Source organism: Hypomesus nipponensis, chromosome 13 (assembly GCF_054491055.1).
Source record: "Hypomesus nipponensis isolate SF chromosome 13, ASM5449105v1, whole genome shotgun sequence".
Lineage (NCBI taxonomy): Eukaryota > Metazoa > Chordata > Actinopteri > Osmeriformes > Osmeridae > Hypomesus > Hypomesus nipponensis.
Window position 1 is genome coordinate 18,806,386 of NC_140373.1, and position 242,609 is coordinate 19,048,994.

Genomic DNA, 242,609 nt, shown 5'->3' on the forward strand with positions numbered 1-242,609 from the left:
ATGTTATTATAATTAACTGGAAATAAATGCACAGTTGCACTTTTCAAACTGAAGAATTTGTCAGACAATTTGGAGGGGAGGCATGAGGCATGACATCATATCAAGAGTCAAAGCCACTATATAAGAAAATAAAGTTACTTGATCTTTAAATGTGTTTATTTATTTTTAAATTGTTTTCATTATTTTCATTTTAGCAGTTCACAAAAATCAATTAGTGAAGCTGTTAGTAGTAGTTTCTTATCCCACATTGAACATTTAAAACTAATCCGCATTGGAAACGCAAGAGTTGACAAATGTATTTGGTAACAGCAGTGACAATATTGTTGTTCAATGTGAAAACAAATCTAACGGGTTAAAAACAAGAAAATTGATATTGTTCTGCCTCTTTTCCTGAAACACAAATCACACATATTGGTAAACATAAGTACACAAACAGACAGCCACATTGTTTATTACCTTGCATGGCAAACCACTTGTTCTTGTCCTATATTCTTCCCTCTTTAGTGAACTTGTTAACTCATAAATTAAATTAACTGTTGTTAGAGACAGATACGTTTCTCTCATAGCAGGCTAACCACTCAGTCGTATCTGTTTTTTTAATCCGGGACATGTTGACTGTTTTTTCCTCTGCACAAATCAGGAAAGAAAACAAAAAGTAAATAGTGGTGATTAGGGTGTACGTCCACTTGGAGCTACTGCATGTCTGCTGTTGCGGATAATGTGGGTATTCCACAAATGTGTGACTTGCTGCAGCTCTTATTGTAGAAGGAAAATACAAGCGATAACAAAGAAATGTAACGCTTTTCCTTTTGGTCAATAATACATGCAGTTAACTTAGCTACATACTCTCTCAGACAAAAAAGAGGGTGAGTGGGAGTATCAGACTCACGCACACACACAGGGACAGAATGAGAGGTCTTTGACAGACCTCACATACTTCGATGATGTTCAAACATGTAAACAAAACAAGTTGCTTGCCCAAGAAGTCTCCTGAGAAACGGTCATTGTCTTTTAGTTCCTGCAGCGATTCATCCAAAACTCCAAGCACTGATGTTGCGCAGGGGAAGAGTCGTCGTCAAACTACTATGTTTGAGTGCAACCGAGGCAAGCCCGTCAGCACAGCTCTATCAGCCAAGCTAACTAATCTAATAAACAGTTAATAAACACAAGTACATCTTATTGAACATAATTTATTTTTTCACCAATTATCATAGTAGAACAGCTTTCTCAAGCAGTTTGTGATGCATTTTGGAAACAGAAGATAAGACCCTGGTCTAATGTGCCACCTGGCTTGAGAAACCCGTTCTCAAAGACTTACTTTTAGTCACTATTTGGGTAGCACACATATTCTGAATGCCTTCGGCGGAATTCAAATGAGCCATTTTAATCTAGATTAACGCCAAGATTACAGCGAGATTAATCTCTAAAATAAAATCTATGCCTACCACTAGATAAAACACAGTTAATCGTTACAGGAATGTGCAGCACCTTCTGATCATTGCGTAACTCAAGACTGTCACTCAAATTTAAAAGTATTCCCATGAAAACTGGACAGACAGTGTACATTGTAAGTTGTCAATGTAAAAGATTGCCTGGGAATACAAATATAAGAATAATATATTTAGGATTCCTCCGTAAGGAGGAAACCTATTGTTATTGTTAGTTTTATTAGGATTCCTCCGTAAGGAGGAAACCTATTGTTATTGTTAGTTTTATTAGGGTTCCTCCGGTAGGAGGGAACCCTATTGTTATTGGTGGTTTTATTAGGATTCCTCCGTAAGGAGGAAACCTATTGTTATTGGTGGTTTTATTATTTGTAATTCTTGTACCATGGGAGTCAATGGCAGCCCCTAGACCCCATCGACAACTTTTTGTGAAATTTGGCACACTCATTAAGGACAGTTTCTTCTATACCTACACCAAGTTTCATGTCTCCCATTAGACCACTCTAGCGCCACCAATGGGTCAAAGTTGGACTTGTGTTTACACACGCAACTTTTGAACCGTATGACTCATTTTCAAAAATGAGGTACCATTGGATTCCGTGGATCAAGCCGAGTTCAACGCACACCATGGCGTTAATTTCCGGTTATATAGATTTCCCGCCATTTCCGGTTTTATCAAAAACCTTTGAAAGCCTACTCCTCCTACAATTTTTGTCATATCTTCTTCAAAATCACCAGAGATGATCTTCAGACCAAGCCTCACAAAAGTTATCAAAGGAATTTTGATCCTCATAACCGTCTGTCCGGTACAGCCAATCAAATTCATCAGAAAAGCCGCAAAACAGGATGTGAAGTCATGTCTCAGCAAATCTTTGAGATATCAACACTAAACTTGGTAGATCGGAGGAAGACACTACAACATGTTACCATGTGCAAAGGCAAATTCATATCTCAAAAAATGATTGATATAAAGCAAATTGAACTTATCGCTAACGCTAAAATTATGCTTTACACATCAGCCATTCAAAAACTGATACTCTGATTCAATCACAAGTTCATATGAAAACTCTTGAGAATGTTCATAACACAAATCTGTGAAAAAGTTGACTGTAAGATGAAAGGTCGATTTTTGGTGAATATTTGAAACATGCTTGCTTGGCTAATTTCTAGGCAAATTTCCAATGAATGTCTCCCTTGCTCCTCCCCGCGCGTGCTCCAAAATCTCACACACACTCAGCCTTCCCTTGACACACGCGCGGCCAAGACGCACACGCAACATTTCAGGAGAGTGTGGGCTGACCAAGCCCCCACTCATTCCTTGGTCTTTAGCAAAGGCCCATGTGGCTCTTGATGGTATTGCATTTCCGATTTTGTATGCAATGGTAAAAAGGTCTCAAATCCTGAAACATTGATAGTGTAGGCCGAGAAACACTTTAACAAAAGCCCATGTGGATCTTGTTGGTATTGCATTTCCGATTTTGTATGCAATGGTAAAAAGTTAAAAAAATCCTGAAACATTGATAGTATAGACCAAGAGTAACTACCACACCACAAATGGCCCACCATTACCCATAGGTGGCGCTACAGGCCACGCCAAAAAGCACAAATATACAAGGCTTTCTGGAATGGATAGGCTCACCAAGCCCCCTCCCTTCACTTATTGGCTTGAAAAAAAGGCCCATGTGGCTCTTGATGGTATTGCATTTCCGATTTTGTATGCAATGGTAAAAAGGTCTCAAAATCCTGAAACATAGATAGTATAGGCAAAGAAACACTTTAACAAAAAGCCCATGTGGATCTTGTTGGTATTGCTTTTCCGATTTTGTATACAATGGTAAAAAGTTATAAAAATCCTGAAACATTGATAGTATAGACCAAGAGTAACTACCACACCACAAATGGCCCACTATTACCCATAGGTCTTCCCTTGACACACGCGCGGGCTTGGCAAGACGCACACGCAACATTTCAGGAGAGTGTTCCTTGGTCTTTTGCAAAGGCCATGTGGATCTTGATGGTATTGCATTTCAGATTTTGTTTGCCATGGTAAAAAGTTATCCAAATCCTGAAACATTGATAGTAAAGGCCAAGAGTAACAACAACACTTTAACAAAAGCCCATGTGGATCTTGTTGGTATTGCATTTCCGATTTTGTATGCAATGGTAAAAAGTTAAAAACATCCTGAAACATTGATAGTATAGGCCAAGAGTAACTACCACACCACAAATGGCCCACCATTACCAATAGGGGTCGCTACAGGCCACGCCCTAAAGCACAAAGCACTTCACTTCTTGTGAAGATTAAAGCGCTTCACTTCTTGGCTTGAAATAAAGGCCCTTGTGGATCTTGATGTTATTGCATTTCAGATTTGGTATCCCATTGGAAATTCTGCAGCATTGATTTTTCTATACAGTTACAATTTGTCAAGAATATACATTTTTCAATGGTTCGCAATGCTTTACACATAAGCCAGTCAAACAAGTTCATATGAAGACTCTTGAGAATGTTTAGTACACAAATCTGAGAAAAAGTTGACTCTAAGATGAAAGGTCGATTTTTGGTGAATCTTTGAAACATGCATGCTTGGCTAATTTCTAGGGAAATTTACAATGAAATGTGTCCCCTGCTCCTCCCCGCGCATGCTCCAAATTCTCAGACACTCATTCTTCCCTTGACACGCGCGGGCTTGGCAAGACACACACGCAACATATCAGGACTGTGTGGGCTGACCAAGCCCCCACTCATTCCTTGAATATCAGCATAGGCCCTTGAGGACCTTGGTGTCATTGCATTTCCTACTTTGTATGCAATAGTAAAAAGGTCTCCAAATCCTGACACATTGACAGTACAGGCCAAGAGTAACTACCACACTTTACCCAAAGCCCATGTGGCTCTTGATGGTATTGCATTTCCGATTTTGTATGCAATGGTAAAAAGGTCTCAAAATCCTGAAACATAGATAGTATAGGCAAAGAAACACTTTAACAAAAAGCCCATGTGGATCTTGTTGGTATTGCTTTTCCGATTTTGTATACAATGGTAAAAAGTTATAAAAATCCTGAAACATTGATAGTATAGACCAAGAGTAACTACCACACCACAAATGGCCCACTATTACCCATAGGTCTTCCCTTGACACACGCGCGGGCTTGGCAAGACGCACACGCAACATTTCAGGAGAGTGTTCCTTGGTCTTTTGCAAAGGCCATGTGGATCTTGATGGTATTGCATTTCAGATTTTGTTTGCCATGGTAAAAAGTTATCCAAATCCTGAAACATTGATAGTAAAGGCCAAGAGTAACAACAACACTTTAACAAAAGCCCATGTGGATCTTGTTGGTATTGCATTTCCGATTTTGTATGCAATGGTAAAAAGTTAAAAACATCCTGAAACATTGATAGTATAGGCCAAGAGTAACTACCACACCACAAATGGCCCACCATTACCAATAGGTGTCGCTACAGGCCACGCCCTAAAGCACAAAGCACTTCACTTCTTGTGAAGATTAAAGCGCTTCACTTCTTGGCTTGAAATAAAGGCCCTTGTGGATGTTGATGTTATTGCATTTCAGATTTGGTATCCCATTGGAAATTCTGCAGCATTGATTTTTCTATACAGTTACAATTTGTCAAGAATATACATTTTTCAATGGTTCGCAATGCTTTACACGTAAGCCAGTCAAACAAGTTCATATGAAGACTCTTGAGAATGTTTAGTACACAAATCTGAGAAAAAGTTGACTCTAAGATGAAAGGTCGATTTTTGGTGAATCTTTGAAACATGCATGCTTGGCTAATTTCTAGGGAAATTTACAATGAAATGTGTCCCCTGCTCCTCCCCGCGCATGCTCCAAATTCTCAGACACTCATTCTTCCCTTGACACGCGCGGGCTTGGCAAGACACACACGCAACATATCAGGACTGTGTGGGCTGACCAAGCCCCCACTCATTCCTTGAATATCAGCATAGGCCCTTGAGGACCTTGGTGTCATTGCATTTCCTACTTTGTATGCAATAGTAAAAAGGTCTCCAAATCCTGACACATTGACAGTACAGGCCAAGAGTAACTACCACACTTTACCCAAAGCCCATGTGGATCCTGTTGGTATTGCATTTCCGATTTTATATGCAATGGTAAAAAGTTTTTAAAATCCTGAAACATTAATAGTATAGGCCAAGAGTAACTACCACACCACAAATGGCCCACCATTACCCATAGGTGGCGCTACAGGCCACGCCTTAATGCATAAAGATACAAGGCTTTCTGGAATGGATAAGCTCACCAAGCCCCCTTCCTTCACTTACTGGCTTGAAATAAAAGCCCTTGTGGATCTTGATGGTATTGCATTTCAGATTTGGTATGCCATTGGTAATTCTGCAGCATACATTCTTCTATACAGTTACAATTTGTCAAGAATAAACATTGTTCAATGGTTTGCAGTGTTTGGAGGAATCCGCCATTACTGCTTGCAGTTATTAGGATTCCTCCGTAAGGAGGAAACCTATTGTTATTGGTGGTTTTATTATTTGTAATTCTTGTACCATGGGAGTCAATGGCAGCCCCTAGACCCCATCGACAACTTTTTGTGAAATTTGGCACACTCATTAAGGACAGTTTCTTCTATACCTACACCAAGTTTCATGTCTCCCATTAGACCACTCTAGCGCCACCAATGGGTCAAAGTTGGACTTGTGTTTACACACGCAACTTTTGAACCGTATGACTCATTTTCAAAAATGAGGTACCATTGGATTCCCTGGATCAAGCCGAGTTCAACGCACACCATGGCGTTAATTTCCGGTTATATAGATTTCCCACCATTTCCGGTTTTATCAAAAACCTTTGAAAGCCTACTCCTCCTACAATTTTTGTCATATCTTCTTCAAAATCACCAGAGATGATCTTCAGACCAAGCCTCACAAAAGTTATCAAAGGAATTTTGATCCTCATAACCGTCTGTCCGGTACAGCCAATCAAATTCATCAGAAAAGCCGCAAAACAGGATGTGAAGTCATGTCTCAGCAAATCTTTGAGATATCAACACTAAACTTGGTAGATCGGAGGAAGACACTACAACATGTTACCATGTGCAAAGGCAAATTCATATCTCAAAAAATGATTGATATAAAGCAAATTGAACTTATCGCTAACGCTAAAATTATGCTTTACACATCAGCCATTCAAAAACTGATACTCTGATTCAATCACAAGTTCATATGAAAACTCTTGAGAATGTTCATAACACAAATCTGTGAAAAAGTTGACTGTAAGATGAAAGGTCGATTTTTGGTGAATATTTGAAACATGCTTGCTTGGCTAATTTCTAGGCAAATTTCCAATGAATGTCTCCCTTGCTCCTCCCCGCGCGTGCTCCAAAATCTCACACACACTCAGCCTTCCCTTGACACACGCGCGGCCAAGACGCACACGCAACATTTCAGGAGAGTGTGGGCTGACCAAGCCCCCACTCATTCCTTGGTCTTTAGCAAAGGCCCATGTGGCTCTTGATGGTATTGCATTTCCGATTTTGTATGCAATGGTAAAAAGGTCTCAAATCCTGAAACATTGATAGTGTAGGCCGAGAAACACTTTAACAAAAGCCCATGTGGATCTTGTTGGTATTGCATTTCCGATTTTGTATGCAATGGTAAAAAGTTATAAAAATCCTGAAACATTGATAGTATAGACCAAGAGTAACTACCACACCACAAATGGCCCACCATTACCCATAGGTGGCGCTACAGGCCACGCCAAAAAGCACAAATATACAAGGCTTTCTGGAATGGATAGGCTCACCAAGCCCCCTCCCTTCACTTATTGGCTTGAAAAAAAGGCCCATGTGGCTCTTGATGGTATTGCATTTCCGATTTTGTATGCAATGGTAAAAAGGTCTCAAAATCCTGAAACATAGATAGTATAGGCAAAGAAACACTTTAACAAAAAGCCCATGTGGATCTTGTTGGTATTGCTTTTCCGATTTTGTATACAATGGTAAAAAGTTATAAAAATCCTGAAACATTGATAGTATAGACCAAGAGTAACTACCACACCACAAATGGCCCACTATTACCCATAGGTCTTCCCTTGACACACGCGCGGGCTTGGCAAGACGCACACGCAACATTTCAGGAGAGTGTTCCTTGGTCTTTTGCAAAGGCCATGTGGATCTTGATGGTATTGCATTTCAGATTTTGTTTGCCATGGTAAAAAGTTATCCAAATCCTGAAACATTGATAGTAAAGGCCAAGAGTAACAACAACACTTTAACAAAAGCCCATGTGGATCTTGTTGGTATTGCATTTCCGATTTTGTATGCAATGGTAAAAAGTTAAAAACATCCTGAAACATTGATAGTATAGGCCAAGAGTAACTACCACACCACAAATGGCCCACCATTACCAATAGGTGTCGCTACAGGCCACGCCCTAAAGCACAAAGCACTTCACTTCTTGTGAAGATTAAAGCGCTTCACTTCTTGGCTTGAAATAAAGGCCCTTGTGGATGTTGATGTTATTGCATTTCAGATTTGGTATCCCATTGGAAATTCTGCAGCATTGATTTTTCTATACAGTTACAATTTGTCAAGAATATACATTTTTGAATGGTTCGCAATGCTTTACACGTAAGCCAGTCAAACAAGTTCATATGAAGACTCTTGAGAATGTTTAGTACACAAATCTGAGAAAAAGTTGACTCTAAGATGAAAGGTCGATTTTTGGTGAATCTTTGAAACATGCATGCTTGGCTAATTTCTAGGGAAATTTACAATGAAATGTGTCCCCTGCTCCTCCCCGCGCATGCTCCAAATTCTCAGACACTCATTCTTCCCTTGACACGCGCGGGCTTGGCAAGACACACACGCAACATATCAGGACTGTGTGGGCTGACCAAGCCCCCACTCATTCCTTGAATATCAGCATAGGCCCTTGAGGACCTTGGTGTCATTGCATTTCCTACTTTGTATGCAATAGTAAAAAGGTCTCCAAATCCTGACACATTGACAGTACAGGCCAAGAGTAACTACCACACTTTACCCAAAGCCCATGTGGATCCTGTTGGTATTGCATTTCCGATTTTATATGCAATGGTAAAAAGTTTTTAAAATCCTGAAACATTAATAGTATAGGCCAAGAGTAACTACCACACCACAAATGGTCCACCATTACCCATAGGTGGCGCTACAGGCCACGCCTTAATGCATAAAGATACAAGGCTTTCTGGAATGGATAAGCTCACCAAGCCCCCTTCCTTCACTTACTGGCTTGAAATAAAGGCCCTTGTGGATCTTGATGGTATTGCATTTCAGATTTGGTATGCCATTGGTAATTCTGCAGCATACATTTTTCTATACAGTTACAATTTGTCAAAAATAAACATTTTTCAATGGTTCGCAGTGTTTGGAGGAATCCGCCATTACTGCTTGCAGTTATATTTATTATTATGTTTTACCCATGGGAGTCAATGGCAGCCCCTAGAGCACAATTGTAAAAAGTTGTGAAATTTGGCATGTTGAAACTGCAGACCATTAGTAACTACCATACCAAACATGGGCCATGTGAGACAACAGGTGGCGCTACAGGCCACGCCCCAATATGTCAATTTTTAAAGTGATGCCATTTGCAGGCCATAAATCCCAAAATGCTGAAATTTATTACAGATGCCTTATTTCTCATGAGGAACAAAAAAGCCTCTAGAACCTATAACGGCCGCCATATTGGATTTTTCTGTACAATAAAGATTGAGGAAACACTTTTTTTCGCTACTCCTCCTACATTTTTGGTTAAAATTTTCTTCAAAGTTGCCAGAGAGGATCTCCAGACTGAGCCTCACAAAAGTTATCAATAGGATTTTTGATTTTCAAAACCGTTTGTCCAGTACAGCCAATCAAAATCATCAACAAAGGAACCAAACAGGAAGTTGGGTCAAATCTCAGCAAATCTTTGAGATATCAACACCAAACTTGGTATATCGGTAGAAGACAATACAACATGTTCCCATGTGAAAAATTGACTTAATATCTTAAAAAATGACTGACATAAATCAAATCAAATTTATCGCTAACGCTAAAATAATGCTTTACACATCCACCGGTCTAAAACGGATACTCTGATACTATCACTAGTTCATATGAAGACTCTTGAGAATGTTTAGTATTCAAATCTGAAAAAAAGTTGACTGTGAGATGAAAAGTATATTTTTGGTGAATATTTGAAACATGCATGCTTGGCTAATTTCAGAGCTATTCTGCAAAACCCTCTCTCCCCTCCTCCTGCCCGCGCGTGCTCCAAATTCTCACACACACTCAGTCTTCCCTTGACACACGCGCGGCCAAGACGCACACGCAACATTTCAGGAGAGTGTGGGCTGACCAAGCCCCCACTCATTCCTTGGTCTTAAGCAAAGGCCCATGTGGATCTTATATGTGGTATTGCATTTCCGATTTTGTACGCAATGGTAAAAAGGTCTCAAATCCTGAAAGATTGATAGTATAGGCCGAGAAAAACTTTAACAAAAGCCCATGTGGATCTTCTTGGTATTGCATTTCCGATTTTGTATGCAATGGTAAAAAGTTATATAAATCCTGAAACATTGATAGTATATAGACCAAAAGTAACTACCACACCACAAATGGCCCAACATTACCCATAGGTGGCGCTACAGGCCACGCCCTAAAGCACAAAGATACAAGACTTTCTGGAATGGATAGGCTCACCAAGCCCCCTCCCTTCACTTCTTGGCTTGAAATAAAGGCCCATGTGGATCTTGATGGTATTGCATTTCCGATTTTGTATGCAATGCTAAAAAGGTCTCAAAATCCTGAAACATAGACAGTATAGGCCAAGAAACACTTTAACAAAAGCCCATGTGGATCTTGTTGGTATTGCATTTCCGATTTTGTATACAATGGTAAAAAGTTCTCCAAATCCTGAAACATTGATAGTATAGGCCATGAGTAACTAACACACCACAAATGACCCACCATTATCCATAGGTGGCGCTACGGCCACCCCCCAATTGTCCATTTTCAAAGTGCTGCCATTTGCATCCCATTTGTCCCAAAATTCTGAAATTCATTACATATGCCTTATTTCTCATGAGGAACAAAAAAGCCTCTAGAACCTACGGCACCCACACAAATCTGAAAAGTAGTTCAATGTAAGATGAAAAGTAGATTCATTGTGAATATTTAAAATATGTATGCTTGGCTAATTTCTAAAGCTTTTTCCCCAAATCCTATCTGTAATTTGTTTAAACAAACGTAGCCTTTTAAACCTCTAGGTTTAATTCTCTCTTTTATAAATTTAAAGTTGGATTTGAGATTTAACAGACATTTAATCATTTAGCAAGTTGTTTGACTCAAAAATCATAACAATAGCAAGCTCCCACCTTCACTCCTTAGTCTAGTAGCCATTTTAGACTAGTAGGCATTGTGTGGTTAGTTTGGCCACAGCTAATTCTACTGTTAAAAGAAACAGAAGGTCTTCTTCTTCAGAACTATACAGTTGAATCAACCAAACACAGCTTGGTCATGTTATCATCTTCTTTGGCACATCTAAACTAAGGACTTGACTTTTAAGAAAGCATGACCAAAGCAATTGGGTGAGGGAGGGTTCCTACATAAACAGTTGCTGACAAAGAATTTCAGACTTAAACATAGTCTTGCATTAAGAGTAAAGTCAACAAATTGAATAACTGTGCTAATGGTTGTTGAAACTCATTGCTCTGCGTTGGTGCATGTCAATTTAGGCAGAAGTCCATGTCTGGTGATATTTGACAACCTCAAACACCATGAGTCTGCCACTGGGCCTATTGAAAAGGCTCTTGTTTTCATTTGCAATGCAACTATGGGGTGCCAAGCTGGGCCTAGTTGTACTGTTAGAAAGGCCAGTTACATTAAACATTATTGTTGTTATATAGTTTTCTTCCGAGCATTGCATGCACTAATAAAAGCAATGATGCCCAGAAATGTTTTGTAGGAGTTGCGAAAAAGAGAAGCAGAACAGTGGAACACCATCCCAACTCAAAATGTAGTAGCGTAGAATAGAGGAACTGGGTGTACAAGCATCTGCTTGCGGAATGAATGCTCCGTGCCATGTTTTAGAAAACTTGAGAAGTCTCCCTTTATTCGTGGTGTGTGTCCAGTATATAACGTCTCGCCCTGCTTTATCCTACCGCCCTGCTCCCCGGCCCCTTGTAGTAGCCTCATCTCCATGCCCATAACATTACGCCATTAACTAGATCCAGTAACATGACACTGGGAAATGGGTGCTGAAGTGGAAAGTCCCCAAAAACAGCATAAAACAAGGAAAATATTAATCCACCAGTCATTTTTACATTTTAAATATGGAGGCATCTATTGGAACTGGTGGTAACTCCTTTGTTGTACACCCAACAAAAATGGGGCTACTTTACATATAATATATATATAACTATACTTATAGGCCTTAATGTAGTTGTCGTCCTACCATTGCATACACGTCCTTTACTAAAGTGTATCTTCCCTTTCATAAAATTATTATTGTAATCAAAGCTTTTAAAGAATGGATCTCTGCATGATGGGCCTGACCAGAGCACAGGTGGCCTGACAGAACACGCTTCAAAGTTGTCACTTTCAAAAGGGTGGCATTTTAACCCTGTTTGTCCAAAATGTCTAAAAGTTGGTACGCATGCCTTATATTGCTCATGGGGAACAAAAGAGTGTCAATAACCCATAATGTCGGCAGCATGGATATTTCTCTACAGTGACAATTTGTGAAGAATTTCAGAAAATGACTTAAAATCAGCCATTGATCCAGTTGTCTTGAAATGTTGTGTACATGAATGAAATACATGTCTGTGTCATGTCAATTTGGTAATGGTTTGAAATGCTATGGAGGAACCCGCCATTGCTGCCTGCAGCTATATTTCTTTTTTTTTTATTCTAGTGCCATGGGAGTCAATGGCAGCCCCTAGACCCCTTCGACAACTTTTTGTAAAATTTGGCACACTCATTAAGGACAGTTCATTCTATACCTACACCAAGTTTCAGGTCTCCCATTAGACCACTCTAGCGCCACCAACGGGTCAAAGTTGGACTTGTGTTTACACACGCAACTTTTGAACCGTATGACCGATTTTCAAAAATGAGGTACCATTGGATTCCCTGGATCAAGCCGAGTTCAACGCACACCATGGCGTCAATTTCCGGTTATATAGATTTTCCGCTATTTCCGGTTTTATCAAAAACCTTTGAAAGCCTACTCCTCCTACAATTCTTGTCAAATCTTCTTCAAAGTTACCAGAGATGACCTTCAGACCGAGCCTCACAAAAGTTATCGAAAAGAATTGTGATCCTCACAACCGTTTGTCCGGTACAGCCAATCAAATTCATCAGAAAAGCCGCCAAACAGAAAGTGAAGTCATATCTCAGCAAATCTTCAAGATATCAACACCAAACTTGGTATGATGACTCGGAACCCTCTTCTGAGGATATCTAGACAATTTGGTGTCATGTGATCACTGGGCGTGGCCGCAGGAAGCAAAAATGTGTTTTGGCCAATAATTATTGATTTGTTTGCCTTTATTGAGTGATTCCTTTGTCTCATGATATCTTGGGACATCCCGTGTGTGACTCATAATAATTTGTGATAATAGCCGAATTTATGCGGCCGCCATTTTGAATTCATTGAAAAACGTTTTTTCTGTACTCCTCCTACACATGTTGTCAAATCTTCACCAAATTTAGCAGAGATTATCTTCAGACCAAGCCTCACAAAAGCTAACAAATGGTTTTCTGATTTTCGAAACCGTTTTTCCGGTACAGGCAATCAAAATGTGCCGTTAAGCCAGCAAACAGGAAGTTGGGTTGTATCTCAGCAAATCTTTGATGGATTCACACCAAACTTGCTGCGTGTACTTGTTACCCTCTTCTGAGGATGTCTAAAATGTTTTCTGGGTTATTTGACTGCTTGGCCACCTCATTGCTGCTTGCAGCTATATTTGGAATTGGTCAGATTTGGTATCCCCTTGGTAAGTCAGCAGCATTGATTTTTCTATACAGTTACAATTTGTCAAGAATTTAAAAAAATCAATGGTTCACAATGTTTGGAGGAATCCGCCATTACTGCTTGCAGTTATATTTATTATTGTATTAGATTAGATTAATCTGTAGTGGAAATCAAAACTTAAAGTATTCATAAGTAAACACTGCGTCAACAGCAATGGATACCTCAACGTACCTGTCGGATGTTTGCTTGGACGTTGGTGTAGCTAGTCCAGGTTTGGGCATCCAACAAGACTAAAGTTGCCATGGGTATATGGGTGTATAGGTGTTTGTGTGTGTAAGTGCGTAAGTGTATATTTGTGGTTGGAACAAGCATGACAAGCTAGACACGCTCCACTACCTCTCCATTAATGCAACGGGGATGTGTGTGATGTTCTTAGCTCGTCTGAAGTCCACAATGATCTCCTTGGTCTTCTTATTCATTACACAATTAGCTATTGCGGGCTCTCGGGCATCCAGTCTCTCCTTCCAGTTAGGCAACTTCATCAACATCACACCTGATATCATCCATAAACCCTTTATGAAAACCCTTTGAAAAAAGGATTGGAAAACACTATACAGTATGACTAACTTGCTTAAATATATTGTTCTGCACCACCACTCGTGTCTGACTTTAAAGCACAGGGACAATGAACAACCTGACAGACAATTACACACAAGTCTGCAAGGTATTTTTGTAACAAATGTTTTATTGGCTTCTCTAATTGGTTTGTAAATTCAATAACAGGTACAGCCCCGGACATCTTATCACAAGGGTCAAAAACAAATCACAGTGGGGAGGCATCTGTTACTAAATTTGGTGTTGCAGTAAGAATCAGAAAAAAGCCATACAAAATCTTCATATCATGCATATCAGAAGAAACACAATTTAACACACATTAGTGTTTTTTGTACATTGTTGTAAACAATATCCTTCTACAGATCATATCAAAACACATTATGGCAAGTAACAAAAATAAGGGATATAACATGAGAAACATAAGTTCTATGAGGCATCTAGAATGCAACACTGCTTGGTGTGAATGCTTTACAGATAATGAATAAGACAATACATTTGCATTTCAATTAGTCAATTGCTCTCTATAATTGTAAACACAAGCAGTGTTACATGATGATACAATATGTTTAACCTATACTACAAATATTACCACTACATAAATGAAACGTGTGTCCCTGCTTCTTTACGCTTCAAAGTGATATGAGGTATATTTAGGTAAATCCGATCTTGTTTCCCTCCACCCCTCTCCCTCTCTGTCCCTCTTTCTCTCTCCCTCTCAAAAGCATCGTGTGTGTTTAGGGTGAAGTGGTCAGTCAGTCTGATCACGGAAAGGAGAATTGGGGGGCACACTGGTAATGAACTTTAACTAAATATCTACCCTGGCTGCTGGGATAGAATAGTTTAGCTGGGGAAGACAAAGAAGGCCATAGTTTTTTTCCTGGGAGTTTATCAGGAACTGCATTTCTGCACATAGACTTAACTGCAAGTCTGTATCAAGGAATATATTTTTTGTATCATTCCTGTTTGTGTGGGCCAAAATAATTAAAAGGTCCAGTAAATTACATGACATCTGTTGTTTCTGATGTAGGAACAAAATAATAAATTACAAGTTGGTTTGTTTACAGAAAAAAGTGGCATTCAACGCCACCCCCCCCCCCCCCCCAAAAAAAAATGTACACCCCCCTGCACAGAAAAAAAACCATTTTGAATAAAAAAATAATACAATTCAAAATGTCCAGAATCATATCTATAGATCCCATGTTTAAGACAACTGATACAGTATTGGCCAATATTACCCTATCAAATCCTTGTTCACAGTTTGCTCCTCATAAAAATCACTGTTGGTGCATTCATAATTTAACAATTTTTGCTTGTATTTGTGGAAAAGTGCTTGTTTTATTCTATTGACAAAAAGAGAACTAGGAGTGGAGTAGATATTGAATATGGGAGGACAACAACTAATAGCCTACAAGGAGGAAGTCCATTTTATTTGCTAATCTGCAGCAATGATGAGATATACCCTCTGTAAGCCACAGGTGTGGGCATACTGAGGGTTCATATCGGGACATTATATATAAACCGAATGATAATCAGGTTTATCCCCACTCTTTTGGTTCAAGCCTGACCTATATGCATCATTAGTTGTGTATAAATATCCAAGTTTCCCAAATATCACAAGTGTGTACATTGTAAAATTTACACAGGAGTACCGTAATCTCTACACAGCTACATGTTGAGAAAAAGCATTGCCAACATTACCAAACAGGAATATCTGTAACACGTCTTTGTTCTTTGAGGAGTAAAAACAACAACAAAGCTTCTAGTCTCAAAGTACACGAAAAAGTGTGCTAATTGCATCTCATAGTACAAAGTCCCCTTATTACACATTTTTGCCTATTTCCTGAGTAATTATTATTGTAACAGACAATATATACTTTTTGCCATTTGAATTCTGGGCATTTCCCTGCCACAAACTTTACAGAAATTATCAACATCATTCATTATTTTACAACAGTTTGATGATTGGTAAAACAAGTTCACAGAAATAAACTAAAATCTAGAAAGTTTAACACTATCCCTAATTTTAAGTTACATTTAAATCTACGTTTACGGTCATACTCAACTACACTTAAAATGAGACTAAATACAGATTAAAAAAGAGAATATTAAACAAATTGCATTTGAGATCTTGAAGACCTTACCTGGTAGAGTTTCGTATCATCATGTAATGGCAGTGTTTAAAACAAATTGACAAAAATAACAAAAGTTATGCGAGTTATGTGGACATGGAAAACAACAAAATAACACCCCAAATGTTCACCTCGTCAAACTTTTACCTGAAACTTTGGCTTGTTGGGGTTTTTGATCCTGTACTGACTGGCTCACTGACATCAGCTAACAAACTGGTAAACCCTGAGAATTCTGACACGGGAGTCCGTATTCGGTGATCAACCTCCGCCCCAGAGTCTGAACTATAACTCAGAGGGGTATGGCGACCCGACTTGAACTGGGAGCCAAAGGCCTGGGCAAAGTTCTCAATCTGGTAGGTTGCCCGCAGGTCAGTTTCCTTGGGCGTGTCCAGATCTGAGGGAGCTGGCGTGTAGCTGGAACCGTTAGTGCCTCCATTGCTTCCACTGCCCTTGGTCTGCTGCTCCTTGTGGGTTCTAGCAACTGTCAGCTCCTGGCTGGGGAGGGAGTACCCTGGGGAGGGCTGCTTCTCCAGCTGTTCTGTCAGCTCCTGAGATGGGGTGAGCTGCTGATGGCTGGTGGGGTCCAAGCTGCTGAGGTGGTAACCTGGCTGGGAGGGAGAGCCTACCAGCATCCCATAGTGTGACTTGGAGGATGATGATGAAGAAGATGTGGGTAGCGGGGAGGAGACAGTTGGTGGGTAGCCACACTCAAGCGGGGACGTAGTGTAGACATGCTTATCTGAGAACAAGGGCCCCGTAGGGCTGGAGTTGCTTGAAAGCAGGGTGGGGAAGGGCCCACTGGGGCCCAGGGTGGGGAAGGGCCCGCTGTGACTGGTGCGCTCCAGGGCCTGAAGCAGGAACTTGGAGTACTCACTCATCACCACTGCCTTGTCACCATCGTTGGGCGAGTCATCTTCCAGCTCAGGGGTGACAGGAGCAGCAGGCTGAAGGACCACATGGTGCGGGTGATCAGACAGGTCAAACGTTACGTCGTGATGATGTGCCCCATCAGACTTGTGGGTGTAGTGGTCCAGAAGGCTCTGGAGCACCTCGTCAGGGATGCCTGACTTGTCGTGCTTTATGTCCAGAGGCGAAGTGTCCAGCATGGTTAGAGTAGGCTCAGGCTCAAGGGAACCCTGGATGACACTGCTGCTGGGTGGCATATGGATTGAGTTGGCCCCGTAGTCATTATTAGCTGCATGGAGGTAGCGACGCTTCTTTACAAATTGCATGGCATCATCGTAGTTGCTGCTGGTGATGGGGCCTTGTTTGGCGCCGCCAGAGGCATGGAGCAGCCCCATGCCATCTAGGAGGACTGAGCTGCCAACATGGTCAATTGAGACGGCTTTCTGAGACAGCAGCTTCTGCCCATGATGTGAGGCGGAGGGCCCTGCTTCATCCTCCATGGACAAGAGAGTCTTGTCTATGCCCTTGCGGCCCACCTTCTTGAAGACTAATTTGGGGCTGCGACCCTGCATGTTGGGCCCAGGTCCAGAACCTGAGGGGTGGTCCATGCCATAGTCCGACAGCCCCAGGCTGCAGTTCATCTCTACAGAGGAAGAGGCAGCAGCAGCTGAAGCAGCAGCAGCTGAGGCAACTGCCTTCTTCCTCTTGCGTTCGCCTCCACCTTCTGTGTTTTTGGACTTGCTCCTCTTTCGTCCTGAAGTAGTGGGTACATTTCCCTGAGTGAGTGAGTAGCTCCCCTGACCCAATTCCCCTTCGCCCAGCTCCATCCTGATTGGACCCAAACCTTTCTTTATGGCTTCTTCACAAGTCCGCTTGTGCTTCAGTAACCGGTCTGTTCTTGAAAAAAACTGCAGAAAATGGGGAGATGAGGAGAGGGATGAAAGGGTTTAGGTTAAAGCAATTCAAGACAAAATACAAAAAGCTAAACATATTAAACAAAAGAGGCAGTATAAGACAATAAAAACAACAGAATAACAATAATTTCCATGAATACACAGGAACAATGGTAAAATCAAATTATGCATTGATTTCATTGCCCCGCTTGGAAAGTTTTGCTTAGAAAAAAATTATTTCCACATTCATTTACGGCAATTTAACTGAAAGCACACAATATTTTTTACATGAATCTTGTCTAAAAAATATAAAAAATCCATGCAGCAATATAGAAGGGCAATGTTTGGTCTTTTCATTTTGTTATTTCTTATAGCATTTTTGCTTTACTTTTAAATGTTTACTTGTGTCTAACTTTTGCACAGTACTGTAGTTCACGCAACTGAAAACTAGAAACATTTAGTCTGAAAGAGCATGTGCATTCTTAAATTAGAATATGAATTGAGTATTACTAACTAGGATTATATTACTAAAACTATACATACACACACACACATATATACATACACACACACATATATACATTCACACACACATATATACATACATACACACACATATATACATTCACACACACATATATATATATACACACACACAGATATACATACACACACAGATATACATACACACACACACACATATATACATACATATATATTAGTGCTGTCAAACGATTAAAATATTTAATCGCAATTAATGTCATAGTTAACTCGCGATTAATCGCACATTTTTATCTATTCTAAATGTCCCTTGATTTCTTTTGGTTCCATTCTTTTTTCAAATTTTAATGCTCTTATCAACATGGAAAAGTGGTTCGGATTGCTTCGTGCAAATATTTTTTTTATTGAAAACAACATTGCAATCGCCGAGGGGGGCGGAGAATTCGCTTCAGCTGTGTGCTTGGCCATCAAGTTGTATTTCAGACTGGACGTGTGCAATGATAGCTCAGTTTACAACGACAAAACACACAGATCACTTTGATCAGAATCTTATTGGCATCCATTTCGGCGTTTCGCACTTGCCATCCACTCAAAATGTAACGTTAGCCTACTACCAGAGAATGTCTAATATCCGTAAAAGGGCTCTGCTACCACTCTTTAGCCGGCTCGCAAGCCAAACAAGTGTGTGTGGCGTGCCTGTTGTTTTGTTTCTGGTCAAGCTAGATCCGGTGTGGTGTTGTAGTTTTTCTAACGTTGGTAGTTGTTGCAACAGCATGTGAAAAAAGCTACAAAGTTTGCTTGGCCAAAAAGAGCGTTAATCGGGCGATAAAAATTGACGCCGTTAATTTGGGTTTGCGTTAACGCGTTAAACTGACAGCACTAATATATAATATATATATATATATATGTGTGTGCTGGGCAACAATACATTTTTATCGCATTATGATTCAAAAGTAATGTATTGCGCAGTTTTATTTTAAAAGTAATGCTATATGAAACAAGTGCCATAACATTTGGTTTGCAAAACTTTTAAACAAATTATGCTTTTTAACAGCAGTATTTACTATACGCTGTATAAAATATTTCTTGTAAATCTCAAGGGTTGAGTAATAGCATTCCTTATACCGCCATCTTCCACAACACTAATCAGCCTGCAGTTTGTAGCTATCCACTTAGCTAGGGGTGGGCGATATGGCCAAAATCTTCTATCACGGCATGAGTCATTTTATATCACGGTTACAGTATATATCACGGTATAGTAATTGTTCTGTAAATTCAATTAAGAAATGGTACAAAATAACTGTAGCGTACTTCATCATCGCACTCGATTATTTATTACAAACAAAAACAACTGCCTCACATGAGAGAACACTTGAGTTAAAAACAAAAGACTCAAAAAAGTTACGGTATGAGTACGAGAACGAGTGTTACAATTGGCTGATGCCAGTCATGCCATCCGCGTGGTGACCTACTCACAGCTCAATGCGAATCCGTAATGCCCTCCGACGAAAATGTAAAAATGAGCAAAAGCGATCAGTCTGAGTTTTACTATCCATATAACTTGGGTTTCGGCGTATCAACCTCGTTAAAGCTCGGTCGGTACGTTAAAGCCTCAGTTTGATATATCCCGGCATTACCTCACTCAGTTAGTAAGTAGTTAGCCTTCACTAGTCATCCTAGATCAAGAATGCTAGCAACGCCACCAGTGTAATTTTACAACAATAATTTTACTGCACGAGACATAACTTGAACAACAAATCGAATTGGTTACCTGCAGAATGGGTCCTCAAATATATAATTTATTAGCGTCGGCATGAACGTGGTCCGCTTTGACAAAACACACTCCACATCACAAATTCCGTCCCGAGATTTAAAATGAAAATGTCCATGTAAGACTTTGGTACCTTTCTCTATTTTTCTGTCCCGCCAGTTCTGTTCTGGTTCATGTGCACGCTGGAGCACCCCAAATGCTCTCATTGGTTGAGAAGCGTGATGATTCCCAGCCCAAGCCAGTACTATCAACATCCCACCCCTCCTGTGACCCATGGCTTGTTTGTAGGCCTATATGTATTCAGAGCCAGTGAGAAGTAATAATAATAATAATAATAATAATAATAATAATAATAATAATAATAGGGCTGTCAAAGTTAATGCGTTAATGCAATCTCACTTTAACGCGAAAAAAAAGTGCCGTTAACGTAAGTTTCTTTTTGACCCTGGGAATCACCTGTCGTCACATGACTTTGACTGCCGACGGTAGCTGAATGATGGAGAGGGCTACTCTGTGGCAAGTTCCATTTCAAAAAGTTGCGAGTCGGCTCGGTTGGCAAAACTGTGTGTAGGCCTACTGATTGTCACACTGAGTTTTGTTATCACCGGAGTACTTCCAGCCTAAACTATCACATGCAAGCAAAGCACACAGCTAGCAGCAGCGTTAAGGCCAAAATATGCTTCTGCGTCTCCGTTTACGGACGGGCGGGCGCACGGATACGGACGGATAGACTGCATTCATGGTTCTCCTTAGGTTGTGGGTGCTGAAAACAATTCACCACCAGAAGAATAGGTGGCGCAACGTTTTTTTGTAAGACGTCATCGAGTGTTTATTTACATAGGTTACCAAGAAGTCAGAGAATTTACGAATTAACCGTTTAATCAATAAAATATGCACATCTTCAGAAACTACACTGCCCATTTGTCGTCACATTTGAATTCAGAGGCTGATTTACATGTACTGCTGAAATATGAATTGTAAAAATGTACAGCAATGGCGGTCAAAAGATTCTGTTCGTCCTGTTTATCACGGCAACCCTGCCCCTGACGCAAGCAGTTCTTAATACTGACCAATCACAGCCAAGGGGGTCTCCGTAGCTCTCTGAAATTAAGACGGATAGTTAGAAAATTGAGGAGGTGCACGTCAAGCTCTCCGAGGCTCTCCGAGGGCTGACGGAGAGCTCCTAGAGGGCGTTCCACGGAGACGAGGGCGTTCCCATGTGTCCGTTTTTTGAAAAACGCAGAAGCATATATCGGCCTTTAGCGGTAGCAACAGCAGCTTTCGCTCCGGTAATCTATGGCAGACAACACTCGCAAAAGAAGCAAGCAGCCGACTGGGTTCAACAAAATACAAACTGTATTGTTTAATATTAAGGTAAATCTGTGGTTGCTTAAGTGTCTGAAGTATGTTTGAGGGAGGTTTGAATATTATGGAGCAGGATATCGTAGTAGGCTATGTATTTTATATTCCAGAAAAAAGTCTAATTTTGTGGATGTTTATTATACAGCAGTATAGCTGGTGAATGAATTAAATTCCCTCACAATTTAAGTTGAGTTCCATCTGAACTTGTTATATGGACATTATCATCCAGTTAGACCTATTTGAAGTTTTTAAGTACACCCTTTTGTAATAATAAATAAAAACATTTATTGGGTAACATTTTAACAGATTAAATAGATTGAATAATTTTGCGATTAATCATAGGAAATAATGCGATTAAATATCGTTATCGCTTGACCGCCCTAAATAATAATAATAATTTCAAAAAACTAATGCAAGATAAAATAATTGTTGGCATTATTTAATTAATGTGATAACGTGTTAACGAGTCAGGTGGCTGAGCGGTTAGGGAATCGGACCGTGCTAAAATGACGTTGTGTTCTTGGGCAAGGCACTTCACCCTACTTGCCTCGGGGGAATGTCCCTGTACATACTGTAAGTCGCTCTGGATAAGAGCGTCTGCTAAATGACAATGTAAACATGGATTAACATGTTATTATTGTTCATCTGGAACACTGGGCTAATTTCCTTAATTATCTGACAAATCCTAGTAGCTTTCCTGTTAGTTTAACTTTCCCGTTTACACTGACTTGAGATGGCAAGCCACTTTAATGTGACAAACCCTGCAACAGCAGGTTGTCCAGATGAAGGCCAAAAGGATGACCCTTTCAGCCATCGCAAGAAAAGTTGGTTGTTCAAAATCAGTGATTGAGAATATTGCAGCTTTACCATTACACAAATTAATTGAAATCCTCAAAAGGGCTGCTCGTCCACATAATACCAATGCATGTAGGACAGGGTAATGCACAGAGTCTCAATGGTGAAGCTAAGAACATTTAAATAATTAATGGCCAGCCCAGAGTCCTGATCTAAACCCAATTGAAAAGCTCAGGGAAATCCTTGCTGGCCGAGAAACCAACTACATTTACTGAACTGTGGAAATGACTGGAAAAAAAGGGACCAAGATCAAAGCAGTGTGAGAAACTAGTAATGTCCTGTAGCCGCAGATGTGCTAAAGTCATTCACAGCAAGGGCTTCAACACTTCTTACACATTTTTAACAGCTGTAACACTACGATATTTGTAGTAATCTTACTTTGGGCAACAATAGTTGCTTTTCTCCAAATATGATAACTGTTTCCATTACATTTTAATTAAGCTTTTGTTGAAGTACCTTGGTTATTTTGTAAAATGTCAGAACAGTGGTATACATACATCTACATTTACATTTAACATTTAGTCATTTAGCAGACGCTATTATCCAGAGCGACTTACAGTAAGTACAGGGACAGTCCCCCTGAGGCAAGTAGGGTGAAGTGCCTTGCCCAAGGACACAACGTCATGTGGCACAGCCGGGAATCGAACTGGCGACCTTCTAAATACGAGCCTGATTCCCTATCCGCTCAGCCATCTGACTCCCTATCTAATATTCCTTTAAACTTAGAGCGAGGAAGATGTTGCTTATAAATAGTTCTCCAATTTTGAATTCCAGTGTGTGTGCACATAAGAGCTAAAAAGATAAATCAAAAAAAAAAAAATGGCTTTGTGAGTAATTTATCTTATCTAATTGCATATATCAATATTCGTTGTGAGAAGCATTTTGCAGTCAAGCGTTTGTATTTCATATAAAAAAAAACGACAAATGAAAAACCTATGGATATTGACTACATCAGTAGTGTGGGAGCAACTTTCCTCTTTCCTCTCCGCTTTGTTCCCTTTTATCCTTTGGTATGCGCCTAGGTCAACGCGCTTTAACAAGACTCAGACTCACTCCAGTTTTCCTTTTCCTTGTTTAATTTATTTTCCTTCAATCTTCACAATTTGACACATTTCCACAATTAACGACAGCATATCAAAAATAAAGACGTAACGAAAAAACTACTTAGACTCACGTATCTGTTCTGAGTGGTAGGGTCTTGAAACAGCGGTCAAAAACGGTATGACTACCAAACCAAAGGCCCCTAACTGAATGACAGCCAGCTGTTTTATACCTCAGCTGATACAATTACCACCTTGCTCAGCTGATTGACAAAGTGCTGTGACGTCATGCCATGCTAAAGACAGACTAACATGCATAATTAATTACAATCACATAAAGGCAAAAGGTCAACATTGAAATCATAAAACAATTTTGGCTCCAACATTCCGGCCCCTAATAGTTATGTAGATTACATGACTATTACAACAAATACAAAAAACAGAGCCAATACACATACATGAAATTATTGTTGTCCGGAACAATGTTAGTACAAAGTATACAATATATCAATATTCCTCTCCTTGTCCCTCTGTTTTGCCTTGCCCATGAGTATACAGTCCACAGTGTGTGTTGGTGTAGTGGTGCAAAATGAAAAGGGGTCTACGGAGTGTGCTAATTTTTGTCCGCACTTGCACCTGCCGTATGAAACCTTTTGAATCTGGCAAGACTTGAAAGATTTTTTCCCATGATCCACGAGCCTCTTGGAGCAGTGTCGTCGATGATGAGGACAATGTCTCTTGTGACAATTCCTCCTTTTCTTGGCCCATTTTTGTCGTTCTTGGAGTTCGAGTACTCTTTTGCCCACCGCAAAACAAGTCGGCCAAGTACTGCACCTGGCACCAATGTTCCAACCAGACTGGCAACCAGACTTCAATCTCTCAGGAAGCAGGCTTTTGGTGAGGCCTCTTGATACACAATCGGCTGGATTCATGTAACCATTCAAGTACTTCCACAGGGAAAACTTTGAAGTGGATCGAATAACTGCGAGTGTTGGTAACAAAGGTCGTGAATCTTGATATTTTATTGTTTATGTATTTTAGGACCGATGTGCTGTCAGTCCAAAACACTGATGGTTCAAGTGAGAGTTCGATCTCTTTCTGCATCATCCGGTCCACCCATAGAGCTACAGTGGCAGCTGTAAGTTCCATTCTTGGGATGGTCACAGGTTTGAGTGGAGCCACTCTGGCCTTACCCATGATGAAAGAACAACAAACTGTGTTGGTTTTGTTCTCCATACGCAAGTATTAGTCCCATAACCACTCTCATTTGCATTTCCAAAGAGGTGAAGTTGTGCTGTTACTGGTTGCCCAAAGTTATGCGGCCTGATGCATCTCTTAACCTTGTAGTCCTCTACCAGAAGCAAGTCGTACAACCAGCTGGACCATTTTCTGTGGTATTCTTCAGGAATCCTTTCATCCCATCCTAGTATCATTCCAGTTAGTGTTTGTAGGATTTGCCTTGCAGGGAGGATGCAGGAGCCAGCATAGCCAGTGGGTCGTAAATGGAGATAACAGTAGATAAAATACCTCTCCTGGTAAGTGGTTTGTCCTATAAGTTTAAACTGGAAGGAGTTTGTCTACCCAGAGCTCTTTTGACAGGCAGGACGTCCTGATCAAAATCCAGATCCTTGATTTCTTTGGATTTACTTCAGGTATTGAAAGGAGTAGGGTTCGGTTGTTGTTGACCCATTTGTTTAACTTAAACCCACCCCTATTGCACAGACCAATGAGTTCATGAGCGACTTCAAGTGCTTCATCTTCATTCTCAACTGACTTTAGGCAGTCATCCACGTAGAAATTCTGAACACTGAAGAGACTGCTTTGGTGCTAGATCCATCCACATTATCTCTTGCACATTGTTGCAGGGCAAAGTTTGCACAACTCGGTAAGGATGTTGCACCGAAAATGTGCAAAACCATCCTATACTCCTCCAGCTCGCTGCTGAGTTGTCTGTCAGGCCACCATAAGAATCTGAGAAGATCCGTATCCTCTTCTGGCACCTTGACCTGATGGAACATGGCCTCTATGTCTGCCATAAATGCAGTAGGCTTCTGTCTGAATCTTGAAAGCATGCCAATAAGACTTATGTGATGTGCCTTGGTACTCTGCTCCTTAGTCAAACACTACCCTCAGTTTAATTCTTTTCAGGTGGTACACTCTGATGTGGAATATACCATATCCTTTTGCTTTCTTTGTTGTTTTGCTCAGGTGTTACCTTGAGTGCAAGGCCCTTGTCCATCATGTCTCCCATGAGCCTTTTGTACTCTTCATAGAACGTGTTGTTCCGTAGAAACTTTTGCTTTAGGTTTAAAGCTTTTGTTTAGCAACACATCGTTGGGGAACTCAAATTCCTCTTTCAACGGGAGCCCAACACTGTAGTGTCCATCCACCAGTTTGACAGATTTTGAGAACCTTTACATAAACTTGTGATCCTCTTTAGACATTTCCAAACGTTCCTCGTGCAGATTAAGAGAGGAAGAGGAAGTCAAGCTTAAGTTGTTGTTGCAACAAGTCCTCCATTTTGGTCACGGAGATCCTGTTAGCCGTAACAGGTTTTCTGGAACGTGTTGTGTCCATTCTTCTTAACGGTCCATTTATTGTCAAACCCAAAACGGTTTTAACAGCATATGGGCCATTCCCTTGGCTGTTAATGACCTTCCATGGCTCTCCATGGCATATTGCATCCGATAAGCATGCCAACTTCTGCATCAATCTGGGGGATCCTAACTTCTCTCATATGTCCATGGTTTCACGTCATCGTGTGAGGAAATATTCTCTTTTTGCACTGGAATATTGTTTTGTGTGAAAACAGGTGGAAGGTCCACATACTGTAGGCCACAAATCTCTAAGTCACGTACAACAGATGTTTTAGTTGGATCCTCCTTATTCATTGTTCGCAGCAGTATTTCCGCATTCTGTACGGTCACCCTGAGCTGCCATAGAATTCTTGACAATAATTCCCATGACAAACCACAGGCAAAACTGCACCACCCAGTTAAAATAACTCCATTATGTAAATGTCCACATTGCCTCAATATCTTTGTGTCAATAAATCAAATATCATTTTGACTGATGGTTTTCAAACCTTATTGGGTTCAAGATGACATCACTCTGAAGAACCATCAACAATTTCACCTTGGTATGTCAAAATATGATTGAATTTGAGTAGTTTAAACTTGAATCTAACAACTCTTACCACAGAACAGCTTACTTTTTTATACAGTAACTGAAAATGAAAATAGATCAATGGACTGGGACAGTGACCGGCAAAGTATAAGGTTGTAGGTTTGAATCCAGCAGCAGTCTTTTAGCCTGTCGTAAATTTGAATATCTGTTTAGTTAAACAGGATGACATCATTATGAAATACCATGTGCAATGTCATGCAATTTCACTTTGATATGTCAACCGCTTCTTAACCTTTGTCCCAAAGCTGACCAAAGCTAATACTGTGCCCTTTCTGCTCATACATTGTCAACAGTTGGTGTGTAGCAGGAAGGATAGAGAGGCTGCCTTGTAACCTTATGCTCATGAGTTCAAATCCACATTCACGTTTATTGTATGCACCTTCCTGCCACAGTAAATTGTGTTTGTGAAAACTTACTGAGAAGTTCTTATAGAAAATGCGGCTTATTTCCGGAAAATACGGTAATCTCGGGCATTGCAGTGTGCACAGGATGAATTGTTCTTAGTTTGACCTGGTTAACTAATGTTGAATGCGATACAACAACAATTTGCACCAACAACTCAACACAACTTGAACCATAATCGGGCCTGGTACATTGCAATGTAGACAGTACATTAATACTGGGTGTTAAAACACATATCTAGGATAAGTCATGAAAGCAGGTTCCTGGAATCTGATCGAGTGCAAATAATGTTTTCTTTTTCTTTTCTTCACTGCAATGAAATAACTGGGGCTCGCTCGACGCTTCACACCTCTCAAGGTGTGAAAAGGTCAAATATTTGAAGCCAATTATCAGGGCGAGAGCTTTCCAGGTTTACAAACATTCAGATATGCGTATCTTTTTTACTATTTTCATATTTAAAAGTATGACACAATTTGAAAGCTTACAATCTGCACTTTACTTTCAGTAAAAAAACATGAAATTGGCCGACAACTGCCCCTGTTCACCAGAGCGTGTCACATTTGTGTGTGGCATCACAACCATTTTAGTACGTAGCCGTGTAATGTCAGTGAACAAACAAGTGAACATAAAATTCAAGTACATAGTGACATTTTGATAATTATTAAATGGGCTACAACATCACGTTTTTATGGCAAAGGTTCCTTCCAGCAAGTACAAATGATGCAAACGAAAAACTGACACAGGACTGGGATGATTTAGCCCTGAATACATTAATAAAAATTCAAACTAGAGAGGGTACAATTTCTGGGGAATGCAATTGCTTGCGTTGGTTGCAGGGGTCCGTATTTAAATTACAGTGTTGTTCACACTGCAGCGACGAGATGCAAGCGTCCCTGTATTTGTACAAAGACATTAATAAAAAGAATGAGGCCTGGCACAGGTTTGCCGACATTGGCGGTGCTCCTAGTGGGTTTTCTGTACTTTCAAATTCAGTCTCTCGTCGCAATACGTAACTTTGTTCTAGCTAGTTACTGTACAGTAGTAGCCCGGCTGGAACTCCCTGGTTGTATCTACAGATTAGCAGAGACTTTGAGTAATATAATAAAACGTTTATACACATGTCAACGTGTATGTTTATGAAACAGTTTTGTATTTTGAGTATAAGTTGTACTTTGATCGATGTTGCGAGTACGTAAACCCAAATCTGCACAATTGGCCAAGACAACTACAGTGATTTTAGAGAACTACATTCTACATCTGTTTGAAACGCCCCCCAGCGTGGTGAACTGTGGGAAGGCGAGCGATGGCAAGCGATTCGCGTTGCTGCAGTGTGAACGCAGGGTCACATTTTATTACTGATATTTCTGTATATTTTATATAAAAATCGAAGCCTACTTATTTATAAAGATTACATATATTTAAAAGCAATTTTTTTTTCTGCTGATTTACAACTCAAAATACTAAGAGTGAAGAGTAGAATGAAATAGTTGTCTTCTCATTTCCCCTGCAAGAGGGAATGATGATCAGCAACCTCATAGTCGAATCAAAAGTAATACATTTGGCAGACCGGTGAGAAAATGTACCTAATCTCTATGACTTAAATGTCATTGCAAGTTTTTCCCTTCTCGTGATATTTTCGGGCATTTAGCCTACTCATATTGCATTCATTCAGTCATAAAAAAATACCTTTTGAAGCTTATTTTAACGACGACGTTACCAGCAGTAGCTATCTCAGATGGAATAGCGATTCAAATACTACTAGGCTAACTGAAAATATGCCCCCAAAAACATAAATAAGTTGACATTTATTTAGGGGAAAATCACTCATTCATAAACATGTCAGTGGTAGCGATCATTGTCAGTAACAAGGCAAAATGCGATATAGCCCTGCTGTGTGGAGAAGGTGCCCCGGTAAATTGTAGGCTAATACTACTACTAGACTGTCTTGGTAGCGATTGCGTTAGTTGAATTCGATTTAACGTTACTTCTGTTGTACTGTCTAGGCTGAAATAAATTATTTTCATGAACAGATTGACAAAGTTTAGGCTGTGGCAATGGAGTTCAGGTTAGTAGTCACTAGTCAGATAGTTTCACCCATTGAAAGACTTTTGATTTAAGTAAGGGTAGTGCCGAACATGTGCCGCCGTTTGACTTCCTACTAGTACTGTAAACAGCTGTGGAGATGTTTTTGTTAGCTACTAGACTAGGCTACAGCGTTGCAGTGAGCTACACTGGTTTGAAACCACAGGTAATGATAATTTCACCCACACCCACAGATTGTTTACTTGTAATCTAATGTCATAATAAATCCTACAACGAAAATGTATTTGTGAGGAATGTTGATTTTAACGATTGAAAACCGATGCATCATAGACCGCTGTAGTATGTGTTGCCCGGGCAACAGAGGCTAATGTCATGATGAGTAGACTACTGTTTCCGAAAGTATATGTACTTCCTTAATAATATTAGCTTTTATTGTACATTACAATTTTGTGTCATATCATGAAGTAAAACGAGCAAATAGTTATCACCCTGGCCTTTTTGCAGCCGCCTTGCAGTAAAGCAGTTATCTCCCAGAAGTTAACGAGCTGCTAAACTAATGTTCTGCTAGAGATAGTCACGCAAGTTTTCGTGACGTTAGTGGCGTCAGTGACTGTGGCTATCAAGTTAGCCACCGTTAGCTTCACTTTTCGCCACAAAACTAAATTTCTGCTTAAACCGTGCAACTCAATCGCTACCAAGACAAAACTTTTGACACCTATGTTGTCTATGTAGTCCAAATATTTAAAGTTTTTTTTTTTTGGGGGGGGGGGCAAAAAGAATAATAAAAATAATAATATATATGTGAGATAACAATAGTTGTGCCCTTGCCGAAGGCAAAGCACACCCAATAATAACTTTACAACCATTGAAGAAAAAAAAGGACTTAACATTGGAATGGTCTGTTACATTTACAACTCACCTGTTGGCAAGTGTCACATCGATATGGCTTCTCCCCGCTGTGGGTCCTCTTGTGTCTCTCCATGTGGTACTTCTGAATGAAGCACATGTTGCACTGGTCACAGCTGAACGGTTTCTCTCCTACAAGAAGTTAAATAATTTACAATGTAAAGCTTTACTTATTTACACAATTTGAATACTTTTTCTATATATTTAAGTTCAGAAAGCACAGATTTGAATACATTGGTTTGGTGGTGCGTGGGGGCTGTCAAGTGATTTTCCTTTAAGAGTTATGCTGTGGGGTTTTTCAAGGCCGATCATGATATATTTTTTGACAATTTTCGATTGCCAATTTGGACAGATGCACAGAACAACACAGGGTCAGACTGGGCACTGAAATTCTTGGGACAAGACAACGCAAGACAACGCATTCAACAACGCATTTTACATTGTTGAATGTTTTGCTTTTAAACTCTGATTCAGCAGAGTCCCATTGAACATCTGTGGAGAGATCTTAAAATTGCTGTTGGGAAAAGGCACCCTTCCAATAAGAGAGACCTGGAGCAGTTTGCAAAGGAAGAGTGGTCCAAAATTCCGGATGAGAGGTGTAAGAAGCTTTATTGATGGTTATAGGAAGCGACTGATTTCAGTTATTTTTTCCAAAGGGTGTGCAACTAAATATTAAGTTAAGGGCGCCAAGACTTTTGACCAGCCCATTTTGGGAGTTTTGTGTGACATTATGTCCAATTTGCTTTTTTTCCTCCCTTTTTTTTGTTGTTGTTCCAATACACACAAAGGGAATAAGCATGTGTATAGCAAAACGTGTTACTGCAATACTTTTCTGTGAGAAATACTTGATTTTCCGGAAACATTTCTGGGGTGCCAACAATTTCTGCCATGACTGTAATACCACAATATATTCATATTTGACATTTTTTTTTGTAAGAGTACATCCAGGCGTTTTCTAAAAGCGCCTTTTGGAGACTCAAATGATTCTTTGTAACCACGGTCAAATACTTAGGATAAAAAGGTATTATTTTTCATAATTGTTACCTCTAATGAAAGGTGGTACTTAGGACTATCATATTTTATAGCTAAATCCCCCATTAGTATTGCTGAAACATAAAACCTGAAGCACGAACACATTGGAGTGCTTTATCTAATTCAGCAGTTTTGACAGTTTACGCCAAGGACTTTTATTTTGAAGGCTCCACAGATACCTATCATGTTGGGTATAAGCATTGGCAGCATTTCCTTATCTACAAGGCTAACAAGCTCATTTCAGAGCTAGTCAAAGCCAGTTTGCAAAAAAATGTTGTTTAGAACAAGTGTGTGTGTGGGTGTGTGTGTGTGTGGGGGGGGGGGGGGGGGCGCGGGGGGCAGGACGCACAGACCTAGTTGGCTTTAGAAGGCTGTCACCAGGGCATAGAAGCTCCTATTGGGTCAAGGTGTCAATCGAAAGGGCAGAGTGTAGTGGCCATTTTAACTTTCTCCAATCGTAAATACTCAAAGCACATCTCCTATGAGCAATGGTGTGTGAGACTGGAAAAAAAATTATTGGCGAAGGCAGAATGAAGCAACCAGATCGTGGCTATGTGTGGATATATTCATTGTTTGGACAACTACTCGACATGGTAGTAAAAAAAAAAAGAAAAGGAGGACAAAGAAGCGACACTTCGATCGATACATTTAAACTAGTGCTGTCAGTCGTGTTTTATCGCAAGATTAACATTCTTTTTGGCATAGCAAACTTTAGTTTTTTTTCACATGCTGTTGCAACAACTACTGACATTAGAAAAACTACAACACCACACCGGATCTAGCTAGACTGGAAACAAAACAACAGGCACGCCGCACACACTTGTTTGGGCTTGCGAGCCGGCTAAAGAGTAGTAGGCTAACGGTACGTTCCACGGAATGGAAAGTTTCCTTTTAAAAAGTTGCCAAATGGTTCCATTGACAAGACCAAAGTGATCGGTTGGTTTTGTTGTCATTAACTGAGCTATCATCCCAGCACATCCAGTCTGAAATATGAGCAGCTGATGCGAATTATCCGCCTCCTCGTCAAAGCCAGGCGTTTGCAATGTTGTTTTCAATAAAAAATTAAAAAACATTAGCCCTAACCAATCCGATCCACTTTTCCATGTTGATAAGAGCATTAAAATAGAAAAAAATAAATATTGGAACAAAAATCAAGGGACATTTAGAATAGACAAAAATGTGTGATTAACCGCGAGTTAACTATGCCATTAATGTGATTAAATATTGTAATCGTTTGACAGCATTAATTTAAACCTGCTGAAAATCTATATCTGTTGGAGGAATACAATATTGAAAAAGTTGTCTTATTAACAAATAATGCATGCGTTTAAGCTTCTTAATTTAACCCCAACGTTAGCTCCATTTATCAACAACTCCAATGCAGATGGCTAGTGTCAATAAAGTGAGTTGCCATCTGACTTATTTAATGAGTCTAACCTGGTTAATTTAAGGTCGTCTAAGGCTACACGTCTTTGAACACTGGACGCGACACGAATAAACCGAACAAAATTTTGAATAATTCGGATGAAGATTTACAACACACCTTATCATGCATATCAAGCGTGACGCGGTTTTGCAAATAAATTAAGGTTCTAAAATGATTTGCTCCACAGGAAAAAACAATGGACTCAACATCAAGCGATGATGAGCTGAGTCTTCTTTTAATAAATATAATCTAAGACAGAAAACAAACAGAATCTGAAAATAATTTCCCAAAGCCTTTTTTTGTAATGAAAAAACGATTGTTATAGTTAGCTAGCTATAACATTAGCTAGCGTAGTTGGAAGTTTAAACAAATAAGTTTTACATTTGAAGCTTGATATAAACACCATTGTCACACTGAAGCTCCTGTGCTACTCCTCTCCATACGTTGTCTTTAAACTCGTCCTTGTAGTTATTTTCTTTTGTATCATATAAACTGAGTGCTGACAAGTAGTTTAATAGTTTGATTGTGATGTGATCAACAATATGTGTTTTAATTGGTCAGATGTGTACATAGGGTTAGGATTAAAAACAACCTTGGTTTGAAAAAATAAATGCCGCAAAATCGCTCAAAATAACGTCTTATTTCTGATCCTGTGGCGGCAGAAATTCAACATTGAGGAAACATTTAACAGGATAGAGTAACACGGCATTTATTTAAAAAAATGGACAACGTTGTTAAGGCGGCAGGCGTGTGTTGCTTTGGCGGCCGCCTTAACTGGAAAGTGCTGCGGGGAACCCTGCTAGATGTAACGGACGTGGTCTTGCAAGCTCCATCAGAGGCATACCGGCCAATGTTCACTCCCACAGAAGTCAAACCTGCCACCTCTCAACTTCCAAGTGCCACCACTACCAACCATGCCAAAGAAAAGCTAGCTATTTGTTGATGCGGGTGGCCTTGTTACATACTTGAGTGAGTTAGTTTCACCACACACCGGCTGAATAGGTTTGAAAATTATTACTAATTTGTGAATTAGGGGAATAAAAAAACAAACATTCAGTGTGCAAAGACCTTTAGACTAGTCTAAGGCCAAATCCCAATTCTGTCTTACCCCTACCCCTTAGTTTACCCCTAGCCCTTGTCCCTCGTAACTCAGTGTTAAGGGTTAGATACCCCTATGAAATGAGATCCCACTTGGTTACGGTGACGTCATTTCGCACGTATCAATGTCTCCAAAGCAAGTAATGTTATGCACTGATATCAAAAGAAATTAGCTGCTAATGGAGTTTAGTTAAAACTGTAGACATGCATGGAGTCCATTTAAGGCTAGTCAGAGAAATGCGGGACTGTTGTGCAAATCGCAACGTAAGGTTAGCATAGCAAACTAAACAATTCAGGGTTTTCCGCAGAAAATGTGTTAGTTAAGGTCGTAGGCTGAGGTTTGCCGGCGGACGGACAGGGTTTATTGCCGGCAGAACGGGGAGGGTCCTTAAACACATTTTTATGCTTTCTGCAGAGAAGGGAGACTGCCGTTGGAATGAAAGGGAGAAACAGGACAGAGTAACATGGCGGATATGTTGACAACGTAGTTAAGGTGGCAGGCGTGTGTTGTTTACCCTGCGTTTCAATTAAGAACATGGTTGCAAATATATATGTACAGGTCTTTGTAGAGCACAAAACAAGACAATGTTTTAAATATATTACATTTATCGGACTCTAGATGATCTGGCCGCCATTGTTGCGCAGTATTCACATACCTCTTGGTTTCAAGTAAGCTCCTGAAAACACTTGGTTTTAAGGGGTATGTACCCCTATCCCTTGGCCCTTCCCCTCGATTAAAACGAGTATTGGGACAGCTCTTACTCTCACGTTAATGCGCAAAACTAAGGGGTAGGGGTATGACAGAGAATTGGGATTCGGCCTTAAACTACGTTTATGCAACTGGCCCCAAAATAATAATTTGTTCAATTATCTTCAGATGATAGATAACAGGTTCCAGCCAGTATAAACAAATATCAGACAGGGTTGCGTGAAGAACCATCGATCACATCTCCAAAACTTGATATCTTATTGGTTGGTCTATTTCCATTGTGTCCGAAATGTGCAAACATCGAAACAGCTAGAATTATGCATTGTCTGAGTGCAAATATGACAGATCTGGTGTGAAATAACTCACAGATACTGTAGCTGGCTTAGAATATAGTAATTGAAGACCAACTTGTTTTGTAAAAATTATTCGGACTAATTTGGATGCAAATGTTGTGGGCTGAGACGTCTCAGCTTTTCCTTTATTTACCTTTACAAATCTCTCCATCTATATCCTATTGTTTATCAGTGCCAGGTATCATAAATGTTATTTTAACATAAAATGTTTAATTGTTTGTTTAATTTGATTGTGGTGAACAGTTATTCAAATGGAGACCAAAGTATTTTAAAATATTGAAATCAACTGAAGCACCCATATCCATTTATGGCAGTAATCTGTTTGGAAACCCATTCTCTAGGACAGAGGTTTTCAAAGTGGGTGCCGCAGCACCCTGGGGTGCCATGACGCATGCTCAGGGGTGCCGTGGAATGGCCCAAGGCTTGATCATTTAATGAAAAAAAAAAAAAAAAAAAAATATTGATATTATATCAATAAAAAATGTAGGCTATTTGCGGCTCAAAAAACAATCAGCTACAGTTCACAGTTGATTCAGGGCTTAACGTCAACAACAGTTCTTTCATTGATTTTGTTAGTTTTTCCGTATTGACAGCAGAGAATGCATATCCGTATTTTAAAGAGAATGCATCCACCTCCACAGGAACAGACATCGGAATCAAAGTCAGCAAAGAGAAAAAAGACAACGATTCTCCAGTAGGTGACGTGCCCCACACCAGTATGCCTGGTCTGCAGGGAGACGTTGGCTAATGCAGCCATGGTGCCTAGCAAATTGGCAAGGTACCTTGAGACCAAGCACCCAGCACACCAGAACAAAGACATAGAATATTTTAAAAGACAACACAAAACACAGAATACCACACAGAGCGAACGTATGCTTTTATTTGTGCGTGTATGTGAAGGCACAAAAGGCTCATATTACCAGCCTGCAAAAAATGGATGAGGTAATGCTAGGGCTAGATGCTGCAAAAGAAAATCCCCCTCTCTGATAACATGATCAAACGTTGCATTGATGATATGTCAGAGGACATGAAATCTGTATAGGCTACTGTATGAGAAACTACTGCTAAGGTGGAAATTTGCGCTTCAAATTGACTCCACTGATGCTAGTGGCCTTTGCCAGCTGATCGCTAAGGTGAGATACGTGGATGAGGACAATGGACAAATTTACAGATAACTTTTTAGTTTGCAAAGAACTGGACAACCATATGCGACCATTACATTACATTTAAGCAATCAGACGGGTTTATCCAAAGCAACTTCCAAAAGAGTTTTACAAAAGTGCATAGGTCACTGATCATAACAACGAGATGGTTCCAAACATTGCGGGTAGCCAAAACATGAAGCATACATTGTGAAAACTAAAGTCCCAAAGGGAAGAACCATAAGAGCATGTAGCCTAGTTGAACAAGTTACATGTTGCATTGAACAAGTTACCGGAGATGAGATATTCAGGGAGACATAGTTGATATAGTTGTGACAGGGACAGACAGAGAGATATGTTGAGGGGTGACGTGATCCAGAAAGGTTTGGGGACCACTGCTCTAGGACATGCCCTTACCATTTTGATTATGTTTCCCTTTTTGTTTATTGCTTGTTTACACAAATTTTGAAGTAAAAATGTTAGATTTGCCCTGTGGTATAGAAAGGACTACAGGCTTAACCAGAACTTAAATGTATTGTATGTAATGCATGTATTAATTTTGAATGCAGCAATTATCTTATTATACAGTTTTTTTTACATCGGAAACACTGGAACTCACCACTGTGAATCTTCTCATGTCGCTGCAGGAGGTACTTCTGAATAAAGCTCATATTACACTGACTGCACCTGAAAGGCCTTTCACCTGTGCGATCAAAAATACAATCACACACTCTCCATGTTAATGATCAGTGTAGACCGACAAAATGAATTCCCAAAATGTGTTACGTCTCCTGCCAAATATTTATGAATCATGACAGATATTTTCTTTGTCCTAAAGCACTGAGAGCCTCTCACCTGTGTGAATGAGAACATGTCGGCGCAGATGGTAGGAGCTGCGGAAAGCAGCGTTGCAGTGCTCACATATGTGTGGTTTGGAGTTGGGAGACAGACTGGATCCATCTGCATCCAGCAGCATGGCCTGTAGAGTTAAAATTGTTTCCGACAGAAGACAATGATTTGGTTCATTCAGATAGTATTATTTTATTTGCGTTATCGTTGTGTTTATGCTTCCAGAACATAACCTTTCTGAGCCCAAATGTCCAATTGTATTGAAGTTCCGAATAATGTTGTCAACTCTGCATGGCTTTCGACATGTTTGTAATCCACACAGTAAATGTGTGCCGAAAATAGCATTTTCGATTTTTGGCCAAGAGAAAAATAGATGAGCAGAAAATATCCTGTCCTGCCACTCTGTGCTCAGTGGTCAAATGTCACGCTTGTTCAATCTAGCCATTATCACAGCACTACCCAGCAAATGGGGATCATGACAGCGGTGTGGAAAATAACAATTTCTGAAATTTCTGATACATTTGCAATCTGCAGTGTATGTTCAAAATAATTTTAACTATTATTAAATTTGTCAAGTAGTAATAAAAGTTCAGTTTTAAAAGTTTTTTATTTTATTTTTTAAATAGGCTAAACCCCCCCAAAAAAATTGCCAAGGGGCATCCGGAACACACAAAGTATGAAATGTACCAATATGGGATTCTACCTTGGCAGCATCTCCACGTTTCCTTCTTGATTTTCCTCCTTGTCCGTCACTGCTCTTGCGCCTTCTTCCTGAGGTCTCTTTTGGCTCCTTCTCTACTCTTCCAGACATCTGGAGGACAAATCAACCTAAATGTCTTTGTATGCAGCTAACAATATCTATGTGTAATTAATGCATTCTGCTGTTGTGAAGTTGCAAATGGTGAAAACATTTAAGGGGACATAGACTTCATAGAGGCACTGTATTTGCACTGTTTGCACTGTTTTTATGACAAATCATGGTATTAATAGTTCACAACATTAAACTATAGTAGGACAATGTTATGGGGTTGGCATCTGTTGTAGACATCTTTAATAAAAAATAAAACGATAAAACTCTGAAGATTCCCCTCACCGGCTCTCCCATGGTCCTCACATTACTGATACTAAGGTCATGGTGAAGCATGTTCTGGTGGCTGCTGCCAAACGACATCTCCAGCATATCACTGCCCTTCCCTGTGCTTCCTCCTCCTCCAGTGTAAAGCGGCAGGCGGTAGTCCAAATCGCTCATCCTTTCCTGCTTTATGCCCATACTGTGGAGGTAGCCCCCCGATGCCCCATGGTCAGGAGGCGAGTCACGTTCTTTCTTCAGGATCATCTCCTGGGGTAGGTCACTCATGACTGTTTGGGAAGCCAGGCGGGTGAAGCTGGTGACTGGCGGCAGGTGGCTAAACATGAGCATGCCTGGGGAAAAGTTGGGGTCCATGCCTCCACTACGCATAAACTCGTTACCTAGTTTGTCTTGTATGATACTCATGATGATGTTGTTTGTTTAAGGGCTGTCAGATGATCTAAATATGGCTGTAAGGGAATATCCTGAAAGAGAAGCAAGAGAACATAGTATGACTAGTGACGAGAACGATAAACCCTTCAATTAATACAGTTGTCTTGCAAGTTCTCTTCCACGCTATTCTCCACTAAACTTGTTGACAAGAAAAGTGGAAAGAGCCATGGAAATACTTGGGTTTGAGGCAGAGGACAAGGCGAACACTATCACGAAAACCCAAACCAAAAAGGTAAAATTGAAATTTACAGACGAGAGGAAACAAATCGAACTTACTAATAATGAAATATTTTTTTGTTTAATCAAAGCACCTGAAAGACAGACATCCATATTAATTCAAGTAGTTAAAGGGCAGGGTAGTTACATTAAGCAAAAATAGCCATTTTCGCTCGAGTTTGAAAGTGTTCAACCAAAAATATCCCACCCCATCCCTTCAAAGCCACTCCCCCAAAACACGTGAACACTGCCTGACTACTGCTGGAGGACAACAGGCAAGTAGCAAGTCCAATAACTGGATTTGCTCATATCAGTTTCAGGCTCAAATTAAAAACGTGTTTCGCCCCGCCCACTTCCGGATTAAGCCACGCCCATTCCGAGTATGGATACAGATCATTAAGTTGGTTTATTATATGGCAACGACGGTACGAGCGTTCTGATTGGCTAATGGGTAGTCATGCCAGCCGCGTATTGCCCTCCTCGCCGGTCAATACGGATCCGTATTGCCCTCTGACGTCAGCTTCAAAATGAGCGATATTGACGAATCGGCTGCTGAGTTTTAATATCCAGATGATGCTGAAAAGATTTGTCATCTAAAGTGAGGATGAAGACTAGACTCTTTGAATCACTTGTATTGTTATTTTGTGTTGAAATTAAAGCCATTTTAGCAGAACCATGTTATCCGCTTTCTATCAAAAGTAATGAGTTGCTAGGCAACACATGAAACACAGCGTGTGAAGACTTGAGAGCTAGCAACAATTAGCCTAGAGGTACCATTTATTTATTGTTTACAAAATGAAAAGAAGCTAAAAATGCCATATGATGAACTACTTACTAACCTCGACCGTTCGGTCATGCCGGGAAATATTAAACCTCGGCTTTTGCCGTTCCAGCCTCAGTTTGATATTTCCCGGCATGACCTCACTCTCGGTTAGTAAGTAGTTATGAACAGATAGATACAACCCTCTACGGACACAATGAAGCTTGAGTCGCCATAGACTAGTACATTTCTTATTTTACTCGCCAGACTTTTTACATGAAATGCATGAACAATGCAACTGTAAAAAAGTATATTATCTGTCTGAATTAGTCTTTATGTTACATATGGATTTATTCTACAATTTTTTAGCAAATGGCTTTCTCTTGCCACTTGACTTCAGCCACCTCTCCATAGCCGATGATGGATCATACTGCTGAAGCCCTGGGCCTTCTGTTGAAATGATCAGGTCTGAAAGGCATGAAGAGGTGAGACTGCTGCGGACATTTGATGTTATTCTCCTTTGGGCACTGAAGGCTCTTTCACAGTTGGCAAAGCTGATTAGCAGAGCAAGAATAATCTTAACAAGGAACAGTCTTCTTAAATTCTTCTTAAACAAAAATAATTAAGCGTTTTCTGCTCAGACTAAAATTTTAAGCTTTTTTGCATCCTTTCTTTGTGCATGACGAGTGCCTTACAAAGAAAGTCAATCTTTTTGTGAGAGAAAGTGACAGAGGCAGTGTAGCGTTTTACCTCCCTAGCGACAAAATGTTTTATCGAGCTTCAAGCGACAAATCTAGCAACTTTCCGTTACTTTGGCAATCTCCGTTTTTGTTGTTAAGCAGCATGAATTGTACGTCTGTTGTCATAGCAGCCAATCATGTTAACTCGCTGTCAAGCGATGGTGCGTCATTGAAATCTGCGCTACACGTATTATTTGCCTCAAACTTCAGTCAAAGGCGAGTGAAATCGCAAAATGTACTTTCCATTGGCTAATTAAAGAACTTTTTGTTGCCTAGCGTGAAATTTGGTCGCATATGCGAGTGATTTACTCGCATTGTAGAGGGTTGAGATACAGATATCAGGGTTTTTCCTGGGTCAAAATGAGTCTTTGGGGCTCCCCCCCCCCAAAAAAGTGTATATATATTTTTTTTCTTCTTTTTTCTAATCAATGTATTTATTACCAGGTGTTATGTATTCCCCCCCCCCCTCCAAAACACCTGATTTAAATGAATGGTCATTCATTTCTAATGGCGCTGATGTCGTCACATAGTGAACATTTTAAATTGTCAGTGTTTCCGATAGGTCACCTAGGCTACAAAGCGTAAACCTTGAGCACAGGCGATTGGACAGGGAGATTGACAACTAGACAAACATAAATGTACAAACATGTTCCCGATCTGACTCAATGTAGCTGCTGGACATTCCAGATTCAGCCGCTATAAAATAAGCTATTACTAATAATAAGCCTCATGTCACCAGTCCTGTTGTTACCAAATACCGATACTACAAAATGCCTGATTGGTTATTATTTATTATCTATTACAACGTACTACAAATTTAAAATATTGTCTAATCTGTAGGAAACACTGCCATATATTCACACATTGGAGAAACTACTCATATTATATTGTTTTTATATTTTCTGTGATTTGTTACTGACTCTTACATTAATGTTTACACCAGGCTTATTTGAACGTCCTGTATGTTATTATTACATGTTTACAGTAATAGTCAATATACCACTGTGCGAGTCCACATTGCTGCAGTCTCCCGGTCACCCTGGTATTAGGGATGGGCGTGGTTAATAGGGATGGGTATCGTTAATTTTTATCGATATCGATACCATTTTTTAGACTGCTTAACGATTCGAGTCTTTATCGATACCACTATCAATACCTTTCTATTTCTTAAGTAAAACAGATGTAAAATAGAAATATAACTGCAAGCAGTAATGGCGGATTCCTCCAAACATTGTGAACCATTGGATTTTTTTTATTCTTGACAAATTGTAACTGTATAGAAAAATCAATGCTGCTGACTTACCAAGGGGATACCAAATCTGACCAATTCCAAATATAGCTGCAAGCAGCAATGAGGTGGCCAAGCAGTCAAATAACCCAGAAAACATTTTAGACATCCTCAGAAGAGGGTAACAAGTACACGCAGCAAGTTTGGTGTGAATCCATCAAAGATTTGCTGAGATACAACCCAACTTCCTGTTTGCTGGCTTAACGGCACATTTTGATTGCCTGTACCGGAAAAACGGTTTCGAAAATCAGAAAACCATGTGTTATCTTTTGTGAGGCTTGGTCTGAAGATAATCTCTGCTAAATTTGGTGAAGATTTGACTACATGTGTAGGAGGAGTACAGAAAAAACGTTTTTCATTGAATTCAAAATGGCGGCCGCATAAATTCGGCTATTATCACAAATTATTATGAGTCACACACGGGATGTCCCAAGATATCATGAGACAAAGGAATCACTCAATAAAGGCAAACAAATCAATAGTTATTGGCCAAAACACATTTTTGCTTCCTGCGGCCACACCCAGTGATCACATGACACCAAATTGTCTAGATATCCTCAGAAGAGGGTTCCGAGTCATCATACCAAGTTTGGTGTTGATATCTTGAAGATTTGCTGAGATATGACTTCACTTCCTGTTTGGCTGCTTTTCTGCTGAATTTGATTGGCTGTACCGGACAAACGGTTGTGAGGATCACAATTCTAATCGATAACTTTTGTGAGGCTTGGTCTGAAGATCATCTCTGGTCATTTTGAAGAAGTTTTGACAAAAATTGTAGGAGGAGTAGGCTTTCAAAGGTTTTTGATTAAACCGGAAATAGCGGAAAATCTATATAACCGGAAATGGACGTCATAGGGTGCGTTGAACTCGGCTTGATCCAGGGAATCCAATGGTACCTCATTTTTGAAAATCGGTCATACGGTTCAAAAGTTGCGTGTGTAAACACAAGTCCAACTTTGACCCATTGGTGGCGCTAGAGTGGTCTAATGGGAGATATGAAACTTGGTTTAAGTATAGAAGTAACTGTCCTTAATGAGTGTGCCAAATTTTACAAAAAGTTGTCGAAGGGGTCTAGGGGCTGCCATTGACTCCCATGGCACTAGAATAAAAAAAAAAAGAAATATAACTGCAAGCAGTAATGGCGGATTCCTCCAAACACTGCGAACCATTGAAAAATGTTTATTCTTGACAAATTGTAACTGTATAGAAAAATGTATGCTGCAGAATTACCAATGGCATACCAAATCTGAAATGCAATACCATCAAGATCCACAAGGGCCTTTATTTCAAGCCAGTAAGTGAAGGAAGGGGGCTTGGTGAGCTTATCCATTCCAGAAAGCCTTGTATCTTTATGCATTAAGGCGTGGCCTGTAGCGCCACCTATGGGTAATGGTGGGCCATTTGTGGTGTGGTAGTTACTCTTGGCCTATACTATTAATGTTTCAGGATTTTAAAAACTTTTTACCATTGCATATAAAATCGAAAATGCAATACCAACAGGATCCACATGGGCTTTGGGTAAAGTGTGGTAGTTACTCTTGGCCTGTACTGTCAATGTGTCAGGATTTGGAGACCTTTTTACTATTGCATACAAAGTAGGAAATGCAATGACACCAAGGTCCTCAAGGGCCTATGCTGATATTCAAGGCATGAGTGGGGCTTGGTCAGCCCACACAGTCCTGATATGTTGCGTGTATGTCTTGCCAAGCCCGCGCGTGTCAAGGGAAGAATGAGTGTGTGAGAAATTGAAGCATGCGCGGGGAGGAGCAGGGGACATATTTCATTGTAAATTTCCCTAGAAATTAGCCAAGCATGCATGTTTCAAAGATTCACCAAAAATCGACCTTTCATCTTAGAGTCAACTTTTTCTCAGATTTGTGTACTAAACATTCTCAAGAGTCTTCATATGAACTTGTTTGACTGGCTTACATGTAAAGCATTGCGAACCATTGAAAAATGTATAGTCTTGACAAATTGTAACTGTATAGAAAAATCAATGCTGCAGAATTTCCAATGGGATACCAAATCTGAAATGCAATAACATCAAGATCCACAAGGGCCTTTATTTCAAGCCAAGAAGTGAAGTGCTTTGTGCTTTAGGGCGTGGCCTGTAGCGACACCTATTGGTAATGGTGGGCCATTTGTGGTGTGGTAGTTACTCTTGGCCTATACTATCAATGTTTCAGGATGTTTTTAACTTTTTACCATTGCATACAAAATCGGAAATGCAATACCAACAAGATCCACATGGGCTTTTGTTAAAGTGTTGTTGTTACTGTTGGCCTTTACTATCAATGTTTCAGGATTTGGAGAACTTTTTACCATGGCAAACAAAATCTGAAATGCAATACCATCAAGATCCACAAGGCCTTTGCAAAAGACCAAGGAATGAGTGGGGGCTTGGTAAGCCCACACTCTCCTGAAATGTTGCGTGTGCGTCTTGCCAATCCCGCGCGTGTGTCAAGGGAAGACCTATGGGTAATAGTGGGCCATTTGTGGTGTGGTAGTTACTCTTGGTCTATACTATCAATGTTTCAGGATTTTTATAACTTTTTACCATTGTATACAAAATCGGAAAAGCAATACCAACAAGATCCACATGGGCTTTTTGTTAAAGTGTTTCTTTGCCTATACTATCTATGTTTCAGGATTTTGAGACCTTTTTACCATTGCATACAAAATCGGAAATGCAATACCATCAAGATCCACATGGGCCTTTTTTTCAAGCCAATAAGTGAAGGGAGGGGGCTTGTTGAGCCTATCCATTCCAGAAAGCCTTGTATCTTTGTGTTTTGGGCGTGGCCTGTAGCGCCACCTATGGGTAATGGTGGGCCATTTGTGGTGGGGTAGTTATTCTTGGTCTATACTATCAATGTTTCAGGATTTGTATAACTTTTTACCATTGCATACAAAATCGGAAATGCAATACCAACAAGATCCACATGGGCTTTTGTTAAAGTGTTTCTCGGCCTACACTATCAATGTTTCAGGATTTGAGACCTTTTTACCATTGCATACAAAATCGGAAATGCAATACCATCTAGAGCCACACGGGCCTTTGCTAAAGACCAAGGAATGAGTGGGGGCTTGGTCAGCCCACACTCTCCTGAAATGTTGCGTGTGCGTCTTGGCCGCCCGCGCGTGTGTCAAGGGAAGGCTGAGTGTGTGTGAGATTTTGGAGCACGCGCGGGGAGGAGCAGGGGAGACATTCATTGGAAATTTGCCTAGAAATTAGCCAAGCAAGCATGTTTCAAATATTCACCAAAAATCTACCTTTCATCTTACAGTCAACTTTTTCACAGATTTGTGTTATGAACATTCTCAAGAGTCTTCATATGAACTTGTGATTGAATCAGAGTATCAGTTTTTGACTGGCTGATGTGTAAAGCATTATTTTAGCGTTAGCGATAAGTTCAATTTGATTTATATCAATCATTTTTAGAGATATGAATTTGCCTTTGCACATGGTAATATGTTGTAGTGTCTTTCTCCGATCTACCAAGTTTAGTGTTGATATCTCAAAGATTTGCTGAGACATGACTTCACATCCTGTTTGGCGGCTTTTCTGATGAATTTGATTGGCTGTACCGGACAGACGGTTATGAGGATCAAAATTCCATTGATAACTTTTGTGAGGCTTGGTCTGAAGATCATCTCTGGTGATTTTGAAGAAGATATGACAAAAATTGTAGGAGGAGTAGGCTTTCAAAGGTTTTTGATAAAACCGGAAATGGCGGGAAATCTATATAACCGGAAATTAACGCCATGGTGTGCGTTGAACTCGGCTTGATCCAGGGAATCCAATGGTACTTCATTTTTGAAAATGAGTCATACGGTTCAAAAGTTGCGCGTGTAAACACAAGTCCAACTTTGACCCATTGGTGGCGCTAGAGTGGTCTAATGGGAGACATGAAACTTGGTGTAGGTATAGAAGAAACTGTCCTTAATGAGTGTGCCAAATTTCACAAAAAGTTGTCGATGGGGTCTAGGGGCTGCCATTGACTCCCATGGTACAAGAATTACAAATAATAAAACCACCAATAACAATAGGTTTCCTCCTTACGGAGGAATCCTAATAAAACTAACAATAACAATAGGTTTCCTCCTTACGGAGGAATCCTAACAAGGGGAACGTGTTGCTCTCAGAAGAAGGCTGGCTAAAAGGAGCAAATAGGCACAATGGATCCTGGCTCTGGCTATATCTAAATCTGTCCACAACCTGGATGAGTAACTAGACTGTGATTGGTTGGTTGACGAAGTGACAATGTCAAGCTCATCGACTTTATGAAAAGTTGCACACGTTTCAACAAAAGGCACCTGATATAGGTAAATGACCAGCTAACCAAACCCAAACCTTCCTTATCCCGATTTTCTTCTGTCTCTGTTTTTGTTTAACACAATGTTTAAGCATCCCACAGAGCCATGCTTGCGGTGGCAATGTTTTGAATGATCAACAGTGAGGGGGGGAGGCTTGTCTATACTCACACACTGTGCTCGTAAAAAAAAATTGCAGTTCGCGCACACATCAAATTTTAGGGGCATATGCGAGTGAAATAGTTGCACTGTTGAGCCCTGAATTGGCTTATTATTGTCAACGATGGAGACTCGCTACGAAGTTGTGGTGTGCTCACCAGAGGATGGTCCTGAAAAGGCAGCTGGAGTTTGCACCGTTGCGACTCGGAGACAGTCGAAGTACTGCTTTTTATCTTAATTTGATGCACAACGTTGAGGTGCTTTTTCATCGCTGTTGTTTCCCCCCCTTTACAAGAAATTACTTTAGAACATATATTGCACTTTGCTTCGTCTTTATCTTTGGCTTTAATAAAATGTAGCCAAGCCTTTGACCGTTTCGTGTGCTCTGCCATCGTAGCTAGCAACAAAATGATAAATGAAGCGAGGTAGCGCGTGAGGCAATAACATTCTTCTTTGTTTAGTTTAAAGGCGGTTGGCAGGCCATTCAATTGAATTTAGTCATTTTATTAGTCAAACGTTGTATGTTTGTGCACCAGCAATTTGATTTAAATAACATTACTTATTTCTCGAGACATAAGTCAACGTTACATTATATTACTTGGTCTCGATAGCGGTATCGATAAGCTTGGACCTTATTGATATTCGGGTTTTGAGAAATTTGGAACCGGGTCCTTACAGAACCGGTTCTCGATACCCATCCCTAGTGGTTAATCGAATATCCGGATATCCTAAAGTAAGTTAGTATTCAAATACTATTTTCGAATACTTATGAGCGTAGTTTAATAAAAAAAAATGTTTTAATGAAAAACCGTCGCGTTGTGTTGTGAATTCTAATAGTTGTGACGTTAGAAATGATGAAAACCATCAAAAAAGGTAGGCTACGCCTGCGTTCTGCTGCGAATCTCTTTTCATTTCATTTGGCGCTACAAGAAGCATTGTGTCCTGGCTAAGCAGTAGGCTACCTCGCAGCAACCTCAGTTCATGCAGTTTTTTCTACGCCGGCCTGCTCGTAAATCGACTCCATAGTGGCCTCTCCCCTGAGCATGTTTACGTGCTCATTTTCCTGAATAAAAATGCGTATGGTTAATTCAGTTGTGGCTTATTTATTTTCTTACCAGTAGCCATGTAGAGCTAGCGTAATCCGCTGTTTATGTTTGCATTGTGTGGTGGCGCACCGTATCCTATAGGATTTCGGTTCCAAGTTAATATCCAAGTTAATATGCAATATTTCTCCATGTGTGTCTTTCGTTTTTATCGAGGATAGCCTTCCAAATGTGTTTAATTTAGTCCAATGTAGCCTACTTTTTATTTCACATAATAATAGGCTATCGCTTTTCCGCCAAATTAAGAGCCTACGTCTGAAGACGCAGCGTTTTTTCAAGTTCATTGTCTTTACATCATGTTAATAAATTGATCTTTCATTTGTTTTCTTTATTCAACCCTTATTTAATCTAATAGCTGAACAGTCCCAATTATTGCCAGAATGTGTGGTGGTTCATGTGTTTACTGTATGCTTTGCGTCACGGCAGGCTAATTAACGGAACCACATTAACAAAAATAGATTATCCGGATATTCGAAAATATTTTTGGATACTATTTGAATAGTGAAATCAGTTCAAATCTCCATCCCTACCTGGTATAGCTTAGAATTTCCAAACTAATTACATGTGGGTCTCAGTTTTGCAATACTTGGACTGCGTCTTGACAATAAGTGAAGAACCATACATGTTTTGCCAGTATAACTGGATCTATCATGGGGCAGGCTGATAAATATTAAAGTAATGAATTCCCTCAATAAAGATATTGTAACATTAATTTATTTTCTTTAATGTCGATAGAGAATAATTAGGAAAAGCAGTCCATTTAATTTCTGTGGTGCAGCAGGAAGTTGCAGAGAAATGGTATATGCCCACCAAAATACACTGAGCACCTCGAGTGGAGTAGTTAATATTAACCGTGGAAAATGAGTCTTGTTGCCGAAAACAGTGGCAGCGATAGCCATGGCGAGGAAGCAACTTCAAATAAAGAGATAATTGACAAAGGGGTTGTCTTCAGTTATTTGGAGGTGATTTGGCTTTTTGAAATCCGACAAAGAGCAGAGCAATATTCAGTGCAAATTGTGTCGTAAACAGGTGGCTATCAAGTCTGGTAACGAAAAACCTTTTTTACCACCTGAAGCAAAATCACTCGTTGGAACATGCAGAAAGTGTGCATTTGCAACAAGGTATTGATAAAAGGCAAGGTTTTAAAAAGCTTAAGTTACTTGACCCCAGGTACGTGCGCTCCCTGGCCGCAAACATTTCTCTCACACCACGTTGCCTAAACTTTATGCTGAGTGTAGGGAAGAGACTTATTTTGCTAGCCTCCTACTACAGATCTGTTGTCTTTGTCTTAATTATCGTTATCGAATGGAAATATACATCTATTGTGGTTTTACCCATATCCCCAGGCCCTAATCTATCAGACCATTGAATGTTTATACCGAATGTCAGTCAGTAAGAATGTTCATGACGGGCTGTGCATTTATAGACCAACTGCAGTCTAAACCACAACGTGTGTGACATCCGAAAAACTATAATTTGGCTGAATAATTGTAGAGCTACACGACAAAGGTTCTAATGAAGTGCACCAACTAACAACACAGAAATGAATGACAGACTGACTAACGTTCTGACCTTGCCTTGGCTCCATGCAAGAAGCACAACCTTGCAATCATTACGTCAGCAACAACGTCCCTGTATGAAGACTCATGGGTCAATTAACCTTAATTTTGTAATGTGTATGCCTTGTAATTGATTCATTAATTTCCAAAGTTATTAAATAAATATTTCATTTAGCATTCTTTTCACCATTCTTGCTCTGATTTAACCCATAGTCAAATAACTGCAATTTCAATTGATATTAGGTTAATGTTAATACAGATTCCCCTCTTACTTTAACCCTAGTTTTGGTTGTTTGGCAAACATTAAACCCCCTACAAATGCATTATCATTTGCATTATGAATGTTTAATGAAGAGAGTTATATTTTAAAAAAAACATCACTGGTTTCCAAAATTGTATTTAGTACTTAGAAATGTCACTGGTATTGGTACTGACTACTGAAATGTTGGTACCATGACAATACTACTGGCTATCCTGCTAACTTCAGTAAATCCAGTGGTTAACACTGACTATGGTGGGTATGAGCAACAGCCTGAATGCAATGATTGGATTACTTGTCTGTCTACTTGTCTGTCTGTCTACCTCCCGGCAGTAAGGAGGCAGGGTGTTCATGTGTTTTGGAGTGGTGGCTTTTAAAAAAGAGGGGTGGGATATTCTTGTTTGAATCCTTTCAAAATAGTGAAATAAGTATTCTGCTGTCATTTTTTACCCCTAGATTCAAATATGTTAATTAAAGTTAGGTTATATCAAAGTTTTTAAGAGTAATTAATCTATGTACTACTTTATTTATTAATAAATATACTATTTCTCCATATGGTTAATACTTAGGCATTGCTAAACCCATCAATCTTGGTCTTGACTTTGACAAGTTTTTGCAAATGTGTTAGTGAGGGGGACGCATTAGTCATCAACCTATTCTTCCGTTAATTTGTTGAAGATTTGCTGCAGCAACGAAAGAAAGTAACTCATCGATATGTATACACCTTGCAACAAATATTGTTGCACACCAAATTAAAGCCTCTTAATTTAATATTTGAATATGTAAACTTTTAAACTATACGTGTAGCATATGAGGGGGGAGGGGGTAATTAAAGTAAGAGGCTTTAATTTGGTGTGCAACAATATTTGTTGCACGCCAAATTAAAGCCTCTTACTTTAATATTTGAATATGTAAACTTTTAAACTATACGTGTAGCATATGAGGGGGGGGGGGGGGTTATGGCTCAGGGGTTAGAGGGGGTCAACTGTTTATCGCAAGGTTGGCGGTTAAATCACGACTCCTCCCAGCCTTGAGCAAGACTCTGAACCCCAAGTTGCTCTCGATGGGCGGGCAGGCCGGCGCCTTGCACGGAAGCTCCACCGCCGGCGATATGTGTTACAGTGCGTGTCCACTGCAGCGTCGCGAATCGCTTGCCATCGCTCGCCTTCCCACAGTTCACCACTCTCGGGGCATTTCAAACTGATTAATGTAGAATGTAGTTCTCTAAAGTCACTGTTGTAGTTGTCATGTGCAAGTGTGCAGACTTGGGTTTACGTAGTTGCAACATCGATCAAAATACAACTTTTATACAAAAATACTAAACTGACATAAACAGACATACACGTTGACATCTGTAAAAAACGTTTTACTATATTCCTCAGTCTCTGCTAATCTGTCGATACGATAGGGAGTTCCAGCCGGGCTAGCTAGCTAGTTACCACAGAACGAAGTTACGTAATGTGACTAAACTTTTTTTTAATCAACATCTCTGTATGATTACAGCTATGTATCGTACAGGACTGGGTAAGCGGAAAATCGCTCCTCATTTGCATAAAGTTGAGATCACCTCAACTCAGTCTCCATAGAAAATGAATGGAAAACATGTTGTCGCTCGCATCATTATATTGAACTAGCTAGATGTACGCGAGGACGTCGAGCGGGAAGACAGAACTAATTTTGTTAGCAGTAATGTGTCCGGGAAATTACTTGGTGTCTTGGCCACAGGCAGCCAGGAACGTTCCGGTGCGTGTGTGAGTGACTGGAGTGTGCACATGTACTCTGTTCACTGAAATAAAAGTACCCCCCTGAAAATTGCCAAATCAACAAGCAAACTGTGTCTATAAGATATCAAAATGTGTTCCTACCAGTGTAAGTGCACATCTTTTACTGTCACTTGCAATCAGAATTTTTTTTAAAGAGGCAGTTTGGTTACAAATATAGTACAAGTACTTTTCCTCAAAAAACGTAGTCGACATGACTGCAACATAACATGAAAACCACTAGCAAACAAAGCATTGCTAGGAATATACTTCAACACTTGTCATTTGGGAATACATAATCATTATCACAATGTAAAAAAGAGGCTGTCTGGTTACAAATATAGTACTGGTACTTTTCCTCAAAAACTTACAGTCAACATGACTGCAACATAAAATGAAAACCACTAGCAAACAAAGCATTGCTAGGAAAATACTTCAATGCCTGTAGCTTGGAAATACAGTTAAAAAGCTGTCAAATAACAAACATGCCATGACTACTGGTATGCCTCAACAAACTTGTAGTAACCACGACTGATCACTAAGCCCCGCCCCTCGAACGCAAACGGGCCAATGGCAGTTTAGTAACAGCTGCACTTTGACATTTTCAGTTTACAACTCCATAGACTAGCATTAGGAAAAGGGATTCTTCTCTTGTTTTATCGGGTTTGTTGTCATTTTAGTGTAAAAACAATGGTCAAACGATGTGCATGGGGTAGATGCAACACTGATACGAGATATCATGAGGATGGGCAATGGGGTATATTTTATCCCATTTCCCAAACCAAAACAAGGCAGGGCCAAATGTCTCCGGTGGATAAAGCTGTGTGGCAGACCACACAGTCAACTCAACGTAACGAAGATAAACAAGGATGTCATTACATTATTGTCATTGACAGTACCGGCTTACTTTCAGCACTGATGTTATGCTAGGCTTAGGCCTTAAGTTATCTCTGGTTAAAACTAGCTAACGTTAACGTTACAGGCTAAGTATAACGTTTGGCTACCTATTCATTAGCTAGAAAGTCAGTTCAAATGTATCTTCCCTTCCGAACTAAATCATCACACATTCTACCGATGCTAGATACAGGCAGGATATGTTAGTATTGCTAATAACTGTATACAGTCGGAACAGCACCTCTTTTCAGCAACAGCTTCAAAGCAAATCCTGCCCAGGTTTTCAAAACTGTTCTCTGTGAAATGGTTCAAGCAAGTGTGTAATTGAGGGTCGAACTGCACAGGGATCTTCTCATAGACAAACATCACAGCCTGTTGAGTGTTTGGTTCCTTAGGAAAACTCTGAAAAGTGTCAGCATTCCCTGTACAGCCTGGAACACTGCATTTACCACCGTAGTCCATTTTCAATATGCATAGTAATTCTGTGGAAGTACAGAGTAGCGCCCAGCAAATTCTGGGGCGTGAAAAAGGTACAACACAGAGCCAAAAAAGGGGTCTGGGACAATGTAAAGCAGGATTTGCTATGATGCTGTTGCTGAAAAGAGGTGCTGTTCCAACCTTATACAGTTATTAGCAATGCCAACGTATCATACCTTTATCTAGCATCGGTAGAATGGGTGAGGATTTTGTTTATTGGCAATGGGGCTTATGTTATTTCATGTTCCTGACTGTTTCATTCAAAGAAATTACCTGTGTTGTCATGTAAATCTACATTCAAGATGCATGTTTGTGGGGGGATTTTTCTAAACAGACCGTTTTACAGCTACATTTTTTTAAATTGTGAGATTTGCACAGGAAAGACGTGTCAATGGACTTTGAGGTTCACTGTATGTCCATTTTACCCACTGAACTGTCGTTATTCAACTGTGACAAGGTAAATTCGGTTCTGCAATCAATGACCCCTTTAAAGGGTCAGACTGCTAGATTGAATAAACAACTAGCCTATTCATCGTGTTACTATTTAAAGCCTTAGGTCAATATGACTTGCTTTCAACAAGTCAGTAAATGTATACTGGTTGACGTTTTGTTTTCTAAATACATTTCGGAACAAGAAAGAAGAATTAAGTGTGTTATGTAGGCCAGTTAATGAAACTAATAATAATTAAAGACCCATTTAATCAAACTAGCCTAGAAATAACTATGTCAGCACATAACAGCCAGTACAGGCTACAGCATTGCATTCAGTTTTCCATAATTTCCCATTAATTCCCCCAAATTCTAAAGCAGTTTATCCGCTGCAAAGTCACAGAATTTTGTAACTCTACTTTCACTTGATTATAAATTAGTGCTTAATCGCACATTTTTATCTATTCTAAATGTCCCTTGATTTCTTTTTGTCCAAGAATTTTTTCTCATTTTAATGCCCTTAAAGGTGACATGACATGAAAACTTCCTTTTATGAGGTTATTTAACATTAATATGAGTTCCCCTGGCCTGCCTTTGGTCCCCCAGTGGCTAGAATTTTCGATAGGTCTAAACAAAGCCCTGGATGTTCTTCTCCGCCTTTGACAAAATGAAGGCTCAAACGATCTGTTTGAAAATCTCCAAGTGACGTAGATAGGAGAAAGGTTACCTCCCCTCTCTCTGCTTTGCCTGCCCAGATCATCTGGCCCGCCCATGAGAAAGTGAGCTACCACCGTGCAATGGCAAGTGCGATATCGGTTTTTCCTGGAGAGACATCATGGCGAGCAAACAAACAAAGCCCAACAGTTGCTCAGTGTTTGGATGTACAAATGCAAGCACAAGTCTTTATTTAATTCCTTCATCCGAGCCTCTGCACAACCAATGTCTCAATTTTATTTTCGCTGGAAATGCACCGACACAACTTCCCAAAGTTTTGCATGTCTGCGCCAAAAATTTCAGCCACTACTATTTCCTCAACTTGAGCCAACACAAAGCTGGCCTTGCTTAAATTAAATTCTGGATTATTACTAAATCTCCTTGGTCAAGCTACAAACCTTGGACAAGTAAGTTAACTAAAGCTATATCATTTTGTTGCTTTACTGTATATGGTTACCTAGCTTGCTACCCTTAAAATGTGGCTGTAACATTAGCTCTGCAGCCAACAGCTGAGTTACTGTTGCTAACGTAAAGATAAATGCAAATGGAATCAAGTGTGTGTGTGAATACAAACGCTGTAACGCCAGTGTTGTACACTTCTTTGTTATTTGGATAACCGTTATGCTGTTGGTGTTATGGCGTGAGCGATATCCGCCTTTCTCCACATTGAAATGACTGAGTGTGCACCTCTGCAAACCAGGGTGATCAAATGAGAATGGCTAAATTCGAGGCATCTTACAGCAACAGGGGCTATGAGCCATTGCATACATCCCTTGTAAACATTAGCACATGTTGCCGCCCCGCTCCTGCTCATTAGCATTTAAAGCTACAGACACAGAAACAGCGCGTTCTGAGGAAAGCTGATTGTGGGACTACTTGTAGTGGCTATAATTCTGCACCATGACTGAATTTCGGGAAAGAGACTTCAGATACAGTATTAGGGGACCACTAAGGCCTATATAAAAGCTTCCAAAAACAGCATGTCATGTCACCTTTAATGACGAACATGGAAAAGTGGATCGGATTTTTTGGTGCAAATGTTTTTATTTTTTATTAAAAACAACATTGCAATCGCCTAGCTTTGACGAGGAGGCAGAGAATTCGCATCAGCTGTGTGCTTGGCCATCAAATGGTATTTCAGACTGGACGTGCTGCGATGATAGCTCAGTTTACAATGACAAAACACACAGATCACTTTGGTCTTGTCTATAGAACCATATGGTAACTTTTTAAAAGTAGACTTTCCATTCAGAATCTTATTGGCATCCATTTCAGCATCTCGTCACCAGCTCACCATCAACTCAAAACATTAGCCTACTATTCTTTACCCAGCTCGCAAGCCCAAACAAGTGTGTGCAGAGTGCCTGTTGTTTTGTTTCCGGTCTAGCTAGATCCGGTGTGGTGTTGTAGTTTTTCTAACGTCAGTAGTTGTTGCAACGGCATGTGGGAAAAAACTGTGTTTGCTAGCCCCAAAAAAACGTTAATCCCACAATGTACACTGTTAAAATGGTTTTGCTTTAACACCATTAACGTGTTAAACTGACAGCACTATTATAAATCTTAACTAGTCGTGGGCCGTTATCGGCATTAACGTGCTGCATTAACGTGAGACTCTTATTGGGTGATAAAAAAAAATATTGCTGTTAATCTATTCTCAAAGTTGGGTTGGAATCTGGGTCTATACTACGCAAGCTATTATGCCTTTCACCTTGATATTTTAGCGCGAATGTATACCTACCCGAATTGCACTGAGGGCAAGAACGAGACTTCGAACCTGTGTGGATGCCTTGTGTATGAAATTATCACATCAAACGTGACGTGCCAACATGGATGCAGCTGAGAAGCGGCCTGGTTTCATTCAGGGAACATGTATTTTTAAGCTTCCCAATGGAAACCTCGACAAGACTAAGGTTGTTTGCACCTTGTGCTATGCGGAAACTCATCTAATAAACAGTTAATAAACAGAAGTACATCTTATTGAACATAATTTATTTTCATCACCAATTATCATAGTAGAACAGCTTTCTCAAGCAGTTTTGTGATGCAGTTTGGAAACAGGAGATGAGCCCCTGGTCTAATGCACCACCTGGCTTGAGAAACCCGTTCTCAAAGATTTACTTTTAGTCATTATTTGGGTAGCACACATATTCTGAATGCCTTCGGCAGAATTCAAATGAGCCATTTTAATCTAGATTAACGCCAAGATAACAGTGATATTAATCTAGATTTAAAAATTAATCTATGCCCACCACTAATCTTAAACTAAAAGCTACAGGCGAGTCTGAACTGCGTGTGTGCAAAAAAACGAAAACTGACATTTTAGGTGGGCATTAGGTCAGCTTTTCTTGAAGCCTTAATAATCAAACTACCCAATCTCCAAATATTATTGTTAACGAAGTTTCCATTACTTCCATTATTTGAGGGACACATTTTCCAAAATGTTGTAGACGCTTATGGATCTGCTACTTTCCAACAAAGTCCTGCTGTAGTTCTTACCAAATAAACTGTACATGACTTGTTTCCTATATGTTGATTTTATCAGAAATTGTTCAATTGCATACAAGCTTCACACCGCAGTTGAGATTACATGTGTGCGTCCTTGAACTGCAAGTCCAGTGGCGATTTCTTTAAGACTGCAAGGGATGCTCAGCTTCCATTTACATTTCAAAAAATTCATGGTCAAATATTTACTATTGTGTTAACATTTTAAATGTGTTAAAACATGTTCATATCGAAGACGAGTTTGTTCAGAACCAGCGACATATATTACCAGGTCGACTGACTGATTTCCTTCTCATACATTTCCGTAGTGCCACAGTGCATTTCCCTGTTGAAGCTCAGCTTCCATAACCTGGCTTCCAGCCCAATTTAGCCCCGCCCACAACAAAAATTTGGTCGGGAAGTTGGGTCTGGAGGGGCCCCTATAGGGGAAAAACGATATAAAACCAGGAGCTGGGCGGACCAATTAAATTGCCAGGGCGGGCTTTATACGATGATGGACAGATGATCAACAGTAACGTAATCAACAACATCACGAAAGAGCGCTTGGGTTGAATTCGTTTTCAACAAACAACATATTACGTTGCTATGATTGGTTGTAGGTCTATCCAATTGAGCGAAGAGGCATTTGTTTTAAGAGTTCGATTGAAACATGTCCCACAGTCACAGCCCAACGGAGAGTTATCAGACTCATATTCTGACTAGAATTATGAGTATGACAACGTCAGGCTACAGCTTCCATGGACTTCAATGGGGCTGCTTTGAACAGTTTTTTTAGTGCTTTGAAACTATACGGTTATTGGATAAATGCTCAGCGTCTCGGGGGGTGAATGGAGGAGTGGGCTGGCCTGGACGCTGGGCTTCCGCGTGATGATTGGAGGGTCTGTCGAAAGACTGCATCTCCTTTTGATCGATAGTAATTTTGTACTATAAAAAGTAATTGAAGCTATTCAAGCTCAGTCCCATTGTGGATTTTGCAACTGTAGTTGAAAGACGAGCTGCAGCAACCTATTTCTTGGTATTTGCTTGGTGAAATTGCTAACCAATTTTCATCATACATTTCATACAATTATACACCACGTTCCTTGTTTCAGTTCAACCTAATTTCCACATTTCCTCCTTCGAGGTTAATATTATTTTGTTAGATCGTTCGTTCATTAATTCAGTAGGTTAGGCTAGTGTCGTAGGGGTGAACTAGCCAGTGAACTAGCCCAAAAAATGCAATGTTTTTAGGATGTAGGCCGAAAATGAGCTTCCCCTCTTTGAAAGACCAGCAGCCGCCACTGTGTAAGTCGTATAACTCATGTCAGTTCATTTAAGCCTGTTATTGTATTATGTCTTGCAAATTTAAATTAAGTTAACTGGTGATTTTAGTTGTTTGTATTCTTCACCTGCTAGCTAAATTGCACGTCTGTTGATTCGATAGCTGCCTTTGCTCACATCTGTATTTTAGGTGCATTATGCTTAGTTTGTAATAGTTTCAATGAATAAATAGGGGGGTTGTTGTCATTATTTGATACACAATGCTCAGTGCTCAGCCTATCAAATAGGGCCTGGCGACATGGGTAGAAAATGATTGATTATATTTCCATCCGATAACAATAATTAAGACCATAGATCCGTAGTAGTAGGCTAGCAAAGTCTCTTCCTCAACTTTTCCCTACACTCGGCATAAAGTTTAGGCAGCGCGGTGAGAGAGATATGTTTGCAGCCAGGGAGCAAATACCTGGGGTCAAGTAACTTAAGGTTTTTTATCATGATGCGACATTTTGTATCACATGCAATTTGTCATGATGTAGGCAAACGCTGATCTGCATAATGAAATGCTTCTTTAAAAAATAACCAGCACAACCGCAAGTGAAGTTTAAATATATATATATACATACATATATATATACATACACACACACACCAGTTTTGGACGATTGCTCTCCATGTTTCTAGTTTAACAGAGCTAGCTAGCTTTAGCTTTACATTACCAGGCTAACGTTATCTAGACTACTACGACTGAACTGATAATATTAATCGCTTAACAACCTAAATCAATACCCAACCATTAACACAAGGTTTTCACATCTGTTTATGGGGATGGCCTTTTTGCAATCTTGAGTAGTTACCGAGCTATCTCCTACATGTTTCCTCTGGTCAACACAGGCAAAATTAGACTACAGTAGAGTTAGCTCTACAATGAGACAAGTGGAGCACACAAGCGTTTGTCGTTCAGCGTTCAAGTACTCAGCATTTGCTAGCTATCTCTTATGCTAACAAGCATAGTATAAAAAGAAACAACGTAGACCAGCACTAGTCTAAGTAATTGGGCATCGCTCTTAAAATTACCCGACACAGACGTGCAACAGTGCAGCTAGCTAATGTCGTCCATGTATTGACTATCGCCACAACCAGCTAGCAAGCTAGCTCGACAATCTAGCACTATTCTGTGCTATTCAATCTAGCACTGTTGTGGCTCAGGTAATTTGATGCTCAACGTATAATTAGCAAGAGAGAGCTAGCTTGAAAATACAAGCATTTGGGACACAGGCAAAACGTTCTAGAATGAGCAAGTTAGCCAATTTGCTGAAAAACTATTTCATAACAAGGCATACCTAAAATAAATAGTGTACCCAATTTTACGCGGAAGTAACACAATCGTACAATACAGACGACGAATGACCTATTCCATTTCCTAAAATGAGACTAACGTTAGCTAGCTAACAAGTTAGCTACGCACTACTAGCGCGCCCTATTAAAAGGTGAGATGGTATCTTTTGGCTAGAGCTAGATTAATCTCAATAACATTGTTTATAACAACGATAATCCTGGATCAAAACCTCCCCAAAAGATTTAACACGTTTGTTCATTTTAGATACATGTGCAATGTATTTATTGCACGCAGACTCTCACAGAGAACTCCACCTCGGCTATAACACAAGGCTATAACTAACGTTACAGATAGCTACTAGCTAGCTAGCTCAGTAGCTCTAGCAGACTGCTCGATCCTCGCATTGTGGACGCAAGACAACAATGATGCTGGCTTCGAGCGAAGCCCTCGCCTGCTGATTCAAATTTCTTGTAATTTCTACAGCGGATATCTCGACATATTTAAACAATTAATCAAACATTTAGCTATTTTTAACACTATACTTACATGCACATGACCGCGGTTGGCGTTAAACGTTTATATCGTGATCCCCTGTTCGCTCCTTGGAGGTTTTAATGCCAAAACATTGTTCTCTTGCGACCGCTGCTTTCTTCCATCTTGGTCTCGCGCGGGGAATTATGGGTCTATAAGTGGACGGGTCGTGAGAGGAGACAGACGAGTTTCCACGGTCTTGTATGCCGTGATCAAGTTCAGTCCGTTGGCCTGTAGGTACTGCTGTGATACAGACTGTTTGGTAGCTTGTAACCAGTGTTTGTAACAATTGCAATAACAATATTCATCAATAATGCACATGAACAGCCAAACCAGAGGAAATGTGGAACACACAATGAAAAGATTATTGAGAGGTGCTGGATAAAAAAAGAGGTTCAGAGACCATGGGGCACCAGGCAGGATATGACAAAAATATTTGGGTCTTGCTTTTTTTTTACACACAACTCAAGAGAATACAACACCACTAATATTTAACATCTCTAAGCGTGTAACCTACGCTAAACTATGTCGTTAGGTTAAGATGGATAATGCCAGTTAGTAAAGTGTCCATCAACAATTTCAATTATTTGTTTGTATTTGCATTTGTGAAAAGACCCATGTTCATTGTGAACTATATGGGAGATACATGAAATTAGTAAATGGTTTACATGTCCTGACCAATAAAGAAATCTTTCTTACTGGAACACATTGTGTCTGGAAGGGCTTTTTTTTGTAATAAATAATAATTTGCAGCTCCAAACCCTGTTTTGGTGTATTTTTGTGATAGGCCTAGATGTGGCACTGTATATGAACAAACCAGGTAAAAGATTTGCTTATCTATATAAACCTGCCCAGCCATGGTGTGTGGCAAAATATCTTCTTGGTGAGTGGCATGGGAATCACTCCTGAACACTGAGCCACAGCCATCCGGCAAATTAATAGGTGTGTTCGACTTCATGCAGCGCCGGCGTCACCTGCAGCCACCTGCAGCCCGGCTGACTTGAAGCAGCCAATGGCATTCTCAGCTTCAAGGCAGCCGGCAGAAAATGAAGTTGAACACACCAAATAACTCAAATAAACAACTGAATTGTCAAGTCATGACATTTGAGTCTGTTAAAGAGTCATTAAATTTGACCCCACACACATGTTATTACAACTGCATATCATCCGTTGCGTGAGCCAGTGTATTATGGTTGTCTAACCAACTCATCATATTGTGGTTCTGAATGAAGAGAGTAAAATAGATTTGTTTACAGTTTTTTACAATCGCTATGACAGTTTTTTCAATACCTTCAACAATTTTCCTAAACTCTTTACACAGTTAGCACAATATCTGTCTGTGTAGGCTGTACAATTAACACATTTCTTGTTGCTTTGACAGAAAATGCAGAGTAAACACAAATGTTAAATGCTTACATTTCTTTTACAGACAAGCTCAACCAAGACCAAAAGAATCGATTTTTACGGACCAATTTACCAATGCTTTCACACTGTCAACAAAACATTTACATTACATTTAAACATTTAGCAGACGCTTTTATCCAGAGCGACTTCCAGTAAGTACAGGGACATTCCCCCCGAGGCAAGTAGGGTGAAGTGCCTTGCCCAAGGAAACAACGTCATTTGGCACGGAGAAAATCGATTCGGCAACCTTCTGATTACTAGCCTGACTCCCTCACCGCTCAGCCATCTGACTCCATGGACTAATAGGACAACATTTACAAGACACCACTTCCAGTAAAAACAAACAGGTTACCAATGTAAAATACACTTTTGGTTGGCACCCAGGGGTAAAATAACAATATCATGGATAAATATAAGTTTATTGATCCCAGAAGAGAAATGTCACAGTTACATTGGCATTGAACTGGATTAACAGTAAAATGTCTTTAACAAAAGGCAACTGGTTATTTCAAATGAATAAGGAGTCCAGGCGAAATCCCAACCACTGCCCATCACTCAGACTGATAAAACAGTAGCAACAAAGTCAAATATCAAAGGATCTCAGCCTGTTCAGGAAGTAGCCTCCATTTAGCTAGTTCCTTCCAGCCTGTTGTCCAGGTGGACTCCCAGGTGTTTGTATGACTGGACCACCTCTATATCAGCTTCCTGACACGTCCCCCTACATCAGCACACATATGACACACAGGGGCCAGATGCAGATTGTGAACATGCAGAAGACCCATGGAAATGACTGCATATGAGTTCCAATAGTGACATGAGGCCAATCCCCATCCCTGTGCACATGTCCATCAGGGCTCATAGCCTGATGAGCCCAATGCACAGACAGGCCTTTACCAAAAGGACAGGTGGATGCAACGGTGTAAAGGAGTGTTTCTAATGAGAATGCAAAACTATCAAAGAAATACTGTTAGGAGAGCAAATAAGGGTCGATATCCCCCTAAAATAGTTTTGTAGTCCTGCCCAGACCCGTAGAGATTACCTCCGCAGCCCCCGCACCGCGGGGAGGCCTCGCAGGGACCGGGGGCCTCGCATTTTCTTCTATTTTTTATCCCATTTGAATTACATGGGATGCACACTATTGTCTTATTGTCTTGTCTGTGTTTCCAGAGTTTATATAAAAATAAAGGAAAGTATATTTAATTTTGCTTTCTTTGTTAGCAAGGTAAGTGACGTGACGAAATAGGTCAGATGGTCACACAGACTGGTGAGCCTGAACAGAATCGGTGACTATAGCGTAGCTCGGATCCTGCTAGGTGGACTGGGGTTATTTTTGGGCCGTCAAGGTCATTTTCCAAGCTAAAACTGATCAAAAAATCTCAGAAGCTCCATGTCACAAGAGAGAATGTCAGGTCTGGCTATCCTTAGCATAGAGAATAAATGTGCGCGCAATTTAGATGTAAAGACCGTGGTTAAAGACTTTGCACACAGATTTGCTAAAAGACGCGCACACCTGCAAACCTGTAGAAAGTAGCCTACCGGTGTATTGACTATATGTAGGCATATTTGTTATGTTGTTGTAACATATGTTCTATTTGAGCTGTTTGATAGGCCCTAGCCTATTTCTTTTTCTGTTTGAATACATTTGTTCTCTGTTTGAGCTGTTTTGTTCTGATTGAATACATTTCCCTCAAAAGAAAAGCTTGAGTTTTGATATCCTGTATTTATTATACGGCTCTTCAGAATGTTCCAAAAAGTTAAGTTGATCGCGTCGGGGTCCTGTTCGTCCCGTCTGGATTTATCTTTGGAGGGGGGGCTCCCATGGTTATTCTGCGGGGGGGCCTTGTGTTTCCGTTACGGTACTGAACGTAGGGTAGATAGTGCCCCTATAAAAATGTCCCTGGCCCCCCTTGTGGCCCCCCTGAGCTGACTGAAAAATGAACCGAGGAAGGGACATTGCAGCCTTTTTTGCCCTAGTAAATAAAAAAGTTAGAGAAACATATCAAGGTATTAAGAGAGTTGAGGAGCTGGAAGAGGGGGAGCCAGAGCATTTTGTATGATTTTAATGTAAAGCTAAATTAAAGTATTTAATGTCTGGAGTAATCTGAAGGTTGCCAGTTCAATTCCTAGCCGTGCCAACTGACGTTGTGTCCTTGGGCAAGGCACTTCACCCGACTTGCCTCGGGGGAATGTCCCTGTACTTATTGTACTGAAAGTCGCTCTGGATAAGAGCGTCTGCTTTATGGAAATGTTTAAATATCCTTTGTTTCTGTTTTTTTATGTGCCCCTCTGATTAAACACGCCCCCCCCCTTGACCCCCCCAGTAAAATTAGTCCAAAACCGCCACTGGCTGGGATATAGCCAATGCCATGTTTATGTACAATGTCAGCGTAAAGGAAAGCTCAGAGTAGCTGAAAGGCGTGGTGACCGGCAGAGGTGTGAAGTAACAAAGAACAAATACTTTGTTACCTTACTGAAGTAGAAATTTGGGGCATCTATACTTTACTGAAGTAATAATTTTTCAGACGACTTTCTACTTCCACTCCTTACATTTTCACACAATTATCTGTACTTTCTCCCCTCCGTGAGTCACCATCTTACCGCGGTGGAGGGGTTTGCGTGTCCTAGTGATCCTGGAAGCTATGTTGTCGGGGGCTTTATGCCCCTGGTAGGGTCTCCCAAGGCAAACAGGTTCCAGGTGAAAGACCAGACAAAGCGTGGCTCAAAAAAACCAACCATGAAGAAACACAACAATGGTTCCCAGTTGCCCCTGCCCGGAAGCGGGTCACCGGGGCCCCCCCCTGGAGCCAGGCCCGGGGGTGGGGCTCGATGGCGAGCGCCTGGTGGCCGGGCCTTTTCCCATGGGGCCCGGTCGGGCACAGCCCGAAGAGACAACGTGGGACCCTCTTCCAGTGGGCTCACCATCCGCAGGAGGGGTCATGGGGGTCGGGTGCAGTGTGAGACGGGCGGCGGCCGAAGGCGGGGGCCTTGGCGGTCCGATCCTCGGCTGCAGAAGCTAGCTTTAGGGACGTGGAACGTCACCTCGCTGGCGGGAAAGGAGCCTGAGCTGGTGCGCGAGGTAGAGAGTTTCCGGCTAGATATAGTCGGCCTCGCCTCGACACACAGCACGGGCTCCGGAACCAGTCTCCTTGAGAGGGGCTGGACTCTCTTCCACTCTGGAGTTGCCCTTGGTGAGAGGCGTCGAGCTGGGGTGGGAATACTTGTTTCCCCTCGGTTCGGTGCCTGTACATTGGGGTTCACCCCGGTGGATGAGAGGGTAGCCTCCCTCCGCCTTCGGGTGGGGGGACGGGTCCTCACTGTCGTTTGTGCTTATGCACCAAACGGCAGCTCAGAGTACCCACCCTTTTTAGAGTCTCTGGAGGGGGTGCTGGAAAGCGCTCCTCCCGGGGATTCCCTCGTCCTCCTGGGGGACTTCAATGCTCATGTGGGCAATGACAGTGACACCTGGAGGGGCGTGATTGGGAGGAACGGCCCCCCCCGATCTGAACCCGAGTGGTGTTCTGTTGTTGGACTTCTGTGCTAAACACGGCTTGTCCATAACGAACACCATGTTCAAGCATAAGGGTGTCCATATGTGCACCTGGCACCAGGACACCCGAGGTCTCAGTTCGATGATCGACTTCGTAATCGTGTCGTCGGACTTGAGGCCGCATGTCTTGGACACTCGGGTGAGGAGAGGGGCGGAGCTGTCAACTGATCACCACCTGGTGGTGAGTTGGCTCCGATGGTGGGGGAGGACGCCGGTCAGGCCTGGCAGGCCCAAACGTAATGTGAGGGTCTGCTGGGAACGGCTGGCGGAACCCTCTGTCAGAAGGAGCTTCAACTCCCACCTCCGGGAGAGCTTCGATCATGTCTCGGGGGGGGCCGGGGACATTGAGTCCGAATGGGCCATGTTCCGGGCCTCCATTGTTTTTTTTTGTAATTAGTATTTTATTGAGTTTTTATACATCACTGTAACAATGTAATCAGAATTGTAGTCAACACAACAATTGACGTCTTATAATTTATCCCTTAGTGATGTTACATTTTTGAAAAATGAAATAAAGATTATGCCAAAAGGGGTAATAGAAATCAGGTAGAAATAGTTAAATAAAAAGGTAAACAAAAAATAAATAAAAAAAAGAGAAAGAGAAAAAAAAATATGTATATATGATATAAAAACACACATGGATCAGTTGTACAGATTTACAATAAGCAACACTCTCTCATCTGGTAGCAATATATTGCACGTACTTTCCCCATTTCGCCACATATTTTTCAGTCCTGTCATTGATGTTGAACAAGATTTTTTCGTAGGATGCCACTTTTGCCAACTCCATGCTCCACTCCTGGAAAGAGGGCTCACCTGGGTTCTTCCAGTTTCTCATTATGATTTGTTTTCCAACCATTATACTGGTCTGAATAAAGTCTGCCGCCCCACAGTTGGCTGTTATTTGTGGATCATTTAGAACATATAGCCTAGGGCAGAACTCCAAGGTAGTCCGTATAATGTTTTCAATGCGATCGTGAATCTTTTGCCAGTAGCTCTGAATCATGGGACATTCCCAGAGCAGATGAAGAAGAGTCCCTTCTGAGCTGCAGCACTTCCAGCAGTCTGCATTATCCCGCAACTTCAGCCTGAACAGTCGGCTTGGAGTCCAATAAACGCGGTTCAGAATCTTAAACTGGATTAATCTAATTTTAATGTCTCTTGACACCCTCTTGATGTTTTCACAAATACGATCCCACTCTTTATGTGTGACATCAATGTTCAAATCTGCCGACCAAGTTAACATTGTTGCATGAGATATGGTAACAGTCTGTTGGAATAACATTGCATAGAATATGGAAGCCTCATGCCCCAAACCCATTATTTTCGTAGTCTGAGAAAGAAGGTTTGACTGTTGAGGTTCTATTCCTCTCCCTATTACAGTAAATAACAAGTGACGCATTTGCAGGTACTTCCAGAAATTATTTCTGGGCAGATTGTATTCACCAGCCAACATTTCAAATGACTTTATATTATCCCTCTCATAAAGGTTTGCAAGTGTAATAATTCCTTTTTCTACCCAATCTTTCCATAAAAGAGAATGTTTATTAATACGCAACTTTGGGTTATTCCAAATACAAGATTCAGAATTAAGATAGACATTGATATTAAAAGCTTTAGAAAACTTCTTCCACACATTAAAGAGGTTGGATATGATGGGGTGAGATTTTAATTTGGAGGGTATAGTGCTAAACAGAGCATTTATAGGGGCAAGTGGGGAAAACAATCTCTGTTCAATCTCAAACCAGGGAGGGGCTCTTTCAGGTGGCAGTGTCCACTGAGCAATATGTCTCAGACAGAAGGCATAATGATACAGAGCTAGCTTGGGGAGGCCCATGCCACCCTTATTGATTGGAACCTGAAGCCTTTCTAACTTTATCCTTGCACGTTTACCATTCCATAAAAACTTTTTGCAAATTTGGTCAAATCTTTTAAAGTACTTCTGGGGTATTGCTATAGGAAGACATTGAAGCAAATAATTCAACCTCGGGATACAGTTCATCTTCAGGACGTTGACCTTTCCCCATAATGATAAGAAAAGTGGTGACCATCTATCTGTATCTAGCGACATTTTATTAAAAAGTGGGTCCAAATTCTTTTCGATTATTTTATCAATTTGATGAGGGAAGAGAATACCAAGATATTTTATGCCTTCAGTGGGCCATTGAAAAAGCCCCGCCTGAAATAAGGTTTTTGGGCAGTATGAGGTCAATGGAAGGGCCTCTGACTTAGACCAGTTGACTTTATACCCTGATATTTTGGAGAATGACTTAATAACGTCCAATAATGCAGGGACAGATCTGGCTGGGTCCGAGGTAAGCCACAGAATGTCATCCGCGTAAAGCAGAAGCTTATGTGTAGACTCATTTATTTTAACTCCCTGAATATTCTGATTCTTCCGAATAGCTGCCGCAAGAGGCTCAAGAGCTAAACAAAAAAGCCCAGGCGATAATGCAGAGCCCTGCCGGGTGCCTCTCCCAAGTGTGAAATAAGAGGAAATCAGACCATTTGTTCTCACTGCGGCCTGTGGGTCTCTGTAAAGAATATCTATCCACCTGAGAAATGTTTGACCAAATCCATAAGCTTTAAGCGTATGAAACATATACCTCCACTCCAGCCTATCAAACGCTTTCTCAGCGTCAAGTGAGATAGCTGCTGTTGGATCGTTGGAGTCCCGCACCGACCACATAATATTTATAAGACGTCTCACATTATCAGAGGAATTTCTTTGTCTAATAAAGCCCACTTGGTCCGGATGAATAAGTGACCTAAGTGTTTTATGCAATCTATTTGCAAGTATTTTAGATAAAAGTCTACAATCAACAGATATTAAACTTATTGGACGATAGCTTTTACAGTCAGTCGGGTCCTTTTCTTTTTTAAGTATAAGTGTGATAATTGCCTGGTTTAAGGAGGGAGGTAATTTGCCAAATTCAAATGCTTCTGCAAGCATGTTTTCAAATAATGGTAATAGGTCTTCTGCATAACATTTAAAGAATTCTGCCGTAAACCCATCTTGGCCTGGGGATTTACCCGCTGGTAGGGCCTTAATTGCATTGAGTATTTCCTGTGAACTGATAGGTGCATCCAAGTCTTCCTGTTGTGAGTTACTTAGCTTAGGAAGATTTAATTTGTCAAGAAATGACATTATCTCTTTGTCCGTGGCAGTACTTTCAGATGTATAAAGATTTATATAAAACTTCTTGAATGCATCATTTATCTCCCTTGATTTAGTTGCCAGGCTTCGATCCCCGATCGTCACTGCTGTTACAAAAGATTTGGACTCTTTTTGTTTAATGTACCTGGCCAAAAATGTCCCTGCTTTATCTCCCGATTCGAAAATAGTCTGCCTGGCCCTAAACAAAAGATATTCAGTTTTTTTGGATATTATAATATTATATTCATATTTAAGGTGAGTCAATTCTTTTAAGATAGATTCAGATATATTCCTTTTCAATTTAGCTTCAGTGTTCTTAATTCTCTTTTCTAGATCTATGAGTTTAGCAGCATTGACCTTCTTCTTATGAGAAGAATATTGAATAATAAATCCCCTTAGAAAGGCCTTCATGGCCTCCCAGGCCACTATGGCAGAGGGAGCTGTGGGGACATTGGTCTCTAAATACAGCCTAATCTGGGCTCGAAGATCTTCCTTAAATCCCACATCTTGTAATAAAGATGAATTAAAACGCCACATCTGTGATCTTTCTGTTTCCTGATATGGGGTCATTTGTAGTCTGACCATGGCATGGTCCGTTAACAGAATGCTATCAATTAAACAAGACAATGTGGCAGGCAGTAATGAGCTAGAAATTAGAAAAAAATCTATTCGTGAGTAGACTTTGTGGGCTCCTGAGTAAAAAGTATAATCTCTTTCCATTGGGTGGTTCAGCCGCCACACATCTGTTAGACCCATAGATGAACACATTCTCTTAACCATTAAAACAGAGTCAGGCATTCTACTTAATGATGGCTTACTTCTATCAAGGATTTGGTCTAATACAATATTGAAGTCTCCTCCCAGAATGATTGGATACTGTCCCATATTATGCAACTTATTTTCTACGTCTACGAAAAAATTTGGGTGATCAACATTGGGTGCATATATATTGGCCAGTATCAGAGTCTGTCCTTGAATCTCTGCTAGTATAATAATAATTCTGCCCTCCTCATCTTTAACCTCCTTCCTGAGCCTGAACTGTAAACCTTTGTTAACTAATATAGCTACTCCTCGACTTTTAGATGTCCCAGCACTAAAGGATACGTGTCCTACCCAGTCCCTGCATAATTTAACTGATTCCTGGGGACAACAATGTGTTTCCTGCAAGAATACTACATCTTGTTTTCTAGTTTTCAGATGCCCCAGTATTTTCTTCCTTTTAATTGGACAGCCCAGGCCATTCACATTCCAGGCTGAGTAACATAATGTCCTCCCACTGCTAGTCATAAGCAGTCTTAAAGTATTTTACTGTAGAATAAGTGTCCATTCTATTATGATATAAGATCCATGGTGCAACATTCCTTATACATATTGACAAGAAAAAAAAGAAAAAAATAACATAAAACCAACACCGTAGTGATGTCAATAAACCGCGGACTGTGGGCCAGTCCGGCACAAAAAACAGAACCAAGAACACTGGCGAAACAAAACAAAAAAGTAAACCTCTTAGGTCCATGACTTATGGAACAAGGGCAGCCTAAAAGCCCACTGCCCTAGGTGTCATTTACAAAAATGTGTTCAGATATTAATTTAAGGAAAACATAGCGATTCCTTTACAAAAATAGAAATGGTTGACAATATAGGCTCCGGCTATGAAGATATACACTGAAATGCCAGCTTCAAAATGATTTGTGACGTGCAAAGCCAAACATTTGAAAGGATCTTTCCATGTCCAAAAACAAAACAGGTTGTCAAATTTGCATATGCACACAACCTATCTCACATACCGTTACTCTCCCGATCAAACGGCCGGCAGAGACTGGTGTGGTTTCCAAAGCTTATCCAAAGCGCGCCCGGAGCGCATGACGCAAAACGCAGTGCCAAACATGTACCTCAGCGCCTCTCGATGTATTCCATTGCTTTTTCCGGGTCATCAAACACCCGTGGACTCTGTCCACTGATGAAAATCTTCAGAAGTGCAGGATAGAGCATTCCAAATTTAATCTTGCGCTCGTGGAGTGCTTTCTTGCAGCGTGAGAAGGCTTCTCGCCTCCTTTGCGTCTCCCTCGAATAATCCGGGAAAATCATAACTCGTTTACCATTCCACGTCAGGCGTTTCTTTTCCCGTGCTGCTTCCAGAATGGCTTGGCAATCTTTGTATCGTAGCAAGCGTGCCACAATCGTTCGGCCATGATTCTTCTCCCCTGCTTCCAGCCGCGTCCCGATCCTGTGAGCGCGGTCCATCTCGATACCCCCCGGTGTTGGATCAATGCCAAGGGTCGCTGAGATAAACTCGTTCAGGAACGCAGTCACATTGCTCTTTTCAGCCCCCTCGGGTATCCCTACGAATCTGAGGTTGTTGCGTCGGGATCTGTCTTCAGCAGTGGCCAACCTGTCTGTCAGTAGTTGTATGTCCTCTTTAGTGGCTGCCGCCGGTCTTGCCTTTATGTTAGCTTGCTCGTCCTCTAGCTGACTCACTCGGTCTTCCACCTGCGTAATGCGAGAAATGAGGGAGGATAGCTTTGTATCAACGGAGCTCATAGATCGACGAATTTCTTTCAGATCTGCCGTTTCTTCCAATATTTTGCTCAGCATCCCGTGAATCTGAGCCATGTCAGGCTGGCCGGGCTCCGTGGCGGTGCTAGCTGTAGCATCTTTGCTAGCTGCTACTCCCTTCGTACACATGTTGAGCTGAGTCTGTGCGGCTGAGCGAAGTTTCCTTTGTTCAATATTACAGGCAGCCGTCGAACTTTTTCCTTCTTCTGACATCATTTAGTTCCACATAACATGTAGAAGAAAAATGCCTATATCTGAACTTATTTTAGGATGTATTAAGGATATTAACCCAAAAGACAGCAGGAGCACACGTTTCAAGCTGCCATCACGTATCCCGGCGTCACGTGACTCCTCTCCGGGCCTCCATTGTTGAAGCGGCTGACCGGAGCTGCGGCCGCAAGGCGGTCGGTGCATGTCGCGGCGGTAACCCTCGGACCCGGTGGTGGACTCCGGAGGTGAGGGATGCCGTCAAGCTGAAGAAGGAGGCCTATCGGGCTTTATTGGCTGGTAGGACTCCTGAGGCAGCTGATGTGTACCGGCAGGCCAAGCGGAACGCGGCTCTGGCGGTCGCGGAGGCAAAAACCCGGGCATGGGAGGAGTTCGGCGAGGCCATGGAGAATGACTTCCGAACGGCTTCAAAAAGGTTCTGGACCACCATCCGGCGACTCAGGAGGGGGAAGCAGTGCTCTGTCAACACTGTATACGGTAGGGACGGTGCGCTGCTGACTTCGACGGGGGACGTCCTGGATCGGTGGAAGGAATACTTTGAAGACCTCCTTAATTCCACCAACACGCTTTCCGACGTGGAGGCAGAGTCTGGGGACATCGGGGGGGGCCCTTCTATCTCTGGGGCCGAGGTCGCCGAGGTGGTTGAAAAGCTCCGCGGTGGCAGGGCCCCTGGGGTGGACGAGGTCCGCCCGGAGTTCCTTAAGGCTCTGGATGTTGTAGGGCTGTCTTGGTTGACACGACTCTGCAACATCGCGTGGACATCGGGGACAGTGCCTCTGGACTGGCAGACCGGGGTGGTGGTTCCCCTCTTTAAAAAGGGGGACCGGAGGGTGTGCTCCAACTTTAGGGGGATCACACTCCTCAGCCTCCCTGGGAAGGTCTATTCAGGGGTCCTGGAGAGGAGGGTCCGCCGGATTGTCGAACCTCGGATTCAGGAGGAGCAATGTGGTTTTCGTCCTGGCCGTGGAACAGTGGACCAGCTCTATACCCTCCGCGGAGTCCTGGAGGGTACATGGGAGTTCGCCCAACCAGTCTACACATGTTTTGTGGATTTGGAAAAGGCGTTCGACCGTGTCCCTCGGGGGCTCATGTGGGGGGTGCTCCGAGAGTACGGGGTACCGGATTCCCTGATCGGGGCTGTCCGGTCCCTGTACGACCGGTGCCAGTTTGGAGTTTGGTCCGCATTGCCGGTAGTAAGTCGAACTTGTTTCCGGTGAGGGTTGGACTCCGCCAGGGCTGCCCTATGTCACCGATTCTGTTCATTACCTATATGGACAGGATTTCTAGGCGCAGCCAGGGTGTTGAGGGGGTCCGGTTTGGTGACCTCAGGATCGGGTCGCTGCTTTTTGCAGATGATGTGGTCCTGTTGGCTTCATCGGGCCGTGACCTTCAGCTCTCACTGGAGCAGTTCGCAACCGAATGTGAAGCGGCTGGGATGCGAATCAGCACCTCCAAATCTGAGGCCATGGTTATCGACCGGAAAAGGGTGGAGTGCCATCTCCGGGTCGGGGAGGAGATCCTGAACTAAGTGGAGGAGTTCAAGTATCTCGGGGTCTTGTTCACGAGTGAGGGAAGAATGGAGCGCGAGGTCGACAGGCGGATCGGTGCGGCGTCCGCAGTGATGCGGGCTCTGCATCGGTCCGTCGTGGTGAAGAAGGAGCTGAGTCGAAAGGCGAAGCTCTCTATTTACCAGTCGATCTACGTTCCTACCCTCACCTATGGTCACGAACTATGGGTAGTGACCGAAAGAACGAGATCGCGAATACAAGCGGCCGAAATGAGCTTTCTCCGCAGGGTGTCCGGGCTCTCCCTTAGAGATAGGGTGAGAAGCTCGGTCATCCGGGAGGGGCTCAGAGTAGAACCGCTGCTCCTCCGCGTCGAGAGGAGCCAGCTGAGGTGGCTCGGGCATCTGATTAGGATGCCTCCTGGACGCCTCCCTGGTGAGGTGTTCCGGGCACGTCCCACTGGGAAGAGGCCCCGGGGAAGACCCAGGACACGCTGGAGGGACTATGTCACTCGGCTGGCCTGGGAACGCCTCGGGGTCCCCCAGGAAGAGGTGGTGGAAGTGGCCGGGGAGAGGGAAGCCTGGGCCTCCCTGCTTAGGTCGTTGCCCCCGCGACCCGATCCCCGGACAAGCGGAAGATGACGAGAGAGATCTGTACTTTCTACTCCTTACAAAAAAATAGCCTTGTTACTCCAATTTCAGTTTGGCTTGTTTTCATTCCGGCTTGTCATCATTCAAAAAACACACACCAAAAAATAACCTATCCAGATATATCGCGCCATCCGGATAAAGTGAGGAAATAGCATCAAGGAAATAGCAGACGTATGTAGCCTAAGCTGTCCGTGGCAGAGACTCAAGAGAACTTGAGCAAAATGTCCCAACCAAGCACCAGCAAGGAGGTTGGTAGCCAGGAAGACCAGACAACCCTTCTAGATCCCTGACCGTACCTGGAAGAAAAAATAAATAAATTGGATCAAAAATCAACTTTTGAATGCGCTGCAAGCTCTGCGCACCCAAGTACCGCAGCCAATGGCTTTCAAAAAGTCGCCGTCTAATTTGAATAAAGTTTGACTTTTTGCACCATTACAATACTTACAGGCAACTAGTCATCATATCTTTCGCTCCATGAAACACATGTTAAGTAGTACACATGGTTCTTTAATGTATTTGCATTGTACTAAAATGTGTTCATTTTCAATGGGCATAAACAGGTGCAGCCCAAATTTTTCAACTTTAACATTTCAATATAACATTATAGCCATTATGGCCTTTAGAAAAAATATTTTTTTTGTGAGGTGGGGTCATGCATTATAGGCCCCTGTGGAGCGGCCTAAACTTTACTAGTTTTGAAACCAGTACTTTTATACTTTTACTTGAGTAAAAAGCTTGAGTTGATACTTCAACTTCTACAAAAGTATTTTTTAACCCTAGTATCTATAGACCAATTATCACCGTGTGTAACACAACTGTCAAGCAGGCTCAACTGTGCATGTCGGTTGCAAAAGACGAACTTCTCCCCGGTCTATTACACTTGGAGTGTTGATCAGGTCATCATATATCTCTGGCCACTGGATTGCAGGGCTTGATATTAACTTTTTGAGGCTCTTGTCTATGCACAAAAGTCACTTGACCCCGATACCCATAAATAGCCAGACCAAGTGATCGGGCAAAACTAGCCTGGCTAACGGAGGTCGCTTTCTCAGGCAATGACGAATGAAACAGGCTCGGTTAAAGAAATCCGAGATGCTGACTATGTTCATCAGGCTTGTATCTACATTAGGCAGTCCTCCCTAACGTTTCTGGTTTAGTATGAAGTGAAATACATCATTGTGCACACTGCCAGTGAGCGAGTCTGAGGCTAACGTCAAAACAGTTTAAGGGGGATGCAGTCTCACTCAGATTGCCAGTTTAAACAAATCTGAAAAATAATCGGACCAGCTGGCTAAAAGCAGAATTCCCATATCTCTTGAAAGCTGTCCTGCTCGACTTTTTATATGTAGAATTTATTGTAAAACTGTAAAATTATGAACTTTGTGACATGTCACATGACGTGAAGACATGGTTGCAGCTCGACTATGTGGTCTGTACCGGGCAACATTCTCACTCAAATTTCAAGAATTTCGTGACCCGAATCAAAATTCTGATGCGACAGATCAATGGGTAATGGCTTTCTCTCTTAAAGGCTGTCCTCCTTGACCTTTTTGGTCTTTTTAAATCTATCTATTTGTATTATCCGTGTGGTCCTTTTTCCATTTAAAATGCTATCCTTTCCCGGTTTTCTGCAGCCACATTGCGCGCGCATCCGAATGTTTACAAACAAATAATTGGTCTATACTTCTACTTGAGTAATGAACCCTAACCCTCCTTGAGGGTTTAGGTTGGTTGAGGGGCAGTTCTATGGGCGTATGTGAAGCCCTCTGTGACATGCTTGCACGTAAAAAGGGCTATACAAATACATTTGATTTGAATATGAATACTTTTGACACCTCTGGTGACCAGTGCAGAGAAATGCGCGTCTGGTGTGACCAGCTTTTGCTCAACTGTAGCCGATCATAGCGCTGCGCGGCGCTTCCAGACACTTCGCAGCCAGTATGTCCCAGGCCGAAAGAAGTGCCCCTAATGGTGCGTGTCCACTACAGTGGAGCAGCGCGGAGCGTCGGCTTCCAATCCATTTTCAAGCACTCGCATACACTCCCACAATACCCTACACCAGCGTCAACGCACCGCTCCGCTGTAGTGGACACGCACCGTAACGGTGCGTTTACGCTGCAGCGGAGCGGGCAGAGCGGGGCGTCGACTTCCAATTAATTTTCAATGAAACCTGGGCGTTGACGCTCGTGTAGGGCATTGTAGGAAGGCGAGCGGGGCGTTGAAAGTTGGATTTTCTCAACTTTATGTAAATGAGGAGAGTGAAAACGCTAGCGTTGGCCAATCGGGTTGGTTTCTTGTTTCTTGTAACGAAGCAACTGTTGGTCATGGTAAACTTTTCTAGGTTTTACAATTTCAACATGGAAGAGCAATTCATCGTATGTGTGTCTTCATACCCAGTATTGTATGATACGTCTATGTTCGATTACAGAGACGTAAACAAAAAAAATGATGCCTGGCACAAGGTTGCTGAGGTTGTCAGCAACCTTGGTGTGTATTTTGTACTTTAATTCAGTATCATCACATTACGTAACTTTCTTCTGTGCTAGCTGCATAGTCTAGCTAGGTCACCCGGTACACGATTGACATTCAACGTTGAAATGCTGGCTGGCAGCCACTCGCTATCCATACAGTGAATGTGTAGAGCAAGTCATAATCTAGCGATTGATTTGCAGAGATTTCGAGTAATATAATAAAAGGTTACACATGTCAACGTTTATGTCTATGCATCTTTTTTTGTAGTTGATGTATGCAAAAAAAAATTGAAGACGTTGAGGACCGGATACAAAAAATAATTGTGTGCTGTAGATAAGATCATGTCAGATCTAGAAAGTGTATCGGATTTTTGCTTAATCAAAGGAGTGGCTGTTATTTTATATAGAGATTAAGAACGCCTTTCCATTGGTTTACAGCGTAAAGAAACGTTGTTCAAAAACTCGAAAGTTCTAAATTCCACTTTTTGTAGTTAGCCTCATAGATATATATAAAGAGTGTTTATATATATATATCTATGGTTCACCTAACATATGGAACAAATGAATAAAGGATCTTACGTTTGATCACATGCTGTTTCATGACTCTGGCTAAAGTATGCCTCGTTTGTTGTTAATGGTAACAGACAGGTTAGTTAGAAGAGCTATCAAACATACCCTTAAGGTATCCCTATATATAGGCTATTGTTGAATATAACAAATACTTTTGGCAGTGTTCAGATGCACTTTGACAGTGTTTTCACTAGAGGGAACTAAAACACAAAATCGCTGGTCACTGGAATAGCCTACACATTAACATGAATGAATTGTATATATTGTTCAGATATATTAATGATTCTATTAAAATGTTCCACTTGAAAGCAGTTGCGCCCTCAGACATTTTTCATAGGGGTGGCCAGATGGGGCAAGGGAAAATCTTGGGGTGGCACACCAAAATCAAAACACATAGCCTAACAATAATTTTGAAACGCGCCTGGATGTCGCGGCCGCTCATTGTTGGCTATAAGCCAAAAAAGATCGAAAATCAGTTTTCTGTCAAAATTGAGATTGTTGATGTTTTGTAGGCTAGTTAGCACCCTATAAGTAATTGTAATGTAGCCAACAAAAAAGTATATGATTACTTATGACCAGGGCTGCCCATAGAAATGGCTGGGCCCTTGAAAAGATCCAGTGAATGGGCCCTCCCAATAGGTCTTTACTTATATCAGAGAATGTCTAATATAGAGAGAACTGCCACTCTCGGGAAACTTATGGGTTCTGAACTGGTTGAAGTTCCATGTGAGGGCGCTAACGAGCGAGTGCAGAATGAATGGAGGTCTATGGAGCGGTACCCCTCAAAATCCACTTTTCTCAGGATATAATTTTTTGGCTAGTAATTTGAATTATGAATTCGAAAGGGGAGGCAAAAAAATACACACTGCTGGCTGTTAGATTTTTTTAAAGTGGCCTTTCTGTTCTAAAAAGCTTTTGAAAATTTTATTGACGTCATACACATCATACGACCAGAGCTACTGCTTGACGGCAAGCTCTGGTCACTTACTTTTTTCTCTCAGGGCACCGACAACACAGCTGACAGGTTAGGCTCTTCCTGTCAATACACATGCTAGAAAGAGTTTTGGCTTGCTAATGTTGTTGCTAATGTTGCTAATGCTCTGACATTCTGATTCCGCTTCGGATGCCATCAAGCAAGAGCTCTGGTCGTATCAGTCCTTCATTAATCAATCAGCATTCATTAGCAGAATGCTAGTGTGTTATAGGCAACAACAACTCACCCTGTAAGAAATCAAAAGGACATAAGTACTCGTTCATTCAACTTTCGACCTATAATCCATGTTGAACATGCAAAAACTACAATCAAATCTGAGATTTCTCAACGACAATCAGGCAAAAGAGACAAATTTAGCCGTTTAGCTCCATAGACTCCCATTCAACATGCACTCGATCACCCCCAGTGGAACTCTGGTGGAACTGCAACCAAATTCGGTACAATGGGGCTTAATAGGGAGTGGCAAGGCTCTCCTTAAACAGGCTGATTTAACTAATGGGCGCGGCCATCTTTGTATCGTCATGTCTGTGACGTCACAAGAATGTTTAGGTACTGTGACTGCCGCTTGCTAGCAGTTATCAAGATCGACATTGATAGATTTTCAGGGAGAACAGAGGTATAAATAGCTTAACCCTTGTGCTGCCTTCGGGTCACATGACCAAAAGGTTCATAATGAACCATCGTTGTGTTTACCCAATTTTACCCAATACAAAACCAAATAAAAATAATTTTCATCTTCGCAATGTGGGGGGTCTGAGACAGCCCAACGGTTAAAAGAAAATGTTTCATTTTGTTTTTGTATGCGGTAAAGTTGTTGCAAACGAAGGTGGGTCACAATGACTGATGGGTCAGAATGACCCGAGGAGAACACACTTGTAAAAACACATTTTACAAGACACAAGGCATTCACTATCATGTCCTACCCAAGCGGCAACCGGTTTTACGAAAATGGCTTGTATCTATACAGCGCCAAATCCCACCAGCTTCCCCCGGATTCAGAGTTTGCAGGGATCACTTTACATAAGTGGTTTATATTTATAAACCTGTTAAATACGCTAACGTTAGTACACAAACTGGCGTTTTTGACATAGCTACGCTAGCTAGCTCTAGCTCCTACATTCACACCTGATTGTAGCCAAAGCTAGCTCCGTTACGTTACGTTACCTACACTGTAGTTTGTTTAATTTAGCAGCGAATAAGTCATCAACTTAACCAGTGAGCATGTTTCACACAACTTGAAGGGGCTAATATCTGAAACATAGGCTACCAGCTATGTGACGGGCGCTCCAAACTTATTGTCAGATGCACAGAACAACACAGGGTCAGACCGAGCATAGGTTACACATATGATAAGCTAACATAAAAGGTCTTTCTCCTCACACAGCATGGGAAAGAGCCTGTCTTCAATGATGAACGATCATTTTGGTGGACCACCAAACACCCAGGTTATCCAGGTCTGCCTCTTTGATCAGATCAATTCTGGCTGTTGGCATTGTCTGCAGTTACGACTAGTACAGTAGCTAGCTACGAGTACATCACCACTCGTTTTTGTTCAACTTGTCAGTGTTAACTATATTTACATCTTCCGACAAAAACACATTCTGCATCATATGGGACAACTGCGGGTACATAATTACATATTAGTTCGAAAGCATGGATGAACAGGGATAGCTATGATGGCTCGATTTTCTTCCATTTTTAATGCAGTTTAACGGGTTGAAATTGAGAGCAACCATTCTCGTGACGTCAGGTGTGTACGTCATTTAAACATGGCGGCGCCCAGTTCTTTTTAAAGGTGACATGACATGAAAACTTCATTTTATGAGGTTATTTAACATTAATATGAGTTCCCCTAGCCTGCCTTTGGTCCCCCAATGGCTAGAATTTTCGATAGGTCTAAACAAAGCCCTGGGTGTTCTTCTCCGCCTTTGACAAAATGAAGGCTCAAACGCTCTGTTTGAAAATCTCCTCCAAGTGACGTAGATACGAGAAAGGTTACCTCCCCTCTCTCTGCTTTGCCTGCCCAGATCATCTGGCCCATCCATGAGAAAGTGAGCTACCACCGTGGAATGGCAAGTGCGATATCGTTTTTTTATGGAGAGACATCATGGCGAGCAAACAAACGAAGCACAACAGTTGCTCAGTGCTTGGATGTACAAATGCAAGCACAAGTCTTTATTTAATTCCTTCATCCGAGCCTCTGCACAACCAATATCTCAATTTTATTTTCGCTGGAAATGCGCCCACACAACTTCCCAAAGTTTTGCATGTCTGCGCCAAAAATTTCTGCCACTACTGTTTCCTCAACTTGAGCCAACACAAAGCTGGCCTTGCTGAAATTATATTCTGGATCATTACTAAATCTCCTTGGTCAAGCTACAAACCTTGGACAAGTAAGTTAACTAAAGCTATATCATTTTGTTGCTTTACTGTATATGGTTACCTAGCTTGCTACCCTTAGAATGTGGCTGTAACATTAGCTCTGCAGCCAACAGCTGAGTTACTGTTGCTAACGTAAAGATAAATGCAAATGGAATCAAGTGTGTGTGTGAATAACGCCAGTCTTGTACACTTCTTTGTTATTTGGATAACCGTTATGCTGTTGGTGTTATGGGCGTTCGCGATATCCGAATTTCGGGAAAGAGACTTCAGATACAGTATTAGGGGACCACTAAGGCCTATGGGTGTTTCTGCAACTACGGTCACTTTTGACTCTCCCAAATTTAAAAAATCAACCTTTATGAATTTGAATTTTAACCATCAGAGTCTGTAATATACATTAATAGGTACACAACATTGCATGTAGTCATTAAGATTTTAATCTGGAAATATGTTTTTTTTTTATGGTTTTCATCAATTTAATCACAAAATGTCCTTACCGCAACAGTACAATAATGTCCATTTTACACATTTTTCCTTTTTTTAATTTCTATCACATTAATACATTGAAATTGATTTTCAACAAGCTTTGTGCATCATTGTTATTACTGATAAAAGAAAATAATAAAAAATGTGTTATTTTATGTTTTCTCTCTACACCATGGAAAATTTTGACCGTAAGCTTATGACAATTGTCTTCATACACATAAAAAAGAATAATTAATTATTTTTATGACAGATATTGTTATTTCAAATGTGTAAATCATCTCTAAAACAGTTTTGAAATCTTTTTTGCAAATAAAAATCATAATTATAATCAAAATAAAGCATTGCTGCGGTAATGACATTGTGTGCCGGTAAGGACGCAATGGGGAGCATGTCTATGTTCCCACAGCCCGATGGTCCTACATTTCGAAGTAATCTAACTATATTGAAGAGTCTGTCTGTCTATTAATGTCTGTCTCACTCCTGTTCTAACCAGTCCCCTTACCCTAATCACGCAGCTGTGATGCCTAAACCTAGTCGCTAATTTCAGGAACAAAGAACTGTGGGGCCATTGGGCTGTGGGAACATAGGGATGACCCCATGCAATTTGAACGGTAAATGTAAATACAGTAATGTATCCTTAACAAAACGCTACTGTAAGAAAACGCAGTAAAGTCAAAAAAGGCTTTACGTGTCATTAAAGACTGGATAAACTGATTTTCAAAAATATTATGGCCTCAAGTGGCTTGAACATTAATACTAATACACGAACATTAACATCGTAATGTGACAGGCACTAACAGCCTCTCACATTACATTTGTGTACCAAGTACTAATTAAAACGAGAGCAGAGTTCCTTCCAAACCGAGTCCATAAGCTTCATGTGCCTTGCCGTGACTGGTTTGGGTTCTGGCACAAGTCCAACCACACTCTCTTGTGTGTACCAGATGACATCATCCTTCATCGGCCAATAGAACCTATTGGCCCCAACACTATGCATTGTTTTGACCAAGGCACAACTCTCAGTATCGACGTCTTGAATGATGCCTGGGTATGGGTCATTGTCGTACAGAACGACACACCATTTCCCGATAAGCTCCTCATTTACATCTGGAATTGGTTGTATTGCCATAGTTTCCTGGAATGTTGGAGGATGCTGATGGAGGGCTCCCATGGAAGACTCTGGTACAGGAGCGAAGGTGACGCACTGTGGGCTGAAGCAGGTGCATGGATCTGGGTTTCTGCAGAAGCAGCTCAAAACTCTCCACATGATTTGCCCATAGACTGATGTGTGGATCTGGAAAAAAAAGTACGAACCTGAATATGAGCATGTTATGTCACCTTTAAAATATTCATGAAATTTAATGGTGCAGCATTATCACATACCTGGTGGATCTTCATGGTGCCTTTAACTGTCTGAAGATCATCGATCAGGGATCTCTCAACCTCTGATATCTCCTCATCTGTGACATTGAAGAGTTTCACAGAGGACTTGACCTTTGACAGCTCCTCAAACAACATGGCCCCATTGTGTATGTCCATCCCCTTTGCCACTAGGGCATCTGCCGTCCTCTTTACTGCTGCACCCACACCATCTGCTGGTCCCTTGCCGTGGCCTGCTTCAAGGAAATTCCATGTCACTTTTTTAAATCCCATCTTGAAGGGCTCTGTCGACAGGAAGAAGAAGTTCTTCTTGCAACGATACTGCGTGGTTGGTCCATCACTGACCATGTGAAGTACTCTTACGCTGGGATTTTTCTCCTGCAGATCGTGCAGAACTGGTCTGAGATGTGTCCATATGGCCGATGGGTCATGGCGGAAGGAGGATGACAGAGTGCAATACGAAGATTGTGATCCCTTGGTGTAGGCCACAACTGTGTGTAGGCTCACCTGTTTATGAGAATCCCCGAAGTGCACTGCCTGTATTTCTGTTGCATATTTGCAGAGATAGTTTTCTGCAAAATCAACATGCAGTAAAACGTCCTCTTCGGTCAGATTCTCCTTCAGCTTTCTCAAGGTAGCATACTGGTGCTTAATGTTGTATATATGCCGTCCTATTTTTGCCTGGAGCATTTCAGAGAAGTCATCAATGAGGACTTGTAGGGTTCGATACACCTTCTCCTTGGTTGTCAAATGAACTGTAAATTTCTCTGTCCCTCCGTCTTTTGCCTTTTTTTCTCTCTCCTCTGCTTTGTGTTGCCAATGATGCCACCACGTCTGACCCCCCTCTTCAAACGGCAGAATTTGGAGTGCTTTGTTTTTGCAGTTGGAGCATTCCCTATACATGCACTCTTTTGAAGGAGTACAACACATAGATAGCATCAAGTCTTCAACCTTGCTTGTCTTCACTACACTTTGCTGGTATAGCCTATCCGCCATGAATTGTACATTTTCACATATTTTACAGAGACATGTTTCCCTGTCTCTGACTGATGGATGTACAACCCAAAAGGGTTTCCTCTTACAAAACTCACTGTAGGAGATTTTGATGTCCGGATTCTCTCCTTTGAACTTCTGGTGTAGATTCTTAAGAGAATCGGAGAGTAGGTGCTTCTGCATTTTCAGTTGCTTTTTAGTGATTGTGTCCCTTTTTCCTGTGGTGGCCCTGCTGTTGTCGTCCCTTTCAAGAAATTGTGCCACTGTTAGGTCATCTGTGTTGGTGATCACATTTGATTGCTTTTTCCTGTGATAATCCAGGGAGTTTGGCCTCTTTTGGTTTGCTCTCATCATCTTTTGTGAGAACCCAAACTCTTGATTTGCATACTTTCCAAGTCGATATTTCTTTATGATCTTTCCTGCCATCACTTTTTAAATTATCTGCTTCTCTTTAGGGTTGGTCAGTGAGTTGCTGCTCTCCTTCAGCTCTGCCATAATGACATTATGGAACAGAAGAACCTTTCTAATTTGGCGTCGGGATGTGTGACTTTGCTGGCGGGCTTTGGTTTTGGGTGAGGCAGTCGTATGTGTCGTCTTTGAAAGCCTGAAACAACGCTTTCTGTACTTTTCGACTGAGGCCAATGCCTTCTTAAGTTTGGACTTTGCCTCTGTAAGTTCTTTGTACATTTTTGTTTGCCTCGTTTTCACTTTTTTACGCCCCCTCTTCTGAGCGACTACCACATTAGGTGAGACACCAGCAGGTTCCTGAGGAGCAACAGGTAAGTCATCCACAGCTTCATCCACAGGTAAGACTTCTGGGGATAGTGGTGGTGTGTTTGTAGAAAGAAACTTTGTTGAGGCCTCCAGCATTTTGTTTTTTTCCCTTTGGTTTCTTTTATTTATCCTCCACTGTCTTCTTTTCAGATTTGTCTCTCTTTTCGTCAGTTGAGAGACACTCTTTATCTGCCCTTTCTCACTTCTTTTTTTGTAACGCTCTTTTTCCTTCTGTAGATACGCTTCGTATCTGTCCGGGTCTTTTTTCATCTCCTCTCTGCATTTCCGTGATCTTATTGCAGATGAATTTGGTCTCATCTAGGGTTGAACAAAAACATGTTTATATGTTTAGTTTACAATAATAATAATTGATGACATCACAAAAAATTAAACGTTCACACACTTAGTAATAACATGTATGAATTTTGAAAATGGGTGTAGTTCCCTTTTAGTGTTTGCAATATAATATATCACCTTGAATTTGTCTCTACCGCGACACAAGGTCTTTACCGCAACAGCTTTAGGTGTTGTGGTAAAGACCTTATGTCGCGGTAAGGACATGTTGCGGTAATGACATTTTTGCTAATTTTGCAGATTCATGCTAGCTAGCAAGAATTGCTATGTTAGCTTTTACTCTTAGCAACTAATATACATACATTACACATTAATATTAACTTATTTTTAAAATTTAGTTCAAAACACACAATTTCTACGCTGTATGGTAAGGACACACAATAAATACCTCCAAAGAAAATATGATATTTACCTTGTTTTTGCTTGATGTTGAGGGGCACTTAGTGAGTGTGGCCCAATCTGTCATCCAAGTGCTCACTTACCAACTGCTGTTTCCATGGAAATTAGATTTGTTTGGCTCTCCAAAAAAAATTCACAATCACATTTCTCCAGTGTCGCGGTAAGGACTCAGAAGTGTGGGACAGGCGCATTTCGACGTACAAATCATATAAATAATCAGTAAACAAAAAAAAATATTTTAATATGGTGTAAAGTAATATGTTTATAAAACAATTGCATTTAAAATAATTTCATATTGTAATTTAATTACCTCATTTTACGCATCTCAACCTTGAGACCAGAGTGGTGGGACATGAACAAAAGTGATGTTTGGACCCATAAAATTCTTCATAAATTGTATTAAATCACATTATTTAGTAATGATTTTTTAGGTCAAGATGTGTTATAACACTGTGTTTATACTTATCAAACATCATATGATTAATCTTAACATGAATCCCAAATTTCACTACTGGGACTTAAAAGTGCCCGTAGTTGCAGAAACACCCCTATATAAAAGCATCCAAAAACAGCATGTCATGTCACCTTTAAGTACATAATTCACACACTAGAAATATCGATCATTTATGGAATATGGCATACAGTTGTATGTTATATATTTTTTAAAGTTATTAAATGTATATACTATTATAATATCACTGTGTCTAATCGCAGTTCAGTTCCACTTTAACTTAGCTTCAACCCTTACGACGAACGGGCCCCTGGCTCATTGTGGAGCGCAAGTAATTTTTTTGAGTTTGAGCTTACTGAAGGACCTTTCTCTTCCTGCCACAGTTAAGTGGTTAAGGTAAAGTGCAGAATATCCTCAGAGTAATACGAGCAATGCAGAACATGCACTTTCTCAGTGTCAGCTTTGCTCAAACTAGCTTCCTCTTGGCTAGCATTGTGGCTACTGCTGCTCGTCTCTGCAGCCTGGCTGGGCGCATCTTTCGAAGTTGACAGGAAATGTTTTGTTATTACTTTTATTTGGGGGTAATGCCCTTGCTAGCTCTCTCCTTTTTTAAATGTTCTTTCTGATATCCCGATTTCTGAACAAGTCCTGTCATAGCAACAAAATGTAGTCTACTCTGACATTAGTATTTTTTTTTTTTTATTTTTTTTTATTTTTTTTTATTTAATTTTATTATTATAAATCAATTTACAACTAATCAAATTTTCACAATTTGCAACAAAGAAAAAAAATGAGACAAAAAATAAAAAATGTTACAAGGTGACAGACTTGCAAACTTCCGTAAAGACACTTACAGCAATAATTCTTAATTGAATAGTTTTGAGCAGATATCCATTGTTATACTACCTTTCTTATTTTTTACCAATTTAAGAGACTCGAAGTACATGTCAGTTTCAATTAGAAACATTTTAAAACATGGGGTTGATTTGGAGAACTTTGCTTTGTGAATATGGAACTTACCTAATAAAATAAATAGGTTAACAATATTACCCAAATTGCTATCTGTACATTCAAAATAAGTAATAATATGTTTCCCTTCAAGCGAGACTGTATGTGTCGTTTTAAATACAATATAATCTTCAAGACTTTTCCAGAATGTAATACAGAATGAACATCCATAAAAAAGATGGGTCAACGATTCTTGTTCTGTTTTACAAAAGCTACAGTAATTATCAACAGGCATGAATTTTGAGATAAACAAGTTTGTAGGATATATATTATGCAGTATTTTCAAATGTAATTCCCTAACTTTATTTGTGATACAATATCTAAAAGGAACAAGCCATGCCCTATGCCATTTAATATCAGTAAAATGAGAATTCCAGAAAAACTTTCCACGAGGTGTTATTTTCTTTGAATTTTGGAAGCAATTTCTAATTAGCTTATTAGTACATTTGCTGCTCATAATATCAATACCGTTTATATAAAGAGTAGAATTAAATCCAGAAACCTCATTTTGTTTTTTATAACCTTTCATTAATTCTAATATGCCAGTAGGTATAGATTTGAAAACCGAGCTATATTCTTTAAATGTTATCGGGAATGACTTCTCTCTGAGAAAGGATTCATATTTAAGTAATTGTCCATTACAATCAAAAAGGTCTTTTAAGAAAATAATATCTCTATCAATCCAATTCTGCAGATAGAGTGACTTGTTCCTCCCAGTGATGCATTCATTATTCCATAAAATAGATTTGTGTGGAGAAAAGTTGTGAGAATGACACAGCTTCCAGGCCAAAAGAGCTTGTTGATAAAATTGTGATAGTTTCAACGGCAATCTTGTAAAACTGTAGTTACATTTCAATACAAATTTAAGACCTCCTATACTGCGAAAAATATTATTGGGAATGAAGTACCATAAAGACTCCGGCGCTCTCAGACATTCCTTCAACCATTTCACCTTAAAGGTGTAATTCAAGTCCCCAAAGTTCAGAAGTTCAAATCCACCTTCATCCTTAGAACCAGAGAGCACCACTTTTTTTAAATGATGGTGTCTATTTTTCCATACAAAGTTTGTAAACATAGTATTTATGTCTTTGCATGTTGAATCATGAACATTGAGAGAAAGTGCAGGATAGACAAATCTTGAAATCCCTTCTGCTTTCGTCAAAAGAATCCTTCCCAAAATAGAAATGTCTCTCTGAAGCCATAAATTCAGTATTGTTTTAGTCCCCTTCAATTTAGATGAAAAATTAAGCTGTTGACGTTCCATGTGGTCCTTGCAAATATGAATGCCTAAATATTTAACACATTTCTTAACAGGTATATTAAACATGTTTTCCTCTTCTGTCTGATACAAACATAAGATTTCACATTTAGATTTGTTAAGTGTTAAACCCGAAGCAGCTGAAAATTGGTCAATTAGGGTTATAGCATATTCAATCTGATGTTTGTCACTCAAAAAGAGAGCTGTATCATCCGCTAGTTGAGTTATTCTAATTTCCTTACCAAAAATAGATAAACCTTTAATGATAGGATTATGTCGAATATGTAATGACAATAATTCAACCACCAGCAAGAACAAGAACGGTGAAATAGGGCATCCCTGGCGAACTGATCTCAGTACAGGAAATCTTTCTGTGGTGTTTGGATATAATATCACAGAGCTGTCAATATTTTTATAAAGCATTTCTACTAAAGATATAAAATGTTGTCCAAAACCAAAAATCTGAAGTGTTTTGAGTAAAAAGTAGTGTTCTACCGTATCAAATGCTTTATAGAAGTCAAGAAATAGTACCAGTGCATCAGTGTTGATATTATCAGAATAGTCCAACAGGTCAAGAACAAGTCTTATATTAGAGCTAATGTGACGGTTAGACATAAATCCTGTTTGTGTTTCATGTATTATCTCATGAAGACCTCTTTTTAACCGTTTAGCAAAAATCAATGATAAAATTTTGTAGTCAATATTTAGGAGTGTAATAGGTCTCCAATTTTCTATCATTAAGTGATCTTTATCAGGTTTAGGGAGAAGACATATTAAACCTTGCTTCATAGTTGTGGACATTTCCTTATTTAAAATGCATTCCTTGAATAAATCAAATAAAGGATTTTCAATGGTTTCCCAAAAATGCAAATAGAATTCAACTGAAAGCCCATCAATACCCGGAGATTTCCCTTTTTTCATTGCACTAACAGCCTCTGAGATTTCCACATTAGTAATGGGACGTTCGCATTCCATCTTAAAGTGATCAGATATAGTTGGTGTAAATTCTTTAACTGATTCAATAAATTTATCACAATCACTAAATTGAATATTTGATTTGTAAATATTGCTATAAAATGTACCAACATGTCTTGCAATGTCCAAAGAATTAGAGGTGATGTTATCATTAATTTTAAGAGTAGTTAAATTATTTCTTTTGTGATTTCGCTTCTCTAAAGCAAAGAAATAACTCGAATTTCTTTCCCCTTGTTCCAGCCATTTTGCTCGGGACCTTACAAATGCCCCTTTAGCCAATTCAATATACATTTTATCTATTTCCTCTTTTAATTTTTTCATTGTCGTTTCTTCTTCCTCTGAAAGATTACCCTTATTCATTAGCACATTTAATTTATCCATAATACTGACTTCTTTGGCTATGTTATGTTTTTTTATTACTTTACTTCGTTTAATTGCCATTTCTCTGATTTTAAACTTGAAATATTCCCATTTTTGTATGTGATTCATTTCGTTATTACCAAATATGCTTTTTGCTGTTTCTTTGACTAAATCACAAAACTCAGCGTCTTTTAATAAGTTATTATTTAGTTTCCAATAACCACGTATATTACCCTTCTGTTGTTTTGTTCCTGCTAAATGGATTGAAATTAATTTGTGATCAGAAAGTGGGGCATAACTATGTGATGAGTCTGTCACAAACTGCAAACAAGAGGGAGATATAAGCCATAGATCAATCCTAGATTGTAAGGATCCACTGGCATTGCTCCAGGTGAATTCGTTAATGTCGGGGTTTAAATATCGCCAAACATCTATAATTGACAGTTGTTCACAAATATATACAGTACTTTTAAATCTTGAACATGGAGTTGATTTAACAGGCATTCTATCAACAAGATCATCTGGAGCATCATTATAATCGCCTCCAATAATCAAGTGTGCATCCTTATATTTGTTTTTAAAGGTGTCAAGTTTAGTACAAAGTTGTATAAACATTATTTTGGCCAGAGCTGCATTGTTATAATTATATAAATTGCAAACTATAAAGAAGGAATTGTCAAATTTGAAAACCAGGATTATCCATCTACCCTCATTTGAGATCACTGATTCAACTATATCTCCTTTAAATTTGTTAAGGAAAATGGCGACACCTGCTGATTGTTGAGAGGCATGAGAAAAATAACAATGATCGCCCCATTGCGCTTTCCAAAACTTCACATCACTTTCGACCGAATGAGTCTCTTGTAAAAATATCAAATCGGCATTTTGTCGTCTACTGAACAAAAAAATTGATTTCCTTTTGGTGCTGTCGCGGATACCTCTGACATTAAAAGATAATATTTTTAAGGAACTAAAATGGAAGTCTGTCATAATAAAGAAAATAATACGTTTTAACTGGATGTTTGTAAGGTTATATGAACTAGCGTTAGTTAAAGAAAAAACACTCTGAGATAGAAAATAACAGAGATTAGCTTACCGCCAAGTAGAACGTTCTGAACACGGGTACCTAAATTAACTCCTGAAACTCTTGTTTTAGCTATTGGAGTGAACATATTGCCCTATTAGTTTCATACAAGGAGAGCAAATTAACCCACTAAGTTTGAGTATATCGAACTTGAAAAGTTTGCCTAACGTTAAGGTAATTTTAACAAGTCATGCCGTGTGTCTCACACCGTTAATGATGACAACAGGACCCTGCCATTTAGTTTTCTTCCCGTTGGCGCGTGCTTGCTGCACAAGAGGCCACAGTTTATTTCTGCACTGTCTCTCCTGTTGGGTTAAATCCTCAGCTATCCGGAGGTTCTTCTTCTTGATGACGTCGGCGTTTAAAGAAGCTCTCCATATTTTGTATCTAAAGGTGCGCATAGTGAACTGAATGATGATGGGACGACTGCTTTTATCTTCTCTTGGGCGTCCGACCCTGTGCACGGTGTCCACCATAAACCCAAGCTTGCTCTTTTCCTCTGGGATGATTTCAGCGATAATCTCCAGCACCTCCTTCCTCACATCCTCGTTGCTGCTTTCTGGAAGATTCAGAAGACGAAGATTCCATCTCCTACTGTACCGCTCCGACTCTTCTTGTTTCTCCCACAGGGTTGTCATCTGGTCACTCATCTTCTTCACTGTGTCATCAGTCCCTTTCCACTGGATTTCCAGCCCTTTCACATTTTCCTGCACTCTGGCAATCTCGGCTGTATTCTTCATTACAATTTCCTCAAACTTCAAAAAACGGTCATTCAAACCATTAATGGCCTTTAGGATGTCGGCATTTGATACTGTTAAATCTTCTTTCGTGCAGATCTTCTTGGGATTTGGGCTTTTTAATGGAGTATGAGGCAGAGGAGTACATAAACCGGGAAACGAGCTTTCATCAGTTATATCCATCATCAAACCTCCCTGTCTCACATTCTTGGCGTCTCTCTTTGACATCTTATCGCACGTGTCTTGGTATTAGCAAAACTTTGGCTAACAGCGAATAGTTAGCTAGCTAGTTGTTAATTCACTCAATATGACCAACTAAAGTCTCCTTATTCGGGCAAATTAGTTTACTGGAAGCAAGAGCAACCGTTCACTCCATTTATCAATAATATAATCTTAATTATTCATTTTAAACAACTGGTACTCGGTCAGAATCTCGGAGCTCAGAGTAAAACGTCTGCACAGGTCGCCATCTTGGACCAACCCCACTCTGACATTAGTATTAGCTTAACCGTAGATCAATAAATGACATCGCTGAACAAAAAACGACTCATACCACCTTTAGGAGAGATGGGGAGAGGGGGGGGGGGGGGGGGGTTCACACTATTAAAGCAACAATACAATGTTTATGTTTGCTTTTTTAAGTAATGGTGAGTATTTCAGTTCAAAATAAAAGTGGTTATAATTTCTTAAAATATTTAAGACAAACATTATTATTGCTGGCCAGGGGCGGTGTGTTCATTAGGGCAATATGGGAAACGTACTGCCAAACGGGAAAAGGAAGGATTTTTTTTCTAATCAATTATATCACGGCAACAGTCGTATCGTGTTCTAATCTAGACGTCTGATCTGCCACTAAATGTCCAATCAGGCTAAAGTCGTGCAACAATTCCTCCCAGACCAAATTTTATAATTCAACAGGTTTCTACTGAAGGGGGAAAGTCCTACACCCGAGGATTTTCCAAAAATGGGTACGAACGAAAAACCTGGCTAGCAGGCTGCGATGTAGCTAATGCAGTCTTCTGCTACCCCTGCTTACTCTTTCACCCTGAAGACAGCGGTGCACGGCAGACAGCACCGCTTGGACAGCGACTGGTGTAACGGACATGCACCATCTTTCAGAAAAGATTAAGAAACATGAGCTGTCAAAGACCCACATGGATAGATCCTCTCAAAGGATGATGCTGAAAAACTAATACATGCTTTTGTTACGTCCCGATTGGACTACTGCAATGTGTTGTTCTCTGGCCTCCCAATTACCTGCTTGAAAAATTTACAGCGGGTACAAAATGCTGCTGCTAGACTATTGACAAAAACAAGAAAGTTTGATCATATAACATCTACTCTTATCTCTTTACACTGGCTCCCTATCCAAGCCAGAGCTGATTTCAAAGTTTTACTACTAACTTACAAATCTCTACATGGATTGGCACCACTGTACCTCTCCGGTCTCCTTGCACCCTATTGCCCCGCAAGGACTCTAAGATCTCAAGATGCCGGCTATCTGGTAATACCCAAAATTAAGAAAAAAACTGCTGGAGGTAGGGCGTTCTCATATAGAGCACCTCTTCTCTGGAACAAATTACCTGTCTCAATTAGGGAGGCTGATACTGTTTCGACATTTAAAACTAGATTAAAAACGTTCCTGTTTAGTCAATCCTATGATTGTTAAATGTGTGTACTTTCTATGTAAACCTGGGGTGTGCGTTTGCCTATGTGTGTATCACATGTAACTTTTAAATTGTAATTTTAGCTTATGTTCACACTGCCCATTTAAATGTTACAAATAAAGTAAACCTGTTATTGTATATTGTTACTGTAATAGTTCCGTTGCTGTATATTTTAATTGTTATAGTTTACTAGTTGGAGACAACGGGGGGCTGGTTGTTTTCATCCTTATTCGTATAAATATAACCTATTTTAGAGTTGTTTCCCCTGGAACAGATTTCATGTTCCAACCAAGGGGGGCTGTCGCTGTCTTGGTGTGTGGGGCTGCATCACATACCCTCTTAGCTTTGTTAAATTGCTGCACTAGTCCACACTTGACCGGTGGGGATCTCATTCTATTACGACTGAAACTGTTAGCTGCTCCTGGCATTCTCTAATCCCTGTTCTCCTCTCTGTCCCCCCCACACATCCCTTGTGGTGTGGGGGGTCTGAGCTGTCAGGACCTGCCTGGTCGTCGGTCTACCAACGCTGGACCAGGTCGTCAACCGGAAACCAGCCTCCATGACGGCCAACAGCAAGTTTCCAGGTCCCATCCAACGTCTATAAAGCCGAACAATGGATTTTTGGTGTTTCAAAACCCATTGACACTGTATGACTATGTTTAGCTTGTGTTCTGCTCCTCTCTCTTGCCAACCGTCTCTGGAGGAGGGGATCCCTCTCTGAATTGCTCCTCCCAAGGTTTCTTCCATTTTTTCTCCCGTTGGGAGTTTTTCTGGGAGTTTTTCCTTGTCTTCCTTGAGGGTTTAGGTTGGTTGAGGGGCAGTTCTATGGGCGTATGTGAAGCCCTCTGTGACATGCTTGCGTGTAAAAAGGGCTATACAAATAAATTTGATTTGATTTGATAGCTGTTTGAGATTGTCTGCTTTGGGGAGAGTGAACATTGCCACTCAACTGGATGAGGGATACAGGCTAGCTGTCTGCCGCCACAACGATGAGGTTTAGTTTATGCAGTGTTGAGGAATGTGAAAGAACACCCTTGATTATTTTTACTGTGATAACTTATTTTGCTTTTGTAAGCCAACACTTGAGATCAGTCAATAAATGCTTCTGGTATTGACTTATATGCTGCCCCTGTCTTCATGTTATTGCTGGACTTATCTTTTTTTAAATGTTTGTAGGTCACCTAAATCATCAGAAAAATTGCCCCCCCTGAGAATTTTTTCAGGAGCCGCCACTGTTGCTGGCATTCGGCTGGGCCCCACCACGGCTGGGCCCCAGAAAGCTTTCCCCTTATGGGCGGCCCTGCTTATAACAAACAGTTAATTTCAACGGTTTTTGGACATGTTAGCAAGCAAGAGTTTCAAGCCATGTCAAATCACATGCTCAGTTTGTCTGCTCTTGAGTGCTGCAAGCAGCCCCAAAACAACTGATCAATGAAGTCAGGCTGTTAAACTTAAAAATAACTTGCTGAGAAGTTATTAATGTAAACAGATTGACATGAGATCTGTTTGAAAACACTAGACTTGATAATCAGAATCAGAAAGGGATTTATTCGCCATGAAAGTTTGCACAGACAAGGAATTTGCTTTGGCAGGAAGGTACATACAATAAACAATAAATAAAAAAATACAATAAAAAATAAATAAGAATCTTAAATTTAAATATATGGTCTAACTATACTAAGGATACATAAACTAGCAATACAAAGTGGAATACAATTAAAATAAAATCTAAGTTGCCATAATATAAAATATAAGTAGCCAATTTACAATATAAAATACAAATATTACAGGAATTGTGATGTTGTGCAAAATGCAAATTGTTTTAAGACATTAAGTCATTTAAGTCAGTGTGAACTCTGGCCTTGTTGAGGAGGCCAACAGCGGAAGGGAAAAAACTGTTTGTGTGGCGTGAGTTTTTGGTCCTGATGGACCACAACCTTCTGCCGGAGGGGAGTGACTGAAACAGGGAGTGTCCAGGGTGGGAGGAGTCGGCCACAATCTTCTTCGCTCGCCTCAGGGTCCTCGAGGTGTGCAGGTCCTCGAGCAGGGACGGACTGGGAGTAAAACTGGACTTTGATCCAGACCAGCCTACCAGAACCGGTCCCTTATACGCCACCACAGCAAGCACCCTGCTGATGCATGCAAATTATGTGCCTGATGTGATGCTATGGGACTTCCACGCTTAATGCGAGCGTGCGTAGCGCGCAAGCGAATTATTTTGGCTGATTTGAGCGAAAAGTCGTTTTTTGAGCTTGATGTACAACAAACAAACATAGCTTTTTGTCCAATTGGTAAAACATTGTCTAGTGAAGGTAATTACGTTTACGTTTCTTAACCTGGTTTTCCATCTTTATATTGTCTCTATAGCTAACTGGGGGTGAGTGGGGCTGTGTTCTTCCTGAAGTCCACAACCATTTCCACTGTCTTGAGAGCATTGAGCTCTAGGTTGTTCTGGCTGCACCAGGTCACCAGGTTGTCCGCTCCCACCTATAATCAGACTCGTCTCCACCAGAGATGAGCCCAATGAGGGTGTATCACAATATAATTAGAATGAAACAGAGTGGAATCTTTGAATGCAGTTTTCTCCCCAGCTAACACATTTACGTTGCCCTTTACGTTGTCGCAACGTCACGCGATGACCAAACATACGTTGCCGCAATGCCTTTGGCAACGTTGCGGGACCATGCATCTGTGGGATGCCAGAAGGTGGCCGCAACGTAATCTAGTGACGTTGCCAGTCCGTAACCGCGACGTCGTGGCAACGTTATTTTCCGACATTGCCAGTCCGTAACCGCAACCTCCTAGCAACGTTATTTTCCGACGTTGCCAGTCCGTAACCGCAACCTCCTAGCAACGTTATTTTCCGACGTTGCCAGTCCGTAACCGCAACTTCCTAGCAACGTAATTTTCCGACGTTGCCAGTCCGTAACTGCAACGTTAATTACTAACCTATATTTCTCAATTCTATTGCTTATATTTGGGCGGTTCATATGCAGACCTCATTTGCCCCAAATGCTACTTGTTCTTGTATAATAGGCTACATAGCAAACTTCAGGAGGACTATGTTTGTGTGGTGTGTAGCCTAACTCAAGCTAATCATAAACAAGGCAGCATTTCCATGTAACATTCAGTCATTTTATTTCAAACAAAGTGCCAAACAGTGAATGAACATATTCTGCCAGTCCCCGCTACAGGTCCTGTCTGTTGGCCCTGATAATGAAGCACAAAATAAGTTAGTGTCCGCTCAACGTAATTGCACGTATGAAAGGGTCTATACAAGTCATAAAAAAATCACATCTAGAATAATATACATCATCAAAAGAATATTATGGGATTCTAGTTTTTGGTCACATAGCCATGTGAAAGGTTGGATTGGGTTGCAATCATGATTAATTCACCTGGCTTGTTTTGAAGGGGTTGCCGGGGCGTGTTTGAGTGTCTACGCTGTGAGGAGCTCCACAGCCTTCTCTCCCAGTCCCGTCTTCCACTTCATCACAGCATCTGCAATTAGAAGTCATTAACTTATTGTTAGCACCAATTTGAACGTTGAACGCTGCGTGTAAGCCATAGTTGACGGCATCTCAAAACACCTACCACTCTTTTGGAACTCCAGCACCTTAAGGCGCTCCTCAAGGTCTTGGAGTTCAGCCTGTGTTTGGGCCACCTGTAGGTCCATCACTGGCACCTCTACAGCGTGTCTGCCCTGTAGTTGCCTGAATAGGAGAGCCTCTCGCTGGTTCTGCTCCAATGTCTTCATCTTGTGGAGCATAACCTGTAATGTGTCTGTCAGTAAAGACAAGTAAAACATTTTTACAAGAGTTAACATGATTGGCATTCACTGTGGTTCTTCTAGATTAGCTGTAACATTGATGTAAATAACACATGTTACCTTGAATGGTTGTATACAAAGCATTAGTAGTACAACATTTGTTGTTTTGACAAATATGTGTCCCCCTGCCACGATCAGAACAACTTAAGTATGCCTTACAAAGAGTTGGCAATGCTATTGAGAAGCTTTGAGTGTCTCTCTAAAGTAACCTGTGGAGTGTACTTTCAGTTCATGAAGTATACTTCCTAAAGAGCCTCAAAGTATACTTTGCAATACTTTCAAGTGCACTTTCAATTAATGTAAGTACCTCAAGAAGTAAACTTAATAAATTATTATTATTTAATTATCACTATGAATTACTAATAAATTATAATGTTTAGGGGCCCCTCAGACACCTCACATCTTGCATCACAAGGTTAGACTGCAGATTCTGAAAGAAGCTATAAACTGCACAGGCATATATTTTCCACAAATCCAGCTCTTCTGATTAAACGTAACAGTCATTTAACTCATGCTTACAATGGTAAACCAGCACAACAATGACAATTACCACGCAACAAAACACTACACTCTAAGCAGAAACATTTAAAAAACAAAATTCATAAAGTTACATTTGTATTTCGAACACACAGCAAACTTGTCAGCAAATGTTTACACTATTTACTGTCTTGCATCATGGGAATTGACTAGCCAATGAGCCACGCTATCTTCATTATTTCACGTCGTTATTTCGTTCTTCAGTCAGTTTGACAGTATAACCTTCAAATTCTCAAGTAGCTTTTTCGTTTTTTTTCCATTAATACTCCAATTGATAATTATTAGTATAAGAGTATAGGGCTTCAGAATGTTTTGGCAGTAATTAAGGTTACAGCTTCAGTAACAAAAAAAGATTCAATGTGCAATGCATAATACATTTTCATAGACATGAATTATTAGAATGAGATGGATCTAAAAAATGTTACCTGTAATGTACTTTAAAAGCAACGTTGTCCATGGGACCAAAAAATAACCTAACCAGCCGACCAAGATACAACGTCGCGGCAATGTTGCCCACTGACCTAAAAATTTCGTTACCAGCCGACCAAGGTACAACGTTGTGGCAACGTTGCCCACGGACCTAAAAATGACGTTACCAGCCGACCGAGGTACGACGTCACGGCAACGTTGCCCACGGGTCTAAAAATAGCGTAAACAGCCGACCAAGATACGAAGTCGTGGCAACGTTGTCCATGGGACCAACTGGCAACTTTCGCTTTATAACGTTGCCACAACGTTGCCAGAAGGTAACGTCGCGGGTTACCAACTGAGCACTTACTGGCAACGCTGCCGCAACGTCATGTGTTATTTGGGTCCCTTATCACTTTTTGACACAGGTCCACTTATGTAACTTCAGTTGTGATAAAGATATCTGAGTTATTTAAAAAGATTTGTGTTGTATTCAGGAAAGTTTGTAGATTCCAAAGATGTATACCACCCAGAAAGTCACATTTTCACTATGTGAAGGGTTTCCCCAGGCTGCCACACATATGGTATTTAACAGAGCTTTACTGACGTACCATGGCAAACAATGGGGTTGCAATGTTTTAACAAATATGCTCCCAGTGTGATTGGCCCAAATTGCCAAAGTTTAGTAATAGGCTACTCTCTCTAGACTGAAGTAACCTTTTGGCTGCAGTCGGCTGCCTTGAAGCTGAGAATGCCATTGGCTGCTTCAAGTCAGCTGGGCTGCAGGCGGCTGCAGGCGACACCGGTGCTGCATGAAGTCGAACGCACCTACTGTCATGACTGTCTTACTGTTCCCCTCCCCTTGTGGGTTTGTCTGTCAGATTCAATGTCAGCTCGTTTGCCTTTTTGGTTTTTCTAAATAAAAACCTTGGTTTGCCTGCAACAGCCTCTGACTCCTTGGACGCTACCTGACAGATACGTGGATTTCTATGACTCACAATGTATGATTCATGTTTTGGTTGCTTGCAATGTTTAGGACTACCTCATTGTTATGATCAGTGACCTATGCTCTTTTGTAAAGCTCTCTCTTGGAAGTTGCTTTGGATAAAAGCGTCTGCTAAATGCATAAATGTAAATGTTTTAATCGTAGACTGTAGTTTCATTAGGCTAAAATACATTTTTACAATTGTTTTTGAGGTTGATTTGTCCTACAGTGAAGTTTAAATCCCGTTTTCCATTAATGAAAAAATAATAATAATCGCGATGGGAGAGGGGCGTAGCCACGGGTAGGCCTGGGTAACCTACCCAACAAACAAAAATATCTCAAAAAAATGTATGCACCGGGTGCACATCGCAATGTAAATAAGTAAAAAAACTGAAAAGATGCCTATCCGTATTTTTCTAGGCCTACCCAAAAATATTTTTCTGGCTACGTTCCTGAATGGGGGGGGGGGGGGGGGGGGGGGGGGGGGGCAGTCCTAAATTTAGCCGTTTTGCTCCTACAGTGTGTGGTGTGCCATGATTTGACAAAGACAGCACACCACACACAAACAGATTTCCAACCAGTCTCACAAAATCTGTCGAGATTTCAGAATAAGCATGACGGACGATAGGCAGGAAGAAATTGCGATGATAGTGTTTGGAATGATTTTCAAAAAAAAATCATGGAAAAAAAGAATAGGGTTTGCTGTTGCCAAAAATAAATTCAATTTAACTTTGTGCTGCGCAGTGACTCCGTTTGTTATGCTCACGTCTTCTCTCAGCTTGCTTTATGATTGGATATTGTTTTGTTTCACGTGATAAACTCGACGTATGTCGTCGGGGTTCCCCCCACACATCAGGATTTCTGATCGCAAATATTCAACATCTTGAATATTTAGGATTAGCGATCGGGGCGCCTCCGACGTCCTTCCGAGCACATTCGGTCACTCTTGACACACCTCACACTAAGGGAACATTTGATTAAATAATCTGTAGAACCATCAAGATAATCGGGACGTTACCTAGGATTGTCGGAAGGGGCGAAATCGGCCCAATTATCCTGTAGTGTGTCCCCAGCATTAAACTCATGAGGATAGGACAGGTTTTCGATCTTCAGAGTGCCGTTTTTACAGACAACAAATATTGCTTTTAATGGGACACTACAAAATAAAACTAATTGGAAACGTAGCCTACATCACGGAGTGCGTAAACATATTTTTTAAACCTTAGGTGAAGTCTATTTGGTTTGGTGCCACTGTTCTGTAGATATGTCTACGATACGAAATAAATTTGGCGATGATTACCAGGTAGTGAACACCAACATGACATTCTCAGCACCCGTGAGGAAAAAACGACAACGATTTGTAGACAAGAACGGGCGGTGCAACGTCCAGCATGGTAACCTTGGTGGGGAAACAAGCCGGTATATCTCCGACCTTTTCACCACATTAGTGGACCTAAAGTGGCGATGGAACCTACTCATATTTATCTTAACCTACACTATCGCATGGCTTGTTATGGCATCTATGTGGTGGATAATTGCATATATCCGCGGTGACCTAAACCACGGCCACGACTCATCCTACACCCCGTGCGTCGCTAATGTCTACAACTTTCCTTCTGCTTTTTTGTTCTTTATTGAAACAGAGGCAACAATCGGATATGGCTACCGCTACATCACTGAAAAGTGTCCAGAGGGAATTATTCTTTTTCTTTTTCAGTCGCTACTCGGTTCCATCGTGGATGCTTTTCTCATTGGCTGCATGTTTATTAAGATGTCCCAGCCAAAGAAGCGCGCGGAGACGCTCATGTTCAGCCAAGATGCAGTCATTTCGCAAAGGGACGGAAAATGGTGTCTCATGTTTCGAGTGGGAAATCTACGGAACAGCCACATGGTATCAGCCCAGATAAGGTGCAAACTCATTAAGGTAAATGTTTGGACAGTTGTGAGATACCCACATATAATCTTACAAGCAAAGCGAAAGCAATTAGCAAAATAACAACAATGATACGAAAACTTGTTGATGATATGAAATTGTTGGCAAACCCTAGCCATTGTCTCAAAGCTTAGTGTATGGGTTTGGTTATGGTTCCTAATTGAAATCAGTTAAATGCTGGCTGAAGAATTCCACAAAACATTTTTGAAGCACTAGGCAAAGGATAGAGACTTGTTCTACCTTAGCGAATATTGAACGCTCTCACTCTCTCTTTCTCTCTTTAAAAACACCCACACATGCACGTTCAAAAAACTTACATTTTGTCAATGGTTTGTTGAGTCAGACAAAAGATGCAGTGGAGGTCATCACTAAGGTAACCCCTTTATCCCTCAGTCAGCAGTGTGGTGTTCAGTGGGCCATATAGCCTCAGGAAACTGTTGTCAGAAACCACTCTTATTGATTTGGAGTTCAACTATCATTGATTACACTGAATATGCAACCTATTGGGAGTTATTCTTTAGGGGATAAAATCAAATATATAAGTCTTGCTTATGCTCCCTAAATTTCATTTGTTAAATTGCAGAACCTGCAGAAAGTTCTGTAACACCAACACAAAGAGAACATGCACATTTGAGTGCATTAAATGACAGAATCTTCCACAGGTGACATGGATGTTTGTAGCGTTTGGACTGTGTAATAAATATCTTCATAGTCACCATCATGCAAGTTGTGAGAGCTGACTCCAGAGATTAGGATACTTCTAAATACAATTACAAACTTAAACTTACAAAAAATATACTGCAACCCACACCTGGGAAAAAGTTCTGTATGGTCGTAATGATTTCCTATACATACATTAATACAAGATTACAGATATTTCTGCAGCCATTAAATACATTTATTGAAATAGTAGAGTATGTGTTTCATGTAAAACATAATCAATTGTGGATACATTGAGGATTTGAGTGAGTTAGGTGAACAAAAAGCACATATATTGTTTGTGGCTAACCTGATAAGCAGGTCATTGAATCGTATTTACACCTTGCTCCAAATTTGTTCTTTGCCAAATAATCCAAGTTGTCACAAGCAGTGGCGATTTCTTTAAGAATACAAGGTAAGCTCAGCTTCCCGTAACATTTTAAAAAATTCATGGTCAAATATTTACTATTGTGTTAACATTTTAAATCCGTTTGAACAATGGTTCTCAACCCTGCCCTCAGGGACCCCTGTCCTGCATGTTTTAGATGTTTCCCTGCTCCAACACACCTGATTCAAATGTATGTTCGTTACCAGGCTTCTACAAAGCTATAAAATGACCTTTTTTATTGGAATCAGGTGTGTTGGAGCAGGGAAACATCTAAAACATGCAGGACAAGGGGTCCCTGAGGACAGGGTTGAGAACCACTGCGTTAGAACACGTTCATATCGAAGACGAGTTCGTTCAGAAACAGCTACATATATTAGAAGGTTGACTGACTGATTTCCTTCAAATACATTCCCATAGCGCCACAGTGCATTTCCCTGTGGAAGCTCAGCTTCCATGGACTTTAATGAGGCTGCTTTGAACAGTTTTTTTGAACAGTGCTTCAAAACTATACGGTCGTTGGATAAATGTTGCAATTATGTCCCGCCCTGGACACTCAGCGTCTCTGGGGGTGAATGGAGGAGTGGGCTGGCCTGGACGCTGTGCTTCCGCGTGATGATTGGAGGGTCTGTCAAAAGACTGCATCTCCTTTTGATTGACAGTGATTTTGGACTATAAAAAGTCGCCAAAGCTATTCAAGCTCAGTCCCATCACGGATTTTGTAACTGTAGTTGAAAGACAAACTGCTGCAACCTATTTCTTGGTATTTACTTGGTGAAATTGCTAGCCAATTTTCATCATACATTTCATACAATTCTACATCATATTCCTTGTTTCAGTTTAACCTAATTCCCACATTTCCTTCGGGTTTAATATTTTTTGGTTAGATTGTTTGTTCATTCATTCAAACAGTAGGCTAGGCTAGTGTCGTAGGGGTGAACTAGCCAGTGAACTGAAAATGTATATGATGTAGGCCAAAAATGAGCTTCCCCTATTTGAAAGACCAGCAGCTGCCACTGGTCACAAGGTATATGGATATACCACATTATGATAAACAGGATATTAAAACACTGAGACTATGTAGGTGTAACCAGTGTGAACTGGTGAAACTCACTCCTCAGGTATTTATTGGGCCACCCGCCATAGCTTAGGTTTGTAAGTATAAGCACCAAGGATAGTAAGAAAGAAAAACTGTTAAATGAAATTATAGGTGAAAATGTTATGGAGGGACAGAGATATATCCAAATAGGAGACCCTGACTGTTTACAGAAGCGCTTCTCAGCAGGGCAAACGCAATGCAGAGAGAAATCCACGAGAGACGGCCAGGCACACTGGCAGTTACTCATGCCCCCTCACCGGACACATCAATGATGTCCAACACTGGGGGATGAATAAAGAGGAATAATACAGTGATCAGGGATCTGTAAAATGAGCACCAACAAAAAAATCTGAAACGCATGTCAAAATTTGTATGCATTGATTTGCATTTTAATGAGTGAAATAAGTATTTGACCCTCTCTCAATCAGAAATATTTCTGGCTCGTAGGTGTCTTTACACAGGTAATGAGCTGAGATAAGGAGCACACTCTTAAAGGGAGTCTCAGTTTGTTACCTGTATAAAAGACACCTGTCCACAGATGCAATCGATCAGATTCTAAACTATCCACCATGGCCAAGACCAAAGAGGCTATCCAAGGATGTCAGGGACAAGATTGCAGGGCTACACATGGCTGGAATGGGCTGCAATACCATCTCCAAGCAGCTTGGTGGGAAGGTGAAAACAGTTGGTGCGATAATTCGCAAATGGAAGAAACACAAATTAACTGTCAATCTCCCTCGGTCTGGGGCTCCATGCAAGATCTCACCTCGTGGAGTTGCAATGATCATGAGAGCGGAGAGGAATCAGCAAAAAACTACACGGGAGGATCTTGTCAATTATCTCAAGGCAGCTGCGACCATGGTCACCAAGAATACAATCGGTAACACACTGTGCCGTGAAGGACTAAAATCCTGCAGTGCCCGCAAGGTCCCCCTGCTCAAGAAAGCACATGTACAGGCCCGTCTGACGTTTGCCAATGAACATCTGAATGGAGAACAACTGGGGTGAAACAACTGGGTGAAAGTGTTGTGGTCAGCAGAAGGTTCAAGTTGCCAAACAACAGTCTTAAAACCTTAATTATTTGTAGAAAATCTGTGGGACAAAATCCCTCCTGAGATGTGTGGAAACCTGGTGGCCAACTACAAGAAACATCTGACCTCTATGATCGAAAACAAGGGTTTTGCCACCAAGTACAAAGTCATATTTTGCAGCGGGTCAAATACTTATTTCACACCTTAAAATGCAAATCAATTTATAACCATTTTTAAATGCTTCTGTTGTTGTTATTCTGTCTCCCACTACTCACTGTTCAAATAAACCTACCATTAAAATGATAGACTGATCATTTCATGTCAGTGGGCAAAAGTACAAAATCAGCAGGGATCACAAAAAAAATCCCTCACTGTAGATGCAATGGTTAAATCTTTGTGCATTGTCTGTGATTGGGTTTTGTGTCTTAATGTGTCAGATTTAATTATTCGCTATTGTACAGCACTTTGGCTAACAGCTGTTATTTTTAAATGTGCTTCATAAATAAATATGACTGACTAAAAATAGCCCAAGTAAAATATCATTAGTTTTTATTGCTCCATGTAAGTTTCCTAAACCTAACGCATATAACAGTAGTCCCATTTTCCCATTGATGTTTACAAAGAAAAAAAAGTTGCTTTTTAGCTTATCTACTATTACTACTGGACTATTGTCAGTTGGAAAAGGAAAAAACGAAAAACTGACCCAGAGATTTGAGGTTTTGGAGCTGCTGAGGTGAATATGTCAGTCTGTACTGAGCTTTGATTTGGGCCGTAGAGGGACATTGTTGAATACTTACAGAAATAAGGATGTTATGTCCCATTTATCAATTTGTTTTGCTTCCACATTTTTCCTACAACCAATCCTACTTTATCAATCACTCAAACTCTCCCATCTTTCACATATCAGTTAGGCTCTGTCTCCAACAAAAACAATTCTGTGCTTCTTATTTCACTAGACCATTTTTTAAATCCAGTCCACTTTCCTAACCTTCTAAATATACATAACCATAACAACCATATCCAAATAAAAATTACTTTACCTTTTCCAATTAAAGCAGCATGGCTGCCTGGTGCTTATATCAAACCAAAATGCGTAGACAGTGGAAAACTGAACCAACACAGTCTCCTTCTTGTGAAATGTCACACCCCTGTGTCCCCGACACCACTATGAATATCAATGTCAATCTGCTCACCATCTGTGGTCCTACTGGCAGCCCAGTCTAAGGTTAAGGCAATCATTAGCAGAGCATGAGGAGACTAGAAGTATGGTAGAGGTTATCACAAATAATTTTTACATTCCTACCTAAATTATGTGAGTGGATATGAAATGTAACCCAGTGTCATGAGTTCCAACCCACATCTTTATATCCCTGTTGGTATTTTTAGAGTGTTGATGCGCTGATGTGATATTAACCAGGTTTATTGCAGACACAGAGGGTGATGATGGTAAGGTCCGTGGGTGCCAGACAGGAGGGAGTGAGGAGGGAGTCGTAGATTACAGATTATGGATTAGGTAGTCGTGATGTCTATGGTACACAGGGGCAGAGGCGGATTCATAATTTTGAAGGCAAGGCAACGACCAACTACCATCAAAGTAGCAACGTCGAACTGGTAACGAGTCTGTGGGAAGGCAGGGTAGATGAACTGTGCAGGTAATGATAGACGGGTAACAGGTGTGTCTGGTTGGGAAGTGAACTGTAATTGGGATGTGGACTGGAGTATTGGGGTATGTGACCTGGAACACAGCCTGGACAGACACACAAAACCAGGACTGGACAAGACAGAAATGTAACAGTACACTCGTTCACATGGAAAGCAGAAATCCCTCGCACAGCTGTTGCGTTTTTTTGACATGCCGCACTGCATGCTGGGTACCCAAGAACGCTGACCTTGATGATCTAGCTGTGCTCCGACTGCGTGATATGACGAGATGCTAGTGACGCGCTATGGTCTCAGAATCTCCTGAAATGGAACGCGTCTTTCTGCCTTGAAGCTGCTTGCGCATTATCATCAAGACCCCATGTATATGTCAAGATAACGTCCAAGCTAACAATTTAGCCAAATCTGACTGTAGCTTTGTATACCATATGTACTGTGTTCTGGTTGTTTGAGTTAAACAACTTGCTTAATGAATTAAATGGCTGTTAAATGTCAAATCCAACTATAAATGTATAAAAGAGAGCGTTCCGACCAACTCTGAATAATTTTTAAACCTAGAGGTTTAAAAGACAACCTTTGCCTAAACTGACGTGCACCAACTCAGAGAACTGAGTTTCAACATCCATTTACACATTTAGTCTCTATTTTTGACTCTACTCTTAAGGCATAACTATGTTTAACTTAATGTCTGCACCTCTCTGTCACCAACTGTCTCTGGAGTGGGGTTGGGGGCAGCCCCACACACCAAGACAGCGACAGTCCCCCTTGGTTGGAACATGAAATCTGTTCTGGGGGAAACAACTCTAAAATAGGTTATATTTATACGAATAAGGATGAAAACAACCAGCCCCCATTTGTCTCCAACTAGTAAACTATAACACTAAAAATATACAGCAATGGAACTATTACAGTAACAATATACAATATTACTTAAGACACTAAAAGTCAGCAGTGTGGCATGCTGGGACATGCAAAGGATTAAACCTTTAGACTTTCATCAAAGTAAAAAATGCTGGTTTGTCCTTTTTCATCAATGTCCTCAATAAAGCAGTCTTCACAGCTACTGTGTCTGTGGGGTGACTGTCTGTCTCTGGAGGGCTGGCAGGCAGGGGCAAGCAGGGCCTGCAGGCAGGCAGGCAGTCAGGGCAGGCCAGCTGGATGAAGCTGTCCTGGGGTCAGGGCTGAAGAGAAGCTGTCCAGCCTGAAGGGGGCAGTCCAGCAAGGGATCTGTTTTTCTCTCAGCATCCTCTTTTGAACTCTGTTGAGCAGGCCTCTGCATGACCCTCCAGACTTGTAAAAGTGAAGAAAAGATCTGTCAGTTGTGAAAATGAAGCTTTTTACATCTACACTTGACATAAAATACAGTTTTAACTGTGAAATGCAGTGGCATTACTTGAACTTAAATCCAAGTGTGTTGACCTGATGGAGACCCGGCCATGCAAAGTCACTCAAAACATTTGGCTCGATTCCAGGCTCTGGCAAGAGTATTTAGCTCTGAACTGGTCAATGTATACACATCTGACCAAAGACCGGAGGCCTGTTCCATAAAGCCAGTTTACCGAATAAGCCACACTTATGTCAGTTAGTCGGACTCATTTCTTGTTCATTCGGTTCCATAAAGCTAGCTCAACGTAGTTCGAACTCGGTTACTATGGCAACTTAGGCTACGAAACTAGTCTGGTCAGGGTCAGACTAACTGTCAGGCTTAGCGTGACTTGGTGCTTAACCAGACGTCCCTGTAACACTGACCCAACGGGAAGACGATGATTTACCACGTATATTCTCATTTTCTTATTCTCATCAGTTCAACATTGATAGAAAATCAACGTAAATAGCCTACATAGGCTACAACATTTAGCCTAATGCATTAAACAATGATAAACAATGCTTTGATAGGCTACGCACCATAGCCGTTAAATGTATGGATGTTAGTTTGTGATTTCAAATGTTTAGGCATCGGGCGTAGTCCTACATCTCAATCTAAATTATCCGAGTATAATTATCATAGCAATATAATTGTTAACAGTAGCCTACAATTGCAAAACGAACCTAAATCCGCCCCCCATTTCCCCGATACAAACCCCTTGTTAAAAAGTTAGCACTAGGCTACTGGATAATGTTTTAATTAATAGTAGGCTATTTATTTTAAACAATGTCAAAAAAAGTCAATTTAGATTAGTTTAGAGGGTATTTTTTAATCAACGAAGGTCTACGTTCACGACGTCAATCATGGCGTGTCATTTTACTTTGAAGCAGTGGATGAGTCATTGTACACGATTTAAAGGGGACGTTCTTTCTGGAAGAAGTCATGTGGCCGTGTGCATTGCTTTTGCCGTGGTGGATTGTATGATCCATGTTTTACCTTTCGGGCTGTTAAAAAATAGGGTGCACGCGCAATTAGCTTGACTACGTAAATCTGACTTGAATTAGTAGGACTGCGTGAGCTGAAATTGGCCTTTATGGAACCGCTTAAGCCCCGCTTGACTAATTAAACTTATTCAAGTCTGGTTTAGGACTTTAAGTCTAGCTTTTTTGAGCGGCCTTTATGGAATAGGCCCCGGCTCAACCTTTGCCTGTAAACAGTGATTCTGACTGAGACCTTTTAAGTAGGCTGATTGAGTGAAACTAGCCTGGCTAACGTAGGTTGCTTTTTCTAGAAAATGACAAATGAAATAGGATTGTTTTGAAAGATCCTATATACTGGCTATCTTCAGCAGACTCTTGTCTACAAAAAGCAGCCCTCCCTGACGTTTTAGGACTAGATTTGAGTGAATTACAATATTGTTTACACACTGCAAGTGAGTGAGCCAAGTCTGTCTCTGACGCAGTCTCACTCCACTTCCAAGTTTTCCACAAATCACAACAATAGTTGGAGCATCTGGCTAAAAGCACAATTCCCACATCTCCTAAAGGCTGCCCCCCTCGTCATTTTTGGTGTGACCGAACTGAGAAATGGTGAACTTATGAACATGACGCGACCAAAACATGGCTGCCGCCTAAGCCTATGTGGTCTCCCTGGCGCATAGGCTTATTACAAAGACTTTCACGACCCAAATAAAAATTCTGAGCCGACTTACCGAATGTGGCTGCCTCCAACACGGCTACCAGGCGATTCCAGTTAAAAACAACAATGGCCGCCGAAAAATAATTTATATTTGTAGCGGCGAGCTGCGATTGGAAGCGAAATTAAACAGGAGCTAAAGACAAAGGGTGGGGACTTGGTCAGCACACCATTTCCAGAAAGGATGTGTGTGTCTTGCCAAGCTGGCGCGTGTTAAGGAGGTTGACCACCTGTTCCTCTTTGCGCAGTATCGCACAGCATTTTCAATATGCGACATGCGCGACAAGGGGTGAAAATGCTGTGCGACACAACGCAAAGCGGGACAGGTGGTCACCCTAGTGTCCAGGGGCAGGATGAATCAGTGAGAATTTGGAGCGCGCTCTGTGGAGCGATTCACTTGAATTTAATCATATATTGACATACCAAGGTGAAATTGTTTATGGTACTTTAGAGTGATGTTGTCTTGAACCATATTGGGTTTAAAAAACTGTCAAAATTGATTTATTAACACAAAGATATTGAGGCAATGTGGACATTTACATAAATACACTTCTTTCAGCCATTTTGTATACCATTTCTTATTCAATTTGGCCCTTTATAAAAACATGTATTCTACACATCTGGAACAAATTTCACGTCGATTGGATCTATGGTTCATGAGGAAAAAGGTTTTGAAGGTTGTACCAAATTTGGACAGTCAAGAACATTCATAAGTCTGACAATATGGGTCCTTGAGGCTTTTTTGTTCCCCATGAGAAATATGCATGCATACCCATTTTCAGGCATTTTGGAGTAATGGGGCACTGGGGAAATCACGTAGACTTTTCCTCCTACCGGAGGAACCCTAATGATAGTGGTTTCACCTGACTAGAACTAGTTCACACTTTGAATGTAAAGACGTACAGTATACTTCAGACCTAAGACCCCTTGATTACATGCACTTTTACATACTTCCTTGCTTAACTTTCTACTTTCTAATACGTACTGCAACCCTTATTTCATGAACAGATATGGCAAAAAACTCCAAATAGTTGACATTGCACTTAAAGCCCAAAGTAACCAACCCAGTTAAAACTACAAGATTGCGACTGACTCCTCCGGATCCCTTTGGTGGCCCAAATGTAATTAGGGTTCCTCAGAGGCCTGTTCCATAAAGCGAGTTAACCGAATAAGCCAGACTTATGTCAGTTAGTCGGACTCATTTCTTGTTCATTCGGTTCCATAAAGCTATCTCAACGTAGTTCGAACTCGGTTACTATGGCAACTTAGGCTACAACATTTAGCCTAATGCATTAAACAATGATGAATAATGCTTTGATAGGCTACGCACCATAGCCGTTAAATGTATGGATGTTAGTTTGTGATTTCAAATGTTTAGGCATCAGGCATAGGCCTACATCTCAATCTAAATTATCCAAGTATAATTATCATAGCAATATAATTGTTAACAGTAGCCTACAATTGCAAAACGAACCAAAATCCGCCCCCCATTTCCCCGACACAAAACCCATGTTAAAAAGTTAGCAGTAGGCTACTGGATAATGTTGTAATTAATAGTAGGCTATTTATTTTAAACAATGTCAAAAAAGTCAATTTAGATTAGTTTAGAGGGTATTTTTTTATCAACGAAGGTCTACGTTCACAACGTCAATCATGGCGTGTCATTTTACATTGATTGAAGCGGTGGATGAGGGAGCTGTCATTGCACACGATTTAAAGGGGACGTTCTTTCTGGAAGAAAGAACGCACATGTGGCCGTGTGCATTGCTTTTGCCGTGGTGGATTGTATGATCCATTTTTTACCTCTAGGGCTGTAAAAAAATAGGGTGCACGCGCAATTAGTTTGACTATGTAAATCTGACTTGAATTAGTAGGACTGCGTGAGCTGAAATTGGCCTTTATGGAACCGCTTAAGCCCCGCTTGACTAATTAAACTTATTCAAGTCTGGTTTAGGACTTTAAGTCTAGCTTTTTTGAGCGGCCTTTATGGAATAGGCGGGAACCTATTGTTTTTGTTAGTATTCCTATTTTTTTTTCTTCTCCGTTAAATGGCTCAATAGCTCAAAAAGTCCTCAACCCGATTTTTTCCAATTTGGCCCAATGATTCAACACTCATTACTCCCAGACGGCTAGTGGCCCATTTACGCCCATAGGTGGCGCTATAAAACACGCCCAAAGTCAACGTGATTTCCCCAGCGCCCCATTACTCAAATGCCTGGAAATTGGTATACATGCCTTATTCCTCTTGGGGAACAAAAAAAAAACTCAAAAACCCATAAAGTCCGCCATGATAGATTTTGCTGTACTGTCCAACTTTCAAAACCCCTTTCCTCGTGAACAATAGATCCAATCGACTTGAAATTTGTTACAGTTGTGTAGAATACATGTTTTTATAAATGGTGAAAGTAAATAAGAAATGCAATATTAAATGGCTGAAAGGGGTGTAATTATGTAAACGTTCACATTGCCTAATTACCTTTGTGTCAATAAATCAAATATCATTTTGACTGATTTTTTGACTGATCATTTTGACTGGGTTTTCAAACCTAATAGCGTTAAAGAGACAATCACTCTGAAGTACCATAAACAATTTCACTTTGGTATGTCAATATATGATTGAATTCAATTGAATTGCTCCACAGCACGCTCCAAATTCTCAGACTCATCCTGCCCTTGACACTAGGGTGACCACCTGTTGCGCTTTGCGTCGTGTCTCACAGCATTATCACCCCTTTTCCCGCACGTCGCATATTGAAAATGCTTTGTCATACAGCGCAAAGCGGGACAGGTGGTCACCCTACTTGACAGCCCCCACCCTCGGTTTTTAGCTCTTGTTTCATTAGGGTTCCTCCGGTAGGAGGGAACCTATTGTTTATGTTAGTTAGGGTTCCTCAGGTAGGAGGAAACCTATTGTTTTTGTTAGCATTCTTCTTATTATTAGGGTTCCTCCAGTAGGAGGAAAACTATTGTTTTTGTGTTTTTGTTAGTATTCTTATTATTATACTTCTCCGCTAAATGGCCCAATAGTTTAAAAAGTCCTGGACCCGATATTTTCCAATTTGGCCCAATGATTCAACAGGTCACTCATTACTCCCAGACGGCTAGTGGCCCATGTATGCCCATAGGTGGCGCTATATAACACACCCAAAGTCTACGTGATTTCCCCAGCGCCCCATTACTCCCAAATGCCTGAAAATTGGTATACATGCCTTATTTCTCATGGGGAACAAAAAAGCCTCGAGGACCCATAAGGTCCGCCATGATAGATTTTGCTGTACAGTCCAAATTTGGTACAACCTTCAAAACCCTTCTACTCATAAACCATAGACCCAATCGACTTGAAATTAGTTACAGATGTGTACAATACATGTCTGTACATAGGGTGACATGGAATAAGAAATGCAATACAAAATGGCTGAAAGAAGTGTATTTATGTAAATTTACACATTGCCTCAATATCTTTGTGTTAATAAATCAAATATAATTTAGACTGATTGTTTTCAAACCTAATAGGGTTCAAGACGACCATTCTGAAGTACCATAAACAATTTCACCTTGGTATGTCAATATATGATTGAATTCAAGTGAAATGCTCCACAGTGCACGCGCTCCAAATTCTCAGACTCATCCTGCCCCTTGACACTAGGGTGACCACCTGTCCCGCTTTGCGTTGTGTCGCACATCATTTGCACCCCTTGTTCCGCACGTCGCATATTGAAAATGCTGTGTGATACGATACAGCGCAAAGAGGGACAGGTGGTCAACCTACTTGACACACGTGCAAGCTTGGCGAGACGCACAAACATCCTTTCTGGAAATGGTGTGCTGACCAAGATCCCACCCTTGGTCTTTAGCTCCTGTTTCATTTTGCTTCCAATCGCAGCTCGCCGTTACAAATATAAATTATTTTTCGGCGGCCTTTGTTGTTTTCAACTCGAGGAGGGCAGCCTTTAGGAGATGTGGGAATTGTGCTTTTAGCCAGATGCTCCAATTATTTTTGTGATTTGTGGAAAGTGAGACTGCGTCGAGGGGGTACATCTTCTTGACTTGGCCTCAGAGACAGACTCGGCTCGCTCACTGGCCATGTGTAAACAATATTGTCTTTCACTCAATTCTACTCCTAAAACATCAGGTAGGGCTGCTGAAGATAGCCAGTATATAGGATCTTTCAAAACAAGCCTATTTCATTCATCATTTTCCTGAGAAAGCGACCTCCGTTAGCCAGGCTAGTTTCACTCGGTTAGCCTATTTAAAGGTCTCTGACAATCAGAATCAATGTTTACAAGCAAAGGTCGAGCTGGTCTTTTATAAGATGTGTATATATTGACCAGTTTAGAGCTAAATACTCCTGCCAGAGCCTGGAATCAAACCAAATGTTTGGAGTGACTTTGCATGGCCGGGTCTCCATCAGATCAACACATTTAGATTCAAGTTCAAGTAATGCCACTGCATTTCACAGTCAAAACTGTAGTTTATGTCAAGTGCAGATGCTTTCCGAGCGCTACTCCGCCTGGATCGTTGCGACGAAGTCCGGCGAAGTCCAAAGCGGGCATTGCACTTGCATGGCAGGGTAAGTAAGAGGCTGGCTAACAATACAGCCATGTTTCATTTGATAACAACATTTGGATAGGCCTTTTAAATGCTTGCAATTACCCATTATAATGGAATTTGGCGGGATCTGTGCAGCAATGGAGAGGTGTGTAGCCATGTAAGCACGATTTTGATTACTGTGGAGCAGTGTGTCCAGGATGGACTGCAGAGTGGCCCTTCTGTCACCTCAAAACCAAGTGTTTGGTCACGGGTGACTAAGACGGTGAGGATTTAAAAATACTACTTCCCTGCCTTTTCAAATCTCAGTGGGAAATTGGTGTTATTTTGGTTGATTGTAGGTTTGATAATACTTTAGGTCCAATGCAATGCTACATAATGTTCTAATACTGCATTTTCCTCAATAATTTAGATTTTTCTTTCAGGCTGATCCACAACCTGTTGCTCAATGCAATTTCCTCAAACCTGGCAAGAAGCGGCAACAAGCTCCCCTCTGTCTTCCCTCGCTAAGTTCATGTGGGTCACCCAAAAAACTTTTTAAAGCCCTCAAGGTAAGGTATAGTCCACATATGCCCAACAAATACACAAGTTAGCCTAATGTAAAATAATCAGTACTATATAGGATATAGTATGTGGCAGTGTAGGCGAGTAAGGTCTTTTCACCATTTCTTTTAGGAAGTTGTGCCAGACTGTGCTCTCTTTTCGGTCATGTGTGACAGCAGTGAGACAGACACAGCCTCTGAGGCAGGTCGTCAGGATTTCACCAGCAGTCAGGAAGAGCAGGATGTGCAGAGAGGAACCTGACATGTTCAGCAGCTTAGCTCAGCCCCATAGTGAGCATGGTAGTGCTCTGAGTTGTCCAAAGTGCATGGCATTTTATGATGTCTTCATTAAACTGAGCCCTGAGCAAGTGGTGGAACTTGAAAGAAACACCAGAAAACAGAGCATAGAACCACTATGGCATGATGCACGCAAGCTGCACATAACAGCAAGCACAGCCAGCAAGGTGCCTCAGCGAGAGACAACTGACCCAGCTAAGTTTCTTGCTGAACACCTTTACCCAAGGTTCCAGGGGAGTGTGGCCACAAGGTATGGGAAGGAAAGTGAGGAACTTGCTAAAATGCAAATGAAGGAGAAGGGCTGCAAAATGATGGACAAAGGGTTGGTGGTGTGTACAGAAGACCCATGGCTAGCAGCAAGCCCTGATGGCATCATTGATGATAAGCTGCTAGAAGTCAAATGCCCTATCACCCTCAGTACTTGCACATCCCTTAATGATGCATTCACTGCCACAAACCAAGACATCAGAGTGCAGAATGAGCAGTACATTGTAAACCCAAAAGGCCCCAGAGGTTACTACAGGCAGGTACAGTTAGGGATGCACTGTCTCGGACTGCAAACATCCAGTCTTGTAATTTGGACCCCAGTACAGCACCTGGAGCTTGATGTGCCTTATGACAGTGACTTTGTCACCACATATATGCAGAGGCTACGTGGCTTCTACTTCAAGCACATGCTGCCAAAAATGTGTGGATGAATTTGTGGAGGGAAGACTGCAGTTGAGCAACAAATACAAGGACATAGTCTTAAAAGCAGCTCAATAGTGATGATTTACAATCAGACATCGAGGAAGGTCAAGACATGTTTTTCTTGTAGCAGCATTGGTTGCTCTCCTGCCTTTTAAAATATTTTTGTGCCACCAATATTTTCCAATAAAACATTTGGATAAACAGAAATGTTAAGTCTACAATGCTTTTGGGGTCAATAATAATAATTGATCAAACAAGTTTTTATTCAGTCTTGCTTTATTTTGGTACCAGTGGTTTCCCCAGGTTTGATAGAGCCGCACAAACAATGACAATTTTGTCTATTGTGCAAAGGCTGGTATCGTTTCTCCGTTTTACCATACTGACTGGTAGGGTGTTCCGCAGAATTCTGAATGACTTGAGTTTTCCTATGGCCCTTTCCACATGGATTCTCACTCGTGACATTTTTCTAGAGTGTGTCACCTCTAACCCTGTCAGTTGTTTTCTTCCCTTTGTAGATGCTGGTACATGGAGACGGACACATTTGGTGGCAAAGTATTCAGGAAAGTTGAAGCCCCGATCAGCCAGTACATGGTCTCCTTGTTCAAGAAGGTCAATCAACCCGGAGTTCTTTGTTATAACCTTGTCACTAGCACGACCACCCCAGACTCTTGATAAAAATGTAAAAGCTCCTGTAGGACTAATGCCAACGAGGAACTTCACAGTATTATGTGACTTGTAGTGGGAGTAGGTGATTGCTCGTGTTTGCAAACTAGTTGGTCTCTCAATGAACACTTTAGTACAGTCTAGGATACATCTAACATGTTGGAAACCTGTAGTCTTGAAGAGGGTGGGGAGATTTCTTCTTATATCTCTTCTGGAGGGCCACCGAACAAGGCATTGCAACTCTTTAGCCATCACCTCGAGCCATTCATGGAAGATGTTTGAGACAGTCCCACAACTAACTCTGAAGCGAAAAGCTAGGTCTTCATGAGCTAAGCCTAGACGAAGCTTCATTAGGACGACAAGAAACTGCTCGGGAAGGGTAAGTATGGTTGATGAAGCGTTCCACATTGCCGTCAGGTGAGTGAGGAGGGTGAAAAACACAGCAGCAGATGGTAGATCAGTGTAAAAATGAGTGTGCTTGTCATCATTTAAAATAAAATCAGACAGACTGCCAAACATATGATCTTGCAGGCGTTTTTCTTGATCTTCATATTTCTTCTCCAGTAAAGCCACTTTTCTCTTCAATTCAGCATTTTCATTTTGTAGCTGGTCAATGTCTGCCATTGACATATCTGTACCCACAGCAGTGCATCCTTCTTCGGGGTCAGCATTAATGACCTCTATGGTAGGAGAATCAATGGACTCAACCTCTGATGGTCTACTATGTCTCCTCTGGTACCTCTTCAACTTGTCTGAGCCATCAGTGGTGGTTTTGTGTGCAAACACTGATGGCACATAATCTGGGTGGCATGGGTCCACTGATGGTGCACCTAAAATAAAAGTGACAGAAACAGTTAGTGTTAACAGTATTTCACTTTGTTGAGCATCATACATGTCTAGCACAATCCATAACCATTCTGGTTACATACACATTCCAGTGTAAAAGTGTAGCCTACTATTTCCATTATATTGCTTAAAAATGATAGGCTACATGAGACACATACTGGGGTTAGTGGGAAGCATGTATGTGGTGCCTACTTGGGCAATTACTGTAGGCTATTTAACTGTATATTGATGGAAAACATTCTGGTTCTTATGACTTTACAGTTACAAACATATCATGTGTTTCATAACATTAAAGTGTATCAACTGTTCTGTTGCGTATACAATGTAGCGACGTGTACCTAGCGTTAGCTAACTAGTTACAATGAGTTTAGTTAAGCTAATGCGAAATCGTAACTTTTACTGGCTTGTTACTGGTCATGTAGCCATTACCTATTGTTTATCATGAGTTGGTTACCTGAAACAAAATGACTGCTACAGATCCTTGAGTTCTTGCCAGGCTGCCAAGCCTCTCTTCGCACAGCGTTGATCCATGCTCGTCGTTTCCCCTCTTCTTTAGGAAACCGAAACATTTTTATTTTGGAAAGGGTGTTTGTTCCCGATGTCAGGTTGCACCCCACAGCACAACAACCGTAGCCCAACGTCAGTCTGCTCATTAGCTTCACTTTGACAGATTTTGTATTTGGTACCATATTATCCAGCAAATACTAACCCGATACCTAATATATTTGTCTATGCCCGATACAAACGAACACTGACCGGAAGTTGACTTCGGGCCAAGCGCATAACCTTGGCAACAAGCGTACGTTCGATGAAAGCGTCTATATCAAAAGTAAGTTTTCTTGCTGTACCAGTTAATAGAAACAACACCATGGTATTCACTTACAAAGCTGCTACTTTATCTAATTCAGAAAGCTAGTCAGCAGGTCCCCCATCTAGCTAACTTTGATAACAAAAAATCTGACAACGTTTTGTTTGAGAGCGTTTTGTCTGAGAACGATGGCGTTCGGTTTGAGCGTTTTGTCTGAGAACGATGGCGTTTGGTCTGAGAATGATAGAGGTTTTTCTGACGGCGTTTAGTTTGAGGACGTTTTGTCTGAGAATGACAGAGGTTTTTCTGAGACTGAAGCCGTTTGGTCTGAGACTTGACGCCTTTTCGTTTGAGTCTGAGGATGTCCTAAAATGAACACCGTACTGAAGTGCCATCAACAATTTCACCTGGGTTTGTCAAAATATGATTGAATTTGACTAGTTTAAACTTTGGCTGAATCTCACAACTCTTACCACAGAAGAAACAGTTTCCTTTTTATACAGTAACTGAAGATTTCAATATTCAACACTGAGAATAGCTCAATGGACTGGGACAGTGACCAGCAAAGTATAAGGTTGTAAGTTTGTAATATTATAAAATAAATGTCTTTTTTTATTAAAAAGTCTTTTTATTGGAATATCTTGATCAAGTAAAAGTAAAAACTCATTTGTATGTGAATCACATTTTTATTGAGAATACAACTTTTACTATGATCCTCTTATTCCATCCTCTTATTCAATTTATATTACTCTCTGGTATGAAAGTGGCAGGTAGCTTAAATTAAATGGATGTCAGAACTCCTGACTTAATACAAACATGTCATGCTTTTCTCATTGGCTTTCAGAAAATACTCCTTCTCAAGACAACATTCTGAATTTTTTTCAATGGAATCACAAACATCAGGGAATTGTTTACACTTGTTCTATTCAACATTAATTAAAACAAATATAATCGGTATACACCTCATCCAAAACCCACGTTCCCCTTTTGTAGATTAGATTTGTTTATGCTACCTTATGAATACATAAATCAAATGTACATGCAAAACATACAATAGCAACTTACTTGATGCTTAATTGTGTGCCCTTAGTCTCGCCAGACCCCGGAGGGAGAGTTCCTGCCCCTGGACCAGTGTGAGCTGGATGTTGGGTTTGGGACAGGGTCTGACCAGCTTTTTCTGGTGTCTCCTTTGACTATCTGTCATGAAATCAACACCAAGAGCCCTTTCTTTGACCTTTCTCAGCGCTCACTCAGTAATGAGCAGTTTGAGATAGTTGTTATTCTAGAGGGCATTGTGGAAACCACTGGTAAGAGTATATTAAATTCTTTAAAAAAAAAAATCTCGATTAGCATGTTTGTTCATTCACAACCTGTCCATTATTTTAATTTCCAGAAGTGGTTTAGGCATTTCTGTCATTTGTCTCCTTTTTTACTTACCCTTTTCTCTCTCTCCGACATTCACTCACACACACATGCACACAAGCACAAACAAACATACACACTCAAATACATGCATGCACACAATGGTGGTATTAGGCACGGATGGACCGGGCAGTCGCCCGGGGCGTCATTTTTTCATGTCACGTGGGGGGCGCACAAGCATAAAAAAAAAGAAATCTCAGCGCAGTTTTCTCTTATCTATCATTTCAATTTGTGGGGAATTGGCATATTGGTGCCCCCTTCAGGCGGCTACAGAGACTTGCTGAGACGGTGCTGTGCAGCGTTTGCCTTTGTTTGCGCCGCCAGGTAATAGCGGTGCTCGTGTACTGTCGGGGGGCGGCCGGCACGGGTAGTGGGGGCGGCCGGCACGGGTAGTGGGGGCGGCACAAGGTTTCTTCGTTCTGGGGGAGGGGGGGGGGCATGCGGGGTGCAAGTGATAAACTCGCCCAAGCCGCCCAATGTGCTAGGTCCGGCACTGCATGCACACTTGTATGCAAGCATTAACACGTGCACACACTCACATGCGGCGCGTGTCTTATGTAACCCATGTCTGTGCACCACTCTATGGTTCCAGGTATGACATGCCAAGCCCGGACATCTTACACAGAGGATGAGGTATTGTGGGGCCACCGTTTCCTGCCTGTCATGTCCTTGGAGGAAGGTTTTTTTAGAGTTGACTACTCCCAGTTCCACAACACATTTGAAGTACCCACTCCCCCCTACAGCATGAAGGAGCATGAGGAGCAGGCCTCCCTTACTTGGCCCAACTCCACCTTCTCTGTGCCCTTGCCTATCTCCCCCACCCTGGGGAATGGAAGCCGCCGTGGTCGTATAGAGAGACTGCTGTCAGTGGACCGCGGTGAGGACCAAGAAGGGAGGCTCCCAGGTAGGAGCTCAGGTAAAGAGGAGCGTGTCCACTGGACCCTGGCGGCTGGCAAGACCCAGCCAGGGGCGAAGGCCTGCAACTCAGAAGTTTCCAGCTTCATTATTGCATCAGGGTGGCAGGTAGGGATGGAGGAACATCTAGTGGCCTTGGAGGATGGGCCTAAGGAGCCAATGGTCCGTTCAGCAGGTGAGATGAAGAAGCATATCTTGAGCCCCATCCCTGCCTCTGCTCCAACCCAAGTTCAGATGTCTTTGGCTAGGGCTAGGCTAGAGAATAATTTGCCTGCTAAATTGCGTAGGATGAATGCAGACTATTGAATGATTGACTACAACTAGCAGGTGGTTTGACACAAACTCTGTAAGAGATGATAATCTGTTATGACTGTGGTAAATGGACAGCACTGTGAAAACCTTGCCTATTTTAACTATTTGGATTCATAAGTGTTCTACTTTGAAGTGGTTCATTGCCTTAAATACAAGGATAATGCTAATAAGCCGTTCTAATACCTAATATACAATATTTTCCTTGTGTGTTTTTCCCCCCAAAACACTACTGAGTACTGTCTAAAAGCTACTGTCATGTTGCAAAGAATACTTGTAAAATATAATAAATTTGATATCTTGCTGGTCCAACTTACCTGGTGGGACAATGTAATTAATATGGGTGTAACAATAGAATAACTGAATGTTATGCATGTCCCTGTGACATCCGGTTCAACCAGGGATTATGTCAAAACGAAACTGGAGAAAAACTGAATTATGAAAATTCAATAAATTCACCAAGGCTGACATGGAAATCCGCCTCCAGGAGGTAGACATTCAGAGGAATATGATCTATGGATATGCTTATCATGCCCCACGGACTGCTACGTCTAGAACCGTGTGAGAGGACATGCCGTAGCGGCAGCAGTCAGTGCCTCTTCCGAGCCCTCAACAGCACCTGAGCAATTCAAAGCCAGGTTCAATGACCTCTGATAGAGAGACAGAGAAAGTTGGCAGGTACAAAGCAGGAGGCTGGGGCTAGAGGCTGGGTGCTGCTACGGTACATCACAGCTCCTGTTGCTAGCAGAGGAATTACTGCTTCTACCCTCACCACCAAAAGTATGATGAGGGTTAGAGCTGCAATTTATTTCGTAAAAATTCTAGTTGATCAATATGGAAAACTACCAATCATTGTATTTAAAGGCATCAGTTGATTACATGTATGTTATCGATTACCCTGAATAATTCATACTAAAATAGAATATGACAATAATGTTCCAAGAGCGCCCTGAGCATGCTAGTTTCTCCACTGGCAGCAAATGTATTTGAAAGAGAAGAGACCTCCAGGCAAACCCAGAAAACAACTTGTTTTGCTAACCGACAAAGGCCAAAGTCAGCAGGAACAGTACAAAGCAACAGTCTGCTCAACAGCAACTGTCTACAGCCTCGGCCCTGAGAGCCTGGGCTGGGGGGTGCCCACTTTCATTGGGCGGAGGACCACTTTCATTCTTAGATTGTCTTTTTATGTTAATAAATGTTTGGATATCACTTGGGCGGCTGTGGCTCAGGAGGTAGTGAGGGTCGTCTGTTAACCGCAGGGTTGGCAGTTTGATCCCCGACTCTTCCCATGCCATGTGCCAAAGTATCCTTGAGCTAGACTCTGAACCTCAAGTTGCTGCCGATGGGGGGGCCAGCGCCTTGCATGGCTGCTCTGCCGCCGTTGCAATGTGTGAGTGTGAGTATGAATGAGTGAATGAGAGGCAAATTGTGAAGCGCTTTGAGTGCCGCTATGGTAGAAAAAACGCACTATAGAATTTACTATTTACTTGCCTATGTGGTTTTCTTGTAATACCAGGATGATAGAGCCTTAGAGTCCTTTTTGACACCATCTGGGCCCTCATCTACCCGCCAAAGCCTTGTTCGCCATATTTAGACAGACATAAGAAATGCCTGTGCTACGGAGATAAGTATGACTACATAAACACAGTTGTAGGCATTGTCAATTTAACATATGTTATGTTAGCAGACATATTGTGTGCTAAACAAAAAATGCCACACAAGGAGGTTAGGCTTTGAAAAGGACTGACAGCACAAGCCAGTGACTTGTAAGTTATGGGTCCCAAATTCTAATGCAGTCATATGCAGTTGTTTTGTTAGTTTCCCTAAGCCTTACCTTAACTCTAATGACTTGTGTAGAATGCTTGAGCTAAACAGGAACTTAACTGCATGAAGTGCGAAACGTCTGTTTTTAATAATACATTTTTATGAGGCATCTCTCTATTAATTACAGGAATCTCTGTGTGTGTGTGTGAACAAATTAGAATGAATTTAGTTTCCCACAATCAGAAAAAGAACCTGGCACTCTGCAAAGTTCATATCTTGCAGGTGTCCTCTTTAGGATAAGCATTTCAACCTTAAATAATGAAAAAGAATGAGAAAGAATGAAAAAAAGTTGCTGCAGCTTGGCCTGCTCTCTACACGTCACAGCCCCTTCACTCTGATTGGTCCTCTGGTCTGCAGGGAGTTGAAAATGTTGTCTCAACCGGGGACTGGTTTGAGCATATTTGATAATATTGCAAAGCCATGTTAAATAGTCTACGCAGTGATGTCATATTGGAACGTTTGTACCTGCGTGCACAAGGATGCTGTTGTGAGCATGCACAAAATAAAACTAAAGAATGTCTAATAAAGGGAGAACTACCACTCTCAGGAAACTTCTGGGTTCTGAACTGGTTGCAGTTCCACTCAAGTTTCATATGAGGGCGCTAACGGTCGAGTGGATATAATGTTTTGTCTAGTAATTTGAATTCTGAATTCGAAAGGGGAGGCAAAAAAATACACACAGCTGGGTGTTAGATTTTTTAAAAGTCGCCTTTCCGTTCTAAAAAGCCTTTGAAAATGTCATTGACGTCATACACATCGTACGACCAGAGCTACTGCTTGACGGCAAGCTCTGGTTACTTCCACTTATCTCTCAAGTCATCGACAACACAGCTGACAGGTTAGGCTCTCCCTGTCTATACACATTAGTGATGGGGGAAACAAAGCATTCCGAAGCAACGAGCTATTTGACACAATTGTGTCGAAAAAGTATCGCTTTTTCGAAACGTTCGATACATCTTCTCCCAAGGGACATCTGCTGGTCGAATTATGGCATGGCGACTGTATCGAGCAGTCGAATGTTTCGAATTAATGTCGATTAATGTATTATACAGCGTCCGTAAATAGGCCTATGTCTCCACTCTATAACATACGAATATTAGTGATTTCTGGTGTCTTTTTAAGCGTTTAAATAAAACGCTGTTTGTCTCAGCTGCTCGTGTGACGTCCGAACAACTGGTTTTTGCCCATTTGAAGCCACGCTCGACACGTTTGTGTCGGTACAAATTGTTTCAAAAGGTCGATACCACTTCGTGAGCACGGTATCGAGCGTAACACTAATACACATGCTAGAAAGAGTTTTGGCTTGCTAATGTTGTTGCTAATGTTGCTAATGCTCTGACATTCTGGTTCTGCTTCGGATGCCATCAAGCGGGATCTCTGGTCGTCGTCAGTCCTTTACTAACCAATCAGCATTCGTTAGCAGAATGCTAGCGTGTTATGGGCAACAGCGACTTACCCTGTAAGAAATCGAAAGGACATTAGTACTCGTTCATTCAACTTTAATCTATGTTGAACATGCAAAAACTACAATCAAATCTGAGATTTATCAACAACAATCAGGCGAAAGAGACACATTTAGCCGTTTAGCTCCATAGACTCCCATTCATTTTGCACTCGACCGTGATCACTCCCAGTGGAACTCTGGTGGAACTGCAACAAAATTCGGTACAATGGGGCATAATAGGGAGTGGACAGGCTCTCCTTAATCCTCCTATTGTGTTTGGGTCAAATTTGACCCATTTTGAAGTTTAGATGCATGAAAAACACCTTAAAATTGTTTTGATCAAAATAATGCCTGGTCTACTGGATACAATCAAACACAATTTGATCAGTTCTCTTTTTTATACCTATAAAAAAAAAGTTACACCTGTGGTGTTGAGGATCAAATTAGACCCGGTAGTAATTCTGGGTGGTTTAAGCAGGGAAATAAACAGTAAATGTTGCCAAATCATCATAAACAACTAAAAGGTCAACAACACTACAAATAAAAACCTACAATAATAGTATATTAATATTGTGTAAAAGTATTCAAATCATGTTTCATACCACTGACATTGACTTGAATTCAATTGTAACATGCAGCAAACACTATGATCCCACCCCACCCCCCCCCACACCCATCCCACTCTCTTTTACTTTTACTCTCTTTTACTTTTACTCTTTACTTTTTTCAATTGGGGAGTGGTAACCTAATTTTGATAAAACCTTCTTTGAGGTCTTACCCACATCCCATTCTGAAGCAGCATATAAGTGAAGCCAAGTTCAGGCATGGCACTCTACACCTCACCCATTGGCCCACGTTCGATACGGCGACATTATAAGGCCGCACGGATACTCCTACACTCACTCCCGGTTGTTGTATTATTGTGCTGCTGCCCTCCACCATCCTCATCTCCCCGTGTTTTCTGTATGTTACTATCCATCAGGTGGGATTATTTCTTTATTTGCTGTCTATAGTGTATGTATGTTGTGCTTCTCCTAGATACATCCACTGTGCCAAAGTCAAACCTATTTTCATGTTTTTGGTTATCAATTACTGCTGAAATCTAATATGTGTCTTGACTGAACTGCCGTTGTCAACATGAGCAAAGGATATCTTTTACAGCCTATAGAAATATTCTTATTGACATGACCAACATGGAGGGAAGACTATTGTTTGTCGGAGGGAGCCAGTCGGAGGGAGATTGCCACATTGCCATTTCCACATGTCATTTCAATGCTTACCTGGTGTACCTTCCCGGGGTATACAAATCCAACAATGAAACAAACTCCCTTTATGAGGGAATAACATACACCTGGCCATGGAACAGCTGAGCAGCCAATTGTCCAATTACTTTTGGTCCCTTAAAAAGGGGGGGCCACATATAAAATGTGTTGTAATTCCTACACCGTTCACCTGATTTGGATGTAAATACCCTGAAATTAAAGCTGAAAGTCTGCACTTAAAGCACATCTTGAGCAGATGCTCTTATCCAGAGCGACTTACAGTAAGTACAGGGACATTCCCCCTGAGGCAAGTAGGGTGAAGTGTCTTGCCCAAGGACACAACATTTTGGAACAGCCGGGAATTGATCTGGCAACCTTCAGATTACCAGTCCCGATTCCCTAACCGCTCAGCCACCTGACGCTCAGCCACCTTTGCGGTCCTATAGAACTGACAGATAAAGATGGATACAGAAATGCAATAGCATTTACTGATGATTACAGTGGGATGATTTTTCCATACTTTATTAAAGCAAAGAGTGACACGACAAAAGCTACCGAAAAATTCATAGCAGATGTAGCTCCATATGGAACGATAAAGTGCATAAGGTCTGATAACAGCACAGAGTTTACCGGGCAGGAGTTTCAGTCTTTACTTAAGAGTAACTTGATAACGCATGAGAAAAGTGCACCCTACTCACCTCATCAGAATTGAACTGCCGAAAGAGGTTGGAGAACCTTATTTGAGATGTCTCGATGCATGCTATTGGAGAGTAACCTCCCAAAGCAATTATTGACATATGCTGTACAGACAGCAGCTCAAATCCGCAACAGGTGCTACAGTAAGCGGCTAGAACAGACACCTTACCGTGTTTTCAAAGGAAAAACACCTAACCTATCTAACATGAAGATATTTGGCTCTGAATGCTACGTATATCTAGCCTGGTCCTTACCAGACTCTCGTACATTTCATTTGTACAGAGAGTCTGGCCTCGCTCCATTGACAAGCGTTGACTTCCTTGTAGGCAGGTACTCTGTTGAAGTTTAAAACTATTGGATCTGCCCAGAGCCACTCTGGGCAGATCGCCATTGCAATCTGCCCCATCGCTGGCGTTTGCCTTAGCCAATTCCTTCACCACTACTGTAACAGAGATAGTTGCCGTAGCTGAAAAATCAAACTGTTCCTGAACCCCGTGGGGAGGAGGGCCACAACATCATAGCCACCAACAAAACTCAGCAAAACTTGTCCTTGCTCCGGCTTTAGCTGTTGGATATTCGGCAGCGTTGCCACAACGGACTGAATGGCTTCGCTCGCATATTTCTCCGCCGCCATTACGGAACTACAACACAAACTACTCAGTCACTCTCTTTGTTCGCTGATTGGCCGGTTGAAAATCAACCTGCAAAATCTGACTTACGTACCGAATGGCCAGATATAGTAAAGAAGCAAAATCAAAATTGAGCGGAAGTACGTAGGAGGGCAGAGCCAGGCTAACGTATATTAGCAGGATAAGAAAGAGCTGGATTCTAGATGCAAAAATTGGATCCTTGAAGGCTATCACAAATATAGTCCAGCATATAACGTGTATTATCCCGAGACCTAAAACATAGGCTGGTGAAATTTATCACTAAAAGTAGTACAGATAGCCAGACTCAGACAGATTGTGACATGGGGGAAAACATTGAGAGTAATGGAGATACACCACCGAAGAGAGTAAACCGAGACAGCCTAAGGAGAGTAAAGAGTCCAATGTTGAGAAGACTGCTGAGGCAGGTCCGAGCCAGACAGATAGTACTCAGAGAAAAGAGATACCCTACGAGACAGAGAAAGGTCCCAGAGTCCTTAAAAGAGAACCAGTGTAAAGCTGAGTGTAATGACGAAAGTGAAAATGTTGATTATTTTTACAGAGTGACTTATGATGTACCTAGAACACTTGAAGAGGCAATGGATTCTAAGAAGTCAAAAATGTGGGCTGACACAATGAAAGAGGAGATGAACGAGAGAATGAGACTTTCACTCTGACCCCACTGCCAAGAGGCAAACAGTGGGAGGTCGCTGGGTATATGCAGTGAAAGAGAGCCCAGATGGATCTGAGACTTGTAAAGCCAGATGTGTTGCAAAGGGGTATAGTCAAGTGGAAGGGATTGATTATAAAGAGACCTTTTCACTGAAAGCTAACATGACCTTCGTACAAGCATCAATGCAGGTGGCTGTACAGGAGAATCTTACCCTACACCAAATGGATGTGAAAACCGGAAGGTTTTGAGATCAAGTCAAAAAGTTTTTTGACACTTAGTGTGTAAACTCAACAAGTCATTGTATGGTTTAAAACAGTCTGGGCGTAACTGGAACATGTTACTGCATGATGACCTTACAGAGAATGGGTTTGTGCAAAATGATGCTGATCATTGTGTCTACAGCAAACAATCTGAGAACGAGAAAGTGATTCTGTTAGTATGGGTAGATGACTTAATCATAGCAGGGAGTGACAACACCTTACTCAGTGATGAAATGTTGAAGAGAAGGTTTAATATGAAAGATATGGGTCCACTTAAACACTTCCTGGGTATCGATTTCAGACAGAGTGAGGGAGAGATCAAAATGACTCAAAAGAGGCACGTAGAGAAGATATTAGCAACATTTTGAATGTCCGAAGGCAAACCGAGATCCACCCCATGTGAGCAAAAGTTAAACTTTGACAGTGAGGGTGAAGTTATTGATGCAACAGGATATAGAGAGATAGTAGGTAGCTTGATATACATTATGACATGTACCAGACCTGGGGCCTGTACTACGAATCAGGATTTGGCATAAGCGAGGTAACTTCAGGTTCAACCCAGGGTTTTCTGTACTACGACGGTGGATCACTTGTTAACGGGGTAGATCGCCATGGTAACACATGCTGAACGGCTAACCTGGTAGGGAGCAGGTTAAGTTGGAGATCAGAGAACAACCGGTATAAAAACCCTGCCCACTACTCATTCTTGACGATAACGTCGTCACTGTTCATTGAAGATCCTGTGGAGCTTGGGGCGTGGATAGTGAGAGGTGCGCTCAGAAGAGCCAGAACATTTAGAGACCGGCAAAACCCTTTTGCCTTCCCTCATGAGTATCTTTCTGAAAGATATAGATTCTTAGCCGAGGGAATTACGTATATTGCCAGCTTCTTGAGCCGTATGTTGCCAATGCGACACATTGAAGCTGTGCACTCAACAGTCCCACAGACTGTGTATGCATAGCGTTTCGTTATTTCGCTATGGGTACTTTTGTAGTGAGGGTGATGCGGAGAACCTGAACAAGAACACGGTCTGCCGCGCAATTTGCAACATATTTTCTTTAATGGCTGTTGCCACCATATTCTGATTAATGGAGTGATGAAAATTAGATATCCAAAGTGCCCTTTCTAAAACCTTGGACTCTAATATGTTGACAACATGAAACAAGGTTTTTCACTCAATGTTCTTATTTCTGTTCTGGAAATGTATGCAAATGATATCATATTTTACAATTTAATCATTTGCTCATTTAAACATACATTTACAGGAAACTAGTAATGAAAACAATATTTGACCTACTATTAGTTATCAACTGGGGAGGTTTCATGTTGATATGTTATCCCTATTCACTGGGGTGTCTCCCCTTAACCCTTTTGTCCTTGGGTTGCTTTGACCCATTTTCTAATCATTTCCATATCAGAAATTGGGATTTCTTTCAACCAAAACCTTTCAAACCAAAAAGAATAATGGGTATCTGTACAAAGCTCTTTACAAATGATGCATAAATGATAATTTCACTACTTTCATTGAATTTTGATGTTTCATTCACTTTTATAGCATTTTTCAAAAATAATAAATAGGACATTGAAAGAGAGAAGTGTTGAAAACCCCCACAAAAGATTCAAAAGGCACAACAAAAAAGCCACAAAAAGGTAAAAAAATACAAAATCGTAGAAAAAAAAGTTGAACAAATACATCCTCATGTGTTCTCCCTTCCCTAGGAACACAGAAAATATGTCAGAGTAACTAAGTTTAGTGTCATTCATTCAGTCATGTACTATCTCTTCTCATATTCCAGTTTTTCTGTCTCCAGCCTTGTTTTTTTTAATTAAAAGCCTCTTATAGTTGAGCTCCAGCATTCTTTTATACAGGGCCCTCACATTGTCTGCTCCAACCTGAAACCAATGAAGAACATTATCCTTTTGCAAGGCACACTTGGAGAAAGCTGAAGGAGTCCATATGACTACTGTGTTTTAAGGTTCATTGCTTATACCTTATGTCTTTGTGTTGGCCTTGAAGTGGAGGCCCTAGGCTCAGGGGGAGGAAGAAGTTCCTCTTCCTGCTGAGTTTAACACCATAGCAATTTAATCAATTGAGTCATATTTGAAATGAGCACTTTAAGGACTTCTGTCTTATGTTGAAACCAAAATAAACAGGCAGACACAGTTTCCTGATCATCTAGGACCTCCACTTGAGAAAGTAAATGGTATATTTGATCAATATTCAGCAACCACATATGGCATACATACTGGCGTATGACTATTAGTTTCACAGTTACCTCTGCATGGCACAGTGGGACGACATTGGGTGGTTGCAGCAACACCACCGTATTTCCTGTCACTGCAGAGAACAGTAATACATTTCACTCCCACAATATTCATAAATAATTGTTGAATGAACATGGTCACATAGATTACTTGAAACATCCACATGCCTGGACTTCCAACCTGCTGACACCAGGGTCTGAAGAAATGCCCCCTTCAACTCCTTCCATCATGTGGTGACCCTGATAGCTGGAGGGCCAGCTCCTCGGCAGGAGTGAAGTAAGATTTGTAAGATTATTGTCTGCGCCTCCTGCGTGAAATATGCGGCTCTTGTTTTGTCTATGTTTGCGATTAGACATACGGTGCAAACACCGCCCCTTTCTGCGAACTCGCACGTCTCTAGATTGGAAAGATTTGGGTTGAGTTAGAGAATTGATAACCGCCGTCGTAGTACCGCTTATCGTGATTGCGATTGTTAGGCTTCGCGTAGCCGGGTAACTGAAAGTAATCCAGAGCAGGTTGATCTTGATTTGTAGTACAGGCACCTGACCTGAGCTGTGTTGTTAGTAAACTATCTCAATATCTAGCAGAACCAAAGCAACAACATTGGGCTACAGCAAAACACATACTGAGGTAATTAAAGGGTACTATAGATCAAAAACTACACTACCAGAAATGTGAGGAAAGCCTACTACAGCTGGAGGGGTATAGTGATGCTGATTGGGCAGCCCATAGGGATGATAGGATGAGCACAAGTGGATACTGTTTCAGCTTAACCCTTATTGTTATCTTCGGGTCATTCTGACCCATCAGTCATTGTGACCCACCGTCGTTTGCGACAACTTTACCATATACAAAAACAAACAAAAAAGTGAAGCATTTTCTTTTAACTGTTGGGCTGTCTCAGACCCCCCACATTGCGGGGCTAAAAGAAAAGGCAGCACAAGGGTTAACTAAGAATGGTCCAGTTATATTGTGGAAGAGTAGGTAACAGCCAACGGTGGCATTATCCACCTGGGAAGCTGAGTATGAGGCACTAGCAGCCACTACTGAAGAGAGTATGTACCTTGTATAACTACTTAGAGGAATTGATAGTAGTAACTAGCATGTACCAGTCAAGATATATGAGGACAACCAGGGGCCGGTAGCTTTATCTAAGAACCCAGTATGCAGGCAGAGAAACAAACACATAGATATAAAGTAGGGTGAGTTCAGGTAATGTGGGACATCAGGTAAAGTGGGACAGTTATGCATTTTGATGATTTAATATGTGCAAAACCGACATCCAATCACCAGAGCTGATCTTGACTTGTAAATACAACACTTCTAATCACTATGCAGTGGTTTTTATTTGTCTGACATCATCAGACTATGCATGATCTGGCTTGACAAGAGGTCTATACAGAAAAAATGCATCCAAAGTTCGGCGGCATATGACATTATATTTCTTAATGATAAGGCTGGCAAACGAATTTAAATGAAGTTACAGTGAGTACTATTGCAGCATATTGAAGGGATTTAACCACTGATTGAAACACACACTAAAATGTGTAAAATAATGCTTTGTTAGAAGAAGAAAAAACTTTTATGTGACTGTCTCACATTACCTGATCATGTCAGGTAATGTGGGACATCTAGTAATGCTTTGTTTATGCTAAAAAAGTAATTTAATTCGACAGTTCTCAAATGTTTAATACCAATGCATCATACTGCACTTAAGTTACCAACTAAATAACAACTTACACTGTCATTGAACCAGCGCTTTCAGACTTGTAAGCGTGACCGCCAATGCTAGTCCAATAAAATGCTAACGCAGCGGGACTAGCTAGCTAGCACATATACTGCAGATCCCTAAGGTTTACATCAGTTACCTATTGTATAAGTCAAACCTCACAACTAAATGAATCTTGCCACACCATTACACCTAGCATTGTTTTATATAAACATATTATTATTATATTAGCAGAATAGGCTGACAGATGACTTTACCAAACAAGCTGTCCCACATTACCTGAAAATGCTGCCTGAGTGAGAGAGGGGCTCATATGTTTGAAAGTGTTTAGCTTCTAAAATATTGTGTATTCCCATTTCATTCCAACATGAAAATGTTCCTAAGTCCTAAAACAATTTACAGAAACACCACTGGGGTGAGTTAACAATTATTTTGTAAGTTTACTGGAGCCTCTACCAAAATGTGTCCCATATTACCTGTGTAGGGCTGTTTTGGCAGCCCCTTTGTCACTGGTCACCCAGACACTCATCTGGGACAGTTGTTGATTTGCATGAATGCTAAAATGACAATCACACCTTGATGACACACCTCTGGAGAGGTGGTCTCAACAGTTGAAGAGGAAGGTGGACAGAGGAAGACTCTGAAATTATCATTAAAAGTTGTGTTCTTGAAAATAAGGTTCTAAACAGCTTTAAATGTCATGTTTGATATGCTTTTGTTTCTTATTTTGTGTGTTATATTCTAGTAATAATTTTAACACTGTAACATGTACATGTACAGGGTTTACAGAGTTTGTGCCTGCAGCAGACCAACATATGTTTAACATATTCCTTTGTCTTGCAAGGGCACCACTTGGTCTACTGCAGTCTTGATTAATGATCCAATTTGAATTTGTATGCGTTAGACAACTTTTCAGTCATGTGACCGGTGTCCCCATTTTAGTCATGTTTGGGTGTATATAGGAAGAAGTTTTTACCAATCACTTGGAGTTCTGTTTACGATACAGCTCCGGTGCGTTAGGCGCCTAGTCCTCATTGTGAATACCTTTGTTAACCATTGCTCTGAAGGTATGTTTTGTACTTGATGATATTTCATTATCATTGTATTGATTATCTTGCTATTTAGATAATAAACTATTAATGTGTGCATTTTAAAGTTACTTGTTCTCCTTGAAACGTATCTATCAAGCTACGGCGGTGAAAACTTTGATCTAGTCTGGTTGATGCGGCTAACTGATTATAAACATAGACTTTTGGAGTAGGTTTTAACTTAAGGCCTCTGAGTCACTTACAGTGGATCTCCACGCTCCGAAGGAATTTACCGGGGCCTCTGAGTGATCGATTACATATCCTACTAGGTCTACTATGGTTAAAATCCATATTATAGTAGAGATAAACGACTGTTTAGTGAACACGCATACTTTAGGGTCGGTGCTCTGATCAAGCAGACGATTTTTACCTACGTCAGAGTTTCATGTCATTAACTGTTTAGCGCTCAAGGTTACAGGTAACGCACTTGTGCACATTGTCAAAAATTGGAGTCAGATATTAACGAGTCAATTATCTCCCTGAGAATCTAACCAAAGGTGACTTGTGGTTCCCAAGCCAGGGACAAACACCAAGCGCGTCTCTGGCCTTTCGATTCACAGCCTACACCTGAAATCACCCTCCCAGCTAACACAGTTACGTTCCCCTTACGTTGCCGCAACGTCACTCGTTGACCAAACATACGTTGCCGCAACGTCTTTGGCGACGTTGCGGGACCGTGCATCTGTGGGGCGCCAGTAGGTTGCCGCAACGTCATCTTGTGACGTTGCCAGTCATAATAGGCTACATAGCCAACTTCAGGAGGACTATGTTTGTGTGGTGTGTTGCCTAACTCAAGCTAATCATAAACAAGGCAGCATTTCCATGTAACATTCAGTCATTTTATTTCAAACAAAGTGCCAGTGAATACAGTGAATGAAACAGTGAATGAACATCTTCTGCCAGTCCCCGCTACAGGTCCTGTCTGTTGGCCCTGACAATGAAGCACAAAATAAGTTAGTGTCCTATCAACATAATTGCACGTATGAAAGGGGCTATACAAGTCATAAATTAATCACATCTAGAATAATATACATCATCAAAAAAATATTATGGGATTCTAGTTTTTGGTCACATAGCCATGTGAAAGGTTGGATTGGGAAGCTGCCATCATCATTCATTCACCTGGCTTGTTTTGAATGGGCTGCCGGGGCGTGTTTGAGTGTCTACGCTGTGAGGAGCTCCACAGCCTTCTCTCCTAGTCCCGTCTTCCACTTCATCACAGCATCTGCAATTAGAAGTCATGAACTTATTGTTAGCACCAATTTGAACGTTGAACACTGCGTGTAAGCCATAGTTCATGGCATCTCAAAACACCTACCACTCACTTTCGGAACTCCAGCACCTTAAGGCGCTCCTCAAGGTCTTGGAGTTCAGCCTGTGTTTGGGCCACCTGTAGGTCATCACTGGCACCTCTTCAGCATGTTTGCCCTGTCGTCGCCTGAATAGGAGAGCCTCTCGCTGGTTCTCCTCCAATGTCTCCATCTTCTGGAACATAACCTGTAATGTGTCTGTCAGTAAAGACAAGTAAAACAAGTTTACAAGAGTTAACATGATTGGCATACACTGTGGTTCTTCTAGATTAGCTGTAACATTGATGTAAATAACACATGTTACCTTGAATGGCTGTATACAAAGCATTTGTAAGACAACATTTGTTGTTTTGACAAATATGTATCCCCCTGCCACGATCAGAACAACTTAAGTATGCCTTACAATGAGTTGGCAATGCTATTGAGAAGCTTTGAGTGTCTTATATTTGCACTTGCCTGGCTGCCAGCTGTTTTCCTGGACCCCATATGGGTTCTCCTCTACCTGACCAGAGTTGACACCTAGGAGTCAGGTGATGCAAAAGTTTTAAGTCATGCTTTTGCTTCAAAACATAGCCTTTAGGGTTGCCATGGTTCATACAATTATTGTCACTGTTAAAAACGGTCATTCATTACTTTACCATAATTTCCCAGGGACACAGTGCTAGGCCGTGTGGCGATGGTAGGATACTCTGTACAGAAATGAAAGTGGAATGTAGTTTAAGTACATAGTATTAGCATTTTGATATAAAAGGATCAGCATCGCACATGCGTGATCGTTCGAAAGCAGGGCCCCACACTGCGTAGCGTCGCACATGTGTGATTCTGAACATTACAAACGACTATTTTCCGATAGACAAACAATGTGACAAACGCTATAGTATGGCTTCAAAATTTACAATTAGTATGCTAACAAGTAACACTAGCAGGTAGGAGCATTGCTACGAGTATTATGCTAGGTTGCTATACGGAAGCTAATAAAAGCTACCTAGCTGCCGTATTGGAAAAAAACTCACTCGTGGAAGCGTCGGAAAAACTCACGCATCTTAAGGTTAAAATGAATAAACGTATCCAAAAACAGATGGCATGTACAAATTGGAAGAATTAGTGACATGAATCATGATACTTTTATAGACGCCATTGCTGTGCCGACTGATCAAAACGTGATCAGCCACGCGCTATCTCCACAATCTTCCAGGGCTAAATAAACTATTTTGGGACAAGGTTTTTTCTAGTTCTGAACATTTATTTTTACTGATTCTTTTGTGGGTGATTTGTGAGACGCTAAACTTTGTATGTATTTTCAGTATTTAACTTTCTGGAGGGTTTAGCATAACTCTACAGTACATTATAATAGCTTTACTACTTGCTAGTAGCTAGCGAAAGCCTAACGTAAACAATGTTAAACTGAAACAGATAACCAGGCTTAATAGCCCAAATTTCATACCTATACGTAATAGCATCCTCCATCCGATTTCAGAAAATATCTTTATATATTTAAATCTATTTCTGTAAAGAAACTCACCTTTGAAGTAGCTAATTTCCAGTTGAAATCCATGCGTTCAGTTGCAAACTCTTCTCTGAAATCCCAGTTTCAGAGATGCGTTGAAATGGGCATGCGCAAAGTCGTTGCTCAGGGGCAGACTGAGCAAACCTAGGTTTGCTAAGGAAGAATTGTAATATTCTGTGATGACTCATGTCTTTGGAAATACAACTTGAGAATCGCTTGCCTTTTGGCCACATTTAACAATTTTGTATTACAAAATTATTGCAGCTCAGATTTGCATTGTGTGTCATACAGCTTTGGTGTGCTGGACAAAGAATGTTTGCTTAATCATGTTACACATCACACATTGATTGCTTTTGTACATGTAAAGGATGAAATACTTATATTTTAATATAGGCCTAAGGCTAAGAATATAAGAATTATATTCAAAATTCAGTCTTTTATTTATTAAAGGTATGTTCCTGCATATGACCATGCTGGGGCTGAGCTGCACATGAATTACATACATTGTCTACATTTATACGTGCTGGGTGCAACATTTAATATTGTGTGATTGAAATTCATGTAGACTATGGCTAAATTACAAAAGTGTCAGAACTGAGAGCAATCCAGTGTGATCTCTCCATGATAAACCACTGCACTTGAGATCCGTTGTCCTGCGACCAAAGAGCGACTTAACGGCAACTTAACCCATGGTACCAAAATGAATGTATCCAACCGACCAAGGTACAATGTCGCGGCAACGTTGCCCACGGACCTAAAAATGACGTTACCAGCCGACCAAGGTACAACGTTGCCGCAACGTTGTCCATGGGACCAAAAAATAACGTAACCAGCCGACTAAGGTACAACGTCGCGGCAACGTTGCCCACGGACCTAAAAATGACGTTACCAGCCGACCAAGGTACGACGTCGCGGCAACGTTGCCCACGGACCTAGAAATGACGTTACCAGCCGACCAAGGTACGACGTCGCGGCAACGTTGCCCACGGACCTAAAAATAACGTAACCAGCCGACCAAGGTACGACGTCGCGGCAACGTTGCCCACGGACCTAAACATGACGTTACCAGCCGACCAAGGGACGACGTCGCGGCAACGTTGCCCACAGGTCTAAAAATAACGTAACCAGCCGACCAAGATACAACGTCGTAGCAACGTTGTCCATGGGACCAACTGGCAACATTCCCTTTATAACGTTGCCACAACGTTGCCACGACGTTGCCAGAAGGTAACGTCGCGGGTTACCAACTGAGCACCTACTGGCAACGTTGCCGCAACGTCATGCGTTAGCTGGGCTATCACTTTGTACGGTCTGCACACGCGGAAGGGTAAATCTCTATCGAATACTGTCCTACTACAAACATGGTAGCTGATGTACTTACGAAGCCAATGACAAAAGCAAAGTTTGAGAGTTTCAAGGGGTATTTGTTCGGAGAGTAATGTGAACTGTCGGATGTAAATTTTTCTTTGGAACACTGCCAGTATGCCAAATGTTTTATTTTGGAGTTATGTATTTTTGTTTTTTATCTACCACTATAGAAAGCTATACACATGTCTTTGAGTGGGAGTGTTGAGCATATTTGATAATATAGCAAAGCCATGTTAAATTGTCCATGCAGTGATATCATATTGGAACGTGTGTGCCTGCGTGTACTAGGATGCTGTTGAGAGCACGCACAAAATAAAACGGTCAGTGTGAATTCCTAGACCAAAGAGGGATGGTAGTCTGTACTCTTTTCTCCCGTGAATATTAACTACTAGTAGGTACTAACTAACCACATTGGTGACTGAAAACGATAGATTGCTGCAGAAATGTCTAACGCTACAGAAATTCAGTTTCGTTATTTAGAAGCAAATTCGTGTTTAGGCTACAACCGATAATCAGCTGCTTTCAAAGGAGCAGGCCAGAGAACAGAACAACAATATTAAGTGGATATCCCTTCAGATATATAGATCAGTGAATTGTTACATGAATTAATGTGTTTACGGATGTCAAAACTGCCTGAATATTGCAAATGTACATGCGCTGTATGGTGAATTAGGCCTACACTTATGACAGCTGGCTCAACCATTGTGCATGTAATTACTTTTGTTATTAACTAAATGTTTAGATGTTTGGGCTGGTAAGACAATTTAACAGAGAACTAGTATAGTATATTTTTATCAACATAACATAGGCTATTTATAACGTAGGAGACAGCAGACAAATGAAGGCTACATAATAATTTGCATGAATGTAGGCTACCACAGCATTGGCAATTTGACTAGATGTGGAGGTTTTGTGATCTGAGAAATATAGGTAAACCACTGAGAAGGAATGTCATCACCAGCTGCATCATGGGCACTGCACTATCTATAATTCCAGAAATCTGTGTCACCGACGTCATCGCAGACACTGTGCCCTATCTATAATTCCAGAAATCTGCGTTTTATCTTGGGTACTATGCAGAATTTAACATAAAAAAGTGGAAAATGTGCAATTGCTTACTTTGAAGTTCTGTTAATCAACTCAAATATACAGTCTTCAACATCAAATGGTGCACATACAGTATATTATGCTAAAATATATTAAAATTGTCTATCTACTTTGATGTATGCAGTGAAGTAATTGTTTTATACATACTTTTCACACTGCACAGTGATTCTTTGTGCCATTCATAATTTATTTTACTCAATTCAAGTGTGAGCTTGATGGTTTGCAGACACCCTTTTCATACATGCTTTTTGTGTAGTTTTCTAGACTGGGTCAACCACATGTGGGTGAGTTGGGACAGTTACAGTGGCAGCTGGTCAATAGAGGGCAAAAAGTATTTTCACCATTTTTGTTTTTCATGTAGTATATTTTTCTAAACAATAACTACTCATTTTAAGCATGACTGTGTTAAGAAAATACACAATAAGGTGTTGTGTAGCCTATATATACACAAATTCTGTCTTGGGATAAATTTGCTTCATGCTCAACATCTTTAGGTGCTGGGCCGAAGCCATAGACTTGTATATTTATTTATTTATTGTTTATTTTGGGCGCAATGGCCAATACACAAATACATTAGAGTAGACACAGCTACTTTTGTCTTCCAAGATGGCGTCCCCATTCATTTCTATGAAAAGTACTCAGTGGCGCAGTGAGGCCAGACCCCCACCCATAGACATAATAAAGAGTAGACACCGCATCGACCGCTACTGCCTACTGCTGCTGAGCCACCATCTTGGAACGGGCAACTGCTCCACTCAGTGTAATCTGTTTGGCTGGGGTAATGAGCTGTCATCACATTTAATTAATCATACCGAACTGATTTTCACGCGGTTTGCTTTGCTGCAAACGTCATTCATGTAGCTTTGATACATGGTTGACATGGTTATTCTTTTCACAAAATACAACCAATAGTATGGTCCAGCGGCGTAACAATGACTTGGCGGCCCGAGTGCAGATCTCACCAACGGGCCCCTTACCGACCTATCGTCAGGCGAAATTATTGAGTGTTGAGTTTAGCGATGCGCAGGGAAATTTAGGCTACTTATGATGTACAATTAAGGGTTGCTACAATATGGTTTAATGAAAACACCAATGAAGCTAGCTCATTACAATAACTTTACACATTGTTGTAGGCATAGGCCCTACTTATAGCAAAACCTTTTGATATTTTTCTACTTTCATTTACTTACCTAACAACTACTGCTCCTTCTATGTGAAGATAAATGACGGTTTAAAAAGTGAACGCCTCTGACTCGCGAGTCTCTGGCTCTAGATATGCTTGCAATAGGCCTACAACACGGAATGAGCATAATGGAACAGTCAGTGATGAGCCGACGTATCGGCGACGTTTGAAATAGAGCACAGAGATGAGAAGAAATCTGATCATTTGCCGATGCTTATCCGACTGTCATGTGTGCTATCTGGGTACTAGTCTAAAAAAAACGTCACTTCAATGGTGAATATTTGATTTTATGTTCGTTAGATATGCTAGTTTACTTTTAGTCTATCTAGCTTTAGCTATTTTCCGACTACATCCTGCACATAGTTTACAATATCTAACCTGGCTGCTGCCTGGTATAGCCTAGGCCTATATGTGCATTTTTATGACGTTTAAAAGCCATGTCAACTGCATACACCAGACAAACGTTATGTAAGGGATAATGTATAGAACGCCGGTCATTATCGGGGAAAATAAGCCCCGACAGGGCGAACAGCACCCCGACGCGAAGCGAAGGGGTTTTGTTTCGCCCTGAATGGGCTCAGCCAGGTTATCCCTTACATTATATACATTATCCCACTTATTACACGGCTACTTGCCAACAAAAATAACTTAACACAGTGTGTCTTTTTACAGTTTATTTGTTACCAGTGTTGATCAGCAGAGAAATAGTTCGCCAAAGACTTTGAACTTCATAGACGTTGAACATTCTATAGGCTTCAAATCAGTTGACGTCGCTAAGCAACGGAGAACGCTGGGGTTGAAAAGTTACTGGACTACTTGTGGAGTGCTATGAAAGACGTGAATCTGAGGCAAAAAGTCCACTTCCCTTGACAGCGGTCAGTTATTCATAGCAACGGTCTGTTATCCAAAAATAATTGACTGCAGAACGTGAACATTCAAGTGAATGGGGCATTCTACAGAATTAAGAACAGCCGTGTAATAAGTAATTATTAGCCTACCCTGCTGGCTGAGTTTCACACTCATTGCTGTTGCCGGGCTGGGGGTCAGACGTAGCGTCCTCTTCAACACGCTTCGCCATAAATCCAAATGAGGATAGACAGCTTTGCCACCCTTACATCTTGCTCTTTTTGTTCCTGTCGCTTTCTGGAGCCACTTTTATGTTTAAAGGGCATGGCATGGGGTAGCCTAATTCGCTTCAAAACGCTAATGCAACACAACTGTAGTATCCCAACAACAACTGTCTGTGGTATTCCAACAACTGGATGGGAACAATCATGTGTGGGTGGGCGGGAATCTTTGACAACAATATAACCCAGACATCCTTGCTATTTTTCGAGGGCAATATTACTTGATAAAAACGAGATTTGTTTCATTCAGCAAAAGGCAAATGAGGGAAAATGAATTATTTGCTGTTGTTAAGACTGGCTGTTTTTAAATTGTTTATTGGGCAGGTGATAACTCATAATTATGAATAACTGACACCATAATTGAGAAATGTTTGCGAATTGATGGGACTGGATCATGTCAGATGACTTTTTATTTTACAGCGGAGTAAGGGGCCTGGTCAAGTTGCCTCAAGGGGTCTGGTCAGGTTGTCTCACTTTTACGATGAGATCGAGGACAGCCCCCCTTTCGCCACGGGTCCTAGTGCAGCTGCACACCCTATACTTACGCCACTGGTATGGTCATGTTAAATCTTACTTGTGAAAAGTAATCCCCCGATCCCTGTTTGAGATTGTCCGCCGATTTCAGCAGGAATATGCTGCACAGTGCTGGCATCTTTGGGGTTACCATAGATGACGAGCTCTCACTTACGGCCCACATTGCTGCAGTCTCCCGGTCCTGTCGATTCACCCTCTACAACATCCGGAAGATCAGGAGATACCTGTCCGAGCACTCCACCCAGCTGCTAGTCCAAGCACTTGTCCTCTCCCAAGTTGGACTACTGCAACTCGCTGCTCGCTGGTCTCCCAGGATGTGCAACCCGCCCTTTTCAGAGGATTCAGAACGTAGCGGCCCGCCTCGTCTACAATCTACCCAGACGCTCCCACGTTACCCCGCTCCTCATCTCTCTCCACTGGCTACCCATCACAGCCCGTATCAGATTCAAGACCCTGGTACTGACCTTCCGGGCAGTGAACGGGACTGCACCCGACTACATCAAGTCTCTCCTGCAGCCTAACACCCCACCCACCACCTACAGTCTTCTTCAGACAACCACCTGGTGGTCCCACCGCTCAAGACTGCCCGATCCCAACACAAGCTCTTCTCCTGCTTGGCCCCCCAATGGTGGAACCAGCTCCCCACCTCCATCAGGGACACTGTCTCCCCACCTTCAAGAAAAGGCTCAAGACGCACTTGTTCCAGGAGTACAACGGCACTTAGGAATGCTTGGCTGGACCTGATGTTAGTTTCCTCCAGGATCACAATGACTCTTATTGAGAGACTTGTTACTCTTGTAGGTTAGTTATAGCGAAGTTAACTCTTATACTCGCTGTGAAATATTTTACGGTTGATTGTTCTTCTACAGGTACAGTCTTGCACTTTTTGAGGTTCACGTTGTTTAAATTTGTAACTTGTATAACTGCATGCTCATACAGGTCTTCCCTTTGGCACTTGTTTAGTTTTTCACAATGTATGCTTCATGTTTTGGCTGCTTGCAGTGTTTGGGACTACCTCGTTGTTATGATCAGTGAACTATGCTCTTTTGTAAAGCTCTCTCTTGGAAGTCGCTTTGGATAAAAGCGTCTGCTGAATGCATAAATGTAAATAAAATTATGCAGATAGATCAATTTGACAGTCTCTGACAGTAGTGCTTAGCCAGGTAAACTCTCTAATAGTGTTACAACCTGGGATGTAAACAATTTTGAAGAAAATATCAAACAAACCTACTGTGAAGTTATTTCCTTACTTCTGAGGCTTTTCACAAAACACACCACAAAGTCAGTTTTTGAAATGTCCTTAAGAAAGACTTCCTTTTATTTGATCAAATTCATCATATAATACAAGCTGTATAATACACATTTAGAATTCAGTGGTTACATAGTTTGAGCTATATCTGACCAATACAAGTAAAACTACCCATACTGAATAGGCTATTATGCATTTATGTTTAAAAAAGAAAATCTACAAAATGTCCATCTTTGAATATACACTTTTAATAAAAGAACCAGTTAGCTTTAATGCTTAATCATATTATTGCTCTTTAAAATGAAAAAACATGACTTAATACAAAAAGTACTAAATATAAAAAGGTTGTCTTAACTAACTTTTAGAACAGACCCTTGCTCTTCTTCAGGTTCTTCTGTTTCCAGTTAGGCAGGGCAGAAAATTCGACACGACTCATTTCCAAAAGGTCCTGCAATAAATTAATGTGAACAAATAATTACTGTCAGAAACATCCTATTATTATTTTGCAAACTTTTTATATCTATGGTGCATCGGGAAAGTATTCACAGCGCTTTTCACACATTTTGTTATGCTCATGCCTTATTCCAAAATGGATTCAAAAAAGGTTTTCTATATTTGTAGTAGATTTGCAAGAATTAAGAACGAAAATATAACATCTACATAAGGGTGAGCGGTTAGAGAATCGGGCTATTAATCAGAAGGTTGCTGGTTCAATGTCCGACCGTGCTAAATGACGTTGTGTCTTTGGGCAAGGCACTTCACCCTACTTGCTTCTGGGGAATGTCCCTGTACTTACTGTAAGTTGCTCTGGATAAAAGCATCTGCTAAATAACTAAATGTAAATCAGAATTCACAGCCTTTGTTCAATACTTTGTTCAAGCACCTTTAGCAGCAATTACAGCCTCAAGTCTTTTTGAGTATGATGCTACAAGCTTGGCACACGTATTATTGGGCATTTTCTCCCATTCTTCTTTGCAGGACCTCCCAAGCTCCCATCAGGTTGGATGGGTAGAGTCGGTACACAGACATTTTCAGATCTCTCCAGGGATGTTTAATTGGGTTCACTTCTGGGCTCTGACTATGCCACTCAAGGACATTCACAGAGTTGTCCCGATGCCACTGCTTTGTTATCTAGGCTGTGTGCATAGTGTCGTTGTCTTGTTGGAAGATGACCCTTTACACCAGTCTGACGTCCAGAGCACTCTGGAGCAGGTTTTAATCAAGGATGTATCTGTATATTGCTGGATTCATCTTCCCCTCAATCCTGACTGGTTGCCAGTTCATGCCGCTGAAAAGAATACCCACAGCGAGATGCTGCCACCACCATGCTTCACTGTAGGGATGGTATTGGCCATGTGATGAGCGGTTCCTGGTTTCCAGACACGATGCTTGGCATTCAGGCCAAATTGTTAAATCTTTGTTTCATCAGACCAGAGAATTTTGTTTCTCATGGTCTGAGAGTCCTTTGGGTGCCTTTTGGCAAACTCCAGACGGGCTGTCATGTGCCTTTTACTGAGGAGTGGCTTCCGTTTGGCCACTGTACAATACAGGCCTGATTGGTGGAGTGCTGCAGAGATGGTTATCCTTCTGGAAGGTTCTCCTCTCTTCACAGCAACTCAGGAGCTCAGTCAGAGTGACCATCAGGTTCTTGGTCACCTCCCTGACTAAGGCCTTTCTCCCCCAATCGTTGGCCGGGCAGAAACTCTAGGAAGAGTCCTGGTGGTTCTAAACTTCTTCCATTTTAGGATGATGGAGGCCATTGTGCTCATTAGGACCTTCAATGCTGCAGAAATGTTTCTGTACCCTTCCCCAGATCTGTGCATCGATATTATCTTGTCTCGGTGGTCTACAAACAATTCCTTTGATTTCATGGCTTGGTTTGTGCTCTGACATGCACTGTCAACTGCGGGGCCTTATATAGACTGGTGTGTGCCTTTCCAAATAATGTCCAATCAACTGAATTTATCACAGGTGGACTCCAATCAAGTTTTAGAAACATCTCAAGGATGATCAGTGGAAACAGGGTGCATCTGCACCAGGGTGCAGTTAAAATTTGAGTGTCATGGCAAAGGCTGTGAATAGTTATGTACATTGTTGTTTGTTTCTTCTTTTAGATTTGCAAAAATGTCAAAAAATCATTGTTATCATTATGGGGTATTGTGTGTAGAATTGTGAGGAAAAAATAAATGTAATCCAGTTTGGAATACGGCAGTTACAATGTGGAAAAAGTAAAGTGCTGTGAATACTTTTTGGATGCACTGTAAGACAAACACAAACTCATTAGTATGTATATATCTTGCTTGCCTGTAAGGGCGGGTGTCAGCCTGCCCCCACCTCTCATTTGCTAAAGTCTGGAGTTCCGGACGGACTTTCTACTTGATGGCTCTCACATCCTATTGTGTTACTTACTGTAGCCTTGCTAGTCATGTGTTGATAAGGGTCAAGTGGTCTGATTAGTTGTCCTTGTGTATAAAGGTGAAGCATTGTTCTGTGGATTCTTGATCTCCTGAGATGTTCTCCTCAGCTCTGGCTTGTCCTTGTACTCCTTCCTCCCATCTTGCTTTCTATCTCTGGTTTACAATAATCATGGTAGTGTAGGTAATAGTTAACCTTAATTTTGTAAAATGTTTGCCTTGCAATTTTTAAAATTTGTTTGCAATGTTATTAAATGTTTATTTAATTTAACCTTACTTTGACTATTCTTGCTCTGATTTAACCCATAGAGTCAAAGAACTGTAATTAGGGCCAAGCAGCAGCAAAGCTGATGTGGCACCCATTGTTTTTGATAGTTTTATTATTATTATTTTATTATTATTATTGTTAGTATGTATTTATTATTGATAATTGTAACAGATCATCTTCAGACCATACCCACAAAAAGTTATCAAAATTGTATCGATAAGTCAAACTGTTCACGAGTAACTCGCCAACGATTTTGACAAGGAGCACGCCAAAGTGGACGTGAGGCCTTGTCTCTGCAACAGTTTACCGTATGGAGACAAAACTTTGATAATGTCATCACGAGCAAGTCATCTAATCATCTTTCTACCACAATCACCTTGATATGTCAAAATATGACTGAATTACAGCTGTTTATACTTTTGTCTAATCTGACAAAGTGCGCCACGGGTGAAACGGCTTCCTTTTTTAAAATAAAGTAACCGACACAGCATTTCCCTGCAGCGAGAAAAGCTTACTCTGAAGACGGGCTCCTTTGAAACGCAAAGTCGTGGGATCGAATCCAGCCACAGTCATCAAGCAAGTCTTGAAACCAGATTATCTATTTAGCGAAGCCAGGTATGCCACAGTAGCTGTCTAGCAGTATAATCATAATGGTAAAGATATGTTTCATTCTCAGAACATTTATACTCAAGAAGAGTCAGATTTATTGTGTTTTGTAGATATAACGCTGCTATATCTAGCCAGCACATTTTGTCTCAAAAAGACATGAATGATTTTATGAAAAGTTTTGCTTTGCTTCTTTAGCTATTGAATTTCCATATTGAATGCTGCTTGGCCCCTTCATTGCTATATTTCCATTGATATTCATATAATATGGTTCATGCTAATACACTGTTCAGTTTCCCGTCTTCCTTTAAACCAGAGGTCTTCAACCCTGGTCCTCATGGACGCCCTGCCCTACATGTTTTAGATGTTTCCCTGCTACAACACACCTGATTCAAATGAATGGTCGTTAACAGGCTTCTGCATAACTAGGTAATGACCCATTGATTTGAATCAGGTGTGTTGGAGCAGGGATACATCTAAAACGCGCAGGACAGGGGGTCCCTGAGGACCAGGGTTGAAGCCTATGCTTTAAACCATAGGGTAATTTTTATTTTATTTTTTGCCAATATTCAACCCCCTACACTTGCATACATTTTCAATCTTTACACATTATTCACATTTACATTAGGCAGAGCCAACTTTTTGCTTTAACAGCTTTGTACCAGTGTCACAGAGGGATTTTGGCCTATTCCTTTTGGCAGATTTGCTCCAGGCTGTTCAGGTATATGGGCCGTAATTTATATACCATATTTATATACTTCACAATGCTTCAAATATGTGTCGGACTGATGCAGGTTGTCTTATAGCTTTTCCCTGTAATTTGTTTCATTCTTTCTACCAGAGATGAAATGTCCCCCAAAAATCATATCAGTCCGCGGTGAAGAAAAGAAAAAGCGAACAATATTTGCACTCGATCCTAGATATGCGTGTTTTATCACACAGTATTTTTGCACTGACTACATAGCATTGACACTGTATGTATTAAGTTGTTGGAGCAAATCGCATCTTCCAAAAACAGCCTGACCTGTTTACCAGGTCAAACAAACAAAATATAATCTTGTGTACAATACAATACAATGCCCAAGATTAGCCTATTCATTCTATTTACTCTGTGGATGTAGGCTTAAACAAACATATTACAAAAACGTAAGCCGAACACACAGAAGGCAAGCTTAAAAGTTGACAACTACTTATGAAACATAATATATAAGGGTACTCAAGACCAAATCTGCCGATTCACTACTTGATTAGGAGGGGTGGATGGTATAGTAATTTGTACAGACAAACACAGCCTACATACAGCTGGACCGTGATGCAAATGCAATCACATCACGCGCCTACAAATTAACTGGAAGCTTAGGTAAACAAGAACACATTTTTAGTTAGTGTTTTTTTTGGCTCCCTGTCCTGCATGTTTTAGATGTTTCCCTGCTCCAAAACACCTGATTCCAATGATTGGGTCGTTATCTAGTTTTGCAGAAACCTGCTAACGACCATTCATTTGAATCAGGTGTGTTGGAACAAGGAAACATCTAAAACAAGCAGGGTAGGGAGGCCCGGGGACCGGGAACCCCTGCACTCTATGATCCCTGATCACCTGCTGTACTTTCCATATGTAATTGTATGTCGCTTTTAATAAAAGCATCTGCAAGTGAATAAAATGTAAAGTCCTTCTTGTTTGACAATGGAATTTTGAGGAAGTCTTTTCTTGGTGGTGCCTGGGAAATGTGATGCAGGGTTTCCCGCAGCACTTTCCAGTTGAGGCAGCCGCCCAAGCAACACACGCCTGCCGCCTTAACTACGTTGTCCTTAAAAAAAAAAAATTATGCTGTGTTACTCTGTCCTGTTCAGTGTTTCCTGTGTGTTGAATTTCTGCCGCCAGGGTATCAGAAATAGGGCTGTACAACATTTTTGGCCGTCTATCAGCAGTGATTGTTAGAGTGCATGACGGACAATAGCACGGACACGTGCTTCACACCGCAGTTGAGATTGCGTGTGTGCGTCCTTGAGAACTGTAGCGTAAATCGTATAACTTATGTTGTTGTCAGTTCATTTAAACCTGTTGTTGTATTAGTCTATAGTTCTTGCTAATTTAAATTAAGCTAACTGGTGATTTTTGTTGTTTGTATTCTTTCCCTGTTGCTACAGTAAATTGCGCGTCTGTTGATTTGATAGCGGTTGCTGCCTTTGCTCACACAGCTTCCCTGCTCGACTTTTTTTGTGTAGATTGGACTGTGAAACTGTAAAATTATGAACTTTGTGACATGACATGAAGACATGGCTGCCGCTCGACTATGCGGTCTACCGAGCGACATTCTCACTCAAATTTCAAGACTTTCGTGCCCTAAATCAAAATTCTGATGTGACAGATCAAGGGGTTTTGGACAGACCTGCCCCCACTGCAAAAACAATTCCTACAGGAAACACTGCTGTTAGCTCCGTTTCATTCCAAGCCGTCCCTTCTCTGCTCTCTTCACCTTAACTAAAACATTTTCTGCGGGAAACCCTGTGATGCATTCCCGATTACTGATCCAACTGTGTTCACTAGGATACCCTAATATTAACTACATGTTGTACCCAAATCTATGCATTTGTATTATTTTGTTTCTAACTTTTGTCGAATGCTCAGCAGGGCTAACTGCCATGCTTTTGTCATTTGCAAGCCATGATGTCTCTCGAGGAAAAAACAATATCGCACTTGCACAGTCGTAGCTAATTTTGTCATTGGCGGGTCAAATTCTCTGGGCAGGCAAAGCAGAGAAAAGGGAGGTAACTTTTCCCCTTATGACGACATAAGGGGAAAATTCCAGATCAGCCCATCTGAGCTTAAATTTTCTCAAAGTCGGAGCAGGATCAGGGTTGGGTATTGTTTGGATTTTTACGATTCCAATACTTTTAAAACAATTCCGATTCCTAAATGATTCAGATTCTTGAAAAACAAAAAAATGACATAAAAGGCTTTTTTTTATCATTACAAAATATTTAAATTGAACTTTTAAAGTAGCTTACTTAAATATATAATAAGTAAACCTTAGTCACCTAACACACAACTACAATAATTTAACAATAAATAACAGTTACCCTATTAACAAATAACAATAAAATAAATGTTGAGTTGGTATGCTAACTAAACCAGCTTCAAACTTTTGCAGTTCTTAGGCAGAAAAATTACCATATTTGCCTTACGACAACTCTCTAAACTTATGACATGTCCTGCACAGGAGAAAACTCTCAGATGGTGTCGAAGAGGCCTGTACACACAGGTAGGTTTGTCTTAGGTTTGTATAGGTGTTGTCTTAGGTTAGTATCAGTTTTTTTTTAGGTTAGGCATTTTAAATGCACTAAAAGCTAGCTTGCTAACGACAGACTAGCAGAGCAAGTGTAATAAGTTTACTAGCAATCACGTGCAGTGAATGGTTTATGCTTTTACGTCCGTTTTGGTGAGCCCAGTGCAAAAATGTGACATTTTAAAAGTCGCCGACATTTACGGTAGCTAGCTAAAGGCAGACTACAGAGAAAGCGTGATACTTTAACGTCCGTTTTGGAGAGACAGAGGCAAAATATTTCAGTCGACACATTAAGTGGAAGCGAAATTAGGAACCGAAATTTGCGTTCTAATCTGGTCCGATTCCTACCAGTTGCGTAGGAACCGGTTCCATAGTGGAACCGGGTTTTGGTACCCAACCCTAAGCAGATACCCAGGGCTTGTTTTACACCTATTGCAACTTCTAGCCACTGGTGTACTAGGGATGTCACGAGAACCGATACTAACAATACCTTTTGATGCTAAAATAACAAAACACCGACGATGCCCATTTATTTGAAGCACCGTAAGCTCCGTGAGCGCCGATGCCAGATGTTAGCATCGGTGCTGCGCCTCTTCTGGAACTGATGGGGGCAGTATTCAGGAGTGTTCCAGTTGACGTTTACAGTCAGAAAACCAAGATGGAAACTGCAGCTGCAGCGATCGCCCCACCTCGACTTGTTTACAACAAAGGCACAAAAAGTCGTGTTTGGAAATAGCCTACTTTGCGTTTGAGGCAGATGACCGTGGCGCTATAATTAATCTGCAGAAGCCACTATGCAGAAGATGCTACCGTATTCTTCAGATCAAGGGAGGTAATACTTCCAATTCAGCTAAGCAACTGAAAGATCGTCATCCGGATTTGTTTAAAGAATTCAAGGTGAGCCTCTCCAGAAGAGGCGCAGCACCGATGCTAACATCTGGCATCATAGAAGTTCTGAATACATCCAAAGAATGCACTTTTTATGTTTTTTTATCTGTCATACACGTTACACAATGTTTGAGATGGTGGGCACTAGTGTTACAATGGCTTATGTTATGTACGTAGTTTAGGTTAGCTATGCTAGTTTTAAAGTTAGCCTTTTAACGTTAGCCTATAGCCTACCTTGGTTAGAAGGTAAAGTCATGGTCATGGTTAGCTGAATGCCTTAATTGCACTGTATTATGTTGTGCTATGCTCTGTTGCACATGTTTTGTATGTCTTATGACATTTTGCTATTTTTCCAAATATTTTAATAAATAAGTTCATGTTTCAAGTTCAAGTACATGGAATCTTAGAAAATCCTTTTTTTTACCATGGTATTTTACCACTGAATTTTTGGTGTTGTGACACCCCTATGGGCTACCACAGGCAGGCTAGTGGAACTCATATTCATGTTAAAAAACCCCATAAAGTGAAATTGTCATACCATGGAACCTTTAAGTTAGATAACACTTTATTAATCCCTGGAGCCTCATGACAGAAACTTCCTAAGGCAGTGTTCACACTTGACTTTTTTCAGAAAAAGTGCTGCCTTCAGCACCTTTTTACATGCAACCCTATGGGAAAAGGAAAAAGGCGGACGCCTGAAGCGCTGGGTGACGTCAAGCGCAGCGGCGTAACAATGACTTGGCGGGCCGAGTGCAGATCTCACCAACGGGCCCCTTAACCGACCTATCGTCAGGCTAAATTATTGAGTGTTGAACTTAGTGAGGCGCATGGAAATGTATTTATTATCAGTGTTATGTCGGAACACGTTCATGAACTCGTTCATAATTTTGGTGAACATGAACTGAACGTAGCCTACTGTATTACTGCCTGATGAACGATACTGTGCAGTGGATGCATTATTCTGGTGTCTGTAAATGGCACGTTCACTCTTTTTAATTTGTTTAATAAGGTGCCAGATTTCTAGAGACTTCCAGACTAAAAACACACCGTTAACAGTCTTGTGTCCAGGGTTGCCCAACCTGTCAATCGCTGCGTGTGCTTTCTTTCTTTCTTCTACTTACTATGCCTGGCAAGTGTGAGAACGCCGAATTGCGTAGAGGCAGAGAGCGGTATTGCAGACGGCAGCCACATATTGAAAAAAAGAACTGAACTAACCTAGTTCATTATTTGGAGCTTCGAACTTAGTTCAAAATTTTGAATTATGAACTATGAGCTGAACTAGTTCATGTAGAAAGTGAACTTTCCCAACACTGCTTATTACAATACACATTGTGAATGTTTGATTTTATTTTTGTTAGCTAGATATGCTAGCTCAGTGGTTCCCAAACCCGGTCCTCGGGACCCCCTATCCTGCATGTTTTAGATGTTTCCCTGCTCCAACACACCTGATTAAAATGAATGGGTCGTGATCCAGCTCTGCAGAAGCCTTTTAACGATCATTCATTTGAATCAGGTGTGTTGGAGCAGGGAAACATCTAAAACATGCAGGACAGGGGGTCCTGAGGACCGGGTTTGGGAACCACTGTGCTAGCTTAACGTTTAGCCTATCTAGCTTTAGCTATTTTCCAACAACATCCTGCACATTGTTTTCAATATCTAACCTGGCTGCTGCTTTATGCCTATACGTGCATTTAAGGACGTTTAATAGTCATGTCTAAATGCATTCATATACCAGACAGTAAACGTTAAGCCTACTCTGGTGGATGACTTTCACTTATTGCTGTTGGGCTGGGGGTCAGACTTAGCGTCATCTTGAACACCTCGCCACAAATCCATGTCATGTCATCATGTGTCATCATTTCATGACACATGATGGGGCCCCATGATGCGTCCTCTTGAACACCTCGCCACAAATCCAAATGAAGATAATTTTGCCAGCTTTGCCACCCTTTCATCCTGCTCTTTGCGTTTGTGCCACTTCCTGCAGCCACGTTCGTGTTTGAATGAAGGGCATGGGGTAGCCTACTTACCGCAATTAGCCTACTCAACACGCAACGCAATGCAACACAACAGGATGGCAAATGATCACAACGTGTGGGTGGGCTATAGAATATTTGACAACATATTACCCAGACAATATTACTTCATAAAAACGAGATTTGTTTCATTCAGCAAAAGGCAAATGAGGCAAAATGAATTATTTGCTGTTGTTAAGACTGACTATTGTTAAAATGTTTATTGGGCAGGTGAGAATAACCGATACCATTATTGAGAAATATTTGCAAATTGATCGGACTGGATCATGTTAACCTTTCTGTGATTTACGCGGAGAGAGGGGCCCGGTCAGTTCTTCAGGTAGAGTTCTCACTGAGATCGAGGACAGGCCCCTTTTCGCCACGGGCCCCAGTGCAGCTGCACTCCCTGCACTCCCTATAGTTACGCCACTGGTCAAGCGCCTTTTTGACAGCTGACCAATCAGGACGAGGAGAGTAGGTATGAGTGTACCTTCCCTAGTAACCTTCTACCTTAGTTACCAGGCTATGGCTCCTCAAATGCTAAAGCTAAAGCAAGTCATTGAATTTTATTGGCCATAGTGTCTAGCTGTTGATAAGTAACCAACGGAAAATAACGGATAATAATGTATCGCTAGAATGTATGATTCCCGTTCAGGTTACAAAAATTCTCATCAGAAAGGTGCTTGATGTCACCCAGCGCTTTTCTGAAAAGGCAGAAGGTGCTCAAGAGGCGCAAAAAAAACCAAAAAACAAAACAAAAAGAAGTGTGAACATGGCTTAAGTCTGAAATCTTATCTCAGTTAAGGATGACAATTTGGATTTTGGGGTAGTAGAAACATGCTTCCTAACTCCATTTCGGAAAAAATCCTATATAATCCCAGGATAGGAATTTAGCTATTACAGAACCATCCTAATTTAGGAATTTTCCAAGTTAGGAATCCTAAATTAGGATGGCATTGACACTGTCCTAAATTAAAAAAAAACTGGTAAAATTGGCAGCATCATTCTGGTTTGGTCTTTATGGCAATGAAGATGAGGAACACGTACATAGAAATAAAATGATTGAGAGGTTACTCAAACCAGAAACAATTAAGTAAAATTTGACTTGAATATTGAACAGACAATGCATTTTCTTTGAGATTAAAACATTTAGTTAATGCAATACAAAGTATAAAACTAAATATATTCGTACTATTCATATTTTTTGCCTACCTTCCACATGAGTCCAAATTCCCCCAAAATGATAGAGAATAACCCTTTTGCAAAAAATCATCAATATCAAGAGCAGAAAAGATGCGTCTAGAGGTTTTGGTGTAGACGTAGGTTTTGGTGTTTGGTTAGTTTTTAAGTGGTTGTTTACCTTGAAGTCCTGGTCTGAGAGGTAGATCTCCAGGTGCAAGGGGTCCACTCCCTCAGGCAAGGGCTTGGAGGTTAGCTCCTCTATGGAGTACTCATCCTTATTTAGCTTCGACAGCACATCTTGCACCAGGGTCACCTTGTTCCTTGTTGTAGTTTCCCCCTGAACAGACACAGGCAGGTCCACACACACACAAACATGAACACACACACAAACACACATAAATATATATATATATATATATATATATATATATTTACGCAATAACTCATGGCAGGCTGTGGTATATGGTAATATTACAGCTGATGGGCGTTGTTAGGCCCCATGCAAAGCAGATACAATAACCATAGATTATGGCCTGATGTGATCTACACATTTAGTCATTTAGTCATCTATAGCTTTTATATAGTGGCAGTTTGGCATATTATTTTTCACCACAGGCTAGTTAGATATATTTTATTATTTGGCTATTTATATACATGAATTAATATATTGTCACTTATTGTGAAACGGTCCATTATGATGACTTTGAAATCGTAGTTTGTTAGAATTGCATTTTTTTCCCTCAGACGTGGCAAAGAAATTTGATGTCATAGCTGTGGTATTTAGTTAATATATCACAACTATTAATCAATCAGATTGCGTGATTTGAGGTACCAGTTTTGTGAACATTTATCTACAGTATTTAGTCCAGGTGTAAATAGCTTAGATGGAAAAGGTGTTTTTATATTTGCCTACAAGAACATGCAAGTAATCTTGCCAGCAAATATTAACACATTTATTCTGAATGTTCCTCCTATAATATTCAGGATCTTCTGATTTAACACTTAAGGGTTTACGCAAAACACATTTTACTTCACAGCAGGTGGGTTGTAACACTTGTCATCAAATTTTACAGTGGTAATAAGTGAATCTGTGGTAAATAATCTCTGTAATAACACCAGAAATCTGTGTGTGTGTGTGTCTGTGTACTTTTTAGAATTAGATTTTAGCTCAGGTCTTTTACCTGAGTGGTGATGTCCCGCTCCCAGTAGGGGAAGATGTTGGTGAAGGTAAGTGGCTCAGAGCCTGCTAAGATGACATACGCCTGAGGAGGGCGCCGTTTGTTCTTTTCTGGAGCACCACATGAAATACAAAGCAGTAACCACTTGTCACTAAATTAAAGTTCCCTTTTTTTAACTATAAGAAAAGATATACATAGTTATTCTGGTCTCTAATTGCATGAATATCTATATAATAAATACATCCTTCCTTCAATTTTCACCGGGCTAAGCAGGGTTTTCCAGATGTCCCTCTCCCCAGCAACACTTTCCAGCTCCTCCTGGGGAGGCGTGTCAGGCCAGATGAGAAATATCATCCCTCCAGCTAGGTCTGGGTCTACCCCAGGTTCTCCTTACATTGGATGTACCAAGAAAGCCTCCAAAGGAAGGCGCCCAGGAGGCATCCTGGTCAGATGCCCGAACCACCTCAACTGGCTCCTTTTGAAGCAAAGAAGCAGTGGCTCTATCCAAGCTCCTTCAAGATGTCTGAGCTACATACCCTGTCTGTAAAGCAGTCTGAGCTCCTCCCCCTGTCTCTAAGGCTAGCTGAGCTCCTCCCACTGTCTCTAATAATGTGTGAGCTCCTCCCCTGTCTCTAATGCTGTCTGAGCTCCTCCCCCTGTCTCTAACACCGTCTAAGCTCCTCCCCCTATCTCTCAGGCTGTCTGAGCTCCTCCCACTGTCTCTAATGCTGTGTGAGTTCCTCCCCCCGTCTCTCAGGCTGTCTGAGCTCCTCTTCCTGTCTCTCAGACTGTCTGAGCTCCTCCCACTGTCTCTAATGCTGTGTGAGCTCCTCCCCTGTCTCTAAGGCTGTCTGAGATCCTCCCCCTGTCTCTCAGGCTCTGTGAGCTCCTCCCCCTGTCTCTCAGGCTCTGTGAGCTCCTCCCCCTGTCTCTCATGCTGTGTGAGCTCCTCCCCCTGTCTCTCAGGCTGTGTGAGCTCCTCCCCCTGTCTCTCAGGCTGTGTGAGCTCCTCCCCCTGTCTCTCAGGCTGTGTGAGCTCCTCCCCCTGTCTCTCAGGCTGTGTGAGCTCCTCCCCCTGTCTCTAAGGCTGTCTGAGATCCTCCCCCTGTCTCTCAGGCTGTGTGAGCTCCTCCCCCTGTCTCTCAGGCTGTGTGAGCTCCTCCCCCTGTCTCTCAGGCTGTGTGAGCTCCTCCCCCTGTCTCTCATGCTGTGTGAGCTCCTCCCCCTGTCTCTCAGGCTGTCTGAGCTCCTCCCCCTGTCTCTAATGCTGTCTGAGATCCTCCCCCTGTCTCTAATGCTGTGTGAGCTCCTCTCCCTGTCTCTCAGGCTGTCTGAGATCCTCCCCCTGTCTCTCAGGCTCTGTGAGCTCCTCCCCCTGTCTCTCAGGCTGTGTGAGCTCCTCCCCCTGTCTCTCATGCTGTGTGAGCTCCTCCCCCTGTCTCTCAGGCTGTGTGAGCTCCTCCCCCTGTCTCTCAGGCTGTGTGAGCTCCTCCCCCTGTCTCTCAGGCTGTGTGAGCTCCTCCCCCTGTCTCTCAGGCTGTGTGAGCTCCTCCCCCTGTCTCTAAGGCTGTCTGAGATCCTCCCCCTGTCTCTCAGGCTGTGTGAGCTCCTCCCCCTGTCTCTCAGGCTGTGTGAGCTCCTCCCCCTGTCTCTCAGGCTGTGTGAGCTCCTCCCCCTGTCTCTAATGCTGTCTGAGATCCTCCCCCTGTCTCTCATGCTGTGTGAGCTCCTCCCCGTCTTTAAGGCTGAGCCCAGTCACCCTACGGAGGAACCTCATTTCGACCGATTGTATCCACAATATCGTTCTTTCGGTCACTACCCAAAGCTCATGACCATAGGTGAGGGTTGGAACATAAATCGACTGGTAAATCAAAAGCTATGGTACAAAGCCAGCATCACTGCAGATGCCTCATCGATCCACCTGTCAGTTTCACGCCTTTTCTCCCGTCACTAGTACACTAGAACAAGATCCCAAGATACTTAAACTCCTTTGCTTGGAACAGCTCACTCAAAACCCAGAGAAAGCATTCCACCTTTTTCCAACCATGGCCTCAGACTTGCAGGTGCTGACCCTTATTCCGGCCGCTTCACACTTGGCTGCACTCTGCCCCAGGGCAACACTGGCGGAGTCCAACACCCACTGGAAACGTGTTCTACTTTTGGGCCGAGAATGCTGACACAGCTCTCACTTTGGTTATACAGGGACCGGATAGCTTGTAGTACAGGCCCCGGTACCGCAGACTCCCGCAGTTCCTCCCACAGGGTTCCCCGGGGGACATGGTTGTAAGCCTTCTCCGAGGCCACAAAACACATGTAGACTAGATGGCCTAAACAACTCTGCAAGGGTAAAGAGTTTGTCCACTGTTCCACGGCCAGGACGGAATCTGCATTGTTCCTCCTGAATCCACGGTTCGACAATCAGTTGGACCCTCCTTTCCAGCACACTGGAATAAACTTAATGATAAACAGAGGACACCCTCCGGTCCCCCTTTTTGAAGATGGTAACCACCACCTTACACCGTCCTACATATTCTATTCATGAGATACAAAACCAAAACATAAAAAAAATGATTAATCAAGTTCTCTGTTTATTACTCTAATATACACATTTTTTCAAACAAATCCACTGTCATCCAATGTCATCCCTTTTAGCAATCTTCTAAAAGTAATAAATGGTCCATGTTTTTGGGCTGACAAACAGCTGTCTACTCCAGCATATCACTACTTTTAGTTGTCCTCCTGATGAGTCCTAACCTTTGCAGTACTGCAGTACAGTCTCCATGGCACACTTCCTCTGGTTGTCCCAGCGGATCTTTGCGGAGCCAGTACATGCCGTGTCTTCTGGCTGCTGACCCTGCCACATGTACACTTCCATGTGGTTGTCCAGAAGGAAGATGGCTACACAGAGAGGGGCAGACAAGAAAAAGTAAATATTTAGGTGTGCTCACTCTCAGCAAGACATTTACATTTAGTCATTTAGCAGACGCTATTATCCAGAGCGACTTACAGTAAGTACAGGGATATTCTCCCCAAGGCAAGTAGGTTGAAGTGCCTTGCCACACTTTATATCACATATATATTGTTATTGGGTATGCTTGCCGAAAGGCAAGGAAAAACCTGTATTCTCTCTCATATATTTATTATTTATTATTATTTCCTTGTCCCTCAATTTTTCCACGAGAATCACAATGTCGATATCTAAATTGGTCCCGAAAGCATTGCTTGTATTGGATTTTACGTTCATTTGCATGGTTTAGATTTATTTTAAGTTATTGTGGAGAAGAGTGAAGCAAACGGTGGCTAACTGTCGGAAAAATTGAATATGTAACCTTTTATTCTGTATAAAATGATACTGTTTAGCTTTGTGTGCAAAGAGAGGCCTACTTTGGGTAACACTAAGCTTACATAAACAAGGGGACCTGGGCTGACCACTATCTTACTGGAGGAGCCATAAAATATGTCAATCATATGGTCAAGGTTCGAGGGGTCAGAGAGCGCACACACGCACTCGCACGCATGCGCGTTTAAGGTCTATGCAAGGGAGCCAATGAAAGAAGAGCCATGGGACATTTGCATGCCTTTGTTTTAACCAATGACTGTCAAGAGCGGTTCTGTTTAAATAGGTAGCTAGCACAACATGCTAGCGGACAAACTTTGTAGCACCATGGCGTGTGATGTTTCGTCTCCTTGCGGCCGCAAGTAATAAAGCTTTCTTAACTTATTCACCGACTGACTGTGCAATGCTTGGTAGGTTAATATTTCTGACACTAACTAGCTAGTCACAGTCACTAACATCACAAATCTATGCGCGATTACCTATAGTAGAACATTCGTTTAGCTAGGCTAGCTATCTACACGGCAAGACAGATGCAAAAACACCACAGGCAAAGGCCAGGGTGATAACATGTAGCTAGCTATGTTTCCATGCTGTGATATCAACACCCTGTATTTTTGAACGCCCTTCGACTGGTTAGCTCCTGCGATTCCCACACAGCGGTAGTCTAGTATTTAGCTAGTTTAGTTGTACAACTTACTGGCGGTGAAGTCTGAAAATAGGATCAAATTGGAACACAGCTGGTTTCTCCAGTAAAGGATGTAGACTGCTAGACTGGCTCTGCCCTCCTATGTACTTCCGCTCAATTCGGATTTTGCTTCTGTTCTTGGTCTGGCCATTCGGTACGTAAGTCAGATTTTGCAGGTTAATTTTCTTCCGGCGAATCAGCGAACAGAGGAAGTGCCTGAGAACTTTGACGTTAATGTTGTGCGCTAGTTTGTGTTGTAGTTCCGTAATGGCGGCGGAGAAAGATGCGATCAAAGCCATTCGGTCCGTTGTGGCAACACTGCCGAATATCTATAAACTAAAGCCGGAGCAAGAACAAGTTTTGCTGAGTTTTGTTGGTGGCCATGATGTTGTGGCCCTCCTCCCCACGGGGTTTGGGGAACAGTTTGATTTTCTAGCTACGGCAGCTAGCTCTGTTACAGTAGTGGTGAAGGAATTGGCTAAGGCGAACACTAGCGATTGGTTATGGCAGATCAGAGTGGCTCTGGGCAGATCCAATTAGTTTTTAACTTCAACAGAGTACCCGCCTACAAGGAAGTCAACGCTTGTCAATGGAGCGAGGCCAGACTCTCTGTACAAATGAAATGTACGAGAGTCTGGTTAGGACCAGGCTCGTAGACTGCAACCAAATGGTCGCATTTTGCTGTTGTTGTTACTGACAATGTTTGCTTCCAGTAAACTTGTTAAAGTAACCAGTTTTCCAGAAATACATTTCAAGCTTAGCTTGTACCAGAATCGCGATTGCAGTGAGTGGCACATAACGTGAAGTAACATAGCATTTTGTTTGAGTCTTAACTTGTTTAGTCGGGCAAGTAATATTCTCTTCCACTTGCCCTACAAAAAAATCGAATTGTCCCAGACAAGCGTACAAGCCTAACCCAGGCAAAGAAAGCTTAATAGTTATTTTGGTAACCGAAATCTTCCATAATGCAGACTTACCATAGCCTACTGTCAACTTTATATTCAAACAAAATGCCACGAAATTCACTTTGTCTTCAATTTAACATCAGTTTACAAATGTGGCCTGTGTTTTATATGTTCACCCTACAAAACCAAACGCCTATTAATGTATATAACGTGATCTAACAACGCTCGGTAATAATGTCATAAATGTAATAAATAAAAGCTTGAGAACTGGGTCTAAAATATACTTTATTGAACATTTGCCTTTGAAAGGGGCATATTAACAGAACTATATAGGCTACAAGACGTTTCCATCAGATATAAGTGGGGATGAAACATAGTCATTGAGGACCTTCATTGTCCCACAAAAGCAGTCTGGCTTGATGACACGATCAACAAAAGAATAATGGGTGTGTTTAACAAAAGCTTCTGAACGCAAGACTAATATTATTTAAATATGTATCATTTCCTATTGTGGTTATCAGTTAAAGTATTAATCTTCGTCTTTGCTCCAGATAGACATGTCAACAACACATAATATATTTGCTTCAAGCAGAGGGGCGAGGGGTGGGGGCTTGACTGTCCCCCCTGAATGAAATCCTAGGGGAAACACTGCACATACATGATACTGATGACCATTTCCGGAGGACGTCTTCTAACCAATCAAAGCTTTTGCAGTATGAACTGACATGCTGTCCATCCAATCAATACTATCCAGAGAGCATTATTGGGGTTGAAAGACTCTTCAATAGCTCCATGTGTTGACAAATTTGGGGATGTTTGTTGTTGGATAGACATTGAGATAGTAATAGTTGAGCATTTCTGTAATATTATTCAGTTTAAACAAGTTTTTCTAATTATAGGAGATGTAGGAATTACAGTATAAATAGTTTTCTTGGTTTTAGAAATGCACTTCTGTTTTTAGTTGCTATTTGCTATCTAACCCTACCAAACATTTGGAACCCCTTTAGTCTCTGGGTTACACAGAAAAGACACTAATTAAGTGCGAAGGTGCGGGTGCACACAAAAGCAGGGAGCATATACAGTACATGCAGACATGAGATCCTTGCTTCTTGGGGGAAAAACGAATCGACCAAAGTGGTTAATGAAGTGTCATCTTTATCTTGTTTTTTCTGATTAATAATAATCCTGTGTGTTGTAATACAATGTAAATGCTATACAGAATGATGATAATATATTTCTTACTTATAGAAAATCTGGATTAATGACAGATGCATTACCTTACCCTAGTTATATCGTAATTAAACATTAGGTTGCTGTCAGATTATTGCTATATTTGAACACAAGAGCTAACTTGAACACGTTACCAAGCTGGTGCTTTTCCTGCTGTCCCGCCACTGCAATTAACATTATGTACAAATGGAAAAATGAAAATTTGAATCAGGTTTTTTCAAACAAAATGTTGACCTGGGGTCAGTCTAAGACAAAGAGCTTTATGTACATTTTTACAATAAATTAAAAAATCACGTTTGAATGACTGTGGGTAAATTATTTTATATTGGGGTCAAAATTACCCCGGTTAGTTTCAGCATATAAATGACACAAATAATGTTTACTTGAAATTACTGAAAACTAAATTATACCAGAATCAAAGTATGGTAAATGAACTTTTAAGCACTAATGTAGATTGTATTCCCTATAAAAGCTGCAATTTGTATTTTAAGAAAAGTGTATATTTTCGCTTTACACAATGTGCAAATTAATTGTACCTTTCCTCAAATAATATTTTCTTTTTTTTCCTCAGATAAAATTAATTATGTAACTAATAATGTTTTAAGAAGAAATAAGTTAACATTTTGCTATGATGGTTGTTTGTTCCAGTACTTTATTCTTGGGATCCCCAGGGACCCTAGTCAGTAGTCCTTGTGTGTTAAATATGTTGGTAGGATGAGGGTTAAGAGTGCACACTTGACATAGTATATGGAACCTTCTGAGCATGTTTACCAGGTTGCTGTTCAGAGGAGAGGTTTGTTTATCAGGCTGATTTTCAGAGAAGAGAATGGTTTACCAGGTTGCTGTGCAGAGTAGAGGTTCTCCTGCAGGAAGGGAAAAGCCATGACGGACTCGGGCACACGGACAGAGCTGAGCTGCTCTTCCCCCTCAAATACCCCTGAACTGGCACTTAGGCAGAACAGCCGTGGTGTGTAGTTGTACTTGCCAGGATCTGCAACGCATACACAAACTCTGAGTAAGCAGGGTCATGTATTTTGAATGATAACTTTTAATTATATATTCATGGTTGTGATAGTGACCATTTATAATGGTAGCCATTTTTCCAAGTGTTCACATCTCAGAAGCAGAGAGCTTAATGACACTGCAGTTAGAGCTGCCTGAACTCATTTTAATATATTGTTCCTGTACTTCACAATCTACCTTACAGTATTGCCATGCATACTTTCTTGTGTTACTGTTAGATCAAAAACAACCATATGAACTGTTTCTCTTGTCGAGTTTGCATTTGTGTGTCTGGTGGGCACCTTGCAGCATGCAGTCATAGGCCTTCCTGTCCTGCTGGCCCAAGGCTTTCCAAAACTCTGCAGGTTCTTCTCCTTCCAATATCTCCTCAACCTTTACATTGCTGTTGCTGCTGAGTCCAAGTTCAGGGGAACACCTGTTCAACACAAATACACACCCATACAGAATATAAACATAGTTGAACAATATAACTAACAAGTCCCAATCTCTACTTATATGAACATATCCATCCACATAAACGCCTACCCGTTTGTCAGTCGGTCCACAGCCTTGAGGCCCACCTCTCTGAATCTGGTGTGGGCCTTGCAGCCGTGCCACAGATACAGCTGGTCCTCCTGGGCGTTGAGCAGCACCAGGCTGCCCCTGGAACGCAGGCTGGAGCAACAGCAGGCCACCTCCACCAGACAGGCCTCTGCCACCATCTCGCCACGCACACTGAACACACGCCAGGCAGCTAGGGAGGGACGGTTAAAGGGCATTTTTGCATAAAGTATGATATAATACAATCAAAGGGTGGTGGTGGGGGGGGGGGGGGGTTGGCATTATATATTGACCAAAGATATCAATTTAAAATTGTTAATAAAATGTATTTTGATTTAGATACAATCGTGGAATGCATCACAGTACAAATTGAAATGGAAAAATCTAAAAACATTATAATTAGCTGCATTTATAGGAAACCGGGATCAAATATTGACATGTTTAAAGGGAAAATAACAGAAATATACAGTAATAGCAAAAACAAAAAATGTTTTTTATCTGTGGAGACTTTAATATTGACTTGCTCAACCCACAAGAACACAACAAAACTACAGAGTTCATTCATTTGATGTACAGTATCGGTTTATATCCCTCAATCACTCGACCAACCAGAATTACAACAAATAGTGCTACATTAATTGATGACATATTTACTGATAGAAGCGTGTCCACCCGATTACAGCTTTCACCAAGTTTCTAGGAAATCAAAAAAAGGTGGAGGAGTCGCAGCTATTTTCTCCTCTAAACTGTTGTTCAAAATCACTGAACTAGGTGAATTCACATCATATGAATATCTTGCTATAGAGCTCAAAACCGAATCAATACTTTTTGTTATTATATATCGGCCACCCAAGCCCTCGCCAATATTTATACAAGAATTCTCTGAACTATTATCACTATGTGTCACTAAATATGACAAAGTAGTTTTAAACGGAGACTTAAATATCCAAGTAAATAAATAAGCAGACCCAAGAACTATTGAGCTTTTAAATCTCCTTGACAGTTTCAATCTAATTCAACACATAACAGACCCAACACACCAGCACGGAAACACACTAGATCTAGTGATAACAACTGGACTAAATATCAATAATATTTCAATAACTGATCTACCCCTCTCAGACCACCATTATATACTTTTTAATGTGGAAATCATTCTAACAAAAAACACAAAACAATTCTTAGTCCAAAGAAGAAATTTAGACGATACAGCTATGATGAAATTTTCTGAACAATTTGCTCTATATGAGCCAACTAGTCATGATTGCTCTCTGAATGAAATGGTAGAGAACCTCAATGATGCACTATTATCTGTGTTAGACTCTGTTGCACCACTGAAAACCAAAAAGAAGTGCACAAGCAGAACCTCCCCATGGCTGAGAAATAAAGATGTTAGTGAAACGAAAAGAAAATGCCGTGCAGCAGAGAGAAAATGGAGGAAAACAAAGATCACTATCCACTACAATATCTACAAAGATACACTAACCACCTATAACAAAACCATCCGTTTAGCAAGGAGAGAATATTTCTCCAACATTATTACAGAAATGCCAGAAATTCCAGAGTTCTTTTCTCCACCATTGACCAGCTGCTAAACACTGTCCCTGTCCCACCCCCATCCTCAGCAGTTAAATGTGAAGAGCTTGCTTTGTTCTTCAAGAACAAAATAACTTTGATCAGAGCTAGTATTATTAAAAGTGGGGTCGAAACTGACATCAGTAGATTCTGCAACATAACCATGAGCACATTTACCTGTATCACACTTAGTGAACTTTCCAAAATTGTCAGCGAATCTAACTCCACAACCTCAGATATTGATCCTATATCCACAACATTCTTTAAGCGAGTGTTTGATAGTGTCTCAGGTCCGGTGCTAGAGATTATAAACACATCCCTTAGAACTGGCGTCTTCCCAGATGCCTTCAAAACAGCTGTTGTAAAGCCCCTATTAAAGAAACCCAAATTGGATAACAGTCTACTTGCAAATTACAGACCAATATCAAACCTTCCATTTATTAGTAAAGTACTGGAAAAGATAGTTTTAGTCCAATTAAATTCTTTTCTTGAAGAAAATAACATCCTGGAAGTCTCGGAGTCAGGTTTCAGGAAATATCACAGTACTGAAACTGCTCTCACCAAAATAATTAGCGACCTCAGACTAAACTCTGATGCAAATAAAGTCTCGATCCTTATCCTGCTAGATCTCAGTGCAGCATTTGATACCATTGATCACGACATCCTAATCAATAGACTGGAAAAGCTTATTGGGTTCACGGATAGTGTATTGAACTGGATAAAATCATATATCACAGGAAGGAAGTTTTATGTTAGTTTAGGAGACCATAGGTCCAAGAAACATGAGAACTGCTATGGGGTTGCTCAAGGAAGCTGCTTGGGTCCATTACTTTTTTCTCTTTATATGTTACCACTCGGCGACATAATCAGAGAACATAACAAAGATTTCTATGACATAACATAGATAGCTATGCGGATGACACACAACTATATATATCCACTGAACCCAACGATGCAATGGCCATCAATTCCATTACCAACTGCCTGTTGGCAATAAACAAATTGATGAATGATAACTTTCTTAAATTAAATGAAGACAAAACCGAAGTCCTATTATGTGGCCCCAAATCCAAAAGAGAGACGCTTACTAAGAACCTAGGAGGCTTAACCCCCTGTCTTAAACCAGAGGTGATGAGTCTCGGTGTAATCCTGGACTCAGATTTGAATTTCAACTCTCACATAAATAAAGTGACCAAAACAGCTTTCTTTCACCTGAGGAATATAGCAAAGGTACGACCATTCATAAACCAAAATGATGCAGAGAAGTTAATTCATACTTTTATATCCAGCCGGCTGGACTACTGTAACGCACTTTTCACTGGTCTTTCCAAGAAAACCACTGAAAGGCTACAGCTCATTCAAAATTCTGCAGCTAGATTATTAACCAAAACTAAAAGGAGAGAACATATTAGTCCTGTCCTAGCTACTTTACACTGGCTCCCTGTTACTTTCAGAATTGACTTTAAGGTCCTTTTTCTCACATACAAAGCTCTACACGGACAAGGACCTAGCTACATTGCTAACTCCCTTATAAACTACACACCAGGTAGAACACTGCGATCATCAAATGCAGGCCTATTAGAGGTCACCAGAAGCAGTCATAAGAAGATTGGTAATTCGGCCTTTGCTAATTACGCCCCAAAACTATGGAACAAATTACCCATAAATATTAGGGAAGCAAACACGCTAGACATTTTTAAAAGACAGCTTAAAACCTACCTTTTTACCGAAGCATTTAAGTAATTTTATCTCAGAAGTGTTTTACTTCCTTTATTAGTTATATTATTGTTGCTATTTTAATTATGACTTTTATCACTTGTATTATTGTTTTTATTGTTTGTATTGATTTTATGTAAAGCACCTTGAGCTACAATTCTTGTATGAAATGTGCTATATAAATAAAGTCTTACTTACTTACCAACGTCATTGACTATAAAGTTGAAAGTGGACTAATAATTTACCAGTTTTTGCCAACATACATAGCTATACTAAGACCAGGAAAGACAACAAAATATACACAATGACCAGACACAGAACCAAAGAAAACATCAATACATTCAAAGATGATTAATTGAAACAAGACTGGGGCAAAATGTATATAGATAACGTGAATGAAGCCTATGATTCATGTTTGACTGCTGTAACATCACTTTATGAAAAAAACTGTCCTGTAGTAAAGAAAGAAGTAAAACTGAAATCTGATGAAAAACCGTGGATAACTAATGGAATATTAAATGCATGAAAGAAGAAAAATGTATTATATAAAGAGTTTTTAAAGAAGAGGACAAAAGAAGCAGAAAATAAATATAAAAATAATTACTATAGTAAACTACTGGAGGACAACAGAAGCAATATAAGAAACACCTGGAAGTTGCTGAATGAAATGATCAAGAATAATTTTGTTCCACTTCATGATTGTGTCACACTTGTTGTTGATTTTTTCACAAAATATTACATTTTTATATCTTTATGTTTGAAGCCTGAAAAGTGGCAAAAGGTCAAAAAGTTCAAGGGGGCCGAATACTTTCGCAAGGCACTGTAGTACTTTGCTTGACTGTGAACTTATATCATCTGATACTTTTGGTTTTAGTTTTCAGCGAGTTTGATCACTATAGATTGTTTAGATTTTTTTTCTAGATTAAGCTATTTGAATAATGATGCGCACCCTAGAGAGTCACTCCTAAGATGCCAAGCTGCTAGCGCTCCCCTACTCAATATTCCTGTGGAGATACGAAGGCACAGAAGAGGACGTGGAAGAGAGACAACGGCACGAAGTTGGGACACACCTGGGCATTCAAAGAGTGACCATAGACAGCGACGCCCCTCCGATAACATCGCCAGGTTCAGAAAACGGCCCAATTGTCGCTCTCAATAACAGCTTCTTCTCCTCTACTATTAGACTGCTGAACTCCCAAAGCTGACCAGGACTTTTACTATTTTTATTTTTTTCCTATCCCCATCTCCCCCCTACTTACTGAACTGAGCTATCTATGACAAAAGAACACCACCAACATTGTTGTGTGGCAATAAAGTTTGTATCTATCTATCTATCTATCTATCTAATAGTTACAAACCAGTGGTAAAGACGATGTTACTGGTAAATGAGATTATCTAGAAGGCTTCCTTAAATTATGAGTAAGTCAGTATGAGTAAGTATTAAAATAACTTTTTGAACATTAACATAATTGTTACACATACTTTTATTTACTGTATGTTTTATGTAATACATTTCATATAAATTAATACTTAAAAGGTATAATGTGTCATATTATTTCAGTAAATGTTTTGTAACTTAAAGACATGTAAGTTAATGAGGCTATCTGAGAGTTGTTTAGAAACACAGATTTAAAAAAAGATTACCCATCACTTGTTTCATAAAAACAGTATGTAACACACATATATAACTTCTCAGTCAACTCTCTAATGACGCAGTTTCTATTCACTGTGTTAGGCGTGCTTAAACATATTGGGATAATTATCCTTTGAAATGCTATACATTATTCTGCCAAATGCATCGTGACTGCAAGCCATTCATTCCAGTCAATCACAGTAAGGTGATCAGACAGCAAACTCTGGGTCTGGCTGCCCCAAAGCCTCCAGATCTGCTCATTGTGTGTTCTCCAGGCCATCTTAATGTGCTGGGTATGGGCTCCAGTGTGGGGGCCTACATACCACCTGCATGGCCACTGTGGGGTGGTTGTACGATGTACGCGGTAAGCATGCCACTCGTCACTGATGACCAGGCACCACATGGTGAGCAATGAAATGGACAAGATGTCTTTGAGATCTTTTCTCCATAAGCTTTAAAACACGCTTTCTACTTATTTGCCCTAAATGCCTACACTCAATAGCCCAAATTCCATCTTTTTTCTCTTTCATTCTCCAGCCATTCTTCCTCTCCCATTCTGAAGTAGAACCACATATCAATATATGGTATATATTGGCAACAATGTGATTGAATAAATCATACTTAATCTTAAAATATAGCTGCAAGCAGCAATGTGGTGGCCAAGCAGGTCAGATGACCCAGAGGGAACTTTCAACATCTACTTTCGACTGCGGTGTACCTGGCTTCCTTCGCAGTGGCTTACAGTCTCGCTAAACAGAGAATCAGAGACATGACAAGCTTGTCAGCTTTGGCTGGATTCGAACCTCTGACATTGACATTGCCAGGACACCAACTTATCCTAGTGAGCTATTCTCAGTGCTGGAAATCACAAATTTCAGTTACTGGGTAAAAATACAAGCAGTTCTTCCTGTGGCAAGCGGTTGGTTGTCAGATTTGTCCAAAGTTTAAACAGTTGTAATTCAGTTTTATTGACATGTCAAGGTGGTTGTGGTTTGAAGATAATGTGCCAAATTAGGTGAATATTTGATATTCACCAAAAACGTTTCAATCATTCATTCAAAATGGCGGCCACATCAATTCAGCTGGTAACACAATTTAACATGTGACAGACACAGGATTGCCCCATAGCGGTTAGATGACACAACCTTTTGTGGACCTCTTTGGAACAGGGTGCCGAGCACCTGTACCAAGTTTGATGTTGATTCAGCAAATATTTCCTGAGATATGATCTCACTTCTTGTTTTGGCGGCTTCATCACGGAATTTGATCAGCTTTACCTAAATGTGAAAAGGTTTGTGAGGCTTGATTCTGAAGATAAATGGTGCAAAATTTTTGCTTATTGCAGCGCCACCCAGAAGTGAAATGGCACGACCTATTTTGGACTTCTTTAGAACAGGATCCCTAGTCCCTATACCAAATTTGTTGTCAATGAAATAAAGAGGTGCTGAGATATGACCTCACTTCTTTTATGGTGGCTTGGTTGACGACTTTGTTCGCTGTTCCAGTCAAAAGGTTTAGATAATCAAAAAAATGTTTTATGTCTTTTGTGAGGCTTGGTTTGAAGATGATCTGTGCCAAATTTGGTGAAGATTGGACAAACCTTATAGGAGAGGTAGCGAAAAAACTTTATATTCAAAATGGCGGCCACATCAATTCAGCCACTTAAATTTGATGTGGCTGTAACTAACAAACGGTTGCGAAAAATCAAAGCTCCAGGAGATGATCCACTTTGGAATATGGCTTGGTAAGCTTCACTTGTTGTACTATGATGCTAGCATGAATATCACAATGCACGTACAACTTTGATGTTCGCTCTTTATTAAAGGGCTGATTGACTGTGTTTTGGGGGTATTTCACACTGTTCACTGGTCTCCGAATAGGGTATGTAACTTTGGTTGGGCTGAAAATGACCCGGGTGCTGGTCTATGAGCCCTGATGTACGGTGGCCCTGAACTGCAAATCACACCCCCTAATATGAGTACATCACCCAAATGAAAACACTCCCCCCGAATACGAGTCAACTTCCCCCAATACAAAAACACGCTCCCCCAAATGGAAAACGACATTAACTCAAAAACACGGGTAGAAATAAAGCTATTGTGTCTACACAACACTGTTTTCAACAGACTGACTACATATCATTTCAAATGATTATGTTAGTTTTTTCCACTTCTGTTGTCGAAGCAAACAGTATTGACTTAGGTGGTTAACGTTAGCATTACAGCTTAGCAAACAAACTATCGTGATTCAACTTAGCTCTAACTATCTTGTTGAAAAATAGATCTGGACAAACATGCATCTTGAATTGTAGATTTACATGACAACACGGCTTATTTATTTGAATTAAACAGTTAGGAACATGAAATAGCCTAACTTTAGTCTCCTTTCCAGTAAACTAAATCATCACACATTCTACCGATGCTAGATAGCCTAGTTACAGGCAGGATACGTTAGCGTTGCTAATAACTGTTAGCGTCAACATCATACTGCAGCTTGCGGCTGTGATGAACAAAGTCAGAACAGCACCTCTTTTCAGCAACAGCTTCACAGCAAATCCTGCTTTACATTGACATAGGTTTTTAAAACTGTCCTCGGTGGAATGGATCAAGCAAATGTGTAATTGAGGGTCAAACTGATCTAATCTTTGGAAAACTTGTTTATTGCCTTTCTACAACATAATTTAATATGATAATATGCATCTCACACACAATAAAAAGTGTATTTATTACAATTATTTGTGAATGTTTAAAAAGCAATACATTATTTAGGAATAGGAATGGTTGGAGCTGACCAAAACCACAGAAATTAGTTTTACAGCTGACTAAACTACAGAAACTCTGTCTGTGTGGCTGTATCTTGATTATCTTGTGAACCACAGTGTCCAGTTGTTTGGAGAAACGGTTTGTGAGAAATAAACATGCCCAACAATGCCTTTGCCGCCAACAATGGGCACTGAGCTAGCATTAGCCACCAAAGAGCACTGTACTAGTAGCTTGGCTCTGCCCTCCTACGTACTTCAGCTCAATTTGGATTTTGCTTCAATAGTAGGTCTGGGAGCTAGGCTCTGAAGTCGGTTTCTAGAAACACATTTTTTGTAGGTCCAATCAGCAAACAGAGGGAGTGGCTGAGAACGATGACGTTAATGTCGTGCACTAGCTTGAGTAGTTCAGTACTGGCAGCGGAGAAAGATGCGAGCGAAACTATTCTGCGGTTGTGGCAGCAATGCTGCCGAATATCCATAGGTTAAAGCCAGAGCAAGAACATTCCTTGCTGAGTTTTGTTGGTGGCCATGATGTTGTGGCCCTCCTCCCCACGGGGTTCGGGAAAAGTTTGATTTTCCAGCTACGGCAGCTAGCTCCGTTACAGTAGTGGTGAAGGAGTTGGCTAAGGCGAACGCTTGCGATTGGTTATGGCAAATCAGAGTGGCTCTGGGTGGATCAAATAGTTTTAAACTTCAACAGAGGACCCTCCTTCTAGGAAGTTAATGTTTGTCAATGGCGAGATCCCAGACCCTCTGTACAAATGTAATGTACAAGGGTCTGGTTAGGACCAGGCTACTGTACTAGTCCCAGTGAGGTTCCAATGAGAAAAATGAATACAGCTTCACTGCCCCTTAAGGCTGAAATTTGAAGGCGCACCAGAGCACTGGCAAAGCATGTTAAATTACGTTGTGGTATTTTGCAATATAAGTGTGTGTGTATTTCACTAGGTGTTGGCTTTACAATCCCTTTTCCATTTTCATAAGGATTCAGTTTCAAAGCAGTACAGTACACCACAGTACAAACAGAACAGGATATGCGTTTGTCAAAAATACATCAAATCAAAATCTAAATGAAATTACAATACCTATGTTGTTGGTCTTGTCTTCCCTGGCCCCCTTGTGGATGACCAGACCTCCCTGGAAGAGCTGCAAGAAGCATGGAGGCTCCTTCCCCTGAACCACCAACACCTGCACACCACAGCCACCAGCAGGGAGGATCAACAAGAGAAAGCATGCTATTAGATTAGTAGAAATTTAAAGAAAAGTATAAAAATCATATCATATATCCTCCACATACATATACTAGAGTTTACCCTGCCTGACATACAACATCATAACTTTCCCTTTCAGGCACAATTTGAAAGGACTCTTATTTTGAAGGACTTTCGTACATATATATATATATATACTAGAGTTAACCCTGCCTGACATATGTATATAAACTATAGTTAACCCTCCCTGAAATACATACATACAGTTAGGTCCATAAATATTTGGACATTGACAACATTTTCATCACTTTTGGCTCTGTATACCACCACAATGGATTTGAAGCGAAAGAATCAAGATGATGGGAAGAGAAGAGTATGGAGAAGGGAAGGAACTGCTCATGATCCAAAGCATACCACCTCATCAGTGAAGCATGGTGGAGGCAGTGTTATGGCGTGGGCATGTATGGCTGCCAATGGAACTGGTTCCCTTGTATTTATCGATGATGTGACTGCTGACAAAAGCAGTAGGATGAATTCTAAAGTGTTACGGGCAATATTATCTGCTCAGATTCAGCCAAATGCTTCAGAAATTATAGGACGGCGCTTCACAGTGCAGATGGACAATGACCCGAAGCATACTGCGAAAGCAACCAAAGAGTTTTTTAAGGCAAAGAAGTGGAATGTTCTGCAATGGCCAAGTCAATCACTTGACCTAAATCCAATTGAGCATGCATTTCACTTGCTAAAGACAAAACTGAAGGGAAAATGCCCCAAGAACAAGCAAGAACTGAAGACAGTTGCAGTAGAGGCCTGGCAGAGCATCACCAGGGACGAAACCCAGCATCTGGTGATGTCTATGGGTTCCAGACTTCAGGCTGTCATTGACTGCAAAGGATTTGCAACCAAGTATTAAGTGACAATTAGATTTATTGTCCAATTATTTTTGGTCCCTTAAAAAGGGGGGGGGGGGCACATATAAAATGTGTTGTAATTCCTACACTGTTCACCTGATTTGGATGCAAATACCCTGAAATTAAAGCTGAAAGTCTGCACTTAAAGCACATCTTGATTGTTTCATTTCAAATCCATTGTGGTGGTATACAGAGCCAAAATGATGAAAATGGTGTCAATGTCCAAATATTTATGGACCTAACTGTATATACTATAGTTAACCCTGCCTGACATACAGTACATATACTAGAGTCAACCCTGCCTGAGACACAATTATATACTAGAGTTAACCGTGCCTGACATATATACCATAATTTTCGAAAATAAAGCCGCGGCGTGTACCCCGGTTTTACACTTTTCTTGAGGTTGTACAGTTTATATTTCGAAGCGGCTTATAGCCCGGTTTTAGAACAAAAAAGTGTCTTTGTCCCAAGATCTCTACAGACCGTGCAGCTAATGTACAGCTCAACACTTGAACGGGGGCTTATTTACGGTGGCCCTGAAGTGCAAATCACAACGGCAAATAGGAAAACACAACGGAAAATCATGAAGCACAACGACAAATCATGAAGCACAACAACCTTAACTTCTTACGGACAAGGTAGGACCTATCTAGCAGATGACGGACCCTCCTGATTGGACAGACAGACTGTCTGTCTTTTAACAGGAAGGAGAGCGCCTATTTTGAAAACATGAGTCCCCGAAGATACTTTTGCTGTTGTTAAGAATGATTTTGATGCAAGGAATACATACAACATGATATTTTATATATTGTCAACCAATCACAACATCAGGATGAGTATAAACACTTGAAGTCAGGTTTGTCAAATTAGTTCTAGTTATTGGTGTTTGTGGGCATACAAAGTTAGTCTTTTCTTATTAGCCTAGTTAGTGATTAGAGCTAGCAACAATAAATTGCAGATTAAGGGGTCCCCTACTGATAGGGAGGGTATTCTAAAGAAAGGCAGGCCGATGGAATCACGACAACGGGAAGGAATTTGACTTTGGTTTATTAGTCGAGCGCCCGGATCAAACAATCAGTTCAAGACAAACTGATGGCATGAGTGAAAACTGCTTAAACACATGTGTTGGATAGTACAGATATAGAATGCACAGAATTGCTTCCTTAACGGGTCTTCGGTGGTCAGTACACTGATACACTAGAGTATTTAGCAGCTGAGGTGGTCGTTTATTACGTTCAAGCCCCAGTTTGTACATGATTTGCTTCACAGTCTCCTGACTGTCTGGGCTGTGTGCTATATTCTGTTCGGTGGGAGGCCTCACTGCAGGACCTCTTGACCTTACAGATACTTAGGCTGTACATGTACACAGAAAATGTGCCTTACACCTACATAGACTTATAAATTACTAGACACAGCTAGAATTTTCTTCCGAGATTGTGTCCCCATTTTTTTCTATGTAAAGTGCTCAGTGGCACAGTGAGGCAAGCGAGGGCTCAAAATGGACCGCGCCATCTTTCCAGACCGACTCGTCCGGTCTTGCCTAGAAGCTTGTTCCTAGCGCCGAAACTATTTTTTTCCGTTCAAAATACTTTATTATTCAAGTACAAATACAAAAACACACTGAAAACATTAAATCAACACATACATGTATGAAAAAAGGGGCGCATGAGATTTACATTAGAGAGGTTGTAAGGCATTGTAAATGTTCAGAGTCCGGATGGCATTCTTATTTGTCAGTCCTTTTAAAGTTTCTTTCAAACCATTTACAATTATGAATATACATTTTCCATATAAAATTAAAAGATTCAAAATGAAAACATGGCATTTATCCAAATCATTACCTTAATAGTAAAAAATTATATCTCTATCTTGTAATTTTATCCTAGAGCCCCACAATACATGAAATACATCCTCCACATCAATTCAGAACAATCTGACACAAAAACCTTCACAAAACAAATGTGCAATCGTGTCTGTGAAGACACCGCAAAATATGCAGGATTCAGGAAGATCTGATTTATATTTCTTTAAAATTTGATTAGTTGGGTATATGCAATGGACGATTTTGAAATATACTTGATTTCATTAACATATTTATTATAATTGGTCCCAATCGAATTCCAATTGATATTCCCAAAGTGGTTATTCCAATAATGTTTGCAGTGAGCAGCTGTGGGCAATATATCAAATGTCTAAAATATCTATTATTGCACTTTTTATCCTTTATGTCAATGTCATTTAATAAAACATCTGTTTCTAAATGTTGACTGGTCATTAGATACATTACTACCCTGCAGCACTCTTATGTAACCCATGGGTATAGCATCAAATACTTAAGCAATAAGGTAAGAGAGGCAGTACTTTATCGTCAATAATGCACGATAAAGTACTGCCTCTCGTACCATATTGTTTTTATAATACGGTTACCAGCGAAATTATAAATAGTAAGCTGCCTTTCAGCACAAAAAAAATCTCGCCCACAAAAAAATGTGGTCGGGAAGTTGGGTCTGGAGGGTCTAGTATTGGGAACAACTACATAAAACCAGGATCTGGGCGGACCAATGAAATTGCCAGGGCGGGCTTTATGCGATGATGGACAGATGATCAACAGTAACGTAATCAACAACGTCACGAAAGAGCCCTTGGGTTGAATTCGTTTTCAACAACATATTACGTTGCTCTGATTGGTTGTAGGTCTATCCAATTGAGCGTAGAGGCATTTGTTTTACAGTTCGGTTGAAACACGCCCCATAGTCACAGCCCAACTGAGAGTTTTCAGACTCATATTCTGACTAGAATTATGAGTATGACAACGTCAGGCTAAGAAAATTGAGGAAGTGCACGTCAAGCTCTCCGAAGGCTGACGGAGAGCCCGTAGAGGGCATTCCACGGAGACGAGGGCGTTCCCATGTGTCCGTTTTTCGAATAACGCAGAAGCATATATCGGCCTTAACGGGTGTGAACCTGTGAAACTCACTCCTCAGGTATGTAATGGGCTACCCGCGTCAACGAATAGCTAGCTTTTCTTTGGCGTAGCTGGTAGTTGTCGCGCTTGACAAGTCAGAGGTCGTGCGTTCGAGCCAGGCGAGTGGCGAACGACGCCTTGTAGTGACGGAGCGTGGCCACGTCCGTTGCATACCGTCACGCATGCTTGCAACTAGCTGTACACGTCATACTTTGCGACAACCAGTCGCAAGCTTGTGAGCTGGAGGGTCTGTCGAAAGACTGCATCTCCTTTTGATTGACAGCCATTTAGGACTATAAAAAGTCGCCAAAGTTATTAGAGCTCAGTCCTATCGCGGATTTTGGCCCCACTCTTGTGCTTTCTTTGACCGGACATTTTCGCACATTATTTTTGTTTTCACTCGGAATGTTTCTGATGTTATGTGCGGTGCCGTTGACCCACTCGGCATCTGGCAACCTGAGGCCCTCCTGATCGCGAGGCCCAGGGCTGCAGCCCCTGAAGCCAATTGCCTTAATCCGGCCCTGGCGGCAGGGGAGGGGAGGGGGGGGGTGGCGTCTACAAATGTCACAAATGAATTGACAATGCTTCCGAAACATCACGGCCGAAACGAAAACATGTTTTTTTTGTCTGTGAACTTATATTTATCGTATGATCATTATTGGAGGATATTATTGTGCATCTGGCAACACTGTGATCTACCAATTCTCTTTAGTCAGAGCTCGCACAAGAAGGTGAAACATAGGGGAGATACCCTTTCCAAAACTTGTAAGGGCGTAATAACTAGTTTGTGAAAGACCCTGAACACAAATATCCAACAATATATATGACGACATTGGAATCCCTGACGGATGCATTTTTTATGTCTCTCAAAGAGAACATGCCCGGGTTAAAGAAGATGTCTGGTCACCCTATATAACGACCATAACAATATTGTGGTTATCAGATATGATTTGTACATCTTCGTCTTTGCTCCAGAATAACATGTCAACAATCTAAAAGGACGCCGTAACATGCCACAATATTATAACCACTGCTGTCAAAAGATTAAAATATTTGATCGCTATTAATCGCATTAATGTCATAGTTAACTTGCGATTAATCGCAATTTATCTATTCTAAATGTCCCTTGATTTCTTTTTGTCCCGTTATTTTTTCTCATTTGAATGCACTTATCAACATGGAAAAGTGGATCGGATTGGTTAGTGCAAATGTTTTTTTTATTGAAAACAACATTGCAATAGCCTGGCTTTGACGAGGGGGCAGAGAATTTGCATCAGCTGTGTGCTTGGCCATCAAGTGGTATTTCAGACTGGACATGCTGCGATGATAGCTCAAACTACAAAGTTTGCTAGGCCAAAAAGAACGTTAATCGAGCAAAAAAATAATTGACGCCGTTAATTTGGGTTTGCGTTAATGCCGTTAATAACGCTTTAAACTGACAGCATTAATTATAACTAATTATATTAGGCTATAATTACGTTTGTCATGCCATGAGCATAATAGCGTTCATTACAAAATGGTTAAATCTGCTTTAAAATAACGGAAATAAACTCTACAAACAACCGTCATGTATGTGTGCAACCATTCGTAAAACTTGCGACAATAACGGCAGGCAACTGTAGATTATCAAATCCTTTCTCCTTGTTCTCATTCAGCTCAGGTAAATCAGCGATTTGCTGATGTTCCCTTTTGTGCTCGTCCCGTTCGTATCCGCGAGCTCGTTTCTAGGCAACTTTTCTTGATGTAAGCAAATAAAAATGACTGGATGAGTCGGGTAGCAAATCGGAAATGCAATACCACCTACATCCACCGGGGTCGTTGCCTCAAGCCGAGGGGTGGGGTTCTGGTCCCCAATCCTCCAGCTAGCTCTCAACACTCGGCAGAAATTGCAGGTCCACTCACTAAAAACAAATTTGACCCTCTCACTGGACATATTGTATAATAAAAGGTTTTATTGAATGCAATTGTTTGCCTTGTATATTCTGTTCGATATACCAAATTCCATTCTTGTCTTAAATTGAGCAGCTTCTGGTGTGATTGCTATCTAGATTAGATTCAACTTGCATCAAATACCTACAAATATAAATGTTCAAGTTCAAGTCTTCTAATGTCAGATGCACAAAACAACACAGGGTCCGATGTCCACTGAAATTCTTAGGACAAGACAACGCAAAGCAACCTGGCATAACATAACATATAAGTAAACAGAACATAACAAATGTTGTTAAAATGGTAAATTGTAAGTGGGCTGATAAATAACAAAACTTCCCATTTACTCCAAGGGTCGAATGTTAAATGTTCAGTAGAACAACAGTCCTCATTAGGCTACAGTACGGTAGCTAGCCTAGCCATTTCTAGCTCTGCTTCACAATATGGCTGCCTATTGTTATAGGTTCATCATGTAATACATAAATGTTAAAGGGGTGATTGACTGGATCTTTTAGGCATTTCACACTGTTCCTTAAGGTCTCCGAATAGGGTATGTAACATTGGTTGGGCTGAAAATGGTCCGAGTGCTGTTCTATGCCCCCTTATGCATCCAGTTAAATTTTCCAGGGAAAAAACGCTAGGTATTCTCTTCTTATGGTATGCTCATGAATATATAGATGAGCTGCACGCTGATTGGTTGGTTTACAACGAGTGAAGCTGTGGAGCAAAGACGCAACACAGCCACAGCACTCACTGAAACAATAATGGTGGAGACTTGAAATAAAAACGTACACAAATCTATTGTGTCTACACAACACTGTTTTCAACAGATTGACTAGATATAATTTCAAATGCGTTGAATAAATACGTTTGAATTCATTTGAATAAATCCAAATACGTTAGTTGTTTCTACTTCTGTTGTCGAAGCAAACAGGATCGCCTTAGGTGGGTAATGTAGGGCTGTTTTGGCAGCCCCTTTGTCACTGGTCACCCAGACACTCGTCTGGGACAGTTGTTGATTTGCATGAATGCTAAAATGACAATCACACCTTGATGACACACCTCTGGAGAGGTGGTCTCAACAGTTGAAGAGGAAGGTGGACAGAGGAAGACTCTGAAATTATCATTAAAAGTTGTGTTCTTGTAAATATCATTCTAAACAGCTTTTAATGTCATGTTTGATATGCTTTTGTTTCTTATTTTGTGTGTTACATTCTAGTAATAATTTTAACACTGTAACATGTACATGTACAGGGTTTACAGAGTTTGTGCCTGCAGCAGACCAACATATGTTTAACATATTCCCTTGTCTTGCAAGGGCACCACTTGGTCTACTGCAGTCTTGATTAATGATCCAATTTGAATTTGTATGCGTTCGACAACTTTTCTGTCACATGACCGGTGTCTCCATTTTAGTCAGGTTTGGGTGTATATAGGAAGAAGTTTTTACCAATCACTTGGAGTTCTGTTTACGATACAGCTCCGGTGCGTTAGGCGCCTAGTCCTCATTGTGAATACCTTTGTTAACCATTGCTCTGAAGGTATGTTTTGTACTTGATATTTCATTATCATTGTATTGATTATCTTGCTATTTAGATAATAAACTATTAATGTGTGCATTTTAAAGTTACTTGTTCTCCTTGAAACGTATCTATCAAGCTACGGCGGTGAAAACTTTGATCTAGTCTGGTTGATGCGGCTAACTGATTATAAACATAGACTTTTGGAGTAGGTTTTAACTTAAGGCCTCTGAGTCACTTACAGTGGATCTCCACGCGCCGAAGGAATTTACCGGAGCCTCTGAGTGATCGATTACATATCCTACTAGGTCTACTATGGTTAAAATCCATATTATAGTAGAGATAAACGACTGTTTAGTGAACACGCATACTTTAGGGTCGGTGCTCTGATCAAGCAGACGATTTTTACCTACGTCAGAGTTTCATGTCATTAACTGTTTAGCGCTCAAGGTTACAGGTAACGCACTTGTGCACATTGTCAAAAATTGGAGTCAGATATTAACGAGTCAATTATCTCCCTGAGAATCTAACCAAAGGTGACTTGTGGTTCCCAAGCCAGGGACAAACACCAAGCGCGTCTATGGCCTTTCGATTCACAGCCTACAGTAACATTCGCACTACAGCTTAGCAAACAAACTGCCGTGATTCAACTCAACTTCAGTTAGCTCTAGCTATCTTGCTGAAAAATAGATCTGGACAAACATGCATCCTGAATTGTAGATTTACATGACAACACAGGTTATTTATTCGAATGAAACACAGTCAGGAACACAGAATAACGTTAGCCCCATTGCCAATCAACTAGGCTAAATCATCACACATTCTACCTATGCTCTTGCGTTAGCAAGCTAAACTAGTTTACATGCCTACAGTATAGTTTTTTTCACTATCTAGCTGTTCTTGCATTCCTTGCAAATCAGCATTAATATAGAACAGATGAGCTAGAGTGTAGCTAACATTGACTAGACGGGCATGGCTGATGTTTGTCTACAGTGTAGACAGTGTAGTTGTTTTAATCCATCCATCGATTTTTCACTGCGCATGTCCTGTTCAGGGCTGCAGGAGCAATTGTCCATTATTTTAATTGGATGATACTGGCCTACGTTTGCCTCGGTCATTAGCTCAATGCTAACCCTTCGACGAAGAAGATGGCGAAAAGAAAAAAAGACGACGAGTATCGTACATTTCAGGACGAATGGACCGAAGAATTCGCCTTTGTGGAGAGAGCGGGTTCTGCGGTGTGTCTAATTTGCAATGACAAAATTACATCGTTGAAACGGTCGAATGTAAAGCGGCACTTCGACACGCGCCACGCTACCTTTGCATCAAAATACCCTGCGGGAGACAGCAGAAAGAAAGCGTGCCAAGAGCTTCTGAGCAGGGTGCAAGCTAGCCAGCTGCAACTCCGCGTATGGACCCGGCAAGGTGACTACAATTCGGCTAGCTTTGCTGGTTCTTTAGCAATAGTGAGGAACGGAAAACCATTCACAGATGGCGAGTATGCTAAAACGTTCATGCTGGATGTAGCCAATGAACTTTTTGATGATCTTCCGAACAAAGAAAATATGGCTCTCACTGAAATAAATTTCCAAATTTTTTGCTTTCATGGCTCTTAGTCAAAAAGGTTCCCGACCCCTGTATCTAGAATCTAGATACAGGATACGTTAGTATTGCTAGTAACTGTTACTAGTAACACCTAGACTGTAGGCATGTTTAGCTTGCTAGTTAACGCAAGAGCATAGGTAGAATGTGTGATAATTTAGCCTAGTTTATTGGCAATGGGGCTAACCGTGATTCATGTTCCTGACTGTGTTTCATTCAAATAAATAACCTGTGTAATGAAAATCTACAATTCACAATGCATGTTTGTCCAGATCTTTGTCATATTATTTTACAGCAAGATATCTAGAGCTAGCCTAGCTAGCTAACTGAAGCTGAGTAGAATCACGATATGGTTTGGTTGATAAGCTGTAGCCTAACGTTCTACCCACCTAAGTCAATCCAGTTTGCTTCAACAACAGAAGTGGAAACAAATAATGTTATCATTTCAAATGATATATAGTCAATCTGTTGAAAACAGTGTTGTGTAGACACAATAGATTTATTTGCGCGTTTTTATTTCAAGTCTCCAACTTTGGTGTTTCAGTGAGTGCTGCTGTTGGCCGTGTTGTGTTTTTGCTCCCAGCTTCACTCGTTGATAACCAACCAATCAGCGCGCAGCTTATCTAAATATTAATGAGCATACCATAAAAGGAGAAAAGCTAGTGTTTTTTCCCGGAAACGTTTCAGAGGATCTGTCAGAGGGCATAGAACAGCACCCGGGCCATTTTCAACCCAACAAATGTTACATACCCTATTCGGAGACCTTAAGGAACAGTGTGAAATACCCCAAACACCAGTCAATTGCCCCTTTAAATTGTCCAAGGTTTTCATTCAAAACTGTCTTTGGTGAAATGGTTCAAGCAAATGAATAAATGAGTGTCAAACACAGGGATATTCTCATAGAAAAACATCAGCCATGCCCGTCGAGTGTCTGGTTCCTTGGGAAGATTATGAAAAGTGTCAGCATTCCCAGTACTGCCTGGAACACTGCATTTACGTTGGTCCTTTTTCAATATACTTTCAACTTTCAAACTTTCTCCTTTGTTGTTCGCGTGGAAGTAAACAGAGCAGCGCAAAGCTAAACTAGTGTCTAAGATCCTGGGCCAGAACGCCAACGGGCCTGTCTGTATAAATGTTGGGGCTTGTCAAAGGTGATGCCTTATTTGTGACGTCACAAACACAGCATTTTCAAAACCGATCGTTTTACAGCTGCAGTTTCAAGTTGTGAGATTTAGATAGGAAAGCGGTGTCAATGGACTTTGAAGTTCAATGTATGTCCATTTTACCCACCAAACTGTCGTTATTCAACTATGCTAAGGTAAAATTGGTTTCGTAATCAATGACCCCTTAAATAAAGTATGAGACATATACATAATGCAAAACACCAGTAACCAATTGATATTATGTGTTAACTGAAAATGTCAGTTAATCGAGATGGTGCTGCTGTCTGTCCCGTCGAAAACCATTCAAACAGGTTGACAGCTGGCGCATTTTGTGTTTTTCACCACTCCTTCCTGTTAAAAGACAGACAAGTTTATCTGTCCAATCAGGCTCGTCTGCTTTTTATTAACGCTGATTTGCAAGGAATGCAAGAACAGCTAGATAGCGAAAACACCTATACTGTAGGCATGTAAACTAGTTTAGCTTGCTAACGCAAGAGCAGGTTGAATGTGTGATGATTTAGCCTAGTTGATTGCCAATGGGGCTAACGTTATTCTGTGTTCCTGATTGTGTTTCATTCTAAATAAATAACCTGTGTTGTCATGTAAATCTACAATTCAGGATGCATGTTTGTAGAAAGGTCTGCTTCAGTAGGCCATCCTCAGGATTTGCAAGCTAAGTAAACTTATACTATATCTAAAATAATGTAGACATAACAATGGATTTTACCACTAAATTATTGACTAGGCTTTATTTCTGGACATACTATCCACAATTGAAGTGTGTTACATAATGCTGTAAAATCGACTATCTACTCGTACATTTCTTGGTATTGTAGCGACAATGCTCTAGGTACCCGGAATGCCCCAAACTGAAAAACTACAAAGTTAAGGGCATTAGCTTAGTTAGATTAGCATTGTTTGGAGTTCAATGGTTGTGTTTGTTCTGTTTTGATATGTGTAAGGCGATGGTCTGTAGTTAGATCATTTGAGCGTTCACCCTGATTGGGAATGTTGTCTAGTTAAATGGCTATCCAAGCTGTCCAATGGAAAAGTGCTTCTGGAGAAATAAACATGTGAGCATTTTTCTGCTCAACACTAGCTGGCGCTACGGTATGGTTGTTCCCGTTTAAAGTGCGGCCTATATTCCAGTGCGGCCTGTACTCCAGTTTACAAAAACAAAACTCCCATTCAGGTAGGGTGCGGCTTATAGAAAATGCAGCTTATTTTCCGAAAAATACGGTATATATACTAAGTGGGGAGTCAGATGGCTGAGCGGTGAGGGAGTCGGGCTAGTGATCAGAAGCCGTGCAAAATGACGTTGTGTCCTTGGGCAAGGCACTTCACCATACTTGCCTTGGGGGGAATGTCCCTGTACTTGCTGTAAGTCGCTTTAGATAAGGGCGTCTGCTAAATAACTAAATGTAAATGTAAGTATAACCCTGTCTATATCATTTAAAATAATTGAATATATGCTCTACATATAAAGGATACATTCCAGAGTCATATTTGCAACTACAATGAAACAATGTTTTAACTATGTGATTTCCAATTACAAATGATCTGTGCAATTAAATATATTGTATTATATTAATGCTACTTGGATTGTCTCAAATGTGTTATGTCTATTTACATTCCTATACTGTCGCTAAGCTACAAGATGTTGAAGCTGTGATGCCAGCTCACCTGTGCCCCCCGGTGGCTGCCCAGCTCTACAGTCATCAGAGCTGAGGTTCCCTTGCTGCTGACACTGGAGTGGCGTCCCTGCCAGAAGAAGCAAGAGCTGCGCTCCCTCCCTGCACCCCCACTACTCAGCTCCCCAGGCTTCTGCCTCTTCCCCACTACAACATAAGAATACAACATACCATACCAAGATCAATACCACTTCAACAAATGTGACATATCTGCTGAAGTGTAAGCAAGCCACCTGGTTCTCAATGTGACATACAATACATGAACTAGATAGAAAAGTTAACTTTTCTATCAATTCAGTCAGTGACTGTGGATATTTATCAAAGAAAGGTAGAAGGAAGAGAACATTTCCAGAGTAAACAAACAAGGTCTAAAATAGAGTTATTTGCAACTAACCCATGGTTGTGACAGAGTACTTCCAGCGAATGACATAGGTGTCACCCTCATGCAGCTGTCCCAGACTCTCTTGTGCAAGTTCCTCCTCCTCAAACTCCCGGATGTGCCATGCATCCACCACCACGGTGGCTAGTTCTGCCTGGCGCCCTTCTTCTGTTGTTATCAGCCCATACCCTCGCTGCACGTCGACACCCTCCAACAACATGGTCAAGGGGCCTGCCACCCCCCCCAGCAGGGCCTTCACATCGCAGGGTTTCAGTTCTAACTCCAGTGTTGTGCGAGGGGTGGAATGGACTGGACTCTAAGAGAGCGGGTGATTAGAGGAAGAAAAGGAGATAGATGTGAATTTTATAAACTAATAATAAACCATCAAGACTGCTGTAAGTACTCAGGCTGAAGTTTAGGGTGTTTAACTGTATCTAAATGAATGTTATTCAACTCTATTTAAGTTCAGGTTATTCAACTGAACAGGAGTTCAGTTCCAGTACCTTAACCTCCTCCATGGCTGCCTCGTCTTTCTTCCTGTCTGCCCAGTCTGAGAACTTCTCTCTGAACAGAGCCGTCTCATTGTGCTCTGAGAATCTGCCCAGCAGAGCCCAGGATGGACGGCCCTCACCCTGCCTGAGACACATATATACTAGAGTTACAGTACAGTACAGTACAGTACAGTACAGTACAGTACAGTACAGTACAGTACAGTACAGTAACGTAATCAACCACGTCACCAAAGAGCGCTTGGGTTGAATTTGTTTTCAACAAACAACATATTACGTTGCTCTGATTGGTTGTAGGTCTATCCAATTGAGCAAAGAGGCATTTGTTTAACGAGTTTGGTTGAAACATGCCCCATACTCACAGCCCAACGGAGAGTTATCAGACTCATATTCTGACTAGAATTATGAGTATGACAACGTCAGGCTAGTCAAAACTACTTGCACATTGCAAATGTGCACAAAACTCTCAACACCAAGTCAACTACGGCATTGTAGTAACCAGCACAACGGACATGGGCACAATTCCTACCACTTTAGCCTCCTTGGTCGGAATCTTGGATTTGACTGATCACAAGAACTGTGCACTAGTCATATAAATGACACACACCAGAGAACATTTATTTGGCACATTTCCAATGTTCCAACAGTGTAGTGAAAAGAGGAGGTTCTACGAGAGACTCACTGAGGGGCACATGTGTTGTCTGAGGAGGCATCCAGGGGATTGACCCTGCAGCTGCTGTAGTCATAGGAACCGCTGTACAGCTGCTTGGCTAATTTGACAGCCATCTTCCTGTCCCCTAGGGAGACATCTTTCCCATGCCACACATACACCTCGCTTCCAAAGTCAAAAACCAACACCTGTACAGAAATGAGGGAGAGAATACAAACAAAATTGCCAGAATGCTATTCTTAAGTTTCTCTCTCTCTCTCTCTCTCTCTCTCTCTTGCTCTCGCTCTCGCTCTCTCGCTCTCTCACGCACGCACACACCTCTTTAGAGTTGAGCAGGGAGACACTGGGAACAGAGGCCCAGGCCTCTTCATGCGGAACCAGTTTGTCCTCCTGTAGTTTGTAAACCCCAGTGGAGTCAAGGACACCACTTTCATAGAGCTCATCTTCCTCTGGCTCCCCAGCACCTGGTGAGGAACAGTCAGACAAGATAAGTTTTGGTTTGGAGTGTACATACTAAACAGCAGTTCTCCACCAGCAGGAGTTGTAATGTATTTGGTTTAAATATCACATGATGATAGACGGGCACCGTGCTAGAGAGATTGGGCTGTCCCTATGCTGTGAGGCTGATTCCAGCTATCCATACATTATGTTGGTAGTACATGTGATCGTTTAATTTACATTTGTCTTCTTGAAATTGTTTTTTTTTTGTTGGTGTACCTCTGTATGTAGTCTTCCCCCCCAATAAGCTCCAGAACTCTCTGGCACATTTGTTGTCAGAGTTGATGCCTTCCTCCAGCACAGTCACATGGGGCGCCTTACAGCCCAGGTCCCTCTTGGCCTGGACAAATGAGGCCATCTCTGATGCCTGTGGATACAAAGCAAGAGTTACAACAATGTATGACAATTTCACATTGTGTAACGCTGATCCAGTGTGTATTAAATGTTAGACCATGTACCATTGTAATATGCAGTGCAATACAGTATATGTATCCGAGGGAACATGGTAATATTCCATGTGCTATACCTTGGCTTTCTCAATAACGTTCGCAAACTCTCCACTCCATAAGAAGCAGTGCTTGGGTGTGATGAGGAGAAAACAGTCTCCACTGTTCAGAGAACGAGCTGTAGGCTCAACCAGACGCACTTGCACATGTCTTCGACCTGAGGAGCAGAACAGACACAAATTACTATGTGTAAACACAAACATAACAGACACCAGTTACTATGTGTAAACACAAACGGAACAGACACCAGTTACTATGTGTAAAGGTTAAGGTGAAATTGAGCTGGTTTGTTCATTTGGTGTGGAGGTGTTCATTTAGCTCTTTTGGTGTGGTGCCAATCTTTTTACTCTTTGGATGTGTTTTCACAGGAATTTGAATGTCCTGACCTTTAATGCAGATGAGCATGAGTTTGTTGAAGGGCAAAGTGCTGTTGTTGGTCACCACCTCGGTAGATTTGACGCTACGAAGGTTGACCTTGCGGAAATTCTCCTTGCTGGCCAGCCCTGCCAGAGCAGCGTCTGCTAGATTGGAATGCTTTGCCACTTTGGGACAGGAGTCAAAAGAGGGTGGTTAGATTATAGAATAACTTTATAATGAACTTAATTATACTAACTCAATTGTGTATTCATAATACAAATTTATTAGACTGAGATTAAACCTGATTCTTTCATATCAAAAGAGAATTGAGCACAGTCAAGTTTTGCTCTGAGAAACTACTGTAATGAACTGTTGCCTTGTTGTCATGTAATTAAGCAAGGTATCAGGTTGATTGTTAATTTTGGAAATGTGTTTGTCAAATTTTATGTCATCACATAAATGTAACTAGTTTCCCACTTTTGTATTCAACCAAAAATGAGAAAGACAAGGACATGATTTTCCTGAGTCTGACATGCTAATATAATTCTATTTTACTACCCATTTCCCTTGTGTAAACTTATTGGGTTTATAAGTTTCCAATGCAAATCAAGTGAAAGCTTGTCAGAAGTCTTACTTTTCTCTACTTGAATCCTCTTGGTTTCCACGGTAGCAACATTGAGCCTCTGTTCCCTGTACACTTGTCGGATGTCATTGCGAGCCGCCAGAGCCCGCAGAGGGTTCCTGGAGCCTTGGTTCTTCCGGGCGGGACGCACAGCACGCTTGTGTTCTGTCACTGCCGACGTCAACCTGCATACAGGCAGAGTCGGGGATTGCTTATGAAATAGCTCCAGGACAGTAAAGATCCCTGCTTTTAGACAAGTGGTCATTCCAGCCATGTCCACAACTACGCAACGCTTGTTTAAACAGTGATCCACAAGCCAGGCTACTTGTATGGTTGATTGCAACACAGAAAATAGCAGAGAGGTACAGAGAGGAGAGGTACTTTGGAGATTGGATGCTATAAATAAGTATGCAATTTGAAGGAAAAAAATGCAGCAACGTCCAATTCCCCCCAAAGTTATGATTTTTGATACATTTATGATGAATCCTAAATCAAAAATGTTAACTTTGTCAGAATAACAAATTATCTTTGCAATCACACAAACTGACACAGGCTATAGGCCCACTTTAAACAGCTTTGAATAGTGTTCTCTGTATGAATCAAACTGTGAAACTTAATCCGTAAAATAATGCATATTTACATTTAGTCATTTAGCAGAGGCTCTTATCCAGAGCGACTTACAGTAAGTACAGGGACATTCTGTGGGAAATATGGGGAACATTTGAGTCATTGAAAATCTTCTGAAAAATGAGTGATTCCTATGGAGAAAAGTTGCTAACGCAACCAAAATACATAAAAAGATAAATCACACGGAATGTGAAATGAAAGGTATTCATTAAGACAGTCGGAGGAGTATCTTGTTTGGTGACCTTAAAGATGTCATAACCAAGGCCACGTAGCTTAATGCGAGAGAAATTATGGCAGCAGTAAATATTGTGGGTGCTGAGAACTACAACATTGATAATATATATAAAAAAATGTGACTTCAAGTGGAGGACAAAAAAGCCCACTGTTGGGTTCTAACTTTACAGAACGGCAGCAGTGACTCAGAAGTGTAGTTGACCTGGGAGTTCAGTCCACCACTGGAAGCATCACAGGATGGATGACTGGGAACCTTTCCCTTCGATAATGAGCGCCATTTCAATTCATTGGTTGTATATTAGGCATCCACTTTTGGCCAAAAGTAACACAACTTCTTTCATAGTCAAAACTGAAATAGAGTGAGTCTGTTTTTTCTCTAAAAATCTGTTTAGAAACAGCCGTCTGCAAGTTTCAGAGGCAATTTTATGCGTACACGCCTTTGTATGTTTGACCCCCTGGTGTTTTTGATAGTAGACCCACCTGAAACTATTGCATAATTATAATTACATCAAAACACTTCGTTTTGATGTAATTTTTGTGTGTGATTTTTGTGCACAAAAAACATTCAAATGGGAAAAAGATAAATGCGACAAAGAGCAAAAATATTGGTAAAATAAACATGCCTTTTAAGTAATTGACCCCCCCAACATTTTTTGACAAACGAATAACTGCAACATACTTTGGTGTGTTGGCTTGAATGTCACCAAGGTCCTCATCAGTTACCATGACGATGCAAGAGTTGAGTGCAGAAGGTGACACAGATTTGTAGAAGCGACCAAAGGTCTCCTCATCATCCAAGGTCATAACCTCTTTCTCTGTCTCGGTCGTCACTTCAATGGTGGATGTGTGGCTGTGTCCCACACCTGGGGGAACATTGTAGAGAGAACCAGAAGCTGTGGAACTAGATTTGAGGGTTTGAAGGATCCCTGGAATCCCCTATTATAAACCTTATCAACAGACCAGTGCCTATGTTAGGACCAGTGACTTAAAGAGCAGATCATTGATGTACAACTAAAAAGAATGAAGTTCTGAAGTTACAGGCAGTAAAACAAATCCCTGACCTGAAAACCATAAAGCAATAGAAAAGGTTGAAGATGTTCAGGAGGGAGACTGTAGGGGTATCAATTGACAACCCTACCGTCATCCTCCATCGTCCAGTCATCCTCATCTATGTTAGCAGGGCAATTTTGTTGTTCCCTCCACCCTCTCTGCCCCCACCATTCCAGCCTCCACCCTTCTCAGCCCCATCGTCCAAGCTTTTACCCTCCCAGCCCCAACCCTCCCAGCCTCCACCCTTCACCGTCCAAGCCTCCACCCTCCCAGCCCCTACCCTGGGCTCTGTTACTGATGTGGAGACAGAGCCACTAGTTGAGTTTCTAGGGCAGAGAGCGGTTGCAAAGCAGAACCGTTTGGCCATAGAGGACCAGTCTGTACAATAAAATCATGCTTACTGCCAACCTGATGTCGCCAGATGGTTTCTTACACTGAACCATCTGGGATGTCATCATTGGAAACTTTGGAAAAGGCCAGCACTAAACTCAAAAAATACTTGACTGGATGAACTATCTGTCTATCACTGTCTATCATGGGCTAGCTTCAACCATCCCCTTAGCTGCCAGTAGTTCTTCACAAGACATCAATTGTTCCGGTCCACTGTGGTTCGGTACAAACAAAAAACTTGGCAAGATGGATTCTCATTTGTTGTAATCTCACAATTCCAGTTGTTTCACAGTTTATTAAGTTATCTTAATACTACCCCCTGACCGAACCACTTGGTGAACCCATTTGAAGGAATAGAGTCACAAATAGAACTGTTATGCAATCATGTTGGAAATACACTGGTGCAGGAAGCACCTACCTTTTTTTTGGAGCTTGTCTAAGAAAGACTCCAACTTATCCAGCCTCTTGTCTCCTTCCACCTTTACATCACTACGATGGGAGATCTCTGCCGCAAGAATAAATGTATTTTAAAAACTATGCTCAGACATTTTGATTGTGTGAGCTTTGTAGAATTTAATTACATAGGTTCAGGATAATAAGGAATGGTTACCTTCATACAGTTTAACAGGTGTAGCAGAGGACTTCTTGAGGTGGATCAAAGGAGACTCTTCTTTGCATGTCTCGGATACAAGGCCTGATGAGAAGCACAGTCATGCAAGTGTCAAACTTGTGTCACACAACCATCACAAATAAATACTGTGTAAGATACTGCTGTAGGTCAGAGCAATGAACTTCTGTACACTGCGTATACAGTACAGCGACAACTGTAAGAACTTCTTAAAACAGTGGAATACCTTATTACATGATTAATCATGTATTCTATTAATGGCCGGGTTTCCCAGATTTGTTAAGAAGCTCTTAATGCTAAGAGCTTCTTAGGAGTGTTCTAAGACCGTTTTTGAGCGTTCTTAGAACGCTCTTAAGAATCTGGGAAACCCGGTCAATGGCATTTAGTAGATTATACATGGCAAGCCTATCTACCATATGTATCTACTTACTACAGCTTATAGTTACTATGCTGAAGTAAAAGTTTAAATAAATGGATATGCTGACCTCTCTTTGCCATGCGTCCAGCCACAGTGAACTGGGTGGAATCATTCGCAGCACCCTTCCCCCTGCTCTTCCATGCCTCCTCCTTCTCCTGTAGAATCTTCATCCTGTCTGCCAGGGTCATCTTGGTTTCCATGTCCGCACTGGATTTCTGAAGAAAGTATGAGGGACGGGCAAGATTAAGAAGGGCCTTTGGTAAAAGAAGGGCAATTGAAGTGCGAACGTGTCTCCTGTCATTTATACTTAAGCTATCTTTCTAAAACTGTAGTTTTCCAGTGATTTGTGTTTCCCGTCATTAATGCAACTGGGTTTGAATCCCACTGGGGCATATTCCTGGACATTTTTCTCTCCCATACATTTCCCGTCTCTCCACTGTATCCGTCCCACTCGAGATGAAATATACCCCGCTCCACCCCCCACCCCCCCATTTTTAAAATTTATATTAAGCCCCTGCACCTGGACCTTGGATGACATTTTCTCAGAAAGAATGATATTCCACAGCTATATATCCATATAGATTGATTTCATGGCATTGACAAGATTGAAGAAGCCTTTAATTTGCTAACATGAGTTTGGAATTTCCATGGACAATTTTACAGCTCTGACACACATTAACGAAAGGATAGCAGAAGCTTCACGGATTACAATAGGAACATGTATTTTCTTCAGTTTTTTGTTGTTGTATTAGGGAATAGGCATAACACAATAATAAAATTACGTAATAATAAAGTCCTATAAGGTTATTTCTATAAAAGAGACAAAACAAATGATTTGATGGATAAACTTAGGAAACGTTTAACGTATCATGTTGCAGTGTCATCTGGAAAAATTAACTGTAAGTTAACCGTATGTTGCATGGTGTAATAGCAATTGTAGTTGCTTCTAGGTGGAAGTGGATACGGAAATGGAGTTTCAGCAGACACACATCTGGGCCAGCTGTTCATTGTAGGTGTCCACGTTACCATATTCACACACCACAGAGGGAGAGAGAACTGGTTAATTCCACTGCTTTATGATCCAACTGGTTGCTTTGCCACAAAATCTCATACATGTGCAAACAACCACCAACACACACACAACCCAGTCCCAGCAGCCCAGCCCTGGAATCAATCTGTGAGGGAAATACCATGGCTGTACTGGACCCCAGATAAAAAGAAAGGGCTCAAATCCTCACAGGAAACCATTAGTCTTTGCCTTCCTTACACGGCACATTGCAAAACACGGACTGCAGCCATTGACCATCGAATGCCCTTCACTGGGACAGATAACGAAAGACTATCAGCCACCATGGAAAAAATCACATCCCCTATTATAGTGGAAAAAGGAAAAATACACAGTTTTTAGGTAAGTAGGCCAGAGGTTGTTATGGCTAGGAATTCTGGCATGCTGTGAAACATGCATAGAAGTTTGCTGGTTCAGTGCACACTGACTCGAACAAACATGCAAACACTCAAACTCACACTCACCTGATACAAACCGGGAGGGGTTGATAGGCCAGTGTTGCACATAAAGGAAAGGGTCTATTGGGAAGCAGAAGGAGGGAACTGGGAAGGAAGAGAGGCAAGAGAGAAGAATGGGAGACAGAAGGAGAGGAAGGCAGGTTCTACCCAATATTCAGGAAAAGCCACACACTGTGAGCAAGAAACAGGACAGAATACAAGTTTTTGAAGAATACAAAATAAGTTTTCAGGTGTATTCCGATTTTTAATGCAATTAACAATGTTCGATTCTTGAGTCAGACAATGATTTGAATTTCCATGATCATGGGGTACTGATTGTCAGGGGCATCTTGTCTTAATTTTTTTATTGTATTGTTTATTTAGGAACATAAGGAATTTGTAGGCTGGGAGCCACCCTGCCCCAAGATATGTTAAAGACTTGCTGGATGAATTTCTTGTGTGACCTCCTGTTTATCCTGATTATCAGATATGCTGATAAGAGAGGATGTCGGTTAGGCTTAGGGTAGAGGTAGCTAGATTTAAAATGTTCATTTTGTAACATGGTTTCGCTTGTAAATTATTAAATGTATTTGCAGTGTTTTAAATATCATCTTCATTTAACTTTAGTTTCATCACTCTTGCTATAATTTAGCCCAGAGTTTGCCTAAATTAATTATCATATTTAGTTAATATTAGTAAACTGTCCAGTTTACCCTTCTTCTATAAGACCAAGGGACATAGTTTGGTTGTTTGACTGATATAACATTCCCCTACAGATTATTTTCCATTAAGAGATTTGTTGTGCAAATAAAAAAAATAAAAAAAACAGCACTGCTAATAGGAAACATCTGTGGCAAGAGACGGTGGCATGCGTGGGTCATGCACAGAACAGTTCCTGTTTTCCCATAATATGAGCCTGGAAAACCATATGTCGTGAAAAAGTAGGGTTGTTCTAACTTTATCAGGGTTTAAGATTTTACTTTATAATGATACAATTAAGGTGTTTGTTTCAAATTGATTTGACACATTTCTCAACACTGTTCACTTTTTCTTCAAACAGTCATCTTTACAAACATGCATCTTGCACAACAGCTGATATTCCATCTTGCACATAATACTGCTAAAACCTGTCACAATTACCTAAAAACACTGGTAGTAAGATGTGTTATTTTTTCTCAGAAGTATCTCATATAGTATATTACTGTACAGTTCATCTGGAAAGTATTAACCTTTTCATATTTTATGTTACAGCCTTATTCCAAAATGGAAGAAAAAAAATGTTTCATATTTTTTTAATAGATTTGCAAAAATTAAGAAAAAAAATATTACATGTACATAAGTATTCACAGCCTTTGCTCAATACTTTGTTTCAGCACCTTTGGCAGCAATTACAGCCTTTTTGAGGTTGATTCTACAAGCTTGGCACACCTTCCATTCTTCTTTGCAGGACCTCTCAAGCTCCATCAGGTTGAATGGGGGGCATAGCCATTTTCGGATATCTCCAGAGATGTTTAATCGGGTTCAAGTCTGAGCTCTGGCTGGGCCACTCGAGGACATTCACAGAGATGTCCCGAACCCAGTCCTTTGTCATCTTGGCTGTGTGCTTAGGGTCGTTATCCTGTACATTGCTGCGTTCATCTTTCCCTCCATCCTGACGAGTCTCCCAGGTGATAAGCGGTGCCTGAATTCCTCCAGACATGACTATTGGTATTCAGACTGACTATTGGTATTCAGACTGGTATTCAATTGATTAATCGCTTGAAAGCAAGTAGACACAGCCAGGCTTCTCTTTCAAGATGGCATCCCCATTCATTTATATGAAAATGGCTCAATGGCGCAGTGAGGCAAGCGAGAGCGTGAAACGGACCACATCTTTCCGGTTCCGGCTCGTCCGGTCTTGCGCAGAACAGTGGCTCGCCTTTTTCCTAGCTCCGAGACTTAAAAAAAAAAATATATATATATTGCATAAAGGCAGGGTATAGCACAGTACAAATCATACAAAGGCCTTATAAAGAGTACATACATCAATTGCTTTTACAGCTTTCTCATTAAAGGAATACAAAATGGTTTGAATGTTTAATTCTAATTCTTTGTAAAAGATCAAAAATACGTTTTTTATTAGTAAATTTGCATCAATGAACGTGATATTTGGCCATCAATAACACAACATTAACAAGATAAAATAGTTTTTCCTTATTTTTATCATAAGTATGGAAACCAAACAGCACATTCTCCCATAACAATACAAATCAGCAAGAATATGGTCCACCATAAATCTGCAAGTATCTTACCAAAATGTCTTTACACTTGAGCAATACCAAAACAAATGTGAGACAGATTCTGGATGCTCACCACAGAAGCTACAGTTGAAATCAATGTCCTTTTTATATTTCTTTAAATAATGACTTGCAGGGTGAAATCAATGGATCATTTTGTAGGACACCTCTCTGATCTTGTTAACTAATAGGTATTTATGAGGAAAGAGCCAAACCTTTTGCCAACACAAGTTATGAACAAACATATTCCAGTAGGTTGGAACTCTAATGTTAGGTTCAACATTAGAGTTCCAGATGGGATAGCATCAAACACTATAGCATACTCTCTGGGAGTGATGGGAACGTTATAAAGAGTCAGGAAATCCTCATCGCTTAGTACTACACCTTCAGCATTGAAAAGTTGACTCACCAATAGTATGTTGCTGTTAAACAATTTTGCCATGAATAAAGATTTTTTTCTGTATACTATATTCTTATTGTTGCAAATTAAGTATTTATGTGGTGAAAAGTTGTGTTTGTATATCAGAGACCAGGCTAACAGAACGTGTCTATGGAAAGCAGATGATTTTGCAGGGATCTTATCAATATTATAATTACAGAGTAGTACAAAGTGGAAGCATCCAAAATGGGTAAAGATAAAATGAGGTATAAAGTTCCATATTGAAGATGGATTTTTTAAGAAATGTTTGGCCCAATTTTTTATTTTATTTTATTGTTTACTTCTGACGCCAGTTTCTGGAGATAGACTAGATTTTCTTACATAGTGTGTGCGGTTTTTCCATATGCCACAAACGATCAATTAATGTAACAACTTTATCATCAACATACGGATTGAGCAACATAAGTGAGCCTTGAAATGCCCTCAGCTTTAGTAAGCAAAACTCAACCTTTCACAGATAAATCTCTCTGTAGCCACTGATTTAACTTATTTTTAGTTTTATCAATAATATGATTCAAATTTAACAAGCATCTTTCCTTTTGACCTTTCGAAATTGTAACTCCCAAGATATGTTACACTTTCTTTCACTGGGATATTGCCAATGGAGGCTGGCAGACAGTCCTTAATAGCAAACAATTCACATTTTTTGACGTTTAAGCAAAGACCAGAAGCTTTAGAAAAACAATTACAGATCAAATCAATCGCTCTAGGAATCTGATTAGCAGTTTGTAAAAAAAAAAGGGTTGTGTCGTCTGCAAATTGACTTATAATAAGATTTCTGTCAGCAATATTGATACCTTGCAAATCGCTGGATTTCACGCAACATGTAAAAAGTTGGGTAGTAAGCAAAAATAAATAAGGCAATATTGGGCACCCCTGCCCAATTCCCCTATTCAGAACAAATCTAGGAGATGAGCCGTGTTTTAATTTACTAGAGCAGTTGCCATTTCTGTACAGGGTTTTAATAGATCTACTAAAATAATCACCAAATCCAAATTTCTCAAGACATTGAAAAGTAAATAAGTGCTCCACTGTGTCAAATGCTTTATAGAAGTCCAGAAAGAGAATGACGCTGTCTTCAGAGATCAGATCTGAGCTGTCAATTAGATCGACTACCAGATGGACATTGTTGGAAATGTGCCTATTTCTCATGAAACCAGATTGAGTCTCATCTATTATTGAGTACAGAACAGCTTTCATACGCTTAGCAAAAATGGAAGCAAACATTTTGTAATAATTGTTGAGTAAGCAGTTTGGACGCCAATTATCAAGGAGAAGCAAATCTTTCCTAGGTTTAGGTAGCAGGGTGATTATACCTTGAGTCATGGTAGTAGGTAGTGAAGGATATGCTTTCCGAGAGGACTTCTAAGAGGAACGGTCCTAAATGAAGCTTAGCGCAAGTTCAGTCAGGCAAGACTGATCACTCACTCCCCCCGCTAAAAACGCTCTACTTTCTTCTGTTCCTATGTCAGGCTGTCATCTGGGTTCAGTTCGATTAGCACTCCCGTCTATCAATTAACGCCTTCACATGATCCCGTGCCTTTAAATACGATTCTCTCCCTGTGTAGTTTGTCCATGCTATCAAGTGCGTGATACTGCCATGTTTGTACTAGCTGGATCTTCCGCTCGTTCTGTGTCACTGTTGCTCGCTCGCTGTTTTGGAGCAATGTCGGATTCCGAGCTGGACATGTTGTGGAGGCCGCCCCGGTTGCTCGGCGTGGCTCGCTGCTCGTTGGGGCTCCGATGGGTCTCAAGTCGGGGCTGCACACTCTGGTCGTCTCGGCGCCCGGGTTGAGGTTTTCCCTGCTCCAGGAGGTTGCGTGTTGGCGTGCGGCTACTCCCTCACTGGTGGGCCTTGGCGTCTTTTGGGGCTGGCATGTCTGCTCGATTGAGGTCCCACGTATTGCGGGGCAGGTATGGTTTTCTAATCCAGTTGATCCTTGTTCCTTATCCTGAGTGCAAGGCTAGGGTTTGCACCAAAGGTTGATTCTGCGCCGTCCTGAAATCAGCTGTCCTGAGGTTGGCTAAGGACTTGATGGATGAATCGTTGTTGCGTTGGTATACTATTCCGCTTGGTTATGAGCTCTGTCCTTTCCGACGGAGGAAGGAATTCGATGGGTCAGATAATTGGGGGGGCGGCATAAAGGGAGCCAGCCCAAGGCCACAGGAGGGAGAGAAAACCAGAGAGACAACCCTTGAGAAGCGTTGCCCAAACAAGAGCCTGGCTGGAACCACCTGACCTTTTCCTCTACTTTTACCCCCACAGAACCACACCCCATGAAGGACAACAGACCCCGGACGGGAAGAAACCTGAGTTCAAGTTTGTCCCACTACCCTTACCCTGAAAGCTATTAGTAAAAGAACAATTTATGTTAACGCCAAGTGTCTGAGTCCTATTTTATTGTGTATCGGACCTCCAAGTCCCCTCGGTTGCTACAAAGGTAAGGTTTACATGTACACCAGGGTTTCCACATTTCTCAGTCGAACTTGGTTCAGGGTTTTTCCTGGTCGGCCAATAAATATAATCTGCCCAACGGGTGCTCGAACACAGCTCTGAATGCCCGACTCTAGCTTTGGGTGCCCCCGAGAAGCTGCCGCGTTGTCAGTGGATGCTTCCATAGTTGGGGTGAAATTGACTGATGGATATTATTCTGTTTCTGCTGTTCTCACGTTTCATTAGTAGGCTACAATTAAACTTCTCTTGAATTAGCCACATAAATGTCACGCTTAAATGTCACTTGACACGTTTCAAGTGACATTTGGCTAGGTAACCGCGGATAAGGCATCCCTGCTTGCTGGTCTACGTGGGCCCCGATTCACTTGTCATGCTAGTGGAGGGTTGCAGGCCTTGTCGTGCCAGTTGGGGCGGCTGCTCCTCTCTGCCCGATTGTACAGTGTTTCTGTGGATACCACTGCTGGGAGGGTATAAGGGAAAGTGGGTGTGTGCCGCAAAGAGATAGGAGGAGAGGTGTGTTTCTTCCTTGTAACATGTTATTGTTAGCTGTAACTTTGAGAACCAATATTTCTATCTCCTGATTGCTGAACCTTCTTTTTTTTCCTCGAATCACCCATGGTGGCAGTAACATGTTGGTGAATTCTCCCGTCTTTGAACGGGGCGCTAATTAACACAAAAGGGCGGAGTAAGGCGCTGATTGCCCGACGAGTATCTGGTTTTGATAAATACCACACAAAATGCAGAAATACACTGTGTGCTATTTGCGGTTGGGCAAGGGCGCAGATTAAGCTGTGGTCGCAATGTTAGTAAGTGAGGCCCCTAGACTTATGTATGCGGGGACGCCGGACCTCCAGCCAGCTGCACAGGCTGTTCACAGACTCAAAGGCGTCGGCCCTCTAGCCCAGTGGTTCCCAATCCGGTCCTCAGGGCACCCCTGTCCTGCATGTTTTAGATGTTTCCCTGCTCCAACACACCTGATTCAAATGAATGGTCATAAGCAGGCTTCTGCAGAGCTGGATGACGACCCATTCATTTGAATCAGGTGTGTTGGAGCAGGGAAACATCTAAAACATGCAGGACAGGGGTGCCCTGAGGACCGGATTGGGAACCACTGCTCTAGCCTACATAGGTCACGTACGAGGGGACATCAGTCCTCCAGCCGGCACAGGCTGTACGCGACCATTCGCCTCCCCGTCGCCACCCGGTTCCTTGCCTCTGCTCTTTGACTCGTTGGTCGTTGGTCGTCAGACAGTGACCAGAAATGCTAAAATGCTACCATTACCATTGACCAGAGTGCAAAATGCTACCATTAGAATTATATTTCAAAATAATAACTCCAGCAGAGCACTCATGGCCATTACAAAAGCATAATCATTACCCCACTGAGATCTCCAGAAACTGGCATCAGAAGTAATGGAATTAAATTCTTGAAAAAAACAAGTGTCTTAAACTGTTTGCCAAATTTTAAAAAGTGCTTTGCGCTTCACAACATTTCTTAACCCCCTTGCATTCAATGAGACTAAAGACAATGACAATTTCAACAATGAAAGAAATGACTAAGACCTAATTGGTTCACAGTTGCAAATCAAGTAGGTGAAAATGTGTGTGTGAAAGCGTAACCAAAATTAAATAGCAAAAAGAAAATATGGCCAGCTCAAAATGACTACGCCCAAACTAGCTGGCAAAGGGTGCAAACTCAAGAGTAGTAGGGATATTTGGAATGTTAATTACAGAATCCCTTGAAAAATAGTGCCAGACAGCGCTATCCCTCTGATCATGCAGAACATTGGGCCTTTGTCATCGGCGGTGCAGCCTAGTTTAAGGAACCTTGGGGTGACATTCGATAAATCCCTATCTTTTGAAAGTCATTTCAAATCGCTTACCAAATCTTGTTTTTTCCATTTACGCAACATTAGTAAATTGAGGGCTGTAGTCGTTCAGTCAGAACTGGAGATGCTTATTCATGCCTTCATTTCCTCTTGTATTGACTATTGCAACTCTCTCTTCTCACTCAATAAATGTGTTCTTCACCATCTGCAATCCATTCAAAATGCTGCTGCTAGGCTACTTACAAGGTCAAACAGGCAAACTCATATCACTCCTCTACTCTGCTCCCTTCACTGGCTTCCTGTAATTACAGGATCCAATTAAAAATTGACCATAACCTATAGGGCTTTACATGGTCAAGCTCCTGCTTATCTTGCCAATATAATTCATCTACACACCCATTTCCGGTCTCTTAGATCTATTAACCAAAATCTGCTATGCAAGCCATGCAATCGTCTGAAGACATGTCTGGTATGCTTTGCCAACCAGCAATAGGTTTGCTGAGAATGTAGAGAGTTTTAAGGGACAAGTGAAGACTTTTTCAGGTTAGCTTTTGAGTAATATCTGTCTTTGCTCTATTGATAATTTGTATCTGTTTTTATATTTCTTAATTTTTATTATTAGACTTATGTTATATCGAAATTTTTTACTTACTTACATCTGCTGATTTAAGCGTAGTTTATACTTATGTCGCCGACAATTTTGAAATGGTCGCCGATGAAGAAAAAAAAGTGTCGCTGAAGTTGCTGCATTTATACTTCGGCAAACACATAGCTATGGTTACATTGTTTACGCTTTGTAGCCTAGGTGATCGATCGGAGAAAAATGGCTGTAGCTAATTTTGAGAGGCATTATAAAGGTGTGGATATGTTCTAACTCAATCTCTCCTCTATTCCTTCCATCTTAAACAGCTGTTGAGCGTTCACTGAAAATTCAAAACAATGCAGTCAACGACGCGTGCAGTCTATCTAGCCAATCACACTTGCGTGACACTATGTGACAACATCAGCGCCAGTAGAAATTTCTCCTGGTTGTCGACACTTTCAAGTGACGGTTAAAAGTGGGAGTTGTTAGGCACGACGCGAAGCGGAGTGCCTGAAAACCCCCTTCTAAAATCAGCGTAAACCACGGACTGCTTTTCTAAAACTGTTACTACAAATATTTGATATGGTTTCATCAATAAAAACAATTAAAAACAAAATAGTTTAATAATGAACCGTCATTCTTCCGCTACTACAAAGTATAGTTCCTACATAAATCGTTGCCACGCAACAGCCAAATGGACATCTTTGCCGTTTTTTTCAATTTGAAATATTCGATGCGCAGTAATATGGAATGTTAAAGAATGTTACGAGGACAACCTGTGAGGTTATGCTGGATTTTACATCGGCATGGAACGCGATATAGCCAATCACAATCAAGGATGGGAACAACCAGTTTTAGAAGTATAAATTGGGCTTTAGCCTTCTCTTCTGGTAAAACCGCTTGGCAAATTCTGATAGTCTCCCGTCGCACACTCATTCTCAGATTCGGGAAGATTTTTCTTTGGCATACCGCCATTTTCTCCTCCTCCTTAACCACACACGTTTCCACGAGTGTCACCTTGCTTTTCACATCCTTAATTTCTGAACAGACAAATTGATGTTCTTTTGTAATCCTTCGATTTTCAGGCTCACAATTTTTCCTATGGTGTCGCTCCTCGTGTTGATTAGCTTGGAGAGAGTTGCAATAATGTCAAAATTAACACCACGCTGTTCAACCATGCTTTTCTTGGATGGCAGAAAACTTGCTTGGGGTAAGAGGCAGGGAGGGGAAATCCTCATCCGCCACTGATTTCAAAGATAAAGTGCCACTTGGAGTAGTGGGCAATGCTAGCATTTCTAGCCGAGGTGTTTGATCCGCTGCCTCTCTGTCTGTGGGTCATTTTTAAATATGGCTTCAATCTTTAACTACCTGATGGTGTAACCTGGCAAAATACTAACTTCCATCAATTAAAAGTAAACTTTTCACCGTGTTGAAAAAAATTGATGTGCAGAGCTTAGAAGGAAGCATCCTCTCAAGCCACCATCTTGGACCAGTCCCCCTAGCTACGAGACACGTGCACGCTTGCAACTAGCTGTACATACTGTATGTGTATACTTTGCGATAACCAGTCGCGAGTGTGTGAGCTAACAGTGCGTGTCCACTGCAGCGACGCAAATCGATTGCCATCGCTCGCCTTTCCACAGTTCACCACGCTCGGGGGCGTTTCAAACAGAAGAATGTAGAATGTAGTTCTCTAAAGTCACTGTTGTAGTTGTCATGGCCAAGTGTGCAGACTTGGGTTTACGTAGTTGCAACATCGATCAAAATACAACTTGTATACAAAATACAAAACTGTTTAATAGACACACGTTGACATGTGTAAAAAACGTTTTACTGTATTCCTCAGTGCCTGCTAATCTGTCGATACGATAGGGAGTTCCAGCCGGACTAGCTAGCTAGTTACCACAGAACAAAGTTACGTAATGTGACTAAACTGAATTTGAAAGTACAAGCACCAGCAACTTCGGCAAACCTTGCGCTATGCATCGTTTTTTTTTATTAACATCTCTGTACGAATACAGCTATGTATTGTACAAGACTGGGTAAGCGGCCACACAAACAATTAGTTTCTCCTCCACCTTGAAACCTAGAAAACTAGAAATGTTTACCATGGTTGCTACGTTACGAGAAACAAGAAAACACTCCGATTGGCCATCGCTAGCGAAAATCGCTCCTCATTTGCATAATGTTGAGAAAATCTCAACTCTGTCGTGTTGCGTCGCTACCCACAATGCACCACGCAAGCGATTTGCCTGGCTCCATAGAAAATGAATGGAAAACATGTTGTCGCTCGCATCGCGTCGCTGCAGTGGACACGCACTGTTAGGTTAATGGGGTAGCCTACAAGTCCGATCAAGATGCAGATAGCCTACATCATGTGAACTTTACAATAATCTATGCTATTAGTACTGTAATATTCCTTTCACTTAGTTTTTAGAAATATAGGCCTATTCTAGATTAAACATACGTTCCACCTATGAATCAGACTCAGTAAATATACATTGTTCTTTTTGCTTTGTGTTTTTAGTATGACTGTTTAAGTGTCGGATTAAAGAAACTGTAAACTTCAATATCTGGCTCTGTCAATGTTCTAGCTCGGCTAAGCAAGCTCAATTAAATAAGCCTATAAATTAGGCTGTTACTATTATAATGATGATGAGTGTTGCTTTACTATTACTGTCTTATTTATTTTGTAAATGTAAATGTATTGTTAATGCCATATTTGTGGTGTTAACTGACATAACCATAACAATATTGTGGTTATCAGACTTGATTTATTCATTTTCGTATTTGCTCCAGAAGACGTCAACAATCTAAAATGCCACGATTAAAATGCCTTAACATGTCACGATATCACTTAATATATTAGGCTATAATTACATTTGTCATGCCATAAACATAATAACGTTCATTACAAAATGGTTAAATCTGCTTTAAAATAAAGGAAATAAACTCTACAAACAACCATCATGTATGTGTGCAAACATTTTTAAAACTGGCTACAGCTAAGGCAGGCAACTGTAGATTACGAAGCCCTTTCTCTTTGTGCTCATTCAACTCAAGTAGATCAGCGATCGGCTAATGTTCAATCGTGCCCTGTTTGTATCCGCAAGCACATTTCCCAGCAATTTTTATAGGTGTAAGCAAATAAATGGGGTGCTCGTTTACCCATTTTGAATTGGTTTCAAAATCGGCAAAAATCTGGAAAAATTATTCTATGAAAAAGCTAGTAGCATGAGCCAGGTTCGAGAATCAAACAAAAATTATTGGGGGACATCGTTTTAGATATGTTGACTGGAGTTAATAGAATAAAAACAACCGGACAAGGGGTGAGGGTCTGGTTGAAAGTTGTCTGTAATCCATTTCAAACTAACTTCCTGCTTTGCTAGATCAGAAGATCATATTTATGTTTTCTATGACGGTCTTTCAGTGGTCAAGAAGTCATATGTAGCTTTACCCCTTGAAGATGTGAAGGTGCACCAGTGCCCCAGATAAAAAGTAGGTTGCATTTCAATAAATTGTCTGCAGATTAAAATGGATCTGAATAAAAACGATCCCAAGGTTTGGAAAATTTCTCTTGACACCCTTCCATAAAGGGACCGATGCACCGCCCCTCCACCACTCCACCTCACCGCTCTTCCATCTTTCCATCTCACCACACCACCCAGATTTTATGATTTTGAGACATCCCTAATTGCATTTTTTTTTTCAAAGCAATGGATAATTAGCCACAGTTGAGTCCCAACAGAATGCTGTTCCGTTAACTGTGTGAAGAGTCTTGAAAAAGTGAACTCAGCATCGAGAAGGCAATAAAAAAAAAAAGTCAAACATTCTGAACCTCTCTGACAAAATTGGACAAACATAGATGGAAACTATTTAAATGAAAGCTCAACCATGCCTATTTTTTTTTTCTTGAATCCCCCTTGAGACAGTCAGCTCAGTTGTATTGCAACGTATTTCAGACAAAGTCACCAGGAATTACCTCATATAAATATGGAGAAACCTCCAAGGAAAAATGTTATCCTGCCTTGAAATTTGAGACGGCACTGAGTGAATTGAAGCTTATTGCCTCGTTCAGGTTTTCGCTATTATGAAATCATGAGAAAATAAATGTTCAAACAAAATGAAATATTTTGCTGCAAGATTCAGATCCATAGAAATCTACATTTGATAATCAGAGGTCAACTGGGCTGTAAGAAAGGGGATTTGTAAGAATGCTTAGGGTGTCTGTAAATGTTGAAACTGAAGCGTGTAGGCTAGAAGGGGATTTAATATGAGAATGCCAGATGTTCTCTTCTCTTGGCAAGGGCACATGAAAACAAGCTGATTCAGACATAATGAACTGGTCTCCACCCCTTTCAGCCTAGACTTTTAATTTTTTCTTTCACCTGCTAGAGAAGCGGATCTTGTGTCTCATTGGATCTCGTATCTTGCCTAGTCATACATTTATTGTATTTTACTTTATAAAAACTTTATAAAAGTATTACAGATAACTTTGCAGATTATGGTGGCATCTATTTCATGAAATCATATCACAGAACTGTTTCAGTAACATTTCTATTATTTTTATTATGTATAGAGTCTAAACTAGAATGCTTTATCTGTGTTATAGCACTGCTCCTATTCCCTGCACATAATAGAGAGGAATTTCCATTCAGATATATCATGTCCCTTTAGTTGAACCACAATGTCGGGCTGAGCTTCAGAGTGGCCTTACCTTCTTCCTCCATGCACTTTCAGCCTCATGGAGCTGGTTAAAGCGGTCAGACAGAGGGGTTTGGACCAGATCGGTGGCTCTGGTCTTCTTCAGTTTGCTCCTGCAGTCCTCCTCTCCAACTTCAGTGGTAAAATCTGCCAGTCTAAGAAAAGTGTTAAGGTTTGCAAAAAATCCACAAGTGGTAAATGTATGTGTGTATGTTCTGCAAACTGTGAGTAGGTAGTGTATGTCAACAGCAGGGGTGTCAAACTCCGGTCCTCGAGGGCCGCTGTCCTGCATGTTTTAGATGTTTCCCTGCTCCAACACACCTGATTCAATTAAATGGGTTGTTATAACGACCATTCATTCGAATCAGGTGAGCTGGATCAGGGAAACATCTAAAACATGCAGGACAGCGGCCCTCGAGGACCGGAGTTTGACACATATGGTCTACAGAGTCTTTTTGCATTAATGTGACTGTGAGGGTTCAAGTGAACATAGAAGCATGTATATGTGTGTCTAAACCCTTACCTCTCTTTCAGTGAAGACCCAACGCTCCCATCCAGGTTAATATCCAGCCCCTCTCCGTCTTCAGACAATGAGAGAGTCCTCTCCAACAAGTGGCTCTCTTCCAGGCTCTCATTGGAAGAAGGGGTCTGCAGTTCCTCCCCCAAACTGCCACTACTCCCACACCTCCCCCTTTGCAGACAACGGGCACTCAACCCACCTCCATCCTCCTCGTCTTCATCATCTTTATCTTCCTCATCCTCCTCACTCTCAGGGTGACTTAGGGTGATGCTTGTTTGTCTGGCCACCCATGTGTCTGCGGGCCCTTGGCTGTAGTCAGACTCTCCACTGGTGGAGCTTCTCTTCAGGATGCCCTTCATCCCCTGCACTCCAGAATCTTGCTGCTGCAAAGCAGGCTGGGAAGGGGAGCTATAGGTATGAGTCATTTTATCTTTTCCTGCCTCTCAATCCTTTGAGGCTCTAAGATTTGTTTTGTCTCAATTATCAACCCCTCCTTAACAAATTAAAAAATTACTTGTATAGCCCCTTGGCTTTATAAGCAATGTCACAGAGGGCTTCACGCCCCTCCACCTTAACCTCTTCACATGCAAACCCTCCAGCTTAACTTCTGGCATTGTCCCCTCAGATATAAAGATCACTGGTCACCCCTCTGCTGAGGGAGCGACCCTGGACCCCTCCTAGGTCAACAAATTTCAGCTAGTATCTCCTATGATTCTTTTCCAAAACTTGCTGCTTTCAATCAGCCATCCCTCTTCATAACCAGGGACACACCCACTACGAGGCCTTTTTCCTTGGCTTAAGGACGCTCAAAGAGGAACTTAGTAGTACACTCCTAATACCTGCACATTTTTATGAATGTTGCATTTGAGATCCTGTAGTAGCACTTATTGGCAGACTCATGCTATCTGAGGGGCAGGGGCAAAAATAAATAAAAAGGGCACCAGGTGCATATGGTGGGGCACAGGGGCATGTTTTGTCCACAGGTATATCAACCAGAGGGCACTGCATCATGTTTTCTCTACTGGTAGAGCATCCTAGAAAGGAATTTATCACCTTTTCTTGCACACTGGGCCACCTTACAGGACCCTTTATCATGTTCATGTCTACTATTTGGGCATCCAAGAGGGCACCTTTACTAGCATGGGGGAACCAGAGGGGGCGACCCCCCTGAGTCCACTTCTGATAGTACTGACTCCTAGCCATAGTCACAGCCCAACGGAGAGTTATCAGACTCATATTCTGACTAGAATTATGAGTATGACAACGTCAGGCTAACTGACTCCTAACAACTCCAAGGAAATTGTTTATGATGTTAAGACATGATGCTCTTTTTGTTGCACTTTAGTTATTATTTCACACTGGATAAAGTGTCTACTAAATGTATAAAATCTAAATGCATTAACTAACATTTCAAATAGCACACAGGGTTGTGCACTTTTCCTCATGAAAAGATACACACACTCACCTTCTCCTCCGCGTCCATAGTAAACAGGTGTGTGTGGACACACTGATCCTCAAACATGCTCCTGTCTATGGAGTCCTGTCCCTCTATTCCTGAATGTTGGTCAGACTGTTGTTCTGTCTTTGAATGGCTAAATATGTGAAGGAGAAAGACAGTCAGACAGAGAGTGGGAGAGATGCATGTCTGCAACCAACCTCACCCACTTAAACATTATTATGGAACAGTTTGAATTCCATGAATGTACACTATGTTGACATCCATTGCTTGACTGAAATGTGAATGTATGTATGCATTTGTTGGGTAATAATAAATCCTTGCTTTGAAAAATCTATCCAAATCCTCCAGATCTCCCGGCATATACAGTAGTACATAGGTCAATCTCTTCATGCTGGTTTACATTACTTTTCTTTCAAGTTTATTAGCAATAAAGGTACATTGGCATTATTGGTCCTACTCATCTCAAGTCCATTAAATTTGTACATAAATGACCCCCAATCATATGTGAAACATTATTATATAAATGTTGCAGAATAAATACTATTACAACAAATACAATTGACCTTTTGCCTAAGCCACGCCCACCTTAGTTACCGTTGTTAGCCTGTCAAGCGTGCTTCTTTGTATAGCAAGTACTACTGTAAACTGCTCAAAGTAGCAAACTGTACCAGTCAGTCAAAGTCAGAGGTCCTCAACCATGGTCCTCAGGGACCCCCTGTCCTGCACATTTTTGATGTTTCCCTGCTCCAACACACTTGATTCAAATGAATGGTCGCTTATGCATAACTAGCTAACGACCAAATCATTTGAATCAGGTGTGTTGGAGCAGGAAACATCTAAAACGTGCAGGACAGGGGGTCCCTGAGAACCAAAGTTGAAGACCTCTGGTCTAAGTTATTGCAGTAATACTTCCAGATTGAGGGGAAACGGATTTCAATAAGCAGTGAATATATTCTGAATATTCAACTCAACAAGGAAGGGAACATAACAATAATTGAAGCAAAAGCACCCATAATTCAACAGCAACTACTGTACTACTAGTAGAGAGTCCAGGTTAAACTCCATAAATGATGAGAATCAAATGTAATTGCATGTTCTGTATTCATGTTCAAGTTTATAATCTACGATTCCGAAACGTAGGCGATGTCAAGTTTCCAGCACAAGCTCACATTTCATGCAACTTAACTTTACAGCAGTTAGTTTAGTTTGTTGGTAAAAGTAAAAGCTACTGTAGCTACTATTGAGATAATATTAGAAGTAGGCCTAATCATATTAGTAAATAGTAACATTTAATATAGTGTTAGTTCTACTAGACAATGTCATGAATGACATTGACAATATATTAGTCAGCTACTACAGTACAGGGCTACCTACAGCTAGAACTAGAGAGTAGCCTACAGCTACGTTGAAACAGACAAAGTATGTTTGTTGATCTTTAAGATATTAAGCTGAGAATGGGGCATACCACACAGTTTTACTCTGGGATTTTGGGCTGTGGAAAGGGGAAAATGTACTCTCCCCTCTAAACTCTTGGGGTACTTGCTATCGGATGTTTATTTTCTGTATGGCATTTTGCCCCTTAACGACCGACTCCTTGATGGCGCTTTTTCAAGTAGTGACTGGTAGCTAAGGTAGGATTGGTCAAAGTCGTTTTGGGGGCGTAGCTTTCGCGATTGGTCATTTAAGTATGAAGTAAAACTCAGCAACTGATAGATAGATCATTTACATAAGAATACAGAACCTTTATTGAGTGTTTTGTAAAAAGAGCCTTCTAAGGTAGATATTATTACAGGTGGAGAAATATTTTAAGAAGATATAAGAGGGTTAGGATTCTGTCTTTTTAAAATATGAATATCTATGCAATGGTCACAGTAAACACATAATTGATTACACATTTGTTGTAGAAACGCTCTGATTGGTTTTAAGATATAGCATGTGTTTGAGTGTCTTTTGTCATGTTCTTAAACAGCTGCTAGCCACTATGCATGCTGAAATATGGTTGAATAAATACACAAGGACAAATTCATATAACTCAAAGTAAATGTGCAGTGACATTTTTGGGGGGACAGATTTAACTGTACAACAGAGTTTGTCATCTATTAAATAAATATGATACTGTGTGGTACACACATAAAATATATAAGATATCAAACATGTCCTATTAGTCTCTTCCTACCTGGTCACCGCCATCTTGTCAATGGTGATTGGCTGAGTGTGCGCTAGGATATTGTTGCTGTGGTGACTGCTGTCCTCTGTTTGACGAGAAGCCTCCTTATTCTCATGTTGCCCCTGGGGAAAGAAGGGCATTGTGGGTATTTTCCACATAAGCTAGTCCTCAAGGGCAGCAGTTCCCAACCTGGGGTACGCTCCCCCCTCAAAGGTGCGCCAGAGTTTACAGGGTAAAATGTTCTATTTAAAAAATAAAATAACATGTTTTGTTGTTTTTCATATGCTTGTAATTTCAAGGCCACAAAATAATAATAATGGTAGAGAAACGTAAAAGTGTTATCTTAAAAATTGTTTAACTGGCAAATGAACATGCTTTGGGAAGAAATTAAATCCAGTTTTGCCAATGTTGATGACTATTTGTAAAGGAATGGTGGGTGATGAACCATTACATTTGTAGTCTCGAGGGTATGAAATACCGCTGCTGTAAAGATGAGCTTGCTGACCTTCAAGCCATTCTGTGTCAAATAAATATTTATACGAAAACGGATAAAAAAACTTTTGGATCGTCAAAGGACATGCTGTTGCATCCAGACTGGCTAAACACACAGTTACAAGTATTATTCTACCTTTCTGCCCTACGTACCTGTCCGAGACAGGCTTCAGTGGGCTTGATTATAAAATTATAAAAACAAAATCGCGTAACAGGCTGGCTGGTCAAAAATAATTCTATGTAACTGACTGTTTGTTATTTTTTAGAACACATACATTTGCGTCAAAACCAGTGTTCACATGAATAGCATTTGTGTATACAACAAACAACCCTCTTTCTGTAAATCAGAGGGAGACGTAGGACAGAGCTATATAGGTGCTGTGAATCACTTATTTTGCTGATAATTAATCATTGGGGTGTGCTTGCCTTCGGCGAGCAGAAACCATCGTTATCTCACATATATTATTATTGTGAGAATGCTGTTCAGCATTTTCCGCCGTTTTTTGGCCTTTAACTAGTCCTGCATACTTTTACCGAATCCTACAATTTTTGTATCAAAACGTTCAGCTCCTTCAGGAGATGATGGCTACGACTTTTGGTATTTCTCACTTTTATACTTTTTTTAAAATTAAGGTTTTTGTGCATATTATTCTCCCATTAAAAGTAATGGTAAATCCTTTCAAATCATTAAAAAGATTCCTCCGGTTTTAAACTTAACTAATTCAGCATACTTTCAGCTAGAAAACACCATTCAACCTTTAAAATGTTCACAATACATTCAGCTATTCCCAAATGATTTAGCTTTATCAAATATATTCAGCCAATTTTGAATTGTCACAGTTTTAAATACATGAAAAATGTAGCTCCTTCTTGATTTTTATGGTTGAGCAGCCAGCTGCTCTTTTCCTGATATTCAACTAAATTGTCAAACAAATTCCTCTGACGTTCATATAGTTTAACTTACAGAAACAAGTTATACCTTAAAATGTAGGAAAACCTGTCCTCTTTCAGCCAATGTAAGGACTAAAGAGCTCACATTTACAGATTTTCAGCTTTGAGCCTTGAAGCGAGAGCAGCCTTTCAAATTCTCTAACTAACTTCAATGGAGAGGTGGGTAAAATTCGTCAGAGAATTTCGAAAGTAGACGTGTTTTTAAACTGCCAGTACAGTCGTTTTTTTGACCGCACAGACATATAAAGGACATCTCTGGTTTCGGCAGAGTCTTGGGTCTCGGACAATATCCATATTTTTTGGATTGGACTTATAGTTTTGCGTCTAGGTTAACTTGTTTGAGGTGTGGATGCTAGGTAATTGTTGGTTATTCTCTCTGCCCAGCTCGTTAGCGAGCACAGCTGCTCCATTGCCGTGAACCAAACAAACACACACCAGGAAACCAAAACGAAACTGCAGGTAGTCTATTTCTGACTGCACAGACATATAAAGAATATCTCTGGTTTCGGCATCAGTTGCGGAGCAAGAGGGGTGTCCGGGGCACTGGACATCTGATTGGCCACCCCGGGTGCCACCCCAAAATGTAATTCGCTGCTGGCAATTTGATGCTGATTGACATCTCATTTGACCTCTTGTTGAAAGAATCATTTATTTTGTTGCAGTGCATTATTCAAATCGCAGAGACACGTTTGTTGCGAGATACAGAAGAATAAGAACAGACAGCAGAATAGAGAATGTTTCCACAGCTCCACAAGCTCTTCGCGATTGAAAAAGGCATAATATTTGAAGTAAGTTTTAAGGTTTGCATTGGGTTTAGGTTTCCTGAACATTTTTTATGTAGGCTATGTTGATTAGCCTACAGTAGCTGTGTAAGTTAATGTTAGAACTTGGACTCCAATAACAGACAAACTATGACAGTCAGTAATTGTACTCAGATTTTAGTTACAGTTTTCTTGTGCGGCTTCAATTTTGAAGCAGTTTATTATCCGGTTTTAGAACTAAAAAGTGTCTGTCTCAAGATCAGACCGTGCAGCTAATTTAATGCTCAACACTTGAACGGGGGCTTATTACTTGAAAGAGGAATTATTTAGGCTATTGTGTCGTTTCAGTTAACTACACTATCAGGGCTTGGAAATACAGTGACTTGCTAAAGTAGGCAAATGGCTTGTAGAACATAACATTTCATAATAATTTCAGTTAGTCGAACAGCTGCAAGACCCAGTGAAATGTTGTAGGCTAGCTATCTCTAGCAAAATAACGCTAGCATCGCTAACAACATTACTAATTCAACTTTGGTAGTGTAACCGAGCTCTTTGTAAGTTCGTTTTAGATCTAATTGTATATGATCCTGTGGACAAAAAGACACAGACGCGGTCTCTTTTCATAACTTGTATTTTACCACTGCTATTCTTGACATCGCTATTCAAACAGGCCTCACTGATTTCACAAATGCGTTCACCATCAAGCCTACGGCAACTCCCGAGGGACAAAACACCTTTGTCCGTTGTCACATAGAAAGGTCTGCTACAGTAGGGTATCCTCAGGATTTGCAAGTTAGCTAAACCTACAGTATATCTAACATAATTGTGTAGACATAATGGATTCTGCCACTAAATGATGTGACTTGGCTTGATTGGCTTGGTTGGGCACCAAGTTATTTATATTTTTCAAGTCCATTTCTGCTTGATTTCTGTTACCTGTCAAGTCAAATTTCAGTGTTTTTTGGGGGTGTGTAAATTCACCTTGTTCTGTAAATAAACTATGCACTGTGTTATTTCTGTAACACAGAAATGCTATTATAAGTCCCTGGTGCTTGAGCTTTTTTTCCTAAAAATATTTATGATGTTCCAGCACTTCTAGACCCAGATTATGCTGTATATATTAATGAAAACAGTGACCCAAGACTCTGGACTATGGACCCCCTGAAGTAGCCTTGGTCACCCCTTGGCCACCCCATGTATAAAATTGTAGTTCCGCCACTGTTCGGCAGAGTCTTGGGTCTCTGAAAATATTCTTATTTTTGGGATTGGACGTACAGTTTTGCGTCGAGGTTAACTTGATTGAGGTGTGGATTCTAGTTTAATTTCTGTTATTCTCTGCCCTCAGCGCATTGGCAATCATAGCTGCACCATCACTGTGGCTTCCATACTGCCTCTTTTGTGGGACTCACACATTTTTAAAATGTATTTCAGCTTTCAGCTTGCGGGTATTTTCTCATTTCTGTATTTTCAGCAATAAAAAAAAAATGTCTTTCAAAAAAACGTTCATCTCCTTCAGGAGATGTGTGCTTTTTGTTTTGGTATTTCTCACTTTTATACTTTTTTAAATATTAAGGTTATTGTGCAAATTATTCTCCCTTTAAAAGTAATGGTTATTCCTTTCAAATCAATAAAAAAGCTTCCTCCTCTTTCAAACTTAACTACTTCAGCATACTTTCAGCTGGAGACACCATTCAACCTTTAAAATGTTCACAAGACATTCAGCTTATAACTTTCTACTAAATGTTCACTATTTTCGGCTTTTTCAGCATGGTCAGCTATCTCCATTCAGGTTTTCAGCATTCTCACTGCTGTTTCGCAGGAACAGCCTTTTCTAGTTATTATTCTTTTTGCCCCCCTAAAACTTTGTTAATATTTGGACTACATAGACAACATAGGTGTCAAACGTTTCGTATTGGTAGCGATTGAGATGCTTGTATTTGGATTTATGTTCCGTTGCACAGTTTAAGAGGTTACAATGTTTTTGTGGCGACAAAGTGCCTTTTGCGACGAAGGGTAATCGGTGCAAGCTACGTCACCACGTCAACACACCTTAGCAGCGACACATGGATACAATGTGATAGAGACTTTCTAGCTTGCAAATTGGAGCTTGGATTACAAGTGAAAAATACCACCCACAAAAAAATCACAACCATTTGGCTTTGTAGAGAAAGCGATTTAGAGTGGAACTGTGATCTCGGATTTTTGATTTAGGTCGTGAAAGTCTTTGAAATTTGAGCGAGTGCGGGTCACCCGTGAGACCGCCTAGTCTTTTAGGCGGCAGTCATGCTAGAAATCGTCATAGTAGTATTTTCGTAGCTAACTTTATAGTTCAATTTTACACGAAAACACAGAAAGAGGGAAATATTATGACGATATGACTATTGCGAAAACAGCCAGGTGGTGAGATTTTAATGTAAGTTGCTGTAAAAACTTTGATTTGTTTGCTATGTGAGAGCCCCGTCAGCCTCCATTGACGATTGCAGCAGCAACAACAGTGTTGTCAACGAGTGTTGACACTCGTCAACAAGTGTTGTCGATCTGTGTTTGGTGAGTATTTTCTTAATTTCGTACCAGGGTCAATTCTACATTCAAATGGACAGATGTGAAGATATGGCGATTGCGAAGACAGCCAGCGGGTCAGCATATTTTTCTTATTTGTGTAAAACTTGGAATTTGAATGAGACCGCGTCTTGTTTTGACGTTAGCCTCAGAGTCACAGACTCGGCTCGCCCACTGGAAGTGTCTAGTAGTAGGCTACAGTACTGTCTTCAATGCCACAGCTATGGCTAAACTTTATTTTCTTTTTACACGGCTGTTCTTAATGCTGTAGAATGCTCCATTCACTTGAGTGGGGCTTCCCAACGTTCTGCAATGAACAATTCTCATATTTGACCGTTGTTATGCATATTTGACAGCTGTCAAGGGAAGTGGCCTTTTTGCCTCGGATTCACGTATTTCGTAGCACTCCGCATGTAGTCTGGTAACTTTTCAACCCCAGGGTACTCTCTATCTAGCCAATCACACTTGCGCGACACTATGTGACGACATCAGCGCCAGTAGAAATGTCTCCTGGTAGGCGACACTTTCAAGGAACGGTTAAAAGTGTCGACCGTGACGCCATTTCTGTCGGCGACCTAAGTATAAATTGGGCTTAAATAATGTTCAAAGTCTACGAAGTTCAACGTCTTTGGCAAACTATTTCTCTGCTGATCAACAATACGAATGGTAACAAATACATTGTAAAATGACACACTATGTTAAGTTATTTTTGTTGGCAAGTAGCCGTGTAATAAGCGGGATAATGTATAGAACGCCGGTCATTATCGGGGAAATAAGCCCCTTCAAGGCGAAACAAAACCCCTCCGCTTCGCGTCGAGGTGCTGTTCGCCCTGTCAGGTCTACTATACATTATCCCTTACAAAAGAAACGTTCTAATTTCCTGCGCTTTCAAACAATCAGTGGAGTGTGGATAGCAACGGCAGCTAGCTTGCTTCTAGCAAACTGCTTTTGAATTAGCCATGTCCCCCTAAATTAATATAAAACTTATTTACGTTTTGGGGGGCTTATTTTCAGTTAGCAGACGGTACTATTTGAATCGCAATTCCATCTGAAATACTGCCAGTGACAACGTTGTTACAGTAGCTTGTTTCAAAGGGGGTTCTTTGTTTCAAAGGGCTCAGCATTTTCTAGATACAAGGAGGGGGGGCTCCAAGGAAAAAAGGTTGGTAACCGCTGCTCTCGGGGAGTTATTAATATCGTTTTCCCAAAGATAAACAATGCTTTTAGTCTTTTGTGACTAAACCCCAGAGCACAATCCATAAATGCAAAGTCCACATACTGTAATAGGAAATTATTTGTCTGATTTAAATGATGGATGCAACACTTTCAATTCAGTTGACATGAATTACTACATAACTACATATCAATACCCAGAGTAACTACATAGTAGTTACATTTAGCGAAACTGTTTTGTAGTTAAACTTTGTTTTGGTTTAGCTGTACACATTTAACAGAAGTGAACCTTGACAGTAACCTAATAATTAGAATAATTAAATTATATGATCATTCCAATGTACCTACACAGTTTTTACTGTAAGTAAATTGCTATGTAGCAACAGTAAACTTAATGTAAAGTATTAATGTAATGCTCCAGCTTGGGTCCAGCTTCTCAGATTGGCTGTGAAGCACCTTGAAGCGCAGCCTTTTTCCTTTCGGCTCCCATGTTATCAAATTGGACTGGCCACACACGCTGCAAAGCCAAATTCGCATGCAAAAAAATTCAACCAGCTGGCAAAACTATCGCTGCAGAGCAGGAGCCGATGGCGTGATGCAGCAATCATTTCAGCAGCTGCAAAAAAAAATAATCGCAAGCCGCTTCTGTATTCGGCTGCACGATTATAAAATACACCTTATCAAGGGCATCGGACCTTGAGTATGTAGAGATATTTAAATTACATTAGGAGCTACACTCAAAAGGTTTGAGGCCGCAGCCCCGGAAAAAATCGCGATTGTATGCAAACAAATATTTTCCTCTTTTCTCCACTTTTTTTATATTACAAAAGGTTAGTGTTGAAGAAGTCACTCAATTAAACAATATTTCTTGATCATTGAACACTTATATTTTGTCAGCAAAGTATGCTTGTTAAGGCATGGGTGTGAGTCGAGTTTTGGAAGCGTGATGGGGATTGAGTTTGATTAGCATCTATGATTTAGTTAACTATTGTCACTTAGTTTCGGATAAGCTACCATAAACAATTACGCATATAATCTTAATCAACAGTAGTATGTTTGTTGCTAGTAAGGCTGATGCTAATTATTACTAATACTAAACTGATTATAAATAGCCACTGCTATTAACCAATGTATCACTGCTGGTAAGACAATCAATAATAGAAATCAAATAAACTTGTTGATCTTAGAATGCATGCATGATGGAAATAACGTTTTTTAAGACAGTTAACTTAAAGGCAGGCTAGGTAATATTGTTGAGAAGCATTTTTTGTCATACCTGTTGCTATCAAGATGTGAAGTTAATTTCAATAAACTTCACATCCTGATAGCACCAATAAATCTAAAGGTTTGACAGTAAAATTAAATCAATCCGATATCAAGTTCATGCAGCAAGCACACACAAGGGTGTGCAGTCACATACCTGCACACATTATAAACTTTCCATGCAAAACATCATATCTTACCTTAAACAGAGACATCTTGCCAGCTATGTTTATCGTGGTTGGGTCAGGAATTTTTCCATCAACTGTAAAAAATAATTGAAATGCAATGGTTGCTCTAGAAATAATGTTTACATCAGTGACTTGATGGTTATTTTTGTCAATGTTCTAGTTGTAACTAATTTGTCCTCCTTTGAGGACTGGGTTGAAATGTTTCTTGTTGCTGAAACAGACTTCTTATGACATTGAACCTCACATTGACAGACAAAATGCTGACTGGTTGTCAACTGGATCCAGACCAGCTGAATAATCAATATTTAGTGGGGAAAGTACTATATCTTAACACCTGCACCATGGAGTTAAGCAATACAACTTTAAAGACTTAAATATATCTCTTATATGATGGTCAGAATGTCCGTGAAAATGTTTGTGTAGTGCAAACATAGTCTGTCCCAGAAATTGACCAGCCTTTTCCATTCAGGAAAGTAAAATGTTAGCTTCAGTGAATGGAAAAGTTGAGAGTTTAGCAAAGTCGTGCCGGTAAAAGAGTTTTGGCAAAATGTCTAGACCAACTGAAGCCAACAGACAATGACTCTTGATCTTGCTTGCTCTTATAACAAACATTCTCACACATATTTTATGTGCATGACTATCATACAAAATAGACAGACACAGACAGAAGCAGACCTACACACACACACTTACATCCTGTACAATTGTTATGCTTTGTGTATTTGTGTATTGAATGTGAGCACCAGGAAGGCCTTTTGACATACTCTGAACTGAACAAGTATTAGATTAGAATCCCTTTTCAAGAGCTATAATCCATGTTCCAGTGCCATACAATAAAGAACTACCTCACTGTAAGCGATCTGTGTGGGCTGTGTATATCAGTGAACAGCTCTGTGGACCTTTCCTTTAACACAGGAACACATGGAAGTCCAAAGGAGGTTCAAAGGAAAGTGTTGTGGTACAATTAGGGCTGTCCCCACTAAGTCGACTAGTCGATTTTCTGGTCGATATGCTCTTGGTCGACTAAGATTTTTTTTAGTCGAGCTGCCGTATGACAGTGTTAGATCTGATTCCCACTTGTAGGACTTCAGCAACACCATTGCTGATTTAAAGAAATGTTTTACAGAAATTGTAGATTATATTATTTAAGACAAATAAAGCAACTCAAAAAATATATATTTTAAAGAAAAGGTGTTACTGTTTTCCCTTTCGTTAATCTGTGCTTTGTTTTGTTCGTTTTTTGCACACTGCACGAGCACAATTGTCAGCCGAACTACAAACTCTAGCCTACATTTTCTGTGTTGTTCGGCAAAATAGCAAAGAAATCTGTGGTATGGCAGCATTTCATTTACAGTACATTTACAAAGTACCACGTGACTCAAAAAACGTTGAATGCAAACTCTGCATTTTTCATAGTTTGACGTTGAATATGATGTAGCCTATCACCTGAAAGTTGGCCTACTTCACTCATGCTAACACGTGCTGGGTTGAAAAATGAATATGCCTATTATAAGAATCACATCCAAATCGAATGACATTATCTTCTCCGGCCAAGACAACACAATCTTTTTATGTTGCACCGTTCTCCACTCGGCTTCGACGCAAGTTCGCATGCTGCACGTTTTCAGGCAGTGAATAGGGCGCTGATTTGCATGTTAAACAAACAATATTTTAATTTGTAGTACATTGTAACAGATAATAAATAATAACCAATCAAGCATTTTGTATTATATCGGCATTCAGTAACAACAGGACTGGTAACATGAGGCTTGTCATTAGTAATAGCTTATTTTGTAGCGGCTGAATCTGGAATGTCCAGCAGCTATATTAAGTCAGATCGGGAAAATGTTTGTACATTTATGTTTGTCAAGTTGTCAATCTCCCTTCTTAAGTATGTATTTCTTTTATATTATCTCTTAAAACAGTGAGGTAAAACATCACACAAAATGGTTTGATGAAAAACATTGTGAGATTTATAGAATTTTTTTTTTTTTCAAATTTCGTTTAGTCGTTTTTCAGAAGTGCTAGTCGACTTTTGGTCGACCAAAGAAATTCTTAGTCGGGGACAGCCTTAGGTACAATAGAGTATTTTAGAAAAGGTAAAGAGGATGCTTCTTACCCATTGGCTTGTCTCTGTCTGTGGCATCCAGGAGACTGTAAAAGGGAGAAGTAAAAGATGCAGGTAAGGCTACACTGTGAAAAGAGGGTACTTACTGAGGTGATTACACCACACTATGCATTAGGTGATTACAACACACAAGTACCCACACTCATTAACATCAATGCAGATGCACTGACACAAACAGATGGATTAAGACTCATTAACCAGTGACACGTCTAGTGTGTTGTTAAATATGCCTAAAACGTACTTAATTTTTCTGCATGAACCTTAAGTGCTCTCACACTGCATGTGTCTTATGTGTCTTATCATGATAACATAATAGCATAAGAATGACTAATAACTGAAAGAGAACAAATAATCTATATGTATATGGATTAAATATGGACGCAAAGTGATAGATTACTGATCAAAAGAAAAAATGTGTTTCTGACTAATAGCAACAAGTCAAGAAGAATTGATTGGAAAAACTGCTGGAAAGAACAGGATAAGATGAAAATGGTTTACTGATGTAAACAACTGAAGGTGAAAACATACTACAGAAGCTGCTGGTTGATGGTTGCAAAAAGAAAATCTCTCATTTGGGGATACTTTTGTTCATTTACATGCCTGTACATGAGGCAGAAACCTAGCCTTCCATACATAAAATATGAGTTCCCCATGTCCCGTGCTTACACCAGGAAGGAAGCTTGGTGTTCTAATGCAGATATGTATGCAAAGCAGCCAGGCCTCAACAACACAATAATGGGGAACACAAACCTGCCACTTAACACCTGAACACTCAAACCTTTGATAGCACTAGTTTAGGACTCAGCTAAACAACATACCACAACAGGATTGACAAGATGTCAATGTGTGCTATGAGATAAGCTTTGAGGAGTCACACGAGTGACATGTCAACCCTTCTAGATTTTAACATCACCCTAACCTCCACACATGAGCATAGTGATATGTGTAGATATACATGACTGAACTGTATGCTTGTGTGGCAACATTTCCAAATACCCTGCTTCTTACGATTAAGTTTTGCAATTTGTCTTTTTTGCTATGGATGCGATAAGATCATGGGTGGATAAGCCAAAACAGTCCATCAGATTTATCTCAGTGCAGACGGTTTATAGAGCATGTTGTAACCCAGACAAATAACATTGCTTCTAACGCTCCTTTTCTCTTCTCTCCAGTTGGCTCTCCCTTCCCACCTGTTCCCTCTGACTGTGTGTCTCATGACTGAACAGGTCTGTGTGTACTCAACAGAATATGTGGGATTGATTACAGTGAAAATAAATCTAACAGAGGACAAATACATATTTAACTATCTACAGAGAAGAAAACATTCCTGAAAACCAATGCATGTGTCTCCCCATCCTACAATGCTGTTTATTTATGCAGTAAATGAAACCAGAACAAGCATATTATGTCCTAACAGCACAACATGCCATCCAAATATCAGAGCTGTTGATTCATTTCCTTAAGAAATTAGGTTTGACAAGGGGACTGTCAAACCTCATCTCCAAGGGAAATTAATCTACACTGACTGAACCCTTGACAAGACAGGGGTGAGAAGAAGCATGCAGAAAAAGTCACTCACCTGTGATGGGAAGAGAGCTTGGTGGTAGAAGTTTCTAATTTAAATGTTGCACTTCCATCCACTTGAGTGTCTTCATCGCCCCTTATATCTCTGAGCGACTCAGTATCATCCTGCTCCTCTTTCCCTGTGCTCCTGATACCCTTCCTTGAACAAACCTCTGCAGACCCAGTATCCTCCAACTTCTCCTTGTTCACTGAAGATACAGTCTCTGAAGTATCACCAGCTTTCTTGTCCCAACGAGTATATCTGGAGGTGACTTCCTTTGTACTGCCATACCGCTCTGCCAGCTCCCTCCTCCTCTCTGCCTTGTACTGGGCTATTCGCTCAGCCTTGCTCTCCATGGAGGGGCTCTGAAGGGTGTCAATGGTGTCCATTTTGATACCCTTACTTTTCAGTTACACAACAAATCCCAGGGTTCAAGAACTTACCCACTGACACTAAATCAAAGAAATTGTCCTTTCCCTTTGAAAATCTAGTTGTTGGTTTAACCTTGATTGGAGGACTTTGTAATGGCGAACTTTCTTCTGGACTTTGCAATGGCGAACTTTCTTCTATAAGAAAACAACAAAATTGATAGTATTAGTAAATATGAGTCAATATACATTTAGTTATACACAAAGAATATGATTCATGGGATTTCCAAACCCCTTTGAAAATGTTTAGATTTTAATAGAGAAACTGATTATGATGGAGAGTGAGATCAGGCACGAGATCAGGCACCCATTTTTAAAACACCACAAATAATTATAGTGTTCACTACAACACACACCAGGGGCCTGACAAGGGAGAAAATGAAACTTGTCTCAAAAAGAGAGGGTTCACAAATACAGTCCCACTTAACTGGCACCAGCTGACAAAGCTAATAAATGTGCGTTTTCTGCACACCCAAAAATGCTCTACACAAAAGGAGTACCCCCCCCTCCAAGCAGTGTCTCACAGCACAAGTATGTTATGGCCCCTGGACACCCCAGAGGCTTTAGTGAGAGCAATGGCAATCTGGAGGTATGTTTATATAAGTGGGGGAGGAATAGGGGGCTATCCTCTGGAATACCCACAGTGTAGGCCAAAGGTTCATTTGTCACATCTGGGATCACACATTCAATAGTTCTTAAAGGAAAGTGGAGTGGGGAGTAGGAGGTGGGTCCAATGAATCCCAGGAAGGGAACAGGGAAAAACATGGAGATACATTTGGGGAAAACAAGGACGAAGACAAATGTGCTAGTTCTAGAGAATATTCACTGAGTGAGGAGAAGGGAACAAACTGTAGAAAGGGTGAACATGAATGTGTAGGATGAAATGAGTCTCCATGTCAAAACAGATGAACCAATTCTGTGATGGTGACAGGCCAAATTACTAAAAAAGTAGATTCCCTCCACAAATAAGTAAATCAGAAGCTTAGACACATTTATTCAAGGTTGTTGGAGTTATTACAGGTTGTTGGTCCCGTCAGAGTGATGAGTTACAAGTTCCTGGTCCTATCAGAATGATGGGACAAATCTCAAGGGGCTTTCACCCGTTTCAATTGAAATGGGCCCCGCCTTCCAAGAGGGCCCCCAACAGACCAGCAAAAATCGAACTACAATGTTGTGAAACGAAGGTTTCTGCTCCTATAAAAGCCACAAGTTTGAATGAAATCAACCTTGTTATTTGCAATCTTCTGTTACACTACATTACCCACAATCCTAAGCAAAATAACACTAACTGACGTCTCTCTGATTGGTCAAATCAGACCAATCAGAGAAAACCTCTGAAGCTTACCAGTATTTGCACAGCGAGAAAGTCGGGCGAGAGTGGCTAAAAGAGATCACAGAAGACCTAGTCTACTTGAAAGCTGAAATAGAGCTAAGTCAGAGTCATGTCATTAATGAACATTCTCTTTTCTTGCACTAGGGGTCCACTGTTTATTAAATACGTTTCTAATATGACATCAACATACCTTACTTAGCAAATTACTCTAGCTAGCTAGAGGCTAGCTGTTAGGCTGCATTAGAAGGGAAGCTTACGAAAAACAGCCAGAAAACGAATAGCAGTCTAGCCTATTGCTAATGCCTGTCTAGATTATTTATTGAAAGAACTGGAGAAGCAGGTGCTCTCGCGTGAGCAAGCTAAACTAGTTTACAGGCTGCACAGTACCTTAGGTAGTAGTTGGCGACGCTGAGGGGCCCCCAAATAAATTCTGCTTAAGGCCCTGGCTTGGGCCGGCCCTGGCTAGGACGCTCCTGTAGTCATGCTAATACGTGAATACTAATGCGTAAAAGGGCAAGGCTTATTCAAACGTAAAACGCTGTATAATTGTATATAACTTGGTTTTAATCAAATAAGGTTGGATTATTTATATGTTGAGCTGCCTATTGGCTGAAAGTGCACGCAATACAATAAAATTGATGCAAACAACAGGAATCCTTACTTTTTCTGCTCTATCTTTTATGTGGGTAGGGCCCCATATTAGTTATTGAAACGGGCCCCCAGATGCTTAAGGCCGCCCCTGCTGATATTTTATAGTCCGCTCAACTCATGGAACCAGCACTGGCTTTCCCTTGGCTGAGATATTAGCCCGAAAGCTACAAATATAGACAAACAAATATAATTTTACAGTATGTTTGACAATAAGATTTGCTAGCTAACCAGCCATGTCATTGTCCCAAAATCAATATCAAGATTTTCACGAACAATATCGGCCTAGGCTACAGTACAGTATGGCCGCAGCCGGTGGAGCGAGCTGAATAGCAAATGGATGTGAGATGATTGCATCAATCAACATTTTCTCCAAACAGTGACTATAATTTGACAGTATGTTTAACAACAAGACTAGCCAGCTATCGAGCCATGTCATAGTCCCCAAATAAAATCAAGATTTTTATGTGTAGAGTTGCTGCTACTGTCGTGTTGGCCGCAGCCTATCTGAAGATTGACTAGCGAGGTGAATAGCGAATGGGATGTGAGATGAGCGGTTACGTGACTCGGGATTATTCCACTAACCTCACTCTCGGTTAGTAAGTAGTTAATAACGGACACCTACTGCGTTTGCGCTCCCGGGGGGTGGGGGGGGGCGCTGCTCTACATCTTTCCTAGGGCGCAAAATGTGCTAGGACCGGCACTGCTCCGTATCAAAGTTCTTTTTTGCAAAGCCAATCTAGCCTCTAGTGATGGGAAGTTCGGTTCATTTTACTGATTCGGTTCTTGAACCTGAATCTCGTTCAGTAAAATGAACAAATCTTTTTTCGAGTCATTCGTTCATTTCAACCGGGAAGGGGGGGGGGGGGGGGGGTTTACGTCCACTGCAAACACGTATCATATTCTCATGTAGGTTAGTGCATGACATGTACACCAGCAGATACTATTTCAAAAGAAATTCCTGCATTAAAATAATGTATCATGAGTTTGTATGATTTGGTCATGTATTATCACAATAGCATTTAATTATCATGTCAAACAATTACACTGCACTAAACTGTAAGTGTAAATGTAAAGTGAAAATAACAAAACTAGTCAGTATGATGACTTGAGCGAATATCATTCACATCTTACTAAAACATCGGCCACGCGAAAGGGAAGGAAACTGTTTCCTCTACTAAAAAATACAATGCGGGTCACGTGAAAAAAGGATCCAAAGACTCGTAGAAAGACCGAGTCGGGAAATGAACAAATCATTCATTTCCTCTACCAACAGAGCCTAAGCAGGTCACGAATCACTCTTTGAGAGGACTCGTTACTCCCGAGTCCTATAAGGATTTGTTCAAAATGAACGAATCGTTCACGAGTGACACATCACTACTAGCCTCCATAAACCAATAGGTGCGTTCGACATCGGCTGCGGCTGCATGAAACAACCAGCGAGAGTTACCGCTAGCAGTCGGGGAGGAGTTATAAACAACTCTGTTGAGTCGGAAAATGTGTCATTTTATGTATTGGGCTATGGTAAACTCTTTCTCCATTCTGCAGGCTGCAGCCGGCTGCGGCACTGCATGGAGTCGAATACACCTAATTTCTGATCACGTGCCTCCATGAGACAATCAGAGTTGTTCCCTGCACCACACAGCTTAAGGCCGTTACATGGTACTCCGTACTTCACGATTACGGACACATGGGAAGGGCCTACACATAGATGGAACGCCCTGGAACACCCTCTCCGTCGTCTCCGGGGCCCTCGGAGAGCTCTCCCGTGCACCGTTGAAATTCCTGTCGATCCGTCATGCCGTGCTGTACAGCGATGGATACCCCTTGGCCGTGATTGGTCCGCTACGACATCATTTCCATCAACAGTCTTTGTCTGTTAGCTGCCATCGTTCACTGTGTGTGAGGAAAGCCGGGAGGAGGTACATAAACACTTGACGACGACGCTGACAACTTCGACAGAAAGGCGTTTTCTCTAAGGTTGTCTTCTTGAAAGACGTCTGTGATGAGAACTGCTTGGAGAGAACGTTTATTGTGAGCTAGTTTATGCTCTACTCTAGCGAATTCAGAAACGTGAGTTTGTTGTCTGTGCACTGACTGCCACAGTTTAGTGACCTAGAGTAGTACATTGTAGTTTTGACTGTACATACAGTTTGTATGGATCTTTTTGTTTCCAATAATATCAGTCTTATTGTTTATCATTTTTCACATTGGATTATACACTTGGTGGTGGAGAAATTAATTCACAAAACCAAAGCCTTGTCTATATCGTATCGTCTGACTAGTGACAGCTGGTAGGAGGGTCACACGTGTGATGAGAGGTGGGAGATAAACAACAACGATTTCTAACTTACAAAGACGCAACAAAGCAACGTGTTTTTGACAAAAAAAACACTTCTCCACCTACTGTTCTGGCGGTGAATTGTTTTCAACACCCCCAGCCTTCGGAGAACCATAAAGGCAACAGAAATGCTAATTAATCCGTCCTATCCGGCGGCCCGCCCATCCGTAACGGAGTCTGAGTACCATACTGGCACCTTTAGTTTCTAGATGTAGACGGTTACAGAAGACAGAGTAATGTGAGGAAAATTCCGCAACAGATAGCAGTCGGTCAAAAGGCTACTATCTTAACAAAGAAAACAAAGAATGTCTAACGTAGCAGAGAATCGGATCATCATCCATTGTGCGGAAGCATTTTGGGTTCAAGACAAGTGACACAAAACAAGATCAGGTCATATGCAAAGAGTGCCGTAAAGTTGCGTTGGCGCCACACAGCAACACAACAAACCTTTTTAACCACACCACACAAAAACACCATAAAGTTCAATACGATGAATGTATGAGGGCCATAAAATGTTGACAGGCTAGTGCTTCTTTCCAAAAACCTGTAAACTAGTCTTTTCTGCATAGTTCTGAAATGTTCTAATTTGGTTACATTCTGTTATGGAATATTAGTTTTTTATTGATTGTATATTTTGAGTTTTCATCCATTAGCAGGTACAATGCATTGAGACGATCAAATTTGATTTGGTTAAAATCAAAAATTATCGTGATAATTAATCATGATCTCAATATTGATCAAAATAATTGTGATTATCAGTGCCACCGCTAGCCATTTTGGTTCCCTACGCATAATTTCTTTATGATTCCCCCGCCCACCCCCCCCCACCACCACCACCACAGCTGCCCTGTCAGTGCATCCACATTCTGTGTTTGATATGATGCTGATTACGGAGTTAATGCGAGCGCGCAAATTTTGGGGCCTTTATTTGAGTGCATAATAGTTTTTGGAGCATGAACAAAATATGTAAAATAAACAGCCGTTTTTCAATTGGTAAAACCTTGTCTAGTGAAGATGATGTATTTTTGTCTCAATCTTTCAGCCCCCCCTTACGTTTCTTAGCATGGTTGGTTTTCCAAATTAATTATAAACATTTAAAACTGAAAGCATGCAGCCAAGGAGCTCCCCACTAAAATCTAAATTTAGTTTGTACCTAACATATTTGAGTGTGCTAAAATTAGCAATAACGTCAGCTAGTTCGAGGTGTATGCATAGGCTAACTATAAGTTAGCAGCACATTTCCCGTATTTAACAATAATTAAACATGGACTTACCTGAAAGTGATGCACGGGCATCATCTCGCAGTTTATTTCTTTTTCTGCCCCTGACTCCTGTTGTCTTTTTGAGGCAATTTTCGAAAAGTTTACCTAGCCTACTGTCAAGTTCGTCAGGCCACTGAGATAGGAAAGGGCACCCACGGCGAGCTTGGAAAGTTGAGTGTTTTTTTTTTTTGGGGGGGGGGCACCATCGTAAAAAATTTTGAGCAATTAAATATATCTCTTGTTTTGCCTGTTTTGTGATGTACATGCCTAAAAGGTGCGTAATATTTATATAGGCCTACTGAAATAATATCGGCATTATAATTATAATAACTATGATGATTTTTCAGTTGGCAATTTTTTGGTGCCCCCTCAATCTTGGTGCCCTACGCACAGCGCGTAGTGCGCGTTATGGGAGCGGCGGCACTAGTGATTATCATTTTGGCCATAATCGTGCAGCCCTAATACCTATGATGTGTGAAGTGTGTGCGTTGGGCCATACACAACTTTCAAAGTGCTAAACATGAAGTGCATCAATCGACACATAGTTTACAGTTCCCTTGAGCTTCCATGTTTATTTTGGAACTATAATTGCCTTCACGTAATTCACAAAGTACACTCTTATTCCTCTCTCCCTGCCTATAAAAGGAGCACTATGTAAAATGATAAAGCTTGATAACACATCAAAAACAAAGAACATGCTCTGTTTGGATTTTTCAACAGCACAAGTACAAGCAACAGTGTGGGTCATGGAGATATCACCATCCTTATCAGGAAACAGTGAACTAATTTTAGACATTTATTTCTCAGTTTCTGGTGATTTTCAAGGATACAAACAAGCCAGCACCAAACAGACACTACTAATGTTCTATTACAGATGTTAGGTAGTTTAACAGACGAAATGTTTCACAAGTAAAACAGGCTTAATCTGAAGAATGTTCACTTGGTCATAGCGCCACAGTTTAAAAGACATGTCAACTCTCAAGGCTTTGTTGGCTTGCAGAACAGTTGCAAACTGTATGTTAAAGAAAAAGTAATTTGAACAAAACGTTTTTAATATTTGATTTATTTTTGTTTATAAATATTTTGTAAACTATCAATAATCTATTTCTCCCAATTTCCAATCAGAGGTGCAAACTTTGAGTTGCTTCACACTTGGAAAAGGTTACAGGACATTTAAAGGTCTGTTTCAACCGCTATTTTCTCACTCCCTGACAGTGCATCATATCCTCTTTCATGAAGCTTGATTAATAGCGCATCGTACTGTCCATAGACCTCTCTCTCTCAGTGATGGAGGGTCTGGCAGTGCAAATAGTAACTCCAATTGTACCTCTGTTGATGCATACAGCTAGCTCCAGTATTTGTGAAATTTCAAATAATAAAATGAATTTCAAAGAAAAATCAATCAAATGTTTAGACATCACTTTAGAAAATGCCATGATCAGGAAACATAGTCCCCAAGAGAGGAAGTACTAGATCAAGTACATCTCGCGCTAACCACAGTAGTTCACAAGTCTCTTCTTAGATTTCTTAAAAGAATATATGTCCACACAAGAGCAGAGAAAAGAAGCCTAGAAACAAAAATGTGAATCAGTCAAAATAGAAAATGCAAAAGGTAACACTAACCCTAGCCCTTCAACGGGTAAACAAGGCTTGATGTAACAAATGGTGTGATTCACAAATGTCTTATTGGCTTTGATCCCAGCCACACTTCATCCTGATGCAAAAGATAAGAACCATATTTCCAGTCAAAATCTAAGTAAAAAATCCAGGCATTAATCTTCAACACTGCAAAATCAGTAATTTGCTATGTATTTGTGAAGTCTGAAGAGAGCCTGATTGGGAGCAGTGAAAACACCAAGCAGTCAATTTTCCTTCCCTTTGGGAAAGCCGGTTAAACATACTGACATTCACATTCTTACTAAGGGTGGAGACATTCTTCCAGTGGGAAAACCTGATCCCACATATGCAAATATGCAAAAGCAGCATTCAAACAGCAAGGCCAGTAGGCTTGAATACAAATCTGTTCTGTCCTAAATCCACAGTGAAAGTGTGTGTCGCACACATCCTAGATCCCTAGTGAAAGTGTGTGCATGTGATAGCTCCTGTGTTATGCAGTGTATGTTTGAGTGTGTGTGTGTGTGTGTGTGTAAGAGCTCAGAGCTGGTCATGTGACCACCACCAAGAGGAGACACTGCTCAGTATGGGTCATCAGGTTGTAACCCAATAACGCTCTCTGACATCTAAATGTGCTCAAGCGTGGCTTATACCGTAACTTTTTAACCAATCACTGCCCAAAAAGCTATCAGGGCAGTGGCATACCCATACTTTTCTATGTTTTAGCCAAAAAAGTGGGAATTCAGTGTGCTTCCTAATGTGAAGCCATTTGCCTGTACTCACGCCTGCTTTAGTGCCCGGAGTGCTTTAGTAGCCTACATTCCAAAAGTTAATTCACTGGGTCTATCAAAATGGACCTTAACTTAACGGGAAATGATTAAATCAAACGAAAGGTTACAACAGGGGAATACAATATTGTGCAACCTGCGCAAGCTAAATCTGCTGTTTGTAAGGATTTTGGGGTAATCGTGGGGACAAAGCTACAATTTTATTTTAGCAATGTCAGTTGACAATTTATGCATTGTGATGTGAAAAATAAATCAACAAATGCTTTTTGGTTTGCAGTTACCTAAAGGTTAAAATAGTGCCACACAATTAATAAATCCTTAAGGGACATCAGAGGAATATTAGTCAACGTTTGAAGTCTAAACCGATTAAATAAATCATTTTCTTTTTTTAACGGGTAAGGATTCGACTCTCAGAACAATGTGGTTCGGTTTTTGGGGGAAAATCTGTCCTTATGTAGGGTATTTGTTTGGTCTCGGAAATTGATGTTGCCTGCGTGGTTCGGGTACGGTTCCAAAAAACAAAACCGTGCTCTACCACAAGGCCCCAGTCTGGGTGCTGAGGGTGGCAGATTTGGCAGAAATGGGCATACACACAGGTCACAGACTTTTGAGAGACTGACACACAAAATATTCCCTAAGATACTTTCACACCTCCAGCCAGTAACCAACCAGGCTTGTTGACATAAAACAACAACCTATTGAAGCTGACTTACTATTTTACCATTGTGACTGTCCTGGCAACTGACCTGACATGAAGGTTATTTACATAGTTTCTAAACCAGTAAAGCTAACCATGCTAAAAGTGCGTTGCTTCGTTGATTCAAGGGTACACTATCAACCGACTGTGCTCTCTGGTTTTCACTCCCTCTGTCTTTCCAGCTTACAGTTTGTCTTATTCAAATATTCATTACATGTGAATACACTAATAAAATACGTTACACTCACATAGTTCTGTTGGCCTATGATCAGAAAGCCTGGAGAGGATGGGTACAGTACAGTAGTCTTTTAGTCTGGTTAGCCACTGGTTGTTCTTTGCAAAGAAAAACCTTCTATCATGCATTGATTTCTGATCTCCAAACCATCAACTGCTGCCCCTGCGATAAGGGATATTGGACAAAAAACTCCTACTCCAGAGCAGGCAGAGTGTGCTGGTCCTAGTGGAAGAACTTCTCTGTCTCTCGGTACCAACATTACCGCTGCTGTGGGTGAAGGCGAGCATGGTTTAACCCTTGTGTTCTCCTCGGGTCATTCTGACCCATCAGTCATTGTGACCCACCGTTGTTTGCAACAACTTTACCGCATACAAAAACAAAATGAAGCATTTTCTTTTAATCGTTGGGCTGTCTCAGACCCCCCACATTTCAAAGGTGAAAATAAAATTATTTTTATTTGCTTTTGTATAGGGTAAAATTGGGTAAACACAACGATGGTTCGTTATGAACCTTTTGGTCATGTGACCCGAAGGCAGCACAAGGGTTAAATGACAGCACTCCAATGCAGCCAGTTCTGCAAACGTACCCCATGTGCATTTTCAGCCAAGGTCCTCGGGCATTCAACCCAAGTTGGTATTGAACTTGGTTAGAGTACTCAGCCAAGCTAGATGCATGTTTCTGCTTCCCCTGTTGACAATTTGGAGCCAGAAATGATAAAGACATCACCTTCACTTGACAAGGTTTTACCAATTGGAAAACGGCAATATGTATTGTACATGAAGATAAAAATTAGGCCAAAATCGGAATTGGATCGATAAGCAGTCTAAAATATGGTAGCAATATAATAAAGAATACGATCCCTTTCCGTAATCATGATACCCCCCAGAAATGTTCACTGCACCCCCAGTCAAAGCAGGCTGCATCCGGCCCTGTCAGGGGGTCTCCTGCTCCCTGGCATCCTCTAGACACCATCTGGATAGATAGACTCTACTGGGGGGTTAGGAGCTTGAAAGGGGGATGGGTAATGCCTGGGCAGATTAACAGTTCCACAATTAAACGTTGATGAACAATAAAAGCTTGTCCAAAGCTTGTGCACTGGCACAGTATGGGTTAGGAAGAACAATTATTTTCATTTATTTTAAGTTAACAAAGGACTTCCTCTCATAGTGTAGCCCTTTGTGGCTCACAGTATAATTTATTAAATAAAGTTGTATTTATAGTTCCTGTATATGCAGCTATGTATCATGCCATACTGATGAGGTTGTTCACTCCATAGGCGTAAATTTAGGGCGGGACGGTAGGGACATGTCCCCACCGATGTTAGGAAACATGTAATTGTCCCCACCAATAATTGCGACAAAAAACATTCTTTTAACATTTTCTGCCCCACAATTGGTTAACTCAAGGTCAGCGTTACTCCAGATTGGCAGGCGAGGGCTGATCACAATGTGGGCCTGTCAACTAACAGTAGTCAGGTAAGCGTTTGCAAGTTTGCAAGTACTTGCTAACATAGCACCATCACCTTGGTACACGCACTTGTGTTTGAGAAAGAGAGCATGCGCGACAACTGAAAACTGCACTTTTTAATGCACGATCTGATCATGCGCTTATTTAGATTAAAACCTAGTGTAGCCTATTAGCTTACTTATCAGTCACACAGTAACGTAACAAACTTAAAACATATCGTTTTATTCAGTGTGTGAAAAAACGAAGAGAAAGCAGGCGATCTGCTGGCCCAATTTATGAGCAGGCAGAGCCACTCCGGGCCTGAATATTATTACTAAATGAGCAATATTTTAGGGAGTGCTATCGGGGTGCTTTGGTATTTCTTGGGGATGCTGAAGCACCTGCTAGCCCCTCCCTAGCGCCGCCCATGGCTAGTTACTACAGAACGAAATCCCGTAATGTGACGAGACTGAATTTGAAAGTACAAAAAAAACACCAGGAGCACCGACAACGTCGCCAACCCTGCGCCATGCATCATTCTTTTTGTTAATGTCTGTACAAAAACAGAGATGTATCAACAGGACTGGATACGCAGCCACACAGACGATTAGTTTCTCCTCCATCTTGAAGCTGAAAGCTAGAAATGTTTACCATGGTTGCTACGTGACAAGAAACAAGAAAACACTCCGATTGGCCATCGCTAGCGAAAATCACTCCTCGATTGCAATAAGTTGAGAAAATAGGTGCGTTCGACATGACCCGACTTTATGCGGTGCTGCAGCCGGCTGCAGGCGGCTGACTTGAAACAATTCTGGTTAGACTTTTTGTCCAACTTGAGACGGCGCCGAGGATACGTCACTGTGACATCGCCATCAATGTACCGTGAGATCAGTTTGAGAACTGCTGGCTGTGTAGCCGAGCGCATTTTCTCAAGAGCAACTGCACTGGTTCAAGTGACGACACAGCTATTTCATGATTCATGAACAACTGACGCGTGTTTTGTAATATTTGGACACCTTCAGTTTCGCCAATGCTTAAATCCGGACCAAACAGTTGAATTGAATTTTAAAAAATTATGGAAGAAAGGGTTTTACTACGCCTCTTCACTAATGGAAATACTACATTTAATTATAAATTAATTCAAGTAAGCAAACAGCGCTTAATCGGCCGTGACTGACGTCAACGCAGCAAACCACGAGAAGCTGAAATGTCCGACTTCACAGAGCCGTTTTCAACTCCTCCCCGACTGCAAGCGGCTACTCTCGCCCATCGTTTCATGCAGCCACAGTCCATCTCGAACACACCTAATCTCAACTCGAATGGCTCCATTGTTGGCTCCATTGCTCCAAAATGAATGGAAAACATGTTGCGTCGCTTGCGTTGCTGCAGTGGACACGCACCGTAAAGGCCGATTTATACTTCTGCGTTTTTACGCACACGGGGAACGCCCTCTCCTTCAAGAAACGCCCTCCGCGTGTCTTCGCAGAGCTCTGCGTGCGCCTCCTGATTTTCCTGACTATCCGTCTGTCCGTGCGTCTTTTTACGGATACCCCTTGGCTATGATTGGTCCGTATTGCGTCAGGGGTGGGGGGCGGGGTTGCCTTGACCAACAAGAGAACAGAATCCTTTGACCGCCATTGTTGTACGTTTTTACAACTCTTATTTCAGCTAAACAGTACATGTAAATCAGCATCTGAATTAAAATGTGACGAGAAATGGACAGTGTAGTTGCTGAAAATGTGCTTATTTTATTGATGAAATGGTTCATTTGTAAATTTGCTCCGACTTTTCGATAACCTAGCTAGCATCGCAGTGCAGCGTCATCTACTGTTCTGGCTGTGAATTGCTTTCAGCACGCAGAGCCGTCGGAGTAGTATAAATTCAACCAGTCCGTCCGACTCCGTCCGACTCCGTGCGTGCGTCTGTCCGTTAACGGAGACGCAGAAGTTTAAATCGGCCTTAACAGTGCATGTCCACTGCAGTGACGCGAATAGCTTGCCATCCCTCGCCTTCCCACAGTTCACCACGCTAGGGGGCGTTTCAAACGGATGCATGTAGAATGTAGTTCTCTAAAATCACTGTTGTCATGGCCAAGTTTGCAGACTTGGGTTTACGTAGTTGCAACATCGATCAAAATACAACTTGTAGGCTATACAAAATACAAAACGGCTTATTAGACATAAACGTTGACATGTGTAAAAAGCGTTTTACTATATTCCTCAGTCTCTGCTAATCTGTCGATACGATAGTGAGTTTCAGCCGGGCTAGCTAGTTACTACAGAACGAAGTTACGTAATGTCACTAGACTGAATTAGAAAGTACAAGCACCAACAACTTCGGCAACCTTGCGCCATGCATCGTTTTTTATTATTATTAACATCTCTGTACAAATACAGCTATGTATCATACAGGACTGGGTAAGCAGCCACACAAACGATTATTTTCTCCTCCACCTTGAAACCTAGAAAGCTAAAAAGGTTTATCATGGTTGCTACATTACGAGAAACAAGAAAACACTCCGATTGGCCATCGCTAGCGAAAATCACTCCTCATTTGCATAAAGTTGAGAAAATCTCAACTCTGTCGCGTCGCTACCCACAATGCACCACGCAAGCAATTCGCCTGGCTCCATAGAAAATGAATGGAAAACATGTTGTCGCTCGCATCGTGTCGCTGCAGTGGACTCGCACTGTAAGCCGCTCTGGATAAGAGCGTCTGCTAAATTACTAAATGTAAATGTAGAACCCATTCAGTTCCTCTCGAGAAAATGCGTTCGGCTACACAGCCGGCAGTTCTCGACTGCTTCAAGTCAGCCAGCTGCAACCGGCAGTAGGCGCCGCCAGCACTGCATGCATGAACACAACTAATGTCAAACGCAGCTATTTGCACTCGCACAAATGCTCCTGTAAGGAATTGGAAAGACGGGAGGATCAGCAACTTCTCCCTTTTGGGACACAACTTTATGTGTCATTTATTCAAGTAGGCCTACAAAGTAGGGCTAGGTAATACTTTTTTATTGATTTATTTAAGTAATGACTTCCCTCAATAAAGATATCGTAACATTAATTAATTTTCAATAATATCGATAATGTCGATAGAGAATAATTAGGAACAGCAGTCCATTTAATTTATGTGATGCAGCAGGAAGCTGCGGAGAAATGGTAGCCTACGCTCATTAAGATATACTGAGCACCTCAAGTGGAGTACCTAATGTTAACCGCGTAAAATGAGTCTTATTGCCGATAGCCATGGCGAGGGAGCAACTTCCAATGAAGAAATTATTGATAAAAAGGGTTTGTCTTCTTCAGTTATTTGGAAGTTGTTTGGCTTTTGAAATCCAACAAAGAGCAAAGCAATGTTCGGTGCAAATTGGGTAGTAAACAAACAGGTGGCTACCAAGTCTGGTAATAGACAAACCTTTTTTGGAACATGCAGAAAGTGTGAGTTTGTGCCAAGGTATTGATAGGTTGCAAGGTTTTAAAAAGCTTAAGTTACTTGACCCCAGGTACGTGCGCTACCTGGCCGCAAACATTTCTCTCACACCGCGCTGCCTAAACTTTATGCTGAGTGTAAGGAAAAGGTTGAGGAAAAGACTTATTTTGCTACTACTACAGATCTATGGTCTATTGTCTTAATTATCGTTATCGGATGGAAATATAAATATCTATGTCGATAATGTTTTACCCATATCGCCCAGCCACAAAGAATACTTTTTAACAGAAAACGTAGCTAGCTACCCACAACGTACCCCAGACCGTAAAGTTGCAGTGTCCACTTGAAACTGTCCTGATTGAATTATGCAAGTACTCTGCTACACCAATTATATTTTGAGGTCGCACAGATTACATTTCGCATATACGACCAAAATTGATGCAATTTTTTGCCTTAAAAATGAGATCAATCATATATGAATCAGTACTTTTTGTTGAGTACATGTTTTTTTTTATATTATAAGAAACTGGCCTCTGCATGTGGTCAATGTACATCTTTAACAGGATATGAAATGATCTATATCAGGATATTAAATTATGGTCATATCGCACAGCCCTACTGTGTAACAGTGCTGCTAGTAAAAAAAAAAAGTGTTGTCACCCAGCACACAGAAATTAAAGTTGTTACTGTTAAACAATACCAGAGTGGCTTTATTTTGCCTCTGTGCTTGTCATCGATCAATTAATAGACATATTAACATTTGTAGCAGGTCAAGGCGTGTGGGGTTTCCACAATCTCAAGCTGAACAAAAACCTTGGCGCGCACACACAGTCCACTTTCCATGCACAAGACCCTTTAATTTGTCACATACACCATTTTATAAGCAGTCACACAATCAATCAACCACTCAACGAGACACAGCCTGTCTCATTGAAGCAGGAAGTCCCTACATGGCTCGGGGGTGGATCCCACGGGCTGCCAGATACCTGCCCTCAACCACCACTCCCCTCACCTCTCCCTGCCGTCTGCCACACGTTATACACACCACAGGCAACAAAATACATGTTTTTGAGTTGGGAGACTCGTTAAAAACGACGTGCTAAATTTCAATGAAACCACCCAACATCTGACAGTATTCCTGGATGCATCAAACAATACACCATTTCTTTACCAATCTTCTCTCCTCCATTGTACCATGACACTTGCATAGACACCCAACAGCACTCAAGTTTGGCCCTAAGCGATCACCTGAATGAAAACGTTTTCAGAACACCTACTCATAACTGCCCAACGACAGGAGATCCTCTAATACATTCTTGAATTCATCCATGACTTTGTTCTGACTATGAAAAATGCATTTAGGAGCAACAAAGTTACGGCCTGCAAGGACTCGTTTTGCTGCCAGAGTTATTATCCACAAGCCTGCATATTTGCTTTGGAGCACTATCTTCGCGTGTGTGTGTGTGTGAGTGAGAGAGAGAAAGACATCTGAGACAGACATCAACATTCTTCACCATTCTTGCACAACTCCAACTGATGGTGGTGTGTGATATGAGGACTTGTTGTTTGTTTTGACAGACTTCTCTATTGCAAGTCATCAGTGATACTTGGAATGCCATTACAAACTATATAACATATAAAGAACAAGCTCAGGCTATAAGGTGTCCTGAAGCTAAATACACAACACATATTTCAACATTTCACTACTTTCACAAACAAGTGTACACACCTTCAATCTGTTTGCATGCATTTGCAAGCAGAGAATGTTTTTATTACAAAACAACAGATACTTTCTCTAACTTCTGTGGCAAAAAGACAGGCTTGGGTTGTTCTTTAAGTCCTAAAACCTTTAAACCATTCTCCCACTTCCTTCTCTTTCGTTTTCACAGGTGGCTTCAATGACACATTGACAACTGCTCACTCTCCATTTTCAGAAACATTTCAGTCTTGCTCACTCAATTGAGGGAGACTTTGGCCAGCAATGGTCTATCATTCAAAACACGTAGGCTTCTGGGCAGTCTACCAACTCAGACAGCCCAAGAGAAATTACAATAATAAAAGTTGTCTTCATGGCATCATTCAGAGTATGCCTTCCATTTAAAAGCACACACATGTATCAGACAGCCACATTCACATACATTACAGCTGAACAGGATGGGTTGTCGCTTAATATGAGAACCCATCACTGAACACATAACAAGGTAAAGGAAGGAAATCATTTATGCCATATACTACTGATAACATGGTGAATGTGTCATCGTATTCTGTATGAGTATCAATTATTTAGGTGTAGTATCACATAGTCACTGCTATCAATGTAGATCTACTGTACTCTTAAACTAATGCAGTGAGCACAACGCATATTACCACAGCCCAGCACGTAGGCCTACCGTGCAAAGTACTCTTTACAACAGAGAACCCTTTATAAGTATTCTCATATTCTTCAATATTGATTAGCCTATAATAAATGTCTTACCAAAAGCCTTGGCTAATGAAAATAGGCTTTAAACATACACAGGTGGACAAATGTCCTAAAGGAAATTAAATCGTTAAATCCAAAATGGTTTAATTAATAACAAACCATAGCCTACCTTAATTGCAGCAGTGTCAATAATATTGTCCGAGTTACATTCCTCTTTATACAGTTGGTTGTACCTGTTACCAGTCAGATCTTTTTCGCATACAAAAAAACAACTATTAAAAACTTGATAGTCGACGAACACATTTTAAGAAAGATTTACCTCTATGATAATGTTTTTTTTTTTTTACTGTAGTACAAAGGTTTTTGTTTTGCCTTACCAGCGAGACAAAATTAAGACGAATATCGTAACTCTGACATCCAGGACATATTCTACAATATTAGCTAGCCAGATCGGTTGTGAAGTTCGTTAAGTAGAGATTATCTAATTAATATTTGCTTTCTGTACTAGTAGTTAGAGAGAGACCTCAATTCGGAAACTCCTTTTCTGATCACCCCCTAAAAGATATTGACCTAAAAGGAAGAATACTTCACAATCGTTTCAAAACTATAGATCCCGCCCCATATGCTGAAGCCAGCGACAAAGAGCAACCCTAAATAAACCTTCAAAATAAAGGTCACGATTCAATGATTACATACTGGCGTCGACATGACAAGACGAATTTCAGCCTTGTTGTCTATTCGCATCGGAACAATGTTTTATTAAACAAATGATCCCACAAGGATATGGAGATATATATTTTTAAAGACCGGATCATTATGCACAGATCATTTCTCCCAGTCTATTAGCTATTTTCTTCTATTTGTATTCTTCAGCAGAAGCTTTCTTTAAAAATAAAATAAAAACAGTGCCACTGATTTGTTTCCATATCCCCCTTTCTGGTAGCCTGGCCAGAGAATGTCTAATATAGAGAGAACTGCCACTCTCACTGGTTGAAGTTCCATGTGAGGGCGCTAACGAGCGAGTGCAGACTGAATGGAGGTCTATGGAGCGGTACCCCTCAAAATCCACTTTTCTCAGGATAAAATTTTTTGGCTAGTAATTTGAATTATGAATTCGAAAGGGGAGGCAAAAATAATACACACTGCTGGCTGTTAGATTGTTTTAAAGTCGCCTTTCTGTTCTAAAAAGCGTTTGAAAATGTCATTGAAGTCATACACATCGTACGACCAGAGCTACTGCTTTATGGCAAGCTCTGGTCACTTACTTTTTTCTCTCAGGGCATCGACAACACAGCTGACAGGTTAGGCTCTCCCTGTCAATACACATGCTAGAAAGAGTTTTGGCTTGCTATTGTTGTTGCTCATGTTGCTAATGCTCTGACATTCTGATTCCGCTTCGGATGCCATTAAGCGGGAGCTCTGGTCGTATCAGTCCTTCACTAACCAATCAGCATTCATTAGCAGAATGCTAGCGTGTTATAGGCAACAACGACTCACCCTGTAAGAAATCAAAAGGACATAAGTACTCGTTCCTTCAACTTTCAACCTATAATCCATGTTGAACATGCAAAAACTACAATCAAATCGGAGATTTCTCAACAACAATCAGGCGAAAGAGACAAATTTAGCCGTTTAGCTCCATAGACTTCCATTCAACATGCACTCTTTTATGTTTTTTTGTACCTCTGTACAGCGTCCTTGAGTGCCGAGAAAGGCACTCTGGAAAATAAAATATATTATTATTATTATGAATGTGGTGTCTATCCAGTTTTACCTGTATCTACTGTATATGCTACTTGTTATGTTTTTCTCATGCCATTAACCGGCCAGCTGTCAAGATCTGGAATAGTGGCTGTGTCATTTTACTTGTTTACTTGTGTTTCTTGTTTTATGTTTATGTTGTTGTTATGATGGTGCACTTCTACACAGCTGTCTGACACTTCTACACAGCCATCCTCACTTCTTCTATCACCATCTGGTATGGTGCTGCCAATGCCAAGGACAAGAGCAGACTGCAGCGTATCATCCGCACTGCTGAGGTCATCGGCTGCAATCTGCCTTCCCTCGAGGATCTGCACACCTCGAGGTCCCTGAGGCGAGCGAAGAAGATTGTGGCCGACCTCTCCCACCCTGGACATTCCCTGTTTCAGCTACCCCCCTCCGGCAGAAGGCTGTGGTCCTGTAACAGACATTGCAAGTTCCGTCAGAGTTCCGTATACACAGGCATCCGTCCGCTCCCACCGGGAGTCGAACTCACCACCTCTGACTTCCCAAGCGCCACCACTACCAACTACGCCAACGAAAAGCTAGCACATTGCTGACATGGGTGGGTTAAAATGGGTTACATACTTGAGGAGTGAGTTTCACCACACACCGGCTACAGTCCATCAAGACCAAAACCTCACGCCACAAGGACAGTTTTTTCCCATCTGCTGTTGGCCACTTTAATTAGGCCAACACTGACTTTAAATCACAAGCTGCACAATGACACCCTGCACATTGCAATTTGCTCTTTTGTATTGTTCTCTTGCACTATCAGTTTTTTTAGGTTAGATTGTAAATGATGGCTACTTATATTTTATTTTTTATTCCCCTTAGTATTAGCTAGACCCCCCTTAGTATTAGCTAGACTTTGCTCCGTTTGTATAGTTAGTCCACATATTTAAGTTTCAATATTCCTATATGTTTAATGTATGCACCTCCCAGCCAAAGTAAATTCCTTTTTTGTGCAAACATTCATGGTGAATAAAATCCCTTCTGATTCAGATTCTGATTATATATATAACTTCTCTATTGTTTTAAGCTATTAACCTGCTTGGGACTGCAGATGAAAATGAGCCTGTATGGCTAAATCTGGCACATTTACATGTTGAACTATGTGCTCTTGTTGATTAATGTGCATTGTCCCGCTAAATAAATAAAAAACAAACACAAATATTTTGTGTCCACAAAAATAGAAGTTATAATAGAAGAAGTAGAAGTAGACTTCTATAATAGAAGTCATTAACTTATACTGAAACATAGTAAGATCCACCCCTCAGAATCTGAGTTATCATTAGCAGAAGAGCAGTAGTTCATTAGCAGAAGAGTAGTAGGTTATTAGCAGAAGAGTAGTAGGTTATTAGCAGAACAGTAGTACATTTGAGAATTATTAGCAGAAAAACAGAAAGTACACAGAGTATGGATGCTACCGGAGGAAGAAAGCGATCAAGAGTATGGGAACATTTTCATATGTTATCCCCAAATAATGTAAATAAACTATGGTGTGACTTCATATACTAATCATAATGAATCAATATAATGTCATGCTTTAACAACTCTCATTATTTTAAGGTTTGGTGTTACTGTGCCCTCAAGAGTTGGCATACAACAATAACACCTCTTCTATGTTGGGGCACTTTCGAGCCAAACATAAGAATGTAGCTACACCGCAAGCCAATGTGACCAATCAAGGCAGCACTGGAGTTCCCTCCAACAATAATTAGACTATTATTAATTATTACCCTATTTGAATAGGGTATGTAACATTGGTTGGGCTGAAAATGACCCGGGTGTTGTTCTATGACCCCTGATGCTTCCAGTGTATTTATCCCTGGAAAAAACGCTGGGTTTTATGGTATGCTCATGAATATATGTTGATTGCATGTTGATTGGTTGGTCTACAACGAGTGAAGCAGAGCCATAGAAAAAGAGGGTTTTTTCTTTTTCTATGACTCTGGAGTGAAGCTGCAGAGCAAAAATGCAACATGACCAAACAGCACACACTGAAACATGAAGGTGGAGACTTGAAATACATACAAATAAACATACAAATAAATCTATTGTGTCTACACAACACTGTTTTCAACAGATTGACTAGATATCATTTGAAACAATTACGTTAGTTGTTTCCACTTCTGTTGTCGAAACAAACAGGAACGACCTAGGCTAGGTGGGTAGCGTTAGCATTACAGCTTAGCAAACAAACTATCGTGATTCAACTCAGCTTCATTGCCAACTAAATCATTACACATTCTACCGATGCTAGATACAGGCAGGATACGTTAGCATTGCTAATAACTGTTAGCGACAACATCATAGTACAGCTTGCGACTGTGATGAACATAAGGTTGGAACAGCACCTCTTTTCAGAAACAGCTTCACCCTTTTACTAAAAAGAAGTATATAAAAGTATACTAGAAGTATACTAAATAATGGACAGTACACTTTTAGTTCACTTTTGATATACTTTAAGAAGTACACTTAGAAAATAGTTAACTTTTGATATACGTTTAAAAAGTATGCTTGGATTTTTTTTAAATACATTTCTTCCGGAGTAGGATGTACGTTTTCTTGTATCATACAGCAAAAACAGTCAAATACTTTTTAAGTACATTCCAAGTTAATTTTTTTTGATCCATCTTGTATTTTCTAATTATTCATGTCTAGGAAATCTATTATGTATTGCATATTGAATCTTTTTTGTTACTGAAGCTGTAACCTTCATTACTGCCAAAATATTTTGAAGCCCTATACTCTTATAGCCGTCGTGGTGAAGAAGGAGCTGAGTCGAAAGGCGAAGCTCTCTATTTACCAGTCGATCTACGTTCCTACCCTCACCTATGGTCACGAACTATGGGTAGTGACCGAAAGAACGAGATCGCGAATACAAGCGGCCGAAATGAGCTTCCTCCGCAGGGTGTCCGGGCTCTCCCTTAGAGATAGGGTGAGAAGCTCGGTCATCCGGGAGGGGCTCAGAGTAGAACCGCTGCTCCTCCGCGTCGAGAGGAGCCAGCTGAGGTGGCTCGGGCATCTGATTAGGATGCCTCCTGGACGCCTCCCTGGTGAGGTGTTCCGGGCACGTCCCACTGGGAAGAGGCCCCGGGGAAGACCCAGGACACGCTGGAGGGACTATGTCACTCGGCTGGCCTGGGAACGCCTCGGGGTCCCCCAGGAAGAGGTGGTGGAAGTGGCCGGGGAGAGGGAAGCCTGGGCCTCCCTGCTTAGGTCGTTGCCCCCGCGACCCGATCCCCGGACAAGCGGAAGATGACGAGACGAGACGAGACTCTTATAGCCTGGCTCTGCCCTCCTACGTACTTCCGCTCAATTTGTATTTTGCTTCTGTACTAGGTCTGGGAGTTTGACTTTGAAGTCATTTTTCAGAAACAATGTTTTTGTAGGTCCAATTAGCGTAAAGAGGGAGTGGCTGAGAATGATGACGTTAATGTTGTGCACTAGTTTGAGTAGTTCAGTTATGGAGGCGGAGAAAGATGGGCGTGAAGCTATTCTGCGGTTGTGGCAACGCTGCCGAATATCCATAAGTTAAAGCCGGAGCAAGAACATTCCTTGCTGAGTTTTGTTGGTGGCCATGATGTTGTGGCCCTCCTCCCCACGGGGTTTGGGAAAAGTTAGATTTTCCAGCTATGGCAGCTAGCTCCGTTACAGTAGTGGTGAAGGAGTTGGCTAAGGCGAACGCTTGCGATTGGTTATTGCAGATCAGAGTAGCTCTGGGCAGATCCAATAGTTTTAAACTTCAACAGAGGACCCACCTTCAAGGAAGTTAACACTTGACAATGGAGCGATCCCAGACCCTCTGTACGTCTGGTGTTGCTTTTGTCAACGAAAATTATGACTAAATATCGTCGTCAACGAACCTTTATCAAGTGACGAAAATGAGACGCAACGTAAATGTTGGTAATGTGACGATGACTATAATTACATAATGCAATATCTTTGATGAATAAAAACGAGACAAAATGTAGTTTACAACATAAAAACGAGACAAAATGTTATAACGCTATTTCATCTTGTTTTGTCGCGTTATTATTATTAGCTAACTCAGGAGGCTGTGCTCAATGTGTCTCATGTTAACGTTAGCTTTAGACGTTAGCTTTAAACGTTAGCCACTGGAGCTGAAACCGACTGAGAGTCTGAGACAAACGTGTGTGAATAGCAAGTGTGTTTGTGAGAGAGTGTAAAGTGGGTTACCATCTGTGACTAATGTGTGTAGCTACTGTGTGTGTGCGCGTGTATTTGTTTGTAAGCCCTCTATGACATGCTTGCGTGTAAAAAGGGCTATACAAATACATTTGATTTTATTTGTATGAGAGAGTCTAAAGTGGGTTCTTAATACCTGACTGACTGCATGTATACTAAGCATCCCTTGATGACCAAATACTGTAGCTAGTTTTGTCATTCACATAGCAATCACAGTGAACTGAATTTGGCATCAACAACATGACTTTGAATACCTTATTCTAGACTAATAGGCCTACATTAAACAAATGGTTTTGGCATTGACATGCTTCTTGAGACTACTGCTTAGACTACTTCTGTTTTGATTAAAAAATACAATTTTCATTGATTTAAACTAGACTAAATGTCATCAGTTTTTGTCGACTAAAACTAGAAGAAAATGTTATCAGTTTTCGTCGACTAAAACTAGACGAAAATAGTCATGGATAAGTCTGACTAAAATAAGACTAAAATGCTCCGACTTTTAGTCAACTGAAACTTGACTAGACTAAAAAGAGTATGAACGTGACTAAAACTAATAAAAACTAAAATGACAGCTTGACACAAAGAATAGACTAAAACTAAAATTAAAACAGGCCGCCAATAACAACACTAATAACGACGTGAAAAAAATGAAGATAGCATGGCTCATTGTCTTGTCAATTCCCATGATGCAAGGCGGTAAATTGTGTTAAAATTTGCTGATAAGATTGCCGTTTGTTCGAAATACTTCATGAATTTCGTTTTTTAAATATGTATGCTTAGAATGTAGTGTTTTGTTGCGTGGTAATTGGGTGTGCTCACGCCAAAGAAGCAAACTTTTTTTGAATCAGCCATTTCCCCCAAAATTAATGTAAAACTTATTTACGTTTTTGGGGACATATTTTCAGTTAGCAGACGCTACTGTTTGAATCGCGATTCCATCCTGAAATACTGCCGGTGACAACGTTACAGTAGCTTGTTTTAAAGGGGGTTTGGTTGTTTCAAAGGTAGTTCTTAATGAATTCTAAGTAGACTAAATGCTTGAAAATATAATTGGGAGGGAAAAACTTATGGGGACGGACTCACCTGTAAGCGAGCACACCCTACAATTTCCCCAGATATTTCCCCAGAAATGGTACCCTCTCTAGTTGTCATTGTTGTAACCATGAGTTAATTGACTGTTACATTTGATCAGAAGACCTGGATTTTCACAACATGAGTGCACACACAGTAATTAGCTTCTTTCAGCTAATAATCTGCAGTGTGACTTCGCTAGAGCCCCGGTTCTCGTAAAGTGACGTGAGATCGGCAACGTTTGAAGGGCCCCAAAACATTTAAATATATTAGTAAATCATAGTTAATGAACATTTATTAAGTTTACTTTTTGAAGTACTTACATTAATTGAAAGTGAACTTGAAAGTATTCCAAAGTATACTTTCAAGTACTTTAGCAAGTAAACTTCATGAACTGAAAGTGCACTACACAGGTTACTTTACAGTATTCAAAAGTAAACCTCAAATACACTTTGAGTGTACTTTAAAGTGTAGCCTACTAAAGGATCTAAAAAGTGGGCCAATTCAGTTGACTTAGTACAAAAATAGTATATAAATAAGTACACTGCTAATATACTTTAAGTGCCATGATAATTGTATACTTTTTAAACTTAAGTATACTTCTTTTTCGTAAAGGCATAGCAAATCCTGCTTTACATTGTCATAGGTTTTCAAAACTGTCCTCAGTGAAATGGTTCAAGCAAATGTGTAATTGAGGGTCGAACTGCACAGGGATCTGGATCTTCTCATAGACAAACATCACTGCCCGTCGAGTGTTTGGTTTCTTGGGAAGACTGTGAAAAGTGTCAGGAATCCCGGTACAGCCTGGAACACTGCATTTACGACTGTAGTCCATTTTCAATATCTTGAAAATGTATTAACTTTTTTATTTGTAATTTCTGTGGAACAGAGCAGCACGCAGTTAGCTAAAAAAGTGTTGGACATCTACGCAACCTCCGTTCATGTTCCTGGACCAGGAAACCAGAGAGCAGGTAAATGTAAATGTTGGGGCGTGACAAAGTCGATGCTGCAACTCGTGACGTCACAAGTTGCACTGTTTTAAAAGCTAGCGTTTGCGGTTTGCCTTTCCAAAATAGTAGTGAGAAGTGAAATTTTGATAGGAAAGAAGTTTCAATGGACTTGAGGTTCACTGTATGTCTATTTTACACACCAAACTGTAATTTTTCAAATATGACAAGGTAAAATCGGTTTTGCAATTAATCGCCCCTTCAAATCAGTATTGTAATTGTAAAATTAATGCAATTAAATTATTATCTGTCCATTCTTTTGATAATCATGAAAATGTAGATCATAAAAATTATCTTTGTTACAGTGTCCAGAAATCTAATGCTGGATGATGCACTGGTCCACATGATTGTAAAGGATGCCCAGCCTTTTACTGTGGTAGAGGACGACGGGGTCAAGGCCTTTGTCCACCTTTTACACCCTACCTACAACATCCCTGGGAGAAAGGCCTTATTGAGAATGGTGGAACGAAAAATACCCTGATGGTGGGGTGGGGAATAACAGGAAAGGTGAGAAGCCTTGTCACAGATTGTGCAGCCAACATAACTGCCTCTGCAAACCTGCTCAACGTGCTTCATGTGACTTGTTTTCCCCATGTCCTTAATATTGTGGTGAAAAGATCCCTTTCTCAAAACCCAGAACTGGAAGAGATCCGAACTCGGGCATGCAGAATTGTGATTGTCTTTTTATATCCAGCACCAAAGCTAAGGAGAAGCTGTCGGAAATGCAGGTCTATATGGGAAGAAAATAACTGAAATTGATAGAGGAGGTGGACACCAGGTGGAACAGTGTTTTTGCCATGCTGGACAGACTCTACAATTATGGAGAACCACTTGGTGCAGCTCTCACCACTTTGAGCACAGACTTGAGTTACATTACAGCTGAAGACTATGAGTCCGACAGTGCCTTGCCGTTTTAAAACCTTCCCCTCAAGCCACTGTGGAGTTGTCAGAAGAGAAAAGGGTGTCTGGATCCAAAGGATTCCCACTCATCAAAATGCTGTAGCGCCGAGATAGGGCACAACGTTGGTGCCAAACTTGCTACCAATTTGAAAACCAATTTGCTGGAAAAATTCACTCTCCTGGAGAAGATATCGACACTGTGGCAACAATCTTGGATTCAAGATTCAAAGCAGCAGTGTTCTGCAGTGCCACTTGTGCACAGGGTGCCACTGTGAGGCTGACCAGGGAATGTGCCTACTTCTTTGAAACCGATGTCTCAGAAGAATATGCTCCACAGGATTCGGCAGTGACACTGGGTACCTCAACTCAAGAAGTTGAGGACAACCTTTGGGCCCTGGACTGCAAAGTGGGATCACAGTAGGTGACCAACCTAACTGCCAGTGCCACTGTGGTTTGTATTGTTTGGTGCTGAATTACAATTGGTTAAATTAAATGACAATGCTTTTTCTCTGTAGAATTAATACAAGTACATTTCTTTCTATACAGGTATTTGAAATAACCAAATGTGGCCAGGACGGAGGACCCTCTGGACTACTGGGTCACACGAAAGGCCCTTTACCCTCAGCTATTTAAAGTGGCCATGCAGTTCCTGTGTACACCAGCATCCTCAGTGCCTTGTGAGAGGATCTTCTCCAAGGCTGGTGAAATTGTGCGCCAAAGGAGAAGCCGCCTGAAGCCCAGCACAGTCGAACAAATCCTGTTCCTAAATAAGAACCTATAAATGTACTCAAATCACATCAAACTGTTGCACAAACACATTCCCCCGAACCCCGTTATGGTACACTGCCTTTTTATATTGCCCCGCCCCCACAAGTATTCCCCTGATTCACAATACATATCACAAATGTAAGGAATGAGACAGATATATAAGCAGAGTGGTCGTGTAGGCTATCTCTCTGTATCAGCGGTCATTTAATACTTCCAATGACTTCAGCATTCTACCACCCTTATACTGTTTGCTGAACATTACAATTGTTCAAAGAAGAACATATGAACATGTGAAAGAAGCCAAAAGGAAATATCTTGCTGAAATTATTCAGTTAAATTGTAATAAACCTTGTGTATTATTTGAACTATTGATTCAGTTCTAAATGTACTGCTAACTGTCTGTTTTGATGCCTCATATGATGTGTGTGAAAAGTTTCTTCACTTTTTTATTCATAAAGTTACTACCATTAGAGCTCAAATCTCACCTTCGGTTTATGACTCCTCAATCCCTGTCCTCTGCTCTAATGTCTTTGACAAGTTTGAACCTGTGACTTTGTTTGTTTTACAGAAAATAGTTGGACATTTGAAGCCCTCAGGGTCTCCAAATGATATTATCCTTCCTCGACTTTTCAAGGAGGTTGTTTCTACTACAGGTCCATCTATTCTTGCAGTTTTAAATGGTACCCTTTCCTCAGGGGTGGTCCCTAAGCTTTTTAAACATGCGATAGTTCAACCTTTACGAATATGACTGGCTCGATAACCCTTTCTCATGCGATGGGCAGACTGATGCGTTAACAAGAAATGCAAGTCAAACATGTGATATACCCATCGGGCCACTCAAGTTATTAAACACTAACCCGTTTAAAGCTGATGTGGAAAGAGACTATGGGACTGATGTGAGATGTAAAGAACCATGCTCACACATGCATAATCATGGTGGTTACACCCCGGCAGTGCCATTAATTGCCACTGTTGCAACTCCCAGCACTAACCCCTTTGCCACTGCCCACTCAGGAAGTTTCATTCATAGCACTCCAGTCTCCACGGTCAACTCGGTGGGATTACAGCCGCCTGGTGGAGGAAGTTGAAATTGCTTATGGCCCATCCTCAGAGCAGACGTAGATGTTGTAGAGGCTGGCCGGCCCGGAAGCGAGTTTCAAATTAACCACACCTGAACGCCAGCGTGTGACAGTCTCACAGAAAGGACATAAGGTTTTTAAGTGGGATGAAATTCCCTGTCATAACTGCTCTGGAACTGGCCACATGAAAATAAATTGCCCTTCTCCAAGGAAGACTACAAGGGGACAACCTCCAGCTGTTCTCCGTTACAACCCAGAGTCCACTGTGCTTCACTTTAGAACCCACAGTCAAGAAATGAGCATTCAATGAGTTGGATGTCTGTGCTGTGCTAGTGGGGCGCGGAAGAGTGTGCTGCCCTTGCACCACTACAATGCCATCCACCCTGACATCAAAACCCCACTTCAACTATCAGCTGTGAAGACGTTGCTGGGTGTTGGGCCTAGTGATGTTCCGGTGATTGGCGAGGTTCACGTTCCGGTCCAGATCATCAAGTATGATAAACAGAACTGAATTGAGAACTGCCTGACATACATCTCGAGGAGTTGGGAATTGGTATATGGACATAAAAGTTGAGAGTTATATTAAGGAAGGGAATTTAAGAGGAGTTCAGCTCACTTACTATTGCAACCTTGACAACTAGAGTGGCAATACAAATGTTTCTGTTTGGATGTATGTGTATGACTGTATACATGTGGTTTAATTTAGTTATTTTCTGTAAACTGTTTTGCTCCGACAAAGAATCTAAAAGTATGAATATTTTTTTTTTAAAGATAGTGATCTCTGGTATGTTACATAAACTACCAAAAAAGGTCTTAAAATTGCCCATGTTAATATATGCAGTCTCAGGAATAAATGGAGTGATTTAACAGATATACTGCAACCAAAAAACTTGCATATATTGGCAGTGTCCGAAACTTATTTAGACTCTACATTTGATGATGCAACTCGATTGATGATTAATGGATACAGCATTTTTAGGAATGACAGGAATGCACATGGAGAAGTTGCTATCTATATTCAACATCATATGCCTGTCAAAGTGATGCCAGATTTAATGTATTCTAGTATTTAAGTAATTTGGTTACAAGTTAGTCTGAAACATCTTAACCCAATACTCATAGGATGCTGTTACAGACCTCCAAATGCTAATATTGAGTATTTTGACAAAATATGTGATATGCTAGATCATGCTAGTAGTATGAATCTTGAAATT

At 40.9% G+C, this 242,609-nt stretch overlaps 5 protein-coding genes, 3 long non-coding RNA genes and 1 pseudogene across 13 annotated transcripts; 1 reads left to right on the forward strand and 8 right to left on the reverse strand.

The window, feature by feature from the left end:
- Positions 1-14,160: 14,160 nt before the first annotated feature.
- znf281b (zinc finger protein 281b) lies at positions 14,161-58,756 on the reverse strand. Its single transcript, XM_084669839.1, has 7 exons — positions 58,492-58,756; positions 37,747-38,207; positions 37,357-37,464; positions 36,660-36,783; positions 36,424-36,507; positions 30,058-30,176; positions 14,161-17,993 (listed from the first exon to the last, which is right to left on the reverse strand). Exons 2-7 carry the CDS (start codon positions 38,146-38,148, stop codon positions 16,323-16,325), a joined length of 2,508 nt encoding a protein of 835 aa, XP_084525965.1. The 5' UTR covers positions 38,149-38,207; positions 58,492-58,756; the 3' UTR covers positions 14,161-16,322.
- Positions 58,757-78,243: 19,487 nt separating this feature from the next.
- LOC146260540 (uncharacterized) lies at positions 78,244-82,875 on the reverse strand. The gene is made up of 3 exons (XM_084669840.1): positions 82,340-82,875; positions 79,810-81,891; positions 78,244-79,720 (listed from the first exon to the last, which is right to left on the reverse strand). Exons 2-3 carry the CDS (start codon positions 81,223-81,225, stop codon positions 79,256-79,258), a joined length of 1,881 nt encoding a protein of 626 aa, XP_084525966.1. The 5' UTR covers positions 81,226-81,891; positions 82,340-82,875; the 3' UTR covers positions 78,244-79,255.
- A 590-nt stretch (positions 82,876-83,465) lies between these two features.
- LOC146260541 (uncharacterized) lies at positions 83,466-88,195 on the reverse strand. Its single transcript, XR_014729500.1, has 2 exons — positions 87,671-88,195; positions 83,466-87,534 (listed from the first exon to the last, which is right to left on the reverse strand). It is a non-coding gene; the product is annotated as an uncharacterized LOC146260541 (long non-coding RNA).
- Positions 88,196-92,987: 4,792 nt separating this feature from the next.
- LOC146260542 (uncharacterized) lies at positions 92,988-101,891 on the reverse strand. Of its 2 annotated transcripts, XR_014729511.1 has the most exons (4): positions 101,813-101,891; positions 93,461-93,649; positions 93,265-93,367; positions 92,988-93,076 (listed from the first exon to the last, which is right to left on the reverse strand). It is a non-coding gene; the product is annotated as an uncharacterized LOC146260542 (long non-coding RNA). The 2 variants fall into 2 exon arrangements; XR_014729510.1 differs by lacking the exon at positions 101,813-101,891 and having other exon boundaries at positions 93,461-94,056.
- On the forward strand, positions 96,890-116,835 carry LOC146260543 (G protein-activated inward rectifier potassium channel 1-like). The gene is made up of 3 exons (XM_084670041.1): positions 96,890-97,549; positions 114,977-115,193; positions 115,901-116,835. The coding sequence occupies exons 1-3, from the start codon at positions 96,890-96,892 to the stop codon at positions 116,527-116,529; spliced, it is 1,506 nt and encodes a 501-aa protein (XP_084526167.1). The 3' UTR covers positions 116,530-116,835.
- LOC146260544 (uncharacterized) lies at positions 111,844-113,857 on the reverse strand. The gene is made up of 2 exons (XM_084670042.1): positions 113,533-113,857; positions 111,844-113,062 (listed from the first exon to the last, which is right to left on the reverse strand). The coding sequence occupies exons 1-2, from the start codon at positions 113,765-113,767 to the stop codon at positions 111,846-111,848; spliced, it is 1,452 nt and encodes a 483-aa protein (XP_084526168.1). The 5' UTR covers positions 113,768-113,857; the 3' UTR covers positions 111,844-111,845.
- A 12,402-nt stretch (positions 116,836-129,237) lies between the features above and the next one.
- On the reverse strand, positions 129,238-132,159 carry LOC146260545 (uncharacterized). Of its 5 annotated transcripts, none has more exons than XR_014729433.1 (6): positions 131,253-132,159; positions 130,369-130,419; positions 130,187-130,249; positions 129,739-129,928; positions 129,543-129,645; positions 129,238-129,351 (listed from the first exon to the last, which is right to left on the reverse strand). It is a non-coding gene; the product is annotated as an uncharacterized LOC146260545 (long non-coding RNA). The 5 variants fall into 5 exon arrangements; XR_014729430.1 differs by having other exon boundaries at positions 129,746-129,917; positions 131,253-132,145; XR_014729432.1 differs by lacking the exon at positions 131,253-132,159 and having other exon boundaries at positions 130,369-131,196.
- Positions 132,160-137,842: 5,683 nt separating this feature from the next.
- LOC146260547 (uncharacterized) lies at positions 137,843-140,208 on the reverse strand (annotated as a pseudogene).
- Positions 137,843-231,212, reverse strand: svild (supervillin d). The gene is made up of 30 exons (XM_084670814.1): positions 230,969-231,212; positions 230,761-230,840; positions 213,961-214,511; positions 212,373-212,407; positions 210,266-210,327; positions 202,876-202,988; positions 200,706-200,832; positions 199,244-199,635; positions 198,734-198,875; positions 184,999-185,146; positions 184,496-184,579; positions 184,304-184,390; positions 183,125-183,308; positions 181,597-181,769; positions 180,992-181,147; positions 180,626-180,762; positions 180,319-180,466; positions 179,920-180,065; positions 179,614-179,789; positions 178,926-179,058; positions 178,438-178,738; positions 178,036-178,190; positions 166,134-166,236; positions 157,349-157,556; positions 157,105-157,238; positions 156,636-156,791; positions 152,398-152,541; positions 149,647-149,753; positions 148,644-148,802; positions 137,843-138,253 (listed from the first exon to the last, which is right to left on the reverse strand). The coding sequence occupies exons 3-30, from the start codon at positions 214,332-214,334 to the stop codon at positions 138,167-138,169; spliced, it is 4,371 nt and encodes a 1,456-aa protein (XP_084526940.1). The 5' UTR covers positions 214,335-214,511; positions 230,761-230,840; positions 230,969-231,212; the 3' UTR covers positions 137,843-138,166.
- Between the last annotated feature and the right edge of the window lie 11,397 nt (positions 231,213-242,609).

Coding starts and splice junctions, on each gene's coding strand:
- znf281b (XM_084669839.1), bottom strand. CDS start 38,148: ATGAGTATCATACAAGACAAACTAGGTAACGAGTTTATGCGTAGTGGA. Junction 37,465..37,746: donor TGAGGACCATGGGAGAGCCG/GTGAGGGGAATC, acceptor TTTGTCCTCCAG/ATGTCTGGAAGAGTAGAGAA. Junction 17,994..30,057: donor GATGTGACACTTGCCAACAG/GTGAGTTGTAAA, acceptor CATTTTCTGCAG/TTTTTTTCAAGAACAGACCG.
- LOC146260540 (XM_084669840.1), bottom strand. CDS start 81,225: ATGGCAGGAAAGATCATAAAGAAATATCGACTTGGAAAGTATGCAAAT. Junction 79,721..79,809: donor GCACCATGAAGATCCACCAG/GTATGTGATAAT, acceptor TTTTTTTTCCAG/ATCCACACATCAGTCTATGG.
- LOC146260543 (XM_084670041.1), top strand. CDS start 96,890: ATGTCTACGATACGAAATAAATTTGGCGATGATTACCAGGTAGTGAAC. Junction 97,550..114,976: donor TAAGGTGCAAACTCATTAAG/GTAAATGTTTGG, acceptor GTGTGCCCTTAG/TCTCGCCAGACCCCGGAGGG. Junction 115,194..115,900: donor GGGCATTGTGGAAACCACTG/GTAAGAGTATAT, acceptor CTATGGTTCCAG/GTATGACATGCCAAGCCCGG.
- LOC146260544 (XM_084670042.1), bottom strand. CDS start 113,767: ATGGTACCAAATACAAAATCTGTCAAAGTGAAGCTAATGAGCAGACTG. Junction 113,063..113,532: donor TAGCAGTCATTTTGTTTCAG/GTAACCAACTCA, acceptor CTTTTATTTTAG/GTGCACCATCAGTGGACCCA.
- svild (XM_084670814.1), bottom strand. CDS start 214,334: ATGGACACCATTGACACCCTTCAGAGCCCCTCCATGGAGAGCAAGGCT. Junction 202,989..210,265: donor GCAAGATGTCTCTGTTTAAG/GTAAGATATGAT, acceptor TTCTTTCCCCAG/GGGCAACATGAGAATAAGGA. Junction 149,754..152,397: donor TGTACTGCAGTACTGCAAAG/GTTAGGACTCAT, acceptor GTGGTGCTCCAG/AAAAGAACAAACGGCGCCCT.